Genomic DNA, 288358 nt, shown 5'->3' on the forward strand with positions numbered 1-288358 from the left:
AGAATCCCGCACCACGAAAAGGCATGGAATCAGCAGGAGCAGCGGCCACCCCTGTCCCCTCGATGGAGGAACGCGTCCTCCACCACACTACGGTCCTCCACCGCATAGGATCCGCGATGGACCAGATGATGGAGAGGATGGACCGATGGGAGAGAAGTGGTCTCCTCTCTCCACCTCCGGCTCCTCCGATGCAGCCACCTCCTCCTCCCACTACGTCTGGCTCAGGCGCGCTTCGTTTGGCGCTCCCGAGGGAGTATGATGGGGCGGCGGCTGGGTGCCAGGGATTTCTGCTCCAGCTCGAGCTGTACCTGGCCACCGTCAGACCTGCTCCCTCAGGAGAGGAGAGCGTGAGTGCCCTCGTTTCCTGCCTGACGGGCCGAGCTCTGGAGTGGGCTAATGCGGTCTGGAATGGCCCAGACTCGGCGAGGGACCATTATCCAGAGTTCACCCGCCTCTTTCGGGCCGTGTTCGACCACCCTCCGGAAGGAAGAGCGGCGGGTGAACGGCTGTTCCACCTCAGGCAGGAGACGAGGAGCGCTCAGGACTTCGCGTTGGAGTTCAGGACCTTGGCTGCTGGGGCGGGGTGGAATGACAGGGCCCTCATAGACCACTATAGATGCAGTCTCCGGGCGGACGTCCGCAGGGAGCTGGCCTGTCGAGATGCCGCTCTATCCCTGGACGAGCTCATCGACATGTCCATTCGTTTGGACAATCTGCTGGCTGCCCGCGGGCGTTCGGAGAGGGTCCTGCACGTTCCACCTCCGTGCACCCCCACCCCTACCCCTATGGAGGTAGGGGGGGCCGTGCCAAGGGGCACCGGAGGAGCTGGCTCCTCCTGCACCAGCTGTGGTCGGAGAGGACACACGGCCGACCGGTGCTGGAGGAGCCAGTCTGGAAGTCGAGAGGGCAGGCAGAACACTTCTCGGTCACCCCAGGTGAGTCAGCACCAGATTCACCCAGAACCCCGTGTTGGTCACGTGTTCTTACCTGTTTTGTTTTCTAAATTTTTTCCCTCTTCCCAGCATAGGACGCTAGTCGATTCAGGCGCAGCTGGGAACTTTATGGATCGTGGACTTGCCATTAAGCTGGGCATTCCGCGGGTGCCGATAGATCCCCCCTTCCCCGTGCACTCCCTAGATAGCCGACCATTAGGGTCAGGGCTAGTCAGGGAGTCTACGGTGCCACTGGACATGGTAACGCAGGGGAATCATAAGGAACGCATTCGTTTTTTTCTTATTGATTCGCCTGCGTTTCCGGTGGTGCTGGGGGTCCCCTGGCTGGCTGGTCACAATCCCCGTATTTCGTGGAAACAGGGGGTTCTCCAGGGGTGGTCAGAGGAGTGTTCAGGGAGGTGTCTAGGAGTTTCCATAGGTGCCACATCGGTGGAGAGTCCAGAACAGGTGTCCCCCGTGCGCATTCCCCCTGAGTATGCCGATTTGGCGATCGCCTTCTGTAAAAAGAGGGCGACTAAATTACCACCCCATCGACAGGGGGATTGTGCGATAGACCTCCAGGTTAAAGCTGCGCTTCCCAAGAGTCACGTGTACCCCTTGTCACAGGAGGAGACAGCGGCTATGGAGACATATGTCACTGAATCCCTGGGACAGGGGTACATTCGGCCCTCCATCTCACCCGCCTCCTCGAGTTTATTTTTTGTGAAGAAAAAGGAGGGAGGTCTGCGTCCGTGCATTGATTACAGAGGTCTAAACGCTATCATGGTGGGGTTTAGTTACCCACTACCTCTCATCGCTACGGCGGTGGAATCATTTCATGGAGCAAAGTTCTTCACGAAACTGGATCTCAGGAGCGCGTATAACCTGGTGCGTATCAAGAAGGGAGATGAGTGGAAAACCGCCTTTAGTACCACATCGGGCCATTATGAGTACCTCGTCATGCCGTATGGGTTGAAAAATGCTCCAGCCGTCTTTCAATCCTTTGTTGACGAGATTCTCAGGGACCTGCACAGGCAGGGCGTGACTGTCTATATCGATGACATTCTGATATATTCCGCCACCCGCTCCGCGCATGTGTCCCTGGTGCGCAAGGTGCTTGGTAGACTGCTGGAGCATGACCTATACGTTAAGGCTGAGAAATGTGTGTTTTCCAAACGAGCCATTTCCTTTCTGGGTTATCGCATTTCCACCACGGGGGTGGTGATGGAGTGTGACCGCGTTAAGGCCGTGCGTAATTGGCCGACTCCAACCACGGTGAAGGAAGTGCAGCGGTTCTTAGGCTTTGCCAATTACTACCGGAGGTTTATCCGGGGTTTTGGCCAGGTAGCGGCTCCCATTACCTCACTGCTGAAGTGGGGGCCGGTGCATTTGCAATGGTCGACGGAGGCGGACGGAGCCTTCAAGAAGTTGAAGACGCTGTTCACCGACACACCCGTGTTGGCGCACCCGGACCCGTCTCTAGCATTCATAGTGGAGGTGGACGCATCCGAGGCTGGGGTGGGTGCCGTGCTATCACAGCGCTCGGGTACGCCATCGAAACTTCGCCCCTGCGCTTTCTTTTCGAAGAAGCTCAGTTCGGCGGAGCATAACTATGATGTGGGGGACAGGGAGTTGCTAGCAGTGGTAAAAGCTTTGAGGGTGTGGTGGCACTGGCTTGAGGGGGCTAAACACCCCTTTCTCATCTGGACCGACCACCGAAACCTGGAGTACATCCGGGCAGCGAGGAGACTGAATCCACGTCAGGCAAGGTGGGCCATGTTCTTCGCCCGGTTTAGGTTCACTATCTCCTATAGAGCGGGTTCCCTTAACACTAGAGCCGACGCGCTGTCCCGTCTCTATGACACGGAGGACCGGCCCATCGATCCAACTCCCATCATTCCAGCGTCTAGGCTGGTGGCACCGGTGGTATGGGAGGTGGACGCAGACATCGAGCGGGCATTAGTGTTGGAAGCTGCGCCTGCGCAGGTTCCCGTGGGTCGCATGTATGTGCCGCTCGGTGTTCGTGATCGTTTGATTCGATGGGCGCACACGCTACCTACTGCGGGTCATCCTGGTGTGGCGAGGACAGTGCGGAGTCTCAGGGGGAAGTACTGGTGGCCCACCTTGGCTAAGGACGTGAGGTCCTATGTCTCTTCCTGTTCGGTGTGCGCTCAGAGTAAGGCTCCTAGGCATCTACCGAGAGGGAAGTTACAGCCCCTCCCCATTCCACAACGACCATGGTCGCACCTGTCTATAGATTTCTTGACAGATCTTCCCCCCTCTCAGGGGAACACTGCGATTCTGGTGGTTGTGGATCGGTTCTCTAAGTCCTGCCATCTCCTCCCATTGCCCGGTCTCCCTACGGCCCTGCAGACTGCGGAGGCCCTATTTACCCACGTCTTCCGGCACTACGGGGTGCCGGAGGACATTGTCTCTGATCGAGGTTCCCAGTTCACATCCAGGGTCTGGAGGGCGTTTATGGAGCAGCTGGGGGTCTCGGTCAGTTTGACCTCCGGTTTTCACCCCGAGAGCAATGGGCAGGCGGAGAGGGTGAACCAGGAGGTGGGCAGGTTTCTGAGGTCGTATTGCCAGGACCGGCCAGGGGAGTGGGCGAGGTACATTCCCTGGGCTGAGTTAGCCCAGAACTCACTTTGCCACTCCTCTACTAACATGTCACCCTTTCAGTGTGTTTTGGGTTACCAGCCGGTCCTGGCACCATGGCACCGGAGCCAGACCGGGGCTCCTGCGGTGGAGGACTGGGTACAGCACTCCAAGGAGACCTGGAGAGCCGTCCAGGACTCCCTGAAGGAGGCCAGTGGACGGCAGAAGAGGAGTGCTGACCGCCACCGCAGTGAGGCACCCGTGTTCGTACCGGGAGACAGGGTCTGGCTCTCGACCCGGAACCTGCCCCTCCGCGTGCCCTGCCGGAAGCTGGGGCCGCAGTATGTGGGGCCCTTTAAAGTCCTGAGGAGGATAAACGAGGTGTGTTGTCGGTTACAACTCCCTTCCTATTACCGTATTAACCCCTCGTTTCATGTGTCTCTCCTCAGGCCGGTGGTAGCTGGTCCCCTGCAGGAAGGTGAGGTGCCGGAGGTCCCTCCACCCCCTCTGGACATCGGGGGGTCCCCGGCATACAGCATACGGGCCATTCTGGACTCGAAACGCCGGGTGAGGGGCCTGCAGTACCTCGTGGACTGGGAGGGGTACGGCCCGGAGGAGAGGTGCTGGGTGCCGGCGGAGGACGTCTTGGACCCATCCATGTTGAAGGATTTCCATCGCCTCCGTCCGGATCGCCCTGCGCCTCGCCCTCCGGGTCGTCCTCGAGGCCGGTGTCGGCGCGCTGCGGGAGCCGCGCGTCAGGAGGGGGGTACTGTCACGATTCCCACCGACGGTGGCGCCCCCTCCTGCTCGGGTGGCGCTCGGTGGTCGTCGTCATCGGCCTATTAGCTACCACTGATTCCCTTTTTGGTTTTCCGTTCTTTTTGGTTTTGTGCACCTGTGTTTAGTTTGGTTAATTAGCGGGGCTATTTATGTTAGCTGGTCCGCTTCCGTGTTGTGCGGGATTATTTCTATTGTGACGGCTCATGTTCGTGTCTGCGCTATTTTACGCCGTGTGTATTTTCTCCCCTGTGTTTGGGAGTATTTTGTTTGATGAGTGAGTGTAAATTAAATACACCACTACCCTGTGCTCGCTGCTTCCTGTGCCTCATTCCTTCACCACGACTGCCAATCCGTTACAGTGGCATACATCATCAAACACTAGGTGAAGCTTATACAGTTAGTAGGCAAACAAGCCAGCACTTTTAACTAAATAGCTTCATTTGCATAAAAAACAAGTGCACGAAAGGTGCAAACAATGACATGTGTCAATTAACAACTACACGTAGCATCAAGAAAACTGATCAATGAATCACAATGTTTGTTTGACTTCGACTATTAGCATCATTTCTTGGATTGTTTTGGAGAGTTTCGTCTGACCGTTTGGTGCTCTCACCTGTATGAGTTCAGGAAGAACCCAAACACAGGGGAGGTGCCTGCAAACTTGTTTTATACTTTACCACGTCCATGCCGCAGACTGGGATAATTCTGAACAGTACCGCAGCACAATGTTTGAAGTTCACATTTTTCCTATAATCTAAACATTTGTCTTCTGATATGGGGGCCCACATTCTTCATACGGCATGTGGCTGTGGTTGAGAGGGGTAAAATTCAGAAAAAATGTGCCATCACTTCCTGCCTCAGCAGTCTGGGGTTCAATTCCCACATCCAACTTTCATTCCTTCTCTGTTTCTTATCTGTCTATACAAAGCACTGAAAAAATAAAGGTGGAATTTTACAGAAAAATATTCTCCATAGCCCTATTCAGACTTGCGCTAAGTTTATTTAATATAGACTTTACAAATGTTTTTACTTAAGTCTATGCTTCAATGAGTCCCTGTTTAAGTCTACTTATCTTAAGTCTGAATCGGGCTCCATTTGCTCAGTTTTACAAGGGTGGTTCAGCACAACAGTTCAGTCTTGAACACTGGCTGAGTAGACTAAGGCATATTTTTCACAAGTGGGAGACCAGGGTTCACATCCACCTCTCACATGAAAGCCCACTTTATACGTTACCTCTGCTATAACTTACATAGCCCTAAACATTTTTATTGTAACATTATTTATGATCTCACAATGGGCCTGCAACTCTAGCCTGTAATTCGTGGCATTTTCTACCCTACCCTCTTTAAAATGTTAATCAAAATATTGACTGAAAATCATCATCAATCAATATTTATATCTTAAACCATTGGCAATTTAAAACCATTTCATTGTAAGAGACAGTCTGCCAAACCAGTATTTTACATGCACTAAAAAAAATCTTAAAAACACAACTTATCAGATTGAAGAACTAAGTTGGGTTTCTTTTTTTAAACACTTTCTGTGTATCATAACACTTACATTCAAACACCCTCCAAACACCAGATCTCATTTTACATTAAAATACCCTTCCATTCTACACAATGATGGTGTTTTGAGTCTTTCTATTTTAACAGTGAACAATAGCCTAACCAATCCACTGATAGGTAGGTACTCCTCTTTGTAAAATGTAATAAGGTCCACCGTAAGCAAATATGAGCTGTGACTGTTGTATTTAGATCTCTCTTAATCTCTATCAAACAGGTGCATCCTACAAAAGAACCCTGACGTATCCCCCACCTTTGATATTTGTCTCTAGTGCATTCCATTAAGGGTAGCTATGTAGTAGGTCCTTCATTCAACTCCTACACTCAACTGTAATTGATTGTACTAGATCTGTCACCTCAACTTTTGGTGTGATAGAATCAACTATTTCAGGAAACCCTTGTTAGTCACGCATCATGATAACAATCATATGATAATCATCATCTTTAAGGTCGTCCTTGTTAGTAGAGAATCTCACTTGCTTACTGCTTGACATTAGTTATATGAGTTCACCTCAAATACTAAGATAGAGCTTATCTTGTCCATGCGACCTGACCAGGTAAAACTCTACCTGAGTATTTGAGTTGTCATTAAACTCGCATGACTTCAAGCTAAAAAATGTAAGGGAGATTCCCTCCTAAAATGGTTATCCACAAGGCCTGAGGCTTAACATTTGGCCAACATTCTTACAATTAAATGGCAATTGAATAATATGATTTGCCTTCACATACGCAGTTCAAGCAGACAAAGCACAAGTGAACAATTATAACAAGAACTCAGTGGCCATGCCACAACATTATTAAAGACTAGACTGGAACTTTAACACTTTAGAGTGAAGCAATCTGATAGTTTCTTGTTCTTTGGTGCAATATTAAGTGGTAATACAATCAATAGAGCCACACCACACTAAGAAAGACATTTTGTGACATGGTAGAGTGAACCCAAGAGCAGAGAATGAACCAGACCAGGAATCAGCGACTTGGAAAAAACATAAATACTTCAGAACGTAACAATACAGGAAAACTAAAAACTCTAAACAACAAACACCCACACTCGAAAACTAATGTGGGGGAAACATACAGGGAACTGAATTCAAGAGCTAAGAAAGGGAAAAAGAAAACAAACCTCTCTTAAAGGAGAAATAAGGAAATGATAAGACACACCTGAGTAACATAAAGTATCTAGGGCGGTCTCTGCCGCCCTCTGGTGCCAGGAGGAACCATGACGAACCCCCCCTTCTAGGTGCAGCTTCAGCTGCGAAGCCATGACGACCACCACGTAGTCGGTTGAGGTTTCTAACAAGACCCGGATCCAGGATGTGCCGGGCAGGCACCCACGCCCGCTCCTCAGGACCGTAGCTCTCCGTCCACCAGGTACTACAGGGTCCCTCGGAACCGACGAGCCACAAACAGAGACCAGACAGTGTAGGCTGGGCGGCCATCCACAAGTTGAGGGGACGGAGGAGCAGGTGTGGGGGGAGAGAAGGGACTGGTCCTTACCAGCTTGAGACGGGAGACATGGAAGGATGGACAGACCCCCATGGACCTGGGAAGCTGGAGACGATAGGTGACCGGGTTGATGTGACTCAGGATCTTGAACAGTACTATGTAGAGGAGCGAGTTTCCGCGAATCCACCTTTAAGGGAAGATCACGGGTGGACAGCTACACTCGTTGACCCAGTCGGAGGAGCCGAAGATGTGTCGGTGCCGGGTTGCCTGATGTTGATGTCGAGCAGAGGAGCGGAGTAAGGAGGATCGCACTCCGATCCAGGTGCGGCGACATCGTCGAATGAACGCCCAGGCTGATGGCCCCCTGCTTCGGCCTCTTGGGGGGGGGGGGGGGGGCAAAACCAAACTGACACTCGGGTAGCCTTCCACAAGCTTCCCACAATAAGTTGGGTGAATTTTGGCCCATTCCTCCTGACAGAGCTGGGATAACTGAGTCAGGTTTATAGGCCTCCTTGCTTACACACGCTTTTTCAGGTCTGCCCACAAATGTTCTTTGGGATTGAGGTCAGGGCTTTTTGATGGCCACTCCAATACCTTGACTTTGTTGTTCTTAAGCCATTTTGCCACAACTTTGGAAGTATGCTTGGGGTCATTGTCCATTTGGAAGACCATTTTGCGACCAAGCTTTAATTCCTGACTGATGTCTTGAGATGCTGCTTCAATATATCTACATACTTTTCCCGACTCATGATGGCATCTATTTTATGAAGTGCACCAGTCCCTCCTGCAGCAAAGCACCCCCGCAACATGATGCTGCCACCCCCTTGCTTCACGGTTGGGATGGTGTTGTTCGGCTTGCAAGCCTCCCCCTTTTTCTTCCAAGCATAACAATGGTAATTATGGCCAAACAGTTTCATCAGACCAGAGGACATTTCTCCAAAAAGCACAATCTTTGTCCCCATGTGCAGTTGCAAACCGTAGTCTTGCTTTTTTATGGCACTTTTGGAGCAGTCGCTTCTTCTTTGCTGAGCAGCCTTTCAGGTTATGTCGATATAGGACTCGTTTTACTGTGGATATAGATACTTTTGTACCCGTTTCCTCCAGCATCTTCACAAGTTCCTTTGCTGTTGTTCTGGAATTGATTTGCAATTTTCGCACCAAAGTATGTTCATCTCTAGGAGACAGAAGGCGCCTCCTTCCTGAGCAGTATGACGGCTGCGTGGTCCCATGGTGTTTATACTTTCGCACTATTGTTTGTACAGATGAGTGTGGTACCTTCAGGCGTTTGGAAATTGCTCCCAAGGATGAACCAGACTTGTGGAGGTCTACAATTTCTTTTCTGAAGTCTTGGCTGATTTCTTTTGATTTTCCCATGATGTCAAGCAAAGAGGCACTGAGTTTGAAGGTATGCCTTGAAATACATCCACAGGTACACCTCCAATTGATTCAAATGATGTCAATTAGCCTATCAGAAGCTTCTAAATCCATGACATCATTTTCTGGAAATTTCCAAGCTGTTTAAAGGCACAGTCAACTTAGAGTATGTAAACTTCTGACCACTGGAATTGGGATACAGTGAATTTTAAGGGAAATAATCTGTCTGTAAACAATTGTTGGGAAAATTACTTGTGTCATGCACAATGTAGATGTCCTAACCGACTTGCCAAAACTATAGTTTGTTAACAAGAAATTTGCGGAGTGGTTGAAAAACGAGTTTTAATGACTCCAACCTAAGTGTATGTAAACTTCCGACTTCAACTGTATATTTACCCCAAAAATATATGGGGCATTAGAAAAGATTCAGACAATTACATTGATGGGAGTAACAATCTATCTGCAATATTAAAGCTGATCCACCCCTTTAAAAAAAGAGTCTCACAGTGGTTCACCCCAACCTACAGTAAAATGGGCTTGATCTCATATTCCCCCTGACCGGAGCGAATGCGGCATCCATCGAGGGCTTGAATCTACAGAGGGATGGGACATTTCACCCAGGGGATTTGTAAATCTCTGGTGAAGTCTTGATTCATGAAATTATCTGAGGACCCAGAGTCCACAAAGGCTTGAATCTGGTGCTGACGGTTGTCCCAGTGGAGGGTTGCTGGTAGTGACAGATGGTGACTGGGTTGCCAAGAGGTAACTGCACAGCTCGTCAGGGTCTCTCCCGGGTCCTGGCGAGCTCTGGCATTTCCCGTTAGCTCTGGGCATGTAGCACAGAGATGGCCGAGACCTCCGCAGTAGACGCAGCAGCCTTCGCGCATGCGTCTATCACGCTCCTGTGGGCTCAGACGTGTGTGACCAAGCTGCATGGGATCCTCAATGCTGTGTTCGGGGGGGCTTGGAGTGCTCAGGAAACCGGGATACTAGGGTGGTGTCAAAAGGGCGCTGTCTCACCCATTCTCGAATGCAAACATACAGGGAGCTAAATTCAAGAGCTAACAAAGGGAAAGTGAAAACACACCTCTCTTAAAGGGGAAACAATAATGAAATGATAAGACACACCTGAGTACCATAAAAAGTCTCTAGGGCGGTCTCTGCCGCCCTCTGGTGCCAGGAGGAACCATAACACATTTAGAGCATTCAATTCCCACATTTGGTTAAGAAAAACATGTTATTTTAGTTGGTTTATCTAAATCAAATCAAATCAAAATCAAATCAACATCTAACCATCTAGCTTCTTGTGAGTTGAGTTCCATAGGTTTCCTTTTTTGAACCGGTATGTTTCCTGACTAGAAGGTGTTTCTGTCTTTGATTGACATAAATACAGATATAGTAGTCTATGTGGCTGCCCTGCCACTCTCTGTCCACAATGCACCACTATGCAACAAAGTTTGAGATTGACCCTGGTTCAAGAGACTGTATAGAGTTACTGTCTGCTACCTTAACCCCTTACAAAAATTATGAACTGCCCATCCACTGAAGCCAACAAACGTCAGTCTAACAGTCTTTCATGGTCCATGGCATGGCATTGATATGAGCATCCCTGGGTTGAATACTATTTTTAATCTTTCAAATACTTTTAGTATTTGCTTTAGCCTGCCAGGAGTGCCAGAGTGGGAGGGGTTACACTTTTTTGACTATCCAATTTGGTTCTATTGTGCCAGACATGCTCAGTCAAGCACAGCTCAAGTATTTGAAATCATTTCGAATAGTATTTGAACCCTGGTCTGCTGTGGCGATAAACAGATAGCAGATGCCTTAGGAAAGTTAAAATAGTTCATGTTTAATGGCACACATTCTACAGCCACGAATGTCAACTGTAAGGTCAGATATAATCAGGAAAACAACTTAGAGTTAGAAGGCATTGTTTATATATGGTTGAGCAACGTTGACTCATACAGATTTGAGATCCCACAAATCTCCCTGTTCGGTTCAAAGTGAATCTGATCTTTTTCCACTAATTGGTCTTTTGGCCAATCAAATCCAGGCCTTGTTTCCCAGTTGCGATGTAATTTAAGCGTTATGGTGATCGTACCAGATGCATCCTTATTTACGAAGCAACTTTTTAAAGAGTGTTTCCCAAACAAGAACATAGAGAACATTCGCAAAGTGCATCATTAGACATATGTCGATACTGATAGGATCGAAAGAAAAGCAGCTTTCTCCATTCAAATCTTACAGTAACATTAAAATGATTCCACAATACTGACGACGGATCAGCTCCTAGAGAGATATTACCATCTATGTCTTTTGAAGTGGTTTATTATGCGTACCCAATAATAATGCTCTAAATCACAGATTGGCCACATCATTGTGCACATGTTGTCACACATGTAACACATTTAGGCAAAACATTTAAGTAGCCTAGTGGCAAAATAGAACTCAACTGCCTATGTAGGCCTATATTTGATGTAATCACCTCGGTTTTCATTTGAAGCATAATTTTGCCCTTCACTAGTTTGTAACAATTGCAAATACTTTGGCAACTTGTAGTCAATTTGTAGTCAACTTCGTTCTGAAGTTATCGGTAGTAACAGTCAGACAGATAGCATAAACAAATCTTGATTATATCTTTAGTGGATAACTTCTATGAATAAAGTGTATCGTTATTTACGAGCCAGCTTTTTAAATGTTTCTCAAACAAGCACGTGGAGAGAACGTTCGCTATGTGCGTCATTTGACCATGTGTCGATACTGATAGGGTAAAAATCACTTGTAGATGTGCAAAGGTTTTTATTAAGAGCTCTGGGAAACACCACCGCTAATAAAGATACATCGTAAGAAGGTTCTAGCGATGATCTTAATGCAAGGAAGGCTCTCGGAAACCAGGGCAATAATTAGGCAAAACATCTGAATTGGGCTGCCAGTGTAAACATATAGGCTTATTATAATTTGGGGCTAAGATTTTAAAACCTAATTCATAATAGATATACTGTGTCCGTGTTTAAAGAAAATGTGATATTAGACACGCTGGGACCAGCAGGCAGTCACCTGTGTGTGAAGTTATTCCCTTTAATCATAATAATCTTTCAACTTTTAGTTGAGGAACAACGGTTGAACCACACATGCCTCTTTTCACACAGTATACTTTGGACTGATTTCAAAATAAAGTATACCACCTTACCACCCAACACATTATTTTCCTTAATCTGTCCAAATAACTCCTCAATTCTTCTTATAATATTGTAATAAATATTGTTTCCTAAACCTCTATCCAGTCGGTTTATTTTCCACCAGTCTTTACTTCACTGCCTGGAAATAGAAGCATGGGACGCTATTTATAAATGAGTAATAACTTTTTTTTTTACAGATACTAAAAAACATCTGTTGTCTGAACTTGTGGCGTGGGATCATGTTTACCAGTAGAGTATTTTTGGTTATCAGCTGTTTGTTTTTGAGATTAATGGGAATATGCTGACCCATATATTTCAACGTTTTTATTTTATTTCACTGAATAAACCAAAATCAATTTTACAGACTGAATATTGATTGTTCCATTGTCTCCAAGTTATATTTAAACATGTTATTGTTGGTGGTTGTGAATGTGTAAAGGGGTGAATGTGTCAATGTGTGCTGATAACTATTGTACTTTTTTGAGGGAAAATGTACTTGCTACGATTGTTTTCTTACCTAGCTATCTTAAGAGAACTGCTCAAAGGTAGGTCACTCTGGATAAGAGCATCTGCTAAATTACAAAAATGTAAATGTAAAATGGATTGGGGTGGGGGAGTTTTAATGCTGATATGAGAAACACAGGAAGTGGAAACATTAGGGCAGGGATCATCAACAAGATTCAGCCGCAGGCCGATTTTTTTTCCTGAGCTGAATTATAATGACAAATTATTTGTAGACAGCAAATTGACCGCCCGAACATATATAATATTTGACAAAAGCATAATCATTTCAAACATTGCTTACATTTGTATACGACCACATACAGTATATCTCTCTATTATGTGAGGGAATACCTTGGAACCAATTTCCCAAAATGAAATCACTTGGAGCTGATTTTCTGGCATTTTTTACAGTATTTTATGTCCAACAGTTGGGGAACCCTGCATTAGGATATTGCTTCAGTCACATTACTTTTACTGATGATATACATTTTTTGACAAATGGAATTGTAAACTCCGTTTTTACAACCTACAGCCTTATAAAAACCAGCACTGCAGTGAGTGAGCTAACTCTGAGAGGCTTCTATGTTCCTGTCATTGTCCCAAAGGACTCTGAAGGAGGATGGGTTAGTGATGAAGTGAGACCTTTGAAACAGCTGGATGTGGATGTAGGAACACACAGAGTGATCTGGCAGAGTTCAGCCAGCCTCCAGAGACTGCCAGGCCAGCCTCGGGTCAAAGGTTACTGAGAATGACCAATGCTAGCGTGACTCTGCGACCACCTCCTCACGCACATCATAGTCCGTGTCCCAAATGGCACCCTATTCACTATATAGTGCAATGCTTTTGACCAGCGCTGGTCAAAAGTAGTGCACTATGTAGGGAATAGAGTGCTATTTGGGACAAAGCCCATGATAGACTACAGCACTCCCATCAAAACAAACTGTAGGCTTTCTGCAATTTTGAAACAGTCTAGGGATCCTTAAGTAAAATACTTTTTGGGTTTCAACATACACAGTAAAAACCGGGTTAATCGAATTAAAAGGCAGTGCTTTCATTTTGTTGAGAGCATTGAGACCATGAATATCCTATAGGTGAAAAACTACATCTCTATGGTTGAGACTGGTTCAAGTGGCTCGTTTGAATCACAAATTAGCCCTACAGCTGTTTAATGCAGTTTCAACCGGTATTATAATTTCTACATAAATGCACAGTAATTGGTTTCCTCTCCTCTTGTGTACACACATTACAGATTAGTCTTGGTAATATGTTTCCTTTCCACTCCTCTGCAGGGTGTGCATGTGTGTGTTCATGTGTGCATGTGTGTGAGTATGTCTGTCCGCATGTACAGTATCAGTCAAACGTTTGGACACACCTACTCATTCAAGGGTTTTTCCTTATTTTTTACTATTTTCAACATTGTAGAATAATACTGAAGACATCAAAACTATGAGATAACACATATGGAATCATGTAGTAACCAGAAAAGTGTTAAACAAATCAAAATATATTTTATATTTTAGATTCTTCAAAGTAACCACCCTTTGCCTTGATGACAGCTTTGCACACTCTTGGCATCTCTCAACCAGCTTCACCTGGAATGCCTTTCTAACAGTCCTGAAGGAGTTCCCACATATGCTGTGCACTTGTTGGCTGCTTTTTCTTCACATTGCAGTCCAACTCATCCCAAACCATCTCAATTGGGTTGAGGTCAGGTGATTGTGGAGGCCAGGTCATCTGATGCAGCACTCCATCACACTCCTTCTTGGTCAAATAGCCCTTACACAGCCTGGAGGTGTGTTTGGTCATTGTCCTGTTGAAAAACAAATGATAGTCCCACTAAACGCAAACCAGATGGGATGGCGTATCGCTACAGAATGCTGTGGTAGCCATGCTGGTTAAGTGTGCCTTGAATTCTAAATAAATCACAGACTTTGTCACCAGCAAAGCACCCCCACACCATCACACCTCCTCCTCAATGCTTCACGGTGGGAACCACACATGCTGAGATAATCCATTCACCTACTCTGCGTCTCACTAAGAGAAGGCGGTTGGACCCAACAATCACAAATTTGGACTCATCAGACCAAAGGACTGATTTTCACCGGTCTAATGTCCAGTGCTTGTGTTTGCTGTCCTTTATTAGTGGTTTCTTTGCAGCAATTCAACAATGAAGGCCTGATTCATGCAGTCTCCTCTAAACAGTTGATGTTGAGATAGTTCTTGTTACTTGAACTTTGTGAAGCATTTATTTGGGCTGCAATTTCTGAAGCTGGTAACTCCTAATGAGCTTATCCTTTGCAGCAGAGGTAACTCTGGGTCTTCCTTTCCTGTGGCGGCCCTCATGAGAGCCAGTTTCATCATAGTGCTTGATGGTTTTTGCGGCTGCACTTGAAGACAATTTCAAAGTTCTTTAAATATTCTGCACTGACTGACCGTCATGTCTCAAAGTAATGATGGACTGTCATTTCTCTTTGCTTATTTGAGCTCTTCTTTCCATAATATGGACTTGGTCTTTTACCATATAGGGCTATCTTCTGTATACCAATGTACAATGTAGAAAAATCCTGTAATGAGTAGGTATGTCCAAACTTTTGACCGGTACTGTATGTGTGTGTATGCATAGTTGTGTATGCATTTGTGCATGCATGCATGCATGCGTGTGTGTGTATATGTGTACGTGTGTGTATGTACACCCATCGGGTATATAAAGGCACTTTCTCACAGTATCACAATGGGCGTCCAGTTTAATGAACCCCAGCTGGACGTGCAGCAGTCCTTAGAGACCTGATGACCACTGAGGGATGACTGGCCTGCAGGGTGTGTGTGTTTTGTGTGTGTACCTCGTGCCAGCCAATCACTGACCAAGGACACTCAGGTCCCTGATTGGAACCCTCCAGTGGCCCAAGAGGGTCACCCCAAAAAAAGCTACATTCATAAGTTATTACAGTGTAATTACAATTGAATTTGCATGTACTTTCAAAGTAAATGCCTTGTGAGGGAAAATAATCTCCTATTCTTGAGTGTAGACTATATCTTGGCGACATCTTCCGTTAGGACTGAGATCTTCTCTCCTAATTTGTGCAAAAAATGTAATGATGGGTTAAAGGACATTCAGGGGCCATTTCTCAGAATCATGATATCCACTAGAGGGCAGGATTCTCCATCTATATAAAGGGCACCTAATTTTAGAAGGATAGAGTTCAGAATATAATTATTCTGTTGGCTCCAAATGGACGATTATCCAGTAATTAGGAGTAATTAACCTTCAATTAAAATGATTATAAATCAACAAATGTCACACTAAAATGTATATTACAGCAAAATAATATTAGATCACACACACACCTGCTGCCAAATACTAGCTCAATATTGGACAAAAGTGTAATCCTGAGATAATTTATAAGGCATCATTGGAGAGACACTACAATAGCAACAGCTCAGTATATCAGAAGGTATAACTTTGGCACAGGATTAGGTTGGGTGAGTGGAGTACTGTATATCGTACCTTTGATCAAGCTGCAAGGGTAGTGGAGATGATGACGTATATCCAAACCTCCTGTGGATTGCATCACATCCATATATCTAAATGATTGAACACAAGCCTGATCTCAGATCTGTTTCGGCTGTCTTGCCAACTTCGAAAATAATTTTCAAGCCAAACATTAGCCCTGTTTATACCTGGTGCTAATATGGGTCCTTCGTCCTGATCTTGTCTACATTGTGATTGTGCCCACATTTCCAGAAATGTCTACACATTGTATTAAAATGTGTCTGTTATCCGTCCACTGTGACTGCATTGTGACCAGATATCCTGGTCCCTTCCTTTATGCAAATTATTTCACAGCTATTTCTCAAAATAAGATTTATTTATTGTTAGACACATATTGATGTAATCAGTTAATGGTGCCACCTGTAAGTGATTTTAGAGGGCGGAATAATGATGATTTAAATGGTTTCTCTGTCTACACTCGTAAGATAAACAGACACAATGCGTGTCTGACTACATCCGGAGGTGGGCAGGTTAATCTGATCACAATCAGATCACAATGTGTCTTCTGATTGTCTACACCGGTCAAAAAATGTAGTCACTATCAGAATGTGGACAAAATCAGGACAAAGGAGTCAAGTTAGAACCAGGTATAAACAGGACTATTGAGAGATATAAGTGACCATATGATTTACCATAGGCGTTGGCAAGACAGCACAAAACAGATCTGGAACCAGAATAATTGAACACATTGTTAAAAGTCATTGCAACACCCAGTGTATCAGTTGTCAATCAAACATGGAGCACCATTGGACATGTCTTTTCAAGACAAAAAAGCAATACAACATCAATGTGATCAAATATTGCGCAATATTATATTTATTAACCTCCATAAAATGTTGGTTTGTGAACTTAGGGGAAAGTGCAGTTACAAATACTTATATTCCTCTGATCTCAATAATATGAATTTTTCTCTAAAGTAAATGAATTATTTGTAGCATAAAATTACAGCAACATAGATAGCATGAAAAGGACGTTGACAAAAAGCAGAGTGATTCTGTATCTATGAAGAATAAAACAAGAGGACATAAAGTTTGGAGCTGATACCTGTCAGTTTACGGCATCTTAACATGTCCAATGTAGCCAGACTGCATCGTACTACATTTCACTATTGTTTCCCAGTGGAGTGAAATAAACCTGAAATAGAGCAGAATTCAGTCTGGATTTCTATGCTATGTTCCATTGACAGCATACTACAGTGGCCCTACAGGGCAAAGTAACAAGGAAAATTAGCTTTTAAAATGTTTGCCAAGGTACAGAAGCATAGCCCCATCTCCTGATTAATTGACTTTCCTTGAACCTCTTGGAGCTTCAGATGCCTTGGTAAGTATATAGGTCTAGTCAGCTTCACTACTAAGCCTTTAGGCCTGTACATGACCTCAGTGCAACGTGCAGCCATCAACTCTACTGTACATCAACAGTCACATTCAGTGGTGTGTTTTTCTCTTGGTCATATAGTGGTCATATAACGCTTTCTAGAGCAAATAGTGTCGAAATATACAGCCTGAGAATCTTCATTTATACACACATGATGCAAAAACTATGCAAATCAGTTGATATCAGCTTTTAATAATTACAGAGGCTTTGTAAATACATGACTATCAATTGCTAAAAGTTTCAAATATGCTCTATAGGAATATGGATTATAACACAATTATTTATGTCAATTTTAAAAATAGAGAGACTTGAAATCCTGTTACATGTATAATTATTCCCCTGGAAAAGAATAAGAAAAACAACAACTTGAAACAGAATTGATATTATATTGCTTCTTAATCATATCTCTCTTCTTTTTGAAAAACCTAACCACAGCTCAGGGTTGATATGGCAACAACACGGATAGGAATATATCCTAATATTAAATATCTCTACGTAATCAAAAAATACTGTGCTGTGCTCTTTCTTGTTCCTGTGGTTCTTAACATAAGATCTCATCTCAAAGTGTGCCCGCATGTCAACAGTGACAACTGACAGGTGATAAGCACTACTCTGCAGTCTATCGCACTAGAACTTTTCTGTTATGAGGTCATACTACAGTCATCAGACAGTCGTAGATAAATACAAATTAAGTATGCTTTAGGCAACATCCTTTCGATTGCGGACCATCACACTTTTTTTTTTTTACAAAGTCATCAGTCATATCAAGGTATGTTTTCCCCCCTGTCACACCATTAGATCACACACACGTCCCACCCATACACTGAATTTGTTGTGCTCTGAGATGTCAATCCAAAAGAATGTTTCATAAATACTGTAAGAATTTTAGCTAGCACTTTCATTTTGTTTTGGGGAATTTCAAATATGAAGAAGTTTACACTGTTAAGGTCAGGGATATAAACCCAAAGCAAACTGAGTGGAAAATACCACTTCAGACCGTTTCAGTGAAAAAACAGTGGAGAGAGTAAACTACATTTAAACTCATCAACATTATGATGAGTGAATCCCTGCCTTCTTGGACTGGTGATGGTATGAGGACACTTTGCCTTGAGAACATGGAGGGAAATGATGCTGCACTTAAGGACATTCTTATTCTGGTGATACTGTTTTGGATTTGGCCAGTTTCAGACGTGTTGTATAAAAGAGACCTGTCAAAGAAGTCAAATGGCACATAGTTTAGCAAATGTCCTGTAGCTCCATGTGTTCCAGAACAGCAGTCACTGGGAGTAAAAATTCCCCTAAAAGCATGATCTAATTCTATAAAGAAGCTATCATCATGTCTGTGGATATCTACAACTTTCTTCCTCATCAACAAAACCCATCAAAACACCATCATAGAATAAATACATCTCTAATACTTCAATAATCATATAACATTTCTAGCAACTTGATTCTTAGAGGTATCTGCCTCTCTTCGATTGCCAAACAAGTTGAACTATTCCTATTCTAGGGGAAGGGGAAAAGGAAATTCCAACTTTAGTGTTTGTTCGCCTACTTTTTCTCATCGTTGCATAAACTTGGCTGATATTCGTCTTCAGAAACATGCCTATTCTGCAGTGTTGGGGTAAATTCCTTTTAAATCCAGGAAGTAAATGTAAATTTTCTTCAATGCTTCTCTGAGAAAAATGTAGAATTAGAATTTCAGTTTACTTCCTGAATTGAAATTGACCCCGTCCCTGCTACTCTGTTGAACTAGGGTAATCCATTCCTGAGTCTTCAATCCCAAAGCCCTAAACATCAGTTCAGGGTATAGTAATAACCTAATGCGATAGTGTGTGTATTATTCCTCTCAGAGGACATAGAAGACTGCGAAAGAAAGGATGATGGTTGGTGATAACGATTGGAAAGCCCTGACTGCCAAGCTCTGCTCTCTCTGCCGTGTCATGTTCAGAAGACAACAGTAGGGAGAGCTGCTGGCACACACTTCAGCTTCCTGCGGAAGACAGTATAATGATTTCCATCCTCAAGTAAACAAAACTACAAACAAATATTAAAACTTGAAAGTATGTTGAAAACGTGGCAAGTGAAATCTAAGGGCCACAACTTGCTACTGCACCTATTTTGAAATCCATCTGACGTGATCTCCCTTTCAGGGTAGAAATGTGCAATACCTTTGTCTGAGAAAACACTGTACTGTCCCTCAAATCAAACTACATCCCGGTAAAAAGGGAGAGAGAGAAAAATGAATTCCACACACTGCAGTGCCATGGCCCGCCCCCTAAGCCCTATTGAGTAACACAGTACGAGTCATAAAACCAGGAAATGGTTGAAATCATTTTTTTCACCATTCATTTTTGTGTCTGCGATCTTAGAACTACTTCGTATAAGGTCTGTGTTTTGTGTTGGTTTACCTAGGAGTGACGTTTTGATAGCCGCGCAAATCTCTCCGGACAAGTAAAAGTTTATCAATAACTAGCTTTGCACATTGATTATATTAAATTGAGGCGAATATATTGATAAAAACTCACCTTATCCGTGAGAGAATTACACAGCTATCAAAACGTCACAAGGTAAGCCTACACCAAACACAATTAATTCGTATCCTCTGTCAAATTCACGGCGTGAAAGATTTATGTCGTAAAAACCATTGGAACCATTTCCGTGTTTTTATGGGTATTATAACGCATCCACTGTGGCGTATAATTTATTTGACCGAGACGTGCGCCGACATAAAGACAGCGTCAATCTCAGATAAAACATCCGGGTGAGCGAAACAGCGCCACTCTGTCTCAGTATGTGTAGCCCATGTATGTGAAGGTGTCTGCAATTAAAGAGCATGGCATGTCATTCTCATTTTTTTGCCAGATCCCATCAGATACATGGGCTACATATAGTAAGACAGAGGGGCGCTGTTTCGCTCACTCGGATGCTATTTGGACGAGTGCACGAAGGTAACTTATTTCTTGAAGTGATTTGCTGGACAATCAGATGAAAACATCATGACTGGTTGTGTTCATGCCACATTAAAAGGTAATACATTTTTACAGCTAAATGTCTTTACTATAAAACCCACACTAGAACCGCTAAAGCAGTCATTTGGACTGCTCATTAGGCTAAAACATGCACTACCCTGCCATTTATAAAGTCATGCCCCCTTTCGTCCTTGACCTTTCCTAAATAAGTCTATAAAACACACTGTTGTTGTTAGAATCAAACAGAACCAGTTTTATGTTTTTCCCCAATTGCCTACTGTCCTGCCGACAGTAGGGCCTGCTCCCGATAGTGCCATGCCCAGTTGATAACCACCCCGATAACTGTCTCGAATCTGAACCTAAACTATACTGAAACTAATTTCACACATATAACAACAGATTAAATAAATGAAGTAAAGTATGATGTGGGGAATGGGTGAGTTGATGAGCGAGGGGAAGCGAACAATACATAATTATATAATCACCAATTGTGAACGAAGAACAGTGCGGGACATTTTATTGTATTGATCTATTCTAATTATAACCTCAAAATAGTATGTACCCTATATCAGTTCACCGAAACCAAGCAGTCTTTCCAGTCTATTCTGGCCTACTTGGAGTAGACAGTGAGAGCGTGCGTAATTTAAAATGGCAAGCGTTGCTACAAAATCTGAATGAAAATGATTCAGATGGTGGGGAAGAAATGAATCATGATGAAATCTCTGATGATTATTCTTCTGATTCTGAGCCTCAGGCTGAATCTACACATCCGAGGCGTAAAGGCAACAACAAAAAAAGCCAGAATGGTGCACACTGAGAAGGTGCCTGCGCCACCAACAAATGAAACGGTGAGACAGGAGAGAGGAAGGGATGGCACCGCTTGGAAAGAACAAGCCGGTGACAATGCTACAGGCCAAATATCAGCACAAAATGTCATCACTGAAAGAGCAGGCCTCAAAGCGCTTTCGTTTGTTTATATGAGATGGACATTCTCCAACTGATAATTGACAATTTCTTACGGCTGTCATCGACTCTTACTGTATATTCATTATAATGCCATTATTGCTTTGTGATGATTTTCACTATTTATCAAGCACACTTGGCGCTTATATGTTTAGGCTACTGATGTTTTCATCGTTTGACTGCACACCGTGCGTCTTGGTGGTTGGGGTACTTTTATTTTGTTGTTATAAAAAGAAGCTGTTACCGCATTCCCACACCTATGCTTTCTGTTTCATAGTTGTAACAAAGGCACTCCACGAATACAATTTATTGAACACTTGAATTTGGGTGTATTTTTGTTGTGTTTTTCAGTTTTTACATACTGTATCCTACAGTAACATAAAGTAATGAAAATGCTCTTGTGTTTTTGGAAATATATTTGTTGTATTCTAATGTTACTTAAGACCTTCATAAACACAACCAAATTATTATTTTGGCGATAGCATATGTTAAATGTATTAAATACACTGTTAGAATGTTGCAGTCAGACTGACTGCTCAATTAGCTTGAAGGGGGGGGGGTACCTTGAGGCCAAGCACGTACACACATAGGAGGTCCCGTAAAACAAAATGTGCCCGTCCAACTGATTTGTTCTAGCGCCGGCCCTGTGCAGTGCAGATTCCCACCCTTTTTCCTGAAGAGATCAGTATTCACATACTTTCTAACAGAGATACAATAGAAAATGAAACCCCTGCAAAGCTGGTTCTGGTTTTGCATTCAAATGAGGTTGATTTCAAAAGTCCTTAAGTCCCGTAGTGATTAGGCTGCTGTTCTGTTTGATAGTGTAGTGTATTCCACATCGCAGCCAGGTCCCTGTGTGTCTGCTTCCTTACTTTCTACTGACAGCGCGGCTCTGTCTCACCTGGGATCACTCTATCCCACTCTGGGGGACTTTTGTGCTTATTCAGGAAACTGCAGTGCTGTTTTAAGTTGCAGTTTCTTCAGGATACATGAGGATATTTCTAAGTTTCGACAAAACAAGCATCATCATAAGAATTGTACAGTAAGTAGAGTTTAAATAAGTCAACGTAAATAAAACTGTTATGTGAAGTTGTTGTGTTGGAGACTGAGAGACCTCTATCCTCTCTTCTCATCTGTCCATCAACAGTTTCAAAGCTCTCTCTATGTTCATCCGATGGCCGACTCTGGTCACCCCGAGATCTATGAGGTCGTCCTTCTGCAGGCTGGGCAGATGGGAGCCCTCGATGTCGTTGTCCATGAAGGTGTCTCTGTGCTCTGCCAGGTTTAGGCTCTCCAACCAGTCGGCCACATCGTGCTTGCTCCACATCAGAACCGGCTTGGTGGCAAAAGGCTTGTTGGAGACGGCCTGCATGAGGGTGAGGGGGGAGGGTGAGCGGCTGCTCCCCGTGCCCAGGCTGAGAGGGGGGGTGGGCAGGCCGAACACATCCGAGAGGGTGGGGGAGGTTGCGGGGAGGGAGGAGGCACAGCTGAGGCCTGAGTCTGGAGGAGAGAGGATGGGGCTGGGGGCTCGGTGGTGGGGGAGACTCTCTGTCTCTCGTTGTGGAGATGGGGCCGGCACGCTCGGGCCGAGCTGGGCAGCAAAAGTGACTGTGGTATTCCGCTGTGTACCTGAGGCAAGGGACCCACCGTCTGGACCCCTACGGAAAGTACAGAACGCACCAGGTTAGAGGACGAAAGAGAGGGGTGTTGTTTATCAGAAGATATTGAACTTAAACATTAGTCAGAGATGCTAAGTCAGCCTGACAAACAAACTGTAATATTCCACAACTACACCTGGATGCAAACAAGCGCAGTACATAACCCCTGCAGTATATACATTCATTCACTAATCCTGCCCCCTCCCTCCCTGACCGCTCTGACGGGGCCAGTAAGAGACGGACGCTTTGATGTCTCTCCTCCTGCGAGGGGAAGGGAAGAAGTAGTCTACCTGACCTGACAGACCTACAGGAGAATAAAACAGTCTTTCCCTATACTACACCAACTCCTGCAAAGCTGCAGACTGGGAGTAGGCTACAGTGTGTGTTTGTGTGTGTGTGTTTGTTTGTGTCAGAGGAGAGGGAAGTAAAAGAAGTTAAGAATAAAAACAAAAGAGATATTCACTCCTTTGTAAGTAGGAAGTGGGGAATTCATTCTAAATACAAAATGAACGAACTGCGTTTTTCTTCCCATATAAAGTGACAGCCATTATTTTGAAAGGGTCAGAAGATCTCTATGCTATTCATCTATTCACACTAGGAATCAGGTTGAATCAGGTTAACCTAATGTCTCATTCAGATCACACGACAGGGATGTGCTCTGCTCTGCAGCATATTCAGCTTGTAGCCACCACAAGCAGAACTTTGCTGGTATAGCCATGCATTTTAGGGTTAGAGTCTTCTGGTTTGCTCTGTAAATAACGACAGCTTTCCATAATAAGTGCTGCTATCACAGGGGACTGCTGTGGTGAGGAACGCGCCGTGTCTTTAAGAAATGCCACGCAGGCTTAGGTAGCCTACTGTACAAAACAGATATATGCAATTTACACAAATGGACAAACGGCAACTATTCACACACCAAATAAACAAACGTACAGAGAGAAACCTACATAGCCTACACAAAGCTGGTGACATAAATACACACGCAGAAATATGTTTCCATACCGGCAAAAATCAAACCACACAATTACAGGCTACAATCGTACATCCCACACATACAACACTGCATAGCCTACATCTGTTGGAGCCTCAACGTATACACACTTCTAGTCTACAGTGCCATACTACTTTAGTAATCTGACGTGACTGGTAGAGGAAGGAAGGGGAGGGTTAACTGACGAGAGAGCCCCGGCTGCTCCTAGGTATTTCACATACTCTGGGTTTGTTGAAATGATAGATGATAAAGAGACAGGTTACACACACCATCCACCCCGGTTTAAAGAGACTCCGGGTGTGGTCTCAAATTGAACACTATTCCATATTCCCCTGCAGGCCCTGATCAAAAGTAGCGCACTGAATAGGGAATATGGTGCCATTTGGGACGTAGCCTCGGTGCTATTTTGAACCGTGCCGCTTGTGACACACGCACAGTGACACATGGCTCACCCCTTCCTTCCAAGGAGAGCGCTGTGGCGGTTTAGTCTCTATGATAATCAGACTGACATGACGTTGTTGCTCATCTACTCCTCAAGGCTGCTGCTCTCATTATTAGGTTGCTAGGCAACTCTTTCTGCTCTCCGGTAGAACACACACACATATGCACGCACAGAAACGCGGACGCACACACAAGCATGCTTAGACACACACACACACACACACACACACACACACACACACACACACACACAGCAAAAACAAAGATTACCTTGATCCAAAAACGGTCCTACATCCTGAGGAAGAAGAGTCTATCCCGTCCCCTGGCTTTGGTGTCTTGTCCTTGTTCTGCATGTCATAGGGGTTAGAGCCTGGCGGGTCTCCCCACAGCTTTGAGGTCCTTTGCGTTGGTGTTCTGGGGGGCTCTGAGTGGACGCATGCCCCGGGGGGAGGTGGCGGGACAGAGGAGGGCGTTCCGAAAGTTCTTAGGTTCTCTTCTCTATCCATCAAGGCGGGGTCCTTGTAAAGTGCATTACTCTTGTTGGCGGCAGGATGCCTGTTTTTTGGCTTTGAGGTCCGGTCCACCAGAAAGGCCTGTCCATCTGCATAGACTGTGCATGTGTTGTCCAGCGCCTCGCCACCGTCTGACGACAGCGTAGAGATACTGGACACAGTGGATACAGTGCTCGTAGTCTCCATCTGAGGATCTCCACTACTGCGGCTGTCTGGCTCCACATCGATCCCAGAGTCACTGATAGGCTCGTAGCTCTCCAGGGCGTTGGGGGGGAAACTGGGGGGCATACAGTTAGTGAGCACTGCAGGCCGTTTGATCATCGTCTGGTCAGGGTGGCTTGGGGTGTTACCATGGTGGGGGTAGAAAGGAGCTAGAGACGACGGGGCTCTACCAGCGTTTCGATGCTGTTTGAGCAGTTCAGCAATCGCCCCCTTCTGGTCCTCTGGGATGTCGAAGCTGTTGGCGAACTCCAGCGGCGGCGGCAGTGGGTCAGCGAAGAAGTCATCGTCGATGTCAACAGAGGGAACGCAGGGCGGAGGAGGGATGCCGAAGGGGAGTTTGACCGGCTCATCTACTGAGGTGACGGTGATCATGGTCTTACTACCTCTGGGTCCAGGGCCCATAGAGTGGGAGTTATGGGGGTTAGGGGAGGACATTTTGGAGGTGTTAGGTTGGTTGGGATCCCGGAGCTCGCTGGGGGTGCTGTCTGGACTCACTGCCCCGTCCCTGTCCCCCTCAGACAGGCTGTTCTCCTCAGACCTGGCTCCGTCAGTGGTGTGAACCATCAGCAGACCAGCAGACTTCTGCTGAGACGTGTCCACGATGTCTATCAACATGTTCTTCTTCTCCTCTTCTCTCTCAGGCCGGGATAGACTCTTGTCCTGGTCTTTAGCCAGCGGGTGGTCGTATTTTGACTCTGTCTCGTACTTGGCCTCGGTCATCTGCCTGCGAAGCCCTGCCCTGCCTGGTCGACCCATGGTGGCCGTCGAGGAGAAACTCGCATCCATGCCAGTCCTTAGCTTAGTGTCGATGAACAGAGGCTTGTTCAGGTCAGGTTTGGGTAGCTCAGTCTTCAGTGGGAGAGGCTGGGACTGCTCTCTCATGGCCCGGTCCCGTGCAGCTAGAGCCAGTGCAAGAGGGGAGTTAGGGTCCAGAGGCTTCCCAGTTACTGGGTGGACGTAGTGTCCGCTGCTGGAGGTGTAGGTCTTGTTTGGCAGACTGACCGGGCTGTGGTGACCCGTGCGGGTGTAGAGTGGCTCCCTCACCATGTTGGGCTCTGAGGTATTGAAGTTCGTCACATTGCCTCCTTCTCTGGGGATGTTGAGGAGAGAGGCAGGTGGGGCCATGATGCGGCGCAGGCGTTCATCACTACTGAACATCCCCTCGTCGATGGACTTGGAGTGGCGGAGGCGAGGGATTGGGGCGGGAGGCGAGTCTTCGTCACCCTGGTCGGTGAACCTGTAGGATGGGGAGTTCTGGTGAGACTCCACCATCCTCCTCTCTCGCTCTCGCACGGCGCCCGCCATGGCCGTGGCAAAGGGGCTGCTGGGGTTGTGTCCGTCGTCGGGCCGGAGCTGTCCCGGGTGTTCGTGGGTGCCAGTTTCTATCTCCATGCTGCTGCCCTGGCTGCTCTTACCACTGCTGGATGTAGACGGCTCCTTGATGATGATGGTTGGGATTTTGATGGTGCAGATCTTCTCAGGGCTGTCCTCGATCTTGTCCTGCTTCACCAGCATGCCCTTCCTCCTCTGGGGCTTGTTGGGGGCAAACAGCCCCAGGTTGCCCATCTTCCCCAGGTCTGAGTAGGGGTTCTCAGGGATCTGGGCCCTGCGGTTCAGGAAGCTCTGCTGGGCTGTGAGGCCTTGGCCTGGACTGTGGCTTCCCTGTTGGTGGTGGTGGTCCTCAGACTGGTACTGTTCCGACTGGGGCTCTCTGTAGTACATACCCCCCTGCTCCCTCCACCCATCGCTGCCGCCAGCGGTGAGGTCCCCTCGCTCTGGGGCGGTGCCTTTAGGAGCAGAGTGTCTGATGGTGCCGTAGCCTCTGCCCTGGGGGTTGGGGACGTTGTTGTAAGGGGGAGATGGAGGGGAGATGGCGGGTGGGGGTGGGATGTCCTCTGATGTGTCCGGCATGGAGAGGCTCCTGCTGAATTTCAACATAGGTGGGGTCAGAAACTGAGGGGTCTCCTCTTCTGTTATTCCTGAAAAAGAAAAATACATGATGAATTACAATATATCGATGGCAATTATACAATTGAAACCTTCAAGGGTGTGTGTGCAAAAAGGTCATTTCCTCATTTTTTTTCTCTGTCGATTACAGGGATTTACCCACAGATGTGTGTGTGTGTATGTGTGTGTGTGTCCACACATTGGTTCTGTATGTGTGTACCATACAGTATGTATGCAGGTTCAATATTTAGCCTTGACAGAAACATGTTGATATGCAGTTACCAGATGTTCCTATGGACTTCTGTCGTCTCATGGTCCCCTGTCTGTTTGGCACCCCCAGGTAGGGTCCTCGACCTCTGGGACTGCCTGGCTCTCTGGGTTGGGGCTGGGTCTGGGTCGGCATCGACATATCCTGGCTCTCACACATGGACTGCAACACAGAGCGAAGACACTGGGTGCCTGGACTAATCTTTACTACATAGTATCACAGAGGTCTTTTTGAGGTACATTAAATCAACAATATCCAACTGTGTTTGTTTGTCCTCAACGTTGCAGATAAACTTGTGAAAGAAATTAAGAACAACAAAGAACAAGAAGCATTTTAACCTTCATATACTCTTCTGAGACCAAGCAAATCAGGGAATGCAATTCCCATCAGGGCCATGCACAGCGTCTAACAAAGGAAGCCAATCAAGCATTTATATTACCAGCCAGAATATAGCAGTAACGTCCAACAGGCAATGGTGCAGCCACCAGAATTCTCTGAGCATTAACTTTTAAAAAATTCCAGAAACTTTTCTAAAATGCCCAGTTTAAAAAAAAAATGGCTATTGATTCCCAGTTGGATTCTCAGTCACAGCTGATTTTGGGAATACTCCCAACTGCGATTTTTGGAAAACCTGGGAAGTTTGGGAAATGTTCCAGTATTTTTCAACCCTACTCAGCGTAGACCTTTCTGGTCTCACTCCTGTGCCACGCAGCCAACAAAACGTACACTGACGGTAGGGCTTATACCTACATTCATCTCGGGGCTCAAGGCGAAGCACCTGCTGTTGGGCCGTGACTTGACTGTGTTAGCGACCCTTATGTCAGCGTTGGAGTTCTCCCATATAGGCTTCTGAGGAGGCATGTTCTCATCCACTTTATCTGGAACACAAAGTAACACACATCTCTACTGTCAGTACAGGACACTGTAGCCTACATCCGTCTCTAAGCTAAAACGAGCCTTCAACCCAGGCAATGGCAATCCAGGCCCGTAAGTAAGAACTGATATCAAACCGAGCAGAAAGGAAAAGAAAGAGAACAGAAATAGTCACACTGACATTGGTCAAAGTCAAAGCCGTGCAAGCTTCCCTTGCTAGCTATACCTCCATCAGGCTTTTCCTTTTGTTTCTATGGTTTAGCTATCCTGGGTGCCAGTCTATTTCTGCTCTCTTTCCAACTCCTTTCTGTGTCCCAAACGGCACCCTACCACATGTAGTGCACTACTTCTGACCAGGGCCCATTGGTCTCTGGTCAAAAGTGGTGTACTATGTAGGGAATAGGGTGCCATTTAGGACACGTAAATCATTTACAATGAGTGACAAGAAGTTGGTAAGATAGCACAAACAGATCTGGGAATAGGTTTATGGTTCAGCAGCCACTGCACAACCAACATGCTAGCGTTTTTTTGTAGTTTTGCGCTCCCATGCATGGGACGATTACTTAGAGTGACTGAGAAAACAATCCTCTTCTTTAGACTCTCATTATCGGAGGACTGATCATCTACAACAGGAATACAGTGGAAGAAAAGGCAGTTCAGATACGGACATGCATCCTTATTCTATAGCTAGTGATGAGTACATTCACAAACACTTCTCCCTCAAGTCACTGCTGTCAAAACCTGTCAACAGAGGACAGAGAGCTGTAGGCTACATACATTCCTCTTTATTGTCTTCATGAAACACATTATTCATTAATCTAACCAAGAGCAGACGTCACCCCACATTAAAAAAATACTATAATACAGTATATTAAGGTATAAATATATAGTATTCACTGTAGTGTTTTTGCAGACATAGTATTTACTGTGGTGTTTTTGCAGACTGTAGTATACTGTAGTGTTTTTGCAGACATTACAGAAGTATTTACTATAGTGTTTTTGTTTTATTAGCTTTGACATAGAAGTGGAAGTCTTTCTCCTTGAAGAAACCTAGTGGAGAAATACTGAAAGAGCAAATCATTTATCATAACCTCTAGGCAGGTAGGACTGGGGTCTGAACCAATAGTTCAGAGCTTCTGCTCTTTTCTATTATCCTGAAAGAGAACACAATATATATATTTTTGTTGTTGTTGTTATTTTACTAGGCAAGTCAATTAAGAACCAATTCTTACTTACAATGACGGCCTAGGAACAGTGGGTTAACTGCCTTGTTCAGGGGAAGAATAACAGATTTTTACCTTGTCAGCTCGGGGATTCGATCTAGCAACCTTTCGGTTACTGGCCCAACACTAACCACTGCCGCCCAGTATATGGTCTATACTTGGCATGTATGTTTCTCACTTATGGTTGGAACAAATTGGGATAGGGGGGTTGGAATGGGCAGAGTATCGACAATTAAATACTTTAGTATTTACTATAGTTAAAAAAGCTGTTGTGTTTTTGCGGACTGTAGCATTTTTGCGGACATTACTGTATTATTAACTACAGTCGTGTTTTTGCAGATAACATTGTAGTATTTACTATAGTATTTTACAGCATACTACAGAATTCTATAGTAATAACTAAACATGATCAAAGGATTCTCAGTGTGTAGTATAGTATTCCATGGTACACTACAGTTTACTACATAATTCTATAGTAAGTACTGTAGTATTCTGTAGTAAACTGTAGTTTTTTATGTCAGTTTAGCTGGATTTCTGATGTATGTTGCCTTTTTTGCATTGTGAATTACTTTCATTGACAGATACTGTAGAGTAAAATCAGTGTATGGTATATAATAAGCATGGTTGTTATTCTCTTTAAGCCTCCCTTTACTTCCCCTACACTTTTAGAAACAAAGGTGCTACTGGTTCTACCTGGAACCAAAAAGGGTTCTCCTTTCAGGACAGCCCAAAGACCCCTTGGAACCCTTTTTTCTAAGAGTGTACATCTTAAGGATAAATCTCGCTATCCCTCTGTCTGCATACTAAGCTTGAACACATGCCCATGTGTGTGCTGTATGATTAAGATGGAGAAGATTCCAAGGCTGTCTAAAAACATTCTCACCATCACTGACCCTCTCCCCTCCACTAACCCACCCACCAATCATCCACACCCTCGTCCTAAAGCCATATCTGCCTCTCAATTCAATTCAAGGGGCTTTATTGGCATGGGAAACATATGTTAACATTGCCAAAGCAAGTGAAGTAGATAATATACAAAAGTGACATGAACAATTAAAATGAACAGTAAACATTACACTCACAGAAGTTCCAAAAGAATAAAGACATTACAAATGTCATATAATGAATTTAAACAGTGTTGTAACAATGTGCAAATGGTTAAAGTACAAAAGGGAAAATAAATAAACATGGGTTGTATTTACAATGGTGTTTGTTCTTCACTGGTTGCCCTTTTCTTGTGGCAACAGGTCACAAATATTGCTGCTGTGATGGCACACCGTGGTATTTCACCCAGTAGATACGGGAGTTTATCAAAATCGGGTTTGTTTTCGAATTCTTTGTGGATCTGTGTAATCTGAGGGAAATATGTGTCTTTAATATGGTCATACATTTGGCAGGAGGTTAGGAAGTGCAGCTCAGTTTCCACCTCATTTTGTGGGCAATGTGCACATAGCCTGTCTTCTCTTGAGAGCCAGGTCTGCCTACGGCAACCTTTCTCAATAACAAGGCTATGCTCACTGAGTCTGTACATAGTCAAAGCTTTCCTTAAGTGTGCCTCAGTCACAGTGGTCAGGTATTCTGCCACTGTGTACTCTGTTTAGGCCCAAATAGCATTCTAGTTTGCTCTGTTTTGTTGTTAATTCTTTCCAATGTGTCAAGTAATTATCTTTTTGTTTTCTCATGATTTGGTTGGGTCTAATTGTGTTGCTGTCCTGGGGCTCTGTGGGATCTGTTTGTGTTTGTGAACAGAGCCCCAGGACCAGCATGCTTAGGAGACTCTTTTCCAGGTTCATATCTCTGTAGGTGATGGCTTTGTTATGGACGGTTTGAGAATAGCTTCCTTTTAGGTGGTTGTAGAATTTAACGGCTCTTTTCTGGATTTTGATAATTAGCGGGTATCGGACTAATTCTGCACTGCATGCATTATTTGGTGTTTCACATTGTACACAGAGGATATTTTTGCAGAATTCTGCATGCAGAGTCTCAATTTGGTGTTTGTCCCATTTTGTGAATTCTTGGTTGGTGAGGGGACCCCAGACCTCACAACCATAAAGGGCAATGGGTTCTATAACTGATTGAAGTATTTTTAGCCAGATCCTAATTGGTATGTCGAATTTTATGTTACTTTTGATGGCATAGAATGCCCTTCTTGCCTTGTGTCTCAGATCGTTCACAGCTTTGTGGAAGTTACCTGTGGCGCTGATGTTTAGGCCAAGGTATGTATAGTTTTTTGTGTGCTCTAGGGCAACAGTGTCTTGATGGAATTTGTATTTTTGGTCCTGGCGACAGGACTTTTTTTTGGAACACCATTATTTTGGTCTTACTGAGATTTACTGTCAGGGCCCAGGTCTGGCAGAATCTGGGCAGAAGATCTAGGTGCTGTTGTAGGCCCTCCTTGGTTGGTGACAGAAGCACCAGATCATCAGCAACCTCTCTCTCTCTCTCTCTCGCTCTGTCACATCCTCTGGCTACAGTAACGTTGCAGTATTTATGACAGTAAGGAACACTGGTGGATTGATGAAGCCACTCATTCTCGGACACCTCAGTGTCTGGTGTCACCACACATTCTAGAATTCTAGAAGCATTCCTGCAAATCTCCAGCGTTGTGGTTTAAAGCAGTGAACACTGAACGAGGCCAATACAGCTGAAGAACGTGTCTAAGAGTAGGAAGCTGCAGGCCTGTAGAGACTATTTTTTGCAGGTACTATGCTGTGCTGCTACAGTACATTGGACGACACACTACACTGTATGCAGCATTATTTCCATGGCAACACCTTGTTTCCGTATGAGTCAAAGCCTATCTGTAGTGGGCTCATTGTATAACAGTGTTGTGCCCTTAAAGTTAAGTCACAGTGTATTCTGAGAAGGTAGCTAGCTGCTCTTTGAAATGTGCAGCTGACTGTTGTGCATTACCTAGGCCCCTAGTTCTTATTCCATAAAGGTGTTTCAAATCCTTTTATCATTGCAGAGAACAGTGCAACTATTTCGGAAGGATAAGAATCTGTGGTAAACTGAGGGATGCATACCAAATGGAACCCTATTCCCTTTGTAATGCACTCCTTGTGACCAGGTCCCTAGTCAAAAGTAGTGCACTATAGAGGGAATAGAGTGCCATTTGGGATGCATGTGAGATCTCGGGCTGTGTTTTTTTTCTTTCCTGATCTTGCATAACTGTGTTTAAAAGAGGGGCAGAGCAATGAATAATGCATGGCAATAGCATTGCACTCTCACACTGAACTGAAGTACGTATGCTGTGAACGCTGTGAAAAGCTAAGGACATATCAAGTGTTGTGATGGGCTAACAAGTCTTTAAAAAGCTTCTGGTTCAGAAGGGCATTTTCTTATGTTCTTAATGTGCTTGCACACCCGTTTACAACCCTGAGACAGCGAACATTAGGTGACCTTCATACCTGCCCTCTTACAGTTTAGTAGGCATGCAAGTAAAATGTACAAATTGTGTTGATAAAGAAATAAGTGATCTGGAGAATAAGTGAAAAGTGCATCAAGTACTTTGTACATTCTATGGACGTACAAATAACATGTAATGTATAAAGCATGCCTATCACACTTACCACCGGACACTTTTTTCCTCAAAGTGGCTTAGAAAAAAGAGAATATACAAACTTATGTAACAAATGATGATCAAAAGAAATCAACAAAAAGTATCTCTCATCAAGAACACAGGCTATTATGCAAAATAGTGGAATATTGTCATTTAAAGCAGCATAATATAAAGACCACTACTAATCACTACTTTGCCAAATATAAGCCTAGGGGGTGGTCAAAAGTATATGGATACCTGCTCGTCGAACATCTCATTCCAAAATCAATGGCATTAATATAGAGTTGCTGCTATAACAGCCTCCACTCTTCTGAGAAGGCTTTCCACTAGATGTTGGAACATTGCTGTGGGGACTTGCTTCCATTCAGCCACAAGACCATTAGTGAGGTCGGGGACTGATATTGGCCGATTAGGCCTGGCTTGCAGTCGGTGTTCCAATTCATCCCAAAGGTGTTTGATGGGGTTGAGGTCAGGGCTCTGTGCAGGCCAGTGAAGTTCTTCCACACGATCTCGACAAACCATTTCTGTATGGACCTCGCTTTGTGCATGGGGACATTGTCATGCTGAAACAGGGAAGGGCCTTCACCAAACTGTTGCCACAAAGTTGGAAGCACAGAATCATCTAGAATGTCATTGTATTCCCTTCACTGAAACTAAAGGGCCTAGCCCGAACCATGAAAAACAGCCCTTATAGTTGATTAGGGCAGCTCTAGCAGGGCAGAAATTTTACAAACAGACTTGTTGGAAAGGTGGCATCATATGACGGTGCCACGTTGAAAGTCACTGAGCTCTTTAGTAAGGCCATTCTACTGACAATGTTTGTCTATGGAGATTGCATGGCTGTGCCACAGGAGTGGCTGAAATAGCAGCATCCACAATTTTGAAGGGGTGTCCACATACTTTTGCATATATAGTATATTTTCGTAAAGCAATTGTATACATGTTTAAAAGCTTCCAAACATGACACCTGCCAAATAGACATAGAATGATCAACCCTTTCATGCCATTTCTACGACCGGCCCTACAAAAAACATCTACTGCAGAACAAGAATAAGCGACAGACGAGTCAACAATAAGGTAAAAGCTTTTTCCAAATGGTGAGTTAAATCAAAGCTATTTACATAAATTAAATGATTAAGTAAAGTTTATTAGGTTAGATGTATGATGACATGGAATGGAATTATGCAATTGTTATGATCGTTCAAAGTAGTCAAAATGATCAGTCATGCTGTCTAATGAGCTCTTGATCACATTAGATGATTCCGCACTGTCGTTAAAATGTTTTCTCTCCAGCTCTCTTCAGATCAAATGGTACACAGCAGAACACCTTTGTGCCTTTTCGCAAAGTACATAATTGCCTATGCCCGCTCAAAGTAGAGTAAATATAGCACTCTATTAAATGGAGGAAATTAACATTTAAAAATGAGAGAACAAAACTATTTTAAGACAGTTGCGAGCAGCTGTGACCAAACAGTAGCTACTGTATGCTGCGTACCTTTGTCCACTGTAGTCGCAGATATTGACAAACAAATCAGGAGGACATAATTACTTTTTTTATTTTTTTTATTCCAGATAATAACATCACTAAACAAACACACAGAGAACAAACAAAGAGGATACAAAATGCATTTGACCTCTTGGAATTATAATCTCCCATGTATGGATGGATTGCTGATTCTTACCTAGCTCCTCCAGCTCTGATGTCATGGATTTGGAGCGCATGGCCATGGACAGGGCAGTGGAGGGAGCCCTACGTGGAGGTGTGGGCACTGCAACAACACAACACAGAAAAGCAGGGGTGTATTCAGGGTCGTGTTCTGAACGTTGCCGATAAAGATAGAATGAATAGAGCTGACACCATTCCCCTATTCTATCTGACAGAAAATAATGTCTGCTTTATGCAATAGGCCTACATTTCTATGTGAGCGTTCTGTAACGTTACATCATCCTGAACAAGCCCCAGATGAGAGATCTACAGCAAACAGCTGGACGCATTAAAAAGTTCCTTTCCAAAATGCTTGTATGTGCTTCCGCAACGCTGCGTTGTTAATCTGACAACTTCACAAGTCTCGTAGGGTGACGCCAAGAAAGCGACCAAGTTCAGCAATCATCTAACAAAATACCTTAAAAATGCCCTTCTAAAATATGCCCCTGACAGTTAATGTACATCAGCTTTGAAATGTTTTTACCTGTGCTGCAGTACAGGCAATTCTTTTGAATGCCCCCAACTGTAAAACCACCGTCTTAACTTCAAGGCTGAAAATCAGCATAGTCATCAGGAAAAACTGCAATGTGGTCAATGCTCTTCTAGCTCGTCAGCTTCTAGCTTCCTGATACACTACAGTACAGTACGAGGACGAGCCAAGACGGTTTCGAACAGACCTGGGTTCAAATACTATCTGAAATCTTTCAAATACTTTGAACGTTTGCTCTATTCCGCCTAGACCGCGGGGTTCGCAGTTTCGTGCCTATCTATTGGTCAAGCACCTATGAAGTATTTGTAATCATTTCAAATAGTATTTAAACCCAGTTCTGGTTTGGAGGGTGAGCAGGGACCCTGACTGTGGATTCACCCCAACTAATCAGACATTGATCCTGCTGGCAGCGTGTTGTAGGGCAGAGCAGCAAGGTGGGAGAAAGAGAGAGAGAGAGGATAAAAGGCTTACCTTTCTTCCTAGCCGTGTCATCAGGGTCCAGATTCCTGCTAACCGTCACCACTTTGATGATGAGCCGGTTTCCCCCGTGTCGGATCGTATTGACCACCTGCTTGTGGCCCACCTTCACCACATTTTCCTGGTTCACCTGCAACACAGAAGACAAGACACCTAGGGTACAGTCTACATCGCTACATCACGCAATGACCGGACAGAAACATAGCATCACAACTTTAAAATGCAGGCGTAACAACACGTATTCCCACGGCTGTTACATCTCTTAACAACAACTCACTGATCAAGCTGATCTAATCTTCGCAAAGTTAACATCCCTTCATCACTCAATGACTGGACAGAAATATAAAATCACAACCTGAACTAAAGCCTCTTAGCCATTACGGTGACTATTTAGAGGACCTTGAGTGGTTCTGGACCAGTTCCAACAGACATTTCTGTGTACAGCATTCTGTGAACGACACAATTTCCCTTCCTGTGCACTTTGTGAAAGGTCTGGTTGTCCCGCTTCTAATGCTGTCTCCCACTCGCCTATGAGATCCAGTATTTGAAATCTGACACCTAATTTGCATGGCAAAAGACACATCACATTTTCTGGCCTATCTAGACAATGGATATTTTTGCTCGGGTTGTGGAGCACGCAGCTCCGATGGCCATACAAATGAAACGGAAGAGTCTAGCGATTTTAGCCAAAGCAGTCTCATTTCGCTGTGACGTTCTCAGATGGATTTAGAGCTTTCAACATGAAAAAAATATCTAAAAAACACAATAGAATTTAGTAGAATTTAAACAAGACTTTCTCTTGGTCACAGGAGGACCAAATTACCATGTGATTAGACCTGAAGTTGTAATGAGTCTGCAGCCACTTGAATGGTGTCTCTGCATCACTCAGAGGACGTTTTTGGAGAAAAGTCTCTGTCGTCAAGTTACATGACGTGACGCCAATATTGTACTCTCATTAAGTATGACCATATTTATTAGAAGGTTATAAGACAGGTGAAATGTTATGGTAAATCATTTATCATTTCAATGTTACTATATCTAGAAGGCATTTCAGTCATTTCATGCCCTATTACCCCACTTTTGTTGAAAAGGAAAAACATAATATATTGTACTATGTATTTGAGCTTGTGTCCTCAAAAGTGAGTACACCTAAGCAATGTATAACTATTGTTATCAGAAAGGTGAGTTCCAGAATTTCTAAAAGTATGCAGCATTACTAGATATTGTTTATGGCCAAGTCATGAAAAATAATTACCTTGGGGCATGTCCATTTAGGCGGAAATCTACATTTTTCCTTAACGTTCATTAAAGTATGCTGTAACAACTCCTTATCCACACGGATACAACTCTCCAACAAGTTGATCTGAACTTGGCAAAGTCATGAAGTCAGCATCTCTTCATGACTCAATGACTGGCCTGATACACTGTATAAAACCACAAGCCTTAAAATAGAAATGCAACAACCCAGAAAAACATGGCAAAGCATTGAGGTCTGACTGACATTAAAGGTGATTAGATATCTTCAGTTCTATTAGCCGTGACATTTCTTGTTGTATGGTGTAGGCTAGGTTTCTCAAGTATTTCCTGCTCAGAGGTATCTTGTGGTGTTTCAACCAGGTTTTATGTACTGTTCTCAGAACAGTATTTCCTGCTTGGAGGTCTCTGGTGGTTTTTCAACCATCCTGTATTACACTGTGCTGCTGTCTAATTAACAGTTTATGGACTGTTCTCAGACCTGTATTTCCTGCTCAGAGGTGGTCACATAGGTGTTCAACCAGTCTGTAGTACCCTGTGCTGCTGTCTAATATATCATTATTTCAAGCCACTCAATCAGGTCCATTACTCTTCCTATAACACCATGTTAAATCTGCTGTCAGTATTGACAGGCTGCTCTGCTCACTGAACAGGCCTGGTCAGTAATGGAGGAGGGGGTCCTTCTATTGATTCCATTTTATCATCTGGCAAAGGCAAAGACACACCATGTGCGTTTGTGTGGGATTTGGTTTATTCAGATCCCCATTAGCTTTTGCTGAAGCAGCAGCTATTCTTCCTGTGGTCTACACAAAAACATAAAAGACGACAAGTAACAAAACACTGATAGACTGACAGACAAGAACATTTACACAAATTGAAAACACAACAATATACAAACAATACAACTAAAGAATAATGTGTGTAGATTGTGTGTGTTAGAGTGTGTCAGTGTGCGTGTGTGTGTGTGTGTGTGTGTGTGTGTGTGTGTGTGTGTGTGTGTGTGTGTTTGTGTGTGTCATTTCCCAATCCCTATAGTGCCATGAGATGTTTTATTTTTTTTAAATGCAGTACATTTTGCTGTTTGCTTATGGCTCTGTATAATACTGTGCATTGCCGAGAATTCGTTTTGTACATGGGGACTGTGAAGAGACCCCTGGTGGCATGTCTTGTGGGTTATGTATGGGTGTCTGAAGAGACCCCTGGTGGAATGTCTTGTGGGTTATGTATGGGTGTCTGAGCTGTATGTTATTTGATTACGCAGACAATCTGGAATTATAATCACAGTAATATTTATCATAAAAACTAGAAGAGAAGCATTCAATCTCTAGTCAACCCTCAACCAGGAAAGACTGGCATGCATGTTGTTTATGTTAGTTCTGTATGTGCAGTTCAGGGCAAAGCATGCCGCTCTGTTTTGAGCCAGGTGCAACTTTGCTGCACTTGACCATATTACCAGACAGTAATCAAGATGGAACAAGACCAAAGCCTGAACAATTAGTACAATTGATTTTTGTGTGAAAAACGCAGACCATCTTTTTATAACATCTCTACAAGAACTTTGTCAATATGACTTGACCATGATAATTGACCATCCAATGTTATACTTAGGAGTTTAGCTTCCTCAACTTGCTCAATGGTCACACCTCGGGCTGTGATGGTCATGGCATTTTGTCAGCCGGTGATTGTCATGCAAATAGCTGCCAGTCTCACAGTAATTGACAATTCATTAACATAAACACGTTTAGCATTTCCTGGCTTCCACGCATAGCCTATAAGCCACTGATGCAGACCTTGGGAACATCTACATTTTATTAAAAAGTGTAATAAATCCATTTAAACAAGCCTACAGTCGTGGCCAAAAGATTTGAGAATGACACAAATATACATTTTCACAAAGTCTGCTGCCTCAGTTTGTATGATGGCAATTTGCATATACTCCAGAATGTTATGAAGAGTGATCAGATGAATTGCAATTAATTGCAAAGTCCCTCTTTGCCATGCAAATGAACTGAATCCCAAAAAACATTTCCACTGCATTTCAGCCCTGCCACAAAAGGACCAGCTGACATCATGTCAGTGATTCTCTCGTTAACACAGGTGTGAGTGTTGACGAGGACAAGGCTGGACATCACTCTGTCATGCTGATTGAGTTTGAATAACAGACTGGAAGCTTCAAAAGGAGGGTGGTGCTTGGAATCATTGTTCTTCCTCTGTCAACCATGGTCACGTGCAAGGAAACACATGCCGTCATCATTGCTTTGCAGAAAAAGGGCTTTGCAGGCAAGGATATTGCTGCCAGTAAGATTGCACCTAAATCAACCATTTATCGGATCATCAAGAACTTCAAGGAGAGTGGTTCAATTGTTGTGAAGAAGGCTTCAGGGCGCCCAAGAAAGTCCAGCAAGCGCCAGGGCCGTCTCCTAAAGTTGATTCAGCTGCGGGATCGGGGCACCACCAGTACAGAGCTTGCTCAGGAATGGCAGCAGGCAGGTATGAGTGCATCTGCATGCACAGTGAGGTGGAGACTTTTGGAGGATGGCCTGGTGTCAAGAAGGGCAGCAAAGAAGCCACTTCTCTCCAGGAAAAAAATCAGGGACAGACTGATATTCTGCAAAAGGTACAGGGATTGGACTGCTGAGGACTTGGGTAAAGTCATTTTCTCTGATGAATCCCCTTTCCGATTGTTTGGGGCATCCGGAAAAAAGCTTGTCCAGAGAAGACAAGGTGAGTGCTACCATCAGTCCTGTGTCATGCCAACAGTAAAGCATCCTGAGACCATTCATGTGTGGGGTTGCTTCTCAGCCAAGGGAGTGGGCTCACTCACAATTTTGCCTAAGAACACAGCCATGAATAAAGAATGGTACCAACACATCCTCAAGAGCAACTTCTCTCAACCATCCAGGAACAGTTTGGTGATGAACAATGCCTTTTCCAGCATGATGGAGCACCTTGCCATAATGCAAAAGTGATAACTAAGTGGCTCGGGGAACAAAACATCGATATTTTGGGTCCATGGCCAGGAAACTCCCCAGACATTAATCCCATTGAGAACTTGTGGTCAATCCTCAAGAGGCGGGTGGACAAACAAAACCCCACAAATTCTGACAAACTCCAAGCATTGATTATGCAAGAATGGGCTGCCATCAGTCAGGATGTGGCCCAGAAGTTAATTGACAGCATGCCAGGGCAGATTGCAGAGGTCTTGGAAAAGAAGGGTCAACACTGCAAATATTGACTCTTTGCATCAACTTCATGTAATTGTCAATAAAAGCCTTTGACACTTATGAAATGCTTGTAATTATACTTCAGGATTCCATAGTAACATCTGACAAAAATATCTAAAGACACTGAAGCAGCAAACTTTCTGGAAATTAATATTTGTGTCATTCTGAAAACTTTTGGCCACGACTATACACCTCCCAGCCCATTTCAGAAGAACAGAATAGTATATTCTGAGTTGTCCTTATGTTAGGTCCTGATCTGGCTATGCCAACAATATTTGTTTAGTATTCATTGGCATTATTTTATATTATTTTATAGTAAGAAAAATACAATTGAACAAAGCTGAATGAAATAGAAAGGAAATTTTCCCCCAAACGATTTCCGAGGTGAGCACATGCGGCTAATCTATGTTGAGCAGATAACAAAGAAACATGTCCTCATATACGCTCAATGTAGAGTTATTTATGCAACTTTAGTGATACAAACGTTAGGCTATATGTTTAGATTGTTAATACATTCTAAGGCTGCATGATGCGACTCTAATGATGAGTTGAAAAAAGTTGCATGAAAGGCATGTGCTCTTCTCTGTTTCTTACGAAGGCTGCACACACTTCATCAATCTCTCATTCACAATTTGACAAGCACTTTGTAATATTCTCACCCTTCAGACTAATCTTAATTTAATCTGTTTTTTACCTATAACCTACTAATAGCCTATATGTGTGGAATTATTTTAAATTTCGATTGGCGCACAAAAACAAAACATGTCATCCTTAGCCTGCACTCAAATAGCGAATGGAGGTTGCATGTGGTTACAATAAGGCTAGGGAAAGCTAAGCTTTCCCTAATGTAAAGTGAATTAAATTGCCCAAATTATTTAACCTAATTAGCCTACTCCTTTCTATACAGAAATACATCGAATCATTCAAAATAGACTACTAGAGCTTGATTTGGCCACAGAGGATGATTAGCTTCTTAAAAAAATATGAGTTGTGGATTGTTTTAAATCTGCCTTTCCTTCTACAGTGAGAAGGAAAGTCAGCGCACGCAAAGTAGAGAGATCAACCGAGGCATCTCGCAATATATTTCAAAATATGATCACGGGAAAACAGTTTGGAAAGAAAATGGTTATTGCTGTAAAGGGAAGACAATGAAAACACAAATCTGTCTTTTAGTATTCAAAATTTGCAATTTAATTGTGAGAACAACGGTATAGCCTCTCTTATTGGCACCAGCAATCTCCCTGGTGATTCCCCATGCGCATATTCACTATTTATCATTGTTGAGTCAGTGCTATTTAAAAGTTTGTTTTTGGACAATATATGTCCTCCAGCTAAGATGGACGTCGTATTATATTTGTGTCTCCCCTTCACGTAGGCCCATTATATGGACAAAGTCACTTTTATTGCTCTGTTTGTCAGTGTCAGCGAGGTAGGCTACCCTTTCATTTGTAGTATTAAAAAAAATTCAGCTAATGTCTCCAGTCATCGAAAGTATAGTAGAATTGTATGAAATGTGTTAATAAAAAGCCACATTTTTCCCATGCAAAGAATGAAGAAATGTACCTGATATAGTCTATAACCTAGGCCTACTCTAAACTATATGCGCTCAGCCAAGCATTGAGTGGTATAGTTTGCAAACAGTGATTGAGTTATATTATTAGCCTAAATTATGACTATCCAATCTACTCAATCACATTAGGAATAGCAGGCTATCTTACATAAGTCTGCAAATGCGATGATGCACGTAATGCTTTATTATAAAGGTGCATTTCTATGGTGAAAATGTTCTTCCCCAAACTTGAAACTCACGGGCCTATGTAGAACCTACGCCAGGTAGGCTACAACGGTTGTAAAGCGGATTCATGTGCTTGATTTGAAGAATTGAGCAATAAATATAGCAGCACGAGAAAGCTGGGATCTGCTTTTAAATAGGGGCTAGTCAAAACTCTGTTTTCACACGCGATTGTGCAATTGGGCTTATAAGAACACGTTTCACTGGGTTCTGTAGGCTATGTGCTCTCTAACTGTGTTCCAGGGGTCCTAGGCCTATAGGCCTATGGGCGATTAAAACATATAGGCCTATGGGCTAGGCTACATGCCTCATGCGACATTTATTGCCTAAGACTGCACACGCTGGGCATCATTCACAAGCGATGATACATCATTCACAATTGATAACATTGTCCCCCATCAGACTATTAATAGTGGCTTTACATATCCTAAATGATATAGGTGTGGAATTACTTTTGATTTAGAATGGATCTGTTGGAACTGGAGGATGGAAATGGAAAAAGCTATATTTTGGTTATCACTATGGCAACTGCCTCCAGGAACAATAAAAAAACACAATAATTACATCTTACAGTTAAATGAGAAAACGAGGAAAAGGAACGAAACAACAATATGTACATAACTGCCATGCGGCACAGTATTTGGAGTTTCAGTACAGAAAAAGATCATAGCGAATGGAGGCCGCTTTTCCAGCGGTTCATTCCATGCCAGCCAGGTAGGCAACTCCTGTTGTAAAGTAAAGCAATGTGCTTAACATTAGGAAAGATGAGGAATAAATATAGTAGGCCTAGCCTCTAGAAAGCTGATGGGATCCTCTTTTTAATAAAGGCCATCAACAACAAAAAATTCTCCCGCAATTGCGTAGCCTATAGAAATGTTGTGCAACATGAGCTCATGGGCTCTCATTAAGTGTCTGATTTCATTTTCGATTATATTTGCATTGATGCCAAATGATTAGAGATGGATTAGAGGGACATGTCATTAGCGACAGGCAGTTAGCAAGTTCGGTAGGCTACTAATGACCGTTAGCTGCATCAGAGCACAGTTTTAGAGAAGCCGAGTTACCGTGACTACACGTTCACGTGTAATTTGACTGTGTTCATGATTCGTGACAGCTGGTGTGGCAGTAATATGGTCACCATAACAGCCCTAGTCACACCCTTAATGCACAACTCCAGTTGAGGTTTAGGTCTTAGAAAATGTTCTGAACCAAATACAATGCTTTTAGTTTTAGATGTATTTAAAGCTGCAATATGTAACTTTTTGGGCGACCCGACCAAATTCATATACACTGAACAAAAATATAAACACAACATGTAAAATGTTGATCCCGTGTTTCATGAGCTGAAATAAAAGATCCCAGAAATGTTCCATAAGCACAAAAAGCTTATTTCTCTAAAATGTTGTGCACAAATTTGTTTACACCCCTGTTAGTGAGCATTTCTCCTTTCCAAGATAATCCATTCTCCTGACGTGTGGCATATCAAGAAGCTGATTAAACAGCATGATCATTACACAGGTGCATATTGTGCTGGGGACAATAAAAGGCCACTCTAAAATGTGCAATTTTGTCACACAACACAATGCCACCGAAATAGGAATATTTCTGTCTGTAATAAAGCCTCTTTGTGGGGAAAAATGTATTCTTATTGGCTGGGCCTGGCTCCCCAGTTTGTTCAGTATAGAAATATGAATTACAGATCTGTCATTGAAGGCAAGTCTAAGAATTGCTAGACTGGTCCTTATGTGCGCTATTTCTATATCACCATTCTTAAGTTTATTTTTTGCTTCTTTTACCTTCAGTTTATTACATCAGCTTCAAACCGCTAAATATACAATATTTTTGTTATTTAAAATATATTTCACAGCGGTTTAAGGGTAAAAGGGTGCTTTTCTATTTTTTAGGCAGCGGAATTACTTTAGCTTCCGTCCACACCTGTGGACACACACACTCCTTTAGGCTTTAGTTTAATATATAGCACATAAAGGTGCTTAATACAGTCTGCTACCATTCTCAATAGTTTGCCATTATGGTTGTCTATACCTGGTGGGTATCATTATAGATGGATAAGAATAGTTTTTCCACCACTCCCATACCAACTTCACCAAATTCAAAAGAGCAATCCTTCTCTTTCATGATTAGATATTTTTATAAAAAAATATGATGATTCACTGCTCAATGTTGTTTATTTATTGATTTCGATCCCCATTAGCTTTTGCAGAAGCAGCAGCTACTCTTCCTGGGGTCCAGTTTTTCCACTTTACTAGTGAAATAAACATTGAACAGATTGGCAATATCAAAAGGTTTTGTTCTAAATGACCCATCAACTTCACTGAACGATGGAGAGTAATTGGGTTTTCTGCCCATGATGTCATTTAAGGTACTCCAAAGTATTTATCCATTGTATTTTACGTCATTTATGTTGGTTTGATAATATCCTTTACTCTTCCCTTTGCTAAGTTTAGTCTCAAAATGTCTCAATTTACAGAATGTAAATGTATTTTGCTATTTGCCTCATGACTCCTGCATGCTTTGTTGACTACGAACTTTCTTTACCCAACCGTGGGACAGACTGTTTGTTCCCACACTCGGGACTCTGACTCTCTATTGGTTACACAGACTTTTGGCCTCCCATCCTATTCTAACCACCTCTCGCCGGCTTTGTATTCATGTTACCTGATGACATTGCTGTACAATATGATCTTGTTGCCATCTGATGCACATTCAGATGTCATAAATCAGCACTGCAGAGCTCTCCCTGTCCTATGCTGTGCCTTGATTGTATTACTGTTGATGATATCTGGAAATGTGCATGTACACCCTGGCCCATCTACTGTTGCTAGCCCCAATTCTGACTTGTGCTCTGATATCTGCTTCACTGATTTCTGCTCTCGTAAAACCCTGGGTTTGCTGCAGGTTAACCCTAGAAGGTTATTTCCTAAAATGGATCAATTGAAAGTGTGGGTTCACAGCTCCAGTCCAGATGTGTTGGTCATTACTGAGACGTGGTTAAGGAAGAGTGTTTTGAATACTGATGTTAACCTTTCTGGTTATAACCTTTTCGGCAAGACAGAGCTTCCAAAGGTGGGGGAGTGGCAATCTTTACCAAGGATCACCTTCAGTGCTCGGTTGTCTCCACCAAGTCTGTCACCAAACAATATGATTTGCTGGTTTTAAGTATTCAACTTTCAAATAGCTCTTTGTTGACTGTTGCTGGGTGCTATCGTCCTCCATCAGCACCGGCCTGTACCCTACCTGCCCTATGCTCTCTCCTAGCCCTCTACACCAAGTATGAATTTGTCCTGCTAGGTGACCTAAACTGGGACATGCTTAAACCACCTGACCAAGTCCTAAAGAAATGGGACTCCCTAAATCTTTCTCAGATTATTACCAATCCCACAAGGTATGACGCCAAACACCCAGAAAAGGCTACTCTTCTTGATGTTATCCTCAGAAATACTCCTGATTGGTATCAGTCTGGTGTTTTCTGTAATGACCTTAGTGATTACTGTTTTACAGCCTATGTTCGTAATGGCTGCTCAGTGAAACGACCTGTCCTGATTTGACATAAGACACTTGCTAAAAAACTTCAATGAGCAAGCCTTCCTTCATGAACTGGCCTCTGTAAAATGGTATAGAATCAGCATGATCCCCTCTGTCGAAGACGCTTGGACCTTCTTCTTTGATATTTTCAGTGGTATTGTTAACAAACACGCCCCCATAAAGAAAATAAGAATTAAAAACAGGTTCAGCCCCTGATTCAACCGTGATCTTGCAGAGTTACTCCACCTCAAGAATTGCATTTGGCGAAAGGCTCGGCACACGCATACTCAGGCTGACTGGCTCTCGTTCAGGCAAATGAGAAATACGTGCACTCAGGCTATCTGGAAGACCACAGTTAGTTACTTTAAGGAGCAGTTCTCTCTCTGTGGGTCTAACCCCAAGAAGTTCTGGGAAACAGTTAAAGACCTGGAGAATAAACCCTCCTCCTCACAGCTGCCCATGTCCCTTAAAGTTGATGATGTGGTTGTTACTGACAAGAAGCACATGGCTGAGCTCTTTAATCACCACTTCATTAAGTCAGTATTCCTATTTGACTCAGCCATGCCTCCTTGCCCATCCAACGTTTCCTCATCTCCCACCCATTATAATGCGACTATCCCCGATGCTTCTCCCTATTTTTCCCCTGCCCCGCTACAAAGTTTCTCCCTGCAGGCAGTCACTGAGTATGAGATGCTAGAGGAGCTCCTGAAACTTGACCCCCAAAAAACATCTGGGTCAGATGGTTTAGACCCTTTCTTCTTTAAGGTTGCTGCCCCTATCATCGCCAAGCCTATCTCCAAACTTTTTAACCTGTCTCTCCTTTCTGGGGAGGTTTCCATTGCTTGGAAGGCAGCCACGGTTCGTCCTTTATTTAAAGGAGGAGATCAAGCTGATCCTAACTGTTATAGGCCTATTTCTATTCGGACCTATTTATCAAAAGTGTTGGAAAAACTTGTCAACAATCAACTGGCTGGCTTTCTTGATGTCTATAGTATTCTCTCTGGTATGCAATCTGGTTTCTGCTCAGGTTATGGATGTGTCACTGCAACCTTAAAGGTTCTCAATGATGTCACCATTCCCCTTGATTCTAAGCAATGTGCTGCTATTTTTTATTGACTTGGCCAAAGCTTTTGATACGGTAGACCATTCCATTCTTGTGGGCCAGCTAAGGAATACTGATGTCTCTGAGGGGTCTTTGGCCTGGTTTGCTAACTACCTCTCTCAAAGAGTGCAGTGTATAAAGTCAGAAAATCTGCTGTCTCAGCCACTGCCTGTCACCAAGGGAGTACCCCAAAGCTCAATCCTAGGCCCCACGCTCTTCTCAATTTACATCAACAAAATAGCTGAGGCAGTAGGAAGCTCTCTCATCCATTTATATGCAGATTATACAGTCTTATACTCAGCTGGGCCCTCCCCGGATTTTGTGTTAAATGCCCTACAACAAAGCTTTCTTAGTGTCCAACAAGCTTTCTCTACCCTTAACCTTGTTCTGAACACATCCAAAACAAAGGTAATGTGGTTTGGTAAGAAGAATGCCCCTCTCCCCACAGGTGTGATTACTACCCTAGAGGATTTAGAGCTTGAGGTAGTCACCTCATACAAGTACTTGGGAGTATGGCTAGACAGTACACTGTCCTTCTCTCAGCACATATCAAAGCTACAGGCTAAAGTTAAACCTAGACTCTATCATAATCGCTCCTCTTTCACCCCAGCTGACAAACTAACCCTGATTCAGATGACCATCCTACCCATGCTAGAATAAGGAGACATAATTTATAGATCAGCAGGTAAGGGTGCTCTCGAGCAGCTGTTCTTTACCATTCGGCCATCAGATTTTCCACCAATGCTCCTTATAGGATACATCACTGCACTCTATACTCCTCTGTAAACTGGTCATCTCTGTATACCCGTCTTATTTATAAAACCCTCTTAGGCCTCACTCCCCCCTATCTGAGATATCTACTGCAGCCCACATCCTCCACATACAGAGCTGTCAGTCACATTCTGCCAGTCACATTATGTTAAAGGTCCCCAAAGCACACACATCTCTGGGTCGCTCGTCTTTTCAGTTCGCTGCAGCTAGCGACTGGAACAAGCTGCAACAAACACACAGACTGGACAGTTTTATCTCAATCTCTTCATTCAAAGACTCAATCATGGACACACTTACTGACAGTTGTGGCTGCTTTGCGTGATGCATTGTTGTCTTTACCTTCTTTCCCTTTATGCTGGTGTCTGTGCCCAATAATGTTTGTACCATGTTTTGTGCTGCTACCATGTTGTTTTGCTACCATGTTGCTGTCATGTTGTGTTGCTACCATGCTGTGCTGTCATGTGTTGCTGCTTTGCTATGTTGTTGTCTTTAGTCTCTTTATGTAGTGTTGTGTTGTCTCTCTTGTCGTGATGTGTGTTTTGTCCTATATTTCTATGTAATATATTGTAAAAATAAAAAAATATGGATCCCAGCCCCCGTCCCCGCAGGAGGCCTTATGCCTTTTGGTAGGCCGTCATTGGAAATAAGAATTTGTTCTTAACTGACTTGCCTAGTTAAATAAAGGTTAAATAATAATAAAACAAAAATGTCACCTAAACTGCTGAGCTACTGTACCTGTATTGTTTCCCACCTCTTTTGGATAATTTCTTTGAACCATACCATTTTTCAATTCCTCAATTCCTGTCAACAATTGGCATGTAATACAAACACTTCCAGTGCTGCATCTGGATTCACTTCCTCTACACATCAGACTAACATACATGTTTTACATCTTAAACAATAAAAAACAAAAGTACAATCTCTTATAAATTACTTTAGGCCCAACCTTTGACACTGGCTTTCTTTGTTATTGCCACAAAGCTATGGTCACTACAGCCAATGGGAACTGATATTACATTGGAGCAAAGCTCTGCAGCATTAGTGAAGATATGATCAATACAAGTAGACGTCACAGATCCAACCATAGAATTAGGACTTAGAATACTAGAATGGGGAAAAACTTCTTATGATGGTCCAAAGGTCAGCCATGTTGGTCAGGGAGTTGGTCAACCATAGTTTGCAAGTGCTGTCATAAGATATAGTTTAAAACAATGAATGTGAAGAATTTATCTGCACTGTATTTGTCTTAGCTAGCTAGTCAGCCAGTTTTGGAGAAATTATTCCATAAAATGTTCAAATTAACTGCCAATATGACAACATTCCATTCAAACAATGCTGTCAATCCACAGCCATACACTGGCTCAAATCAGTTGATGATATGACTTAGACAAGTTGTAAATGTAACAAGTACTGACATTGTATCATATAATAGCACTCCAAGTTTTCCAAGAAAATAAAATCTGGAGACATATGTTGACATATTTTAGAGGCTATTTATACTGGAAATTGGTATACAACCCGTGCAGACTGTATTTATAATTATATGACAATATTATAGGTTGACTATAATTCCATTACAACATTTCTGATACATCACATGCCTTACTATTATCTTCCTGCATATGCAAAATCTGGATTATGCCTCTACTGCCATTCATTCAAATTAGACTGTTTTGGATTTCTCCCTGACCAAAGATGGCTGTAATTTTTGCACTATTATGGAACTTTGAGGGTTTATACATAGTCTCTATAGTAATTTAATATGATCTCTATGGATCCAATACATTTGGTATGCACTCTAGTTGATTGAGTAATAACCTGAGTCATATTACAGGCATTAGTTACAATTAGAAGCTTCCTCTTGATAGGATAGCTAGTTGCTAACCAGTCAATGTTCAGGTCACCCAGAAAATAGACCTCTCTGTTGACATCACATAGATTATCAAGCATTGCACACATATTATCCAAATACTGACTGTTAGCACTTGGTGGCGTCTAGCAGCACCCCAAAGGCTTTAGATGAGGCAGGTGCAACCACAGCACTTCAACAATATTTGACATGCGATCCTCTCTAAGCTGTACAGGAATATGGCTCTGAACATATACAGAAAATCCTCACCCATTCCTGTATTTTCTGTAGATGTTATATCCTTGTATTGCTACTGCTGTATCATAAAATGAATTATCTAAGTGAGTTTCAGAGATGGACAGTATATGAATGTTATCTGATGTTAGCAAGTTACTGATTTCATGAACCTTATTTCTAAGGCTACACATATTAATTTGGGCCATTCTTAGCCCTTTCCTGGGTAGCTTATGGGAGATAGACATACTATTTGTGTATGTGTGTGTCTGTGTTTGGCTACGAGGAATTCATCTAGTCAGCACTATTGTGAATTTAAACCGGCCAATGCATCTCCTCTTTATGTCACTGGTGATAAACAGATCATTACTGTTAAGTACATAAATCATGAGGGTATTGTGCCGCTGGAACTATGCAGCAATAAACACTAAGGCTTGCCAAAGAGACTGTTCCGTCTTATTGACACAGTATGTTTTAGCCTTCTGTTTAAACTGGTCAAATCCATGGTTGCGTCAAAATGGCACCCTATTCCCTATGTGGTGCATTGCTTTTGACCAGGGCCCATAAAATATGGTTAAACTTAGGATCCTAAGCATCAACCAAACAAGCCAAACACAAGCTCTGACAATAACGTTCAAAAGCCTTCTGCACACAGCAATTTATCCCCCAGCTTCCAGCTAGGCTAATCACACACCCTGAATGCATTGTACTGTAGCGACCCTGCATCATCAGCATGTACACTGAGTGTACAAAACATTAGGAACAGCTAATATTGCACCCTTTTTGCCCTCAGAACAGCCTCAATTCGTCGGGGCATGGACTCTACAATGTGTCGAAAGCGTTCAACAGGGATGCTGGCCCATGTTGACCCCAATGCTTCCCACAGTTGTGTCAAGTTAGCTTGATGTCCATTGGGTGGTGGACCATTCTTGATACCCACGGGAATCTGTTGAGCGTGAAAACCCCAGCAGCGTTGCAGTCCTTGACACACTCAAACCAGTGCACCCGGCACCTACTACCATACTCCGTTCAAAGGCACTTAACTATTTTGTCTTAAATATTCACCCTCTGAATGGCACACATACACAATCCATGTCTCGATTGATTTAAAAATCCTTCTTAAATCAATAAGGGATCATAGCTTTCACCTGGATTCACCTGGCCAGTCTATGTCATGGAAAGAGTAGGTGTTCCTAATGTTTTGTATACTGGAGCTGTCAATGGCATGCAAGACTATGATCCAACGTTGGACGACAATTCCATTATAGTTCAAAACTAAACAGAAATCAGTGGCACTAAGACAGAATTAGACAAATAGAAGACTTAAAAAGACTGATTTTACAAGAGACGTGTCACTCGTGAAAAACTGCTGTTACGAGCAATGCCTTCACTCATCCACTTCTAATAACACACAGTACAGCAGATATTTTCTGCATATATGGCTGACACTGGAAAACACAGAACAAACATCAGCTCTGGGAGCTAAAGCCAACAATCTTCTCTCGAATCTGAGATCCTGTCACAAACACATCATATCCAAATATTACCAAACAATCTCGACACTTTTACTCATAAAAGTTCTCAATACCCATCATGCGTTACTCTTAAAGTTTCCGTCGCACAGTTAGACAGCTGATATTAAGAGATCTGGGGACTGCATTATAGAGCCAAGCCAAAAGCCAGGGGAGTGCCTTCATCATAATAGGGACAGCAAGCAATGTATTGAAGCCAAGTGTCATCACAACCCCCAACTGCCAGAGAAGTGTCCAAATGGCTATGATGGGTTCTGACTTCTTGATTTGAAATATAGTTCAGCATCAGGTATCCTATGGAAAGGTGAAGGGCCACAGTCTTGTTTCTACACCAGAGGTTAATGGTTATCTGTAGGAGGAATGTATATGGTTATGGAGAGCTGTGGATTAGTGAGGAATAGGGGCCAAGGTCAGGTCACATTAAGGGAGTCACTTAACTTCCTGCCTAGCAATAAAGATGTAATGTTTAGAGGGAAGGAGGAGACATCACCCAAATTGGGGTATAAATACTTGTGCTGCTGGGAACATGTTTTTGTCTGTTCAGCTGTCTGACCCATTGGGTGAATAAACTTAGTTTGAGCTTTACTACTCGTCAGTGAGTTTTTACTCTTTATTTAGAACCTAACAGCTAGAAGGCTGTTCACCCATGGTGTTGATGATGGATGGTCAGTTTGTTCGCCTATTTTGCACTGAGAAGGTTACTCAAACCTAGTTTGAATTGTTGAAATCATTATTGAAAACATGACTAGCTGTTATGCGAGCATAATAGAATGCTAAAGCTTCTATAACGCCAGTTCCACAGTCCCAGTGTGACAGACGATGCTGATCCTTTGGGGAAGGCGAGTCTCCTCTCTGACCTCTGATTCCGCATTAAAGTTCAAAAGCCTTCTGCACACAGCAATCTATCCCCCAGCTTCTAAAGTGTCCAGAAAGACAGACTACAACCATAGCTCATGTATTTCATAATGATGATGCCTCCATAACAGAAAGAGTCCCAGAGTGACAGAATCATGCTCATCCCATGGGGAAGGTGAAATACTCCTTACCTTCTGTGACCTCTGCCTTATCCAAGCCACCACCACGACTCCCCTATGGACACAACCCCCCTAATGCTGCCTTCTCTACACCACCACAACTCCCAAAAGACACAACACCCTAATACATGGGTGAAAGTAAGGCAGTACGGTCCGGTACAGCATCCCGGCAAAATAAACAGTGGGGGTACGCTGGAACAGTAAAACATGAGCCTATCACAATAATTAAAACAAAATGTCAAGAAAATTGTAGACTACTTTTAATCATTACCGCATGTCAGAGGCATGAAAAATGAGCGAATGGACTTGAAAACGGGTGGTATGGTCTACACTCCAAAATGTGATGTGGTTCGACGAGAACAATGATATTTTGCCAAGGCAGAGAAGAGTGGCCCGACACCGAGGCACGCACGGACAGCAGTAGACGCATACATTCTAGCCTAATGACAATCGCCACGTTATTGCACTTCTTGGTGTTTAGTGTAACAGATGTTTCTTTCCATTCACCACTAATTTGGAGGCTGTAAATATGTTTTGAGTGGATGAACGTGCATGGGTAGCCTAGTAAAGGTGCCCTTTGAAGTGATTGTTTGACAATCAGATGAAGACATAATGTTTTTGCCACAATAAAAGTAATACATTTTAAAAGTGAAATGCCAAATCTTTACAACTAGGCCCACAGAGATCCTATTGAACTAATAGGAATTCTTCGTGTAGTTCTATGATTAGGCCCCCCAGGAAGAAATGTATTCTACTTTCACCACTGCCCTAACATCACAACCCCCTAATTCCACAACCCCATAACGAGATCTCAAATCAAATCAAATTGTATTTTTCACATGCACCGAACACAACAGGCATAGACCTTATAGTGAAACGCTTACTTACAAGCCCTTAACCAACAATGCAGTTTTAAGAAAATACCTAAATAAAAAGTAAGAGATAAGAATAACAAATAATTAAAGAGCAGCAGTAAATAACAATAGCGGGGCTATATACATGGGGTACCAGTGCAGAGTCAATGTGCGGGGGCACCGGTGTCGAGGTAATTGAGGTAATATGTACATGTAGGTAGAGTTATTAAAGTGACTATGCATAGATGATAAAAACAGAGAGTAGCAGCGATGTAAAAGAGGGGGAGGTGGGGGGGGGGGGCAATGCAAATAGTCTGGGTAGCCATTTGATTAGATGTTCAGGAGTCTTATGGCTTGGGGGTAGAAGCTATTTAGGAGCCTCTTGGACTTAGACTTGGCGCTCCGGTACTGCTTGCCATGAGATAGCAGAGAGAACAGTCTATGACTAGGGTGGCTGGAGTCTTTGACCATTTTTAGGGCCTTCTTCTGACACCGCCTGGTATAGAGGTCCTGGATGGCAGGAAGCTTGGCCCAGGTGATGTACTGGGCCGTACGCATTACCCTCTGTAGTGCCTTGCGGTTGGAGGCCGAGCAGTTGCCATACCAGGCAGTGTAGCAACCTGCCAGGATGCTCTCGATGGTGCGGCTGTAAAACCTTTTGAGAATCTGAGAACCCATGCCAAATCTTTTCAGTCTCCTGAGGGGGAATAGGTGTTTTCGTGCCCTCTTCACGACTGTCTTGGTGTGCTTGGACCATGTTAGTTTGTTGGTGATGTGGACACCAAGGAACTTGAAGCTCTCAACCTGCTCCACTACAGCCTCGTCGATGAGAATGGGGGCGTGCTCGGTCGTCCTTTTCCTGTAGTCCACAATCATCTGCTTTGTCTTGATCACGTTGAGGGAGAGGTTGTTGTCCTGGCACCACACGGCCAGCTCTCTGACCTCCTCCCTATAGCCTGTCTCATTGTTGTTGGTGATCAGGTCTACCACTGTTGTGTCATCAGCAAACTTACTGATGGTGTTGGAGTCATGCTTGGACATGCAGTCATGAGTGAACAGGAAGTACAGGAGGGGACTTAGCACGCACCCGAGGGCCCCCGTGTTGAGAATCAGCATGGTGGATGTGTTGTTACCTAACCTTACCACCTGGGGGCGGCCCATCAGGAAGTCCAGGATCCAGTTGCAGAGGAAGGTGTTTAGTCCTAGGGTCCTTAGTTTTGAGCACCATAGTGCTTTGAGGGAATTCCTCCTATTGAACGCTGAGCTGTAGTCAATGAATAGCATTCCAGGTGTGAAAGGGCAGTGTGAAGTGCGATTGAAATTGCATCATCTGTGGCTTTGATGGTGCAGTATGCAAATTGGAGTGGGTCTAGGGTTTCTGGGACAATGGTGATGATGTGAGCCATGACCAGCCTTTCAAAGCATTTCATGGCTACAGACGTGAGTGCTATGGGTCGGTAGTCATTTAGGCAGGTTACCTTAGTGTTCTTGGGCACAGGGACTATGGTGGTCTGCTTGAAACATGTTGGTATTACAGACTCAGACAGGGAGAGGTTGAAAATGTCAGTGAAGAAACTTGCCAGTTGGTCAGAGCATGCTCGGAGTACACGTCCTGGTAATCCGTCTGGCCCTGCGACCTTGTGAATGTTGACCAGTTTAAAGTTCTTACTCACATCGGCTGTGCAGAGCGCGATCACACAGTTGTCCGGAACAGCTGTTGCTCTCATGCATGTTTCAGTGTTACTTGCCTCGAATCGACCATAGAAGTTATTTAGCTCGTCTGGTAGGCTCGTGTCACTGGGCAGCTCTTGGCTGTGCTTCCCTTTGTAGTCTGTAATAGTTTGCAAGCCCTGCCACATCCGACGATCATCGGAGCCGGCGTAGTACGAGCCGATCTTAGTCCTGTATTGACGCTTTGCCTGTTTGTGGTTCGTCGGAGGGTTGTAGTGGGATTTCTTATAAGCTTCTGGGTTAGAGTCCCGCTCCTTGAAGTCGGAAGCTCTACCCTTTAGCTGTGAATGTTGCCTGTAATCCATGGCTTCTGGTTGGGGTATGTATGTACAGTCACTGTGGAGACGACATCCTCGATGCACTTACTGATAAAGCCAGTGACTGATGTGGTGTACTCCTCAATGCCATCGGAAGAATCCCAGAACATATTCCAGTCTGTGCTAGCAAAACAGTCTTGAAGTTTAGCATCTGCTTCATCTGACCACTTTTTTATAGACCGAGTCACTGGTGCTTCCTGCTTAAATTTTTGATTGTAAGCAGGAATCAAGAGGATAGAATTATGGTCAGATTTGCCAAATGGAGGGCAAGGGAGAGCTTTGTACGCATCTCTCTGTGTGGAGTAAAGGTGGTCTAGAATTGTTTTCCCTCTGGTTGCACGTTTAACATGCTGATAGAAATGAGGTAAAACTGATTTAAGTTTCCCTGCATTAAAGTCTCCGGCCACTAGGAGCGCCGGCTCTGGATGAGCATTTTCCTGTTTGCTTATGGCTGTATACAGCTCATTGAGTGCGGTTTTAGTGCCAGCATCGGTCTGTGGTGGTATGTAGACCGCTATGAAAAATACAGATGAAAACTCTCTAGGTAGATGGTGTGGTCTACAGCTTATCATGAGATAATCTACCTCAGGCGAGCAAAACTTTGAGACTTCCTTAGATATCGTGCACCAGCTGTTGTTTACAAATATACATAGACCGCCACCCCTTGTCTTACCAGAAGCTGCTGTTCTATCCTGCCGATACAGTGTATAACCCGCCAGCTGTATGTTATTCATGTCGTCGTTCAGCCACGACTCTGTGAAACATAAGATATTACAGTTTTAATGTCCCGTTGGTAGGATATACTTGCTTTCAGTTCGTCCCATTTATTTTCCAGCGATTGAACATTAGCTAGCAGGACGGAAGGCAAAAGCAGATTAGCCACTCCTCGCCTAATCCTCACAAGGCACCCTGATCATTTTCCGCAAAATCTCTGTTTCCTTCTCCAGTTTTATGACGGGGATCTGACGGGGATCTGGTCCGACTCACTGAAGAAAAACTATTTGTCTAATCTGAGGTGAGTAATTGCAGTTCTGATGTCCAGAAGCTCTTTTCGGTCATAAGAGACGGTAGCAGCAACATTATGTACAAAACAAGTTACGAACAACGCGAAAAAACATACAAAATAGCATGGTCGGTTAAGAGCCGATAAGACGGCATCCATCCCCTCCGACGCCAATTGATCTCAGCTCAATTCAGGGCGTGACAAGATGCAAATCAATCTCCCAAACAGGAAATGATCATCTGCCATCTCACCAGTGTCATTTAATCTAGTTAATCTCATTACGTTTGGGCTACAGTGAGAGAGCAGGATACGGACAGACTGAGACAGAGAAGGCATAACACACATACACACACCACACTTGCATATGTATCCCATAAATCATTAAACCCTGATGAAATTTAATGACTATTTACCAGCATCAAGTCACATTATGATGGCTTCCAAAGTGATGTCTAATTATTTTAGTCCCACCCTTCAGCTCCATTATACCCCTCCCATCCATCTCTGAACACCATCCGGTTTTGATTGCTATTTGCCATATATTTTTCAACAGTGCTGTGATGTTTCACAAAAGTTCTTTCTAAACCTTTCTATTCTCATACTTTCTAAATTAAAGACAAACATTTTTGCTATGAGTATTATTATATTGTTGATCAACTGACAGACTTTTTAAATCACCCAGCAGTGGTATTTGCAGAGTTGCAATTCTTCTATTTATCTTTGTGTTGCATGAAAGGTGAAATAAATACAATTGTGTAAATGTCTAGTAGTTATGTCTAGATATTTTTTTTAAGCACTGGATAGCATAAAGACACTAAACAGGGTCCCTGTGAGAGAAAACCTAGCAGATTTAAAGGTAATTTCCTGTAAAAAAAAAATATGAATATATATATATATTTTTTTTTTACATTTTATTTCACCTTTCACCATTTTATTTCACCAGGTAGGCCAGTTGAGAACAAGTTGTCATTTACAACTGAGACCTGGCCAAGATAAAGCGAAGCAGTGCGATAAAAACAACAACACAGAATTACACATAAACAAACGTACAGTCAATAACACAATAGAAAAATCTATGTACAGTGTGTGCAAATGTAGAAGAGAAGGGAGGTAAGGCAATAAATAGGCCATAGAGGCGAAATAATTACAATTTAGCATTAACACTGGAGTGATAGATGTGCAGATGATGATGTGCAAGTAGAGATACTGTGGTGCAAAAGAGCAAAAGGATAAGTAACAATATGGGAATGAGGTAGTTGGGTGTGCTATTTACAGATAGGCTGTGTATAGGTACAGTGATCGGTAAGCTGCTCTGACAGCTGATTCTTAAAGTTAGAGAGGGAGCTATAAGACTCCAGCTTCAGTGATTTTTGCAATTCGTTCCAGTCATTGGCAGCAGAGAAGTGGAAGGAAAGGCGGCCAAAGGAAGTGTTGGCTTTGGGGATGACCAGTGAAATATACCTGCTGGAGTGCGTGCTACAGGTGGATGTTGCTTACGTGAGCAGTGAGCTGAGATAAGGTGGGGCTTTACCTAGCAAAGACTTATAGATGACCTGGAGCCAGTGGGTTTGGCGATGAATATGTGGCGAGAGCCAGCCAACGAGAGCATACAGGTCGCAGTGGTGGGTAGTATATGGGGCTTTTGTGACAAAACGGATGGCACTGTGACTGACTACATCCAGTTTGCTGAGTAGAGTATTGGAGGCTATTTTGTAAATGACATCGCCGAAGTCAAGGATCGGTAGGATAGTCAGTTTACGAGGGTATGTTTGTCAGCATGAGTGAAGGAGGCTTTGTTGCGAAATAGGAAGTCGATTCTAGATTTAATTTTGGATTGGAGTTGCTTAATGTGAGTCTGGAAGGAGAGTCTAACCAGACACCTAGATATTTGTAGTTGTCCACATATTCTAAGTCAGAATGTCCAGAGTAGTAATGCTAGTCGGGCAGGAGGGTGCGGGCAGCAATCGGTTGAAGAGCATGCACTTAGTTGTACTAGCATTGAAAAGCAGTTGGAGGCCACGGAAGGAGTGTTGTATGGCATTGAAGGTTGTTTGGAGGTTTGTTAGCACAGTGTCCAAAGAAGGGCCAGATGTATACAGAATGGTGTCATCTGCGTAGAGGTGGATCAGAGAATCACCAGCAGCAAGAGAGACATCATTGATAAGAGTCAGCTCGAGAATTGAACCCTGTAGCACCCCCATAGAGACTGCCAGAGGTCCGGACAACAGGCCCTCCGATTGACACACTGAACTCTATCTGAGAATTAGTTGGTGAACCAGGCGAGGCAGTCATTTGAAAAACCAAGGCTATTGAGTGCCGATAAGAATTTGGTGATTGACAGAGTCGAAAGCCTTGGCCATGTCGATGAAGACGGCAGCACAGTACTGTCTTTTGTCGATGGCAATTATGATATCGTTTAAGACCTTGATCGTGACTGAGGTGCACCCATGACCAACTTGGAAACCAGATTGCATAGTGGAGAAGGTACGGTGGGATTCGAAATGGTCAGTGAACGGTTTGTTAACTTGGCTTTCGAAGATTTTAGAAAGGCAGGGCAGGATGGATATAGGTCTATACCAGTTTGGGTCTAGAGTGTCTCCCCCTTTGAAGAGGGGAATGACCACGTCAGCTTTCCAATCTTTGGGGATCTCAGACGATATGAAAGAGAGGTTGAATAGGCTAGTAATAGGGGTTGCAACAATTTCGGAAGATCATTTCAGAAAGAGAGGGTCCAGATTATCTAGCCCAGATGATTTGTAGGTATCCAGATTTTGTAGCTCTTTCAGAACATCAGCTGTCTGGATTTGGGTGAAGGAGAAGGGGGGATCTTGGGCAAGTTGCTGCAGGGGGTGCTGAGATGTTGGCCGGGGTAGGGGTAGCCAGGTGGAAAGCATGGCCAGCCGTAGAAAAATGCTTATTGAAATTACCGTTTATTGTAGATTCATCGGTGGTGACAGTGTTTCCTATCCTCAGTACAGTGGGCAGCTGGGAGGAGGTGCGCTTATTCGTTAAGGTTCCTCTTATGGTTCCTGACTTCCCTGAAAAGTTGCATATCGTGGGGGCTATTCGATGCTAATGCAGAATGCCACAGGATGTTTTTGTGCTGGTCAAGGGCAGCCAAGTCTGGAGTGAACCAAGGGCTATATCTGTTCTTAGTTCGAAATTCTTTGAATGGGGCATGCTTATTTAAGATAGTGAGGAAAGCACTTTTAAAAGAGCAACCAGGCATCCTCTACTGACGGGAGGAGGTCAATATCTTTCCAAGATACCCAGGCCAGGTCGATTAGAAAGGCCTGTTCGCTGAAGTGTTTTAGGGAGCGTTTGACAATGATGAGGTGTGGTCGTTTGACCGCGGACCCATTACGCACGCAGGCAATGAGGCAGTGATCGCTGAGATCCTGGTTGAAGACAGCAGAGATGTATTTAGAGGGCAAGTTTGTCAGCATGATATCTAAGAGGGTGCCCATGGTTATGGATTTGGGGTTGTACCTGGTAGGTTCCTTGATAATTTGGGTGAGATTGAGGGCATCTAGCTTAGATTGTAGGACGGCCGGGGTGTTAAGCATGTCACAGTTTACGTCACCTAACAGTACGAACTCTGAAGATAGATGGGGGGCAATCAATTCACATATGGTGTCCAGGGCACAGCTGGGGGCTGAAGGGGGTCTATAATTTACATTTACATTACATTTAAGTCATTTAGCAGACGCTCTTATCCAGAGCGACTTACAAAATGGTGCATTCACCTTATGATATCCAGTGGAACAACCACTTTACAATAGTGCATCTAAATCTTTTAAGGGGGGGGTTAGAAGGATTACTTTATCCTATCCTAGGTATTCCTTAAAGAGGTGGGGTTTCAGGTGTCTCCGGAAGGTGGTGATTGACTCCGCTGTCCTGGCGTCGTGAGGGAGCTTGTTCCACCATTGGGGTGCCAGAGCAGCGAACAGTAATAATATAATAATAAATAAATAATAATAAGATAATAATAATAATAATAATAAGTGGCAATGGTGAGAGACTTGTTTCTGAAAAGGTGGATTTTTAAAATTAGAAGCTCGAATTGTTTGGGCACAGACCTGTATAGTATGACAGAACTCTGCAGGCTATCTCTGCACTAGATTCCAACTCCGCCCCCTATGGCAGTTCTATCTTGTTGGAAAATGTTATAGGTAGGGATGTAAATTTCAGTATTTTTGGTGGCCTTCCTAAGCCAGGAATCAGACACGGCTAGTACATCCGAGTGTGCTAAAGCAGTGAATAAATCAAACTTAGGGAGGTGGCTTATAATGTTAACATCCATGAAACCAAGGCTTTTATGGTTACAGAAGTCAACAAATGAGAGCACCTGGGGAATGGGAGTGGTGCTGGGGGCTGCAGGGCCTGTGTTAACCCCTACATCACCAGAGGAACAGAGGAGGAGTAGGATAAGGGTATGGCTAAAGGCTATAAGAACTGGTCGTCTAGTGCGTTTGGAACAGAGAGTAAAAGGAGCAAATTTCTGGGTGCGGAAGAATAGATTCAAGGCATTATGTACAGACAAGGGTATGGTAGGATGTGAGTACAGTGGAGATAAACCTAGGCATTGAGTGACGATGAGAGAGGTTTTGTCTCTAGAGGCACCATTTAAGCCAGGTGAGGTCACCGCATGTGTGGGGGGTGGAACAAAAGGGCAAGCTAAGGAATATTGAGGCTCTACAGTGAAATAAGACAATAATCACTAACCAAAACAGCAATAAACAAGCCATATTGACATTAGGGAGAGGCGAGTGATCATAGGGTCCAGTGAGTAGCTAGGCGAGCTGGAGACACGGCGATTCAGACAGCTAGCGGGCGGGCCGGGGATAGCAGACTAGCAGATGGGCCTCCAGGGGACGTCGCAATGGAAGAGCCTGTTGAAACCCCCTCGGCCAGTTACGTTAGCAGACCAGTCGTGATGGATCGGCGGGGCTCCGTGTCGGCAGTAAAGGGTCCAGGCCAATTGGCAAAAGAGGTATTGTAGCCCAAGAATTGTCTGATGGACCTCTTCGGCTAGCCCGGGAGATGGGCCTAGCTCGAGGCTAGCTCCAGGCAAACTGGTGCTTGCTTTGGGACAGAGACGTTAGCCAGGAGTAGCCACTCAGATAGCAGATAGCTAGCTGCGATGATCCGGTGTAAAGGTTCAGAGCTGGAATCCGGAGATGTGGTAGAGAAAAAGCAGTCCGATATGCTCTGGGTTGATATCGCACTGTGCAGACTGGCAGGAATTGACCGGGCTGAGGCTGGCTAATGTCCGAGTTAACGGTGATGACCACTAGCAGTGGCTAACTGACTACTAGCTAGTTAGCTGGCTAGCTGCTGATGGGGGATCCGGGTCTAAAGTATTGAAAATAGCAGGTCCGTACCACATTGGGTGAGGCGGGTTGCAGGAGAGTATGTTCAGTCAGTAGATGGAAATTGAGATATAATAATAAAAAAAATATAGACGAAATATATACGTAGAAAAATATATAGACATGGGACGAGACAAGACAAAACAGACATCCGACTGCTACGCCATCTTGTAGTATATACCATAATCTATGACGTGTTTGTTACAGGTCTAAGGATTGAGACCAGGAAAACAGATATGTTTCCTGTAAAACATGAGAAATTATGAGACAAGAGAAAGTTGGCTGGTTTCGGGAAAAGTTCTTAATATAATTTAATAAACATATATTTTCCAAAAGTGTCAATCAAGGGTCAATTATCTGGTTCATTACAATTGCTTTGTAAAAAAAATAGAAATTCACAGTTCTCATAATCAATAGAAAAATATCTACATAAAAAATTTGCATTCCCATACTTTCATATCCTATATTCAGTCCCTTTAACAGTACATATACAGTGCTATGAAAAAGTATTTTCCCCCTTTCTAATTTTCTCTACTTTTGCATATTTTTTTATACTGAATGTTATCAGATCTTTAACCAAAACGTAATATTAGATAAAGTGAACCCAAGTGAACAAATAACACAACAATTTCATACTTATTTTATTTAGTTCATCAACAAAGTTATGCAACACCCAATGCCCCTGTGTGAAAAATGTATTTCCCCTTACACTCAATAACTGGTTGTGCCACCTTTAGCTGCAATGACTCCAATGAAACACTTTCTGTAGTTGTTGATCAGTCTCTCACGTCGCTTTGGAGGAATTTTGGCCCACTCTTCCATGCAGAACTGCTTTAACACAGCAACATTTGTGGGTTTTCAACCATGAACTGCTCATTTCAAGTCCTGACACAAGATCTCAAATGGGATTAGGTCTGGACTTTGACTAGGCCATTCCAAAACTTCAAATGTGTTGCTTATTAGCCATTTTCATGTAGACTCGATTGTGTGTTTAGGATCATTGTCTTGCTGCATGACCCAGCACATGACCCAGCTGCGCTTCTGCATCAGTTCACAGATGGATGGCCTGACATTCTCTTGTAGAATTCTCTGTGATACAGAGCAGAATTCATGGTTCTTTCTATTAAGGCAAGTCATCCAGGTCCTGAGGCAGTAAAGCATCCCCAAACCATCACACTTCCACCACCTTGCTTGAATTTTGGTATGAGGTTCTTACTTCGGGAATGCAGTGTTTGTTTTTTTCCAGGCAAAATGGAACCATGTTGTCCAAAAAGTTTACTCAAGATTTCCAAAAAGCACCTGGAAGCATCTGGATGATCATCGAGGCTCTTGGAAGAATGTTCTGTGCCAGATGATTCAAAAGTATACGCTTTTGGACAACATGGGTCCAGGAATTCATCTTAATAGCCCTACAGGCACCTAGTAGATCTTATGGTGATGTGGTATTCATGAATTGGACTTGAAAAACAGATAGCATGGAATGCAGTGAGTGATTTGCCAGGGAGAGAGGTTGTGTGAAAGTATCTACAGGGCCCTTACATTTTTCATAAATAGGATTTTGTGTCACTTCTGGTCACTTCCAGCAGAATTAACATGTGCACTGTACTAAAAGGATGCACACACACAAACACACACACACACACACACACACACACACACACACACACACACACACACACACACACACACACACACACACACACAGTGACACACACGCATGCACACACAGATTCACAGTGAGACACATACACAGTCATTACATAATGTTGAATGTGTGCCAGCCCAATGGTTAAATAACACTGCTCTGTGAACTATAGAGACCCTCAGGTACCCCTGCCCAGACCACAGAGATAGAGAGATGATCCATTTTAGAAAAACAACCCAATCCAGATACAGCCAATTAAAGGAAAGGGAGAGAGATGAGTAGATACAGCCTGTATACAGTAAAATAAATATAAATAAAAAATAAATATTCATTGCTTGATTCATCATCCAGTACACAGGCTCAAATGCACAGAAACCACATACACTTCACCTGATGCATAAAATATGTATCCAGGTTATATGCAAAAATCCTTCTGAGACACACATGTTGTCTTGTGGTTATAGAGTCATACAGTGCAATCAGCTCCAGCTGCCCGGAGAGAATGGATGAGTTCCAAATGGCAACCTATTCCTTAAATAGTCCACCAATTTTGACCAGAGCACTATAAGCTCTACATAGGGAATAGGATGCCAACAAACGTTTTCTTCCCTTTTGGACAGGGATGTTATCATGTAAGAGGGAAAAGGCCAGTGGCTGGCAATCAATGGAGTTCAGACTGTTTCACTGCAGTTTCACTGAACCACTTCAGAGAGGGAGGGTTAACAGTGGCCAATCACCCACAGTCCCATTGCAATCCCATGATCAAGTGCAATCTCCTCTCTGCTATTCTATTCTTCAGTCTTCAGGGCAGGCGCAACTCTTTTGTCTTGAGTAGGTTAATTACCAAGTGCACAGAGGAGCTGCTGGGTGTGATTACCTATCGCCGTTCCATTTTAGAGCCTTTTCTGGGTGGCCTGAATTGGAGCCACCTCAGCTCAAAGCCCATGTATTAAGAGTAGCGGTATCGTACGTCAAGCACACACAGATAAGAGACTATTGAAGAGAGGAAAGGGATCCCCACACACTGATAACATTCAAGAGGAAGGAATTACATAAACCACATTAGATACTATGTGATGTCATTGTCGAAGAGTAAGCATATAGAAACTTAAGTATATAAAAAAACTTTAAGAAAAACAAAAGTATAAATGGTATTCTCAATACCAGAAATGTAAACACCACAAGACAATATACACAGAGTATACCAAACATTATGAACACCTTCCTAATATTGAGTTGCACCTCCTTTTGCCCTCAGAACAGCCTCAATTTGTTGGGCAATGGACTCTACAAGATGACAAAAGCGTTCCACAGGGATGCTGGCCCATGTTGACTCCAATGCTTCCCATATCTTGTGTCAAGTTGGCTGGATGTCCTTTGGGTAGTGGACCATTCTTGATCGACACAAGAAACTGTTGAGTGTGAAAAACCCAGCAGCGTTGCAGTTCTTGACACAAACCGGTGTGCCTGGCACCCACTACCATACCCTGTTCAAAGGCACTTACATTTTTTTGTCTTGCCCATTCACCCTCTGAATGGCACACATACACCATGTCTCAATTGTCTCAAGGCTTAAAACTCCTTCTTTAACTGTCTTCTCCCTTCAGCCTGAATACATTTGAATGTTTTCTAGACTCAGTGCATAATCTCTCGCTTTGGTTTGATCAGTGCACATCTGAGATTACCTTGAAGTGAATACCATAAAATGTAGCTAATCAGATAAGTTAGAAATAGTAATAGTATGCAGGCTGAGTATACAGGCTGTATTACAGTATACATAAGACAATAAAGCAACTTTCATGGCTTGAGACACACAGCTACACATCTCAATCACACTGTCACCAAACCCCAGCCACTCGCATATGTTTTAAAAACACGTTCAGATTAGAGTACCCAGACCGTCAGAGAGACAGAGACTGAGAGGGTGCTGCTAGTAAATCTCTAACAGCTGTCTGCCTCCCTTTTATCCATCCCAGCGAGCCTAGGGACACGAGGTGAAGCTGGTTGCTAGGTGATCATTGTGCTGTATTACGATGTGCGTGAACCCTGGACATCCAGCAGCATGTGTAGAGAACGAATTAACAGGTCCCCACCGTCGCTAATGAGATTGTATTTACAAGAATCCCCATTACCCAATGAATAGGAAGCATAATGATTCTACTGGCTATTCATTGGGTAATAATGGTGATTCCTGTAAATACATTGTCCTTTTTTTCAGACTCAATCTCCCATGTTTTCCCTTGGGGACAATGTAACACTGAACAATGTCATCATTCTGAAGCTTGGATTGAATTATTTCAAATGCATTTTACTACAATATCAACAAATAAACAATTAAGAGACAGTTGGAAATGTTAGTAAATGGCTACCAATTCACTTTCCTCCTATCCTCAAAATAGGTTACACCAAGAAGAGATATTTACTTTAGTGACAGGTTGTGTGGTTATTAGGCCATGAGGTACCTCCAAGGCATGCCCTGCATTCTCTGGGCTACCGTCCAAACTCTGGGCTACTGTCCATGAGATAGTCACGGTCATGACCACAGAGAGAGCAGAGCACTGCAGAGGCCTGAGAAGGGCTGGCTGAGTGTCATATCAATACAGTACCAGGTAAAGGGAGAGAATGTGCTCAACTCTTATCCTCTTATTTAAATAAATGAAATGGTGTTCGAAAACAACAAAACATTTAACAAAAAGGCCAGTTGTAATTGGAGCTTTGTTTTAACTTTCTCTCTCTTTTACCAAAACAATGGTGGGGAAAAGGCTTTGTTATTGTTTCAACTTCAGATTGTACCTTTAAACACTGAAAATACGTTCCTTCTTCGTGCGCACGCACACACACGCACATTCACACACACACACCCGCCGCCCTCACACACACACGCCTCCTTCACACACACACACACACACACACACACACACACACACACACACACACACACACACACACACACACACACACACACACACACACACACCGACCGCCTTCACAAACACACAAACACACCTACACCCACCACCTGCCCTCACAAACAAACAAACACACCTACACCCACCCCCCACCGTCACAAACACAAACACACACACCCGCCGCCCTCACACACACACACACCGACCGACCGCCTTCACAAACACAAACACACAAACACACCTACACCCACCACCTGCCCTCACAAACACAAACACACCTACACCCACCCCCCCGCCATCACAAACACAAACACACACACACCATGACCTTTCACACTGAAAATCTGTTCCTGCAGGGAACATAACATCATTGCTAAACATAAGCTAGATTATAGGTTATTTCAAGCAGCTGCTGTGTTCTCTGTGAGAGGAGAGGGAGCCACACAGACAGATAAGAGCTCCTCATCCAACGGGGAGCTAAAGAGCATTGGAGGGCCACTGCTAAGAGCTTCTGTATTGTTGTGAGGATGCACTAAGGCTAAGTCCCAAATGGCATTCCCAAATGGCCCATAGGGAATGGTCAAAAGTAGTGCACTATGTAGGGAATAGGATGCCATTTGGAATGCAGCCTGAGTCCTTTTATCTACACTCTCAGAGAGAGAGGCTGTTCAAACAAACAATGCTTGATTGTGACTGCCTCACATCCGACTTGAACGTCAGGTGAATATGAATGTTAAATTGTATATCTGAGCTATGATACACTGAGTGTACAAAACAGAAAAAACACCTTCCTAATATTGAGTCGTCCGGTGCGCCTGGCACCTGCTACTATTCCCCGTTCAAAGGCACTTACATTTTTTTCTTGCGCATTCACCCTCTGAATAGCACACATACACAATCCATGTCTCAATTGTCTCAAGGCATAAAAATCCTTCTTTAACCTGTCTACAAACCCCCCCACCCCACCCCTTTTACAGGCTCCTAACCAATTGTTTTTTCGCATTGTTTGTAACTCATTTTGTACATAATGTTGCTCCTACCGTCTTTCATGACCGAAAAGAGCTTCTGAACAATTTCTTGACGATAACTCACCTCGAACTGGACTAAGATTTTTTCTTTAATGAGTCCGACGTGAAGGATATACTGCTTTATCAAGAGAAGGCCCAAATCCCCGTCATCATCAGAGGAAAAGGGGGAGGAAGGCGGGGTGCCTTGTAAGAATTAGCCGACGAGTAGGTAAAACACCACTTCCCCCCCATATTATTGGCCAATGTGCAATCATTGGAAAACAAACTGGACGATCTACGATTAAGACTATCCTACCAACGGGACATTAAAAACTGTAATATCTTATGTTTCACCGAGACTTGACTGAAGGACGATACGGATAATATAGAGCTGGCTGGCTGGCTCTCCGTAGCCGATGTGAGCAAGACCTTTAACTTCACTAGGGTAGGGGGCAGCATTCGGAATTTTGGATGAAAAGCATGCTCAAATTAAACTGCCTGCTACTCAGGCCCAGAAGCTAGGATATGCATATAATTGATACATTTGATTAGAAAACACTCTAAAGTTTCCAAAACTGTGAGTATAACAGAACTGATATGGCAGGCGAAAACCTGAGGAAAGTCCATCCGGAAGTACTATTATTTTGAAAGGCTGTTTTTCCATTGAAAGCCTATCCACCATACAAAGACTTAGGACCCAGTTCACGATCTCTATGGCTTCTTCTACATGTGGCCAGTCTTTAGGCATTGTTTCAGGCTTTTACTCTGAAAAATGAGGGAGATACAGCACTTTCAATGCGTGGACAGTGGAAATTTCCAGACAGGAGTCCAGCGCATGATTGGGAGCGTCCCTTTCTTGTTTCTCTTTTTCTATTGACAAAGCTTTTGTCCGGTTGAAATATTATTGATTATTTATGACAAAACCAACCTGAGGGTTGATTTTAAACATCGTTTGACATGTTTCTACAAACTTTTATTGTACTTTTTTGACTTTTCGTCTGGATGTTGAGAGCGAGCTTTGTGCCTTTGGATTACTGAACTATATGCACCAACAAAACTGAGGTTTTTGGATTAACAAGAAGTTTATCTTTAATCCTATGTATAACACTTGTATCTTTCGTCAATGTTTATGATGAGTATTTCTGTAATTTGATTTGGCTCTCTGCAATTTCACCGGATGTTATTTGAGACAATGCATTACTGAACATAACGCGCCAATTTAAACTGAGGTTTTTGGAATTAAAGAGGGACTTTATTGAACAAAATGAAAATTTATTGTGTAACATGGAGTCCTGGGAGTGCCACCAGATGAAGATCATCAAAGGTTAGTGATTCATTTAATCGCTATTTCTGACTTTTGTGAGTCCTCTTCTTGGCTGGAAAATGTCTGTATGGTTTCTTGTAGCTAGGCGCTGTCCTAACATAATCGCATGGTGTGCTTTCGCAGTGAAGCCTTTTTGAAATCGGACACTGTGGTTGGATTAACAAAAAGTTTATCTTTAAAATGGTGTATAATACTTGTATGTTTGAGGAATTTTAATGATGGGATTTCTGTTGTTTGAATTTGGTGCCCGCAATTTCACTGGCTGTTGTCGAGGTGGGACGCTAGCGTCCCAATGATACCAGAGAGGTTAAACAGGTCAACATTCACAAAGCCGCGGGGCCAGACAGATTACCAGGATGTGTACTCAAAGCATGAGCGGACCAACAGGCAAGTGTCTTCAATTACATTTTCAACCTCTCCCTGATCAAGTCTGTAATACCTACATGTTTCAAACAGACCACCATAGTCCCTGTGCCCAAGAAAGTGAAGGTAACCTGTGTAAATGATTGCCGCCCTGTAGCACTCAAGTCGGTAGCCATGAAGTGCTTTGAAAGGCTGGTCATGCGTCACATCAACACCATCATGCCGGAAACCCTAGACCCACTCCAATTCGCATACCGCCTCAACAGATCCACAGATGACGCAATCTCAATCGCACTCCACACTGCCCTTTCACACCTGGACAAAAGGAACACCTATGTGAGAATGCTGTTCATTGACTACAGCTCAGCATTCAACACCATAGTGCCCACAAAGCTCATCACTAAGCTAAGGACCCTGGGGCTAAACACCTCCCTCTACACCTGGATTCTGGACTTCCTAACAGGCCGCCCCCAGGTGGTAAAGGTAGGGAACAACATATCTGCCACGCTGCTCCTCAAGACTGCGGCCCGTCAGGGGTGAGTGCTTAGTCCCCTCCTGTACTCCTTGTTCACCCAAGACTGCATGTCCAAGCACGACTCCAACATCATCATTACATTTGCTAACGACAACGATGAGACAGTCTATAGGGCAGAGGTCAGAGACCTGGCAGTGTGGTGTCAGGACAACAACCTATCGCTCAATGTGAGCAAGACCAAGGAGCTGATTGTGGACTATAGGAAAAGGAGTGCCGAACAGGCCCCCATTAACATCAACGGGGCTGAAGTGGAGCGGGTCGAGAGTTTCAAGTTCCGTGGTGTCCACAACACCAACAAACTAGCATGGTCCAAACACACCAAGATAGTTGTGAAGAGGGCACGACAATACCTTTTCCCTCAGGAGACTGAAAAGATTTGGCATGGGTCCCCAAATCCTCACTAAGTTATACAGCTGCACTATCAAGAGCATCCTGATTGGTTCCATCAACGTCACCCAAGTCATAGACTGTTCTCTTTGCTACCACACGGCAAGGGGTACCGGAGCGCCAAGTCTAGGACCAAAAAGCTCCTTAACAGCTTCTACCCCCAAGCCACGAGACTGCTGAACAATTAATCAAATGGCCACCCGGACTATTTACATTGAACCCCCCTCCCCCTTGTTTTTACACTGCTACTACTCGCTGTTTATTATCTATGCATAGTCACTTTACAAATGACCTTGACTAACCTGTACCTCCTGTATATAGCCTCATTATTGTTACGTACTTTTCTTGCGTTACTTTCTGATTTTATTTTTATAGTTTTTTTCACTTCAGTTTATTTTGTAAATATTTTCTTAACTCTATTTTTTTAACTACATTGTTGGTTAAGGGCTTGTAACTAAGCATTTCACGGTAAGGTCTACACCTGTTGTATTCGGCGCATGTGACAAATACAATTTGACTAGTGGTGGATTTAAGAAGTGGATTTAAGAAGTGACATCCATAAGGGATCAGAGCTTTCACCTGAATTTACCTGGTCAGTCTATGTCATGGAAAGAGCAGGTGTTCTTAATGTTTTGTACGCTCAGTGTATATTTTCAATTGGTTAAATTGGAGCCGGAATACATTTTAATGTGCATGTAAGACCTGATGTGATAACTACACCTTAAAATATGTGGCGGTCCGTTTGGCCATGGCCGTTCAGGCCAGCAGCACTGTCATATCATCTTCACTACCAGAGCCATACATACATGTTTATGTAAATATACAGTTGAAGTCGGAAGTTTACATACACCTTAGCCAAATACATTTAAACTCAGTTTTTCACAATTCCTGACATTTAATCCTAGTAAAAGTACCTGTCTTAGGTCAGTTAGGATCACCACTTTATTTTAAGAATGTGAAATGTCAGAATAATAGTAGAGAGAATGATTTATTTCAGCTTTTATTTATTTCATTACATTCCCAGTGGGTCAGAAGTTTATATACACTCAATTAGTATTTGGTAGCATTGCCTTTATATTGTTTAATTTGGGTCAAACGTTTCGGGTAGCCTTCCAGAAGCTTCCCACAATAAGTTAGGTGAATTTTGGCCCATTCCTCCTGACAGAGCTGGTGTAACTGAGTCAGGTTTGTAGGCCTCCTGGCTCTCACACACTTTTTCAGTTCTGCCCACAAATGTTCTATAGGATTGAGGTCAGGGCTTTGTGATGGCCACTCCAATACCTTGACTTTGTTGTCCTTAAGCCATTTTGCCACATCTCTGGAAGTATGCTTGGGGTCATTGTCCATTTGGAAGACCCATTTGAGAACAAGCTTTAACTTCCTGACTGATGTCTTGAGATGTTGCTTCAATATATCCACATAATTTTCCTGCCTCATGATGCCATCTATTTTGTGAAGTGCACCAGTCCCTCCTGCAGCAAAGCACCCCCACAACATGATGCTGCCACCCCCGTGCTTCACGGTTGGGATGGTGTTCTTCGGCTCTGCAAGCCTCCCCCTTTTTCCTCCAAACATAACAATTGTCATTATGGCCAAACAGTTCTATTTTTGTTTTATCAGACCTGAGGACATTTCTCCAAAATTACAATCTTTGTCCCCATTTGCAGTTGCAAACCGTAGTCTGGCTTTTTTATGGCGGTTTTGGAGCAGTGGCTTCTTCCTTGCTGAGCTGCCTTTCAGGTTATGTCGATATAGGACTCGTTTTACTGTGATATAGATACTTTTGTTCCTGTTTCCTCCAGCATTTTCACAAGGTCCTTTGCTGTTGTTCTAAGATTCATTTGCACTTTTCACACCAAAGAACGTTCATCTCTAGGAGACAGAACGTGTCCCCTTACTGAGCGGTATGATGGCTGCGTGGTCCCATGGTGTTTATACTTGCGTAATATTGTTTGCACAGATGAACGTGGTACCTTCAGGTGTTTGTAAATAGCTTCCAAGGATGAACCAGGCTTGTCGAGGTCTCAATTCTTTTTCTGAGGTCCTGGCTGATTTTTTTTGATTTTCCCATGATGTCAAGCAAAGAGGCACTGAGTTTGAAGGTAGGCCTTGAAATACATCCACAGGTACACCTCCAATTGACTCAAATGATGTCAATTAGCCTATCAGAAGCTTCTAAAGCCATGACATCATTTTCTGGAATTTTCCAAGCTGTTTAAAGGCACAGTCACCTTAGTGTATGTAAACTTCTGACCCACTGGAATTATTGATACAGTGAATTATAAGTGAAATAATCTGTCTGTAAACAATTGTTGGAAAAATTACTTGTGTCATGCACAAAGTAGATGCCCAACCCAACTTGCCAAAACTATAGTTTGTTAACAAGAAATGTGTGGAGTGGTTGAAAAACGAGTTTTAATGACTCCAACCTAAGTGCATGTAAACTTACGACTTCAACTGTACATCCACTATGTGCATTAACAAACCATATTACAACCTGCCGTGACCCTAAGGGCTTCCCACTTCCAGTATCTCAGTAATTCCTTCAGCATTCACCTAAGCATATACAGCCACTTAATTTTACTGCTGTGTGTGTACCTCCTGGATAGGTTGGTGTTCATGCAGCTTGAATGCTCATTTGGACCAAATGTTGAATAATTCCGTTAGCAATGAAAAGCTGACACAAGCTCACTGACAACAGTGCTCTGTTTACTGGGCTTTGACAGAATGCAGTGCTATGTGTCTATCTGGAAAAACAACAGAGAAAGAGTAGGCTACAACCGTGAGGAGAAAATAAGAGGAGAGGTGAGAGAGGAGATGAAATACAGTATACTGAATAGGTGCATTCAATATACATATTCAATATACATACAGCGCATTCGTTAAGTATTCAGACCCCTTGACTTTTTCCACATTTTGCTACGTTACAGCCTTATTCTAAGATGGATTAAATAGTTTTCTTCCTTCATCAACATACACACAATACCCCTTTTCTTTTTGCAAATGCATAAAGAAATACAAACGGAAATATCACATTTACATAAGTATTCAGACCCTTTACTCAGTACTTTGTTGAAGCACCTTTGGCAGCGATTACAGCCTCGAGTCTTCTTGGGTATGACGCTACAAGCTTGGCACACCTGTATTTGAGGAGTTTCTCCCATTCTTCTCTGCAGATCCTCTCAAGCTCTGTCAGGTTGGATGGGGAGCGTCGCTGCACAGCTATTTTCAGGTCTCTCCAGAGATGTTCGATTGGGTTCCAAGTCCGGGCTCTGGCTGGGCAACTCATGGACATTCAGAGACTTGTCCCGAAGCCACTCCTGCATTGTCTTGGCTGTGTACTTAGGGTCGGTGTCCTGTTGGAAGGGGAACCTTCGCCCCCAGTCTGAGGTCCTGAGCGCTCTAACAGGTTTTCATCAAGGATCTCACTGTACTTTGCTCCATTAATCCTTCCTTCGATGATCAATGGAAACAGGATGCACCTGAGCTCAATTTCGAGTCTCATAGCAAAGGGTCTGAATACTTTTTTTTGTAATACATTTGCAAAAATGTCAAAAAAACGGTTTTAGCTTTATCATTATGGGGTACTGTGTGTAGATTGATGAGGACATGTTTTTATTAAATCCATTTTAGAATAAGGCTGTAATGTAACAAAATGTGGAAAAAGTCAAGGGGTCTGAATACATTCCGAATGCACTGTTTTCAATATACATAATATACATATACATGTGGTGTGGGTATTTTCTTTCCAGCATATGCTAGAGTGCTAAAGTAAGGAAACACACTGTAACAGAGACAATCAGAGATTCAGCACCACATCACAGTGGACAGCATCTACAACTTGAGCTACTGTTACAGTGGACAACATTGGATCACCAAAGTAACCTGGGCTACAGTGTCACAATAGGTTAATGGGCTATATGGCTGGCACAACCAACTACATAGCAGCATTGGTCCGCTAATGTAAAAATGGAGTCCTGGCTGGCCAACATCTGTAATAAATGGAGCTGCCAGAACCAGAGGCCACCCAAAGAAAAACAACACACTTAGACTTGGCTCTAGCATGCTCAGTGCTCACTTTCTCATAGCGAAAAGAACAAGGGATAGTAACTAGGAATGTGACAAATTTAACAGGTTTTCTGTTAAATAATAAAAAAATCATAAAATTCCACCTGGCAAAGTTAGCATGTCACCATCTTCTAACTTAACTTCTCAAAGTATTTCCATACAGGACCTCAGAGTACCCCCCCGGGGCAGAGAAAAATGAAGTTGGTGGTACAGTAACCAAAAAGGGTTGGGAACTACTGGGCTAGGATATTGGACATTCAACAGACCGAAGACTGAACACACACTCACATTCTTTGCAAAGAGAAAGAGCAGTCGAGCCAGCGCAAAGGAGAGAGAGGACGGGGGAGGGAGAAAAAATGTGCGCACATTTACATACACTACATACATAGACACACACACACACACACAAAGCGCATACCGACACAACACAAACACACATTCATACACATCACACACACACACACAAGTACACTCCGATTGTTCTGCTTCTACTCTGTTATTTATTTGACCCTTATTAATCCTGATGTCTAGTTACTTTACCCTGCCTTCATGTACATATTTAACTAAAATACCTTATTATTATCTATCCTGATGTCTAGTTACTTTACCCTGCCTTCATGTACATATTTACCTAAAATACCTTGAACCCCTACACATTGATCTGGTACTGGTACTCCCTGTATTGATCTGCTACTCCTTGGTACTCCCTGTAGATACTGGTACTCCTTATATATACTGGTACTCCCTGTATTGATCTGGTACTCCCTGGTACTCCCTGTAGATACTGGTACTCCCAATATATACTGGTACTCCCTGTATATACTGGTACTCCCTGTATTGATCTGGTACTCCCTGGTACTCCCTGTACATACTGGTACTCCCTGTATTGATCTGCTACTCCCTGGTACTCCATGTAGATACTGGTACTCCCTTTTTATACTGGTACTTCCTGTATATACTTGTACTCCCTGTATTGATCTGGTACTCCCTGTATATACTGGTACTCCCTGTATTGATCTGGTACTCCCTGGTACTCCCTGTAGATACTGGTACTCCCTATATATACTGGTACTCCCTGTATACACTGGTACTCCCTGCATTGATCTGGTACTCCCTGGTACTCCCTGTATATACTGATACTCCCTGTATTGATCTGGTACTCCCTGTATATACTGGTACTCCCTGTATTGAGCTGGTGCTCCCTGGTACTCCCTGTATATACTGGTACTCCCTGTATTGATCTGCTACTCCTCGGTACTCCCTGTAGATACTGGTACTCCCTAGATATACTGGTACTCCCTGTATTGATCAGGTACTCCCTGTAGATACTGGTACTCCCTATATATACTGGTACTCCCTGTATATACTTGTACTCCCTGTATATACTGGTAATCCCTGTATATACTGGTACTTCCTATATATACTGCTACTCCCTGTATACACTGGTACTCCCTGTATTCTCTGGTACTCCCTGGTACTCCCTGTATATACTGGTACTCCCTGTATATACTGGTACTCCCTGTATTAATCTGGTACTCCCTGGTACTCCCTGTATATACTGGTATTCCCTGTATTGATCTGGTACTCCCTGGTACTCCCTGTAGACACTGGTACTCCCTGTTTTGATCTGGTACTTCCTGGTACTCCCTGTATATACTGGTACTCCCTGTATTGATCTGGTACTCCCTGGTACTCCCTGTATATACTGGTACACCCTGTTTTGATCTGGTACTCCCTGGTACTCCTTGCTCTATTCTTGTGTGCTTTATTGTATTACTCTTGTGTTACTATTTAATTAGTATTGTTATTTTTAAACTCTGCATTGTTGGGAAGGACTCATAAGCAAGCATTTCACTGTAAAGTCCACAGAAGTTGTATTTGGTGCATGTGACTGTAATGGTTTTCTTAGAGAAGTGGAGGAGTCAGGCGCAGGACACAGGGATAAAGGTAAACAAACGTGTTTACTAAAAATATCAATAAATCTTCTCATAGAAAAATACATAGTTTGGAGAAAACAACTCCAACTACACAAAACAGACAAACAATCACCGACAAGACAAACAGGAAATGCAGAGGTTAAATAATGAACATGATTAGCGAAATGAAAAACAGGTGTACACAATAAAGACAAAACCAAACGAACAGTGAAACATCGATCGGTGGCAACTAGTAAGCCGGTGACGTCGACCGCCGAACGAACACGGAGAGGGGCCGACTTCGGCGGGAGTCGTGACAGTGATAAATAAAATTTGATTTGGTAATCTTTATATCGCAAAGTCTTGTCTTGCGATCTTCGCAAATTCACCAAAGTAGCCTAAAGTTCGCCTCTTCCTCTCAGGTTTTATATATGTATTTGGGTAAGGTTAAGGATCTCAATTTTGTTTAAACATATTAACGTTCACACCCCTAATAGTAACATATCACTGATAGAGTGAAGGGAATAAGAGACAGATCACTGATAGAGTGATGACTAATAGCGTGCAGTACCTAAGAAACAGATCACTAATAGAGTGAAGGGAATAAGAGACATATGACTAATAGAGTGAAGGGACTAAGAGACAGATCACTAATAGAGTGAAGGGAATAAGAGACAGATCACTAATAGAGTGAAGGGACTAAGAGACAGATCACTAATAGAGTGAAGGGAATAAGAGACAGATCACTAATAGAGTGAAGGGAATAAGAGACAGATCACTAATAGAGTGAAGGGCCTAAGAGACAGATCACTAATAGAGTGAAGGGAATAAGAGACAGATCACTAATAGAGTGAAGGGACTAAGAGACAGATCACTAATAGAGTGAAGGGAATAAGAGACAGATCACTAATAGAGTAAAATCTGAGTGAAGGGAATAAGAGACAGATCACTAATAGAGTGAAGGGAATAAGAGACAGATCACTAATAGAGTGAAGGGACTAAGAGACAGATCACTAATAGAGTGAAGGGCCTAAGAGACAGATCACTAATAGAGTGAAGGGAATAAGAGACAGATCACTAATAGAGTGAAGGGAATAAGAGACAGATCACTAATAGAGTGAAGGGACTAAGAGACAGATCACTAATAGAGTGAAGGGACTAAGAGACAGATCACTAATAGAGTGAAGGGAATAAGAGACAGATCACTAATAGAGTGAAGGGAATAAGAGACAGATCACTAATAGAGTGAAGGGAATAAGAGACAGATCACTAATAGAGTGAAGGGAATAAGAGACAGATCACTAATAGAGTGAAGGGAATAAGAGACAGATCACTGATAGAGTGAAGGGAATAAGAGACAGATCACTAATAGAGTGAAGGGCCTAAGAGACAGATCACTAATAGAGTGAAGGGAATAAGAGACAGATCACTAATAGAGTGAAGGGAATAAGAGACATATGACTAATAGAGTGAAGGGAATAAGAGACAGATCACTAATAGAGTGAAGGGAATAAGAGACAGATCACTAATAGAGTGAAGGGAATAAGAGACAGATCACTAATAGAGTGAAGGGAATAAGAGACAGATCACTAATAGAGTGAAGGGAATAAGAGACATATGACTAATAGAGTGAAGGGAATAAGAGACAGATCACTAATAGAGTGAAGGGAATAAGAGACATATGACTAATAGAGTGAAGGGCCTAAGAGACAGATCACTAATAGAGTGAAGGGCCTAAGAGACAGATCACTAATAGAGTGAAGGGAATAAGAGACAGATCACTGATAGAGTGAAGGGAATAAGAGACATATGACTAATAGAGTGAAGGGAATAAGAGACAGATCACTAATAGAGTGAAGGGAATAAGAGACAGATCACTAATAGAGTGAAGGGAATAAGAGACAGATCACTAATAGAGTGAAGGGCCTAAGAGACAGATCACTAATAGAGTGAAGGGCCTAAGAGACAGATCACTAATAGAGTGAAGGGAATAAGAGACAGATCACTAATAGAGTGAAGGGCCTAAGAGACAGATCACTAATAGAGTGAAGGGAATAAGAGACAGATCACTAATAGAGTGAAGGGCCTAAGAGACAGATCACTAATAGAGTGAAGGGAATAAGAGACAGATCACTAATAGAGTGAAGGGCCTAAGAGACAGATCACTAATAGAGTGAAGGGAATAAGAGACAGATCACTAATAGAGTGAAGGGCCTAAGAGACAGATCACTAATAGAGTGAAGGGAATAAGAGACAGATCACTAATAGAGTGAAGGGAATAAGAGACAGATCACTAATAGAGTGAAGGGAATAAGAGACAGATCACTAATAGAGTGAAGGGAATAAGAGACAGATCACTAATAGAGTGAAGGGAATAAGAGACAGATCACTGATAGAGTGAAGGGAATAAGAGACAGATCACTAATAGAGTGAAGGGAATAAGAGACAGATCACTAATAGAGTGAAGGGAATAAGAGACAGATCACTAATAGAGTGAAGGGAATAAGAGACAGATCACTAATAGAGTGAAGGGAATAAGAGACAGATCACTAATAGAGTGAAGGGCCTAAGAGACAGATCACTAATAGAGTGAAGGGAATAAGAGACAGATCACTAATAGAGTGAAGGGCCTAAGAGACAGATCACTAATAGAGTGAAGGGCCTAAGAGACAGATCACTAATAGAGTGAAGGGCCTAAGAGACAGATCACTAATAGAGTGAAGGGCCTAAGAGACAGATCACTAATAGAGTGAAGGGCCTAAGAGACAGATCACTAATAGAGTGAAGGGAATAAGAGACAGATCACTAATAGAGTGAAGGGAATAAGAGACAGATCACTAATAGAGTGAAGGGAATAAGAGACAGATCACTGATAGAGTGAAGGGAATAAGAGACATATGACTAATAGAGTGAAGGGCCTAAGAGACAGATCACTAATAGAGTGAAGGGAATAAGAGACAGATCACTAATAGAGTGAAGGGCCTAAGAGACAGATCACTAATAGAGTGAAGGGAATAAGAGACAGATCACTAATAGAGTGAAGGGAATAAGAGACAGATCACTGATAGAGTGAAGGGAATAAGAGACAGATCACTAATAGAGTGAAGGGAATAAGAGACAGATCACTAATAGAGTGAAGGGAATAAGAGACAGATCACTAATAGAGTGAAGGGAATAAGAGACAGATCACTAATAGAGTGAAGGGACTAAGAGACAGATCACTAATAGAGTGAAGGGAATAAGAGACAGATCACTCTGAGGTCCCAGACACACCCATCTGTAGAGCAGCACCCATTCTCCCTGAAGACAGCCGATAAACCTTCTCCTACACATCCCCAAGAGATGCACCCACAACACCCGACAGGCTTTAAACCCTCCATCCCCATCCCCAAAGCTATCCACATCTCAGGTATTGACTGGACCATTAAACAGGGGTTTACTGGCAGCCTGCAAGGACATTGGAGATGGTCTGTTATGGATGACCAAGCAGAGCATCAAAACACACAAGAGTAAGCTGTGAACTCCCGAGACTGCCATTGTCCCCCAACCAGGGCACAGATTTCCTGTAATGTCATCATACTATTTGACAGGAATTTACTGTTGAGCTAAATAAAGAATGTACTATTTCATGGGCAATTATTGGCTAGTTGGATGACATCAAATCGAGATCAAATCCTATTCTGAGGAATAATCACCAAAAAGACGGAGAAGTGTGACAAATCTTATAGGTTCCCATGACTAATAGAATATAATGGCACGATAACAACTTTGAATGCAAAGAGACAATTCCCTGGGGCTATCTCTAGCTTGACTATACAGTAATATGGGAAGTGGTAGGACGATATTAGTTTAGCTGCAAGACATACACCACTGTACTCTATTCAAAACGGTTCAAATGAAGTGCTTTGTAACACCAAAACTAGTGGTAACTGAGCTGCCACCAATGCCAAGGAGATGAAACCTTAACTTTGCTGTGGTACTGAAACCCATCATCCTGAGACATTTTGAAACAATGCAGAATTAGATCCCTTCTCTTTTTGGTGTCGTTTCCTCTTTCTATAGCTTTTAAACACTGTTGTGGTGTTTCAAACCCTGTCAAGTACAGAATTAGATCCCGTCTTCTGGACTATTTTGATGTTTAACATTGATTTATGTATCTGATCATTTGCCAGTTTAAACCCATTTTGGCAGGCATTGTTGAGCTCAGTGCTCAATTCACCAGCAGTAACTAGAAGTTTTACATAAAAAAAAATGGCAGGATACTGTAATTACCTCTACCATTTAAAGTTGGAAATGTAGGAATGGGTGGTCTCCTCACTCAAAGTCATTTTGCCGGACGGTTTTAATATCCGTTCACCATGATCCGTTACACAACAAGCTGCTTAACACTATTATAGAAGTATACTTTTCGTTCTTCAAACATGCATACAACGTTGTGTAAAATAATCATTAAGTCTGAACATTTTTAAGTACACACAATACTTTCAAAACAGAGCAAGACAGGAGATTAAAACCAGACTTCCAATGAGTTAAAATCATTCAATGTCCTCTATGGTTATCCTCATAAAAGATACTGACATTTGGAGCAACATATTAAGTTGGATTTATTCTTACATTTTTGGGTAAAATGAAATGAACAAAACATTGAAATGACTTGCATTCATTTATATTAATTATATGTTTTTTTTTTTGGTTTGTCAATTTCAATTCACCCCATAATATTTTTTTTACAGTGCGGCTGTCTGGTTGAGTGTGTGAAATTACAATGACATTCCATTGAAGTTGGTGGTTGAATTCCCACACCTGTCCCACTTTCACTCATCTGTTTCCTCTTGTTTCTAATCTGTCTAAATAAATAAATCACTGAAAAAATGAAGGTGGAATTCCACAAAAACTTATTCTCCATAGGCCGTTATCATCAATCAATATTCTGGCTATAAACCATTTGCATTTCTAAACCACTTGACTACATGAGAGACAGTCTGCAATTTTTTTGTGTGTGTGTGTGTGTGTGTGTGTTTTGAATAACCCCTTTGGGTGTTTCAGAGTACTTCTATTCTGTTTTTTTAAAACACTTTCAGTGTATCAGAACACTTACACATTGGGTTTACGTTCAAACAACCGCCAAACACCAGATCTCAGTTTAGGTGCACTACTTTCCAGGGTTTCATTACACAATCACCGTGTTCTGAGTCTGTCTATTTTTTACAGCGTAGTTGATGTTTCCCCCCTTTTTTTTGTAACATCATCACCATCCTGCTCTGACAGCTGATTTTAAAAGCACAAGCTGTTCAGCGCCCAACGAATCCATGAACACTGCGTCTGCATGCTCTAGGAAGACAGATGGCCAATCATTATCTCCCCTCTATTCTGCCTTACACTACAAAATGACTTCCTCCCGTCCCTGTTGAAGTAACCCTAGAAACACAATCTCGTTGTAGTTCTGTTGAAGTAACACTGAAGAACACCGACACCGAAGAAATCTAGGATGTGCATATAAAACATTCACACAGCACAGCAGAGTACGCTGAGTTTGGAGTTCAGAATCTTGCGAGCGCAAAAAAAAAAAGTATTTGTTTTGCTGACATAGAACTGAAGTGACAGCCATGGAAAAAAAAGATTAACTGGAACTGACCTCTCCTCTCCCTAGTCTGTTCAAGCATTAATTCATTCATTTATTCTTCTCAACTACTAGACCAGAGGGTCTGTGCAACCACAACCCGCCGTGGTCAAATGTTGAGACAATGAAGTAAAGAAATAAAGAATTTAGGTGAGGTACTGTCCTGACAAACGGAAGAGAAATCCACAGCAAGAGGACGTGAGTGCTACGCAATACTACAGTATGTGCTGTGCTCAAGTGGAAATCTAATCCATGGTGACTGTCTGAGTTAGCCTGGAATTTAACTGTTCATCCTGTTATGTTTGGGAAACAACAGTGAAAGCGGAACGTATCCGTTTGGATTTCAGGCTATGCTTGGGTATGAACTCAATCGCCTTACAACCAAAAAGACTGACAGATAGAACTGGACAGTGTACTGCATGGGAGTGACTCTGAGCACAACTCTGAAGACATTACAGTAGTTTAGGAGGGGAGCAGACAGCGCTTCAACCAACAGGAGACGAGGTGCAGCCAAAAAAACAAAATATCTTTCAATACAGTAGCTTAGTATTCCTTATTTCAGCATTAACAGAACACAGATTTCTCATTAAGTATGTTCATGAGGAATCTTTCTGGAGCTTATCCAGACTTTTATAACTCACTTTTAGAGGTTCAGTTCATTTGAAGGCCGAGAAAACTATGCCAGAATGGGCTGTTCTGTTCTGAAAGCCATGATTTTCTGGGTCAAACAAAACTCTAAATGCTAAATGGAGTAAAATACCCTTAATTCCCACAAAAGAGACCAATGCTTATGGAGATTGTCGGGCCCACATTCATAAATGCATTCAGACAGACCTCCCATCCAGTTTCAAAGATACAGATCATCGCAAATTCTTCACACTGAAATGGAATCTTCCAAGTCCAGGAAGGAACGTTTGAATCCTCACATCCCGTCTCCTCGCCTCCCTCTCAACCGTATCGGAGAAGTGGGTCCAAGGTCCCTCCCATCAGACCCTCTTTTCCAATGCATTTCATGGCGGAGGCAAGGAGAGAGGACACACGCAATCGAGGAGAGATGAATTGAGAAAGACTATGTTCCCTTACCTCGATGAGGAAGTCTCCGTTGCGAAGCCCCGCCCGCCAGGCAACCCCGCCCTCGTCCACAGACTCCAGGTACTGCAGGGCGGGGAAGGCAGGGGTGGGAGTAAACTCCTCGATGGGCGTGTCCGCTGGAGGGGTGGGTGAGCGGGCGCAGACAACGTCCCAGGTAGAGTCAGAGAGAGAAGAGAAGGTGAGAAATGCAGGGAAGCAATGTCAATGGGACAGTGTCATTACTGCACATTATTACACATATGTAATACAGGTAATTCAACAAAACGTCACCTCGTGAAATTCAACACAAACGTGTAATAGACACCTTTTGAATGTCAACATTCAAAAACAGACACCATCAGGGAAATGGAAAACATATTTTACTGGACCAAATAGTAAACTGTGTTGCATACACATGTACGCACAAACACATGTACATGGAAGATGTACATGCATTGATGATATACAGTAATAATAGCAGGAACATAATTACAACACTATCACAGTAACATTTGTATTTAGATGGATCATCATAACGCAATGTAATTATCAGTAAAGACACGAAAAACATGCATGTCGAGAACAATGGCAATGTAATTACAGTTTAGTGGCATAATCATGCTGTCTGGCCAGGGACAGCGGCAGAGACTGTGGGCTGGGGCTGCAGCAGAGGTTTGGAGCTAGGGAGACGCATCATTCACCCCTCCACCCTGGTCCAAATAAATTCCCTGCACTGACTGTGTACAGATCAGTAGAGAGCTGTGTGTGTGTGTGTGTGTGTGTGTGTGTGTGTGTGTGTGTCTCAAACTGCAGACACTAACAAACTGCAGATCTGACAGGATCGCATGCATATACTACACAACTAAACTGACCACCTCTGCAATCAGCTAAAAAAAAAAAAAAATATCAGCAAAGTCACGTGTGTAGCATCTTTCCCCTGCAGAACTGAAGTCACAGCACCTCCAAGAAACCTGTGGTGACAAGTGACACTTGCAATGAATCAGCCATGTGTTTGAAGACAACTCCAAAGGCAAGTTAGTCTGTTCATTCAATACAGTAGCTTGTGTTCATTTCTATTCTATGGAGCAGGGGCTCTTGGGTATGAGATTTGAATGAATTGTCTACTCGATCAGATACATATGTTTGTGATGGAGAAGCTGTTTAAGTCAACAGAATATCAGTAGTTATTCAGTTAATACAGGCTCTGTCAGTTCATTATAGGCTCTTATAGGCACCAATATTAAACGTATTATGGTGGTCACACAAAACATGATATGGGGCAGAGCTGACTTGAGAATGAGCCACAACACAAAAACTATCGCACTGTCGTCAACAGGAGAGAAAAAAAAAAGTATTGGAATTTCTATTGAAGTAAGTGGGTGTTCAAAACAGCATGGGTGCATAATAAGCAATATGTGTGTGATTCTCATCTCTGACGCAACGGAAACAAATAGTGCAACGTGGACCGGGGACGACACATGAACATAACAAGGGAGCAACAGACAGACACTAAGTTAAGGTCCGTCTCCTACCTTTCGCCCCTCGCAGCACAAACCCGAATCCCTCATTATCCTTCTTCTGTAGAACTACCGTCTTCTCGTCAATCACACAGTCGCTGTGGAGAAAATTCCGCGCAAAGCGACCGTTATTACTACATCCTATCATCCTCATCATAGCCACAGCTGCTCGCCCCGAGTGCTTCATGATGACAGCTCGTCGGCTGCACACCGAATTAATCAATTACGATAATGAATGATGCTCCCTGTATCGATGTGACAGCGACAGCGCACCGTCACAGTGCACCTCCAAAGATTAAGTCCACCTTTGCCGAAAACGTTGATGCAAAACCCCGCAAAAACGGGCGGAGCCGGAGACAGCGGAGATAAAACATTTCCACCAAAAGGAGAGCAAAATCAAAAGCGGTTAACATTAGGAAAAAAAATGCTGCTAAAAAGCCAGCGGCTCTGGGAAGGGTGGAGGGAGGAGGGAGGGAGCGATGAGGGGTAGCCTATAGGGTGCAAAGCTGAGTGGATGAATGAACGAACGAACGAACGAACGAATGAATTAATGGGTGAACGAAGACAGGAAATTTGGAGTAATTTATTTCAGTTTAGTGGAAGCGACCACCCATAGTCTGCCTATCAAATGTATTTCATTCCTCAGTCGGCAGTATCCTTTAGTGTATGCAACCTGGTCTCAGAGATTTCGTATTATTCTGTGTATACAGCAACATCTGGATGACAACTGAATCAGCCTGTGGTATCATGGATGAAAGCTGAGAAGAGTTAGGCTATATTAGCCTACATATGTTTGCAAAATTGCATACAGACCAATATGCAGTAATGTGATTTATTTGAGTAAATAGCCTTTAACTAAACAAATAATCATAGGCCAATACATACATTGTCACATCATATTGTGCCAAAAGAAAGAATACACAATTTGGTGAAAAGGTTAAAAAATAAATACATGAAAAGCTCTCACTTATTATTTTCCCAAGAAGAATTTGCTGAATTTCATTGTCAAGAACCACTGGAGTAGAAGTAGTTAACCATTTCAGATGCATGGACAATCTAAATGTCATTCTTCCAATCTAGTAGGCCTATTCTTGAATAAAAACAGTAATTCAGCCTAATTGTCATAAACCAGGCTACAGAAGTAGACATCATTCCAGAATTAGTATTGTGTTCAATGCTTTGGTTGGGTTCCAAGGAGGAACTTGAAGGGAGAGCAGCAGAGGTAGCAAGCATGATTGTGGTGGTGGTGGTGGTGGTGGTGGGATGCTTGGTTGCCATGGTAACATGTTCTACTTTGAGCTGGTGATCAGAATGGGGCTAGTCATAGTATTCCAGGACCAAAGTGAAGCTATAGGTCATCATAGTGCAGGGTTTCCTAAACTCGGTCCTCTGGACCCCAAGGAGTGCAGGTTTGGTTTTTGCCCTACCACTACACAGCTGATTCAAATAATCAACTAATCATCGAGCTTTGATCATTTGAATGAGCTGTGTAGTGCTAGGGAAAAAAACGAAAATGTGCACACCTTGGGGTCCCTAGAACCGTGTTTGGGAAACGCTGTGATAGTGCAACAAGGTTATGGTAGATTCTGCAGAACTGAAGTTACACTGCACTCTAACTGCAGTTACACTGCAAAATTACTAGCAGTAATCTTTTTTTTTTTGGACGCAGTATTTGCAGCATACTGCAGTCGTACTGCACTCTGACTGCAATCTTTTTGTAAGGGTGTTCTACATGTAATACAGGGATTACAGACCTTCAGGAAACAGAGTCAAATCATGTATATTCCAATATCCTAGTATGAACCCAGAAGGTGGCCTATAGCTATCCCAAAAGGTTACAGTAAAATATGTCAATAAATGAAGCAGAAAGGAGGCAAATCTCAATGCAGACAGTGTTTGCCAAGCTAATCAGTAGTAGTCTCCTTTCTGCTTCATGTATTAAGAGATTACACTGTAGCTTGAACATCAAAGTTGGCCTACAGACTCTTGAAGAGATTACATTAATTTATTGGAGCAGTGCAACTGGTCAAGAGGATAAAAAAGGAAATCCCCCCTAATATAAAGGAATCCCCAAATATGTTGTCTGTTGAGCAAACCAGAAGCCTGGCCAAGTTTACAGAGCGGCTCTGTCCCTATAGCCTGGTCCCAGATCAGTTTGTTTCGGGTTGAGTTGGCAAGGGCCCAGATCTGCTATGCTATGCTGAGTTGGCAAGACAGCAGCAGCAGATCTGGGACCAGGCTGAATTCCCTCACCTCTGTCACCCACCATGCCAGAGCAGATGAGCAGAGCAGCATGCAAACAGCCTTCACAGCACCGGTAACAGGGACTCTGTCTGTGTGTCCATGACAACCTACTTTGCGCTTTACACTGGCTGTCCTGGTTGGTGGGTATGGTGCATTCAGAAAGTATTCAGACCTCTAGTTTTTCCACATTTTGTTACGTTACAGCTTTATTCTAAAATTGATTCAATAGTTTTTTTCCTTCATCAATGTACACACAATACCCCATAATGACAAAGCAAAGAGGTTTTTAGAAATGTTAGCAAATGTATTAAAACAAAAAACGGAAATATCACATTTACATAATTATTCAGACCATTACTCAGTACCTTTGGCAGCGATTACCGCCTTAAGTCTTCTTGGGTATGATGCTACAAGCTTGGCAGACTTGTATTTGTGGAGTTTCTCCCATTCTTCTCTGCAGATCCTTTCAAGCTCTGTCAGGTTGGATGGGGAGCATTGCGGCACAGCTATTTTCAGGTCTCTCCAGAGATGTTCGATTGGGTTCAAGTCCGGGCTCTGGCTGAGCCACTCAAGGCCATTCAGAGACTTGTCCCGAAGCCACTCCTGCGTTGTCGTGGCTGTGTGCTTAGAGTCGTTGTACTGTTGGAAGGTGAACCTTCGCCCAAGTCTGAGGTCCTAAGCTCTCTGGAGCAGGTTTTCATCAAGGATCTCTCTGTACTTTGCTCCGTTCATCTTTGCCTCGATCCTGACTAGTCTCCCAGTCCCTGCCGCTGAAAAACATCCCTACAGCATGATGCTGCCACCACCATGCTTCACCGTAGAGATGCTACTAGGTTTCCTCCAGACCAGAGAATCTTGTTTCTCATCATCTTTGAGTCCTTTAGGTGCCTTTTGGCCAACTCCAAACGGGCTGTCGTGTGCCTTTTACTGAGGAGTGGCTTCCGTCGGGCCACTCTACCATAAAGGCCTGATTTGTGGAGTGCTGCAGAGAATGTTGTCCTTTGCAGAGGGGTCAAATACTTATTTCCCTCATTAAAATGCAAATCAATTCATAACATTTTTGACATGCGTTTTTCTGGATTTTTTTGTTGTTATTCTGTCTCTCACTGTTCAAATAAACCTACCATTAAAATTATAGACTGATCATTTCTTTGTCAGTGGGCAAACGTACAAAATCAGCAGGGGATCAAATACTTTTTTCCCTCACTGTATATGCTTTAAAATCAATTAAATCCATCAGGTATGTAGGCTAATGCATGTGCTGCAATACAGTCTAATTGGGATGTTCATCAGTTAAAACATGTAGTTACCCCATGCTTTCTCATGTAGACTGTTCCCTGAGAAGAAGCTGAGGACATTGTGAATGGAGTGCTTTCTTTCCTAGGTACACTTTTTTAGTTTGTTACTGTTTGCATAACAGTCCCGGCATCGAATGCCCAAGTGCGAACAAGCAAGGCCCCGAGCTCAAGCATTTCTTACATCACCATCCATCTGACAGCGAGAGGTTTCACACACACACACTCCCACCCAGCCTATCTCCTCTCCTTTGGAGACAAACACATACACGCACACACACTCCCACCCAGCCAATTTCCTCCTCAATGTTCTCCACTTGCACAAGTTTGCTTTGCCATAAAAGGCTTTGTTACAGTACACTCTTGGATAAATAAAAGGTTCTTAGGGCTTGCACATGTAGAAGAATGCTTTATGGTTCTAGGTAGAACCCTGTCACCCACAAAGAACCCTTTTAGAAGCTTTTTTTCAGAGAGAAGGATCCAAAGAGTCCTCTCAGAACCCTTTCTTGTGCCGTAATCAGTGGTGCCAGAGATTAGAGTGCAGTACCACTGTAGATGATCTGACATAAAATGAACGCGGTTGATATGAATGAATAAAATAACTGAAATATGCACATGAACGTCAGGTAAAAGGGTAACATGCAATGTCCCATACATGCTATTCCCAAATGAAAGGAAATACACGAAATAAGCCAAGTGCTGTGTACGGTTGAGTTCACAATTCACATTCACCACTCGCCTCATCATCTGGGAGGATTGGCTGCGAAAAACCCACAGATGAATAGCTTACTACCGTACGTGCATAGTTGTTTCCTCCATTCTTTCCAATTGAATAAGGCCGGTGATGCTACTTCAGATCTATAGTCTGAAGTCAGACACCAAACATTAGGGGTTATGCGTCAGCAGCATCTTTGTCACAGACGCTATAAATGTATAAATTGTCTGCAAAACTTCTCATATGTTATAGCAGTTTTGAAGAAGATATCACACACTGTATAGTATCATGGTTTCAGCATTTTCCTCTGAACATCCCCATGAATAGGCATTCAGAAAAACAGTAAGTAAACCAAGACCAATCCTGAAACCAATCCTTACCTTGATGCATCAAAGCTGTCGTAGGATCCCACAGTGTAGTGCCTGAAGAGCTTCCTCCTCTCAGCTCTGTCTGCCCTGGCATCTGCAGTACAGACAACAAAACAATCAGTAAAAGGGGTGACCAATTCGTTAAAGGGGTGACCATGACTGTTTTCCAAAAGGCACCATGTTACCTACCGTATATACTGCACTACTTTTCACCACGGCCCATAGGGTGCCATTTGGGACGCAGGCCATTAAGTTAGTGATCGGTAAAGGGGTGACCGATTCAACAGATGAGGCATCACATCATTTTCTGCCCTCTTCATGCTCTAAATTAACATTGATTACTTTGGAGTACGGTACTGTTTTGAAGTAAGAGGCAGAATATAACAGCTTTTCATTTTCAAAATGAAGCTTATGGAGAGATATAAGATATATCTTATCACATTAAACCCTTCCAAATAAATAGGTCACTATCCATGTTTATTCAAATGTGGTGGTTGTGTTCGACCCATTTTATGAAATCAAATAGGTACTAGTACAGCGCCAGAAAACCGACAAACAATATGACCATTACGTCTTTTTAATTGTTCGAAGAAGGCCCTCTTAACCCCTGAAAATAAGCAGAACATGTACCCGTACATGTACTGCTAGAAATAGCTTCACTTCAATGGCGACTACTACCGAAACCGCACAACAGAGCCAGTCAGCCAGTATCACAAACCACTCAGAACAAACAGCATTCCAAATGATGCGTGGTACATCCTACGTCCCAAATGGTGCCCTATTCACTACACAGTGCACTACTTTTGACCCGAACCTCATAGGGCTTTGGTCAAAAGTAGTGCACTATTCAGGTAATAGGGTGCCATTTGGGACTCCAGCAGAGATAGAAGACGCCTTAGTGAGAGTCATAGAGGCTCGTTCACAGAAACAAGCACTGCACCATATGGCACTTTATTCCCAGGTGCTGTCTCACAGCAAATTGAATTAAGCCGGACCCTCAATGTACTCAAGGTGATCAAGCAGTCAACCCAAGCCATTGTGAGTAGCCTTAAGCAGCACATCATTGGTATAATGTTGGAACCCAGGCATGGATCAATATTGCCTAACAATCAGTGTAGGGAGGTTTGTAATGGCTTTAGAACGAAGTGGCTGCAAATGCTGTAGTGGACTGACGCAAATTAAATAAGGGGACAAAAGTAAGGTGTGTGTGTGTGTGTGTGTGTGTGTGTGTGTGTGTGTGTGTGTGTGTGTGTGTGTGTGTGTGTGTGTGTGTTAGGGATAGCACAGAGAATAATTAACACTGGATACAATCCAAGTTGTATAGTGCACATACTGTACAGCCTTTCCTAAGAACATCCTTTCATAACTGCAATAAACACCACCAAATATTCAGTACTTCACAAAAGACGAACTCTAAATATAGACATATAATAACAACAATAAGCCAATGTAAAACCAAAAGGCCCTTTGAAAACAGGCAACATTTAGCTGTCCAATAGCCACCCAAAAGCCTTTACAAACTAGGATAATTAATTCAAAGGATGTGGAGATGTTGAAGACGTTGAAGACCACAGTGAGTGTTATTTTGGCATTGTTCTGTAGGTTCTCTATGTTGATATGTGATGATATCAGTTGTCAGAAGCTGGGCTGCGTGGGACTCAACACTTTCCCCTCCAACCTACTTGCTCGTTGTCATAGTCACTGATTTATTTTCTAAGCACAGCCTCTTTGATAGCAGGATGAGTTATATGACTTATATTATGTACACGTATCATCCATGTAGATAACATGTGATGTGTACTCATAAGAGAGTCCTACCCTATTCAAGGCCTCTTCTAGAAAGTACACTATCCCACTGTAGGTCATCCCATCTGCTTTTTCATGAAAGTCCACTATTTTAAATCTCATAGACATCTGAAATGTACATCATTGCTTAATCACCATCTTTAGTTTCAATTTTAAGTTCAAATTTTAAGGCTCAGATATAAAACTGCCAAGCTAATATATTCTGAGATCCGACCAGATTGTAGACTATGCACACCATGGCAATGAGGCAGATGTGTAAAGCACCTTTTTAGCACAGGTTAAATCCCCCAGCCATCCACAGTACTAATGAAACACCCTGTCAGTGGTGTCGCTCTGGCTATGTCCCAAATAGCAACCGACTCCCTGTATAGTGCACTACATAGTGCTCTGGTTAAAAGTACTGCACTATATATGGAATAGAGTGCCATTGAGAACGAAGCCCCTGTCAGTGTTGTGCTGTACAGCAGCCCCCCGTGTCTCCCCCAAATGGTACCCTATAACCTGTCAGTGATATACACTTCATGACCAAAAGTATGTGGACACCTGCCCGTCGAACATCTCATTCCAAAATAACGGGCATTAATATGGAGTTGGTGCCCCCCTTTGCTGCTATAACAGCCTCCACTCTTCTAGGAAGGCTTTCCACTTGATGTTGGAACATTGCTGCTGGGACACAGGAGCATTAGTGAGGTTGGGCACTGATGTTGGACGATTAGGCCTGGCTCGCAGTCGGCGTTCCAATTCATCCCAAAGGTGTTCGATGGGGTTGAGGTCAGGGCTCTGTGAAGGCCAGTTAAGTTCTTCCACACTGATCTCAACAAACCATTCATGTATGGACCTTGCTTTGTGCACGGGGGCATTGTCATGCTGAAATAGGAAAGGGCCTTCCCCAAACTGTTGCCACAAAGTTGGAAGCACAGAATCGTCTAGAGTGTCATTGCATGCTGAAGCTTAAAAATGTCACTTCACTGGAACTAAGGGGCCTAGCCTTAACCATGAAAAACAGCCCCGGACCATTATTCAATGTACACCAAACTTTACAGTTGGCACTATGCATTCGGGCAGGTAGCGTTCTCCTGGCCTCCGCCAAACCCAGATTCGTCCGTTGGACTGCCAGATCATGATGCGTGATTCATCACTCGAGAGAACACGTATTCACTGCTCCAGAGTCCAATGGCAGAGCTTTACACCACTCCAGCTAACGCTTGGCATTGCGCATGGTGATCTTAGGCTTGTGTGCGGCTACTTGGCCATGGAAACCCATTTCATAAAGCTCCCAATGAACAGTTTTTGTGCTGACGTTGCTTCCAGTGGCAGTTTGGAACTCGGTAGTGAGTGTTGCAACCGAGGACAGACACTTTTTACATGCTATGCGCTTCAGCACTCAGTGGTCCCGTTCTGTGAGCTTGTGTGGCCTACCACTTCGCGGCTGAGCCGCACTTACCATTGACTGGGCCAGCCCTAGCAGGGCAGGAATTTGACAAGCTGACTTGTTGGAAAGGTGGCATCCTGGTGCCACGTTGAAAGATACTGAGCTCTTCAGCAAGGCCATTCTAATGCCAGTGTTTGTCTTTGGAGATTGCATGGCTGTGAGCTCAGTCTTATACACCTGTCAGCAACAGATGTGGCTGAAATAGCCAAATTCACCAATTTGAAGGTGTGTCCACATACTTTTGAATATATAGTGTATGTTCTGTACCCACCATCTCTCATTCTGTTGAGAGAGTGCAAACACACCTCTCTCTCTGTCTCTCTCTCCCTCACTTCCCTCCTCTCCTTAACACACAGAGAGCAGAATTCAAAAAGACTACTTGACAAGAGTGTGCACTGTTCTGACAGCTGCTGATGGTGAATACTAAATCACATCACCATGGGGGCACTGTAGCTAGCCTAGCATAGCACAGTCAGTGGCTAGCTTGGTACATCCACAGAAGCTCCAACCTGACTCCTGCATTTCAAATGGATTCTGACACAGGCCAAGGATACTATGTGTATGGAATAGAAAACTAGCACCGTGGAATAGATTCAGCCCTGAATAGATTCAACACCAGTGCCAAACTGTACTGCCTATGTTAGGTATAATCAGATGTCTACATCTCTTGAATTACTTCAACTGAGGAAGATGAATGCATACATATACAGTAGGCCATACAGTAAAGCAACATACACTACAGCGCATTAAAATATATCATTTTAATTTACCATTACGGATTCTTCCGCCTCCTTTATATAAGCAGCACTACACTCAACTTGAGAATAGAATTTACCCAATCCATTGTCCACGTAATAAACTCACACACACACACTTCCAACTAAAAACACTGAAAATAACTAACAGAAATACCACCTACATATGCCTTTCTCCCTTCCAGGTAAAACACTTTCCGTTAGGATCCCAGAAAACATTTTGAACCCTGTTTACAACCAGACTACCGGCTAGATATGGTCCTCGCTTCAATCCCCCCCCCAAACACTCACACAGTGCTGTACCTCCAAAATGAACCTTCTTCCTGGATTTGGCAGTCTCTTCCATTTGCCCCCTTCTGTCCTCTCCTCAAATGGAGTGCTTCCCAGAAACGCTCACACCTCCACCTTCAAGTCCCCGTCCAAAGTCAGGATACCTCACCTCTCCACCTCTACTCCTCAGGTTAGAAAGCCTTCAGGCAACATCCCCAGAAAGTTTTACCAATCCCGGTATGTGAATATATATAGAGGCCATAACCATGTCCATAGACATGAAGAGAACAACTCTATCTGGTAATGAACAAAATCCCACGTAAGCTCCGTTCTTAGTGCAGAGAGAGAATGAGAGAGAGAGAGAGAGAAAAAAAAATTGTACAAAAAGAGAGAGGAAAAAAAATCTTGCCAAGGCCCACTCCATAGCAACCGGGCTTGTACAGTGTACAGAGGACGTTTCCATGGCAATATATCAATCAGGAATGTACATGAGTGTTACAGTATAGGGTTCATGATGCTGGTACAACTGCATGACGTTAGTAACCAAACAGAAGCAGAGATAGCCACTACTATAATATTCAGATGTTCCTTCAGTAGAAATGTCTAGAATCCTCTGTGCATTATCTTCCCTTCAGGTGAATGAAAACAGACGTATTTGTGAGGACAAGACTGGATGAAAAGTACATGCTAATTACAGCCTCGTCGACATTGCACTGTCAAATAGTGAATTATCATATCCTTCACAAACTGCATTTGTACAGTAGCACTGACTCCTATAATTCACAGATTCGGTCACAATGTACTGATTGAGTCATTGTGACTCTGTGCAGTCACTGAGTACAGCAAGTAGGTCTTTCAGGATTCACAAATATACAAAAGAAAAATCTGAACGTAAAAATAAAAGATCCCAGAAATGTTCCATATGCACACGTTTGTTTACATCCCTGTTAGACAGCATTTCTCCTTAGCCAAAATAACCCCTCCACCTGACAGGTGTGGCATATCAAGAAGCTGATTAAACAGCATGATCATTACACAGGTGCACTTTGTGCAGGGGATATTAAAAGGCCACTCTAAAATGTGCGGTTTTGTCACACAATACAATGCCACTGATTTCTCAAGTTTTAGGGGGGAGTGCAATTGGCATGCTAACTGCATGAATGTCCATCAGAGCTGTTGCCAGAGAATTTTATGTTCATTTCTCTACCACCAGCCGCCGGCAAAACGTTGTTTTAGAGAATTTAGCAGTACATCCAACCGGCCTCACAACCAAAGACCACGTGTAACCACACTAGCCCAGGACCTTCACATCCGGCTTCTTCACTTGCGGGACCGTCTGAGACAAGCCACATGGACAGCTGATGAAATTGAGGAGTATTTCTGTCTGTAATAAAGTGATTTTGTGGGGAAAAACTCATTCTGATTGGCTGGGCCTGGCTCTCCAGTGGACGAACCTGGCTCCCATGTCGGTGGACCTATGCCCTCCCAGGCCCACCCATGCCTGCACCCCTGCCCAGGGCCTAAATAAATGTATTTCAGTTGACTAATATGTTGACATGCTGTGTTCAAATTTTTGTTCAGTATAGACATTATCGGACATTAAAAACATCTAGGCCAATACACATTTTAAGGGGTAAACACCAAATCTAGCCTTCTCCTATCAAGAGACCTCTCCAGTCACTGCACATTGTTCTGATACTATATAAGCCACAGGTAAGTGTCTGGAACACACACACTGGAACACATATACACACACACTGGAACACACACACACACAAACATGAGGGTCTGGAACATTCAATGGCATATCAGTGTTCTGTCAGAGCGGAGTAGCAGGCAGAATGATATCATAATGACTCATATTGTGATGCCACACACACACACACACACACACACACACACACACACACACACACACACACACACACACACGACCCTCCCGGCCAATTGCATCACAGATGGTTTGCCAATGCTTCTCAAGCCTGCCTGACTTCTAATTTAAAACATCATTAACTTATTTCTGTACACCACCCTCCTAATCTGCCATTTAGAAGACACTTTTATGCAAAATGACCTACAGTAGTGACAGCATATATTTGGTCTTATATCTTATTTGATAAGATTGTGATGGCGAAAGTGAAAGTGTTGAAGTATTGTTTTACTCAAATGCTGCTTTTTGTAATGTGTTATAAAACGGTTGTTTGGATCCTGGATGCTGATTGGTTGATATGCGGTAGTTGTGGAACAACAACTCCCGCAAAATCAACCTGGACTCAGGCGTAGACGTAACATAGTAAAAGTAAATGTCTCTCTCTACCCATAATCCAGAAGACAGAGGTCAGGGAACCAAGGGTGAAATACACAGGTTACACATGTATCGAACATGAGGTCCGCATGCCCGCTACTGTACAGGCAAAGATAGGCTACTGTAAATGCATGTACCCTGTGGCTTAGCCTACTGAATGCAAATAATTCACGCAAACACTGTGTTGTGAAGGATGCATGTGTAGGCTGTGTACTGTGTCCTTGCTGCAGAGTGCTAATTGTGTGTGTGCCTGCCATGGCCAGAAGGCCCTTCACATATTCAGAGGGAAGTAAGAGGTAGATGCGCATGTTAGCCGTTCATGTAGACTTCCAGTCATTGCACTAACGCTAGTTAGAAACTTCCTTAAAACAGCATGCATAGACATACAACTGGTCTCCATGAGTTCATCTGAATTTGGGTAGGTAGAAAATGGTTTGCCAAAATCCCCGCACTATCCCTTTAAGGGTTTCAATAGCTACATTACTATTATGTCAGTACATCAGTGCAGCCGGATCATGCAATCATGTTGTGCTTTAAACTCAAGAGAGCCCTCATCCCCTCTGGCCTGAGCAGAGCTGCATGGCCTCATAAGCTACTGAACACTGGCTGCACTGATGTGGAAGGCATTTATTTGGACCAAAATAACTTTCAACAGAATGTTGCCCCCAGGAGCAAGGGGCACACACACACACACACACACACACACACACACACACGCCGCGCACACACACACGTAGTATGCGCACAGAGTACACACACACAAATTCACACAAACTGTACAAAACTACTGTACATGCACAAAAGCAAAGGAAGAAAGCAGTCTACCAGCCAACATCTCAGACATTTTACATCTTCACTACAGTACTACAGCTGCATTGTAGTCTAGTCTCAGGTTTCTGTGTGGCTCTCTCTACCCATAATCCAGAATGACATACTAGGAGAGGTCAGGGAACCAAGCATGAAATACACAGGTTACGCATGTATCGAACATGAGGTCCGCATGCCCGCTACTGTACAGGCAAAGATAGGCTACTGTAAATGCATGTACCCTGTGGCTTAGCCTACTGAATGCAAATAATTCACGCAAACACCGTGTTGTGAAGAACGCATGTGTAGGCTGTGTACTGTGTCCTTGCTGCTGAGTGCTAATTGCATTACCAGCCTGCCATGGCCAGAAGGCCCTTCACATATTCAGAGGGTTATCGAAGCATAAGAGAGCTAAAGCTGAGACCGAGCACAGGAAAAAAAATCTCTCACAAGAATCTGATTGCTTTTTTCTTTGAAGAAACGGTGTGTGTGTGTTTGAATAAAACGATAGGTCACGAAATAACTCTTGTTATAAAGGTCAATTTCCTTCCTTTATTCCTATAATGGAGCCCTATTGAGTTGTAAAGGAGGAGAGGGATGGGCTGCGTGAGGCGAAAAATGAGGCCGTTTGGCATCAGACTTTACACTAACAACTGTTCTACCAATCAATAAAACATCCATCCTCGTAGCGCTGCGAGCGGAGATTTAGAAGTGATTTAGAACAGCATGGTGATCTGTCTTGAGAGGAGGTTTCTCCTAGTGGGCCTGGCTAGGGATCACACACACACACACACACACACACACACACACCAAGGACTTACATGGTTTCTCCTCCTGGACTTGGTTAGGGATATTCTCCTCCACACACTCTGCTGGGAACCACCCCAAGTTACCACGGGCACTGCCCTCCCAGAAACCACTTTCCCCTATGGAGAGCACTGGGAGGGGGGAGAGTGAGGAGGGGGGTGAAAAGAGAGAAAGAGAGAGGGTGGGGAAGGGGGAGTGAGATAGGGGGGGAAAGAGTGTGTAAGAAAAATGTAAATAGTAGTATGTAAAAGAAGAATTGACTGCATTAGTCATTATTAATCTAAAAAGACCCTAGCTCCACTCCACCAATGGGCATGTGGTCTCTTCAATGCCACTCCAGCTTACCCAACATGACAGCTGACAGGTAAATATTATGTAACCTTTGAAAAGGCACAATTGAATTTTAAAACTCAAAGTACTGAGGAAAAACACATCAGTAAACGAAATAGTCCTTTTTCCTAAGAGATAAAGCTACTACTGATGTTAGAAATAGCTAGAGTAGGAGTGAGAGTAAATAACTATAGTAAATAAAATGCACTGCAGTCTTTTGCATAAATATCTTGCTTTTAACTGTTTACTTAGTTGGGAAAAATAATTTTGCTAAATCTAAGCAGATTACTGATTGACTTCTTAATGACATCCTTCTGAGTGGTTGCCTTTAATTCCCCCCCCCATTAGACTATAAGAACACCCAGTACTCAAGCAGTAGAAAATGTGTCCCAATTTAAACACTACTTCGCTTTGGGATACAGCATAGAAAGACCAGGATGTTTACCTTTGACCTTGTCGTTCTTATACAGGGGGATCTCCCCTTCGGCCTGTGGTTGGTAGGACTGGGTCACCACATAGTGCTTCCCTGGCACAGCACTGTACAGCTTACGCTTGGGCCCCTGGCTGTCTATGCCATCAGAGAAAGCTTCCCGACCCCTGTGTGGGCTGGAGAGGGAGAGGGAAAAAGATTGAGGTTAAATAAAGTGATTTTCTTAAATGGAGCACAGTCTTTTGGTATAAAGCACTGTGTGGGGATATTCGGGGAACAGGATAGGGAAGAGAAAAAAGTGCAAGGTACATATTTTCACATAACAGTGAAATGATATGGGTATGTATTTAGTAGGGCTCTATAACCATGTAACTGCCGATTATGCATGAAGACCGTCATGAAAATAAAATAACTGTCATGAGCGTTTTAATAATATTACTATAAAAAAAAATGTATCATCGACTTCAATTTAAAGTTGAAAAACTTTACCCGAAAGCAGCAAAGTAAAAGTAAGCTTGGTTTACATATAACAGCCGATATAAAGAGAGACAAGAGGTGGAAAAAATATCATTTGTGTGTGGAAAGAACAGCTGACTGAAGACGGGACGCCCGGGCATTCAAAAAGATATCATGTGTGGTTGAGTCCAGCCAGGAAGGGGAGGAGAGGATAATTATTTTGAATGTATTTATTTTGTATATTTTATAACGGTGACCAATAATTGTCAACAAAATTCCATTGATCGTCACATCCCTAGTATTTAGTGAACTCTACTCAGTGAGCAGCACATCATAGTAGCTGAGGAAATTCACTGACAGGAATGAAAGGTTGTACAATGGCCCCCTCTGTCGGGCTGCTGTAAAACTGGCGGCCTACAATGTGAGATCATAGCTGGAACGGGCTCATTATCCACACTAATGAAAGGAATATCATCAAATCTGTGTTGATCATCAATTTGCTGTTGATATATTCCATTCCCCACTCAAAAGTCTGACATTCGATAGCATGGAGAAGAGAAATATGTAGCAATTGAGAGACGTTACTATTTTTTACCAATACTGTCTAAATCTTTTCAAATCTCAGAACACCAGTACAATTTATCAAATGATTGGATAGTGCTTGGACAGTATAATTACTATGATGGTCCACTCGTATATGTTTACAATCCCTTGGACATTGTTTTATAGTGAAGCCTGAGGCAGTAACGAGGCTCTCCTCTGTTGAATACGAATGCTCCTTCTAGCTAATTAAAGCAGCGAACGCTCGCTGTCCATTCGGTTGTTTGGAGTTGCTGTACAGTGTCTGGGTCCCTCCACAGGGGCCCTATTACCACTCCTATCCCAGCCTGTGGTCCAGACCTACTCTCTACACACATCTATTCTACAACACAATGAGGAGAACAGGGAAACCAATCAGAACTATTATCCACAGAGCTCTTGGCCTTCCCCTGCTTTGTAGAGAGAAATGACACAGGGGAAGAGGACGTAGATGGAAACATTACAATGTCTTCTGCAATACAGTATGAAGTTAAGGGCCCCAAATTGAGATTCTCTTGTGCATTTAGCACAAGGGCCTTGTACAGCAAAGCTAATTTGCATAGAACATACTTTGTGGACTTTGTTTAGACTTAAAACGGGTAAACATTTTTCATCCGTCAATGTCACTGATACGAACACAGTGTAATTCAACAAGATCTACACCGAAAATGACAACACATTTTGAAGCGCCACAGAAGACATGCTGTACTCATGGAGATGATGTACTATAAACGCCTGACAACCAAGGCAGCAGCAGAGCAGTGATATGTGATGTCCTGGTATGTTCACTTCCTGTGCTCGGCCTGGGGGACGAGAGCCTACCCACCTCGCTGCTCCACCTGCTAGCCCAGGTACACAGCATGACACACACACACACACACACACACACACACACACACACACACACACACACACACACACACACACACACACACACACACAAAGGCGATAGAGGCCAGCAGAGCGGCAGAGCGAGAGAGAAAGTGGGCCAGAGGAGAATTCCAGCTGTACATGCCCTCAGTGGCTGGTGCTTCATTAAGACTCTATAGAGACTCTGTCAAAGTCACAACCAAAGGCATCCCTCATGCTAACTACCTAGTTTAGCATCACTGTAGGTACCGAGTTTAGCATAGCCTCCTCCGCTTAACTGTAGATAGGGACTATACCTTGTAATATCTAATGTACCTACTGCGTGAACGTAAATGGTTTAATCAAGCATCCGGCCAAATTCCGCAGACCAAATTAACCGAGATTAGATAGCATACCACGTGAATCACTATTTCTGTCTAAGTCACAGCCAAAGGCATCCCTCATGCCAACTGGATAGGATAGCATAGCATAGCCTCCTATCCTTCACACTCTAAGAAAAAAGGGTTCCAAAAGGGTTTTTTAGCTGTCCCCATAGGAACAGCCTTTTTGGTTCCAGGTAGAACCCTCTTGGGTTCCATGTAGAAACCTCTGTGGAAAGGGTTCTACATGGAACCCCAAAAGGTTTTACCTGGAGCTAAAAAGAGTCAAAGGGTTCTCCTATGGGGACAGCCGAAGAGCCCTTTCAGGTTCTAGATTTTGAGAGTGTGAATCAGTATAAGGGAAAACATGACATACACATCCATTGTGTCAGAGCAGGTGCTGACTATAACAAATGATCAATACAAGTTGGAAAGAGACTCTGCAGAGTCCACACACTGAATACCATGCTCCCAGGGATCGTATACAGCGCAGTGTGTACATTTTACCTTTATTCAACTAAGCAAGTCAGTTAAGACCAAATTCTTATTTACAATGATGGCCTACCGGGGGAACAGTGGATTAACTGCCTTGCTCAGTGGCAAAAGGACAGATTTTTACCTTATCAGCTCGGGGATTCGATCCAGCAACCTTCCAGTTACTAGCCCAACGCTCTAACTACTAGGCTACCTGCTACCCCATAAAGCATGATAGGGTCTCACCAACAATACCAACATTCACGTTACATAACACTTTTGGTGTAACTACAGCAACACAATTTGAGATTTTATTTGACTTAGCACAGATGCTACACACTTTATAGCCTATAAATGCATAGGCCTAATGTCACTGCCATTCATTCACTGGTAGGTCGAAATCATAGAAACGTGACCTTTGTAAATGGCAACAGTCAAACCAATGTTGACCTTTTAGTCATGACTTTACGCTTAGTAGCCATGGTAGTGTGTGTGTGTGTGTGTGTGTGTGTGTGTGTGTGTGTGTGTGTGTGTGTGTGTGTGTGTGTGTGTGTGTGTGTGTGTGTGTAGATGGCAGACCACAGTGACTGACAGCAGCTCACTGCCTGTTACACAGTCAAGCTGTCACATCAGATCCTCCAGATGCTATCGTGGCCCTACACACACTACTGTGTCGAGCCAAGCCAAGCTGTCTTGAGCTGGCTTGGTTACACATCCACCATAGTTGCTGTAAATGTGCTGGAGCCAGCACAGTTTGGTTGGGGTCGACACAATAGTGTGAAACATTTTAATAGTGGGAAAAAGAGAGTCTGGGGGATCTGCTAGAATACTGGGCATCAAATTTAGCAGTGTGATGCAACCAATATGTGAAAACGGCACCGGATTGCTGCATGATGGAAAGACTATGGAGATAAGGTTAGGCTAACAGACAGGTCTAGGTACTTTAGTGTCTACATAGCTATAGTGTCGTGTAGGGTTGTGACGGTCATTAAATAGCAACGGGACACTCTTGTGTTGCCATATACCAAATTGGAAGAACACAAGGGTATTGTACTGTGCACGTGTGCTATGGACGGTACGAGACGTAAGAGAAACTTATGAGCGGGATGAATAATAGATCATAAAAAAACTGCCGACGGTGTAAATAACCCAGTGAGAGGTTTATAGGGCACAAGCTACCAACTACCAGCTAGATAACCACCCGTACAAACTATAAAAAGGCACGTCCTTGTTTACCACCAACCAACCATGGTTGATGACCTGTGTCTCAAATGGCACCATATTCCAATCCCTATATAGTCCACCACTTTTAACCACAGCCCATAGACCTCTGGTCAAAGTAGTGCACTATGTAGGGAATAGGGTGCTATTTGGGGCACAGTCCTGGCTACCAGCTACCCGCCTCTACAAACTACAAAGAGCAAGTCCTTGTTTACCAGCAACCAACCCTGGTCGGCGACATGCTCAAACCCACCCGCCTGTGTTCCAAATGGCATCCTATTCTATATATAGTGCACTACTTTTGACCAGGGCCCATAGGGCTCTGGTCAAAAGTAGTGCACTATATAGGGAATAGGGTGCCATTTGGGATGAAGTCATGCACAAACCCTTCCCCTCATACCCTGAACCAAAGACAGTGATTACATAAGGATGTTAAATTTGGAAGAGGCAGTCGTGGGTAGAGGTATTTATGCAAAACAAGAACAGGAAGAAAATAGGTCCTCCAACAGCAGCATCAGCCAATGGTTGTGTCTGAATATTGTCACAATGTGTCTATTTTTGATCTACTGCTATGCTGAGGCAAAAACAGATGAGTGTTCATGTAACACTCACTGTCATGGTAAATAATTGCTTCTTTTAAGGTATCATGTCAGGATATATCAGCTTTTCAAGGAAACCGAGTGGCTCAGTTAGTAGAGCATGGCACTTGCAAAGCCAGGGTTGTGGGTTCAATTTCCACGGGGACCAGTATGAAAAATGTATGCACTCACTACTATAAATTGCTCTGGATAAGATTGTTGGCTAAAATGAGGAAATCAGAAGGAATGGGCAATACGTGTGAGCTGTTTGTCATTGCTCTTTCTAGGTACAGTACGTAAACCAAGATAGAGCATCTACTACAGTACCAAGTACATCAAAAGCAATAATGTAGGTGTATTACCTAATACAGTTAAAATAGCAGACTTTAACCCTGCACAGTTATTTAGCACAAGTACTGTCTACGCCTTAGAACTAAATACAGAAAATAATGTATTTTCTATTGACCTCTGAATCATCTTTGTCCACACGGACAACAGTAATGTAATAGCAAACAGCAATTATCCGATCACATCCGAAATACACTACAGCTGTTAGCGCTTTGCTTTGGTCCGCAGTTGGAGGATATTATCTAACACACCGTGGAGTAAGCTAGTTAGCTGCTAAAACACATATGCACCATATGGCAGTAATGGCCATAGCAACCACTCCAGTAACTAGGGAGGAACTAACGGCGTCCCATTTTAACTGCTCTATTCCAGTAACGGTGCCAGTAATAATGTATTCATACACCAGTAAGCCTGCTGACCTGGCTGAGAGGAGGCCGAGTGAAGGCAATCACAATAACTCATTATGCGTCCTGAACATGGGCTGAACACGGGTAAGCGAAGGGGAGAAAAAAAGGTCAAATTTCCATAGGATCATTTATTATGTGACATCTGTCATTTTTAGATTCAATTTAGATGAATTTCCGTTTTCCTTTTATGTGAGCAGTGAGTAATTGGCATGGCCCACTTACTGAGCCTGCTCTGCTCTCCACAGACCCCCTGCTAGGTGAAGAGATTCACACATTCACACGCAAACACACATCGTCATTAACATGGACCAAAAATGGTCTCAACTCAAATCTGGTGGTACATCACGGTGACAATGACAGATGTGAAGTAGGAGGGTGGGGGTATATGTGATAAGACCGTGATCCAGGGTATATCTGGGGTAGGGGGTTGGAGTATAAAATTAAGTAAACCAACAGAAAGCAGTTTGCGGAAGTAGGACTGGGGTATTGTTCATGAAGAGTAACAGTTATCACGATTGGCATTGGGAATCCATACACATAAACCAAGTCGCAGTGGGACAGCTGTACTGCCAAGCTTCTCCTCTGTCTGCCTGTAATTCCTCTCACCCTATTCCCTGTATAGTGTACTACTTTTGACCAGGGCCTCACTCATCCCAACGGAACAAACCCTTCCCTCCCCTGTCTGCAACAGAAACCCCCACTCCAACATCCCTACTTTCATAAGAGTGACTGATTAGACCGATGGTGGAGCACATCTAGAATCTCTACTCCCCCAAGATACAGTGAACACCAGGGACTGTTTTTGGGCCAACATCCACACACATCCATGAACAAACATCCACACTCTCATGAGAGAGACTGATCCGACCTACAGTGAGTGCCACACATCTACCATCTCTATTCCCCAAGCTGCCATGTGCACCAGGGACTCATTTGGGCCAGATTTTCTGGGCCAAAATCCTTCTTTGTAACTGCACTTTGTTTGTAGAGGTTCTGTAAACTACCAAGGGCACTAATTGGAAAGTCACACCCTATAGCAGTCGCACCCTAAAGTTGGTGACATGGTTTAACTAAAAGGAGGGCTAGTAAGCCTGGGCAGCCCCATAACAAATCAGGGCCCACCCATAAGTATTGAGTTATCAATATGGGCTGGGCCCCCCCCCCTAAAAAAAATCCACGATTTAACTTTGGGCACCAGCAAAAGAAGTTGGGAGCCCTCAAGAGTCAATGTATAACTCAAACCCTGGTTGGTGACTGACCTGGGCTGTCGCTGAGGGGTCTGTCTCCGTGCTTCCTCCCCCAGGCGCCCCAGGGAAGGTGAGCGGGGAGGGCGGGGAGCCCCCTTCCCCATGGTCCTGACTGTTCCATTGGGGCTGGGCATCTGTTGCTGCTGGGGCCGACGGGGGGAGAGGCTACGCAGGGGAGAGTGGCTTGGGGACGGCAGGGGTGACCGGTTGTTCACGTTCAGGTTGTTGTCGCTGTTGGAGCGCAAGAGCGTCGGCCGTGGTGCAGCGAGGGTGCTCCGTGGGGCTTGCTTGCGCCGGGCAGGTTGGGCCGGCGCCTCTCGGAAAGGCACTGGAGGGAGGGAGGGATTAGACCAAGTTTCATTATGGTAGAGTATTACGTCAGATTCTTCATTGTTCCTCTGAAACTCAAATAGAAGCAGGTCAGTAAGCAGATTACTCTACACACACACACACACACACACACACACACACACACACACACACACACACACACACACACACACACACACACACACACACACACACACACACACACACACACACACACACACACACACACACACACACACACACACACACACAAACTTCAATTAACAACCTTGAGGCATTAAACATCTTGACCCTCAGTGAAGATGCAAGGAGAGCTCCAAACGCGCTGGGCTCACAGCCTCAGAACAGGCTGCCTGGCTGGCTGTGGAGAGGACTCTATTCCACTCCAGCTATAATAGGAGCCTTGGTGGAATTCCCCTGTGTTTGAAGCAGCGCACAGTGCACACAGCTGAAGCATGATTAATGATGATGTTTATTTCTCCGCTGCCTTCTAAACACCAAGGAGGAAGAGGAGGCTTATATACAGCATCCACATGATTTAACCCTGCAAAGACAGGCCACTTAGTGAGAGAGAAGACACTGCTTTGTAAAACAACCAAAATCACAGTACACTGTCCAAGGAAAAGGGTCATCTATTTAAAACATCTCCAAAAGACGTCGTACAAAAACAAGTCTATGCATTCCCCCTGAGGAAGATTCAAATCCTGATTGCACAATGTAAAGCAGTGCCAGTGAACCTCCAAAACTCTGTGAAAATATCCACAATAAAGTGTACGCACGTGAGGTATAAAGAGAGGAAAGGTAAGGGAAAGGTAAAATGCCCAACCCACCACTACCTGAACAAGACAGATCCTACACCCTCTTCACCTCTCTCCCAATAATGGTGATATCTGAACGGACTATCATCAACGGAAGAGGCAAAGCGAATACAGTTATGGTGATATGCTTGGATCTGCTTAATAAAGTGACATATCCTAACAAATGTGTTCTCTGTGTGTCTGTATGACAGTTCAATATAACTCCATCTCTTCTGCAAAAACTCTCAGATTCAATTTACAATTCACCTGTCGCAAAAAGTCAGTTCACTCTGTAGAGTCATGTATTGTGAGTTGTTGACATTGATCATTATTCGTCGAATCAAGCTACAGTACCAACAACCTAGGATGCGCTCTACAGTATATCCTGTAAACAGACATTACTTTCCCAGGCTGTGTTCTTTGAAAACCGTGGACCAAAATAGTTAACATCCTCTTGAGACTTTTTGAAGCAGTTATGAAAGCAGCCATCAATATTTAGATTAGCAAAACAAGTTACACAACGGTAACTATTAGTGATTCAACAATTGCCTTAGTTAATGAACAGTTGCTACTAAAATTACATGCTGATTTTTGTTAAGCTAGAACTACCATATCAATTAAAAGGCATGCCACAATGTACAGTATAGAACTCATTCTCTCAGCTTCTGTACGCCACACAAACTTTCAGTCACCACTCAAAACATTGAAAGCCATCAAATTCCTCCAAATCAACTACAACAGCTTACCTTCTTTCTTCAAGGCATTCAGAAAAGACTTCATTTTCCCTCTTTTCCTTATTGCTTAATTATTAATGGAAATGTGGAGAAAGAGTGAATATGAAATGTATCCGAGTTTTGTAGCGTGAAAAAGCAGCAGCGAATAGTTCCAGTGGTATAGAGAGTCACAATGGGAGGGAGAGAGATTGACTGGGCAGGGAGGTAGGCAGGGACGGAGCCAGGCAGTCAGGCACACTGGTGACAGAGAGAGCCCACCCCACATGATTCCGCTTGTCACTGACTATGAGGATGGGTGCACAATGCACCAGCTCCACACATATCCCTTTCCCCCTCTCTCTCACACACAGACACTCTCTCTTGCTCGCTCTCTCTCACAGACACTCTCTCTCTCTCTCTCTCTCTCTCTCTCTCTCTCTCTCTACACACACACTCTCTCTCTCACACACACACACACACAGACACAATCTCGTTCTCTCTCACACACAATCTCGCTGTCTCTCACAGACACACACTCTCTCTCTCTCGGACACACACTCACTCTCTCACAGACACACACAATCACTCTCTCTCATAGACACACACTCGCTCTCTCTCACAGACACACACTCGCTCTCTCTCACAGACACACTCTCGCTCTCTCTCACATACACACTCTCGCTCTCTCTCACATACACACTCTCGCTCTCTCTCACAGACACACTCTCGCTCTCTCACAGACACACTCTCGCTCTCTCTCACAGACACACACTTCTCTCTCACAGACACACACTTCTCTCTCACAGACACACTCTCGCTCTCTCTCACAGCTTCACCCAGGTTCACAGCTCATAGACAAGCAGCACAGGATATCAGGCTTGACTTGAAGCAGCAAGAGTATGTCCATTATTATAATCATCACAGATTGGGAGAATTCAACTAAACCACATCAACTATGATTATTATCATTAGCACTGCCAGCTGTATCAACTAGAGTACGTGCGGCATTAATTAAAACTACTTCAATAACAAGTTAATGATATTGCCATAGATGACAGGACAGGCACATTTTCAATATGTGACTGTCAAACATGGTGAAGAGATGCGTCGCTTGCAATCCCATAGCACCCAAATGAGACATGCAATGTTCAGTGGGAGATGGGATTTTAACCCTTGCTTTCGCGGGAACAGCTGTATCGGAAACAAACCCTTTGTGTTGCTAGGCAACCTTAGCGAGGATGTCTAAATTTGTCACTTGCAAGTTGCTTGTTGGTTGTGAAATGATCTGACTCCTTACGTATATTATGGTGTGTTTCCACTGCCCTTGCAACCAATCATTGACAGTACAAGACACATTCCAAATCCAATGGGAATGTGATAGAAATTAAGAAATGTTCTGATATTATAAAATGTTATAATGTCAGACTCAGCACCTCTTCAGAATACCTTTGGGACTTTCATTGGGGAAACAACATAATGAATTCAGAGACTGGCATTTGGAAATACCCCTACCATCAACATTGCTCAAAATCTATCTCAAACCATTGGTGTGGTCATTGGTTGCCTAGCTAAATAAATATATAGGAATCAGTCCGTTTAATGCAACATTTTCACTTACTCTGATGGTTTAGGAAATGATAATGATGGCTCTATACTAGATCCCGTGCCGTAAAATGTGCTGTCTATGACGAATTTCAAAGCATTATGACTTCAAACCAGCTTAAAATCTAACTGTGGATGGGGGAATCCCTATGGATCACCTCTTTGCTTCTCCGGTATACAGACAGCTAGATACAGCGCCTTGCAAAAGTATTCACCACCTTGGCGTTTTTTTCCATTTTGTTGCATTACAACCTGTAATTTAAATGGATTTTTATTTGGATTTCATGTAATGGACATACACAAAATAGTCCAAATTGGTGAAGTGAAATGAAAAAAAAAAGAAGAAAAGTGGTGAGTGCAGACAGTTGAAGTCAGAAGTTTACATACACTTAGGTTGGAGTCATTAAAACTCGTTTTTCAACCACTCCACACATTTCTTGTTAACAAACTATAGTTTTGGCAAGTCGGTTAAGACATCTAATTTGTGCATGACACAAGTCATTTTTCCAACAATTGTTTACAGACAGACTATTTCACCTATAATTCACTGTATCACAATTCCAGTGGGTCAGAAGTTTACATACACTAAGTTGACTGTGCCTTTAAACAGCTTGGAAAATTCTAGAAAATTACGTCATGGCTTTAGAAGCTTTTGATAGGCTAATTGACATTATTTGAGTCAATTGGAGGTGTACCTGTGGATGTATTTCAAGGCCTACCTTCAAACTCAGTGCCTCTTTGCTTGACATCATGGGAAAATCAAAAGAAATCAGTCAAAGACCTAAAAAAAAAAGATTGTAGACTTCCACAAGTCTGGTTCATCCTTGGTAGCAATTTACAAATGCCTGAAGGTACCACATTCATCTGTACAAACAATAGTACGCAAGTATAAACACCATGGGACCAGGCAGCCGTCATACTGCTCAGGAAGGAGACGCGTTCTGTCTCCTAGAGATGAACGTACTTTGGTGCGAAAAGTGTAAATCAATCCCAGAACAACAGCAAAGGACCTTGTGAAGATCCTGGAGGAAACAGGTACAAAAGTATCTATATCCACAGTAAAACGAGTCCTATATCGACATTACCTGAAAGGCCGCTCTGCGAAGAAGAAACCACTGCTCCAAAAACACCATAAAAAAGCCAGACTATGGTTTGCAACTGCACATGGGGACAAAGATCATACTATCTGGAGAAATGTCCTCTGGTCTGATGAAACAAAAATAGAACTGTTAGGCCATAATGACCATCGTTATGTTAGGAGAAAAAAGGGGGATGCTTGCAAGCCGAAGAACACCATCCCAACCGTGAAGCACGGGGGTGGCAGCATCATGTTGTGGGGGTGCTTTGCTGCAGGAGTGACTGGTGCACTTCACAAAATAAATAAAATGTGGAAGGAAAATTATGTGAATATATTGAAGCAACATCTTAAGACAGTTAAAGCTTGGTCGCAAATGTGTCTTCCAAATGGACAATGACCCCAAGAATATTTCCAAAGTTGTGGCAAAATGGCTTAAGGACAACAACGTCAAGGTATTGGAGTGGCCATCACAAAGCCCTGACCTCAATCCTATAGAAAATGTGTTGGCAGAACTGAAAAAGCGTGTGCAAGCAATGAGGCCTACAAACCTGACTCAGTCAGGAGGAATGGGCCAAAATTCACCCAACTTATTGTGGGAAGCTTGTGGAAGGCTTCTCAAAACGTTTGACCCAAGTAAAACAATTTAAAGGCAGTGCTACCAAATACTAATTGAGTGAATGTAAACTTCTGACCCACTGGGAATGTGATGAAAGAAATAAAAGCTGAAATAAATCATTCTCTCTACTAATATTCTGACATTTCAAATTTTTTAAATGAAGTGGTGATCCTAACGGACCAAAGACAGGAAATGTTTTTGAGGATTAAATGTCAGGAATTGTGAAAAACTGAGTTTAAATGTATTTTGCTAAGGTGTATGTAAACTTCCGACTTCAACTGTTGGTATTCACCCCCTTTGCTATGAAGCTCCTAAATAAGATCTGGTGCAACCAATTACCTTCAGAAGTCACATAATAAGTTAATTAGTCCACCTGTGTGCAATCTAAGTGTCACATGATCTGTCACATGATCTCAGTATATATACCTGTTCTGAAAGGCTCCAGATTCTGCAACACCACTAAGCAAGGGGCACCACCAAGCAAGCGGCTCCATGAAGACCAAGGAGCTCTCCAAACAGGTCAGGGACAAAGTTGTGGAGAAGTACAGACCAGGGTTGGGTTCTAAAAAAATATCAGAAACTTTGAACATCCCACAGAATACCATTAAATCCATTATTAAAAAATTGAAAGAATATGGCACCAGAACAAACCTGCCAAGAGAGGGCCACCCACCAAAACTCACAGACCAGGCATGGAGGGCATTAATTGGAGAGGCAACAAAGAGACCAAAGATAACCCTGAAGGAGCTGCAAAGCTCCACAGCGGAGATTGGAGTATCTGTCCATAGGACCACTTTAAGCCATACACTCCACAGAGCTGGGTTTTACGGAAGAGTGGCCAGAAAAAAAATAAGCAAACATGTTTGGTGTTCGCCAAAAGGCATGTGGGAAACTTCCCAAACATATGGAAGAAGGTACTGTGGTCAGATGAGACTACAATTGAGCTTTTTGGCCATCAAGGAAAACGCTATGTTTGGCGCAAACCCAACACCTCGAGAACACCATCCGCAGTGAAGCATGGTGGTGGCAGCATCATGCTGTGGGAATGTTTTTCATCCGCAGGGACTGGGAAACTGGTCAGAATTGAAGGAATGATGGATGGCGCTAAATACAGGGAAAGTCTTGAGGGAAACCTATTTCAGTCTTCCAGAGACTTGAGACTGGGACGGAGGTTCACCTTCCAGCAGGACAATGACCCTAAGCATACTGTTAAAGCAACACTGGAGTGGTTTAAAAACTTCTTGTGGATCATTGGGACGCTAGCGTTCCATCTGGCCAACATCCGGTGAAATCGCAGAGCGCGAAATTCAAATTAAATTACTATAAATATTTAACTTTCATGAAATCACAAGTGCAATACATCAAAATAAAGCTTAACTTGTTGTTAATCCAGCTGCCGTGTCAGATTTCGAAAATACTTTACGGCGAAAGCAAACTGTGCGATTATCTGAGGACAGCGCCCAGCACACAAATGCATAACAAATCATTTTTAACCAGGGAGTTGCGACACGAAAGTCAGAAATAGCGATATAATATATGCCTTACCTTTGAAAATCTTATTCTGTTGGCACTCCAAAATGTCCCAGATACATTACAAATGGTCCTTTTGTTCGATACAGTCCTTCTTTATATCCATAAAAACTCAGTTTAGCTGGCGCGCCTCAGTCAATAATCCACTCGGTTTCCTTCCTTTTCGTCCAGATGTCAAAATACCACCCCCTATCCCAAAGAAGTTAAGGGGAAACATTTAAATGTCTTGGAATGGCCTCTTCAAAACCCAGACCTCAATCCAATTGAGAATCTATGGTATGACTTAAAGATTGCTGTACACCAGCGGAACCCATCCAAATTGAAGGAGATGGAGCAGTTTTGCCTTGAAGAATGGACAAAACCCCAGTGGCTAGATGTGCCAAGCTTATAGAGACATACCCCAAGAGACTTGCAGCTGTAATTGCTGCAAAAGGTTGCTCTACAAAGTATTGACTTTGGGGGGGTGAATAGTTATGCACGCTCAAGTTTTCTGTTTTTTAGTGTTATTTCTTGTTTGTGTTACAATAAAATATTTTGCATTTTCAAAGTGGTTGGCATGTTGTATAGATAAAATTATACATACACCCCAAAAATCCATTTGAATTCCAGGTTGTAAGGCAACAAAATAGGAAAAATGCCAAGGGGGTTGAATACTTTCACAAGCCACTGTAGCAACCTGACAACCACCGCTCTTCTCTCCAAGGAATAACATTAACTCTTCAAAACCTGAACATTTGCATTAAAACATCAACCACTCAATCAATCAAACACAACACAAATCAATGAGCAGCTTGTGCTGGAATAGATCAATCGCAAAGAGTGTAAAATACTGAGGAACCATCTTGTTTGAGCATCACAAACCCCGAGTGATGGATCCATAGAGACAGGAAATGAGATAGAACACTTCTGGCATCGCATGAATCACCACATAGATCAGTGATACAGTAGATCATACAATGACGCAAGGCAGATAATTGTTCACAGGACATTGATGTAAACAACACTAATGAGTTAAAAATGTTTTGAGAAAAATAACCATCAATGCCTAGATGTATACTATATAAAGAGGCTACCTCCCTACCCATGAGTCTCCCATCATCATCATCATCGAGGAACCGAAGATTCAGATCCCCTAAGCCTATTATCACATGGATCTGGGAACCATGGCAACCACTGGGTAGCTATATGTGACAATGATTTACATAGTTGACTGTTGAACAAGGCAGATACTATAGGTTTTCAGGTCATGACTGTATGCAGAAGTGTCATGCCCATAAGGGGCAGTAGGGCACATGCCCCCTCAGATTTGTCAGTAATTACAAAACTTCATTTTTAAGCTGACGTTTTATCATAATAAAAATTTAAAAAAGATTTGCCAGCTGTATTTTCCGGGGACACACTGACTGGAGCAAGCAAAGAGTACCCCGCCTATTCACCCTAGTAAGTAGTTCCTTCCAAGGTGTCATGACTGTACGATATGATAGTATCTAGCGTCCTGCCTATCTACACACTCACACATTCTACACTGACACACACACAGACAGACAGACAGACAGACAGACAGACAGACAGACAGACAGACAGACAGACAGACAGACAGACAGACAGACAGACAGACAGACAGACAGACACACACTTTTTCACACTCTTCACATACGCTCCTGCTACTCTGTTTATTATCCATCCTGATTACCTAGTCACTTTTACCCCTACCTACATGTACATATTACCTCAATTACCTCAACTACCTCATACCCCTGCACATTCACTCGGTACCGGTACTCCTGGTAAATAGCCTCTTTAATGTTATTTTATTGTGTTACTATTGTTTTTGTATTTTTATGCAATTTTTTTTACTTTTAATTTGATCAAGCTATGTAGCCTATTGATTCCTTCTTGATGAATAATTCAAATGCAAATGTTTTGTTGTTTCTCTGTAATAATAGCCACCTAGCAATTTTATGAAGTTGGCTTTAGCTAGCCAGCTAGATAGGTTCCAAATTTCCCGACCTCATAGCTAGCTACCAAGCCATTTCAGGCTATCAATCAAGTTAGAGTAAGTTGTCAAACTATCTTAGCTGGCATGCCAACTGGCAAGGTTGCTAGACATTCGAAAATACTAAAATTGCTTTAATTATTGTGTTACGATACCAAATACCAGTGTGGCAGTTGTACTAAAATCCTAAAAGGCATAAAAGTTCTTACCCTTTCCTGCAGTCAAATGACCAAATTGCCCTCTACTGGCCTCATGGGTGGAATGTTATTAATATTTTTCATAATTTTATAATTAATACACTTTTTATTTGATTCCAAAAATCTGTTTTTTCTATGCCAACTGATTTTGTTATATTTCAGTCTTCTGTGTTGTAAATAAAGTGTACTATTGGGATGCAAACATTTTATACATTTCAACTCTATATCTGACATGGTACAGCTGTCTTCTTTTTTTAAAGCTCATAACCATGTGTGTGAGGTGTATACTTTTGTTTAAGATTACTAAGAAACACTCTGTGTGACTCTTGTTTAGCCCACTGCAGTAATAGGTTAAAGAATCCATGTGCACCCCTCCCCCCCTCCATCGCCACATACTCCGTGCCCCCTCTAAAATAATGGGTGCATGACGCCCCTGTCTGTAGGTATGCTGTTGTACTATATCGTACACAGTGGTTATAAATGAACATGTACGTAGGTCCACTGTTACGAAGACCTTTCAGTTTGACTGTCAGATCAGATAGAAGATGTTCAGCAATTTACAAAAGAAGGTTACAAAACATTAAGAAGCGATGACGGAATGGAAAACAGAGAGAAAATAAATACTCTTGGGAGGTTGAAAATGCATGACAAAATGAGTTACTGGATGTGTCAGTGCCTATTTGGAGAGGAAAAGACAGAAATGCTCCGGCAATTGCACAGTAAGATTGCTGGCAGTAGCATTATGTTGACAGCATGCCAGAAGGCCGAGGAGAGTTCATAATGTCAAAACCCTGGCCTTAGGACACAGGAAAGACCTGACTCCAGCAGTTACAAAGTGACAAGCAAAGAAAGATTAGAGAGAATCCCCATCACCAGCACCTTAGGGCACCTGGCAGCTTCATTAAATAGTACCCGCCAAACACCAGTCTCAATGTCAACAGTGAAGAGGCGACTCCGGAATGCTGGCCTTCTAGGCAGAGTTGCACAGAAAAAGCCATATCTCAGACTGGCCAATAAAAAGAAAAGATTAAGATGGGCAAAAGAACACATACACTGGACAGAGGAACTCTGCCTAGAAGGCCAGCATCCAGGAGTTGCCTCTTCACTGTTGACATTGAGACTGGTGTTTTGCGGGCACTATTTAATGAAGCTGCCAGTTGAGGACTTGTGAGGCGTCTGTTTCTCAAACTAGACACCCTAATGTACTTATCCTCTTGCTCAGTTGTGCATCAGGGCCTCCCACTCCTCTTTCTCTTCTGGTTAGAGCCAGTTTGTGCTGTTCTATGAAGGGAGTAGTACACAGCGTTGTACGAGATCTTCAGTTTCTTGGCAAATTCTCACATGGAATAGCCTTAATTTCTCAGAACAAGAACAGACTGACGAGTTTCAGAAGAAACATTCTTTGTTTCTGGCCATGTAATCAAACCCACAAATGCTGATGTTCCAGATACTCAACTAGTCTAAAGAAGGCCAGTTTTATTGCTTCTTTAATCAGAACAACAGTTTTCAGCTGTGCTAACATAATTGTAAAAGGGTTTTCTAATGATCAATTAGCCTTTTAAAATGATGAACTTGGATTTGCTAACACAACGTGCCATTGGAACACAGAAGTGATGGTTGCTGATAATGGGCCTCTGTACGCCTATGGAGATATTTCATTAAAAATCAGCCGTTTCTAGCTATAATAGTCATTTACGACATTAACAATGTCTACACTTTATTTCTGATCAATTCTATTTTATTTTAAAGGACCAAAATGTTTATTTTCTTTCAAAAACAGACATTTCTAAGTGACCCCAAACTTTTGAACGGTAGTGTACACTCTTAGAAAAAAGTGTTCAAAAAGGGTTGTTTGGCTGTCCCTGTAGGAGAACCCGTTTTGGTTCCAGGTAGAACTCGAGGTGGAAAGGGTTTTACATGGAACAAAAAGGGTTCTACCTGGAACAAAAAGGGTTCTACCTGGAACCAAATTGGGTTCTTCAAAGGGTTCTCCTATGAGGACGGACGAAGATCCCTTTTAGATAGCACCTTTTTTTCTAAGAGTGTAGTGTGAGGATAAGAGAGGATGGATGTGCCCTTTGTGAACAATATAGGGAGATTGTCCCATTCATATCACAGACAACCACTGGAACACTGTTCTTAGTTCTCAAAGGCATGCTGTCTTTTTAGAGGTATTCTATAGTGTACTACATACAGTACACATTATACAGTAAAGTAACCTATTATAAAGAGTACACTTTATAAATGTGTGTGTGTGTTTGTTTGTGTGTGCGTTCATGCGCACATGCATGTGTGTATGTGTGCATACAGGATGTGTGTGACGCGTGTGTGTGTGTGTTCTCATCCCAGTCTCTCTACTCTGCACTATGTAGGTCAGCTCCACTGTGTACTGTGGCTAAGTGTGGAAGTAGATGTGGGATTGGAGCAGAAAACTGACTGTCTATAGGTGAGAGAGGAACCACAGTGCAGGTCCATCAAACTGTAAACAGCAGGGCCCATTCAGAGAGGAAGATCTTTGGTCAACAACATACAACATTTATAAAGAAGCACATGAAGTGGACATGACTTGAATCCCATTCAATACAACAGATTTGCTTGCAACCATTTCCTAGCCTGGTCAACCATACTGACTGCTGCGCTCAATGGTTTACCAGTCTCACCATTTCCTATATTAAAACAAGAATGTTTTTTCTTCTTCTCTTAAATAAACCCAGTTTAGACACACATATAAGTGTTTAGTTCAGTAACTTACCAATATCAGTCTCTTTGTGATTCTTGATTAATTCTGCCAATTCAAAGTTCCCCGCGATGATGGCCACCTGGAACAGAATGATAGATTTTTCTTTTGGCATTTATCATAGTAACATTTTTAAATCAATCAAAATGGCTGACCTATTGTATTCATAGTAGAAAATTCCTGACTACCTGCTCTGATGGCCTCCCACATGCGGTGCCTCAGTTATTTGCCAGAAAACAACTTAATACCCATTGTCGAAGGACTCACTTTTATGAAATGCAACCTGAAATTATTATAGCTACTAATAATAACACAATAAACAGCAGCCTGGTAAGAGTTGTACTGTAGTGGGTGGAGGACAGCAGAGCTATAGCCACAGTGGGTGAGTCAACACATATCCAGCCAGTAGACCCTGCCGGCTAAGGCCACCTTTAGCTAGTCTTACATAAGTCAGGTCAGTGGAGTAGGAGAAACGACTTGAGGCTCTGGCTGCATCAAAGCAGGTCGACCATAGTTTAGTCACTGAAGACAAAGTCCATTCAAAGTCTCCACCTGAATCATACAGTACCTCTCATGAATATCCAGCTAGTTCAGTCACTGAAAAGAACAAGTGAAATCACAACTTGAATCGCTACTTATCATGGAAATTAACTGAATAAACTCATCCCTCCTTTACAAATATGAAATTGTCTCCTTATTGAAAAATAAATAACATTTTCCTTAATGATGCATAAGTGAAAATTATCCCAAAGTATACTTCCATTTTCGATACCACAACTGAAATGAGTGCAATGAACCTATCAATGTAATACAGCAATGACCTTACAGTAGCTACCGTATATTGGATTGGAGTAGTAGTGCTGTAATGTAATGCCAGCTAGAGTGTAGAACGAGGCTGTATAATCTCCAGCTGATGGTTTGATGATGAGAGCCAGGAGGTCCTCTCTGGGGGTGACAACACATGTCATGACTCCTGCTTCCCAGCTCATCTCCCAGAAACAACCTTCTGCTACAGTATAACCACAATGATAGCCTACTAGAACCCTTCTGCTAAAACGATTATACCCCCTCTTAACTCTGCACAGCAAAGTACACCATACGCGCTCCACTCTCTGCTCTGCTGTCTGTTTACCTGGTCCCAAACCATATGGAGGTAAGTTATGATGGCTGGGCCGAGAGGGACAGAGAGAAACCGACAGACAGGAAAACAAGGGGACCACAGAAACAGAGAGCAGAAGGAGGGTGAGAGAGAGAGAGTGGGAGAGAGAGATAAGATGGAGAGGGGGATGAGGAAGGATATGAGGCAGGGAAGGATTACCTTGTCCCAAACCATATGGAGATAAGGTGAGGTATGACGGCAGGGTGTACTAGGAAGTGGAGCGGGATGTGATTTTAGGATGAAAGTGGGTCAGAAAAGAGGAGCAAGAAGTGAAGTGGTCCAATTTGCTCTGAATCAGTGAAGCGTCCCAAATGGCACCCTGTTCCCTCTATAGTGCACTACTTTTGATCAGGGCCCATAGTGCACTATATAGGAAATAGGGTGCCATTTGGGATGCTATCTTAATCTCAGCTTTTAAATTGTCACCGTCAGTCAGCAGATGCCTGTTTAACTGGGAAGACTTAATCCGAATTTGATTGGCTGTGGTGAATGCGGTTTATGGACCCCTTCAAATTAGCTGTAATTAAGGAGTCATTGAGGCAAGAAACAATTTCAGAAGTATGAAGGGATGAATGAATAATAGAGAGAATTTGAGGACGCATCAGCGCTCAGCGGAAATGTACATTACATAAACAGCAACACTCCACTGACTCCAACATGATGCAAGAGAAGACAGTTGGCTCAGCTGGGTATCAGACCAAGTAATAGGAGTTCAGAGTAACTGAGGATGAGTTCAGACTGCTAAGAAAGCATGAGGAGGTAAAGAGGGGATTTGGTGAAAAATGTTCAACTTTGAACCATAAACATACCACAATGGGAGACTCTTTCCCAGAATAAACATTATTTGTGTTTGTGTGCTTGGTACTAATGTACCTCATGCAGTAGTTCTTATTTTGCCATGCTATTGAAATAGCAATATGCCTTAACAGCTATAAAGGCCTGCTGCCAGTAAAATAAAATAGGTCAAAACCATGTATGTGTGAATTCACGGCTCAATTATTTGTGGGATATGGAATTACTGAATCTGCATGAAAAGTAGTGCGCAGATGGTAAACAGAATAGGAATGATAAATTGGAAAAATATAACATACAGCCAACTATAGCTAGAAAGCTATTTCGCTATCTATTCGATATGTTTTACTTCAACCCCCAAAATGCATCACACCTGCAGTATGACTAATTGGTTGTTTGAGATTTAGAACACGGTGGAATGCTGACACATGCATGTAAACAACAATTAAAACATGTATAATTATCCCAGGACCTCTGACTGCTTGTTCACAGCTACATAAAAGACTGCCATATAAGGAACCACTGACTCATATAGTGCTTCGCTTAAATCAGTAACAAACCTATTGCATTTCCCATATAGAAGAATGAAGCAATGTACTGGCCATGTGGCATGACAGACTGGAGATTGGAATGGAGCCATCTATACTCTACAGCAAGCCTTTACTGTGAGTCAGTCCATACCTGGAATGATGTCTGGCTTCTGTAGTTCTTCACTTCCTTGTTGGCACCACGAACAAGCAGTACTCTGGCACAGTGTTCCTTAGGGAGGAATAAATACAATTTAAAAAAGAGCGAGAGAGAGCGAAAACAGAGTAAGACACTGTAAGGGTTGTGATCAGGACCTCATTCATTTAAACTCCACTTCACCTCTCTCTCTCTTTCTGCAGCCAGCTACTGTACAGTATTACCCTCTTCTGTACTGAACCCATTTAACGAGAGAACCAGAAACCATCTTGCTCAAACATTCCATGCCATCAACTGATCCAGACTGATTCCAGAACATTCCAGGACTGATCATTGTCCTGGAGCTACAGCTCACCCGGTTCTGGCTGATGATGCCCTGTGTCTGTTACCGGGTAAAACCTCAGTTCTCCAGTAAGGATCTCAGTGCAGTGAACACACGTAGTGTAAAGATTGGTGAATAAAGAGATGGAGCTGTGGTAACTGTATGTGGCACTATAGCCTGCTGCTAGCTGGATTCAGCAGCCCACCCACGGAAGGCTCCACTACAAACACACACACATACACGTGCCCACACACACACACACACACACACACACACACACACATCAGGCACACAAAGACGCAGGCGCCCACGCACGAACAGTGCCTGCACACACACACACACACACACACACACACACACACACACACACACACACACACACACACACACACACACACACACACACACACACACACACACACACACACACACACACACACACACACACACGCGCATAGTGCTTGCACACACACACACTCACACACACACACACAAACAAACGAACACACACACACACCCCAGTTCAAGCTAATACTCCGCCTACTGGGCGATTCCACGCCAGCATGGCCCGAAAATATTTTTAGTAACTCACATTTCAGTTGAATGCGTTCAGTTGTGCAACTCACTAGGTATCCCCTTTCCATGCAAATGTTATTGGGAGGAAGGATGTTTAACATGCTTTTTACATAGAAAATCATTATGAAAGTGGCCATTTTAGGCCATTTAGACCTATGCATGCCTCCTGTAAGATCTTATGGATCATGAACCATACATAATACAGACAACATCTTGGTGACATTATACTCCTTATAGTGTGCTCTAAAATATGCAGTATGGCTATATTCTGAAATAGAATTTTCACATGAACTGATTCAACATTAACAATATCATTAACCAATGACATCCCTCCTGTAGGATTTCTTGTTCAGCAAATGGGTAGTGCTATCCGGGGTCCTTGGGACATCCCTGCCCTAAACCTTAAACTCTACTCTTACACTAACCTTAACCATAACCCTTACCTAACCCTAACCTTAACCATAACCCTTACCTAACCCTAACCGTAACCCTGACCTTAACCGTTATAACTTTCTACTTAATGGTGTGATGGTGGAGTTGGACGTCCAAGGATCCCTGCTAGCACTACCCTTCAGCAAATCACCAGCAGAGGGAGTTCCCAGAACCATTTACCTAATCACTGTGTTGGTGGTGCTCATAAAATGTATCATAACTTTAAAAGTAGCAGAGAGCCCACTCTGGAAATTTGATTAACTTTTATAACAATCTGTCGAAAAAAAATCAAAATCAAAAGGCTACTCTCGAGATATGAATATTAATAGTTTTAATATTCAATAAATTCAGAGGCATCATGTCCATAGGGGGCACAGGGGCATGTGCCCCCTCAGATTTATCTGGTTAAATGTTTTGTTGTTGGAATAAAACTAGCTACCTAGAAATTGTATGAAGTTGGCTTTAGCTAGCCCAGATAGATTCCCAATCTCCCTACCTCATAACTAGCTACCAAGAAGCCATTTCAGGCTATCAATAAATTAAGAGTAGCTGGCTTGTCTAAATACTTTAGCTCGCATGCCTGCTTGCAAGGTTGGTAGACTTTAGAAAAGCAAGCAATTACTAAATGTACAGAATAAGACTCATTCCTTTCAATCTGTTACCCAGATTTTAGTAGAGATGCAGAGAAGCATTTATTTTATTTAACCTTTATTTAACCAGGTAGGCTAGTTGAGAACAAGTTCTCATTTGCAACTGCGACCTGGCCAAGATAAAGCATAGCAATTCGACACATACAAAACATGGAATAATCAAAACATACAGTCAATAATACAGTAGAACAAAAGAAAACAAAAAGTCTATATACAGTGAGTGCAAATGAGGTAAGTTAAGGCAATAAATAGGCCATGGTGGCGAAGTAATTACAATATAGCAATTAAACACTGGAATGGTAGATGTGCAGAAGATGAATGTGCAAGTAGAGATACTGGGGTACAAAGGAGCAAGATAAATAAATAAATACAGTATGGGGATGAGGTAGGTAGATAGATGGGCTGTTTACAGATGGGCTATGTACAGGTGCAGTGATCTGTGAGCTGCTCTGACAGCTGGTGCTTAAAGCTAGTGAGGGAGATACGAGTCTCCAGCTTCAGAGATTGTTGCTGTTCGTTCCAGTCATTGGCAGCAGAGAACTGGAAGGAAAGACGACCAAAGGAGGAATTGGCTTTGGGGGTGACCAGTGAGATATACCTGCTGGAGCGCGTGCTACGAGTGGGTCCAGAGTAGTGATGCTGGACGGGCGAGCAGGTGCAGGCAGTGATCGATTGAATAGCATGCATTTAGTTTTACTTCCATTTAAGAGCAGTTGGAGGCCACGGAAGGAGAGTTGTATGGCATTGAAGCTCGTCTGGAGGTTAGTTAACACAGTGTCCAAAGAGGGGCCAGAAGTATACAGAATGGTGTCGTCTGCATGGAGGTGGATCAGAGAATCAACAGCAGCAAGAGCAACATCATTGATGTATACAGAGAAGAGAGTCTGCCTGAGAATTGAACCCTGTGGCACACCCATAGAGACTGCCAGAGGTCCGGACAGCAGGCCCTCCGATTTGACACACTGAACTCTATCAGAGAAGTAGTTGGTAAACCAGGCGAGGCAATCATTTGAGAAACCAAGGCTGTCGAGTCTGCCAATAAGAATGTAGTGATTGACAGAGTCGAAAGCCTTGGCCAGGTCGATGAATACGGCTGCACAGTAATGTCTCTTATCGATGGCGGTTATGATGTCGTTTAGGACCTTGAGCGTGGCTGAGGTGCACCCATGGCCAGCTCTGAAACCAGATTGGATAGCAGAGAAGGTACGGTGGGATTCGAAATGATCAGTAATCTGTTTGTTAACTTGGCTTTCGAAGACCTTAGAAAGACAGGGTAGGATAGATATAGGTCTGTAGCAGTTTGGGTCTAGAGTGTCACCCCCTTTGAAGAGGGGGATGATCGCGGCAGCTTTCCAATCTTTGGGAATCTTGCAACAACTTCGGCAGATAATTTTAGAAAGAGAGGGTCCAGATTGTCTAGCCTGGCTGATTTGTACGGGTCCAGATTTTGCAGCCACTTTCAGAACATCAGCTATCTGGATTTGGGTGAAGGAGAAATGGTGGGGGCATTGGCGGGTTGCTGTGGAGGGTGCCGGGCAGTTGACCGGGGTAAGGGTAGCCAGGTGGAAAGCATGGCCAGCCGTAGAGAAATGCTTATTGAAATTCTCAATTATAGTGGATTTATCAGTGGTAACAGTGTTTCCTAGCCTCAGAGCAGTGGGCAGCTGGGAGGAGGTGCTCTAATTCTCCATGGACTTTACAGTTAACCAGAACTTTTTTGAGTTAGTACTAAAGGATGCAAATTTCTGTTTGAAAAAGCTAGCCTTAGCTTTTCTAACTGCCTGTGTATATTTGTTCCTAACTTCCCTGAAAAGTTGCATATCACGGGGGCTATTCGATGCTAATGCAGAACGCCACAGGATGTTTTTGTGCTGGTCAAGGGCAGACAGGTCTGGAATGAACCAAGGACTATATCTATTCCTAGATCTACATTTCTTGAGTGGGGCATGCTTATTTAAGATGGTGAGGAAGGCACTTTTAAAGAATAGCCAGGTATCATCTACTGATGGGATGAGGTCGATGTCATTCCAGGATACCCCGGCCAGGTCGATTAGAAAGGCCTGCTCGCAGAAGTGTTTTAGGGAGCGTTTGACAGTGATGAGGGGTGGTCATTTGGTCGCAGACCCATTACGGATGCAGGCAATGAGGCAGTGATCGCTGAGATGTTGATTGAAAACAGCAGAGGTGTATTTGGAGGGCGAGTTAGTTAGGATGACATCTATGAGGGTGCCCGTGTTTACGGATTTGGGGTTGTACCTGGTAGGTTCATTGATAATTTGTGTGAGATTGAGGGCATCAAGCTTAGATTGTAGGATGGCCGGGGTGTTAAGCATGTCACAGTTTAGGTCACCTAGTAGCACAAGCTCAGAAGATAGATGGGGGGCAATCAATTCACATATGGTATCGAGGGCACAGCTGGGGGCAGAGGGTGGTCTATAGCAAGCGACAAGAGTGAGAGACTTGTTTTTGAAAAGGTTAATTTTTAGAAGTAGAAGCTCGAATTGTTTGGGTACAGACTTGGATAGTAATACAGAACTCTGCAGGCTATCTTTGCAGTAGATTGCAACACCGCCCCCTTTGGCAGTTCTATCTTGGTGGAAAATGTTATAGTTAGCGATGGAGATTTCAGGGTTTTTGGTGGTTTTCCTAAGCCAGGATTCAGACACGGCTAAGACATCCGGGTTGGCAGAGTGTGCTAAAGCAGTGAGTAAAACAAACTTAGGTAGTAGGCTTCTAATGTTAACATGCATGAAACCAAGTCTTTTACGGTTACAGAAGTCAACAAATGAGAGCACCTGGGGAGTGGGAGTGGAACTAGGCACTGCAGGACCTGGATTAACCTCCACATCACCAGAGGAACAGAGGAGAAGTAGGATAAGGGTACGGCTAAAGGCTATACGAACTGGCCGTCTAGTACGTTTGGAACAGAGAGTAAAAGGAGCAGGTTTCTGGGCACGATAGCATAGATTCAAGGCATAGTGTACAGACAAAGGTAAGGTAGGATGTGAGTACATTGGAGGTTAACCTAGGCATTGAGAAATGATGAGAGAGATATAGTCTCTAGAGACGTTTAGACCAGGTGATGTCATCGCATATGTAGGAGGTGGAACAACATGGTTGGTTAAGGCATATTGAGCAGGGCTAGAGGCTCTACAGTGAAATAAGACAGTAATCACTAACCAGGACAGTAATGGATGAGGCATATTGATATTAGAGAGAGGCATGCGTAGCCAAGTGAACATATGGGTCCAGTGTGTGGTTGGTCTGACTGGGGACACGGCGATTCAGACAGTTAGCAGGCCGATGCTAACAAGCTAGCAGTTAGCAGACCGGGGCTGGCAGTTAGCAGACCGGGGCAGGCAAGCTAGCAGTTAGCAGACCGGGGAAAGCAAGCTAGCAATTAACAGACCGGTGCTAGCAAGTTAGCCTTTGGGGGACGTCGCGATGGGAGTAAGTCTGTTTTTGCCTCTTCGTGCGTTGACGTCGATAGTCGTGGAATTAGTAGGGTTCCAAGTAGCTCTAGGTAGCAAGTAGGCCGCGGTTAGCAGAATGGGCCTTCAGCGGACGTCGCGCCTGAGGGGCCTGTTGGAATTCTTGGGCAGATTATGTCAGTATTCCGGTCGTAGAGGATCGGCGGGGTTCCGTGCCCCGTACCGACAGTAGAAGAGGTCCGGATATTGTAGCCCAGGAGTGGGCTTCGGTGGTAGCACAGGAGCCCTGGCCGGGCTAGCTTCAGGCTAATTGGTGCTTGCTCCGGGATGGAAACGCTAGCCAGGAGTTAACCAGAACTTTTTTGAGTTAGTACTAAAGGATGCAAATTTCGGGAATTGCAGTTAGCTAGTTGCGAAGATCCAGGTGAAAACGTTCAGAGTTTGCGGTAGGAATCCGGGGATATGGGGGAAAAAATAAAATAATAATAATAGGTCCGTTATGCTCTGGTTTGAGTCACGTTGTTCGAACTGGCGAGAGCTTTCTGAGCTAAAGGTTAGCTGATGACCGCTAGCAATGGTTTGCTAACTGATAGCTGGTAGGTAGTTAGCTGGCTTGCTTCAGTTGAGGGATTCCAGATCCGAAGTAAATAGAAATACTTTAGAAAAAAAACAGATTCACGCCACATTGGGTGAGGCGGGTTGCAGGAGAGTATTTTGAAGTTTAGGTTTAGGAAAATATTTTAAAATGATATGCAAAGAAAAAGATGTAAAAAGATATATACAAGGGACACGACAGCACAAAGACAAAGACGTCTGACTGCTACGCCATCTTGGATTACCTAGTGTCTTAAAAAAAACACAAGAGTCAAGAGGATACAGACAGATCAAGGCAAGGGCGAAATTGGGGTGTAGATATTGGGGTGGATGAACAGTAGATAGGGGTTCCGGGGGGTCCTCCCCCGACGTTTTAAAACACATTTCCTGCAATTCTACACAGTTTGACAAAATGGCCACTTTCATCTTGATTGTAAAAAGCATATCAAACATCCTCCCTCCCAATTAAGTTTCTATGTGGGAATTTTCAGAACAATCTAAGAAACCCTAAATATTTTCAGCCTATGCTGGCATGGAATCCCCCTACATGCTTTTTTTATATTCTACTGCCACTAGTCCTCAGATGAACAACAAATTATGCATAAAATATTGGGCAGATATCTATAATAATAATAACATTATGTAAAGGTTAAATCAGGCAGAAGTTGATCCCTCCTAGTTATCCCTCCTAGTGACTGTCATTACATTCAGAAAGCCATGGAGATAAACCTTGCCCGTGTAGGAGCTGAGCAGAGCACTTGAGGAAAGAGATTGCACAACACCAAACAATGGAGAGGGAATCATCTCTCTTTCTCTCTCTCTCTCTTACGCTTTCTCCCTGTCTCTCTCATCATTCCTCACTCTCTCTCTCTCTAATGGCAGGAGACAGAGTTTTTTTTATCTGTGCCATATCTCATGGGAGCAGTGAACCCTACAGAGAACAGGAGAGATATTTCACACACACATCCCATGCTGAAACCACCGTCTGGAAAATGTGTGTGTGTTTGTGTGTGTGTGCGTCTGTGTGTGTGTGTGTAATGCTCATATGACAGCGTGGAGGGATTAACATTTAAACTATAATTCATAGCCATTGACACAAGGATCACGCACACGCACAGTAATGAATGACATTACTAATTGTCATCATTCGTTTCCATCTATCTCTAAACCCATATAGAACATGATAGATGGATACATTTTAAAATGTTAAGGCAATATTGACTAGTGTTCACCCAGGATTCATCCATCGCAGTGAAACGTATCACCAGCAGCGCATCCAGTCAATCTTTATCCATGTGATCAATCAACAGGATATTTATTCATCATAATTTCCCCCTTCGCTAATAATAGCATCATTTTCAGGATTGGAGTGAATTCCATTTCAATTCAGTCAAATCAGTTTACTTCTTGAATTGACTGAATTCAAATGGAATTGACCCTAATCCTGATTACTATGGGCCTGTACCAAAACAATATACTAATGGTATAATTAAAACAATGTAGATGGTATAATATAAACCCCTCTGTACAGTTGATTGACAGCTGATTGGTGGTTTGTGTTTTCTCACCTGCTTGTATAGAGCACAGATGTGTAGAGCCGTGTTTCCCGAGGCGTTCTGGACACCCATATCTGCTCTGTAGAACAACAGGTGCTCCAGGTGCTGGACATGTCCATATCTACATGCCTGCCACACAAACACAGAGACCAGGTCAAATAATGTCCATACCTACAGGTCTGTCATACAAACACAGAGACCAGGTCAAATAATGTCCATACCTACAGGTCTGTCATACAAACACAGAGACCAGGTCAAATAATGTCCATACCTACAGGTCTGTCATACAAACACAGAGACCAGGTCAAATAATGTCCATACCTACAGGTCTGACATACAAACACAGAGACCAGGTCAAATAATGTCCATACCTACAGGTCTGTCATACAAACAAACGAACAAAGACCAGGTCAAATAATGTCCATACCTACAGGTCTGTCATACAAACACAGAGACCAGGTCAAATAATGTCCATACCTACAGGTCTGTCATACAAACACAGAGACCAGGTCAAATAATGTCCATACCTACAGGTCTGTCATACAAACACAGAGACCAGGTCAAATAATGTCCATACCTACAGGTCTGTCATACAAACACAGAGACCAGGTTAAATAATGTCCATACCTACAGGTCTGACATACAAACACAGAGACCAGGTCAAATAATGTCCATACCTACAGGTCTGTCATACAAACAAACGAACAAAGACCAGGTCAAATAATGTCCATACCTACAGGTCTGTCATACAAACAAAGGCACAGAGACCAGGTCAAATAATGTCCATACCTACAAGTCTGTCATACAAACAAATAATGTCCATACCTACAGGTCTGTCATACAAACAAAGGCACAGAGACCAGGTCAAATAATGTCCATACCTACAGGTCTGTCATACAAACAAACAAACAAACAAACGAACAGAGAGGAGGTAAAAAAAAGAAAAAAAGGCATGTCCATATCTACACGTCTGCCACAAAAACACAAATACATAAACAAAGACCAGGTCAAAAGAAAATGAAACAATCTATCCAGTAGCCTAGCTATCATAAGGCACACCGGGACTATCATAGAAAATGACCAAACATTAGCCGGTAGACTAAAGATATTCTCAACTGTATCGTCTTGTTCTGCACACTAGATGTCAGTCAGAGTACCAACTGAGCGGAGCTATCTTACTGTTGTTTTGCTGCTGATGGTCTAGCAAAGCTTGCTTCTCAACCAAAGCAATTCATAAAGTGAAACATCTACCAAAAGCGGAATTATTTCTAATCAACTACAAGATAGCTTATTCAAGGGAGTCCATATAATGTCAATGGCTTGGCTAATTTGCTTTAGTACTGTATCAGGCGCTGTAACTTGAGACTCCCAACTAAACCAGTATGTAGAACATTTGTATGTAAAACCCTTTGGGGAAAGGGGATACCTAATCAGTTGCACAACCGAATGCATTCAACCGAAATGTGTCTTCTGCATTTAACCAATCCCCTATGAATCAGAGAGGTGCGGGGGGCTGCCTTAATAGACTTCCACGTCATCAGAGACCGGGGAGTAGTTGTTGTTGGGGGTTAACTGTTAACTTGATCAAAGGCAAAACGGCAGATTTTTCCACCTTGCCAGCTTACTGGCCCAAAAGGTTACTGGCCAAAGCTCTTAACCGTTAGGCTACCTCTATATAAATCCAATCGATTATTACACCTGGTGTATCTCATGCCAGCCGTTCTCGTCATGGCAAGAGATGGTGGCGTGGGCCCTCAGTAGCAGCTCACAGCAGCTTGGGTCTCCCTCCACCAGGACTGTATGGTAGAGGGGGGTCAGACTCTGGCTGTCCTTGTAGTCTGGAGATGCGCCCAGGTCCAGTAGAGCCTGAGGGGGGCGACAGAGAGTATTAGGGTGAGCAATTTAGGTTTAAGTTGATGTTGCTGATCTTAGGTCAGTTAAACATTTTTTCCACTAATGGTTAAGGCTAGGTTTGGGGAAGCTGATACATCCTAGATCTGTACATAGGAGAAACTTCAGCCCTGAGCTACACTTTATTTAAAGTAACTGTCCAATGTTTCCCGATTTCTATAAAATATGACCTATAATTAATTAAAATATGAGTGAAATAACTTTGCTTCCAAAAAAATTGTATTTAAGCAAGTTAAATAGCAGTTCTTCTGTGTTGGAATGGTGTGGGCGTACCCCAACAGAATGGTGTGGGCGTATACTGGTCATTAAAAACATTCATGCAGTAGCCCGCTTATTGGCCAGCTCATCCTCCTTAGGATGATGACAGGAGGAAATAGTAAAAAATTAAAATAAACGGTCTGTTTGACATACAAGTTTGAGGTGGGGTTTTTGAAGTGTTTTTTCTCCAATTTATACACTGAACAAAATAATAAAACGCAACATGCAACAATTTCAAAGAGTTACAGTTCATATAAGGAAATCAGTCAATTGAAATACATTCAGTAGGACCTAATATATGGATTTCACATGTCTGGGAATACAGATATGCAAGATACCTTAAAAAAAAGGTAGGGGCGCGGATAAAAAAAAACGGTCAATATCTGGTGTGACCACCATTTGCCTCATGCAGCGGGACACATCTCCTTCGCATAGAGTTGATCAGGCTGTTGATTGTGGCCTGTGGAATGTTTTCCCACTACTCTTCAATGGCTGTGCAAAGTGGCTGGATATTGTTCAGGAACTGGAACATGCTGTCATACACGTCAATCCAGAGCATCCCAAACATGCTCAATGGTGACTAGTCTGGTGAGTATGCAGGCCACGGAAGAACTGGGACATTTTCAGCATCCAGGAATTGTGTACAGATCTTTGCGACATGGGGCAGTTCCATTATCATGCTGAAACATGAGGTGATGGTGGCAGTTGAATGGCATGACAATGGGCCTCAGGATCTCGTCATGGTATATCTGTATATTCAAATTTCCATACATAAAATGCAATTGTGTTCATTGTCTATAGCTTGTCTATAGCAATGCCAATTGCATGCTCCCTGAAAACTTGAGCCATCTGTGGCATTGTGTTATGTGAAAAAAAACTGCACATTTTAGAGTGGCCTTTTATTTTCCCCAGCACAAGGTGCACCTATGTGATGATCATGCTGTTTAATCAGCCACACCAGATGGATTATCTTGGCAGAAATGCTCTCTAACCGGGATGTAAACAAATTAGTGCACACAATTTAGGATTTTTTATTTCAGCTCACGAAACATGGGACCAACACTTTAAATGTTGCGTTTATATTTTTGTTCAGTGTAGTACAGGATTAGTATTTGATGAGTCAACATTATTTTGGTAAGTGTTAATAGAATATAAACTTTTAAAAGTGAGATTTTCACTGGACAGTTACTGTAAAGCCTGCAGGTAGAATGCTTTATTTAAGTGATATGCCCGAGAAGCCATTGTTTATATATCCTCCAAACACCAGCTTCGAGGGCATTATCACTTTTAGACAATGGGTTACCAACATATTCAAATAATGATTGACATATGTTCATTAAAAACATTATTTTAATTAACTTATTCATACTATTTCCTCCTTCCACAAGTTATAGGCCCGACACAAATCTAGGGTTGCTAGAGACCCAGTTGTTCAGTCTTTTTGTTCTGTATCTATAGACACGACCCAGTCGTTCGTTCTAAATGTTCCATTGCCATACTGGCTGACAGTGGCAACGTTCTTATCCATTATTGCTAGCTAGCCAACTACGGCTAACTTACGGTCACGTCAAAAAGTGCAGCCAGAATAACAGCAAAGTAGCTGCATTTGCATTTGTTTAAGCTGTTTTCTAGTGACATTTATTTGGATACATCCGTAACAATAAACTAATGAGTCGCGATTTCGCCTGTCATAGAACATGTGCACACTCGTCAGGACACTGTTGTTCAGATGAGCTAGTCAACAACACAGCTACAGTAACACAATCACAATCATCGAATTTGAATATTGAAACAATGTTGCTAATGTCAGAGAGACAGACAGCAAGGTTTATACAAATCTCCGCAGTTGAAAACTAAAAGTTAGTCGAAAAGAAATGTGAGATAATGTCTAGATGATTTTTATAGTGGAGATCAAGTTTATAAGTTGCTTGGCTGGGCTTATGAGACAATGAATTGCACAGTCAGATGGAACAGAGTAAATAGGCATTTTAATGTCATAGATTTAGCAGGTGGCAACTTGTGGAATAGACACTGGAATAGACACACGGCTGGAATGCGATTTTAACCAATCAGCATTTAGGATTAGATCCACCTGTTGTATAAAAATTGTTATTAACATGTACGAGCCTCTTTATTGCTTTACAATATTGTAGCGACCCTTTAGATCTATTATGTGGGGGGCTCATGGAGAAAGTATGGGGGAAGGAGTTGCCCCTAGTTCAGATAACTTACTAGGTTTGGGGGTTTAGGGGGATCTGAGCGAGAGCGAGACAGATCGAGACTGAGTGGAGAGTGATAACGTTCCTCTGAGTTCCGCTAAGTTCATCCTAGATACGGATGCCAGTAATGACCCAGGAAAGAGAATGAGTTGTTGCCGATTACAGTCACATCTTTGACAAGCCAGAGAATAACTATTGTGTAACACGCCGGGAGCTTCTAGAAGTTGATAGCCTGTCCAGGTGGCCATGTGCGCCAGAATGCCGTGACTGTGATCGAGCACAATCACGTAAGGCATGAACCTGCAAGTGGGTCAGATCTCAGAATTTCGGGTCTGTTGGACCCGTGAAGACCTCTACCCAGACAGTTTTGTTAATCCAATGTGGGTCTTTGTTACTCCCAGAGCTGCTACCAGGAAATTAACAGTAAATAAACTTTTGTGAAGGTTTGGTGTGGTATGGCTATTATTAGCCTTAGCTACCTCAGGCCAATGAAGGCAGTGTGCACTGGAGCTCCAACTGACATCGACAGTTGAACTTGAGGGGAGGAAGAAGGCCTACCAGAGCTACTCTTTTAATCTAACAATATACTGCTTATCTTTATAAAAACTATTCTGATCGAAAAAGTATGAATTAGCCTCGTTCTGTATGCCTATATCTGTATAGCAGTAGTAGACTATCTGACAAGGATAAAGAATGCATGTTGGTGTCGGGAACATGGCACCGAAGCTTTTCTTCCTTTATATTTATTTTTGAAATATTAATATCATACAGTGGATGCCTAAGCCTATTTGGCCTATATGAATGCAATACCCTGAAGCATTTAGCACTCAAATCTCTGACAGCTAAACCGTGATGTGGACAATTATTGTTTTAAGAAAGTAAAAAGTCACACCCTGATCTGTTTCACCTGTCTTTGTGATTGTCTCCACCCTCCCTCCAGGTATCGCCCATCTTCCCCTGTGTATTTATACCTGTGTTCTAGGTTTGTCTATTGCCAGTTCGTCTTGTTTGTCAAGTCAACCAGCGATTTTTGTCTTGGCTCCTGCTTTTCCCAGTCTCTCATTTTCTCGCCTTCCTGGTTTTGACCCTTGCCTGTCCTGACTCTGAGCCCGCCTGCCTGACCACTCTGCCTGACCCTGAGCCTGCCTGCTGACCTGTACTTTTGCCCCACCTCTGGATTATTGACCTCTGCCTACCTTGACACTGAGCCTGCCTGCCGTCCGGTACCATTGCCCCACCTCTGGTTTACTGACCCCTGCCTGCCTTAACCTGTCTATTGCCTGCCACTGTTGGACTATTAAACCATTGTTAATTCGATGCGTCTGCATCTGGGTCTTACCTTCATAGCTGATAAAACCCCAAAAACAGTAGGCTATAAAGTTTTTAATATGCTACACATCAAAACAAAATGAATAGGTTTTTTGTCATTTGTTAGAGGCATTTTCTAAGGACACGTAACTGTGGGTTATTTGGCAAATATTGCTTGTTTATTGATGCCGCTGGCAGTGCCATGTCTGTGGTTTCTTTCTCTCTGTCACGCCCTGACCTTAGAGAGACGTTTATTTTCCTCTAGTTTGGTTAGGTCAGGGTGTGATGTGGGGTGGGCAATCTAGTTTGTCTATTTCTTTGTGTTGAGCCGAGTATGGTTCCTAATCAGAGGCAGCTGCCTATCATTGTCTCTGATTAGGAATCATACTTAGGCAGCCCTTTTTTCCACCTTTAGTTGGGGGATCTTGTTTTTGTGTAGCTGCCTTTGAGCAGCCCCAGAACGTCACATTTTCCTCCTGTTTGTTGTTTTGGTGAGTTTCATTTTCATTAAAAAGATGTGGAATTCCATGCACGCTGCGCCTTGGTTTATTTATGATCGGGAGTTCGAAGATAGCGATCGTGACAGAAGATCCCACCACAAGAAAGCCAAGCAGCATGCATTTACTGGGAAGACGAGCTGGACCGGGGAGAACCAACATCGACGGAAGCACGAGAGGCAGCCCCAAAAAATATTTTTTTTGGGGGGCACACGGGGAGTTTGGCAGAGTCAGGGTGGAGTCCTGAGCCAACTCCCAGTGCTTACCGTGGGGAGCGAGTGACGAGGCAAGCACCGTGTTATGTGGTGATGCGCACTGTGTCGCCAGTGCGCACTCACAGGCCAGTGCGATCTGTGCCCGCACCCTGCAGTTGTCGAGCTAGGTTGAGCATCCAGCAAAGACGGGTTGTGCCAGCCATACGCTCCAGACCTCCAGTGTGCCTCCACGGCCCAGTATATCCTGCCAGTTCTATGCACTGTGTTGCCAGTGCGCCTGCACAGCCCAGTTCGTCCTGTGCCAGCGCTCCGCCCTTGCCGGGTTAAAGTAAACATCCAGCCAGGACGGTTTGTGCCAGCCCTAAGCTCCAGACCTCCAGTGCGCCTCCACGGCCCAGTATACCCTGTGCCTGCTCTGCGCACCCAGTCTCTAGTGCGTCTCCCCAGTCCGGTGAGACCTGTTCCGGCTCCACGTAAGAAGCCTCCAGTGATTATCCATGGTCCGAAGCCTCCAGTGATGATCCATGGTACGAAGCCTCCAGTGATGATCCATGGCCCGGAGCCTGTAGGGATGATCCATGGCACGAAGCCTCCAGTGATAATCCATGGCCCGGAGCCTCAAGTGATAATCCATGGCAAGAAGCCTGTAGGGATGATCCATGGCCCGGAGCCTGTAGGGATGATCCATGGCACGAAGCCTCCAGTGATGATCCATGGCCCGGAGCCTGTAGGGATAATCCATGGCAAGAAGCCTGTAGGGATGATCCATGGTACGAAGCCTCCAGTGATAATCCATGGCCCGGAGCCTCAAGTGATAATCCATGGCAAGAAGCCTGTAAGGATGATCCATTGCCCGGAGCCTTTAGGGATGATCTATGGCACGAAGCCTCCAGTGATAATCCATGGCCCGGAGCCTCCAGTGATAATCCATGGCCCGGAGCCTGTTGGGATGATCCATGGCACGGAGCCTGTAGTGACGATCCATGGCACGGAGCCTGCAGCGACTGTCCCCAGTCCGGAACCTCCGGAGACGGCCTGCAGTCCGGAGCCTCCGGAGACGGCCTGCAGTCCGGAGCCTCCTGAGACGGCCTGCAGTCCGGAGCCTCCTGAGACGGCCTGCAGTCCGGAGCCTCCTGAGACGGCCTGCAGTCCGGAGCCTCCTGAGACGGCCTGCAGTCCGGAGCCTCCTGAGACGGCCTGCAGTCCGGAGCCTCCTGAGACGGCCTGCAGTCCGGAGCCTCCTGAGACGGCCTGCAGTCCGGAGCCTCCTGAGACGGCCTGCAGTCCGGAGCCTCCTGAGACGGCCGGCAGTCCGGAGCCTTCAGCGGCGGCCGGCATTCCGGAGCCTTCAGCGGCGGTCGGCAGTTCGGGTGGTGTACTTAATAAACTATGGGGTAAATTGAGCATAGGGACAGGGTAGGTTGAGCCGCCTTGGGGTAAATGGGTGATGGTTTCATGTGACAGTTGGTGATGGTGCTGGTAGGTCAAAGTTTAACCTGTTGAGGGTAGGGGGCAGTATTGACATGGCTGGATAAAAAACGTACCCGATTTAATCTGGTTACTACTCCTGCCCAGTAACTAGAATATGCATATAATTATTGGCTTTGGATAGAAAACACTCCAAAGTTTCTAAAACTGTTTGAATGGTGTCTGTGAGTATAACAGAACTCAAATGGCAGGTCAAAACCTGAAAGATTCCTTTACAGGAAGTGGCCTGTCTGACCATTTATTGTCTTTCTTTGACATCTTTCAAAAACTTAGGATCTCTGCGGTAACGTGACACTTCCCACGGCTCCAATAGGCTCTCAGAGCCCGAGAAAAACCTGAATGTCGTCATTCCAGCCCCAGGCTGAAACACATTATCGCCTTTCTCAAGTGGCCGATCAAGGGACTGTGGGCTTAGGCGCGTGCACTGGCCGCCCCCGTCTTTGTGTTTTTTCCTCTGTTTGTCGAAAAGGAGATTCCCGGTCGGAATATTATCGCTTTTTTACGAGATAAATTGCATAAAAATTGATTTTAAACAGCGGTTGACATGCTTCGAAGTACGGTAATGGAATATTCAGAATTTTTTTGTCACGAATTGCGCCATGCGCACGACCCTGATTTACCATTTCGGATAGTTTCTGGAACGCACGAACAAAACGCCGCTATTCGGATATAACGCTGGATTATTTTGGACCAAACCAACATTTGTTATTGAAGTAGCAGTCCTGGGAGTGCATTCTGACGAAGACAACAAAAGGTAATCAAACTTTTATAATAGTAAATCTGATATTGGTGAGTGCTAAACTTGCCGGGTGTCTAAATAGCTAGCCCGTGATGGCTGGGCTATGTACTTAGAATATTGCAAAATGTGCTTTCACCAAAAAGCTATTTTAAAATCGGACATATCGAGTGCATAGAGGAGTTCTGTATCTATAATTCTTAAAATAATTGTTATGCTTTTTGTGAACGTTTATCGTGAGTAATTTAGTAAATTGTTAGTAAATTCCCCGGAAGTTTGCGGGGGGTATGCTAGTTCTGAACGTCACATGCTAATGTAAAAAGCTGGTTTTTGATATAAATATGAACTTGATTGAACAAAACATGCATGTATTGTATAACATAATGTCCTAGGATTGTCATCTGATGAAGATCAAAGGTTAGTGCTGCATTTAGCTGTCTTCTGGGTTTTTGTGACATTATATGCTAGCTTGAAAAATGGGTGTCTGATTATTTCTGGCTTGGTACTCTGCTGACATAATCTAATGTTTTGCTTTCGTTGTAAAGCCTTTTTGAAATCGGACAGTGTGGTTAGATTAATGAGAGTCTTGTCTTTAAATAGCTGTAAAATAGTCATATGTTTGAGAAATTGAAGTAATAGCATTTCAAAGGTTTTGAAAATCGCGCCACAGGATTCAACTGGCTGTTACGTAGGTGGGACGAATTCGTCCCGCCTGCCCCAGAGAGGTTAACGATGAACAGGCAGCTAACTGCGAGATACTCAGACAGGCCCATCGGGCCCGACTGGTCCACGACTGGAGGTTCGTGGCCGATGCCTCCCCCCAAGCCCAGATCAGCAAAATAGTGCGAATCACCAGGGCGTGGCTCCTAACCGACGTATCCACCCTCTCCAACATAGACAAAGTGGTCATGGATCGCTTCTTACAGGCGCTATCCCACGACATGAAGAGGGCAGCAAGTCTACGCACGCCCCAAACCTGAAGGGACTCCCGGGAGCAGTGGAGATGCATCAGAACACCGAGGCCCTCCTGAAGGGGAGCCGGGCCGAGTTGGAGACCCGTCCGAGGGGATGGAAGGACACCCCCACCGCAGTATACCCCGAACCGACAGTCGACCCCAGGTAGATGGAGATCAAAGGAGGTGTTTTGAGTGTGGCGCCAGGAGGCACCTTGCTTGGAATTGCCCGGCTTGAGAGGATTCAATCCCATCAGCAAGCCCCGGAGGCGAGGTGGGCCACTGTTGGCGCACCACGAACCAAAGGCACCCATGGTCCCGGTGAAGGTCGACAGAAGCTCTATTAGACTCTGGGAGTGTGGTTACGCTCGTAGCCACGAGCCTGCTGGCCCAGGGGACCGAACGTGGTAGGGAGATGTCCGTCTCCTGTGTCCACGGTGACACAAAGCGGTATCCAACCGTACAGGCCAATATCGTGACACCACAAGGGGGCTGCCAGATGATGGTGGGTGCCGTACCAGAGTTGCCGGTACCCCTCCTCGTGGGACGAGTTTGTCCACTGTCCAGGGCACTGTGGAGGCATGAGCTGAGGAAAAAGGTACAAGCCGGCGGAAGACAAGAGCGAGGACGACCCGTTGCCTGCGTGACCTGGAGGGAAGTTGACAAACCCGTATCTGGAGTCGGAGTCTGAGGGGGCGACGGACCCCCCCCCCCGGTGAACAACGGGAGGAGGAGCCCATCCCCCTCATCGATTTCGAGGGACCAGCCGGGACACTCACTGTGGGCCAACTGAGGGGACAGTTGTGAGGATTCAAACTTGAAAGCCACTACCTGAAAGCTAATCCTGGGGTTGAGTGACTGGCGATACCCCCATTTCCAAATCAAGAATAACCTTTTGTATCAGGTGTCGTGCCAACGGGGGGAACTTCGAGAGGTACTGTTGCTGCCCCAACGGTACGTGGGAATTGTTCACCTGTTGGAGGCACACCTGGGAATGGAGAAGACCCGGGAATGGATGGCCTGGGATGAGGAGGGCTGTGGAAGACTATTGTCACTGCTGCCCGGAGTGTCAAATCACTGCCCCAAAAGCACACTTCCGAAACACGCTGGCCTTCCTACCGATCATAGGGGAGCCCTTTGAACGCATCGCCTTGAACATAGTAGGACGCCTGGTAAAAATGGCACGAGGACACCGGTACATCCTGGTAATAGTAGATTATGCCACCCGGTATCTGCCATTCCCCTATGGGCGGCGGTCTCCAAGGGAATCACCCAGAAGCTGTTCCACCTCTTTAGCCAGGTGGGCATCCCGAATGAGATCCTGACAGACCAAGGTACTGAGTTCATGTCCCGCCTAATGAAAGATTTGTGTGCTCTCCTGCAGATCAAGCATATCTGGGCCGCCATCTTTCACCTGCAGATGAATAGGCTCGTCGAGTGGTTCAATAAAACGCTCAAACAAATGCTGTGGAAGGTCATCGAGCAGGACGGGTGGAACTGGGACCAGCTACTACCCCAGCTAATGTTCTCGGACCGAGAAGTGCCCATCTGCCGATCCACCAGGTTGTCCCCTTTCGAACTCCTCTATGGGAGGAGGCCACGTGGCCTACTGGACCTCACCAAGGAGGTGTGGGAGCCCAGCCGACCTCCTTACGCAGTGTGGTAGAACACAAGGAGAAGGCCCAACACGCTCAAGCCCAGGTTTACAATCGGGGAACACAGCCCCAAAAATTCCAGGTGGGAGACGAGGTGTTGGTCGTAATCCCCACGGCAGTAAGTAAGCTCCTGAAAACATGGCACGGGTAAAATGAGGTGATAGAGAAGCTGGGACCCATCAATTACCACATACGGCATCCGGGGAGACTGAAACCCAAAATTTACCACGTGAACTTATTGAAGAGTTGGCACGAGAGGACAGCCTTGGCCGTGTTATGGTTGGGACCCAGGACGCCAATGGTACAAGTGGTGGTCCGAGCAATGAGGACCTCGACCCGGCTCAGAAGCAAGTGCTCCGGGAGCTCGCCGATCGGAACACGATGGTGTTCTCCGAGAAGCCGGACCGCACGACCCTCATTGAACTCCACGTCCGCACCCGGCGTAATTGTTATTTCTTTTACCTTTATTTAAGTAGGCAAGTCAGTTAAGAACAAATTATTATTTACAACAACAGCCTAGGAACAGTGGGTTAACTGCCTTGTTCAGGGGCAGAACGACAGATTTTGACCTTGTCAGGTCAGGGATTCAAACTTGCAACCTTTCGGTTACTAGTCCAACAATCTAAACATTAGGCTACCTGCCGCCCCGACGGGCGGCCGTAATGGTACGAAAGAGGCCATATCGGTTCCCCGAGGCCCGACAGAAGGCCGTGAAGCAGGAAGTGAAGGCTATGCTGAGGATGGGGGTCATGGAAGAATCCCATAGCACATGGTGCAGCCCCATCGTGTTGGTGCCCAAACCGGAAGGTAGCCTGCACATTTGTAATGATTTCCGAGGTGTGAATGACATCAGCTTGTTTGATGCCTAACCCATGCCGAGGGTGGATGAGCTCATCGACCAATTGGAAAAGGTCCAGTACATCAGCACCCTAAACCTGACCAAAGGATATTGGCAGGTTACCGTTGGCAGCCTCCTCCCGGGAGAAGACTGTGTTTTTGACACTGGACAGCTTATATCAGTACCGGGTGCTCCCATTCGGTTTCCACGGTGCCCCGCCCACATTCCAGCGCCTGATGGACCGAGTCCTCCAATCGCACCAACAATACAGAACAGCCTATATGGATGACATCATCATCCACAGCCAAAGTTGGGAAGAGCACCTGACGCGCCTCCAGGCGGTGCTGGACATGCTCAGGCAAGCCGGGTTGACAGCAAACCCCAAGAAATGCAAGCTATTGTTCGAGGAGGTGGAGTACCTGTGGTATTTGATCGGACGGGGGAACGTCAAGCCCCAGGACAGGAAGGTCCATGCGGTACGTGACTGGCCCGCTCCACGCACCAAGAGACACATCAAGTCCTTCCTGGGACTGGCAGGATACTAAAGCCGGTTTATCCCCAACTTTGAGGCCCATTACCAATCTAACCAGGGCCCGCCTCCCAAAAACAGTGAAATGGACGAGCGAGACAGAAGCGCCGTTCAGACGCCTGAAGAAAGCGCTGTGCTCCCATCCGATTCTCATAATGCCCGATTTCCAAGTGCCGATGTTGGTCCAGACAGATGCATGCGACACGGGACTAGGGGACGTCCTGTCCCAGGTATACGATGGGGAGGAGCACCCCATTTATGTACAAAAGCCGAAAGCTGATAACCAGAGAAAAAAAAGTACTCTATTGTCGAGAAAGAGTGCCTAGCGGTGAAGTGGGTGCTAGACACTCTCAAGTACTACCTGTTGGATACCCACTTCACCCTGGTCACAGACCATGCTCTCTTGGTCTGAATGGCCAGGGGAAGGGACACAAACAATCGGGTCATCAGGTGGTTCATGTCCCTTAACTTCACTAGGGTAGGGGGCAGCATTCGGAATTCTGGATGAAAAGCGTGCCCAAATTAAACTGCCTGGTACTCGGGCCCAGAAGGTAGGATATGTATATTATTAGTAGATTTGGATAGAAAACACTCTGACGTTTCTAAACCTGTTTGAATGATGTCTGTGAGTATAACAGAACTCATATGGCAGGCAAAACCCTGAGAAAAATCAAACCAGGAAGTGGGAAATCTGAGGCTTGTAGTTTTTAAGTGATTGCCTTTACAGTATACAGTGACTTAGGGTTCATTTTGCACTTCCTAAGGCTTCCACTAGATGTCAAGTTGGTGGCTCAGAAAAGAATATGACTTCAGTGGCCCGCATTCACGTGAGAGGTAGCTGTGTTCCATTACATTTTTGCAGACATTGGAATCGTCCGGTTGGAATATTATTGAAAATGTATGTTAAAAAGACCCTAAAGATTGATGCTATACATCGATTGACATGTTTCTACGAACGTAAATAAAACTTTTTTTTACTTTTCGTCGTAGAATTTTCGGCGCGCTTCCTACATTTGGAGTAGCTCACTGAACGCGCTAACAAAAAGGAGGTATTTGGACATAAATGATGGACTTTATGGAACAAAACAACATTTATTGTGATGACTCCAAAATGGCGGGTATCTGTATTGCCTGATGTTGTTTTCTGAGCGTCATACTCACATTATTGCAAAGTGTGCTTTCCCCATGAAGCTTTTTTTAAATCTGTCACAGCGGTTGCATTAAGGAGATGTTTATCTATAATACTTTGAATAACAGTTTAATATTTTATCAACGTTTATGATGAGTATTTCTATAAATTGATGTGCTCATTGCTGCGTGCTCCCGGACGCGCTCCTCCACCCCTATACCCGGGGTACCTGCTCCTACTGACTCCATAGGTTAGGTCCGGAATTCTGTAACTGCGTACTGGCGGCAGAGAAGTCAGGCGCAGGAGAGCGAAAACTGATTTACAACGGTGTCGTTTAATAGACATAAAAACCACTGTAAACAGAACAATAAATGAATGGGTCAAACAAAACCCGGTATCCACCAGCATAACATACACAAGCACTACAAGAAACAATTCCGGACAAGTACATAGGGGGAACAGAGGGTTAAAAACACAACATGTAATTGATGGAATTGAAACCTGGCGTGAGGGAAGACAAGACAAAACCATTGGAAAATGAAAGGTGGATCGGCGATGGCTAGAAGGCCGGTGACATTGACCGCCAAACGCCACCCGAACTAGGAGAGGGACCGACTTCGGCGGAAGTCGTGACATTCTGTGCATGTAAACTTCTGACCCACTGGGAATGTGAAGAAAGAAATAAAAGCTGAAATAAATCATTCTCTCTACTATTATTATGACATTTCACATTCTTAAAATAAAGTGGTGATCCTAACTGACCTAAGACAGGGAATTTTTATTAGGATTAAATGTCAGGAATTGGGAAAAACTGAATTTAAATGTATTTGGCTAAGTTGTATGTAAACTTCCGACTACAACTGCAGGTACGTGGTTACAAAAGGCATCAGTGTCTTAGCAGCGTGATTTGCCAAGGCAGGATACTCTGAGCACAGCCCAATCCAGAAATCTGGCAGTGGCTTCTGATTAAATACATTTTTCACAGAACCACTTGTTGCAATTTCGATGAGGCTCTCTTGTTCAGATATCGGTAAGTGGACTGGATGCAGGGCATGAAAGGTATAACAAATCCAGTTGTTTGTGTCATTCGTTTCTGGAAAGTACCTGCGTAATTGCGCACCCAACTCACTCAGTTGCTTCGCTATATCACATTTGACATTGTCCGTAAGCTTCTTCGGGATCGGTGTCCCGTCCACGGGATAGTTGAGCTAACGTAGGCTAATGCGATTAGCATGAGCTCGTAAGCGACAAGAAGATTTCCCAGGACATAGACATACAGTATCTGGGTGTGAACAATGCTGAATAGGTGTAGACAAAGAAGAGCTCTCCAGTAGGTGTACCAAAACATGCAAAGACCATTTTCTCAAAAGTGATGTTACAAGTTTATCTACTTTCAAAGCATAATTACTTTCCCATTACTCCACAATTGCATTGTATGATATAACATGTTGTAGCTATGAGTCTCTACTTTTATCCAATGTAAAAAACACAATTTCAAATTTTGCTACATCTGACCAAATCGAGGTGGTCGTTCACATATGTTATGTGTAGGACATTGTCAATTATGATTCCTATATGTGGGGTGTTGGTTAAGGGCTTGTAAGTAAACATTTCACGGTAAGGTCTACACTTGTATTCGGCGCATGTGACAAATACAGTTTGATTTGTTATGGGATAGATTGTTTAGAACATTTTAAAAGGTATCAGTTGATACCAATTCTCTCTCTTTCCCATATCCTTGGTCCTAACCCTTCTACGTTTGCAGATCTGAAGGGTCTAGAGAAAAGCAGTAGTGGTGGATGTTCCACTATATTGCTTCAACCATACAGATCTGCACACATCAAAGGGTAAGGCCAAGGGGAAGAGGTAGAGAGGGGAATTGTGGCCGACTTTATAGAAGCTGTAAAAGACATAGAGATACTGGATAACCTTCAGCGTGGCCTGATTCTTGGCCCTGACTGCATGGTGGAGAGCCGTCATCCCATCTTGTGATCTGAAGTCCAGATGTGCTCCACCTTGTTTCAATACAACGATGACCTGCTCCACATTGTAAAGGTGGGCTGCGAAGGTCAGTGGAGTTTCTACAAAACAAACACACAACATGGTGTTGTTTAGTGTTACAGATGTTTCTTAAAAGCAGAAACCCTGAGTTTATTGTATGAACATCATCAAAGCAAATGCTATGGGTAAGTTTCCTGGAATAGAAGGCTAATTCTGGAATAGAAGGCATGTTCAATGAAGAACGGCTATCGAAATAACTTTGTAGTCTAGGACTAGACTTTGTCCTGGAAACCAGCCCTATAGGTCCCACAGAATAAAGGTGCACAAAAACACAAGCAATTGAGACTTTAAAAACATTTGAGGTGAGCTGATCTCTAATTTCCTTTTTCAGTAAACTAAGCCATTCATAATTTATCAGACACTGTTTACTTCTCAGCAGCAGCTGCTGTATAATACAACACGAGGTGCACATCACATAATTGAGTAAGAGCCTAGGTGTGTGTGTGTGTGTGTGGCGTACCACCAGTATCAGGGTCCTGATAGTTGGGGTCGAGGCCTTTCTCCAGCATCTTTGCCACTTTATCCAGCTGGTGATGTTGAATGTGGTCCATGAATTTCCTATAGTTGGCCTAGGAGTAGGAGGGAGCAGAGAAAGAGAGAGAGAGAGCGTGGGGGGGGGGGCGTGATACAGGGACAGGGAGGTTGGTACAGTAGGGAGGTCAGATGATGGTTACACAGGTCTCTGCACTGCTGTTCTTCTCGTGGTGCTTTCCCAGGGACCAGGGACACATGTGCTGCTTTCCAGGCCAGTTATAAATAGCTAAGAGAGCAGGTCCCAGAGCTGAGCTGAGCTGAACAGTGCCAGGCCGAGAGGAAGAGAGGCTCGCCTGCAGCCTTCAGGCAGGCCAGAGACACTACAGGGGGACTGACTCTGACCAGATCACTCTAACGCAGCCACGGCACACACACTTTGAACTCCAACACACACAACACACACACACCACACACACGCGCACGAACACACATAAAGTAAGAGTGGACTTGAAAGAACAGGGGAAACAGCAGGAATGGAATTTGATGGGTGAATTATTTAGTGTGGCATTCCTGTTTGATCCAGAAGGACAGTGATAGGAATTCTCCCGGACTCAGTCGTTTTCTGTCTTAATCCAATAATCCATCCTGTTCTGTGTGTTAAAATACATACCTGCTGAATATTGAGCCCATGGAAATGATGCACTTCAATAATTTACACTTTATATTCAGCTTGTAGCCGAATAGTGTATTGATTTGATCAGTACTACAGAGAAAGGCCCTGAGATGTTCTTTCACTCATAATACAATGAAAATCTCAGAGACAAGCTCCGTTAATAATATCATTTTCTCACACGACTGTAATGACCTGAGCCGTACTCTACTGCGGCTAATATTGTCTTTTCACATTGCTCTTTTCAGCACGGTTCCATCATTGACGGATATATATTGTAAAAAGGGTCCAAGATATAGGTTTCACCTGATCCAATACAATAAATTACATCAGCAATAGATATTCAAAGGCATTTGAAAGAAGAAGTGAAAAAGGAATATAAAGCCTAATTTATTTTTCTCACCTGCGTGTGGATTTTGGCAATCTGCTTTTCGTTTACATTGGGCTGCTGGTAGACCCTGCTCTTGTAACGGAACTGTAAATAGGAGAAGAGAAAAATGGTAATGCTTTACTTAAAGCCAAAAGGTATAATGTATTATGATGTTGTTGCATTGAATGCATTGAAATACTAATCATGAGCATGAACACCCTATAATGCCTCTTATAATCATCTTGTAATGATCCTGACTAACAAAACAGATATAATCATACCCGGCAGCACTGATACTGCTGATCTATATATTCAATACTAAGTAAGGTGTACAACTACCAGTAGAAGAAGCAGGCAGTAACTAAGACTTCAGTACTAGCGATACCAGGCGACCACTGACTGGGCTTATATAGAACAAAGCAGAGAGAGGGAGCCAAGAGGATTTTTTTTATCTATGGAAACTTTCACATTGTGTTGTTGGGAGACCTTGCTCTTATAACAAAACTGTAGACAGGAGATTCAAAAAAGATTGCTTCCCAATCATACCCAGGGCCCATATTCACAAAATCATCTCAGCGTACTGTAGGAGCGCTGATCTAGGATCAGGTCCTCCCTGTCCATGTCATTGTTCTATAAAGACTCAGTTATGATTTTAAAGGCAAAACTGATCACCACTTCCCTGAGGCTCTTTATGAATACTGCCCCAGAATTGGTGATCCATATGTCTAATACTAAGTAACTAAGTTGTACTATACTAGAAAATATCACCCAGGCAGGCAGTAATTAAGTACTAGTGATACCAGGGGACCACTGACTGAGGCTATATAGAACAAAGAACAGAGAGAGGGAGCCAAGAATGGAGTTACCAGCTATGCCGCCTCATCACAATCCAGCTGAGCTGTTTGGAAAACAATACTTATTATAGGGATGCAGTCCCTAGATCATTCATTAAGTGGCTGAATTTTCTACAGATTAGATTCTTTGATAATGATCAACCAGGAGAAGTGCTAATACAGCACCTCTGGTTGGGGTTCAGCAGCGTGTCCAGTGCTGTGTTACTGGACCGCAGGGATGGAGCAGTGCTGGAGAAATGTAGGAAGTAGGGCCCACACACACAATCCATAACAACATTGTGCTTGCCTAATAAAGGTATGTTGTAGAGCAATCAGTGACGTACGTTTGCCAATACAGGAGGACTGGACTTGAGGGATGGAGCAGTACTGGATAAATAAAGTAGGGCCTGCAATGCACACACGATTGCTCTACCACATACTTTATAGGCTAGTATAATGTTTTGAGCCAGGAGCGCATCTATTTGACAAGACGAAGATCCACTCTTTGATCAAAAGGTAATAGCCTGATGAAGGTACTGTATGTTGTGAAGCAATCAGTGATGGATGTGCGTTTAATAATACAGACTAATGGTGCAGCACTTTTTCTGTACCACCAGAGTTGGGATCCCTTTGCTGCTGGTGGGTGAGTTAGTCTGAGGGTTAGAGTTAGGGCAAGGGTTAGGGCTAGACCTGAGGGATGGATCAAAGCAGTATTCTTACTGTACCTCCAGAGTTGGAACCCCCTTGATGCTGGTGGGAGTAGGGTAGTCTTTGAGAGGGCGCTCTTCGTCCAGGAAGCCAGACTTGCGGCCCTCCACAGCGGGCTGAAACAGGCCATAGTTCAGCACGTCCCTCAACGTCTGGGTCAGTGTACACAGGATCTGCTGTTTAGCAACCCATACGGTGGCCTCGGGTTTAAACCTCATACATGTCTGCTCCAAAATAAAGACAACATATGCAAAGATCATGCTAACATATCAACCCTGGAGTTTAAACATACATTTCTGCTCCAAAACATTAGAAGACAGGTGGCGTTGGGTTTAAAAAGCATACATTTCTGCTTCTAACACACACATGCAGATGTTCCATTCTGGCAGCAGGTGCTAACAGATGGACCTGGACAAACAATAGCACACGTCTCCCTGCCAGTGAGACAATGGCTGTGAATATAGTATTTTATTTACAGTAGAATAGACTAGGAAGTCCTGTATAGAACAGTATGGAAATGTCTGCTAATGATATTCTGTTTTAGTAATTAGCTAGCCTCTTCCCAACAGAAGCTGGACAAAAATGATCATTCCATATTCATGAAGTCATTTGGCAGAGGTGCACACTACACAGTATTGGTGGAAGAAAACAATAACTGGAATTAGCTCAATCAATTAGTAAGGATTATAGCAATGGATTATGCTGTTATCCAGAAAATCCTGGTGGGTTTATATGAGAGTGCATGTTCATTTCTGATAAGGAATTTGAAAAACAACAGCACTTCTCAGCAAGAAAATATGTGTTTTGTGGCTGAATAACCAAGCTACCGATTTTCAATTGCTTTCTTTCTCCCTCTTACATACAGTGCCTTCAGAAAGTATTCATATGCCTCGACTTATTCGACATTTTGTTGTGTTACAGCCTGAATTCAAAATTGATTAAAGTATACATTTTTACACCCATCTACACCCAATACCCCATAACGACAACGTAAAAACATGTTTTTGGAAAAATTTTGTAATGTATTGAAAAAGAAATATAGAAATAACTCATGTATGTAAGAATTCACACCCCTGAGTCTTTGTAGAAGCACCTTTAGCAGCCATTACAGCTATGTCTTTCTGGGTAAATCTCTAAGAGCTTTCCACACCTGGATTATGCAACATTTGCCCATTATCCTTTTCAGAATTCTTCAAGCTCTGTCAAGTTGATTGTTGATCATTGCTAGACAACCATCGATAAAAGACAGTACTGTGCAGCCGTCTTCATCAACCTGGCCAAGGCTTTCGACTCTGTCAATCACCGTATTCTTATCGGCAGACTCAATAGCCTTGGTTTTTCTAATGACTGCCTCGCCTGGTTCACCAACTACTTTGCAGACAGAGTTCAGTGTGTTAAATCGGAGGGCATGTTGTCCGGACCTCTGGTAGTCTCTATGGGGGTACCACAGGGTTCAATTCTCAGGCCGACTCTTTTCTCTGTATATATCAATGATGTCGCTCTTGCTGAGGGCGATTCCCTGATCCACCTCTACGCAGACGACACCATTCTGTATACTTCTGGCCCTTCCGTGGCCTCCAACTGCTCTTAAACGCTAGTAAAACCAAATGCATGCTTTTCAACCGTTCGCTCCCCGCACCTGCCCGCCCGACTAGCATCACCACCCTGGACGGTTCCGACCTAGAATATGTGGACAACTATAAATACCTAGGTGTCTGGTTAGACTGTAAACTCTCCTTCCAGACTCATATTAAACATCTCCAATCCAAAATCAAATCTAGAATCGGCTTCCTATATCGCAACAAACCCTCCTTCACTCACGCCGCCAAACTTACCCGAGTAAAACTGACCATCCTACCGATCCTCGACTTCGGCGATGTCATTTACAAAATAGCTTCCAATACTCTACTCAGCAAACTGGATGCAGTCTATCACAGTGCCATCTGTTTTGTTACCAAATCACCTTATACCACCCACCACTGCGACCTGTATGCTCTAGTCGGCTGGCACTCGCTACATATTCGTCGCCAGACCCACTGGCTCCAGGTCATCTATAAGTCTATGCTAGGTAAAGCTCCGCCTTATCTCAGTTCACTGGTCACGATAACAACACCCACCCGTAGCACACGTTCCAGCAGGTATATCTCAATGATCATCCCCAAAGCCAACACCTCTTTTGGCCGCCTTTCCTTCCAGTTCTCTGCTGCCAGTGATTGGAACGAATTGCAAAAATCGCTGAAGTTGGAGACTTTTATTTCCCTCACCAACTTTAAACATCAGGTACCTGAGCTGCTAACCGATCGCTGCAGCTGTACACAGTCCATCTGTAAATTGCCCACCCAATATACCTACCTCATCCCCATACTGTTTTTATTTTATTTACTTTTCTTCTCTTTTGCACACCAGTATTTCTACTTGCACATCATCATATGCTTATTTATCACTCCAGTGTTAATCTGCTAAATTGTAATTATTCGCTCCTATGGCCCATTTATTGCCTACCTCCTCATGCCTACCCTACTCGATCCCTCTGATGTCATCAACTACAGACCAGTATCCCTTCTTTTCTCTCCAAAACTGTTGAGCGTGCCGTCCTTGGCCAGCTCTCTTGCTATCTCTCTCAGAATGACCTTCTTGATCCAAATCAGTCATGTTTCAAGGCTGGTCATTCAACTGAGACTGCTCTTCTCTGTGTCACGGAGGCTCTCCGCACTGCTAAAGCTAACAGACTCTCTTCTCTGCTCTCATCCTTCTAGACCTATCTGCTGCCTTTGATACTGTGAACCATCAGATCCTCCTCTCCACCCTCGCCGAGTCGGGCATCTCCGGCGCAGCTCACTCTTGGATTGCGTCCTACCTGACAGGTCGTTCCTACCAGGTTGGCGTGGCGAGAATCCGTCTCCGCACCACATGCTCTCACCACTGGTGTCCCCCAGGGCTCAGTTCTAGGCCCTCTCCTATTCTCGCTATACACCAAGTCACTTGGCTCTGTCATATCCTCACATGGTCTCTACTATCATTGCTACGCAGACAACACACAATTAATCTTCTCCTTTCCTCCTTCTGATAACCAGGTGGTGAATCGCATCTCTGCATGTCTGGCAGACATATCAGTCTGGATGACGGATCACCACCTCAAGCTGAACCTCGGCAAGACGGAGCTGCTCTTCCTCCCGGGGAAGGATTGCCCGTTCCATGATCTCGCCATCACAGTTGACAACTCCATTGTGTCCTCCTCCCAGAGTGCTAAGAGCCTTGGCGTGACCCTGGACAACACCCTGTCATTCTCCGTTAACATCAAGGCGGTGACCCGATCCTGTAGGTTCATTCGCAGAGTTCGCAGAGTACGACCCTGCCTTACACAGGAAGCGGCGCAGGTCCTAATCCAGGCACTTGTCATCTCCCGTCTGAATTACTGCAACTCGCTGCTGGTGGGGCTCCCTGCCTGTGCCATCAAACCCCTACAACTCATCCAGAACGCCGCAGCCCGTCTGGTGTTCAACCTTCCCAAGTTCTCTCACGTCACCCCGCTCCTCCGCACACTCCACTGGCTTCCAGTTGAAGCTTGCATCTGCTACAAGACCATGGTGCTTGCCTACGGAGCTGTGAGGGGAACGGCACCTCCGTACCTTCAGGCTCTGATCAGTCCCTACACCCAAAGAAGGGCACTGCGTTCATCCACTTCTGGCCTGCTCGCCTCCCTACCTCTGCGGAAGCACAGTTCCCGCTCAGCCCAGTCAAAACTGTTCGCTGTTCTGGCACCCCAATGGTGGAACAAGCTTCCTCACGACGCCAGGACAGCGGAGTCAATCACCACCTTCCGGAGACACCTGAAACCCCACCTCTTTAAGGAATACCTGGGATAGGATAAAGTAATCCTTCTAACCCCCCCCTATCCCCCCCCAAAAAATATATATAGATGTACTATTGTCAAGTGGTTGTTCCACTGGATATCATAAGGTGAATGCACCAATTTGTAAGTTGCTCTGGATAAGAGCGTCTGCTAAATGACGTAAATGTAAATGTAATGCCTTTTGCACACACTGTATATAGACTTTCTTTTTTTCTACTGTGTCATTGACTTGTTTATTGTGCTATTGCCTTGTTTATTGTTTACTCCATGTGTAACTCTGTGTTGTTGTCTGTGTCACACTGCTTTGCTTTATCTTGGCCAGGTCGCAGTTGTAAATGAGAACTTGTTCTCAACTAGCCTACCTGGTTAAATAAAGGTGAAAAAATAATATTTAAAATATAAAAAAATTAAAAACATTTTCAGGTCTTGCCATAGATATTCAAGTAGATTCTGACAAGTCAAAACTGTAACTCGGCCACTCAGGAACATTCACTGTCTTCTTGGTAAGAAACTCCAGTGTAGATTTGGCCTTGTGTTTTACGTTATTGTTCTGCTGAAAGGTAAATTAATCTACCAGTGTCTAATGGAAAGCAGACTGTACCAGGTTTTCCTCTAGGATTTGGACTGTGCTTAGCTCTATTCCGTATACTTTTTCATCCTGAAAAACTCCCCAGTTCTTAATGATTACAAGCATTCCCATAACATGATACACTACCCAAAGCATAATTAATAACTTTATCATGCTCAAAGGGATATACAATGTCTGCTTTTTTATTTTTACCCATCTACCAATAAGTACCCTTCTTTGAGAGGCATTGGAAAACCTCCCTGGTCTTTGTGGTTGATTCTGTGTTTGAAATTCACTGCTCGACTGAGGGACCTTAACCTCTATGGGCTAGGTGGGACGCTAGCGTGCCACCCGTGGTGCACTCCATCAACAGCAGGTGCATTTCAAGAGCGGCAAATTTGAATCCAAATAAATGTCAAAATTCAAATTTTTCAAAAATACAACTATGTTACACCATTTGAAAGATAAACATCTCCTTAATCTAACCACGTTTTACGATTTCAAAAAGGTTTTACGGCGAAAGCATAAATTTAGAGTATGTTAGGACAGTACATTTACAAGAGTTGTGTGTAATGTTTTGTCAAGTCAAAGACAGGGTCACCAAAACCATAAAACCAGCTAAAATGATGCACTAACCTTTTACAATCTCCATCAGATGACACTCCTAGGACATTATGTTAGACAATGCATGCATTTTTAGTTCTATCAAGTTCATATTTATATCCAAAAACAGCGTTTTACTATGGCATTGATGTTGAGGAAATCGTTTCCCTCCAATAACCGGCAGTCAAGTCAGCACCACAAATTAAATAATTAAAATTAGAAAACATTGGTAAAATATTATATTGTCATTTAAAGAATTATAGATTTACATCTCTTGAACGCAATCAACTTGCCAGATTTAAAAATAACCTTACTGGGAAATCACACTTTGCAATAATCTGAGCACTGCGCCCAGAAAAATACGCGTTGCGATACAGACTAGACGTCATGTTGGGGAGATCTAAAATCGAAAATACTATGTAAATAATCCATTACCTTTGATTCTCTTCATCAGATGTCACTTCCAGGTATCACAGGTCCATAACGAATGTAGTTTTGTTCAAAAAAGCTCATCATTTATGTCCAAAAATCTCCGTCTTGTTAGCACATGATCTAAGCCAGCCGGACTTCTCGTCATGAACGAGGGGAAAAAATATATTTACGTTCGTTCAAACATGTCAAACGTTGTATAGCATAAATCATTAGGGCCTTTTTAACCAGAACATGAATAATATTCAAGGTGGACGAATGCATACTCTTTTATAACGTATTGGAACGAGGGTACCCAACATGAACTCGCGCGCCAGGTGTCTAATGGGACATCATCGTTCCATGGCTCTTGTTCGGTCAGATCTCCCTCCAGAAGACTCAAAACACTTTGTAAAGGCTGGTGACATCTAGTGGAAGCAATAGGAAGTGCCAAAATATTCCTCAGCCCCTGTGTTTTTCAATGGGATAGGTTTAAAGGTAATACAACACATCAGGTATCCACTTCCTGTCAGAAAATGTCTCAGGGTTTTGCCTGCCAAATGAGTTCTGTTATACTCACAGACACCATTCAAACAGTTTTAGAAACTTTAGAGTGTTTTCTATCCATATATAATAAGTATATGCATATTCTAGTTACTGGGTAGGATTAGTAACCAGATTAAATCGGGTACATTTTTTTTATCCAGACGTGCAAATGCTGCCCCCTAGCCCTAACAGGTTAAAGATAACCGTATGTGTGGGGTACAGGGATGAGGTAGTCATTCAAAAACCCTGTTAAATAATATTATTGCACAAAGACTGAGTCCATGCAATGCATTGGGTGACTTGCTAAGCACATTTTTACTCCTGAACCTATTTAGGCTTGCCACAACAAAGGGGTTGAATACTTATTAACTCAATACATCTCAGCTTTTCAGTTTTTCTTAATTTGTAAACATTTAAAAAAAAAACATCATTCCACTCTGACATTATGGAGTATTGTGTGTAGGCCAGTGAAAAAAAAATAAAAATTTCATCCATAATAAATTCAGTCTGTAACACAACAAAATGTGGAAAAAGTCAAGGGGTGTGAATACTTTCTGAAGGCACTGTATCTAATTGCTTGGCTGAGAACAGTCTGACTTTCAGTTTATACATTATACAGTACATAGCAATTGTAGCTCGCTCTTTCACATTGACTGTATGCAGCTAAGTTGGCGCAAATATCCCACAATTGCTATGACCTCGTTTTTTTTAACAGCTTTGTGCTTTACTTACAATTTTACTAGCCTAGGGTTTAGTCTTTCATATAAACAACACGCAGTAACAAACTGCAGAAACAACTACCGGTATCTCATAATTCCAATCAGCATGAAGCATCCCAATAATTTTTCTACTCTCATTAGCACTGATTTGGCAGATAGCTGCTGTTTTTTAAAGATGTTTTACTTGTAATGATTGTGATGTGGTCGTTGTTCCACACCCGGCCATGATTACAGACACCGGTGTGTGTCCTTCCAAACTATATAAACTAGTGACCCGCAGTGTTTGTCATTATACCCTGATGAAGACAGCTTGTCTGTCGAAACGTTGGTTATTAAATTATTGCATCTGAGCTCCTAGAGTGTGAGGTTCTCCTTTTCTTTTTCAAGTGGTCGTTGTTTTAACTATTTTAGTTGAATGCACTGATTGTAAGTTACTCTGGATAAGGCTGTCTACTAAATGACTAATATGAAGAAAAAAAATATATACAATGTCCCTACTCACGGATTGCTGTCGGTTAGGTATGACAACACAAATGGTGAAAGTGAAACGTGCTTATGTTTTGGCTTTGATCTGGATTTAGATTTAGATTGCATATTCCTGCAGTATGATAAGATAATAGTTTAATGAGACAGAAGTGTGTACTCACAGACTGCTGCAGGTCAGGGATGACCACACAGAAGACCAGGGACTCCCTGCGGGCGGCCTCATCCTTCTCTGCCCTCCTGTCGGCCCTTCTGCTGGCCGTCTCCCCTCCAGGTTCTCCATGGCCAGCCTCCTCCTTGGAGCTGTCTGTCTCAAAACCTCCAGACCCGTCAGAGACACTCTGGGCCATTTCCTCCTCACTGGACGTAGGACTCCGAGGCATGATACGCTACTGGAGAGAGGGGACAGTGCTACACAGTGTACATTATACAGTATATAAAACTAACACACATACAGTTGAAGTCGGAAGTTTACATACACCTTAGCCAAATACATTTAAACTCAGTTTTTCACATTTCCTGACATTTAACCCTAGTAAAATTCCCTGTTTTAGGTCAGTTAGGATCACCACTTTATTTTAAGAATGTGAAATGTCAGAATAATAGTAGAGAGTATGATTTATTTCAGCTATTATTTCTTTCATCACATTCCCAGTGGGTCAGAAGTTTACATACACTCAATTAGTATTTGGTAGCATTGCCTTTAAATTGTTTAACTTGGGTCAAACGTTTCGTGTAGCCTTCCACAAGCTTCCCACAATAAGTTGGGTGAATTTTGGCCCATTCCTCGTGACAGAGCTGGTGTAACTGAGTCAGGTTTGTAGACATCCTTGCTCGCACACACATTTTCAGTTCTGCCCACACATTTTCTATAGGTTTGAGGTCAGGGCTTTGTGATGGCCACTCCAATACCTTGACTTTGTTGTCCTTAAGCCATTTTGCCACAACTTTGGAAGTATGCTTGGGGTCATTGTCCATTTGGAAGACCCATTTGCAACCAAGCTTTAACTTCCTGGCTGATGTCTTGAGATGCTGCTTCAATACATCCACATAATTATCCTTCTTCATGATACCATCTATTTTGTGAAGTGCACCAGTCCCTCCTGCAGCAAAGCACCCCCACAACATGATGCTGCCACCCCCGTGCTTCACGGTTGGAATGGTGTTCTTCGGCTTGCAAGCCTCCCCCTTTTTCCTCCAAACATAACGATGGACCATTATGGCCAAACAGTTCTATTTTTGTTTCATCAAAAAGTACGATCTTTGTCCCCATGTGCAGTTGCAAACCGTAGTCTGGCTTTTGTATGGCAGTTTTGGAGCAGTGGCTTCTTCCTTGCTGAGCGGCCTTTCAGGTTATGTCAATATTTTTTTTTCACCTTTATTTAACCAGGTAGGCAAGTTGAGAACAAGTTCTCATTTACAATTGTGACCTGGCCAAGATAAAGCAAAGCAGTATGACACATACAACAACACAGAGTTACACATGGAGTAAAACAAACATGCAGTCAATAATACAGTAGAAAAATAAGTCTATATACATACAATGTGAGCAAATGAGGTGAGATAAGGGAGGTAAAAGCAAAAAAGGCCATGGTGGCGAAGTACATACAATACAGCAAGTAAAACACTAGCATGGTAGATTTGCAGTGGAAGAAAGTGAAAAGTAGAAATAGAAATAGTGGGGTGCAAAGGAGCAAAATAAGAGACCATAGAGACTGCCAGAGGTCCGGACAACAGGCCCTCCAATTTGACACACTTAACTCTATCAGAGAAGTAGTTGGTGAACCAGGCGAGGCAATCATTTGAGAAACCAAGACTATTGAGTCTGCCGATGAGGATGTGGTGATTGACAGAGTCGAAAGCCTTGGCCAGGTCAATGAATACGGCAGCATAGTATTGTTTCTTATCGATGGCGGTTAAGATATTGTTTAGGACCTTGAGCGTGGGTGAGGTGCACCCATGACCAGCTCTGAAACCAGATTGCATAGCGGAGAAGGTGCGGTGGGATTCGAAATGTATAGGATATAGGACTCGTTTTACTGTGGATATAGATACTTTTGTACCTGTTTCCTCCAGCATCTTCACAAGGTCCTTTGCTGTTGTTCTGGGATTTATTTGCACTTTTCGCACCAAGTACGTTCATCTCTTGTAGATAGAACGCATCTCCTTCCTGAGCGGAATGATGGCTGCGTGGTCCCATGGTGTTTATACTTGCGTACTATTGTTTGTACAGATGAATGTGATACCTTCAGGTGTTTGTAAATTGCTCCCAAGGATGAACCAGACTTGTGGAGGTCTACAATTCTTTTTTTGAGGTTTTGGCTGATTTCTTTTGATTTTCCCATGATGTCAAGCAAAGAGGCACTGAGTTTGAAGGTAGGCCTTGAAATACATCCATAGGTACACCTCCAATTGACTCAAATTATGTCAATTAGCCTATCAGAAGCTTCTAAAGCCATGACATCATTTTCTGGAATTTTCCAAGCTGTTTAAAGGCACAGTCATATTAGTGTATGTAAACTTCTGACCCACTGGAATTGTGATACAGTGAATTATAAGTGAAATAATCTGTCTGTAAACAACTGTTGGAAAAATTACTTGTGTCATGCACGAAGTAGATGTCCTAACCGACTTGCCAAAACTATAGTTTGTTAACAAGAAATTTGTGGAGCGGTTGAAAAAACGAGTTTCAATGATTCCAACCTAAGTGTATGTAAACTTCCGACTTCAACTTTACAAGCTCTGAAGGTCTGGCTACGAGGCATGCTGGACTCTACTGTGGTTGTGCCAGGGATAGATGACACAGTGTTATAGGGCTTCACTATACTGTAACCGACCCCAGATACACACAATGACACAGTGTACTTCACAAATAAAAGACTAACACACACAAACACACACACACGCCATCTCCGGACTCAACGTTGGGCTTCGAGGCATGATACCGTACTACGCTGTTGCTGGGGGAGGGAGAGGAGAAAGAAGAGAAGAGAGGTGAGAACAGAGAGGAGAAAATAAATATTACACAGTGTACTTTATACACACGCACACACACAAAAGTTCTGGTCCATCTCCTCCTTACTGGACATTAGGCAACGAGGAATGATACCCTACTGGTCAGGCCAGCAAGAGAAAAAGAGGAGATGAGCGAGAGAGAGAGAGAATGGAGGACACAGTGTTACCTAGAAATCTGTACAATTACAGACACAGATACACATAGAAACACAGTGTACTCCCACACAGACACATGCACACAGCGTCGCACACACAACGTTGCACGCACACACGACATCGCACGCACACACACACTGTGGATTATCTCCTCACTGGATGTCGGGCCTGATATTGGACTGTGGCCGGGGGAGGGAGAAGAGAGAGGAGAGCTGAGAGAGGAGAGAAGAGACAGGGTCACCCAGATCCATACATTTATTACAACGTCACACGCACACATACAAACAGGACTGTGATGATGCTTTATCCCAATTATCTTTCTTTACTCCCAAAGTGTGCACCTGTTCACTTCCCTTCACTGAAATTAATTTACTGGAATAAGAAATAAGGTGGAAACCTCCACTCACCCATGTCTTCACCAATCCAATGCTTTTAGATTTGTGGGAAGTAGTGAACGAGTGAGTGCACACTGCAGGAGAAAGGAGATATCATTGGGACGTGATTCCTATCCCTCATTTGGCGCCAAACACAGATGTTGAATGTTTGCTAATGTTTACTTGTGTTGCTAGCGTGTACTGTACAAGCATATTCCTATAGCTAAACATGTTCCACAGTTGTTATGCAAAAGATTACACTAGAGTAGAAATGTTAAAATTGTTTATTATAGTTTAAAGTTATATTATCGGGGCATTCACATGCTCGTGGTAAGTGGGAAACTATAAATCAAATCAAACTTTATTTGCCACATGCGCCGAATACAAGTGTAGACTTTACCATGAAATGCTTACTTACAAGCCCATAACCAACAGTGCAGTTCAAGAAGAATAAAATATTTACCAAGTAGGCTAAAATAAAAAGTAATAATAAAAAGTAACACAATAAGAATAACAATAATGAAGCTATATACAGGTGGCACCGGTACAGAGTCAGTGTGCAGGTTTACAGGCTAGTTGAGGTAATCTGTACATGTAGGTGGGGGCGAAGTGAATATGCATAGGTAACAAACAAACAGTGAGTAGCAGCAGTGTACAGCTGGGGGGGGTCAATGTTAATTTGCCCAGCTGCAATTTTTAAGAATTGTTCAGCAGTCTAATGGCTTGGCGGTAGAAGCTGTTGAGGAGCCTTTTGGTCCTAGACTTGGTGCTCCGGTACCGCCGTGATGTAGCAGAGAAAACAGTCTAGAACTTGGGTAACTGGAGTCTCTGCCAATTTTATGGGCTTACCTCTGACACCGCCTATTATATAAGTCCTGGATGGTAGGAACCCTAGCTCCAGTGATGTACTGATCCGATCGCACTACCCTCTCTAGCGCCTTACGGTCAGGCGGTGATGCAACCGGTCAGGATGCTCTCGAAGGTGCAGCTGTAGAACCTTTTGAGGATCAGGGGACCCATGCCACATTTTTCCAGTCTCCTGAGGGGGAAAAGGTGTTGTCGTGCCCTCTTCACAACTGTCTTGGTATGTTTGGACCATGATAGTTCGTTGGTGATGTGGACACCAAGGAACTTGAAAATCTTGACCCACTCTACTACAGCCCCATCGATGTTAATGGGTGCCTGTTCGGCCCGCCTTTTCCTGTAGTCCATGATCAGCTCCTTTGTCTTGCTCACATTGAGGGAGAAGGTTGTTGTCCTAGCACCACACTGACAGTTCTCTGACCTCCGCCCTATAGGCCGTCTCATCGTTGTCGGTGATCAGGACTACTACTGTTGTGTTGTCAGCAAACTTAATGATGGTGTTGGAGTCGTGTTTGGCCACGCAGTCGTGGGTGAACAGGGAATATAGGAGGGGACTAAGTACACACCCCTGTGGGGCCCCAGTGTTAAGGATCAGCGTGGCAGACGTGTTGTTGCCTACTCTTACCACCTGGGGGCGGCCCATCAGGAAGTCCAGGATCCAGTTGCAGAGGGAGGTGTCAGAGGGAGGTGTTTAGTCCCAGAGTCCTTAGCTTAGTGATGAGCTTCGTGGGCACTATGGTGTTGAACGCTGAGCTGTAGTCAATGCACAGCATTCTCACATAGGTGTTCCTTTTGTCCAGGTGAGAAAGGGCAGTGTGGAGTGCAATTAAGATTGGATCTGTTGGGGCGGAATGCGAATTGGAGTGGGTTTAGGGTGTCCGGGAGGATGCTGTTGATGTGAGCCATGACCTGCCTTTCAAAGCACTTCATGGCTACCAACATGAGTGCCACGGGGCGGTAATCATTTAGGCAGGTTACCTTCGCTTCAATGGGCACAGGGACCATGGTAGTCTGCTTGAAACATGTCGGTATTACAGACTTGATCAGGGAGAGGTTGAAAATGTCAGTGAAGACACTTGACAGTTGGTCCGTGTGTCACGTCCTGGCCAGTATAAGGGATAATTGTTATTGTAGTTTGGTCAGGACGTGGCAGAGGGTATTTGTTTTATGTGGTTCAGGGTGGTGTTTTTGTAGTAAGGGCATTTGATTTAGTATTCCAGGGTTTTTTGGGCACTGTTTGAGATTCATGCATTCTATGTTTAGTCTAGGTAGTCTGTTTCTATGTTGAGTTAATTGGGGTGAACTTCCAATTGAAGGCAGCTGTGTGGTGTTGCCTTTGATTGGAAGTCCTATATAAGTTGGGTGTGTTTGTCTGTATGTTTGTGGGAGATTGTTCTGAGTTTAGCCTTGTCAGACTGTTTGTTGATCGTTCGTTCTCTTTTTTTGTTATTTTGGTGTTCATTTTGGAATTTATTAAAAGTCAAGATGAGCATACATATACCTGCGGCATTTTGGTCCTCCTTAACCAACGACAACCGTGACACCGTGCATGCTTTGAGTAGAAGTCCTGGTAATCTATCTGGCCCAGCGGCTTTGTGAATGTTGACCTGTTTAAAGGTTTTGTTCACATCGGCTACCGAGAGCGTTATCACAGTCATCCAGAACAGCTGGTGCTCTCGTGCATGCTTCAGCGTTGCTTACCTCAAAGCTACAGTAGCATAAAAGGCATTTAGCTCGTCTGGTAGGCTCGCGTCACTGGGCAGCTCGCGTCTGGGATTCCCTTTGTAGTGCGTAATAGTTTTCAAGCCCTGCCACGTCTGACGAGCATCAGAGCCGGTGAAGTAGGATTCAATCTTAATCCTGTATTGACGCTTTGCTTGTTTGATGGTTCGTCTGAGGGCATAACGGGATTTCTTATAAGCGTCCGGATCAGTCTCCCGCTCCTTGAAAGCGGCAGCTCTAGCCTTTAGCTAGATGCAGATGTTGCCTGTTGTCCGTGGCTTCTAGTTGGGAAATGTACACACAGTCACTGCGGGGACGACGTCATCGATGCATTTATTTATAAAGCAGATGTCTGAGGTGGTGGATTCCTCAATGCCGTTGGATGAATCCCGGAACATATTCCAGTCTGTGCTAGCAAAACAGTCCTGTAGTGTAGCATCCGCGTCATCTGACCACTTCCGTATTAAGCGAGTCACTGTTACTTCCTGCTTTAGTTTTTGCTTGTAAGCAGGAATCAGGAGGATAGAATTATGGTCAGATTTGCCAAATGGAGGGTGGGGGACAGCATTGTATGCATCTCTGTGTGTGACGTAAAGGTGGTCTAGAATTTTTTTCCCCGTGGTTGCACGTGACATGCTGGTAAAAATGTGGTAAAACTGATTTAAGTTTGCCTGCATTAAAGTCCCCGGCCACTAGGAGTGCCGCTTCTGGGTGAGCATTTTCTTCTTTGCTTATGGCCTTATAGAGTTGGTTGAGAGCGGTCTTAGTGCCAGCTTTGCTTTGTGGTGGTAAATAGACGGCTACTAATAACACAGATGAGAACTCTCTTGGTAGATAGTGTGGTCGACAGCTTATCATAAGGTACTCTACCACAGGTAAGCAATACCTCGAGACTTCTTTAATATTAGACATCGCGCACCAGCTGTTATTGACAAAATGACACACACCCCCACCCCTCGTCTTACCAGAGGTAGCGTCTCTGTTCTGCCGGTGAATGGAATATCCCGCCAGCTCTATTGTCCATTTTGTCGTTCAGCCACGTCTCAGTGAAACATAAGATGTTACAGTTTTTAATGTCCTGTTGGTAGGATAATCTTAATAGTAGGTCATCAATTTTATTTTTCAAAGATTGCACGTTAACAAGAAGGCATTGGGAGTTTGATCGCTCGCCTCCGGATTCTCAGTAGGATCCCCGATCTGCGTCCCCTTTTCCGGCGTCTTTTCTTCACGCAAAAGGCGTGGATCTGGGACTGTTCCAGTGAAAGCAGGATATCCTTCTTGTCGGACTCATTAAAGGAAAAAGCTTCTTCCAGTCTGTGGTGAGAAATCGATTTTCTGGGAGACGGTAGCAGCAACATTATGTACACAATAAGTAAAAAAATAAGTTACTCAAAACGCAAAAAAATTATTAACAGAATTGCACAATTGCTTGGGAGAATGTAAAACGTCAGCCATGTTCTTCGGCGCCATAAATCCATCATTATTGTGTTTAAGTGCTTTTGAAGTCAGAACAATTCTCTTATTCTCTTTGTCAACAACAACTAATGAAAAATCTCTAATATTAAGGAAGTTTCAAGGTTTTACTCGCCTGAGTTCAGGTCGCGTACTCAGAGTAGGCCTTTTGTTTTATGAGCATTTATGTCTGCTTGTTCTCATGTTATATTTTTGGTCTCCTCCCCTTCGCCCCTTTGTGCTGTGTGCACCTTCCCATTTACACCAGAGATCTGTATATAATGACGAGATACACGTCTCCGCCCTAACAATGGGACTTGTTGTCCCAAAGGCAGAAGGCAGACGACACGCTAAGGTCCAAAATAAGTCCATAGAAACGTATTGGCCTTATTTTGGACATATTTTAGCGAGACTGAAACCTCTGGCTTCCTATCCTCTATGGTTTACACACACACCAAGCCCCTCCCCCTGCCTCTCATGCCAACAAAGTTGAGAGATCTTCCTCTCTGACAAGCGGTTTCAACTATTTCAGCTATTTGCATTTGAGGTTTGGTCCAACAGAATCGGTCATATGGACACCAAAACACATTGATTTTTTTTTTACTATAATAGAGAAGTTTTCTAACGATACCCTTTTTATGTCTCAACTACTGAAGTTGCGCGCAGAGCAGACACTATTAAAGTGAGAGTATCAATGAGCATTAATTCTGGAAAATGAATGCCCAGTTTGTTGTGCACAGCATTGGGGTACCAAGTACCGCTAGCAGCATTTTAGCCAAAGACTGCTATACTAGTTGTCTAGTCTGTTTTATAAATGTGCAATAAGCATAAAACACAATTGTATAAGGAATTGGCAACTCATTCTCATTCTGAGAAATAAGGTAGGCCATTTGATTTCAACATTTGAACAAAGTGGACAGGCTAACATGCCTTTCAAACAGTTGGAGACAGACAGAAGGGTGTTTTCATAACAATTCAGCTGTTCAACCTAGTTAGCTAGCAAATAGATCCAAGTTGACTATACTTGAAATATAAAGATTAGCTGGCTAATCACTAGCACGTGGGCTTGAGAGATTGTTGATGAGACCTGTGTTCATTTTCTATAGCCTAACGCCTGCTACAAGATGTTAGTCATTATTAGTCAATGTGGTTCTAGTTCAATTCATAACAAAAAAGAGCATTTTCATAGACAGACTTGAAAGCCAATCAGTGATTATTGCAACAACAAAAAGCAGGTTCAACTATTTTGATAAAATAAAATAAATGATTAGTGGGTCTTATGGCTGTGGAATTTACCACAGGTGGACTCCAATCAAGTTGTAGAGACATCTCAAGGATGATCAATGAAAACGGGATGCATCTGAGCTCAATTTCGAGTCTCATAGCAAAGAGTCTGAATGCTTTTGTATTTGCTTATATTTCTAAAAATCTGTTTTCGCTTTGTCATTATAGGGTATTGTGTGTAGATTGATTTATCCATTTTAGAATAAGGCTGTAACAAAATGTGGAAAAAGTGAAGGGGTCTGAGTACAGTCACCAAAGCTCGGGATAACATGAAAACAGCCTAACCAGCTCTGCTATGGCGAGTAAAATGGTAAGAGTGAGGTGCTCTCTCATTTGTGCCTGGAAGTAGCTAGCCAGTTAGCTTGTGACGTGTGCTTGACTGCCGTTAAGATGGTCAGAACGCTCGGATCAACCCTAGTCCTCGGCCAATGTGCCCTCCAGTGTGCGCTCTGAACGCGCCGAGAGAGGAAACGCTCAGAATTTACGAATGGACAATCTGACAACACTCTGAATTTACGAATGCCCAGAGCGCACTCTGGCACTCCAGATTGAACTTACGAACACACCCGATGTCAATGTCTAGCTAGTAAAATGTCTAGCTAGTCATTTGTTATGCTAACAAGCTAGCAAGAGGTTGCATAACAACAGCATCAACTTCCGGTAGACAGGCGTAGCGCTACGCTAGTACGCTCAATTGAAAGGATACCGTTTGCTACAGTATTCTAAAATGAACTAATAGTATATAGTATGTAGTATATTCTCATTAAGTATGTAGTATACAGTATGTTGGTATGGGTATTCGAACACAGCCATAGACTGTCCTCTCTGCTACCGCACGGCAAGCAGTACTGGAGTGCCAATTCTGGGATCAAAAGGCTCCTTAACAGCTTCTACACCCAAGCCATAAGACTGCTGAACAGTTAATCAAATGGCTACCCAGACTATTTACATTGCCCCCCCCTTATTTTATTATTATTTATTGTAATTTGTTGCACTGACTCTCTTGCACAGGCTCCATATACACTCACTGGACTCACTCACTAACCACACAATCACACATACTACACTGACACTCCAACAAACACACACACACACACACACACATACACACACACACACACACACACACACGGACACACACACACACACACACACACACACAATTGCATATTGACACCCTGCACACACACACACACACACACACACACACACACACACACACACACACTACACACACACACACACTCTTCACACTCTTCACATACACTGCTGCTACTCTCTGTGTATTATCTATGCATAGTCACTTTACCCCTACCTATATTAACTCGAGTCACCCGTACCCCTACACATTGACTCGGTACTGCCGGCACCGGTGATGTGCAAACTTATCCGTTAGGTGTGCGTGCTCAGTAGTGACGTTGAGGGGTGTTTCCATAATAGCCTACATATTTAACAAATAATGATATGCGATATTATCGTTTGATATATTGGAAATGTAGTATTATCCAGCGCTCTCTTCAAATCTGACCACCAAAATCTGCGTTATCAGATGTCATGTGACTGGAGCCCTCCAGGGTGCGGCGCGTGCGCACACACACACACACACACACCGCACACACACACACACACACCATGCAGCCTTTGCAATGTTGTTGCCCTAGTTTAGAGCTCTGGATGACACACAAAATGACACACATTCACACACTACTACTGGTATCCTTAATTTGAACAGGCACTGCTTTAAAATTGGATATTGAAAATGCTTCAAAATACATTTTACAATAATGCTTTGCAAAACCCTAATTCTGTCTAACAGGGAAGTTTTTCAAATAGAAACCGCTGTATGTAGGATAGATTTTTATACTGGTTATATTTCACTGATACCACTTTACACAGTAATTGAGACCCAAGTCATTGTGTGTTTAAAATGGTTCTACTATCCTTCCTTTTGTTCATTTCCTGCTCATTTCTCTCACTTTGTGATGCCGGGTTCTCATTGTCCTTGACTTCCCTTTTATAGCTCTGTGCTGAGAGTTTCTCAATCACTGCTCACAAATGTAATTTAAAACTGAGCTGGGAAGTAAAGGAAGCAGACCAGAAGCTCACCTTTTCTACTTGTTGTTTTCAGACAGCCAAGAAACTGACGGGCAGCTTGAAATCAAATGCCATGACCTTGGACGTACCAAGTGGTGGGATCCATCCTGCAATAAGAGAATAGCAGTGTGAGAATAGCATCTTAAAAACTAAATTTGTCCGAGGCCTCATACAGTGAAAACATTGAAATTCACTACTTTCATTCATATGCTTGTTCTGCAGTCATATTTAGCCTCACATTGAAGTGTTTCACCATGTTCTTTTCAAGTAGAGCACAAAACAATTTGATATAAAAAGTTGTATACATGAGTTTTATTGACAAATGTCAATTAACAAGTAAGGTCCGCAAATCAAAAACCTGATGAAAAATGCATTTATAAGAATGTTGTAAGTACAGAATTCATTTTCTCAGTGGGAAATGGATATCCAACTTGTCAGTAACAACTGCGTGGAGTTTGTAGTTTGTAGAGCAAACCATTAGAAGAGAGTCTCGGCTTTTCATAGCGGGGTCATAATAGTTTGTAGCTCAAACCGTTGTGACTTTACAGTCATTGTTTGCGATCCAGTAAACACTCTACGTTGTGGTTCTCCCTCAGTCCAGTCCAGTCCAGACGAGGCCAGAGCCACAGTCGAAAAATGACTAGCTCCATAAAAAGTGCTCCAGCAGCACATTACCTCCCTAGAGCATCTTTTCAGACAGCCACATCATTCATCATGACTGTCTGTTTTCTCCACTTCCTCCAGCCAGACCCCTCCAATCACCACGGAAACACACACACACAGACCCCTTCGAATCACCATGAGACACACTAGACCCAGAAGGAAGGAAGTATCATGTTGGTTTGTTTAACGCTTGTTTAGCCTATAGGGTCTTGGAGGCAATTAAACAGAGGCCTAGCGCAGCAGGTCTGATATACCTTAGATATCACATGGGTGTTCCAGCACACTGTTAAAGCATGCTGGGCCCGGAAAGAATCTCTGCAAAGTGAAAGCCAAGGCCAGACAGAACCATTGGCAAAATGTCGAACCCAATGTAGCTAAAAGTATGACACGTAATGTAAGAGGATATGGATTTCGGCTTTGAAGTGAATTCGGGATAGCACCGTAGGCAGACCTTATTCAAAATCTCTAACTTCCTATTCATGCAGTATGATAAGATCAAAGTGTGCACTATAACCGAACCCTGTACTTTAAGTCCCGGTCAGTCTTGCATCTAGCCCATTTGCTGTGTACTGAGCTCTAATGAGAGCCCCAGTGGATGTGATGGGGATCAGCTGGCCAAGCTGGGACTCTGTAATGAACTCAGTCATGCAAGAGAGGATATAACACTCCAAAATGCTAATCTGACACGGTCAGGGACCATAACATCCCATCCCTGGGAGGCTCTACTCTGCTGGATCCAGGGACTAGTTTCACCTCTCAGTGACTGTACCTCTTACTGTGATTGGTGTATAGTACTGCAACTGTTCTACAGTGTCTAGTGTACAGTCTCCTCTACAGTGAGCTGTTCTAAAGATCTACTGTGTCCCTGTTGGTGTCATTACCCTGCAGTGAGGTCGAGCACCAGGGACCTCTCTGTCACACAGGGTCAACAGTGTGGCCCTGACTGTCCTCTAGGATCAGGGCCAGGGGCAGCACCAGAGGGAGTAAATCAATCATATTAAGGTGAACAAACCTCCAGTATACCAGAGGAACACAACCAAAGGTGGAATTGGGAAGGAACTCTTGGGAGTTCCCAATGTGAAATCATTTTTGACATGTTTTGTAAGGAGAAAAATTATGCGATTTTGCATTCCCAGAGTGAACTTTTGTCCAATCCGCAACTGAACACCTTGACTCCAGATGGTCTGACATATTGGCTTGCGTCCAGCATTCGTCTGACTGCCTGAATCAGGGCAGAGTTGTCAAGGACCTCTAACATACTGTAAACAATTCTGTAATTCACATAGGAATGGGCGATATAGCATACATTTCATACCATGGTATATTCCAGATTTATTCACAACCAATTTCTATTTCACAAAATAAATATATTAAGAAAATAGCATACAGTACATGTGCTATGCTATCCAGCTGCAAATCACCCTTAGGGGATAATGTCAATGTAATAGCAATCTTTTTAGGACCACAACGAGGACAGTGATGGGTTTAGCCACTGAAAAAGACGCTCAAATCAGAGAGGAGAACGTTCTAACCATGGCCCATTAGCAATGGACACCGCTGTTATTTCAGACCCACTGATTGGACACCGTCTTTAGGAAGGTTTAACTAGATGTGGCTCACATTAACAGCACAACTGTGTAACAATGTAGACCTAATTTCCACCACGCATCCCTAAAAAAATATATATATATTTAAAAACATGTGTTTTCTTAAACTCAATATTATCATAAAACAGACAAAGATACCAATCAGGAAACCGGCCTTCATGAAGCACAAACCCATATCAAATACTGTATTTCTTCTCCGCGCTAACAATATTCAGTGAATTTGTTCTAGGCCGTTTTTATGTATTCTGGACGAAGCAGACAGACATTGTCAGTCCCCAGGCAGTGTTAGGGAGAAAAATCACTCAGTGTCACAGTGGATGGAGGCCTAATGATCTAACTTCTCAGTCAGTTTGTTTCCTATGGACGACTGGAAAGCATCACTAGCTATGCCACAGTAAATAGGGCAACACACATAGGATTGTTTAGCAGGCCGGTCGGAACGTCTTGGTCTCAGATGGGTGTGTAAAATGCCAATACTGTTGGTTGAACAGTTTAACGCATCACTGGCTGAACAAATTAATAGTTTAGTTTGCTAGAAAAGGCTGTCCACCTTAAAAGTGTGCCCGTCAATCATCCGTAATACCTAGGTCAGGGATGGGCAACTTTGATGGGGGTGGGGGACACAAAACATCTGAACTCATCATGAGCGGCCGCAGTTGACCACCACAATTCTACACATTTTGCCATGGGGCTGAGAGAAGATGCTGCAATTTCATAACTAATTTCATACAATTCTACTAGTTTTACAATGCGGCGGAGAGGAAAATGAGCTGTTTTAGAGAAAATACACATTTTGTCATATGGGGGAGAGAAATGTTTACAGTTTTTAATATGATATCTGAGTGAGACTGACTAACAAAATCAATGGGGGCGAGGGGGGGAGGGGGGGTCCTTGACTTAGGGCTTATGCTGTGCAGTGGGCTGCGACATTCAGAAGAGCTGAAACATAGGATTATGTCCAGTCAACACAGAACTACACAACATTTCCATCTGAGTTCTAGCCTGGTCCCAAAACTGTTTTGCCGCCTTGCCATGACAATAGGAGTTGGCAAGACAGCACAAACAAATATGGAACTAGGCTAATGATGTTCCACTCTCCTGAGTAAATCCCTGATATCAAGAGAAACACATTTACGCTCATCTCCATTTCTGTCAATCTCAGGAACCAGATCCACCAGCCCGTTACTTTACTAAACATAACTGAATTGCGACCCAAGTCCAAGAGTCAATCCAGAGACATGGAGACACTCAGCCAGGCGAAATTAACTGTCCTATGGATACAAAAGGGTAATGAATAATTTATAAACTTCTCTCAGTGTAAGGGAATTGCCAGAGCCAGGAAAGCCAGGGTATCACGAGGAGATGAGAGTGGATTTAAACAGAGTTTCTTGTGTCTCTGTGGTTATGCTTTATATTATACCTTCTATCTATCTGGCTCTAGATTACACTCTTCTCTATCACACTATAATGCTCACTTAAGTGAAGAACAGGTAGGTGGCAGGTTGCGTAGCGGTTAAGAGTGTTGCTGGTTCAAATCCCTAAGCCAAATAGTTGAAAAATCTGTCAATGTGCCCTGGAGCAAGGCACTTAACCCTAATTCCAGGTTTTCCAAACTTGGTCCCGGGGACCCCAAGAGGTGAACACTTTGGTTTTTGTTCTAGCACTACACAGCTGATTCAAATAATCAACTAATCATCAAGCTTTGATCATTTGAATCAGTTGTGTAGTGCTAGAGCAAAAACCACAATGTGCACCCCTCTGTGTCCCAATGACAGAGTTTGGGAAACACTGTCTTAATTGCACCTGTAAGCCGCTCTGGATAAGAGCCTCTGCGAAATGACAAAATATATATATAATACACTGCTCAAAAAAATTAAGGGAACACTAAAATAACACATCCTAGATCTGAATGAATGAAATAATCTTATTAAGTACTATTTTCTTTACAAAGTTGAATGTGCTGACAACAAAATCAGACAAAAATAATCAATGGAAATCCAATTTATCAGCCCATGGAGGTCTGGATTTGGAGTCACACTCAAAATTAAAGTGGAAAACCACACTACAGGCTGATCCAACTTTGATGTAATGTCCTTAAAACAAGTCAAAATGAGGCTCGGTAGTGTGTGTGGCCTCCACGTGCCTGTATGACCTCCCTACAACGCCTGGGCATGCTCCTGATGAGGTGGCGGATGGTCTCCTGAGGGATCTCCTCCCAGACCTGGACTAAAACATCCGCCAACTCCTGAACAGTCTGTGGTGCAACGTGGCGTTGGTGGATGGAGCGAGACATGATGTCCCAGATGTGCTCAATTGGATTCAGGTCTGGGGAACGGGCGGGCCAGTCCATAGCATCAATGCCTTCCTCTTGCAGGAACTGCTGACACACTCCAGCCACATGAGGTCTAGCATTGTCTTGCATTAGGAGGAACCCAGGGCCAACCGCACCAGCATATGGTCTCACAAGGGGTCTGAGGATCTCATCTCGGTACCTAATGGCAGTCAGGCTACCTCTGGCGAGCACATCGAGGGCTGTGCGGCCCCCCAAAGAAATGCCACCCCACACCATGACTGACCCACCACCAAACCGGTCATGCTGGAGGATGTTGCAGGCAGCAGAACATTCTCCACGGCATCTCCAGACTCTGTCACGTCTGTCACATGTGCTCAGTGTGAACCTGCTTTCATCTGTGAAGAGCACAGGGCGCCAGTGGCGAATTTGCCAATCTTGGTGTTCTCTGGCAAATGCCAAACGTCCTGCACGGTGTTGGGCGGTAAGCACAACCCCCACCTGTGGACGTCGGTCCCTCATACCACCCTCATGGAGTCTGTTTCTGACCATTTGAGCAGACACATGCACATTTGTGGCCTGCTGGAGGTCAGTTTGCAGGGCTCTGGCAGTGCTCCTCCTGCTCCTCCTTGCACAAAGGCGGAGGTAGCGGTCCTGCTGCTGGGTTGTTGCCCTCCTACGGCCTCCCCCACGTCTCCTGATGTACTGGCCTGTCTCCTGGTAGCGCCTCCATGCTCTGGACACTACGCTGACAGACACAGCAAACCTTCTTGCCATAGCTCGCATTGATGTGCCATCCTGGATGAGCTGCACTACCTGAGCCACTTGTGTGGGTTGTAGACTCCGTCTCATGCTACCACTAGAGTGAAAGCACCGCCAGCATTCAAAAGTGACCAAAACATCAGCCAGGAAGCATAGGAACTGAGAAGTGGTCTGTAGTCACCATCTGCAGAACCACTCCTTTATTGGGGGTGTCTTGCTAATTGCCTATAATTTCCACCTGTTGTCTATTCCATTTGCACAACAGCATGTGAAATTTATTGTCAATCAGTGTTGCTTCCTAAGTGGACAGTTTGATTTCACAGAAGTGTGATTGACTTGGAGTTACATTGTGTTGTTTAAGTGTTCCCTTTATTTTTTTGAGCAGTGTATATATTACTGTTTTCATACACAGAGAACAGAGAAGAGCCTGCTCCCTGTGAGCATGACTGTTATAGTTACCACTTTCCTTCTATACTTTCAGTGTACCAACTGGAGTGCCAGTTGGGTTGGGTTTTTTGACTGTTTTATTTGAATCCAGGTCTGATATGGAGCATGAGCAACCTACCGTGCTAGGTCTAGGATCCAGCTGAAACAGCTCTACCCATGTGAGGCGCACAGGTTTGCACCCTTTTCATACTACACATAGTTACTGGAACTGTGCCGGAAAGGGCAATGTGAAAAGAAAACATCACAGCCAGCACAGCCTTACCCATTGGAGGCACACAGCAGCTTGAGACAGTGCTCTGCTCTCATCTCCATCCAGATGATCTATGGATCTGTTCATCTGCTCTGCTATCTTGCATTATTGATAAGGAGTGTGGTGAATGAGATTATTAATAGATTTAAAGTGGAACTTACAGCATTTTAGCATCATGTTATTAAAATCTGCTCATATACACCCCCATGAAGAATATGACAATTTTCTGACAAGCTAACACATAGATATGGTCATTTTCACAGAATGTTTGGGAATTACATGAACATTTTAGTCATTTAGCAGACGCTCTTATCCAGAGCGACTTACAGTAGTGAATGCATACATTTCATACATTTTTTCTCCGTACTGGTCCCCCGTCGGAATCGCACCCACAACCCTGGCGTTGCAAACACCATGCTCTACCAACTGAGCCACACGGGACTACTAATTACGTATAGTAAGGCATTTGTGGACATTCTATAGCAATATAGAGTGGGAAACCGGCCGTGCATTTTGGACAATTAATAGACACACCCCTGTCCAGGACCGGAGTCTACGCAGACCGGTGCGCCCAAGCCAATCAGAGAGGCAGTAGGCCTATATGCAAATAAGCTATTTGCAACAAGGGCCTGCCATCATTCACTTTGAACTGAACTGTGTGTTTACAGGCAGTAGCAACTTTAGATCATTATAAACAAAAACCACAAAATACACCTGAATGGATTTCTGGAAATATGTAAATACCACGGGAATCCTCTAACATTTGATAACCTTCACAATCCTATTGATCAAACGACCATGAAAAGGTAAGCTCTCTCTCTCCCTCAGTTGCCTATGCACATCAACAACAACAAGATGAACAACTAACGCTAGCTAAAATCTAACGAAGGAACCCTCTCAAATTTTTTCAGCTAGTTGGGTGTCAAAATTGCACTGATAAACGATGGGGAATAGTAGTCTGCTCATCCTTCTGCTGATTGCCTACCAATGCAGATTGCTTGTCCAAAAAAAACGGAATGGGAACTTGGCAGCCAGCCCACCCATTTGATTAATGCAAAATACATTTCATTGACAACTAAGAGATATGCTAACTGTGGATAACGGTCGTTAAAGGTCAGCATAGCTAGCTCGCTAGCAAAGCAATTCACATTTCTTGCAAGCTAACCAAATGACACCTGCAGCATTTCCAGCTGTAGCCAATGAAAAACATCCTCCCAGCAACTAGCTAGCTAGCTAACATTAGGCTCTGTGTGTTTAGCTTGCTAAATAAATAGCTAGTTAGAAAAATAGATACGCTAGCCCAGGGATGTCAAACTCAATCAGCGCATGGGCCATATTGAAAAAACACAACCAATTTGAGGACCAGACAAAGCCTATTTGTTTTCACAAAAAAAGTGCAACTGCAACCCAAACTGCCCATTGTTTTATTTGAAAGCATATGGCCCTTTATAATGTCCACTTACAGTGCATTCAGCAAGTATTCAGACCCTTTGACTTAAGTCACAGCCTTATTCCAAAATGTAATCAATTGTTTTTTCCCCTCGTCAATCTACACACAATACCCCATAATGACAAAGTAGAAACAGGTTTTCAGACGTTTTTGCAAATGTATATATATATTTATTTTTTTACTGAAATATCACATTTACATAAGTATTCAGACCCTTTACTTAGTACGTTGTTGAAGCACCTTTTTGCAGCGATTACAGCTTTGAGTCTTCTTGGGTATGACGCTACAAGCTTGGCACACCTGTATTTTGGGAGATTCTCCCATTCTTCTCTGCAGATCCTCTCAAGCTCTGTCAGGTTGGATGGGGAGTGTTGCTGCACAGCTATTTTAGGTCTCTCGAGAGATGTTCGATCGGGTTCAAGTCGGAGCTCTGGCTGGGCCACTCAAGGACATTGAGAGACTTGTCCCGAAGCCACTCCTGCGTTGTCTTGGCTGTGTGCTTAGGGTCGGTGTACTGTTGGAAGGTAAACCTTCGCCCCAGTCTGAGGTCCTGAGCGCTCTGGAGAAGCTTTTCATCAAGGATCTCTCTGTACTTTGCTCTGTTCATCTTTTCCCTGATCCTAACTAGTCTCCCAGTCCCTGCCACTTAAAAAAATCCTCACAAAATGATGATGCTACCACCATGCTTCACCGTAGGGATGGTGCCAGGTTTCCTCCAGATGTGACGCTTGGCATTCAGGCCAAAGAGTTCAATCTTGGTTTCATCAGACCAGAGAATCTTGTTTCTCATGGTCTGAGAGTCCTTTAGGTGACTTTTGGCAAACTCCAAGTGGGCTGTCATGTGCCTTTTACTGAGGAGTGGCTTCCGTCTTGCCACTCTACCATAAAGGCCTGATTGGTGGAGTGCTGCAGAGATGGTTGTCCTTCTGGAAGGTTCTTCCATCTCCACAGGGGAACTCTGGAGCTCTGTCAGAGTGACCATTGGGTTCTTTGTCACCTCACTGACCAAGGCCCTTCTCCCTTGATTGCTTAGTTTTGCCGGGCGGCCAGCTCTAGGAAGAGTCTTGGTGGTTCCAAACTTCTTCCATTTAAGAATGATGGAGGCCACTGTGTTCTTGGGAACTTTCAATGCTGCAGAAATGTTTTGGTACCCTTCCCCAGATCTGTGCCTCGACACAGTGCTGTCTCGGAGCTCTAAGGACAATTCCAAGCTCTAATGGCTTGGTTTTTGCTCTGACATGCAATGTCAACTGCGGACCTTATATAGACAGGTGTGCACATTTCCAAATCATGTCCAATCAATTGAATTTACCACAGGTGGACTCCAATCAAGTTGTAGAAACTTCTCAAGGATGATCAATGGAAACAAGATGCACCTGAGGTCAATTTCAAAGGGTCTGAATACTTACGTAAATAAGGTATTTCTGTGTAGATTGATGAGGGAAAACAATTATTTAATCCATTTTAGATTAAGGCTGTAACAAAACCAAAATGTGAAAAAAGTCAAGAGGTCTGAATACTTTACAAATGCACTGTACATAGGATGCTGTATATAGCATTTGAACATGTTAAAACAACAGAGATAAATAGTATTTGTCCAGCCTTTTCTGCTAGCCTGCAGATGTGCATAATATGCTGCGACCCTAATCAAAAAACTCCAAATAACAAAACATTTGCACTGCATGGATCACTGGTGCAGTTGAATGCAGCATTGCTGTGTGATGTACTCAAAATGTATTGTAGTTGAGTAGCCAACCTAGGCTACTGCTCAAATCTTGCTCTAATAGGCCTACATCAAATGTCAAACTCATTCTAAGGAGGTCCGAGTGTCTGCGGGCTTTTGCTCCACCCTTGTACTTAATGTACTTAATTAGTAAAGAACTCCCCTCACCTGGTTGTCTAGGTTCAAATTAAAAGGAAAAAACTAAATCTGCAGACACTCGGCCCTCTGTGGAATGAGTTTGACACCCCTGGCCTACATGTTTCACTTTTGCATTTTGTTGCAGGTTTAGTTTTTTTGCTTATTCATTGTTGAGCTTTAAAAACCGAAGGTGGACTGCAACATTTTAGTAGCCTAGCTAGGACTGTGGCATGTGTCTGTACACTTTCCCTCCGCTGCGTGATGTAAACAGGACACACGAAAGCAGTGCAAATGTTCAAGTTGAATTCACCTATGCAGGCTGTAATTTCATAAAGTATATGACTCAACTGTTGACTCATTTAGACTCGCTTGTGTGTCCTATTCGGCCCGCCGGCCTTGTGTTTGACACATGGGCGCTAGCCTATTAGCCACATTATGACTGACTTGTGATCATTGCCCTTGCTAGTTTGATTGTATTGACATTCCCAGCCTTAATTATAGTCGTCCGTTTTTGTACAAAATAGAGTCATTGAAACTGAAACGGTGGGTGGCAGCAGCAAACAATGTACCAGGCCACTGTGATTTACAACCTGATAGCAATATTTTTGGACTACTAAAAAATGTATTGGTGAATTACATTAATTATATTATTCTGCCAACAATGCCTTACTGTATCTATTTTTAAAACCTCTCATAAAGTTGGCTTTGAAGCATAAACTGGGAATTTGATATTTTTCACTGATATTATGATTGTCTTGATTATTTCATATCTGCAAAGTAGTTCTTTCCTTCATTAGCAACATTACATTACCCTGTTGTGGCAAAGGAAGTCTTGTAGGATGGAGGTATGTAAAAGAGCTACATTGCGTGACTATATTGTATGTATTAAGCCTGTCGTGTGTGTGTTGTGTGGTGGGGCTGGTTAGAGTACTGGGCACAAAACACTTATTACGCAAAAACTTATGAAGCATCTTATGAAAAAAAAAGATAGTAAGCAAGTACAATTCCTCAACAGTTTTCTTATGAACTTCTCAAATATATTATTACAAATCTTCTTAACATGTTTGTTGCTAGGCAACCGTTTCAACTAGCTATCAATGGCAATCATGTTAGCATATTTCTTACTGAGATTAATGTTCTAAAACATGTTCTAGGGTTTAAAATGATAAATACTGAACATTTCAGATCAAATTTGTGAGTGAATTAAACATGTTCAGTTGCTTTCGTGAGCTTTTTCTCTCACTGCCCTGAGTTTAAGACAAGGGTTATCAGGAATCAAGGTAAGACCCAAGTGCAGACTGTGTGAAGTAACAATGTTTATTGTAACAACAGGGGCAGGCAAACGACAGGTCAAGGCAGGCAGGGGTTGATAATCCAGAGTAGAGGCCAAGGTACAGGACGGCAGGCAGGTTCAGGGTAAGGGACAGGCAGAGTGGTCAGGCAGGCGGGCTCAGAGTCAGGACAGGAATGGTCAAAACCAGGAGGGCGAGGGAAAAAAAGAGACTGGGGAAATGCAGGAGCTGAGAAACAAACCACTGGTTGACTTGACAAACAGGCAACAGACAGAACACAGGTATAAGTACCCAGGGGTTAAGGGGATAAGTAGGGAAGATGGGCAACACCTGGAGGGGGTGGAGACAAGCACAAGGACAGGTGAAACAGATCAGGGCATGACAAGGGTTTAGCTATCTTGATATTTCAATTAACTTTATTGTCAAGAATCTAATTTCTTGTTAACTTTTTGCTTAAGAAGAAACATAAGAAATAGCGCAATAACATTTCCAATAACCTTTCCAATAACCTTTTCTTCTTAAGTCTGTAGTTAAGGGGAAAATGGCAGGTAACAGGATTGGTGGGTCCCCTGCAGGACGGTTGAGCTAACGTAGGCTAATGCGATTAGCATGAGGTTGTAAGTAAAGAACATTTCCCAGGACATAGACATATCTGATATTGGCAGAGAGCTTAAATTCTTGTTAATCTAACTGCACTGTCCAATTTACAGTAGCTATTACAGTGAAATAATACCATGCTATTGTTTGAGCAGAGTGGACAGTTTTGAACATGAAAAGTTATTAATAAACAAATTAGGCACATTTGGACAGTCTTGATACAACATTTTGAACAGAAATGCAATGGCTCATTGGATCAGTGTAAAACTTTGCACACACACTGCTGCCATCTAGTGGCCAAAATCTAAATTGCACCTGGGCTGGAATAATACATTATGGCCTTTCTCTTGCATTTCAAAGATGATTGTACAAAAAAATACAAAGAAAAACAGTTGGTTTTGTCTTTGTATTATCTTTTACCAGATCTAATGTGTTATATTCTCGTACATTCCTTTCACATTTCCACAAACTTCAAAGTGTTTCCTTTCAAATGCTACCAAAAAATGCATATCCTTGCTTCAGGGCCTGAGCTACAGGCAGTTAGATTTGGGTATGTCATTTTAGGTGAACAATTGAAAAAAAGGGGCCGATCCTTAAGAGGTTTAAGAACAAATGTGTTCTTAAGAAGGTTATGTGAATCTGAGCCCTGGACTGTGACAACTAAGGTAACCACATTTATATTATCTATGTATAACGGAGCGATGAAGGTGTATTAGATTTGTATGGTAGAAAGAAAGCATCAATTGGGGTGGGGAAAAAACATTATGCTGTCTGAGGGCATCTAAGTGAGCTGTGGAGGACCTACAGTGCCTAGTTGAAGTTTACACACCCCTTGCACATTTTGCTGCCTAAAAATGTAATCAAAAATTGATTGAATTAGATTTTGTTTTTACTGATGTACACAACCTATTCCATGTTTTAAAAGGTAAATAAAAATTATAGAAAATCTTCCAAATGAATAATAAAATACAAAAACAAATATGTCTTGATTGCTTATAACTTCACACCCTGGTGGAAGCACCTTTGGCAACCATTACAGCTGTGAATAATTTTGAATAAGATTCTACCAACTTTGCACAACTCATAGGGAAACTTATACCCATTATTTTAGTCCACATTTCTCAAGCTCAGTAAATTTGGTTGGGAGTCATTGATTAACAGCAATTGTCAAACCATGTCTGATTACTTTTTGGCCTAAATTAAAAACCACAGGCTTGGGTCAAATCCAATACTACACAACACAGTGAAATCCTTTGTATTTTCAAGTATTGTGGTGACAGCATCGTGTTATGGGTATGCTTGTCACCAGCAGGGACTGGGAAGTTTATCAGGATTTGATTTGATCTGTATAAATAAAGCTTGATTTGTCAGGATCAAAATAAATATGAAAGGAGGAAAGCTCAGTTAAAAAGTTTGAGGAAACCCCGCCTTCAGTCTTCTGAATACCTAACCCTGGGATAGCGTTTTTAATGCCAAGGACACACCAGAATGGTTTTCCAATAGCTGTTGAGTGTTCCTGGATGGTCCAGTCTCAGTGATGACTTAAACCTGCTAGAAAAAACTATGGTTATATGCTGCCCTAAGAGTTGTACAAAGTTGGTCGAATCTTATTCAAAATGATGTACAGCTGTAATGGCTGCCAAAGGTGTTTTCACCAAGTATTAACTCTGGGGTGTGAAGACATACGCAATCAAGACATTCATTATAAACAAATTATATAACTGTTCTTTCACTTTGATAATGTGGAGTACGTTGTGTAGATCAGCAGGGGAAAAAAATCTAATATATTCCCTTTTTGGATTTCATTTTAAGGCAGCAAAATGTAAAGACTAGTGTAAGGGATGTGTAGACTTTCACTATGGACTGTAGGTCTATGTGGAGGATTATCTAGATTGTGTGATTTATATGATAGAAAGCATCCAGTGTTGGTGGGGAAACCCTTCTAAGTTATGTTGTTGTGTAATACATTCTAAGTGAGCTGTGGAGGTCAGGTAGTGGGTGTGACATCCATCTGTTTGTCACAGCGATGCAGAGCCACCAGGATTACCTACAGATTAAAAGTGCCATCCCGTAAAACCCTCTCCTCTCTGCCTCCGTTGCTATGGAGGCCATGCTTGGAAACCCCATAGGACCTTCCACCAGTATAACAGTGATGGAAAAAACATCTCGCCTGCATAATATCGCATGCTTGAAAAATGCTGCTGTCCTAAAAACTCATTGAAGAAACAAATCAATTATAGCCGTACTGTGAATTCCTGGTAGGCTGCATGGTCTGCTGGGAATAGTAGACTTAGAGGAAGTAAACCAGATATGTGCATTCAAAGGAGAAACACCCCACTGAGCACAGATGGCAGTTCAACGTCTATTTTTGATTTACATTTGGTTGAGTTGTCAACTAGCGTGAATTCAATGTGAAATTAACAAGAACCTATATCATTGGATTTAGTTAAAAGTTGGTTGAAAAAAATATGAATTTCCCTTACGTTGATGACTATTTGTAAATTGTTTGATTCCAACATTGATTCCATTCAGACTTCCACATTCATTCAACATCATCACATAGATTTTTTGGGGTTGAAATGGAATGGAATTAACGTTGATTCAACCAGTTTTTGCCCAGTGGGACACACTTTCCTGAGTGAGTGAATGTATCTAACAGAGGAAGGATGTTCCTAACACCAGGTTCTGCTGTGCTGCCTCCCTTTACTGTACTACTCCCTGTACTAAAGCCAGGTAATGCTCCCTTCCTTTAATTTTTGATGGTCATGCTTAAATGCTACAACGTTCATGTATATATAGAGTTAGAACATGGAACAGAAACTATGTGCACATGTGGTGTTCAAAACATAATGCAAAGTATATGTACAGTACTAAAGTAACCAAATGAACACATTTCCCCTCAGGGATTACTAAAGTATTTAGTATCCTAAGGGTGGTGTTGGTATACACTCCTAGAAAAAAAAGGGTTCCAAAAGGGTTCTGCGGGTCTCCCCATAGGAGAACCGTTTTTGGTTCCAGGTAGAACTCTTTTGGGTTCCATGTAGAATCCTCTGTATAAAGGGTTCTACATGGAACCCAAAAGAGTTCTACCTGGAACCAAAGGGGTTCTTCAAATGGCTCTCCTATGCGGACAGCCGAAAAACCCTTTTTGGTTCTAGATAACACTTTTTTTCTAAGAGTGTACAGTTGTCCCATTTGTGCTTAGATAATGATGGGACAGATAGTGAATACGCTCTCTGCAGCTGATGTGAGTAAGACCTTTAAACAGGTTAACATTCACAAGGCTGGGGACTATCGTCCCATAGCACTCACATCTGCCATGACATTTTTTGAAAGGCTGGTCATGGATCACATCAACACTATCATTCCAGACACCCTGGACCCACTGCAGTTCGCCCCAACAGATCCACAGATGACTCACTTCCTTTTGCACTCCACACTGCTCTCTCCCACCTGGGCAAGAGGCACGCCTATGTGAGAATGCCGCTCATTGACTACAGCTCAGCATTCCACACCATAGTGCCCTCCAAGCTCATCACTAAGCTTAGAACCCAGGGACTGAACACCTCACTGGATCCTGGACTTCCTGACAGGCCGCCTCCAGGAAATGGAGGGGCCGAGCACACCCCCATTCAGATCGATGGGGCTGTCCTGGAGCGTGACGAGAGCTTCAAGTTCCACGCTGTCCACATCACTAACAATCTATCATGGTCCACACACACCAACACAGTTATGAAGAGGGCACAGCAACACCTCTTCCCCCCCAGGAGGCTGAAAATACTTGGCATGGGCCCTCAGATCCTCAAAAAGTTAGACACCTGCACCAATGAGAGCATCTTGAATGGCTGCATCAGCGCTTGGTATGGCAATTGCTTGGCATCTGACCTCAAGGAGCTACAGAGGGTAGTGCATATGGCCCAGTACATCACTGGGGCCGAGCTCACTACCACCCAGGACCTCTATACCAGGCAGTGTCAGAGGAAGGCCCTGCAAATTGTCAAAGACTTCAGCCACCCAAGTCATAGACGGTTCTCTCTGCTACCGCACAGCAAGCAAGTCTGGAACCAACAGGACCCTAAACAGCTTCTGACCTAAAGCCATAAGACTGCTAAATAGTCAACACACTTTTTTTTGACTCATCACATCACAAGCTGCTACTGTTACTGTTTATTATCTATCCTGTTGCCTGGTTACTTTATTCTTAGTTATTGTCATGTCCTGACCAGTAATAGGGGTTATTTGTTATTGTAGTTTGGTCAGGACGTGGCAGGGGGTATTTGTTTTATGTGGTTCGGGCTGGTTGTGTTAGTTGTAGGGTGTTTGATTTAGTATTCTGGGTTTTGGGGACTGTTCTATGTATATGTATTTCTATGTTCAGTCTAGTTATTTGTATTTCTATGTTTAGTTAATTGGGGGTTGAACCCTCAATTGGAGGCAGGTGTTTTCTCGTTGCCTCTGATTGAGGGTTCTATTTTGTGGGAGATTATGTGCTAGGTATAGCTTTGTTGCCTTACCGGCCTGTTATTAGTCGTTGTGTACGTATTTGTTTCGGTTTACCTTCTTTGTCCTCAATAAAAGATGAGTGCACATTTCCCCGCTGCGTCTTGGTCCACTCTACCCTACGACAACCGTGACAGTTATATGTGAATGTCTGCCTCAATTGCTTCGTGCCCCTGCACATGGACTCGGTGCACTGTGTATATAGCCAAGTTATTCTTACTCATTGTGTATTTATTATTCATCTTATTATTATTATTACGTGTTATTGCTTTTCTATTATTAATCTATTTGATAATGAAATGTGGTATTAGCATTTCTCAATGAAGGTCCTCCAATCCCTTCAGTACTTGTATACCTAATTGTGCCTGTTTGTTCAACATCAACGAGGTCTACAATGACACTATTAGCATTGGGGAATGAACTTCACATCTGTTAATCATTGTAGTCTTTTGGAAAGAATGATATTGAAAGTGAATACATAGGGAGATTGTGGGAGCAGCTTGGAGACACTGTCCTGGCCATAGAGATAGTGTTATTTTTAATTCTATGGCTCTGGCATGCAAACAGCTCACAGCCTGGAAGCTAGCCCAGTGACTTTGAAAGGACACAGATAAATGTGTCAATAAGCGATAAGTTGTGTGTTCCTCCACACCCTGCCAGCTAGCCAGTCACCTTTTACTCTCTTTCTCCCTCTCCGGCCATCTCTCTCTCTCTCCCTCTCTCTCTCTCCCTACCTCAGCCACACCAATGCTTTAGATTGATTATTCATCATCCAGATTGAGTAACAAAACACACTCTGTCCTCCTCACCTATGGCAGATTTATAAACCTGGCAATAAAAACATGTAAAAGTAACTCAAGCGATATGACAATGAGTGAATGAACTACAAAATTTAAGTTGTTAAAGGGAGGAGAAATGGGCAGCTGCTTTGGCCAAAGGACATAAACAACATACAAAGTGAATACATCCCAAATGGCACCCTATCCCCTACACGGCCCATAGGGTCCGGGTCAAAAGTAGGGCAGTATACAGGGAATAGGTTGCCATTTGGGAGAAACCAAGTATCTCAAGGTGAGACAGTTTTCTGTCAAGAGACATTATGTACAACAGTGTTCACCATCATTGACAGAATGGTAGATGGTAAGTGATTTCATATTTCTGACAATAATTATTTAGAAGTAGGCTAATATTTGATTTATTTACATATGGGGGGAAAAATCATTGCATTTGACAGATTGTGATATTTCATTGGGCTATTTCCTTTATAGTGTGTTTGTACTCTTGTTAGAAACATAGCATACAGTAAGATCACATGGGTCATAAGGGAGCTTGAAAGTGTAATTGGTAAATTGTCATTACTGTTGAAGATTCAGTAATTGACCAATTAGGCTAATAGCCATACCCACGTTTTTACTGCAAAGCCAGCAGTCAAAGTATTAGAATTTCCTAAAATGTAATATCTATTGCAAAAGCATAAACTGCTACACCAATTAACTGCTTGATAAATGTTGATTGATTGAACTTCTTTTAAATACAGACCTTTGACGTTGTACCAAGCAACAGCATTGAAAACAGAGAACATTTTAATTGTCATATAATTTATACTACTAGTTTTTAAAGTGACCAGGTAGCTTTTTCCCTCCCAAGATTTTCTTGAATTGAGAATGCCAAACTGTAGTCTATTTAAAACAGCATTTTTGCTAGGCTACATCAAAGTTCATTCGTCCCAATTTGACTATAACAATTTAAGTTCAATTATTCTGTAGGTCTATTTCAACTTTGAGTCCCTATGAACAAACCCTCTGCTTTTTCTTTTTCCATAGCGCTGATATAAATACCCGCGGTGAAGAAAACAATAGCCTTTGCACTTACCTTGGGTGATTGGAGCCGGAGGTACGCGACTTGTCCCCCTCTACTTCTCCACCTTCGTTTGGAGGGAAAGCAAGAACTGCCAAAGGTGTTTCTCCGCAGCGTGGACCGGGTAACCCGACGGTAACGTTATTTTCCGTTTTCAGTATCCTTTTCAGAAAGGGGAAGTGGTGTGTGTGCGCTACCGTACATCTGCTGAGCTCGCTTGCCCGCCGCCCGGGGTATCTGGGGGAAATGGTGTAAAAGGGTTTGGAAACATGCGGATGATAAACATTACCGAGCAGAGGAGAGGAGAGAGAGAGAGGGGTTCACGGTGGAGGAGGGGTCGTTATTGCACCTGTCTTACCGCCACCGTACTGCTCAGCTACAGTAGAGTACTGACTTAACATGGATAACATCTCCACCCTAATAATGCTGTTTTGTAATGGTTCTAGCTATTCCCTCATGTTTTGTTTTACACACATAGACGATTCAAACTGCATCATTACATATGTATCAGTAACCTGCTGGGAATAGTATCCATGAAGTATAATAAAGGTTAAGAATATTCCCTGCAACCTTATGTTTTCATCTCAAATCAATATAAAATACTGCTTTATGTGTTATTCTATTAACATGGTTGTAGATAATAGTCAATATTCAAGACTGGTGCTTGAATCATAGAACTGACCACATTAAAATAATTATCTGCAATCATGTTTTTTTTGTTTTTTTTCCATTATAACTTGCCTAGGCAGCCGATTGTGGGCGCTAGATCTGCACTATTGTCTGGAGTTGGTGTGCCAGCCGGTAATACACTCGTCTCCCCCGTGGACCTGCTCATACACAAATCATTCAGGCTTCAAAGGCATGCTTTTCCTCATGGGTTTTGTCGTAAACAAGTATCAATATTAAAAGCGATCTTTGAATCACATACATCATAGAACCACATACAGTGTCATTTTATTTTAAAACCTTTTACTGCGCTGGGCTAAATCAGGGTCACACACAGTCTTGAAAGTCTTAAACTCATCTACTTCAAACACACGTGGTTATGGGCTTTAAAAAGACACCTGTACCATGTCAGAAATATAGTTGAAATGTGTTCAATTTCGAGTTTGCATCCAAATATTTCACTTTATATACACATCACAGAAGACTGAAAAATAAGAACTTTTTGACTTAGAAACACTAGATTTACGTCTGTTTAAGTATTTATGAATTATGAAAATATTAATAACATTATCCCCATGAGGCCAAAGAGGCGCTTTTGGTCATTGACTGCAGGAAAGGGCTACTGGTGATAGATCCAATTGAAAAGGTATCATCTTCACAACTTCTATAGCCTATATCTGCCTCTGTGGTTTCTCTCTCTCTTCCTGTGCGATTCCTTCCTTCCTTCCTGTTGCGGTCGAGGAACGTAAATAATTTTGCCCCCCTCTCCCCGGTGCCTCCACCTTCATTTGTCTTTCGCTCCTCTACCCAGCAAGGAGAGGAGAGGCGAGCCAGAAGTGGGACAGCAGCATGCTGGGCTGTCTGGCTACAGAATTACGTTTGGCATCATAACCTTATGTTACAGTAGCTCCATCTTATGTTACAGTAGCTCCATCACAAATCACAACCACTCACAGAGAAAGAAACTGTGAAATATGCCTGGGTTGTATTATAAAATTCATACAGGTGAAGAAAGTTCATATATGTCTGGCTGCTTAAAGAAAGATGACAAACAGCAAAATATGTCGTTCGCCATCGTTCTACTAGTTCTGGATCCTTTGTCAGTCTTTCCCATTCTCACGACATTGTGGCTCTTGTCTACTACACATCTATAATAGGGAATGGGTTTTGTCTAGAGATATTAGGGTACAGAAGCACATTCTATACAAAAATGAACAGATATTTACCCCAAGAATTACATGGTACTTCCATAGTCATAACCAATTCATTATATTGTGCCTTCAGAAAATATTCGCACCCTTTGTTGTGTTACAATTTAAAATTGATTAGATTGCGATGTTGTGTCACGGCTCTACACACAATACCCCATAATGTCAAAGTGGAATGATGTTTTTAGAAATGTTCACAAATTAATTCAAAATGAATTGCTGAAATGTCTTGAGTCAATAAGTATTCAACCCCTTTGTTATGGAAAGCCTAAAAAGGTTTAATTAACAATACTTCACATAGTGTAGTAAGTTGCATGGACTCACTGTTTATGCAATAATAGTGTTAAACATGATTTCTGAATGACTACCCATCTCTGTAAAAGACCAGGGAGGTTTTCCAATTACTCACCTCTTGGTAGATGCCATGAATGTTTTTTGTACCCTAAAGTAAACATTGCATAATCATTTGTACAACTGGACAGTTTTTTTTGTGTGTTTTGGGAACTAGGGATGGGCATGAGTAATTGAGTACTCAAGTAATTGAACGATCTTGAACCACAGATTACATTTTTTTCAAATACTGTAAAACTATTTAATGGAACGTGGATGCCTGAACGGGCAAGTAAAATGCTTTGACTCTAGTGTTCTATTTGTACATGTGCATTTGCAGAGCACAACAAAGAAACAAAGAAAAGCAGCAAATAAAATGTTATTGGTCACATACACGTGTTTAGCAGATGTTATTGCGGTTGTAGCGAAATGCTTGTGTTTCTATCTCCAACAATTTCACAACAATACACACCTTCTCCACTGCAGTCCCGTTGATGTGGATAGGGGCGTGCTCCCTCTGCTGTTTCCTGAAGTCCACAATAAGCTCCTTTGTTTTGTTGACGTTGAGTGAGAGGTTATTTTCCTGGCACCACACTCCCAGGGCACTCACCTCACCCTTGTAGGGTGTCTCATCATTGTTGGTAATCAGGCCGACTACTGTTGTGTCGTCTGCAAACTTGATGATTGAGTTGGAGGTGTGCGTGGCAACGCAGTCATGGGTGAACAGGGAGTACAGGAGGGGGCTGAGAACGCACCCTTGTGGGGCCCTAGTGTTGAGGATCAGCGAAGTGGAGGTGTTGTTTCCTACCTTCATCACCTGGGGGCGGCCCGTCAGGAAGTCCAGGACCCAGTTGCACAGGGCGGTGTTCAGACCCAGGGCCTCGAGTTTAATGATGAGCTTGGAGGGTACTATGGTGTTGAATGCTGAGCTATAGTCAATGAACAGCATTCGTACATAGGGAATTCCTCTTGTCCAGATGGGATAGGGCAGTGTGCAGAGCGATGGCGATTGCATCGTCTGTGGATCTATTGGGGCGGTAAGCAAATTGGAGTGGGTCTAGGGTGTCAGGTAATGTAGAGGTGATATGATCCTTGACAAGCCTCTCAAAGCACTTCATGATGACAGAAGTGAGTGCAACAGGGCGATAGTCATTTAGTTCAGTTACCTTTGCTTTCTTGGGTACAGGAACAATGTTTGCCATCTTGAAGCATGTGGGGACAGCAGATTGGGATTGGGAGAGAATGTGTCCGTTAACACTTCAGCCAGCTGGGCTGCGCATGCTCTGAGGACGCGGCTAGGTATGCCATCTGGGCCGGCAGCCTTGCGAGGGTTAACACGCTTAAATGCCTTACTCACGTCGGCCACGGAGAAGGAGAGCCCACAGTCCTTGGTAGCGGGCCGCATCGGTGGCACTGCGTTATCCACACAGTTCTTCTCCCTAAATTAGCTTTCCCCTCCATGTCTCATTCACTCCATTACGTTCCAACAGCTGCCTCCACACACGTGTGCCGAGTGCACACATAAGCTCCCTTTAGGCCTATAGAAATGCCTATAAAATCTAACTGATGAGATACACAAGCTACATTCATTGCCAAATGATGACAGTTTTATCTGGTTGATTGAAGTAGGAGAATATGTGTTCCAACAATGAGCTGCAGTTTTGGGAATAATTGCGTCCTGTCTATATTCAGCTTAGGCTATTTTGCGAACTGTTTGTGCATTTAGAGTTGGTTATCTTCCCCATACTCAACTGGCGGACCGCGGTCCGGAGCCGACTCCTAGTATCATGTAAACACAATTAAGACATGGAAAAATGTGTAGAATTGCAAGAAATTATCTTTAAAACAGCAAAACAAATATTTGCCCCGTGCAAATGTGGAATTTAGCACAATTTGCTTTGAAACGGCAAAATCTTCAGAAACTTTAGTTTGGAAGAGACAAAGAGCGTGTTTTCATCAGAATCATGAAGCATAGGCCTACTCATCAACCAGATGTTGTGGCCGTCACCATGCAGTGTTCAATGTGGAATTGTTAATCCATTTTGAAAATTCCAAAGAACAAGCAGAATAAACTAAATAGAATGTCTGTATATCGAAAAGACAGATTTTGGTTTGTAACCCAGAAAAAAATTGTCTTTCAACTCACCAAATTGAGCCCTGTTTAAAATTATCACTCTTTGAGAATAACTGTTCCAGACACGAGATGCACATCACATTATTTGAGCTGTTCTTGCCAAAATATGGACTTGGTCTTTTACCAAATAGGGCTATCTTCTGTATACCAACCCTACCTTGTTACAACACAACTGATTGGCTCAAACGCCTTAAAAAGGAAAGAAATTCCACAAATGTACTTTTAACAAGGCACACCTGTTACTTGAAATGCATTCCAGGTGACTACCTCATGAAGCTAGTAGAGAGAATGCCAAGAGTGTGCAAAGCTGTCAAGGTAAAATGTGGCTACTTTGTGAAGAATCTAAAATATATTTTGATTTGTTTAACACTTTTTTGGCTACTACATGATTCCGTATGTGTTATTTCATAGTTTTGATGTCTTTACTATTATTCTACAATGTAGAAAATAGTGAAAATAAATTAAAACCCTTAGGTGTATCCAAACTTTTGACTGGTCCTGTAAATAAATGTGCACATATTTCTTTTCCCAGGGCTGGCCTTGGTAAAACTTTTATTTACTCAAGTACACGAAAAAAATTATGCGAGTACTCGAACAGTCAAAAAATGGCGAATGACAATCCCTAATTGTGTTCCCTTAATTGGCATCTCTTGAAGAGACAGACTAGAGAGACTCGGCAGGAAATAACATGTAGCTCCAGGGTGTCGTTAAAAAAAACATCTATGGTACATACAGCCTCTGTCCTAGATTGTGCTGGCCTGTTTTCTTCTCATGTTGCGAGGATAGACCACAGTGTATGTCTGTCCACACTGCTGCTACATTTGTTGGGCTCCAAATCTAACCTACTGTATAGTCCTGGTGAACAAATCTTCTGTCTTTTGCTATATCTGTTGCCTGCAACCCCTTTGACTGTGTTTGTCATCATATAGTATGCAAACAATCCACATAGAGGACGCCAAGAGCTTACTGAACGGATTGTGTTGTGTGACTTCACCGCCCTGAAAAGACGGACTTCTGCCATCCAGTGGGTGTCTTGTCACATTACAGTACATTTCAGCGGTACACCTGATCTACGTCAAACTAAACATCAAACCAAACCACTCCATTTTATGTGTTGTCGTAATGTAAATGTATGGAGTCCACTCAGATAATAAATTTGACAGAACATTTTTTTTTTTACAGGACTTTCAACAGGATATGTCATATGTGTAAAGCATACCCCAGAATATCTTATTAGTGGAATGAAAATGATGTTATGCTCAATGCTCTGTTATATCTATTCACAATTTGTCACCACACATGTAATTGTGGGAAATGTAAACAATATTTTCTTTTTGCAAAATAGTCCTGTGATAATTCCTTTATGTTCTGTTATGAGGTCACATAGGCAACTGCACAGGGTAGTCAAAAGTCAGAATTAATTTATTTAGCAATATCCTGATAATACAGATTCTTTGGGAACGTTGCACAAATAGTAAACAATTACAATGGGTTATTTGTGGGGATTAGAGACACATGAGAATAGACAGAGAGCAAATATTTGGGGACAGTTGACAGTTGGAGAGAGAATTTAGAAGCACTTCCTGTGGACGATTGATGGTCCGGCCTCCTCATACTCATCTTTGCTGATCCACATGGCCTGGAAGGTGGACAGGGAGGCCAGGATGGAGCCGCCGATCCAGACTGAGTACTTACGCTCAGGGGGGGCAATCATCTACAGGGAGCGACAGTCAGTGGTTAGGGCAGAGTCAAATGTTGTCTATACAAAATCGTGTCTATCCTAACCAGCCTTGCTACACCAAAGGTACTTTGAGATCACAAAGTACTTCATCCTCAAAGTACTTTGAGGTACTTCACTTTTGCATACTTTCTCTCAGTAATTGTGATGGTGGTGTGGTTAGGTCGATGTCGTCATTATTATAGAGAATTGTCCATACCTTGATTTTCATTGTGCTGGGGGCCAGGGCTGTGATTTCCTTCTGCATGCGGTCACCGATACCTGGGTACATGGTGGTACCACCGGACAAGACATTGTTGGCGTACAGGTCCTTACGGATGTCAATGTCGCACTTCATGATGCCGTTGTATGTGGTCTCATGGATACCAGCGGACTCCATGCCTATGGGGATAACAAATAACAGTCTTTACACCCATAAACTGTTGTACTCCATGCCTATGAGAAAAACAGTTTTAGGCAAGAGAATGGATAATACAACATTGACAAATATGCAAGACAGTAGAGAAATGGGAAGATTAGATTCTGAGTCTTGTCATGTGAAGTGAGGCCCCATGGGAAAAGAGAGGAGAACCCCAAGCTTATACTTAGTTCATAAGCATCATGTAAAAGATGATACATAGAGTATATCCTTAATGAATAATACATTTGGTTACATAATATGGACTGCTTTTCTTCCTGCTATCCTGCATAATCTTTTATACATTACTTGTGCTACAGCACAGTACATCTAGCCTAGTCCCAGATCTGCTTGTGTTGTCTTTACAATGGCAGGAGTTGGTGAGACAGCACAAAACTGATCTAAGTCCAGGTTATAGAACATTGTGTAGGTGCAAGGATTTGGATACTGACCAATGAAGGAGGGCTGGAAGAGGGTTTCTGGGCAACGGAACCTCTCGTTACCGATGGTGATGACCTGACCGTCGGGCAACTCATAGGACTTCTCCAGAGAAGAGGAGGAGGCAGCGGTGGCCATCTCATTCTCAAAGTCCAGAGCCACGTAGCACAGCTTCTCCTTGATGTCACGCACAATCTCTCTCTCAGCTGTTGGGATGGATAAAATAGTCTGTTACCCACCACAATAGACAGACAAGGTAACAACTGTTACATTTAGGGAAATCAAACCTACGGTGTGTGTCAATGTTCAAAGTTGTCAATAGACTCCTCAGCTAACAGTACAATAAATGGCTGTAGTTACTCTATTTTGCCAGTAGGAGGCACTGTAAGTTTATGAGCAACCAAAAGTGACAAGGTTCAGTTGAACTAAACAGGTGTCATTAACGCTACATGTTAACTGGGTGAAAGGTTACATGAATATTCAATTGTAATGAAAAATAAGTAAAATACTTAAATTCAAATGTATATAGTTCTACATTAGGCTAATAGTATCTACTATAAGGTTATACATTGATATTCTATCATTACCGGTGGTGACGAAAGAGTAGCCTCTCTCAGTGAGGATCTTCATCAGGTAGTCAGTCAGGTCTCTGCCAGCCAAGTCCAGTCTCATGATGGCATGGGGCAAGGCATAACCCTCATATACGGGCACGTTGTGGGTCACACCATCGCCAGCGTCCAGCACAATACCTGCACAGATCACACAGACACATTAGTACAGACACACCAACGAGCATCACGGTGGTCAATGCCAGGGTTGTGTGTTTGATTCCCGATGGTGCTACATATACTAAAATGTATGCACTTGCTGTACTGTAAGTAACTTTTTACTGTAATCCATTTTTGGGTGGATCAGTGTAAGGAGGAGCATGCTCACCTGTGGTACGACCAGAGGCGTACAGGGACAGCACAGCCTGGATGGCCACATACATAGCTGGCACGTTGAAGGTCTCAAACATGATCTGCAGTAATGGAGGAGTCACCATGAGTCAGTGAGAAACATCTCACAAGGCACAGACGTCAGTCAGTTCATTGTCTAGTCAATTGATAATGCCAGAGAAACCGGTGTTTGGAGGATATATACCGTGCCAAACACCGGCTTTGAGGGCATTATCACTTTTATTCAACGGGTTACCAACATATTCAAATAGTAATTGACATATTTTCTATAAATGGAATTTATTCATAGTATTTCATCCTTCCATAAGATATAGTCCCGACACAAAGTCTAGTGTTGCTAAAGACGTGTTCAGTCTTTTTCTTCAGTATCTATGAATACGACCCAGTCGTTTGTTCTAAGTGTTACATTGCTATACTGCCTGGCAATGTTCTTACACCTTGCTTGCTAGCTAGCCAACTGCAGCTAACTTACAGTCAAGTCAAAAAGTGCAGCCAGAATAACAGCAAAGTAGCTTCATTTGCATTTGTTCAAGCTGTTTTCTAGTGACATTTATTTGGAAACATCCATAACAATGAGCTAATGAGGCGCAATTTTTACGGGCATAGAAAATGTGCTCTCTCGTCAGGACACTTTTGTTCAGAGGAGCTAGCCAACAACACAGCTACAGTAACACAATCACTTCAAACTTAATCTGGAAAGACTGCGTTACATTGTGCCTTCTTTTCAATTGACATTTTTTTGTATATATCCATAAAAATGATGGCAGCTGATTGATTATTTCGACTGGCTGATAAACGCTGCCTGCCTGTCTGTCTCGTCCCGACTTATTACATTACTATGGGACAGCAGGTGATCGAATTTGAATATTGAAACAAATGTTGCAAATGTCGGAGAGACAGACAGCAAGGTTTATACAAATCTCCGCTGTTGAAAACAAAATCTAGATAATGTCTAGATGCTTTTTATAATGGCGATGAAGTTTATAAATTGCCTGGCTGGGCTGATGAGACAGTGGATTGCGCAGTCAGATGGAACAAAGATAGGCATTTTAACATCATAGATTTAGCTGGTGGCAACAAGACACTGTCTGGAATCCGGTTTTAATCAATCAGCATTCAGGATTAGACCCACCCGTTGTATAATTGTCAACTAAGGTGAATTCAACAAAACATTTTACATTGTAATTGGATTTAGGATAAAAGTTGGGTAAGAAAAATACAAAATGCCCTTACGTTGATTACTTTTTGCAAATCCAATCAGTTTTCCACATTGACTCAACGTCATCATATATATTTTTGGGTTGAAATGACGTGGAAACAATGTTGATTCAACCAGTTTTTTCCCAGTGGGATATTTCTCATTAAACTATATCATAAGACTGATGGCCACATGTTTGGGTTTAAGGTATTAGGGCCCACCTGGGTCATCTTCTCTCTGTTGGCCTTGGGGTTGAGTGGGGCCTCAGTGAGTAGGACAGGGTGCTCCTCAGGTGCCACACGAAGCTCATTGTAGAAGGTATGATGCCAGATCTTCTCCATGTCGTCCCAGTTAGTTATGATGCCGTGCTCAATGGGGTACTTGAGGGTCAGGATACCTCTCTTGCTCTGGGCCTCGTCTCCTACATAGGAGTCTTTCTGACCCATACCCACCATCACCCCCTGGGGAAGAGACAGACAGACATGTTATTCACATGAACAGAAGGTACCGACATGAACATGAACAACAACAGCCACATACCGTATTGATTTGTGAAATAGAGCTACAAATGACACACATTTAGGGTCTGTTTTCCCGGACCCAGATTAAGCCTACTTGGCTAAAAAAAACATGCTCAATGGAGAATCTCCATTGAAAGCGCCTTTTATTCCGGGACTAGGCTTCATCTTTGTCCATGAAACTGGCTCAAACTCTAGTCTGATTGCCAGTCTGTTTGTGCTATCATTTAAACTCCTTGTCACTCATTGTCATGCCGTGTTTAGCTTGACATTGATAGCAATGTAGTTGGTAAGAGCATAAACAGATCTTGAACCCGTGTGGAGTTTTTATTGTTGGACATAAGATAATGTAAAAACACCAGGAAATCAGCTCCAAGTGATTTTATACTGAACAAAAATATAAACGCAACATATAAAGTATTTTTCCCATGTTTCATGAGCTGAAATAAAACGTCCCCGAAAATGTCCATATGTACAAAAAGCTTATTTCTTTCCAATTTTGTGCAAAAATTGGTTTACGTTCATGTTAGTGAGCATTTCTCCTTTGCCAAGATAATCCATCCACCTGACAGGTGTGGCATATCAAGAAGCTGATTAAACAGCATGATCATTACACAGGTGCACCTTGAGCTGGGGTCAATAAAAGGCCACTCTAAAATTTGCATTTCTGTCACACCACACAATGCCACAGATGTCTCAAGTTTTGAAGAGTGTGCAATTGGCATGCTGACTGCAGGAATGTCCACCAGAGCTGTTGCCAGATAATTGAATGTTAATTTCTCTACCATAAGTCGCCTCCAATGACGTTTTAGAGAATTTGACAGTACGTCCAACCGGCCTCACAACCGCAGACTACATGTAACCATGCTGGCCCAGGACCTCCATATTTGGTTTCTTCGCCTGCTGGATTGTCTGAGACCAGCCACCCAGACAGCTGATGAAACTGAGGAGTAGTTATGTCTCTAATAAAGCCCTTTAGTAGGGAAAAACGAATTCTGATTGGCTGGACCTAGCTCTCGAATGGGTGGGCCTATGCTCTCTCAGGTGCGCCCGCCCTGGGAGATCCATTGATTGGGGCCTAATGAATTTATTTCATTTGACTGATTTCCTTAAATGAACTGTAACTCAGTAAAATAATTGAAATTGTTGCATGTTGTGTTTATATTTTTGTTCAGTATAATTTAAGGAATCTGTTCCCAAGTATTCCCACCAATAATAGAGAGAAACGTGATCGTATACAAACGTAAGCAATGAAATTATTATGTTTTAGTCAAACATTATATCTGTTTGGGCTTCTTGTGATTAATTTGCATACTACAAATGATTTGTAATTATGTTCCGGCCCCCTGACTACTCTCCAGAAGTAATCGGCGCGCGGCTGAGTCTAGTTGTTGATGATCCCTGCTGTAGGAGCAATGACCAACTAACAATAGTGTTGCAGCTCAACTTCAGGAATGACCCTGTGAATGACAAGAAGAGGTAAAATGGGGGAGGGAGTGAGATGATGTCTCACCTGATGACGGGGGCGCCCCACAATGGAGGGGAACACTGCCCTGGGGGCATCGTCACCGGCGAAGCCAGCCTTCACCAGTCCTGAGCCGTTGTCGCATACCAAGGCTGTTGTCTCTTCCTCGTCACACATGGTTGAGTCTGGTTACTGTGGGCCTACACGCACACACACGCGCACACGCACACACACACACACACACACACACAATACACCAGTTGTCACCAGTAAGTCAAGTATGTCAGAGCGCAATGTGTTTCACACATGGCATATGGCCATAGCAAAATGAAGTGTTACTGCATTAACAGTTGCTGCCATTCACACTGTGAGCTTATTCTGTAGCACTGTCTGTCTGTCTAGTCTCTTCTTGTTGTTTGTTCATATATGCCATGCTAGCTGCATAACTCACTTTTTGTTTGACTAACAAATGAATTGACTGACTTAACTGTTTGTAATTGTAATGCACGCAACAGAGGACAGTGCTACATTTTGATTGCTCTAAGTGCTTAAACGTATTCCTGTAGTGGTCCTAATTCCAAACTGTCAAGCACAATAGCAGTTTTAAGATTCTTAAAGCAGGGATCTGTACAGCATTTTGTATCAACTTTTTATTATGTATAATCATGAACTAAAAGCAACATAAAAATGAATTTGCTATTTAGTCTTTGACGTTTATCTGTTAGAAATGTGGATTCATACATCGCTTTTTTTTACACATTTATCTGTCAGAAATGTTGCTTCAGTCATCTCTCTTTTTTTCTCTTGTCCACTCAGGTCTGTTACATACTGTATGTTACAGTTGAATGTACTGTATCTTACATATACATGGTAATGTACGGAAATGCAATGATAATGCACTGATTGGAAGTCGCCCTGGATAGAAGAAGAGCGTTGTCTAAATGACTAAAATGTGAATGTATTACTGAATGACAAATGATTACGATAATAACACAATTCCATTGAAACAGGTTAATGAGAATTGCATGTGTGCAGGAGAATGACTTACCCTGGAGAGCTGGACAGGAGGCGGTGGGTTACAGTCCCTTGAGACAGAGAGAGGAGAGTGCGCCTGGCTCACCTGCTCTCTGAATTTAAATAGGAGTACGCAGGACCCATGCCATCACATACCTTCAAGACCTCGGGCCTTTTTAGGAGACATGTCACCCTTACAAACCAATGCGGAACTGAAAGGTACAGTTGCCCTGTCCCACTACGGTTGTCACACACACGCACACATGTGCGCGCACACACACACACACTCAAGTGTCTCATTTGGCTAATTTATAGCTGAGAGGTGGCACCGTGGTCTATTGTTGGAAGACTGGAAGACAGGTTGATGATGCGTTCGCAGAGAAAGGCATGTTGGAGGTCACTATAAATAAAGTCTGGTGCATCAGTCATAATGGAGATATGACCCCTTGTCTATCTGACTGACGTTCAGACACAGTGTTACAGCCAACCAATCAGAGCATACCATGAAAAATGACAACCAAAGCCTCTGTGGACCCCTAGCAGGCCTTCAAAGGAAGTTTCAGAGCCTCACCCTGAATGGGAGTGGACAATAGTCATATAAAGACAAGACTGTTTTCACCAATAGAAATTTAGGACAGTCTTCACCAAACCAAAAAGTAATCTCTAGTCTGGTCAGTGGTCAATAACCAGAGAATGTCCCTCAGGGTTGGGATAATTCCATTTCAATTAAGTTTATTGAATTCAGTCAAGTCAATGAGGGAATTTCAGTTTAATTCCAAAGTTGACGAAATTGAAATGGAATTGATCCCAACCCTGATGTTCATACAGTAAAAGGATTGTCCTCATGGCCTGTCAATTTAGTAAGTCTTTACACAGTGGTACAACACAGCAGACTGGCCTCACTGACCACAGTGTAACCTGGTTTCCCAGTCCCATTGATAACCACATACCTGAGGAAGTGGTTTAGAAGGGGACGACCAAAAAAGCAAGTGATTGTTTGAATGGTGTGGATAGGAGGGGAGTCCACAACGCTTCTATTAAATGGTGTGGTTTATAGAAACATCCCCCAGGTGCCTCCCAGTGGCCATTCAATTACTGACGAGAAGACAATATTCAGATTAGATTCTCTATTGCCAGACACGGCACAGTGCTCCACCCGCAGAGACATGGAGTATGTGGGAAAATACCATTCAGATTAAGTAATTACGTAATTACACATTAGGTTTACTTGCATCAGTGTTTTTGGCAGCCAGGTGTGGCGGAGGAGAGGAGGAGGTTATGTGCGTTTATGGAGCATTGGGCTACTGCCCATCTTTTAACTCTGTCCTTGGCTAATCTTATAGCCTCAGATACTTCCTTGCTGTAGTTTACTTTACATTACTGGCCTGTTTTTACTGTACAATCTGGAACAAATCAACTGGATGATTCAACGCATTAAATGCTTAGCTTAGGTTTGGTACATTTCCTTGTTCAAATAAATCCTAAATCAATTCCAAAAGTCTTGTTAGTGTTTGCATTCAAGGTCAGGATTTTATGTAAGGGTATTAGCATACAGCAGTAAATTCACTTGAAAGTGACATCCAGAGTGCGACTTGTACCTCGACATTTACGGGACCTCCTAAAGTCATGGAATTTAATTGTAAAAATGTATTACTTTTTAATGTGTGGTGAACACCACTGGTCATGATGTTTTCATCTGATTGTCAAACAAATCAGTTCAAAAAGTAAGTTTGTCTACTCCAAAATAAGTCCAGCATCTGAACGGTTCGTTGTGCACCTGCCATTTGAATGGAAAGGGACATCTATTACAAACACCACAAGTTTAATGACATTCAGTCTACAAAGTGGTGTCTTCATTGATGCCTAACAATGAAGAAATTAACAAACATAGAAAATGATTCATAAATGTTCCTTCAATTTGCAACCGGCTGAATCAATTTCACCAGAGAAAGCGCCCGAGCGAGGCAAACAGCGCTCCTCTGTCTAAGTATCTATAGCCCACGTATCTGATGCTGTCTTGCCAAAAATAATATGATATGTCCCTCTCTTTTCGTCCAGACAGCATCAGATACATGGGCTACACATACTAAGATAGAAGGGAGCCGTTTCCTCGCTCGGATGCTTCCTCCGGTAAGATTGAGTCTTGTCAAAATTATCAATATATACAGAGACGACCTATCAGATCTCAGAATTTCTGTGGGGGCCATTAGGGTGGCCAATCAGATTTCAGGGGGTGTCACCCCCTGGACACACCACTGACACCAGCAGCCCAACAGCTGTCTGCCAAGCTACCTGGAGAATGTGCACCACATACACACACACACACACACACACACACACACACACACACACACACACACACACACACACACACACACACACACACACACACACACGCACACACACACAGATGATCTGATTCTGAGAACCACTTTAAACACAGAGAGATGCAGACACAGCGTTTTGATGACACAAAATGGGAGGAATAAATGGTTTGAATTGTCTTCCTTACAGAAGTTCTAACATTAGATTAGACAATTCGATTTTGACCCGGAGGTTGTTAGCCTTGTAAAACAGGCTGACCGCTGCGATCACCATTGTTTTACTTCAGTCAGGTTGACCAGGCATGGAGTGTGTGACCTCTTTCATGACTTACTTACTCTAGCAATGGTCATCAACATTGTTAAAAGGTTTGAAAAACTATTTTAATAAATGCAACAGTTAGACAATGGAGGAAGATACTCCAAACCTTTTGATTAAAAAAAAATCCATCAGGTATTGAATTCATTATAGCACTGTAACATCTGCTTCCAACTCACAAGCTCAAACACGTAGATCCCCTGAACGCAGCTCACTTTCCAGCCCACTTTCCAGCTCACACCCTCAAACACATAGATCCCCTGAACAATCACCTGAATTCTGATCACCTGTTCACACACCTGTATGTCATTATCACACACTATTTAGTTCAGTTACTTGCACCCCATCACTGTGAGGTATTGTTTGTTTTGTGACACACTTCTGGAGACTTATATTTCCCGCACTAACTTTAAACATCAGCTAGCTGAGCAGCTAACCGATCGCTGCAGCTGTACACAGCCAATCTGTAAATAGCCCACCCAATCTACATACCTCATCCCCATATTGTTTTTATATACTTTTCTGTTCTTTTGCAAACAAGTATTTCTACTTGCACATCACCATCTGCTCATCTATCACTCCAGTGTTAATTTGCTAAATTGTAATTACTTCGCTACTATGGCCTATTTATTGCTTTTTATTGCCATTTGCGTACACTGTATATAGATTTTTAAAATTCTATTGTGTTATTGACTGTACGCTTGTTTATTCCATGTGTAACTCTGTGTTGTTGTGTCGCACTGCTTTGCTTTATCTTGGTCAGGTCGCAGTTGTAAATGAGAACTTGTTCTCAACTACCTTACCTGGTTAAATAAAGGTGAAATCAAAAAAATAAAAAATAAAATATTCAGAGTGCTGTGTTTCCTGTACTGTAATCCTCCAGTGTATGATAGTTTTGGCCTGCCTCACTAACAATGCCTTTTGCCTATTCTCTGCCTGTTCTTTAGCCTATCGGATTTCCTGTTATCAACCTCTTGCCTGATATCCCGGATGACGTTACTAACCTTTCCCCTGCCTGTACTGTTGCCTTTTTGGACCCCCTGTGTATGACCTTCTGCCTGCCCCTGGACCCAGCTACCTGCCTCCTCCTGTGGTCCTTTACCAATAAACTCCTGCAGCGCCCTACGCTTGAAACCAGCTCTCTATCTCCCATCGTGTTCACTACAAGCACATAGAATATTTATTGGTATGGACAAATAATGAATGGAATTCATTTATTTAGGTGGGAATTCAGCTTTTCATTCATCATTTATTGTAAAATGCCCCTGTTTTCTTAGAATGCACTCATGTATACTTTTTTTAATGGTATCAGGTTTATTTGATATTTCGTGTTAAAATAAAGAAAACGATATGTTCCTAATTTGCATAAATACACTGGATGTATTTGCATATATGGAAACATTAACGTAAAGGGGTGGAGCAGGGCTGCAACCACAAAAACGACCTGCACTCACCTGCACTGTCTTGATTGCCTCAATAATTACTGTTGTTGTCAAGTTCTGTTGCATAATTCGACCAGTATGTCAACAGCAGGATACCCTCAGATTAAAAATCAACACGCTTGGCTCTAGATTACGCCTATCTATACATACTTCTATACATTGTTTGCGACATAAAACATAATACCACTATAATCCGAGTGTTCATTTTTGGAAGTTCCTTTAATTTCAGCGCATCTAATTTCTAAACATTACAACTGTATCAAATTCTAACTTTTTTTCAGCCATTACCGGGGTGTGTTTGACAGGTCATTACAAACATTTCCGCGGTCGTAACGCTAACAGAAAAAACGACAGGCACAAGCAAGAGTATGAAAGAGTCGCAGGAGTAAAATGAAAGCAATCAATCCAGCGAGATTTGAGTGACAAGTGGATTTTGCACCCCTCAAACACAGGAAATAGATGCCTGAAAAAGAAAGCTCCTCAGGTGGGCGGGGCATGCGCGTTGCTACTTAAGTACATAAAGCCTTGACCTCTTACATTAGAGGGTGACACCTGGCCACATTTTGCTCTCCTGTCCCCTCCTGTAGGAGTTATATTTGGGCCCTGACTTTTCCATGAACACGGGACCTGGTCCTTAATTTTGCTGCCTCATGGATCTTTACTACAGCATTCAGCTGGTTCTCTAAAACAGTAACTACTAGCGTCTCTTTGGTAGACAAAATAAACACACACACACAAACATGCACAGTAGCCTATTGTTTAATGAGGATTCCTCCTCTTGTAGAGTCCTATTGCCATGCAATCATGGCAATAGGTCCAACTTGTGCCACTGCCAGCCCCTCATAGTCAGCATTCCCTCCCACTAGAAATAGCACTGCCATTATTTCCTCAAATGGTTTCCTAGGATAGGAACAGCTTAGTAGTATGAGCACTGAGCATTAGAGTAGCCTGTGTTGACTGCCTTTGTTATTGGAATTTGAAAATGAATTCAAATCTACAGGTAACTTCCAAAATAAAGGAAACACCAACATAGTTTCTTAATATGGCGTTGGGCCAACACGAGCCACTAGAACAGCTCCAATGCTCTTTGGCATCGATTCTACAAGTGTCTGGAACTCTATTGGAGGGATGCAATACCATTGTTCCATGAGAAATTTCCTCATTTGGTGTTTTGTTGATGGTGGTGAAAAATGCTGTCTCAGCTGCCGCTCCAGAATCTCCCATAAGTGTTCAATTGGGTTGAGATCTGGTGACTCAGACACACAAACCCTTTAAATACCCCTTTCAAAGTCACTGAGATCTCTTCTTCTAGCCATGGTAGCCAAAATAATGGGCAACTGGGCATTTTTATACATAACCCTAAGCATGATGGGATATTCATTTCATAATTAACTCAGCAACTACACCTGCTTCTAATATACTTTGTATCCGATGTTCTCAAGTGTTTCCTTTATTTTTGGCAGTTACCTGTACTTGGTCAAAGCACAATGGTGAATGGTTTCCCTTGGAAAATATTGGGAGTTTTTTTTCTTCTGGCATCAGACCAGATAGACCGCAATGGTGTTTGGAATTGGGATGGGCTTTTGGATCTGATACATACAGTGGTATGGACCAAATGTATGGACACAATGCCACAAAAAACCTGTCAATCATCATGAATCAGTTACTCAGAAATGCTGATTTACTGTAAAGACAGCCAGAGAGACTTACAATACAGTGTGGTTTAAAACCAGTCAAGACCAGACATACAAATACATCATTGGTCAACATGCAGTGCACACTGACATACCTCTTGTTGTTTAAATATAACCTCCATTACGTAACTTTATGGGAGACAGCGAGGGAAACCTATAGGTTACGTCTTATTGGCTGAACTTTCACCTTTAGACTGGTGACCTTACAAAGATAAGAAGACAGAATCGATTGTTTCTGGTTAAGTGAGTGGGCCCTTCCTTACATGGTATCGTCTGTGTTGACATTTCTGCGAAGCTGTATATTGTAGGATACTTTGAGGGGATTCCATGCAATGCAACATTGCATTAGCATGCTGTGTAACATCCAAAAGGTGCAAGGGTGCACATGACCATTCTCAAATACATGTCTTAATCTGTTTTACTTTACATATTTCCACATTGTACTGTGTATCTCTTTACCTCCTAATGAGCATACTGGAAAAGCATGAGTATGCCATGGGTCCCAGTGCCACCACTCAGAGTCACCGATGTTATAGTAAAGATCAGGCAGGTCCAGTAATCCAATAAGATGATTATCCTGAGAGCCTTTAACTCACTGCAAGCTCATTAAGCTAAATTAGATCAAAGGGACCTAACGCTCATTCACAACATTGCCAAAGGAATATTATGTCCATAAAACATATATCTACAGTAGGAATCCTGAGAATTATTATTAATTTAGGGTTGGAAATTATGTATTTCCACTCCCTGCCTAAAGCTATCAATTAGTGTTGTGTGATAGAGGGGTTACCAGCCGATCATTATTAGTCGGTCTTATTGTGGGGGGGATGAGCTTCTCTTGAGCTTGGGGGGGCTAAGAATAGGTCATCAGAGAATAGGTACTCAGGTCTCTCTGGGAGTTTATAGAATGATAGGTGAACTTCACAGAACCATGGGGGAGATTCCATTGCTGCATTGCTGATCCCAATATGCACCACTGACGGTAGAAAAAACAACATTCATGACAAAGAATATGCATATACAGTATGAAATGTATCATAAGGGTGATTGCATTTTTTTTGTTTTTGTTTTGTGTAAATGAATGCAATAATAGACACATTTTAATTTCAGTGTGTAAGAATGAAAGGGTAAGAGATTACATTTCTTCAAATGCGTTTTTTTACTTACCCAACTTTTTAATGTCCCCTCATACACTCATCATCAATGCAACATGCATTAGAAAATGGAAGTATGATGAATTAGCATAAAATTCTGAAAACAGTCAGTGGTTAAGATGAAATGACTATCAGAATAAACTAACTTCATTTGAAATCCAGGGCCCACGGGCACACTGTTAGAATTAATGATGCAGAAGTTTGAATTTGTAATAAGTCAGTCAACACAATTTGCATGCAAATGTGGGTGCTTTTAGAAAAAGGTATGTCAAATTGAATCCACAGAAATCATGAGAATGTGGCATGGATAAAGAACTCACTAATGAGTGAGCTTGCCTACTACTAATTGAACATACACATACCCTTACGTCACATTAAACACTTGGATACGTTTGAGTTGTTTTCACATTACAAAGTGGTTTATCAGTCTTGTATAATCCCTTCACATACATACATGCCATGGGGTTTACTTCTTAGGTTAGTACAGTAGAAAAGTCAGGTGAGGTCAACTTTGACCTATTCAATTTCAAACAAGGTAATGACCTATTTGGGTCCCGCTTTAAATTATGTTCAGCTTAAAAAGTCTTCATAAAGCCTTCATAAGCACTAGATAAATGTGTTACCAAGCATTTACAGTATAACCGTATGTCATGCTTTATAAATGGTTACGGTAATAAAATGTGGCATAACTTTGTGACATAATTACCCATGTCAAATGTGACATAACCCACGATGTCGAGTAAGATATAAACATGTGCTTTATAAAGGGTGACGTGCTGAAGGATGGCATATTCTCTAAAGTGATGTCATGTTAGTCACATTACACCTAATCTCGTTTGCAGACACTTCCACCTAAATGCGCGGAAGGTCTGGTGGACCAACCAGTGCATCAACTGATCCTTCATTAGTTTGGGTTTGGTTTAAAATAATATTTTAAGAAGATAAATTGTGGAAATGGGATTAGCAATAATTCTGACTTTTTGACTGTGTTAGATTTGGGTGTGTAATTTTAGGCGAAAATTTAAAAAAAGGTCCGATCCTTAATGACGATGACAAATACTTCACTCAGACAGATCACTCCTATAGAATTCCATGGTATGGTGGAAGATTATGTTATAATACTTTTATTGCATCAAATGGTTGTTTTATGCAACAGAATAGAGTATTCTTATAACTATTGTGTGTGTGTTCTACTGAGGATGGGCCTCTGGGAGATAACACTGACAGGAGATTTACGATGTCTTTTGGGTGATAAAACCTAAACAGACCACATTCCAGAGCACGAGTTAATGTTTCTGTTCTATATGGTACCAGGGAGAGATGACCCCAGGGCCAGACCCTGGTCTGTACACAAAGATAACTGTTTTTACAGCAGGTACTGTCTGCTGTGAATTATAAGTGTCTTTCATACAAATCCTAACCTTGTGACCCATTCTATACATCTGTTGTTTGTCATGTAGGTTGAAAAAGGTGTATCTTGGCTATAAAATACCTTTGCACCTTTGTCTCGGGGCTCTCAATGAATCATCTGAGCATGCTTTTTTGACCAGCCATTATTATCATCATAGAGCACTCAACCGATTCACTTTATATGTGTGCGTTGTATTGACCTGCTCCCTTATTAACAAGTGATTAAAGATTTAGTTTAAGTATAACTCTGACTTATGTGATGTTTGTCTCTCCTCATTTGATAGTAAAGAAATTAACCACCACAATGTTCACTCCCACTAAGGCCAGCTTTGAATGGTTGATATCTCAGGCTTATATGTGCTCTGTATGCAAAATCCTTGGGACAATGTTACACCAAGAAAGATGTACCTTGATGGAAGACCCCAACCTAAAGAAATTCAGTGTCTTTCTTCTGGAACCAAGTTACATGTCCCTCAGTACACAAACACACACACAACAAAAACAAACTATTCACGCGGTGCTGGGCCCAGTCAGGTCTTTGACACATTCACCAACTCCCTCGCTGAAAGATCAGCCACAAAATGTTGGCACCATTGTAACAGGTTGTAATCAAGCCCTGGTCTCCAGCATGGGAACAGAAGAGGAATACCTGGTGCAGTAGTCTCAGGTTGGACTACTCTAAATTCTTGGCTCTGACACACGCACACAAACTCAAGCTTTGCAGGTCCATCAAGCCATTTAAATACCTCTCACACCCTACAGTAACCTGTGAATCATGAAAGAACCTTCCTAAATCAGCAGAACATTAAAAACCTATTTATTGACATTATATGTAGTGTCCTGTAATGCTTAGTTTGAAATGAGACACCTTTGGTCATTCATAACACATCCATAAAGTTCATTCAAGACATGTTTAAACCATACATATCCTTTTATTTGTACATTTTTAAATCAATACAAATACATGAAGTTTCAAAAAGTCCAGAAATGCAATTACATTGAACATTACACTGGGCTGTGAATAGTGTAGCTTGTCCCTGAGCTGGCGGACGAATGGTTCTAGCTTCTCTTCCTGCTGGACATAGTCCATGTTGGTTCCAACCTCTCTTGGGTATGTGGGACGTGACGTCCCACCTGCGGGACACACTCCGAACAGCCAGTGAAATAGCAGGGCGGCAAATTCAAAACGACCAAAATCTCATAAATCTAATTTCTCAAACATACAACTATTTTACACCATTTCAAAAATTCACTTCTCCTTAATGCAACCACATTGTCTGATTTCAAAAAGGCTTTACAGTGAAAGCAAAACATTAGATTATGTTAGGACACCATCTAAACAAGAAAAGCCACACAGCCATTTTCCTAGCATGGAAAGGCGTCACATAATCCAGAAATACAGCTAAAATTAAGCACTAACCTTTGACGATCTTCATCAGATGACACTCATAGGACATCATGTTACACAATACATGTATGTTTTGTTCGATCAAGTTCATATTTATATCCAAATACAGCATTTTACATTGGCGCGTGATGTTCAGAAAATGTTTGCCTCCCAAAACTTCCGGTGAATGTACACATTCATTTACAAAAATACTCATTATAAACGTTGACAAAATATATAACAATTATTTAAAGAATTATAGATATACTACTTCTTAATGCAACCGCTGTGTCAGATTTCAAAATAACTTTACGGAGAAAGCACATTGTTCAATATTCTGAGTACAGAACTCAGCCATCAATGCAAGCTATACAGTTACCCGCCAAGTTCTGGCATCAACAAAAGTCTAAATTAGTGTTATAAATCTTTCCTTACCTTTGCTGATGCTCGGCGGAATGCATTCGCAGGACTCCCACTTCCACTAGAAATGTTCATTTGTTCGATAAAGTCCATCATTTATGTCCAAATACCTCCGTTTTGTTGGCGCGTCCAGAACACTATTCCAAAGGCACGAGGCGGGGACGCAAATCAATAGACGAAAAGCTCAAAAGTTCCATTACTGTTTGTAGAAACATGTCAAACGATGTTTACAATCAATCCTTAGGGTACTTTTAACATAAATAATCGATAATATTCCAACCGGACAATAGCGTATTCATTACAGAAGAAAAATAAAAAATGCTAGCCATGTGTGAACGCGCATGAAGTAACTACATGACCTCAGACAGTCCACTGCTTGAACCGACTGTTATTCCCTCAAAATTCACCATAGAAGCCTCAAACAACTTTCTAAAGACTGTTGACATCTAGTCGAAGCCTTAGGAAGTGCAAAATGACCCCTAAGTCACTGTAGTTTGGAAAGGGAATTAATTTTAAAAAACTACAGCCTCAGATTTTCAACTTCCTGGTTGGATTTTTCTCCGATTTTTGCCTGCCATATGAGTTCTGTTATACTCACAGACATCATTCAAACAGTTTTAGAAACTTCAGAGTGTTTTTTATCCAAAGCTCCGCTCAAAAGGGCAGACGGGGCGCAGCCCTACTGCCTATACAATAAGTCGTAACCCAGACAATATAACACCACACGTAACACAGAACAATCCCGCACGAATCCTAACTAAACACAGACAGACTAAATACCCCCCCCACTAATGACAAACACGAAACAGGTGCAATCAAAAAACAGACATAACTAACAGACACTGAAACACAGATCGGTGGCAGCTAGTAGGCCGTAGACGACGAACGCCAAGCACCGCCCGACTGAGGAGAAGCGCCACCTTCTGTGGACGTTGTGACAGTACCCCTCCCCTGACGCGCGGGTCCCGCAGCGTGCCGACTCCGGCCTCGGGGACGCCGGGCGATCCGGGCGGAGGCTGTGGAAATTCCGCAACATGGCTGGATCCAGAATGTCCCTCGCCGGGACCCAGCACCTCTCCTCCGGACCGTACCCCTCCCAGTCCACGAGGTACTGCAGGCCCCCCACCCGACGTCGGGAGTCCAAGATGGCCCGGACTGTATACGCCGGGGCCTCCCGCACCTCAGCGTCCTGCAACGGACCAGCTACCACCGGCATGAGGAGAGACACATGAAACGAGGGGTTAATACGGTAATATGTAGGAAGTTGTAACCTATAACACACCTCGTTTATTCTCCTCAGGACTTTGAATGGCCCCACAAATCGCGGACCCAGCTTCCGGCAGGGCAGGCGGAGGGGCAGGTTCCGGGTCGAGAGCCAGACTCTATCCCCTGGGTTAAACACAGGGGCCTCACTGCGGTCAGCGCTCTCCTTGTGTCGTTCTCCAGCCCTCTTTATACACTCCTGGACAGCATTCCAGGTCTCCCTAGAGCGCTGGACCCATTCCTCCACCGCAGAAGCCTCTGTCTGGCTCTGTTGCCATGGCACCAGGACCGGCTGATAACCCAACACGACCTGCAAGTGTGACAGGTTAGTAGAGGAGTGGCACTGAGAGTTCTGGGCCATCTCGGCCCAGGGCACGAACCGCGCCCACTCCCCTGGCCGGTCCTGGCAATACGACCGCAGAAACCTGCCTACATCCTGGTTAATGCGCTCTACCTGCCCATTACTCTCGGGGTGGAAACCCGAGGTCAGGCTGACCGAGGCCCCCAGCCTCTCCATAAACGACCTCCATACCCTGGACGTAAACTGGGGACCCCGATCAGATACGATGTCCTCGGGCACCCCGTAGTGCCGGAAGACGTGGGTGAATAGGGCCTCCGCGGTCTGTAGGGCCGTAGGAAGACCGGGCAATGGAAGCAGACGGCAGGACTTTGAGAACCGATCCACAACAACCAGGATCGTCGTGTTCCCCTGAGATGGCGCGAGATCCGTTAGGAAATCCACCGAGAGGTGAGACCAAGGCCGCTGTGGAACGGGGAGGGGCTGTAATTTCCCTCGAGGCAGGTGCCTAGGAGCCTTGCACTGGGCGCACACCGAACAGGAAGAGACATAGTGTCTTACATCCTCAACCAAGGTGGGCCACCAGTACTTCCCCTTCAGGCCTCGCACTGTCCGTTCCACCCCAGGGTGACCCGAGGAGGGTAGAGTGTGGGCCCATCGGATCAAGCGATCGCGAACACCCAGCGGAACGAACTTCAGACCCGCGGGACATTGAGGTGGAGTGGGTTCTGACCGACTCGCCCTCTCGATGTCCGCATCCACCTCCCATACCACCGGTGCCACCAGACAGGAAGCAGGGAGTATGGGAGTGGTCCGCTCCTCGGTGTCGTAGAGACGCGACAGTGCGTCGGCCTTCCGGTTCCGAGAACCCGGAATGTACGAAAGGGTAAACTGAAACCTCATAAAGAACATGGCCCACCTGGCTTGACGAGGATTAAGTCTCCTCGCTGCCCGGATGTACTCCAGGTTACGGTGGTCGGTCCAGATGAGAAAAGGGTGACGTGCCCCCTCAAGCCAATGTCTCCACACTGTCAAAGCCTTGACCACGGCTAACAACTCCCTGTCCCCGACATCATAGTTGTGCTCCGCCGGGCTCAGCTTCTTAAAAAAGAATGCACAGGGGCGGAGCTTCGGAGGAACGCCCGAACGCTGCGAAAGAACAGCTCCTACCCCAGCCTCGGACGCGTCCACCTCCACTATGAATGGCAAAGAGGGATCCGGATGTGCCAGCACCGGAGCGCCGGTAAACAGAACCTTCAGACGACGGAAGGCTCTGTCCGCCTCTGCCGACCACCGCAATCGCACCGGACCCCCCTTCATCAGTGAGGTAATGGGAGCTGCCACCTGACCAAAACCCCGGATAAACCTCCGGTAATAGTTGGCGAACCCCAATAACCGCTGCACCTCCTTCACCGTGGTAGGGGTCGGCCAATTACGCACAGCCGTAACGTGGTCATCTTCCATCACCACCCCTGTGATGGAAATGCGATATCCCAGAAAAGAGATGGCTTGTTTGGAGAACTCACATTTCTCAGCCTTGACGTATAGGTTATGCTCCAGCAGCCGCCAAGCACTTTACGCACCAGAGCGGAGTAGATCAAGATGTCATCGATGTACACCACCACACCCTGTCCGAGCATGTCTCTGAGAACCTCGTCCACAAAGGATTGGAAGACGGCGGGAGCATTTTTTAACCCATACGGCATGACGAGGTACTCATAATGGCCAGATGTGGTACTAAATGCGATTTTCCACTCGCCTCCATCTCGGATACGCACCAGGTTATACGCACTCCTGAGATCTAGTTTGGTGAAGAAGCGCGCCCCGTGAAATGACTCCACGGCCGTAGCAATGAGAGGTAGTGGGTAACTGAACCCCACTGTGATAGAATTTAGACCTCTATAGTCAATACACGGGCACAGGCCTCCTCCCTTCTTCTTCACAAAAAAGAAACTCGAGGAGACGGGTGATTTAGATGGCCGAATGTATCCCTGTCTCAAGGACTCAGTGACGTATGTCTCCATAGCCACTGTCTCCTCCTGCGACAGAGGATACACGTGACTTTTAGGAAGTAAAATTGCGATAATATTCCAACCGGACAATAGCATATTCATTCAAGAAGAAAAAGAAGGAGGGGCACGCTCGCGGGACCGAGCATATCCAATCCCTTTGTTGCCAGGCAGACCACTCAGTAACTGAGCTCCTATTATCTGCCCAGTGACAGGAAAATGCTCAAACCACTTTCTGAAGGCTTTCTTAGACAGCCAATGGAAGCCTTAGGAAGTGCAACGTCACCCCACAGACACTGGAGCTTCGATAGAGAATCAAAAGAAGAACTACAATTCTCAGACTTTTCACTTCCTGCTTGGATTTTTCTCAGGTTTTTGCCTGCCATATGAGTTCTGTTATACTCCCAGACACCATTCAAACAGTTTTAGAAACGTCTGAGTGTTTTCTATCCAAATCTACTAATAATATGCATATTCTCGTTTCTGGGCCAGAGTAGTAACCTGTTTAAATTGGTACGTTTTTCATCCGGACGTGAAAATACTGCCCCCTAGCCCAGACAGGTTAATGAGCGCGCTAACATTGACTTTTGAAATGTACAGTGACAGAATTCAGAACATGGGCCATTCTTACAGTACTCTCCCAGTACACCAAGTCAGAATGTTGGATAAATAAAGGGGGCATATAAGCAGACAATGAAAGCTCTTACAATATTCAATGATTACATTTCTCTAAAACAGGCTATTGGCTACATGTGCAGCACCAAGTCAGAACATTAGGGTAAGTTATGAGGGGGAAAGTGACCAAATTATTGGGGTGAAGAACATGGGCTACTAACCGCTTACTACACAACATACACTTAGTGTTACTTTCTTAGCACCAGTATATATATCTCCCTGGCATATGACATCATTTATGCAGCAGCATACAAGACATTTTTGGACTCACTTTGTTGTGCTGTGCTCACTCGAACAGGACGCTGCGGTCGTTCGTGGGCAAAATTTGTCATCAAACTTTGTCATCAAAGTCTGGCATTCTCTGGATTTATGATGCTTTCAAGAAAACTGGGAACTCTGAATAATACAAGGTTGAGTCATGATGTCAGTGATCTTTAGGTAGGAGCTCTAGAAAGAGGCCTGAGTTCCCGACTTGGAATTCTGAGTTGGATGACCGTTCGTTCAAAATGGATTTTCCCAGTCGGCGCTTGTTTTTTCCGAGTTCCCAGTTGTTTTCAACTAATTGAAGTCTGGTTTTCCCAGTTCCGAGTTTCCAGCTGTTTTGAATGCAGCAGATATATATATATATGTACAATTTTGTAGACACTTTTATCCAAAGCGACTTTTTACTTATGGGTGGTCCCGGGAATTGAACCCAATATCTTGGCTTTACAATGCTCTACCAAGACTCATGACAGGGTTGTAAAGGCTTTGTGATGCCTCAATTTTATATGATTTATAAGGACTTTATTAAGCGATGCTTATGCCACCCATTATAAAGCACAGGTTTATGTCATATTTGATATAGTGATTTATGTAACATTTTACATTGGTGGTTATGTCACACAGTTATGCTACATTTATGAACCCTTCATAAAGCATGACATATGGTTATAGATGATTTGTAACACATTTGTGTAGTGTTTCTGAAGGCTTTTGAAGGCTTTATGAAGCTTTTATAAGCTGCACGTCATTTAAGCGGGACCAACATTTATATTGAAATGTAACTGTTCATCTGGACATAAACCACTGTGTTACTGAGAGTACAGAGGTATCTTTCATACTACAGTGCCTAAGGCATTCCAAGAGATTATATTTCCCCACCCCATACTGTAGAGCAGCGTTTCCCAAACTTGGGGTCGCGAGAGAAACTGAAATAAAAAATCTAAAACTGCGCTTTGCTCTTAGAACCGGTGTTTAAGCTACAAAATATTATGACACCAACATTTAAAGATAAGAACACGTATGTGTCTATTTCCCTCCAAGATGCCCACAAACAGAGTAGGACTCATTAGATCAGAGTGGGGGAAAAATAACATAATCAGTGATGATACAAAATTATTGCCTGATTATCTTCTGAACTTCCCAATACCTTGGCATTTCAGTCACTTCAAACCATACTTACTTCAGATTCAAATACTGTCAAAAGTACTTTCTGACTGATTTGTAATAGACTGTCGTAGACTCAATTTAAAAAGAAAACGTTGGCCGTTTATTGCATAACTGTAAGGGCTGTCTTCAGGAAAGGACCAAAATGCAGCAGAGTTAGTATTCATCCTTCAATTTAATTGGAAAGAACACTATACAAAACAAAAACAAGGAAACTGACAGCCAATAGTCCTGTCAGGTGCAACCACACTAAACAAGAAACAATTACCCACAAACCCCAGTGACAAACAACTCCTACATATGTGACTCCCAATCAGGAACAACTATTCCCAGCTGTTCCTGATCAGGAGTCACAAGACACACACCAGACTGCCACGTCCTGACCCCCAAACTACTACACCAGCTCCATCTGCTGGTCAGGACGTGACAATAACTTTATTTTACATGGTGGGCTGGCAAAACATTTTTTAGAACAAAATGGGGTTGCGGGCCAAAAAAGGTTTAGGGAACCCCTGCTGTAGAAGGCTCTGACACAACATAGTTGTCTGCAAGAGGTGTTTGGCAAAAAAACATTTTTGGGATATGTCACGCCCTGATTTGTTTCACCTGTCTCCACCCCCCCCCAGGTGTCGCTGATTGTCCCAGTGTCTTTATCCCTGTGTTTTCTGTCTCTCTGTGCCAGTTCGTTTTGTATGTTTCCAAGTCAACCAGCGGTTTCCCGTTCTCCTGCTTTTTGCATTTCTCCTTTTTTCTAGTCCTCCCGGTTTTGACCCTTGCCTGTTTCCGGACTTTGTACCTGCCTGTCTGACCTTTCTGCCTGCCTTGAACACGAGCCTGTCTGCCACTCTGTACCTCCTGGACTCTGATCTGGTTTTGACCTTTTGCCTGTCCACGACTATTCTCTTGCCTACTCATTTTGGATTAATAAACATTGTAAGACTCCAACCATCTGCCTCCTGGGTCTCGCCTTGTGTCATGATAGGATAAACATATACAGTACCAGTCAAAAGATTGGACACACCTACAAAAGCTCAGCATATGTGGGAACACCTTCAAGACTGTTGGAAAAGCATTCCTGGTGAAGCTGGTTGAGAGAATGCCAAGAGTGTTCAAGGCAAAGGGTAGCTACTTTGAAGAATCTCAAATATAACATATATTTTCATTTGTTTAACACTTTTTTGGTTACTACATGATTTCATATGTGTTATTTAATAGTTTTGATGACTAGTCAAAAGTTTGAACACTCCGACTAGTTCCAGATTTTTTAATTTTTTTTAATGTTTTAATTTTTTTTTAACAATTTTCTGCATTTTTCTGCATTGTAGAATAATAGTGAACACATCAATTTTTTTGTTACTACATGATTCCATATGTGTTATTTAATAGTTTGATATCTTCACTATTATTCTGCAATGTAGAAAATAGTAAAAACAAAGAAAAACCCTGGAACTAGTAGCTGTGTCCAAACATTTGACTGGTACAGTATGCAAAGTAAAATTGTTATAGTTCATAAAGGTTTCTCTCCCATTTCACCCGTTTGATGTTCTCTCCTTTTGGCAAGGTGGAACAAAGTTGCTTGTTATCCAAACATTCTAAAAACACTTGCTCCAAAATGGAGAAAGAATGGAATGGTGGGACATGAATGGTCAGTCAGGGGATGGTTGGAGTTTGGGTTGGAAAATCAAGACAGATAAGGCTAGGAAAGCAGCCATCTTGATATGTGAACATTTTCTGACATAGCACAATGCTCTGGTTTGTCTGTTTTAATCTGGAGCTCTTCTCGAGTTTGGCAAATTGCATGATTGTGATATATATTTTTAAAGTGGTAAGGAGTAGTTCAAATGATAAAATTAAAACGTTTTAATTGGTGCACATTGGTATATGGCTGAAGAAGACCTCAATATTTATTAGAAAGGAGCATCAAGCTCATCACCGTGCACTCTCACCACCCTGTGAAGTTCAATAACTTATTTCATTTGAAGCCTAGTAAACTGCATGGTTTTCCGAGTCGTAGTGGGAGAACCACACACCATATCATCGTGTGACTTTACGTCGATCTGATAATTATTTAAGTGATAATGCCTGAGAAGCAAGTGTTTGGAGGATATATTGATACTGGTGTTGTTATGCCCGAGAGGAAGTTGAGGGCGGGCAAACCATGCCAATATATCCCACAAACATGAGCATTATCACTTTTATACAACGGGTTACCAACTGTGGCGTACAGCAGGTCAGCCACCAGGGGGAGACTCGTCGAGGCCTGGTGACAGACGGAGTATACATCACGAAACGATGGCTCCCTCTGCTGGACGTGCCAGGTCTCGACGGGCTCTCCGGCCAGGACTAATTGGGGCTGATTGGGGTTGGTGAGTAATCAAGGGCTGATTGCTCACCAGCTGTATGAGTCACATAAAGCTGCCAGAAGGGCAGCACACAGGGGAAAGACTGGGGGAAGAAAGGACTCCTGTATAGAATATGCTTATATCTTGCTTGCTAGCTAAGCAGCTTTGGCAGCCAGAATAACAGCAAAATAGCTTAATTTCATTTGTTTAAGCTGTTTTCTAGTAAAGTTTATTTGGATACATCCGTAACAATGAGCAAAAGATGCGCGATTTCAACTGGCATAGAAAATGTTCCCTCTCGTCGGGACACTGTTGTTCAGTGGCACTAGCCAACAACACAGCAAACACAATCACTTCAAACTGAAGCTGAAAAGACTGCAAAGTAGCTGCATTTTGTTTCGTTTCACCTTTTTTCTATTGACATTTCTTTGTATATATCCATAAAAATGATGCTGATTCATGATTTCAACTGGCTGCGTAAAGCTGCCTGCCTGCCTGCCTGCCTGTCTGTCTTATCCCGGCCCCACACGTTCATTACCGTCGAACAGCTGGAGATCGAATTTCAATGTTGAAACAATGTTGCAAATTTCAGAGAAAACTATTGAAAACCAATTGCTAGTCTAAAAGAAATTGGATATAATGTCTTGATGCTTTTTACAGTGGAGATCAAGTGTATAAATTGTCTGGCTGGGATGATGAGACAGTGGATTGCGCAGTGAAATAGAACAGAGTAAATAGGCACTTCAACATCATAGCTTTAGCCGGCAGTGACTTGTGGAATAGACACCGGCTGGAAGGTGGTTTTAACCAATCATCGTCCAGGATTAGACCCAACCTTTATATTGTGTAATATATCAATATTTGCTCATAAAATGTGTTCATCGTAAGGACAGACACTGGGAGACGAGAAGCAAGTACAGGGAGTGAACATTTGAATAAATAACCGACAATGAAACAAACAAGAACAGCATCTGGACAGGGGAAACATAACGACAATAATGCTGACACAGGGATCAAACCAAGGAACAGACAGATATAGGAGGGGCAATCAACAAAGTCATGGAGTCCAGGTGAGTCCAAGAAGCGCTGGTGCGCGTAATGATGATGACAGGTGATGGTGGGGAGCGGGAGCAATGATGGGGAGCGGGAGCAAGCGTGACAGTACCCCCTGGTCTATGGGCGCCACCTGGCATCCCACCTGGGCAAGCCTGGTGGGCCGGCTGAGACATGGGAGTCGTGTGAGCTGGCTGACTCGTGAGTACCCGACGATTCCGCTGACGCGTGAGTACCCGACGATTCCGCTGAGGCGTGGGAGCCCACGTGCCGGCTGAGTAAACAAATATAATCGCAGAATTCGTGTTATGTTTTCTATTTATTGCAGCCATTGAATAGAAAGAAACGTAACAAATGATTTTGTATTCAAATTTCGGCATTGTTTAAATTTGAGCGATATCATTCACACCAGGTTAAGTTTTAAGTTTAAAGTTCTATTAGTCGTATGTACGGAATACGCATGGTATACACCTTCCAACGAAATGCGTACTTGCAGGTTCCTTCTCGACAATGTAACAGCAATAAGAAGTAATAAAAGATAAGAATACGAACGTGAAGTAAATGGCTCAGTAGAATAGAATAAACTTTTTAGCATAAGTATAACACAGGAAGGCACAATTTATAGTCCAATATTTAAACGTGCTTGGGGAAGGGGGGATTGGAGAGGGAAGTGTTTATATTGTGTAGTATTTAGCAATCATAATAAGAATTTGGTAACAGCAGTTTTCTGGTGTGTGTGTGTGTGTGTGTGTGTGTGTGTGTGTGTGTGTGTGTGTGTGTGTTGTGTGTGTCATGAATGTATATGTATGCGTGTGTGGATGTCTGCGTGGGTGTGTGCGTGAGTGAGCGCATGTGTGCTAAGGTGCGTAAAATCAGCAGAGGGGTGAGGACACACCTGTCAGGTATTCCAGAATCCAGTTGCAGAGGGTGGTGTCCAGACCCAGGGCTCTGAGCTTGGTGTCAAGCTTTAGAGGGAACAATAGTGTTGAATGTTGAACTGTAGTCAATGAACAGCATTCTCACATACTGTAGGTGTTCCTCTTGTCCAGATCTGTTACGGCCGTATGAATAGTGAAGGAAATGGCATCTTCTGTGGATCTGTTGGCGCAGTAGGCAAATTGGAGTGGGTCCAGTGTGCCTGGTGTGCTGGCCTTGATGTGGGCCATGACCAGTCTCACGCCCAGCAGCTGGTGGGACATCAGCCTCAGCGAGCGAAAGGACCTCGTTGTCCGGAGCAGTCTGACTCTTCCTGGATGGCTCGGTATTGTCTGCCTCGGAGCAAGCATAGAATGTGTTAAACTCGTCTGGGAGGGAGGCTTCAGTGGGCACCACACAGCTGGATTTACCTTTGTAGTCCGTGATAGTCTGTAGTCCTTGCCACATGCGTCGCAAGTCGGATTTGTCTAACATCAATTCAAGTATGAGTCTGTATTGTCTTTTTGGGTTCCTAATGGATTTGCGTAGCTCGTACACACTTAAAGTTCATACACACTTAATATGTTGTGAAATCTGTTATGAATGTATTGCAATGTTTTACAGCAGCTAATGGGGATCCATAATAAATACAAATACCTATGTCCGGATTGTTGTTGTGGGTACAACATTCATCCTAATGAAGGCTGTTACTGACGATGTACAGTGCCTTCGGAAAGTATTCAGACCCCTTGACTTTTGTTACGTTACAGCTTTATTCTAAAATGGATTAAATACATGTTTTTTTCTCAGTAATCTACACGCAATACCCCATAATGACAAAGCGAAAACAGGTTTTTAGAAATGTTTGCAAATGTATAAAAATAAAAACAGAAATACCTTATTTACATAAGTATTCAGACCCTTTGCTATGATACCCAAAATTGACCTCAGGTGCATCCTGTTTCCATTGATCATCCTTGAGATGTTTCTACAACTTGATTGGAGTCCACCTGTGGTAAATTCAATCGATTGGACATGATTTGGAAAGGCACACACCTGTCTATATAAGGTCCCACAGTTGACAGTGCATGTCAGAGTAAAAACCAAGCCATGATGTCGAAGGAATTGTCCGTAGATCTGAGGAAGGGTACCAAACAAATTCTGCAGCATTGAAGGTCCCCAAGAACACAGTTGCTTCCATCATTCTTAAATGGAAGAAGTTTAGAACCACCAAGGCTCTTCCTAGAGCTGGCCACCCGGCCAAACTGAGCAACCGATGGTCACTCTGACAGAGCTCTAGAGTTCCTCTGTGGAGATCAGGGAACCTTCCAGAAGGACAACCATCTCTGCAGCACTCCACCAATCAGGCCTTTATGGTAGCATGCCCAGATGGAAGTCACTCCTCAGTAAAAGGCACATGACAGCCCGCTTGGAGTTTGCCAAAAGGCAACTAAAGACTCTCAGACCACGAGAAACAAGAAGTACTGAATAAAGGGTCTGAATACTAATGTAAATGTGATATTTCATTTTTTTTTTTTTTTTATACATTTGCAAATATTTCTAAAAAACAGTTTTTGGTTCGTAATTATGGGTTTTTGTGTGTAGATTGATGAGGATTAAAAAAAATCAATTTGATCAATTTTAGAATAAGGCTGTAACTTAACAAAATTTGGAAAAAGTCAAGGGGTCTGAATACTTTCCTAATGCACTGTATATTCCTTAAGGTTAATGGATGAGTCCTGGGTGGATGAATCTTTGAACATAATTATTCCAATCAAGAGACCTGAAAGTATAGAGAAGGGTCTGAGAGATGAGGGGCCAGATAGATGAGGTATGTAGCTGGACCCTTCTCTGCTGCTCTGTATTTGGTTATTCCTACTTATGGATAATTTCAGTTCATTGGAATAGAAACACTATGTTTATGCAAATTCTGTGTTTGTTTTTACAAACATGAGAAGTATTGGTCATTCAAATGTATAGTGTGCAACAATGTTACATTTAAAGTGTGATAGCACGAGCCTATATTGAATTTACCTTGATATGGTTTATGCCAGCTGACGGTAGCTCATTTAGGGATGTCCAGGCCTACCTTATTCTTCGTTCGTGATCAAGTGGGAAGTGTAATTTACCAGTTGTGAAGTCGTAAATACCAGTTTGATACATTCACATGCTTTGGACTTGTTGAGAAACGCTGATTGGCTAATGGCCAACAATCTTCGTAAACCAAACTAGAAGTACCGCTATCATGCTTGTAAACAAATTATAGTGTTCAAAAACAAGGCCAGTAGGCATTTGCCTTTTGTGCGCCAGCGGAGTATTGGTATTTTGGCCAAGTAGGCCTAAGCTACGTTCGCTTTTCAAGTCAAGTATTTCATTTTTTGCCATTTCTATATTACATTTCAAGTTTCAACTTTATTTGTCCCAGAGGGCAATTGGTTTTGGAGCAGGTGAGACATAAAAACATATAAAATCCACATGGATCACAATGATAGACAATGACAACAACACAATAATACTGAATACAATCACCCAGTTCATCAGTCATGGGCTGACAGCCATCAATATAGATGTAAACAATACTAAAAATCAACATTAGCATTTACAGCAGCACAAAAAACAATAGTAGGCCTACAAAGTACGTGCTCTTTGCACATCCTAAAATCATCCCATCAACATTGTCATCAAGAATATGCTGACCCCAAAAAATATCACACGCATGTCATCATCATCATCAACATCATCATGATCATCCCCTGGTCATTAGGACAGACTAGCCAACTTCCTCATCTTCACTGTATTCTCCAGGAACAGGTTTGGGTGCCCTGGTAGGGAGTCGGCACAGTCAGACATGATGGATTTGGCCTTCCTCACCACTTGTTTGGATCCAGTGTTCTATATCACCTGCACTGTAAATAAATACCACGTATTTTGCACCTGATCAGCTAAACAGTCTGCCGGGCCCCTCATTCTATTCCTTTCCCTTTTCTAGTCACCAAAATGATATACAGTGGTTCCTCCTTTAAAAGTTGTGAGCTTACACCGCAGGACTTAAAGTACCCAGCGTCACGACTTCATTGATACAGACCACCACAAGGGGGAGTTAGAGCACTCATTATGCATTTGGGTCCCAAGGTTTTTATATGACCAATCATATCGAGTGGTTCCAATGACGAATTTGACGCGAGCCACCCGTCCCTGGTGACTTTCTTCAGCAAAGATGGCTGACAAAACAGTACGGGGGAAGCAAATGTAAGTAATTATAACGTCATAACGAGTCAAGCAAAAAATGTACAATTGAGAGGAATATGTTAGTTAATGTAGAGACAAACGATTGTGCATATTTTTTGTCATAAAGTTAATTTATGAAAATCGCTATTTAGCAAGTTAGCTGAGTAGCTAACATTAGCCAGCAAGCTAGCTGGTGTAATGACATGAGTATGACATTGTAATTCGTGTTGTTTAATGTTTTAGGGACTCCTGAGAAAACCAGCAAACCAGGCTGTCGTCTTGGAAAACAGTGGATGTAAAGAATCTAGCTAGCTAAAGCATTTACTGCACATTGAATGTACAATTGTGTAAGCTTGCCTTGCCGTGCAATGCAGCTGAAGTAACATAGCTAGCTAACTATTTACTTGCTTGCCTTGCAATGCAGCTGAAGTAACATAGCTAGCTAACTATTTACTTGCTTATTGTGTAGTGGAGGATAAAAATAACTGTATGCCTATGGATATGTAGCTAGCTACAGTATGTAGCCGATCTGTGTATGGACCCTAAAACGTTTGGTATGAATATTAGTTCAGAACCTATCTATGAACCTCAGCTATCATAGTTGTTGTATCAACTTCAAGTCTGAATGGCATTAAGGAAGCCTATGGATTGAGTAGAATATAATACATTTATTGTGCCAAGAATGCAAGTCCTATATACATGTACTGTAGTTATTACCACGCATGAGATCCCCACATTGTAGCCTGTACATTGAATATATTCACTCTTCCTTGGCGAATAAAGATATGGTTCAGGTATGAATCTCTGTGAGACATACTTTTTCAGTCATATCCAATACCAGGTGTATCAAACTCCATTCTTTGAATCATGCTGTTTCTGCATGTATGTATTACAATTATACACTTCAACAGTGTTTACCACTCCTGCTCCTGGGACATCAATGATTACACATTGTAACTATGCAATAGACTAGAAACATGATTTAAGTAAAGGCTGATTTGTAATTCTTATTTGGACTATTTTCTACATTGTAGAATAATAGTGAAGACATCAACGCTATGAAATAACACATGGAATCAGTTAAGAACACATTTTTATTTACAAATGATTATCATCCTGTCCGCACGACACAGGGAGTCTTTAGCTAAATAGCCCAGTACTGTACTGCCAACCGTCACGTTGTGCACGCCATATTTTACGTTCCATCCTAACAGAAACCCAGAGGGTTTTTCATTTGTATGGAATAGAAACACCATAATATTAATCAAATGAATTAAGCAAGTACCAGTCAAAAGTTTAGACACACCTACTCATTCCAGGATTTTTCTTTATTTGTACTATTTTCTACATTGTAGAATAATAGTGAAGACATCACAACTATGAAATAACACATATGGAATCAGTTAAGGACAAATTCTTATTTACAAGGACAGCCTACTCATTCATCCCGGTCGGGGAATTGAACTACAGTCTCCCGCATGCCCTCCCCATCTCTGGCAATGCCAATATGGAAGACTATCAAATGTTTCTCAAAGATGCCCTCTGGTGGTCAAACTAGCACTAACTTGCAGTAACAGAAAAAATGGCTGACAATTAAATGACGTGCCACAGAATGCTGCGGCAGCCCACAAGGTGTGCCGCAGTATGACACAACTTTTAAAGGAGGAACCACTGTATATATATATTTTTAAATTGAACCTTTATTTAACTAGGCAAGTCACTTAAGAACAAATTCTTATTTACAATGACGGCCTACACCAGCCAAATCCAGATGACGCTGGGCCAATTGTGCACCACCCTATGGGACTCCCAATCACAGCCAGTTGTGATATAGCCTGGAATCGAACCAGGGTGTCTGTAGTGATGCCTAAAGCACTGAGATGCAGTGCATTAGACCGCTGTGCCACTCAGGAGCCCTACATTGTGAGGTGACTTGGATATATGGACGAGTACAAACCTCAGAAAGTCAATCAAAGAGGCAAAAGGCATGACAGGGATAAAGTGGAGTCATAATTCAACGGCACAGACATGAGATGCATGTTGCAGGGACTTCATACAATCACAGATCATAAAGGGAAAACCGGCTGCGTCGTGAACACCAACAAGTTTCTTTGCAGCAATTTGACCATGAAGGCCTGATTCACGCAGTCTACTCTGAACTGTTGATGTTGAGATGTGTCTGTTACTTGAACTCTGTGAAACAATTATTTGAGCTGTAATCTGAGGCTGGTAACTCTAATGAACTTATCCTGTGCAGCAGAGGTAACTCTGGGTCTTTCTATCTGTGGCGGTCCTCATGAGAGCCAGTTTCATCATAGTGCTTGATGAAGTTATTGACTTTCCGGTTTGTCTTAACCCTCCTGTTGTGTTCGTTTCATGTTAATTAATTCTGTGTTCCCGGTTCAAAATGACCACCCCATTACAGCTGATTATAAATCCATAATAATACATATATTATCACCTAATGTTGTGTTAGATCTTTTTAAAAACTTTTTTATTGTGAACATTACAAGTTTTGAACTTCTATTTGATATTTATGGCCTGTAGGACTCATTGACCTGAGCTAATAATGTATGAATTATTTTGACTATAACAAATACTCAGATGAAACATATTGTGCTATTTATCACAGACTACTTTGTGTCAAAGTTTAACAAGGACATTTGCTTTGAAACCATTTCAAATTTTAAAATAGTGGCAGAATTTTATGTCATCAACCCGGGATATGGCGTATCTCGTTGGGCCTGGGTCATCCTGATAACATTTTCAGCCGACAGCCGACCTCTCCTCTCAGGTGGGGATGAAGACCAGGATAAATTCACATTCTTTGACTGGAATGTAACAACAACCTCAGCAGGGCCCTCTTCCTCATCACCGGATTGTTCCACATCGGTTGTCTCTTGGTCTGGATCATATTCTGTGTTGTCTTCAACTTCTGACACTTCCTCGTCTAATGCATCTTCACTGTCAGTTTCCTGGCCTCTCTCCTCCTCACCAGTGTCATGATCAAAGATATGATCAAGAGCCTCACATGCAGTACAGTATATCGTTTGGTCATTGTGCTGCCACAGAATGAATTGTGAGCAAGGCCTCAAAAAGCTTTATATACCAGAGCTGCGAGAAAAGTTCTATATATTATTGTTGCGATTGTTTGCAAGAATGCCAACAGGTGTGGTTCCCGTGGGGGAAAGATTCTACTGGGGATAGGTTCCCGTGGGGGTTGCCATGGAAGCCAAGAAGGGGGGTGAGGTGTGTGTGCTCAAGCACACATGCATGTGGTGGTCTGGGAGAGGAAGTGTGTCCATCTGATGAATGGGCATGTGCCAAATAGGGCTATCTTCTGTATACCACCCCTACCTTGTCACCACACAACTGATTGACTCAAATGCATTAAGAAGGAAAGAAATTCCACAAATTGACTTTTAACAAGACACACCTGTTAATTGAAATGCATTCCAGGTGACTACCTCATGAAGCTAATTGTGAGAATGCCAAGAGTGTGCAAAGCTGTCATCAAGGCGAAGGATGGCTACTTTGAAGAATCGCAAATATAAAATATATTTTGATTTGTTTAACACTTTTTTGGTTACTACATGATTTCATATGTGTTATTTCATAGTTAAAATGTCTTCTACAATGTAGAAAATAGTCAAAATAAAGAAAACCCTTGAATGAGTAGGTGTTTTCAAACTTTTGACTGCTTCTGTACATTAACACACACATATATGCCCATACTCGCAACATATGCACACACTCACACCCACACCCACACAGCCAATGCTGCTGTCCCATGTATATAGAAACATTCACACTGGACACTTCCTGTTTCTTTAATTCTGATTTTCACACTGTGTGTTTATATCCGAAGACGTGGATGTCGATTATGGCAGCCCCCCGCAACTCTCTGATTCAGAGGGGTTGGGTTAAATGCGGAAGACACATTTCAGTTAAATGCATTCAGTTGTACAACTGACTAGGTATCCCCTTTTTCCTTTATGCTGATTTCTCAACATAGCTTTTTATATATCTTCTACTGTACATTGCATGTTTGATACACTGTTTATACAAACTGTGTATTTATATACTGGATTCTTGACATAGCTCATTCTAATATATATACTACTGTATATATAATTCTTAGTATATATTTTCAGTGTATGTATGCATATACTGTATTTGTACTACTGATACACAGTTACTTGGGATTGTTAATTGGATTCGTTCTAACATTTCTTGATTTCGTGTTTGTAGTTTTGGATTATTTGTGTACTTGTTTGACATTTTACTGCACTGTTAGAAGGTAGTAAGATAAGCATTTCTCCGTTATAACATTTGCTAAAGTGTGTACGCGACAAGTAAACTTTGATTTGATTTAATAATGGACCGTTACGCAGCTCGTGGAATTATTTGACTCGATGCTATCCCCTTGCGACTGAAAATCATCATTACAAGTTAAAGATGAAGAATTCAGTAAACATCCCAAACGTCACTTCCGGTTATTATTTTGACAGCAAAACACTGCAACATTTTGCAATACTAATCTCTGGTCCCCATTATATGGGTATTTTAACACCTTTTGTGTTTTTTGCTTCACATTTATTAGCTCAATTTACTTGTGTGGTGGAATTGGCAATATTCGGAAAAAGATCAGTCTTCTGGTTCTAGCTAGCAGAAGATGAAGGTGAGTAGGGGTGATTTTGTTTTTGTTGAAATCGTAAGCTAACGTTAATGGTTTTGAAATGTACGTATTGTGTGGGAATCTGTGCTGTTCGCATTAAAGATCAATAAAACATTGTTTTTATTGCAATTGTATTGCAGACGTATCACATAATTGTACGAATGTTGGCGTCATACACAGAAGAAAATGCACATCGTGTAGCTACGACATCACTAGAGTCCCTCCCCCTGCATAGCCTACTACAGTAGCTAGTAGTGATGCTCTTTCAGTGAAAAACAAGAACCTGTTTGCTACGTATGTAGTGACTTCACTGCTTCAGAACATGTTGCTGGTTACTTTGTGTTCATGTTGGTTACAGAAACATGATACTCAGTAGCCACTTTGACATGATGCTGTCACAGTATTCCAGCTGCCTCTATTGTCTGGCCAATGATGTGTGTCAGTGTAATAGGATTATTTTTTGCCTAGAGCCACCTCATCATTCTTTATTCTATTATTTTATATTGTTTTATATTCTTATATCAAACATTACGTCTTCATATTAAGCTTTTTTTTTTAGCTTTCTTATACTACATTTATTTATTTCATAGACATACTGCATACTATTGTTTATGTTGTATGAATTATGGCCTCATCTGAACTGGTAAATACATTGATATGATATATAACAGTCCAATATAATATTCTGTATTCAGTTAGGCCTATGTGGATGCAATTCTCACACTGTCTTGTCCTGTAGGTCCCTAGCGATGAAAATGAGGTGGTGGAGGAAGGCAGTAGCAGTTCAACACCAGTAGACAACTCCAACAACGAGGAAATTCCACCTTATCTACGCGAAGAACCTCCTGAAGGTAGTATCATGGTCTTCTTGTTCATATCCAAGTTTAAGTTTAAGTTTACTATTGAAATATCGAAAAAGATTATTGTGTGTTTTTGTCTTGGTGAACATTGGAAACATGGCATATTATTTATATTCAATCTCTGACACTGATGTTTTATAGAGATATAGCTTAGATATAACCTGATTCAGCTTACCAACTAGCTAATTATTAGAATCCGGTGCGCTAGATTAGGGTTGGAGGACAGTAGCTTTCCAGGAACAGAGTTGGAGAGCCCTGGCTTACATGAATGAATGTCCAATCTTGAACGGTTGTAACAACAGTTTGTATTTTCTCAGAGAGGGCGTCCATCAGTCGTTTGGAAAGAGTCAAGTCATCAGCTCTGTCATTCAGCTGGTGGTCATGGGTATTAATCTGATCATACACTATCTGATGATGTAGTGTGGCCTAGTGGCCTGTAGAGTGGCATATTGGCCAACAGAAAGTTTTGAACATCATTTATTGTTAGAACATAAAACAGTAGGTGGCAGTGAAACCATATCCTAAAGATCTAGGCTCTATCTGTGATGTGTGGTGCTTATACAGGCTACACGTGTAAGGTTATTAGTCATTACTTCACATTTCAAATTTACCCCCTAATTCAACCAATTTTTCTGCACTAGAACCATGTGTTCCTAAGCGCACAGTATGAGGTATTTGAACCAAGGTCTGCTGTTAAGATGAAGACATGCATCTTTCTTTCACACTGATGCCTTCCACAGTCTCGTCCCGACACATTGCATCAATCATATCTAGCCTAATTGTGCCTGTTAATATTCAACTTCAATGGAAAGAAATGTGGTCCTTATTCACCTCATTGAGGTGAAAAGTGTATTGGTCCTAGTGCAAAAAAGCTTGTATCTGTTAGTACATTTTATGAAACATAAAATGGATTATGAATATTAACTCTGCCTTCATCTTGTTTTTGAGAAAAGTATTATGCCTGTCTTTAATTTATGGACACTACACAACACCTAGATTATGTTAATTTTCTCCCTGGAAAAGAAAACAACACTATTTTGGCCAAGGACTGTAAATAACTGCAATCTGACTCACCAAAGCATTTACAACGGCATATTTGGAACAATATGTTGCTGTAATTTACAGAGGCATTGCCAGAATGGGAGACTATTATACACTGCATTCGGAAAATATTCAGACCGCTTGACTTTCCACATTTTGTTACGTTACAGCCTTATTCTAAAATTGATTAAATAAAATACAAATTATTCATAAATCTACACACAATACCCTATAATGACAAGCAAAAAAATTTTTTGTTGCAAATGTATTAAAAATAAAAACAGAAATACCTTATTTACAGAAGTATTCAGACCCTTTGCTATGAGACTCGAAATTGAGCTCAGGTGCATCCTGTTTCCATTGATCATCCTTGAGATCCAACTTGATTGGAGTCCACCTGTGGTAAATTCAATTGGTTGGACATGATTTGGAAAGGCACACACCTGTCTATATAAGGTCCCACAGTTAACAGTCCATGTCAGAGCAAAAACCAAGCCATGAGAACAAAGGAATTGTCCTTAGTGCTCTGAGACAGGATTGTTTCGAGGCACAGATCTGAGGAAGGGTACCAAAAAATGTCTGCAGCATTAAAGGTTCCCAAGAACACTATGGCCTCCATCATTCTTGAGTGGAAAAAGTTTGGAACCACCAAGACTCTTCCTAGAGCTGGCTACCCGGCTAAACTGAGCAATCATGGGAGAAGGGCAATGGTTAGGGAGGTTACCAAGAACCCAATGGTCACTCTGATAAACCTCCAGAGTTCCTCTGTAGAGATGGGAGAACCTTCCAGAAGGACAATCATCTCTGCAGCACTCCAGCAATCAGGCCTTTATGGTAGAGTGGACAGACGGAAGCCACTCCTCAGTAAAAGGCACATGACAGCCCGCTTGGAGTTTGCCAAAAGGCACCAAAAGACTCAGAGCATGAGAAACAAGATTCTCTGGTCTGATGAAACCAAGCTTGAACTCTTGGGCCTGAATGCCAAGCGTCATGTCTGGAGGAAACCTTGCACCATCCCTACGGTGAAGCATGGTGTTGGCAGCATCATGCTGTGGGGATGTTTTTCAGAGGCAGGGACTGGGATACTAGTTAGGATCGAGACAAAGATGAACGGAGCAAAGTACAGAGAGATCCTTGATGAAAACCTGCTCCAGAGCGCTCAGGACCTCAGACTGGGGAGAAGGTTTACCTTCCAACAGGACAATGACCCTAAGCACACAGCCAACATAACGCAGGAGTGGCTTTGGGACAAGTCTCTGAAGGTCCTTGAGGGGCCCAGCCAGAGCCTGGACCTGAACCCGATCAAACATCTCTGGAGAGACCTGAAAATAGCTGTGCGGTGATGCTCGCCATCCAACCTGACAGAGCTTTAGATGATTTGCAGAGAAGAATGGGAGAATCTCCAGAAATACAGGTGTGCCAAGCTTGTAGCATCATACCCAAGAAGACTTGAGGCTGTAATCGCTGCCAAAGGTGCTTCAACAAAGTACTGAGTAAAGGGTCTGAATACTTATTATGTAAATGTGATATTTCCAGTTTAGTTTTTTTGTAGACTTGCAAACATTTCTAAAAACCTGTTTTTGCTTTGTCGTTCTGGGGTATTGTGTTTAGATTGAAGAGGGGAAGGAACATATTTAATACATTTTAGAATAAGGCTGTAACGTAACAAAATTATGGAAAAGTCAAGGGGTCTGAATACTTTCCGAATGCACTGTATATCATTTGGCTGTATGTATTTTTAGATATAGGCCTATTGTAAATGTGTATTTTATTGTTGCGTCACCTGAGTACTTTCCGAATGCATTGTATATGGTGATCAGTCGGTATTAGGGCATAATTAAGTAATAAGACCCAAGGGGGTGTGGTATATGGCCAATATACCACAGCTAAGGACTGTTTTTATGCACACGACACAACGTGGAGTTGTTGGGTGTCTTATTGCTATTATAAACTGGTTACAAACGTAATTAGAACAGTAAAAATTTATATTTTGTCATACCCATGGTATACGATCTGATATACAGTATCACGGCTTTCAGCCAATCACAATTCAGGGCTCGAACCACCCAGTTTATAATATTGCTTTTGGCTTTAATCCTATGTTGAAAGTAGTGCGTTGCATGCCAGTTGTTATGAGCTCGTTATGGGTATTTTAATTGCAAGTTCCTGTACATGCCTGGTACGTTAACTAGGCTACTTTATATCCCTATAGTTACCTTGTGAATAGCCTATGTGAATATTAAGTGTTTCTACATCCTATTAATTTCAGTGCTTCACAATCTCCCAGCAAGGAGTCATGTATCGCTCATCGTTCAGTCTACAAGAGTTGAAATGAATATTTCTTTCAAGGTCTTTTCTGCTGTAATTTCAGAAAAAGCCTGTGAGGTAAATGTAAGTCTTTCTTGGGAGGAGAGGGACTTAATGTGATTTTCTACTTTACCAGTTTTCCATTCTACCCTGCTGCAGTTGAGAGCTAGTCTAAGACCCGGTACAAATCTGTATTCTCTGGACCCAAACAAACAGGATTAAAAGAGAAAATGCCCAACAGGATATGCTGTGCCATGATAAAACACAATCAGAAGCAGTCAGTGTAAACAGAGTAGGCCTACCCTAAGAACTCATCTGTGGAATGGGGCGGCAGGTAGCCTAGCGGTTAAGAGCATTGGGCCAGCAACCAAAAAGTCACTCGTTCGAATCCCTGACCATGCAAGGTGAACAAATCTACTGTTCTGCCCATGAACAAGGCAGTTAAACCCCAACAACAACTGCTCCCCGGGCGCCAATGACGTGGATGTTGATTAAGGCAGCCCTCCTCACCTCCCTGATTCAAAGGGGTTGGGTTAAATGCGGAAGACACATTTTGGTTGAATGCATTCAGTTGTGCAACTGACTAGGTATAGTGATATCAATGATATCGTTTCAGTCATAGAAAGGCCTAGACTATACATTAGGCTTGATTATTTACAGTGGTTTCCATTATAATGCATACCAGATTGAATAGGCCTTGTTTTTATATATATATATATATATTATTATTATTATTATTATTATTATTATTTTTTTTATGCAATTTTGAACAGTAACCATGACAGGCATGAAATGAATCTTATTGGCCAATTATATAGTTCACTGCAGCTCAAGGACTCCATCCTACAGATATTGTGGAATGTGAAGTTAGGAGATGTCCATGTACGTTTGATGTTCTTCTACAGTATGAGTACAATACCCTTTGAAAATCAATTATTTACAAAGCAACTTGAGTCAGTCCTTCTCATGATTGATAGTCACGTACTGTATCGCCAGTAGAAACCACCACAACACAACCTGCACATCAGAAAAGCCAAAATCACAGTGCTTGTTTGTTCCTTGTCATAACTTCTCACCAAAGTTGCTCCTGAAGGGTATCGGCTAGAATTCCATCTGTTACGAGTTATTAATAGGACCAAATGAAGTTTTATTGACTTTTTGTCCCTGTTTCTCCTGTCCTGTTTGCTGGTGCAGTCTAGGCTGCTCCATCATGCTGACAGATCCAGTACACATCAGGGGAGGACGGTGATGTGCTGTGTAACTGTGATGGATGAACTGTCACACAGCTGAGCTCTCAGCGACACTGTGTGCGTGTGTGTGTGTGTGTGTGTGTGTGTGTGTGTGTGTGTGGTGTACTACTCCCCCAAAGTCCTATCCCAACAGCCTGTCCACCTGTGTCTCTGCTCCGCTTCTGATTAGTAGAACACCTCCAAGCTCCAGCCTTCTGTATGACTCACTCCCAGGCATCACAGGTTCACAGGCTTGATCTTATCCCAGTAATACTGTGGCAGTGGCATAGGCAATATTCATAGACACACTCACGTGGCTCTGAAAGGTTACAGCGTGACAATCGGGTTGCTTTAAATAAGGGTTTGATGCTTGCTGTGATTATCATCAGTATTTATTTGAAATTATAGAGCCGTTAACATTTTCATAATAATATAATCAAGCAGAAGTTGATCACTTTGTCTTGTAATGGAGGGGCTATGGGTTATGTTGTTGTTGTTGCTCATACTTTACAGCCTTCATGCTGCTTGCATTTTACATTTTAGTCATTTAGCAGACGCTCTTATCCAGAGCGACTTACACTAGTGAATGCATACATTTCATACATTTTTTCTTCGTACTGGTCCCCCGCGGGAATCGAACCCACAACCCTGGCGTTGCAAACACCATGCTCTACCAACTGAGCGACTGTGAGTGTATCCATATCCAACACTGAAGTGTGTGTGTGTGCGCGCGTATCCATCTCTAACACAGGAGGAGTCGGGGGGAAGACTAAACCTTTCTGTGTTTAATGAGCAGGAAACACACACACACACAACTCAAAGCAAACATAGTGCTCACAGATAGATTATTTCTAGTTCCTAAGGCTATACTCCATAGATCTGTTATTGTCAAATCCTGTGATTGTGTGAAAGTTCTGCGTGGATGCCATCTGGAACTGTCTCCATCCACAATGTGTCTGTATCCAAAATGGCACCCATATTCCCTACACTGGACTGTATATAGCCATAGGGTTCTTGTCAAATGTAGTGCACGACATAGGGGATAGGGTGCCATTTCAGACTCAGCCCGTGTCTTCCTGCTTCCAGGAAAACCTCACTTCCAATTTGTGTCACCTCTATGTGTTGTCAGCTCATTGGAAATGGTTATCTGGCCATAAAATGCACTGTCATTCTGAAGTGCCATACTGTTGGGTGAGGAGAAAGCTCCTCAGTCCATCACTCACTATCGACATCTCTCGTCTGACTGCTAGTTGGTTTACCGACTGGCCTGAGTAGTGTTGCACTGTAGACCTGTACCACGGTAATATCACGTTGCCAAAATGTCATGATACTTATGATACCAACATTTTGGAGTACCGTAGTACTGTTTCAAATGATACTACCGACTTTTTCAGCCCTACTGATCTTTTATTTATTATTTATTATTATTATTATTTATTAAGTCCGTTTTGTTTATAAATTCAGTTGAATTTTGTGTAGGTCCAATAATATCCACAGCTGTAATCAGCCAGCTGCATCGCCTACCAGCCCTCAAAGCTAATTTATGCGTGATCCGAAAATCTGGTTGTATGCTCCATATTTTTCATATTTTTCTTTATTTAACTAGGCAAGTCAGTTAAGAGCAAATTCTTATTTACAATGACGGCCTACCCCGGCCAAACCCGGACGACGCTGGGCCAATTGTGCACCGCCCTATGGGACTCCCAATCACATCCGGATGTGATACAGCCTGGATTCGAACCAGGGACTGTAGTGACGCCTCTTGCACTGAGATGCAGTGCCTTAGACCGCTGCACCACTCGGGAGCCCAAACTCGGGAGGGTGTGACGCAATTGCCGAGCCTCTGGTGGCATGCAGAGACAAAATTGAGCTCTGTACCTCATTGCTGTGCGCCTCCCAAATATTGTAACAATGCAGAGTGCTCCGTATGGCTCCCCATTGACATGATAGGTTGACGGTGGGGTGGGGGGGGGGGGGGCAGCTCTGCGCTGCTCCGTGAAGCGCAATAAGTATGAATGCCCAACTTCTGCAGAGGCCATATCACTGGCCGTGCAGCATGCCGTCCACCAAGTACTAAGTCATGTTTTGCAGAGGGGTCAAATACTTATTTCCCTCATTAAAATGCAAATCAATTTATTACATTTTTGTCATGCGTTTTTCTGGATATTTTTGTTGTTATTCTGTCTCTCACTGTTCAAATAAACCTACCATTAAAATGATAGACTGATCCTTTCTTTATCAGTGGGCAAACGTACAAAATCAGCAGGGGATCAAATACTTTTTTCCCCCACTGTATATACACATACTTGAAATCATTGGCCACTTTAATAAATGGAACGCTAGTCACTTTAATAATGTCACTTTAATAATGCTTACATAATGTTTACGTATCGCATTACTCGTGTCATATGTACAGTTGAAGTCGGAAGTTTACATACACCTTAGCCAAATACATTTTCAACTCAGTTTTTCACAACTGTTGTTGCACCAATGTGTACCGAACCATAAACATCAATGCCTTTCTTAAAATCAATACACAAGTATATATTTTTAAACCTGCATATTTACCTGCTAACATGAATTTCTTTTAACTAGGGAAATTGTGTCACTTATCTTGCGTTCTGTGCAACAGAGTCAGGGTAAATGCAGCAGTTTGGGCTGCCTGGCTCGTTGTGAACTGTGTGAAGACTATTTCTTCCTAACACAGACAGACAATTTCGCCAAATGGGGGATGATTTATCAAAAGCGCATTTGCGAAAAAAGCACAATCGATGCACCAATGTACCTAACCATAAACATCAATGCCTTAATTAAAATCAATACACAGAAGTATATTTTTTTAAACCTGCATATTTAGTTAAAAGAAATTCATGTTAGCAGGCAATATTAAACTAGGGAAATTTTGTCACTTCTCTTGCGTTCATTGCAAGCAGAGTCAGGGTATATGCAACAGTTGGGGCTGCCTGGCCCGTTGCGAACTAATTTGCCAGAACTTTACGTAATCATGACATAACATTGAAGGTTGTGCAATGTAATTTAGACTTATGGATGCCACCCATTAGATAAAATACGGAACAGTTCCGTATTTCACTGAAAGAATAAATGTTTTGTTTTCGAAATGATAGTTTCCGGATTTGACCATATTAATGACCTAAGGCTCGTATTTCTGTGTGTTATTATAATTAAGTCTATGATTTGATAGAGAAGTCTGACTGAGCGGTGGTAGGCAGCAACAGGCTCGTAAGCATTCATTCAAACAGCACTTTACTGCGTTTGCCAGCAGCTCTTCACAATGCGTAAAAGCATTGTGCTGTTTATGACTTCAAGCCTATCAACTCCCGAGATTAGGCTTGCAATACTAAAGTACCTAATAGAACATCCAATAGTCAAAGGTATATGAAATACAAATGGTATAGAGAGAAATAGTCCTATAATAACTACAACCTAAAACTTCTTACCTGTGAATATTGAAGACTCATGTTAAAAGGAACCACCAGCTTTCATATGTTCTCATGTTCTGAGCAAGGAACTTAAACGTTAGCTTTTTTACATGGCACATATTGCACTTTTACTTTCTTCTCCAACACTGTTTTTGCATTATTTAAACCAAATTGAACATGTTTCATTATTTATTTGAGACTAAATTCATTTTATTAATGTATTTTAAGTTAAAATAAAAGTGTTCATTGTTCATTCAGTATTGTTGTAATTGTCATTATTACAAATATATATATAAAAATCGGCCGATTAATTGGCATCAAATGTTTTTTGGTCCTCCAATAATCGGTATCGTATCGGCATTGAAAAATCATAATCGGGCGACCTCTATTCAATATATCCACATAATTTTCCTCCTCATGATGCCATCTATTTTGTGAAGTGCACCAGTCCCTCCTACAGCAAAGCACCCCCACAACATGATGCTGCCACCCCCGTGCTTCACGGTTGGGATGGTGTTCTTCAGCTTGCAAGCCTCCACCTTTTTCCTCCAAACATAACGGTGGTCAATATGGCCAAACAGTTCTATTTTTATTTCATCAGACCAGTGGACATTTCTCCAAAAAGTACGATCTTTTGTCCCCATGTGCAGTTGCAAACCGTAGTCTGGCTTTTTTATGGCGGTTTTGGAGCAGTGGCTTCTTCCTTGCTGAGCGGCCTTTCAGGTTATGTCGATATAGGACTCGTTTTACTGTGGGTATAGATACTTTTGTACCTGTTTCCTCCAGCATCTTCACAAGGTCCTGTGCTGTTGTTCTGGGATTGATTTGCACTTTTCGCACCAAAGTACGTTCATCTCTAGGAGACAGAACGCGTCTCCTTCCTGAGCGGTATGACGGCTGCGTGGTCTCATGGTGTTTTTACTTGCATACTATTGTTTGTACAGATGAGCGTGGTACCTTCAGTTTGGAAATTGCTCCCAAGGATGAACCAGACTGGCTGATTTCTTTTGATTTTCCCATGATGTCAAGAAGAGAGGCACTGAGTTTGAAGGTAGGCCTTGAAATACATCCACAGGTACACCTCCAATTGACTCAAATTATGTCAATTAGCCTATCAGAAGCTTCTAAAGCCATGGCATATTTTTTCTGAATTTTTCAAGCTGTTTAAAGGCACAGTCAACTTAGTGTATGTCAACTTCTGACCCACTGGAATTGTGATAAAGTGAATTATAAGTGAAATAATCTGTCTGTAAACAATTATTAGAAAAATGACTTGTGTCATGCCTAACCGACTTAACAAGGAATTTGTGGAATGGTTGTAAAACGAGTTTTAATGACTCCAACCTAAGTGTATGTAAACTTCCAACTTCAACTGTATGTACTGTATTCCATACTATTCTAATGTATGTCAAGGCTCAGGAGAAGACCCAGATGCATACAGTTTCAAAGTAACAAAAGTTTATTCCAAAAATGGGGGCAGGCAAACGACAGGTCAAGGGCAGGCAGAGGTCAATAGTCCAGAGCAACGTCCGAAGGGTACAGAATGGCAGGCAGGCAGGCTCAGGGTTAGGGCAGGCAAAGGTCAGTAATCCAGGGCCGTATAACAAGGTACAGAATGACAGGCAGGGTCAGGGCAGGCAGAATGGTCAAAAACCAGGAAAGATAGAAAACAGGAACTAGAGACAGACAGGAGCACGGGAAAAAACGCTGATAGGCTTGACGAAACAAAATGAACTGGCAACAGACAAACAGAGAACACAGGTATAAGTACACTGGGGATAATGGGGAAGATGGGCGACACCTGGAGGGGGTGGAGATAAGCACAGAGACAGATGAAACAGATCAGGGTGTGACACTGTATCTTAGTCTATGCCGCTCTGACATTGCTCGTCCATATATTTATTCTTAATTCCATTTCTTACTTAGATTTGTTTGTATTGGGTATATGTTGTGAAATTGTTAGATATTACATGTTAGATATTTCTGGACTGTCGGAACTAGAAGCACAAGCATTTAGCTACACCCGCAATAACATCTGCTAAACGCATGTATGTAACCAATACATTTGATTTACCTAGCTAACAACCTGGCAACTTGACAGTAGGTTTAGTCAAATTTGATTCGCACAGGAAGAAAGGAAAAGGGTCTGCTACTCATGAAATGTGCTTCAAAGGTAGGATTCATATAGGCCTAACTATATCAAAAATCGATCTCTTTCTGGTGCTCCTTACATTGTGTTTGGTGCCAAACGTTTTTAAAGTTGGGAGCAGTGTGTGTGTTTGTGGGAGATTAGAGAGTGGTGTGTGTTTATGGGAGAGAAGGAGACCAAGAGAGTTTGAGAAAGGGAAGGAGCGTATGTGTGCTCCTTACATTCTATTTGGTGCCTAAAGTTGGGAGCAGTGTGTGTGTGTGTGTGTGTGTGTGTGTGTGTGTGTGTGTGTGTGTGTGTGTGTGTGTGTAAGAGAGTGAAGGAGACCGAGAGAGTCAGCATTCTGTTTGGACATCTGCCCTACATTATAACAATATCACTCATCTCCCCCATTCAAGTATGGAACACACCATTGGCATACAAGAGTGGCTTACATTAACATTTGTGAATACAGTATTACAGCCAGGTCACCCGTGATACAAGTCAGTATTCGACGTCCATCCGTGTCTGAGGCCGTCGGGAGATGACAGGGAAGCAGTGATCGCTGTAAGTAGGTTTGGTTTTGCTCCGGTGTTGTGGACAGGGATGGTGAAAGTGCGTAAGCATCTGCCTCGGATTCCAAAGGTTGCAAGTTTGAATCCAGTGATAGAAAGTTGATTTTGAGATTTATGTTGTAAGCCTATCCCAAACCTTAACCCTTACCTTAACCATTCTGAGTTAATGCCTAAACACTTTGAAATTTGACATTTGCAACAACTTCGCCATTTTTTGAACGTTTGAAACATGGATCAACGTCTAATTCTGACATGAGACTGCGAGAGCTAGTTGAGTATTATCCCAGGGAAGGAACAAATAGAACACAACTGCATTATGGTTTATCATCCAGAAATACCCCCCCCCCCATGATGTGCCAAATAAATGATGTCCAGTTCAGGGCTCCACTTATGCATTTGGTTTGCTAACTTGCTAGATGGTAAGATCAAGCTTCTTTTTTTTTACAGCAGAGAAAATCAATCCCCTCCCTGGATCAAGATCCCTGTTGCCTAAATAGTTTTGTGCATCAAAATAAATAGCGCCTTTTGTGTGCACTTCCAGTAATACCATATATCCCGGTATGACGGTATGAATATCTGGATACCCCTCAACCCTTATTTGTATCCCATTTGACTGCAAAGAGGTATTTCCTTAATGGTTTTTCATATCTCTGTATTGCTGTTAACTCATTCCTCCCCTGGGATTCTTGTCAGATGCTACATGCTTTTAGGAGCAAGTGAGACATTTTAACAAAATGATGAAAACAACATTTGCTTTCTCTTGGAGAGAGGATGGAAATGTCTACTTGGCAAATATGAACAATTTCGATTAAAGGCCCAGTGCAGTCAAAATTCTGTTTTCCCTGTGTTTTATCATATTGTGCAACATCTGATGAAACTAACACTATAAAAGTGTGAAAACATTTGATCAGTGTTATTTCCTGATAGTTGTTGGTTAAAAATACAATCTAAACAGGACCTTCTAATCATCAAGTTTGCATGGGCGGTAGTTTCGGCTTTCCATGGTGACATCACCATGCGGCAAATTGGTTAATAGACCAATAAGAAAGAGTTCCAAACCTCTCTGCCAAACAGCTTGTTTCAGTTTTCCCCTCCCCACTCAGATCACTCCTAGACAGTCCTAGCAAAATTATTGCCTGAGAAATAGTTTTTTTGCCCCAAAAAAGGCAATGTCTCCCCATTTTAATGGAAACAGTACTTAATTGTTACAGAGAAATGATTTGATATTAATATAAAAACTACTGCATTGGGCCTTTAAGAAAAGCAAGCTGTTTGTGTTGAAGTTTGTGTTGTGGATGTTCACATCTAATTATATTCCACACTGTGTTATTCTCTTATCAGCTCCTTTTTGTCATAAGGCATACATTCAGAATGTGGTGGGGCTGACAGGTTGTGAGAATAACTCTCCTTCCTCACTGCTGCTGTGTTCAAGTGACTGGCAGACTGTCTGTAGCACACTTTCTGCAGGAACAATGAAATTCAGCAAGGCGCCAGCCTGCCATCTGTACAGGCAAATTATGACACTTCATGACTTTATTGGCCCATCTCTCTTTCTCTCTCTCTTTGTCTTTTTCATCCTCGTTCCCTTTCTCGTTTTTTCTCTGTCACTCTCCCTCCTCTCTCTCTTCTGTCTCTTTCTCTCTACCCCTATCTCTCCCTGACACTTATAGTATATAGCCTACCTTTTGTGGTGTAAGGAATCAGGGAGCGCACGATAAAGAATCAAGTCCGAAAGAGAAGGGGTTAATCTAGCCACATTTAGAGGTAATATTTCCCTCTGTTTCTGCTCTACCACCATGTTTGGTAATGCTACAAGCAGCTGTGAGTCTCCTATGTGTTGGGTGGAGAAATAGCCTAAACTGTCAAGTACCCACAATGGTGGGACAGGAGGACAGAGGCCAGTGTAACTTAGCCTGTGTTGTTATGTGGAGGTGGAGGTCAGCAGAGAGAAATGAGGAGTGTGCTTTTAGCCAAGCTCCTCTGTCTAGTCCTAAACTGGCTCAGCTACTCACATTTCTAGTGTAAGTCACATTTCTAGTCTGCCCCAGGTGCCTGGATATCAAATAAATACATATGTGGTTTCAGAGGAAAATGTTTGGCCCTCTTTGGTTTTCAGGACCACAAGGGGATGCAAGCCGTCAGAGATGGTACAAACATTACCACCAACCAACCGGTTAGAAGTTATGGCCAGATCACAAGGACAACCTTTGTAGGCGAGATAGCCTTGGCTGAGATGAGAGCAGAGTACTGCTTTCACTTTGGTCCTCTTTTTGCTTCCAGGGACACAAGGGATTGGTCAGGGAGACATGCTACAAACATGATAATCTACCAGCCTGTCTAAACCCCTTCACTTTTCAACACTGCCTGTATCTTCTGTTCTGCCATATGGCTGTATTACAAGTAGATACAGTAGGTTAGAGAACCTTGGCTCAGATGAGAGCATGGCTTACAATGTAAGCTTCCATATCTCCAAGCCAACACCACATGCCTTTGTGATAGTGATCATAGACAAGAAACCAAATATTGTACATGGAAATGGAAAAGAAACGTCGTCTTAATATGTCGACTAGTTAATATTTTTGCATTTGTTGAAAACATTTCATTGGGCTTCATTTTCAGTCAACTAGACTAGATGTCGATCGGTAGTACTTTACTTTTTTATATATTACATTTTTGGGGGCATTTTAGTCATTTAGCAGACACTTTTATCCTCTGATTTAGGGGTTAAGTGCCTTGCTCACGGGCACATCGACAGATTGTTCACCTAGTTGACTCTGGGATTCAAACCAGCGACCTTTTAGTTACTGGCCCAATGCTCTTAACCACTAGGCTACCTGACGCCTTTTTCTTGCTCTTATAAAATGAGCCCATTTAACGAGCTACACAACATGACTAAACGTATGTGGACACCTGCTCGTTGAACATCTCATTTCAAAATCAAGTCGGTGTTCTAATTCATTCCAAAGGTGTTCGATAGGGTTGAGGTCAGGGCTCTGTGCAGGCCAGTCAAGTTCTTCCACACCGATCTCGACAAACCATTTCTCTATGGACCTCGCTTTGTGAACAGGGCATTGTCATGCTGAAACAGGAAAGGGCCTTCCCCGAACTGCTGCCACAAAGTTGGAAGCACAGAATTGTCTATAATGTCATTGTATGCTGTGGTGTTAAGGTTTCCCTTCACTGGAACTAAGGGGACCTAGCCCAAACCATGAAAAACAGCCTCAGACCATTATTCCTCCTCTACCAAACTTTACATTTGGCACTATGCATTGGGGCAGATGGCATTCGCCAAACCCAAATGTGTCTGTCGGACTGCCAGATGGTGAAGCGTGATTCATCACATCATTCATCACAGAGAACTAGTTTCCTCTGCTCCAGAGTCTAGTAGTTGCGAACTTTACACCACTCCAGCTGACGCTTGGCATTGTGCATGGTAAACTTAGGCTGGTGTGCGGCTGCTCTGCCATGAAAACAAATTTCATGAAGCTCCCGACGAACAGTTCTTGTGCTGACTTTGCTTCCAGAGGCGGTTTGGAACTCGGTAGTGAGTGTTGCAACCGAGGACAGACAATTTTTTTGGCGGTACACACTTCAGCACTCTGGGGTCCCGTTCTGTGAGCTTGTGTGGCCTACCACTTCGGGGCTGAGCCGTTGTTGCTCCTAGACGTTTCACTTCACAATAACAGCACTTACAGTTGACTGGGGAAGCTCTAGCAGGGCAGAAATGTATAAAAACTGACTTTTTGGAAAGGTGGCAACCTATAACGATGCCACGTTGAAAGTCATTGAGCTCCTCAGTAAGGCCATTCTACTGCCAGTGTTTGTCTATGGAGATTGCATGGCTGTGTGCTCAATTTGAAACACCTGTCAGCAACAGGTGTGGCTGAAATAGCTGAATCCACTAATTTAAAGGGTTGTCCACCAGTGGAGGCTGCCGAAGGGAGGACGTCTCATAATAATGGCCGGAATGGAGTGAATGGAATGGTATCAAACACGTTTTTGTTTTGTTTTCATGTGTTTGATACCATTCCATTTACTCCATTCCAGCCATTACACTCCCATTCCAGCCATTGCACTCCCATTCCAGCCATTATTATGAGCTGTCCTCCTCTCATTAGCCTCCACTGGTGTCCACATACTTTTATATACACTGCTCAAAAAAAATAAAGGGAACACTTAAACAACACAATGTAACTCCAAGTCAATCACACTTCTGTGAAATCAAACTGTCCACTTAGGAAGCAACACTGATTGACAATACATTTCACATGCTGTTGTGCAAATGGAATAGACAACAGGTGGAAATTATAGGCAATCAGCAAGACACCCCCAATAAAGGAGTGGTTCTGCAGGTGGTGACCACAGACCACTTCTCAGTTCCTATGCTTCCTGGCTGATGTTTTGGTCACTTTTGAATGCTGGCGGTGCTTTCACTCTAGTGGTAGCATGAGACGGAGTCTACAACCCACACAAGTGGCTCAGGTAGTGCGGCTCATCCAGGATGGCACATCAATGCGAGCTGTGGCAAGAAGGTTTGCTGTGTCTGTCAGCGTAGTGTCCAGAGCATGGAGGCGCTACCAGGAGACAGGCCAGTACATCAGGAGACGTGGAGGAGGCCGTAGGAGGGCAACAACCCAGCAGCAGGACCGCTACCTCCACCTTTGTGCAAGGAGGAGCAGGAGGAGCACTGCCAGAGCCCTGCAAAATGACCTCCAGCAGGCCACAAATGTGCATGTGTCTGCTCAAACGGTCAGAAACAGACTCCATGAGGGTGGTATGAGGGCCCGACGTCCACAGGTGGGGGTTGTGCTTACAGCCCAACACCGTGCAGGACGTTTGGCATTTGCCAGAGAACACCAAGATTGGCAAATTCGCCACTGGCGCCCTCCAGACTCTGTCACACTGAGCACATGTGACAGAGTCTGGAGACGCCGTGGAGAACGTTCTGCTGCCTGCAACATCCTCCAGCATGACCGGTTTGGCGGTGGGTCAGTCATGGTGTGGGGTGGCATTTCTTTGGGGGGCCGCACAGCCCTCGAAGTGCTCGCCAAAGGTAGCCTGACTGCCATTAGGTACCGAGATGAGATCCTCAGACCCCTTGTGAGACCATATGCTGGTGCGGTTGGCCCTGGGTTCCTCCTAATGCAAGACAATGCTAGACCTCGTGGCTGGAGTGTGTCGGCAGTTCCTGCAAGAGGAAGGCATTGATGCTATGGACTGGCCCGCCCGTTCCCCAGACCTGAATCCAATTGAGCACATCTGGGACATCATGTCTCGCTCCATCCACCAACGCCACGTTGCATCACAGACTGTCCAGGAGTTGGCGGATGCTTTAGTCCAGGTCTGGAAGGAGATCCCTCAGGAGACCATCCGCCACCTCATCAGGAGCATGCCCAGGCATTGTAGGGAGGTCATACAGGCACGTGGAGGCCACACACACTACTGAGCCTCATTTTGACTTGTTTTAAGGACATTACATCAAAGTTGGATCAGCCTGTATTGTGGTTTTCCACTTGAATTTTGAGTGTGACTCCAAATCCAGACCTCCATGGGTTGATAAATTGGATTTCCATTGATTCTTTTTGTGTGATTTTGTTGTCAGCACATTCAACTATGTAAAGAAAAAAGTATTTAATAAGATTATTTCATTCATTCAGATCTAGGATGTGTTATTTTAGTGTTCCCTTTATTTTTTTAGAGCAGTGTATATAGTGTATCTTTTGCTGAAAATGAAATATTAAGTATCTGAAATTCCCAGGTCAGCTTTCAACTCTGGCTTGATCAACGGAAACGGTCTGCCTACTATTAGATGCTATAGACAGACAGATAGTCAACCAGTCTGCTCCTGGTGAGAGAACATGCTGGAGCATGCTGCTACCTCCTGAACACTGGCAGGCTGGCCCATCAACATATCCACATCCACTCTGTCAGATCTAATCTTAAATGTCTTATTTTTCCCTCTTTCTCTCGCTCTCTGTCTCACTCTCTCGCTCTCTGTCTTGGTCTCTGTCTTTCTCTCTCTCGGTCTCTCTCTCTCTCACTCATTCTCTCTGTCTCTCTGTCCCCCCCACTCACTCTGTCATGTGTGTGTTACATGCACCCTGCTACCCATCCAAATGTAGCCATACATCCCAGAGGTAAGCAGTAATACCCTGTCTGGCTGCTGTGGAAATGGTTCGGAGTATGGATGGATGTCTCTGTTAGATCTCCCCGAAGCACAAACACTGACACAAGATTGTGTGTGTGTGTGTGTGTGTGTGTGTGTGTGTGCGTGTGTTATGCAGGCTGGAGGAAGGAGCTGAACAACTTAGATTTTCTTCCATAAATCCCAGCAGATGAGGAAGAGGGATTGGGTCCTGTCAGGGCCAGCAGAAACTCAGCCTTATTTCTCATCTTGTCTGTCAGTCAGTGTCAAGAGTGGGCTGAGGGGAGAGGCTCAGGGAGGGGAGAGCTGGACTTAGAGCAGGCAGTCTGGGATTTGGGAAGCTGTTCAATGGTTATTTCAATTATTGATGTAGACCAATTGATTCTTGGAGAATTTAACCTACAGTGAGCTCCAAAAGAATTGGGACAGTGACATGGTTTTTGTTGTTTTGGCTCTGTACTCCAGCACTTTGGATTTGAAATGATACAATACATGTTAGTGCAGACTGTCAGCTTTAATTTGAGGGTATTTTCATCCATATCGGGTGAACCGTTTAGAAATTACAGCAGTTTTTGTACATAGTCCCCCCATTTTTTAGGGGATCATAAGTATTGGTACAAATTAACTTATGTGTATTAAAGTAGTCAAAAATGTAGTATTTGGTTCCATATTCCTAGCATGAAATTATTACATCAAGCTTGTGACTCTACAAACTTGTTGGATGCATTTGCTGTTTGTTTTGGTTGTGTTTCAGATTATTTTGTGCCCAATAGAAATTAATGGTACATAATGCATTATGTAATTCTGGAGTCACTTTTATTGTATATTTCTAAACACGCCTACATTAATGTGAATGCTACCATGATTATGGAGAGGTTAGAATTTTTGGGGGGTATGATATATATTTTTGGGGGTATGATAACCTCTCTTGTTATTTGTAATGGTGAGAGGTCTTGGGGGTATGATATTTGTGCGTCTGTAACTGTTTCACTCATCATTCACGATTCATTCAGGATTCATTCAGGACTATCCACATTAATGTAGGCGGGTTTAGAAATCATATTCTGTTCTTATTCACAATAAAAGTGACTCCAGAATGACATAATACATAATTTACCATTCATTTCTATTGGGCACAAAATAATCTGAAACACAAGCAAAACAAACAGCAAATGCATCCAACAAATGTGTTGAGTCACACGCTTGATGGAGTCATTGTGTGCTATGAATATGTGACCAAATACTAAAAGCTGTAATATGTCACTTTTTGGGCAAGCGGACCAAATTCACATAGAAATGTGAGTTACAGAGATGTAATTCACATTGACAGGAAGTCTATGAAGCAGTAGATCTATTCTGTGTGCGCTATTTGAATGCTTCCCGTTCTTAAGTTTCAATTTTGCATCTTTTACTCTGTTTTGTACACCAGCTTCAAACAGCTGAAAATACAATATTTTTGGTAATATTTCACAGAGGTTTAGATGGTACAATAATTCTCTACTTGCTTGTTTTGCCACAAACTTAAATTAGCAAACTATTATAATTTTAGCAACCAGGAAATGGCTATTTCTGCATTATTGCACCTTTAACTTTGTACTACTTTAATACACATACTGTATAAGTGAATTTTCCCAATACTTTTTGTGCCCTAAAATCGGGGGCCTATGTGTCACCAGTGCTGTAATTTCTTAACAGTTCACCCGATATGATTGAAAATGCCCTCAAATTAAAGCTGACAGTCTGCATTTTAACCTCATAGTCATTGTATAATTTCAATACCTTTGGAGTACCACTGTCTGTCTTTATCATAACCCAAAATATAAGGTTTCGTTACTATAGCCACATTCCTCAATTATGTACCAAAACAAGTGGCAGGTTCCCTATTTGTTGTTTTTTGAATCACAGACTGTAGCTTTAAACCAGGCTTTATGTTGACGACGAGCCAGGGGAAATGAAATGACACAAAGTCCACAGCCTACCAGTGATAAAAAAAGAAAACAGGATGAATCACACAGTTGATGAATCAATAAGATTCTGTATTGTGGTTGAAGGTTGCTGGTTGACAAGACATTTGATCTACCTCTATTGTTTTGCTTTCGAAGGCTAGATTCTAGTTTCAACCATGTAAACAGAGGAATCAAATACAATTACATGAAATTGTATTAGTCACATGCTTCGTAAACAGGTGTGGACTAACAGTGAAATGCTTAATTACGGGCCCTTCCGAACAATGCAGAGACAAAGAAAATAGAGAAATAATATAAAAGTTAAACACGTAATAGTAAAATGAATAATAGATACTCGATGAGTAATGATAACTTCGCTATGAACAAGGAGTACCAGTACAGAGTCAATTTGCAGGTGTACGAAGTAATTGAGGTAGATTCAGTATGTACATTTAACTGGGAATAAAGTGACAGCCGAAGAACCCTTTTTTCTAAGAGTGTACAGATTTGTGGGATACAGAGATGAGGTAGTCATAAAAAAAATCATGTTCAACACTATTATTGCACACAGAGTGAGTCCATGCAAATTATTATGTGACTTGTTAAGCAAATGTATACTCATGAATTTATTTAGGCTTGCTTAACCAAGGGGTTGAGTACTTATTGATTTCAGTTGTTAATTTTAAAGTAATTTTAAGAAAATAAAATTCCACTTTGACATTATGGGGTATTGTGTGTAGTCTAATGACAAATCTCAGTTTAATCCATTTTAAATTCAGGCTGTAGCACAACAAAATGTGGAAAAAGTCAAGGGATGTGAATACTTTCTGAAGGCACTGTAGGAATCATTTTTCCAGCAAACTGTAGCCTTACAGCAGTCTTAGCCTCTAAAGTAGAAGTTGTGTGCTTGGATGGGAAACGGTTTTATTTGACTACTATCTGACTCAGAATATGGTGATTGTTTGTCAAGCTGTACTTGGATGCATTATCCTTCTGTTTCTTTACAGTAGCATACAACAATTCACCATAAGGAACATGATTCCTATTGTCTCACTGCAGAACAGGCTTTGTACTACAGTATATTATATTCTCTCTAATACATAGAGGCTAGTTTTCATGTTTGGTTTCAGCATAACTAGGCATTCTACAGTATATGAGCACTCTGAGAACAATGGTTTATTTCTGGCTTCCATAGAAAAGTTTGTGGTCATACTCACATCCTTAAAAACATAGATGCTGGGCTAGTAAAGAATACTTGTAAGGAACAAGAAGGCCCGCACACTGTTAAAGCTCCCACTTTATTGACAAAGTTTAGATCCGAAACAGATCTTCGTCAGGTCAATCAAACAAACTGAGTGCTCACCTCCTAAAAATATACAAGACATGACCATTACGCACATGACCCATGGTGGGAGCAAAAACAATTTGTGTATGTCTGATAATTTGATATCAGTGAGATGGGCACATGTAGTAGTTACAGAAAATAATGTACTGTATATTTACAAAATTGACCAAGTAGGAGACCTGGAAGGCAAGACAAATCAAAGTGACATCAAATTGTATTTGTCACATGCACTGAATACATAGTGAAAAGTGTTAAGTAAAAAATAGATAAATAAAAGATAGAAAATAAATGTAACAACTAATTAAACAGCAGCAGTAAAATAACAATAGCGAGGCTAATACAGGGGTTACCGGTACAGAGTCAATGTACGGGGGCACCGGTTAGTCGAGGTAATATGTACATGTAGGTAGAGTTGAAGTGACTATGCATAGATAATAAACAGAGAGTAGCAGCAGCGTAAAAGGGTCTGGGTCTGAGTAGCTATTTGATTAGCTGTTTGGACCTAGACTTGGTGCTCTGGTACTGCTTGCCGTGCGGTAGCAGAGAGAACCAGGCAGTGATGCAACCAGTCAGGATGCTCTCGATGGTGCAGCTGTAGAACCTTTTGAGGATCTGAGAACCCATGCCAAATCTTTTCAGTCTCCTAAGGGGGATTAGGCTTTGTCGTGCCTTCTTCACAACTGTCTTGGTGTGTTTGGACCATGATAGTTTGTTGGTGATGTGGACACCAAGGAACTTGAAGCTCTCAACCTGCTCCACTGCAGCCCCGTGGAAGAGAATGGGTACGTGCTCGGTCCTCCTTTTCCTGTAGTCCAAAATCATCTCCTTTGTCCTGATCATGTTGAGGGAGAGGTTGTTGTCCTGGCACCACACGGCCAGTTCTCTGACCTCCTCCCTATAGCCTGTCTCATTGTTGTTGGTGATCAGGCTTACCACTGTTGTCTCATCGGCAAACTTGATGATGGTGTTGGAGTCGGGCCTGTCCATGCAGTCATGAGTGAACAGGGAGTACAGGAGGGGACTGAGCACGCACCCCTGAGGGGCCCCCATGTTGATGATCAGCGTGGCGGATGTGTTGTTACCTACCCTTACCACCTGGGGGCGCACCGTCAGGAAGTCCAGGATCCAGTTTCAGAGGGAGGTGTTTAGTCCCACGGTCCTTTGCTTAGTGATAAGCTTTGAGGGCACTATGGTGTTGAACGCTGAGCTGTAGTCAATGAATAGCATTCTCACATAGGTGTTCCTTTTGTCCAGGTGGGAAAGGGCAGTGTTGAGTGCAATAGAGATTGCATCATCTGTGGATCTGTTGTGGCGGTATGCAAATTGGAGTGGGTAGGGTTTCTGGGATAATGGTGTTGATGTAAGCCATGACCAGCCTTTCATGGCTACAGACGTGAGTGCTACTGGGCGGTAGTCATTTAGGCAGGGTACCTTCTTGGGCACAGGGACTATGGTGGTCTGCTTGAAATATGGTGGAATTACAGACTCAGTCAGGGACAGGTTGAAAATGTCAGTGAAGACACTTTCCAGTTGGTCAGCGCATGCTCGGAGTACACGTCCTGGTAATCCGTCTGGCCTGCGGCCTTATGTATGTTGACCTGTTTAAAGGTCTTACTCACATCAGCTATGGAGAGCGTGATCACACAGTCGTTTGGAACAGCTGATGCTCTCATGCATGCTTCAGTGTTACTTGCCTCGAAGCGAGCATAGAAGTAATTTAGCTCGTCTGGTCGGCTCGTGTCACCGGGCAGCTCACGCCTGTGCTTCCCTTTGTAGTCTGTAATACTTTGCAAGCCCTGCCACATCCAACGAGCGTTGGAGCCGGTGTAGTACGATTCAGTTTTAGTCCTGTATTGACGCTTTGCCTGTTTGATGGTTCGTCGGAGGGCATAGCGGGATTTCTTAGAAGCTTCCAGGTTAGAGTCCTGCTCCTTGAAAGCAGCAGCTCAGTGCAGATGTTGCCTGTAATCCATGGCTTCTGTCTGGTTGGGGTATGTACGTACGGTCACTGTGGGGACGACGTCATCGATGCACTTATTGATGAAGCCAGTGACTGATGTGGTGTACTCCTCCTCAATGCCATCGGAAGAGTCCCGGAACATTTTCCAGTCTGTGCCTTGCAAAACAGTCCTGTAGCTTAGCATCTGCTTCATCTGATCACTTTCTTATTGACCAAGTCACTGGTGCATCCTGCTTTAGTTTTTGCTTGTAAGCAGGAATCAGGAGGATATAATTATGGTCAGATTTGCCTCTGTGTGTGGAGTAAAGGTGGTCTAGAGTTTTTTTTTCCCCCTATGGTTGCACATTTAACATGCTGGTAGAAATTCGGTAAAACGGATTTGAGTTTCCCTGCATTAAAGTCCCCGGCCACTAGGAGCGCTGCCTCTGGATGAGAATTGTCCTATTTGCTTCTGGCCGTATGAAGCTCATTGAGTGGGGTCTTAGTGCCAGCATCTGTTTGTGGTGGTATATAGACAGCTACGAGAAATACAGATGAAATCTCTCTTGGTAAATAGTGTGGTCTCCAGCTTATCCTGAAGTACTCTACCTCAGGCGAGCAAAATCTTGAGACTTCCTTAGATTTCGTGCACCAGCTTTTGTTTACAAATATACCAGAGGCCGCTGTTCTATCCCGCTGAAAAAGCTTAAAATCCGCCAGCTGTATGTTATTCATGTTGTCGTTCAGCTATGACTTGGTGAAACGTAAGATATTACAGTTTTTAATGTCCCGTTGGTAGGATATACGTGATCGTAGTTCGTCTATTTTATTATCGATTTATTGTACATTGGTTAACAGGACCGATGGTAAAGGTAGATTTCCCTCCCAAGGCACCCAGACCTTCGCCCTCGATGCCTCCGTTTCTTGCGAATGACGGAGATGAGGGCCTTGTCAGGCGTCTGAAGTAAATCCTTCCCGTCCTAGTCGTTGAAGAAAAACTATTACTCGAGTTCGAGGTGGTTAATCACTGTCCTGATATCTAGAAGCTCTTGTAGGTCATAATACACTGTGGCAGAAACATTATGTACAAAATAAGTTACAAAAAACTTGAAAAAACATACACAATAGCACAATTGGTTACGGGATTGTAAGACGGCAGCCATCTCCTTCGGGGCCATGTAGGAAATGGTATGATATCAAACTCTTGGTTCAGACCTTTAGGAGACATGGTACACAAACGGTGAATCCAATACAATTATCTTCTCAGTAATAGATTATCAGTATCCCCCCCCCAGGAGTCTTAACATGTTCGACACCAATGTATCTAAGAGAGCTAATGTTGTGACGAGCCTCCATGAAATGCGCAGCCACAGGGTTTCTCTGGTCAAGGTTCCTGATATTACTCCTGTGTTCTGCTATCCTTGTTTTCAAAGCTTGTTTCGTTTTTTCCTACATAGCATAGACCACAAATACACTTGATCAGGTATATCACATTTTTTGTGGAACATGTAATGATGCCCTTAATCTTAATGGCCCTGCCTGTAGTAGAGTGATTGAACATTGGGCATTTGTTCATAAAGTTACACAGGGTACATCGGCCACATCTATAAATACCGTCTGGGCACATTGTCTAGGAGGATACTACATGGCACTGGTGGAAGATCAGACCTCACCACCATTTGACTGATGTAGGGACCGCGTCTGAAGACTACCTATGGAGGTTCTTTAAACGTATTTTCCAGTTGTGGATCAGTGCTCAAGATGTGCCAGTGTTTTATTGATGATGTGGTCAAACTGTTTACCAATGTGGAGAGTACTGAAGCATTGAACGCGTTGGTCAGGAGGGCGAGGTAGTTTGGGCATGAGGCTGTCATCCTGGGTCATATTTTTGTAACGATCCCTTGCGTCATGTAGCCATTCCTCTGGGTAACTCCGCTGTCTGAAACACTCATCCATATAGCAGGCTTGTTTGTCATAGTCACTCTGTACTACAAATCCTGCGTATGCGACTGTATTGGCTGATGGGGAGGCTCTTTTTTTCGGGGTGTAGTGTGGAAGCTGTCCGTCGGCTTCCTGTATAGGTCTGTGCTAAAGCCATCCCCCTCCCTCTTAATCATCGTGTCAAGAAAACTTGTTTCATGTGCATCAAAAGTGAGGATGAATTTCAAATGTTCACTCTTTGTATTGATGAAGGAGTGGAATCGATGAAGTTCCTCTGCTGTGCCCTGGAACAGAAGGAATACGTCATCAATGAAGCGTTCCAGAGCCTGATATGGCGCAAGAATGGATTGTTAGAGCTAAAAATCTCTCATCCTGCTCTCCGGATGCCCTTCATTAAGCACACCTGTCACCATCATCTCGCGCAACTGCGCATATTGGACTCACCTGGACTCCATTGCTTTGTTGATTACCCCATCTATATCTGTCTGTTCCTCACTTTGTTCCCTGTCTCAGCATTGATGTTGTTATTTTTCCCCTGTCCAGACGCTGTTCCTGTTGTGTTTCATGTCCGTAGCTTATTAAATGTTCACTCCCTGTACCTGCTTCTCGTTTCCAGCGTCGATCCTCACACACCTACTCAATCCAGGGTTTTTCTTTATTTGTACAATTTTCTACATTGTAGAATAATAGTAAAGACATCAAAACTATGACATAATACATATGGAATCATGTAGTAACCAAAACATTTTTAACAAATCAAAATATGTTTGAGATTCTTCAAAGTAGCTACACTTTGCCTTGATGACAGCTTTGCAACACTCTTGGCGTTCTCTCACCCAGCCACATGAGGGTGGTTACTTTGAAGAATCTAAAATCTAAAATATATTTTGATTTGTTTAACCCTTTTTTGGTTTCTACATGATTCCATATGTGTTATTTCATAGTTTTGACGTCTTCACTATTATTCTATCATGTAGAAAATGGTAAAATGAAAGAAAAACTCTTGAATGAGTAGGTGTAACCAATCTTTTGACTGTATATTCCATACGTAGCGTTAGCTAGCAATAGTAGGGCTGTACTTCAAATCAAATTTTATTTGTCACATGCGCCAAATACAACAGGTGTAGACCTTAGAGTGAAATGCTTACTTACGAGCCCCTAACCAACAAGTTTAGAAAAATATGATTAAGAAATAAAAGTAACAAGTAATTAAAGAGCAGCAGTAAAATAACAATAGTGAGGGGGGGGGCAATGCAAATAGTCTGGAAGGGCCATTTCATTAGATGTTCAGGAGTCTTATGGCTTGAGCGTAGAAGCTGTTTAGAAGCCTCTTGGACCTAGACTTGGCGCTCCGGTACCGCTTGCCGTCCGGTAGCAGAGAGAACAGTCTATTACTAGGGTGCAGGCCAAGGTAGGGGCTGAGTGAGGATCTATATACTGTACAGTAGAGGACTCCTGGGCTTCTTATCCACCAAGGTCCCATGTAACATTCTCTCACACACACACACACACACACACACACACACACACACACACACACACACACACACACACACACACACACACACACACACACACACACACACACACAAAGGAGAGAGATAATGCCATGCCACCAGCAGCAGCTCCCAGCTCCCTGTATGCTTATCAGTGCACATTATCAGATCACAGTACATATAGAATTGTGGGTATTACCGATGGAAGTAAAGTATGCCCATATACAGAGCCTTCAGATAGTATTCACAACCCTTGGCTTTTTCCACATTGTGTTGTGTTACAGCCTGAATTTTAAATTTATTAAATTGAGATTTTTTTTGTCACTGGCCTTCCCATAATGTCAAAGTGGATATTTTTTAAATTTGTTTTTACAAATTACTTATGAAGGATGAAGGACAATAACCTAAAGCACAATGCCAAATATACACTAGAGTTGCTTACCAAGAAAACAGTGAATGTTCCTCAGTGGCAGAGTTACAGCTTTGACTTTAAATCTACTGGAAAATCTATGGTAAGACCTGAAAATGCTTCTCTAGCAATTATCAACTGCCAATTTGACAGAGCTTGAAGAATTTTGAACCCGCAAGTAACTGTGGCCTCTCATGATGAGTTCAGATGTTTTGTGGCCCCCACTCCCATCAAAGTTGCCCATACCTGATGTAAGGAATAGGGTGCAATTTGGGATGCATCCCACGCACTTCACAAACCACTTATCACCATAGGTAGTGAGTGCCCTTTTGATATGCAGCCTGGGGTGTCACTTCACTTTAATTTTCAAATCATTTTCAGAATTTTACTTTGGCGACAGTGATGATATGGGATGTTTTTCTGGGTGAATGTTGGATGCCCACAGGAAAATAGTTTGACTTAATAGGTACAGCAGAGCTTACTTTCAACACCATTGACTCTATGGATATTGACAGTATACTGTAGCTTACTTTCTCGTTCGGGCTTTTGTAATTTCACCAGTCATTAGGCTGCATGTTTCCTCAGCCCCTCTTGGGTGGGGTGAGACCTGCTGTAGATTTGTTGGAGTCAACCAGGCTGCTAAGGTGCAGAGAGATTTTAAAAAATGCAAATATGAGCAGAACTTCGGTACACTTTGTATCAGTGAGTGAGAGCTTCTTACACCTCATTGGAAGAACCTCCCTCCTTGTTAAGTCCCTATACAAAGAGCAATATCTTTAAGAATATCTTAACCTTTTCATCAAACCCTTGAAATGTCATAGTTCTGTGGCATATATCAAAAGACAAAGTGACATTTTATTCATGACTGTGGAATTGGCTTGATCTTTAATGCTTTTGTTCGAAAGAGCAAAGTGCTATTTCCCCATAAGGAGTCTGGAGAGAGGTAAAGTGTTATTCTTTTGTGACTTGCTTCAGAAGATGACAAACAAGAGGATTCTTTGAGGTTTGTGCTGAAGAGAATAAATTATTTAGAAGCTCTGTGAGGTGTAACATTAGGACTTTACGCTTTTAGGCTGAATAGCAGGGAAAGACCACAGAGTTTTAAAGATGCAGTCCGGGATCTTAAGCACAACAAATTGGTAACATATATTGCACAAATCCGATTCGTAAAATATCACACGAATTGCAAAATGTGTATGATATATCACACAAAATGAATAACGTAGTACACATTTGGATGACGTAGTACACAAAAAACGGGGACCCGTCTTGGCTCGTGAGCACCACTTTCAAAACTACTGTCTGAAATTGTACACAAGTTTGAGAGTGCATCTTTAATTCTAGAATCTTCGAAAACATTAATTGAAATTCTGTAACGAGTGAGTGATGCTGGCTGGAACACTAACAACACACACACACACACACACACACACACACTTCTACCCAGATTCATGAGGTTTATTTATTTATTTTTATTTCACCTTTATTTAACCAGGTAGGCAAGTTGAGAACAAGTTCTCATTTGCAACTGCGACCTGGGCAAGATAAAGCATAGCAATTCGACACATACAACAACACAGAGTTACACATGGAATAAACAAAACATACAGTCAATAATACAGTAGAACAAAAGAAAACAAAAAGTGTGTATATATATATATATATATACACAGTGAGTGCAAATGAGGTAAGATAAGGGAGTTAAGGCAATAAATAGGCCATGGTGGCGAAGTAATTACAATATAGCAATTAAACACTGGAATGGTAGATGTGCAGAAGATGAATGTGCAAGAAAGAGAGACTGGGGTGCAAAGGAGCAAGATAAATAAATAAATACAGTATGGGGATGAGGTAGTTAGATAGATAGATGGGCTGTTTACAGATGGGCTATGTACAGGTGCAGTGATCTGTGAGCTGCTCTGACAGCTGGTGCTTAAAGCTAGTGAGGGAGATATGAGTCTCCAGCTTCAGATGTAATTTACCACAGGCATTTGGTGACAGACTGATCTATTATTTGACTGCCTGCTTGGTTTCCCCACTGCTGTAGATTGATAATTGTTGAACAGTGATCCGTCTCAGACACTTATCTACTTCTACCCTTATCTACTCATTAACAATGTAATGGCTGTTTACTAGAAGACAGTCTGACAGGTGGGAGGTGGGAGTGAAAGAGGGAGAGTGGGGGTAGGCAGGGAGGGACTCGTTTTCTCATGGCTCTCGCTTGTCCTTCTGCAGCAGACAATATGGTGAGCAATATGTTTGGACCATGGAATCACAATGAAATCACAGTAATGAATTGCAATACATATAGAATCATGAGAATCGCAATAAGTATCGTGATAATATCGTCCCTGGCAATTCCCAGCCCTAGAAGGTTGTTTTGTTGGGAGTTACAGTGAGTTATGCAGCCTTGAGGAGAGGAGTGTGTGGTCGAATGCAGAGTCATGAGGGCAAATATAAGGTGACACAATCGGTTTGTCTGATGTTTGTACACGTCTCCATCACCCTGCCCTGGTTATCCTTAGGGCTGACTGGCCCTGACTAGCCCTGCTGTCTGTGGGGACCATGTTCATTTAGCAAGCTAGGCACGTACACTGGCTGTCAGCAAAGCTTGTGCGTGTCTGTGTGACTGACTGTATTACCCATTTCAGACAGAAGATGTTAAAAAAACAAAGGCAATATTTCTATCACCCACTTTCAAACAGCCTTTTATTTACCACTTTCTTGCAGGTATACCCCTTTTATACATATCAGTGGGTAACTGGCAAATTGGGAAGGGTGGGGGCTGGGGGGTGTTGGTAACCCTTTACACTCATACTGTATACGGGTTGAAAATGGCAGATTTGGGCAGTAATAAGCTCCTAAATTATAACGTAATGACTGTACAGTATCATGCTATACATGACGTCAGAGCTCTGCGCTTTACAGTGCCCTATGGGTTTTGACTGACAACCGAGCTGAACTTGAGCAACACGCGCAATGAGAAGATGCCCCTATCCCTTCTGGTAATTAGGCAACTCTTTAGCACATTTTGGTTGTCTGAGTGAGGGAAATGCTGTGAAGTAAAAGGACTCTATGTATTTTGAAAGATAAGACGTTGAGGATTTATAATAAAATACCTCTTTGATGTACAAGTGAGCCAAACACCCGTGCAAATGTGCACTTCACATCTCCAAATCAGAAAGCTCACACAGTGTCAACATTTATGATCACTTTATTTGATGTACAGTTACAAGGTGACATGGCGTCATACCCTGGGCTGTTCTGAATAGAATAAGCCTATGCTTGTTTATTGTGAAGAAAATTAGCCGGCGCACATGCACCTGAATGCAATCATGACTCCTTTCTATGCACACCAAAATGTTTAAAAAATAATAATAATTATTGCCTTTTGACAGGTAACACTGTAAGATTGTATTTTATAACTTAGCTAGTCATGTTGGCAATAGAACAAGTTTTGAAATCATTCCCACCTGACCCAGATTGTGATTAATAATGCACCGTTTTTGGATTGCCGAAGCAACAACAGTAATTGTGTGATTGTTCCAAACGGAACAACCACAAGTGTGCTTGCTCAAATTCCTCAACGGAATAGCTAGGAGAGCTCAAAAAAGTATCTTATAGTTGAAGACTCTTCTTTGAGTCATAAAAGTGCATTGAAATTGCTTAGGAACTGTGCACGCTTTGTGGCCACTTGGAGACACCAGTTATTCCTCTCACTCAAATCCTTGTAATTGTTTTGTCTTATGTTGCACCTGTCCCACATTTTCCAGGAATATCATGTTATTGAATGTATCCAGTGTATTTTCAGATTTCGTTATCAACAAATGCTGCGGAAAGTACAGTAAATGTAAAATTAACATAAAATCAACAGTGTAATGTTTGGATTCAGTCTTGTGTCAGGTGAACTGTTGTGTCCTCACCTTTGGTTGCGTACTCACAATTTCCCATTATCTCCAAACCGTTCCCTTTCAATTGCTACCATGGTTATGCATACGCTTTTCATATTTCTTCTGAAAGAAACATTTTCAATTTAGCCCTATCCATGCTATTTCAGTATCCTATATTATAAGGCGCTTACGAACTCAAGCCTATTGCTCAGCCTATGTGTAGAGTTTGTTTCTATATTACTGAGTGTGCAAGTAGCAAGTCACATTTTTAGAAAGAATGCAGTCTGGTATCAACCCTGTCAGGTCTAGAACTGATCTGGCCTTGCTGCGAACAAGAGAGTCTAGCCGAGTAAGTGTCCTATTTGAAGCCGCTGTAGGTAGGTCAAATCAAATAATTCCTATGTCAAATCAAATTGTATTGGTCACGTTCCCATACTGTATTTAGCAGATGTTATTGCGGGTGTTGCGAAATGCTTGTGTTCGTAGCTCCAACGGTGCAGTAGTATATAACAATTCACAACAATACACACAAAACTCAAAGTAAAAGAATGGAATTAAGAAATATATAAATATTAGGACAAGCAATGTCAGCGTGGCATTGAATAGAATACAGTAGATTACAGTATATACATATGAAATTAGTAAACCAGTATGGAAACATTATTAAAGTGACGAGTGTTCCATTATTAAAGTAACCACTGATTCGATGACTATGTACATAGGGCAGCAGCATCTAAGGTGCAGGGTTGAGTAACCGGGTGGTAGCCGGCTAGTGATGGCTATTTAACAGTCTGATGGCCTTGAGATAAAAGCTGTTTTTCAGTCTCTCGGTCCCAGCTTTGATGCACCTGTACTGACCTCGCCTTCTGGATGATAGCGGGGTGAACAGGCAGTGGCTCGGGTGGTTGACGTCCTTGAAGATCTTTTTGGCCTTCCTGTGACATCGGGTGCTGTAGGTGTCCTGAAGGGCAGGCAGTGTGATCGGTGATGCGTTGGGCAGACCGCACCACCCTCTGGAGAGCCCTGCGGTTGCGGGCGGTGCAGTTGCCGTACCAGGCAATGATACAGCCCGACAGGATGCTCTCAATGGTGCATCTGTAAAAGTTTGTTAGGGGCCAAGACAACTTTCTTCAGTCGTCTGATGTTAAAGAAGAGCTGTTGCACCTTCTTCACCACACTGTCTGTGTGGGTGAACCATTTCAGATGGTCTGCGATGTGTACGCCGTGATGTGTACACCATGATGTGTATGCCGAGGAACTTGAAGCTAAGCAAAACAGAGTGAGTTTCTAAAGTGTTGGCCTGCGTCCCAATTGGCACCCTATTCCCTTTGTAGTGCACTACTTTTGCTCTGGTCAACAGAGTGCCTTAAAGGTGCCTTAAAGTGTTAGTGTAGCACCGCTCCAAGGCATTTGAGTGAGAAACGCATAATTTCAGTTGCTAGGTCGAGATGCTTGCAGCTAGCTTTTAATTGCATTGCATATATGAGGTGTGCTGTGCCGTGGAGAAGGTTCGAGTTCACTGAGACTACAGTCATCACCTCAGTCAGCACTGCTCAGCTCCGCATTGCTTTGTCTTCCTTGAGACAACACTAATTAAGAAGCACTGAGAGAGAAGCTGAGAGAGATGCTCGGCTCACTCTGGGGTGATGTGGAGGAGGCTGTATGGTGACAAAAACAGTCGGTGAACAGTCATTTTATTTTCAGGTAATTGAGAAACAGTGTGGAATTAGCAAAGATACTACAAACTAGGATATCTAGAAACTGCCCTCTCCAGTAGAAATCCTTGATCATGTGCAGACACACGTCATCAGGTCTAACGGTCGTCTCGCGCCGACATGCATGTGCAGGCCGTCCAATCAAAGGCACTCCTTCGATATAAAGTTGTTTTTGACTCAAATTAATACGTATCATTTTCACGAGGTTGGAGTAATAACATGTTCAGCTACTTCAGACATTGGCTCGAAACTAGGTTTTGGCTTTAGATTAGGAGAAAATGAACAACTAAAGAAAAAAATGTCAATTCTCCCATTGAATCCCCAAACCCCTGTCTGGTCTGTCGAGTCTTCTTCACAAGGTGTTCCCGGAAGTATGGCAATGTTTGGGCATCTGGGTTTAGAAATTTGTCTAACAAATTGTGGACAAATGTGTTATTTGGGGTCTATTTTGGTTCTAAAATGTCCAAACTCGGTCTTATATTGAAATAACAGGTCTATTTATTGTCAATTTCTACCCCCATTGCCTTTTAGTTGAGGTTGATAATCGAAACAATTAGGCTGTGTTTACACAGGCAGCCCAATTCTGATCTTTTTTCCACTAATTGATCTTTTGACCATTCACATCATATATTTTTCAGAGCTGATCTGATAGGTCCAAAGCGCAATTAGTTAAAAAAAAATGTTTTTTAAATATCAGAATTAGGCTGCCTGTGTAAACTCAGCCTAAGACACAGAACCAGTCTATTATTCCTTAAAGTAGACGTAACAGTTATTATATTACATTCAATCTGGAAAAATCTAAATTATTGTGTTTGTTGTGTAGTTACCAACTATTTCCAGGTTGCTGGGGACACTAACAGCCTATATCAGATGCGATGTTTATCTTTTTCTCCTGTTATCTTCCTCAATGAGACACTGAGGTGAGGTGGTAGTCTCCACTGTAGATCTCCTGAGTTCCGACTGCTCTCCTTGTTCACATAGACTAGTGTTTGTATTTACCTTGAGGCTTCCTGCCTTTCCTCTTCGCCCCTTGTCCCAAATACTCAGAGCTATCTATTGATTGAGAGAGCAGTATGGTATTGATATCGTTCTCTGTTTCACATCCTTGTGTATAGAATTGTTTTAGCACTAAGCCGTGTTCGAAAAATAGGACAAATCTAATCCAACAAAAGACTGTGATTGTGAAATGGTTTGACGAATCCAAGGTCCAGGCACACACTAAACGCAAAGCTGTGTGTGTTGTGAAAGCTAAACACTATAGCCTTATCTGAGAGCATAGAGCGAGTGTGTCTGTGTGTGTGCATGTGTGTGTGTGTCTGTGTGCATGCAGAGGAATCCAGCTGTTCTTTTGGTGATTTGTTATGGACCAGTCAAGTGTAAAGTCATACTTACTTAAACACATAAGGATATTAAAGGATCAGAGAGGCTAGCTGTATTTCTCACAAAGCTCTCAAATAAATAAACACAGAAAAGTCCTGGTTAGCTTTTTAAGCTGCAATGCAGGCCCATGATGAATTGCATCTGCTATGTTAGTGATGGGGGAAAACATTGATTGATACATATCGGAATATTATTCTTGATGATATATAGTATCATTTTGACAATATCGCAGTATTGTTTTTGCACTTGTTGGCTGTACCTGCACCAAAACTCCAGTATTTGTCCTTTGTCCCTATATTTCCATGACTGATCAAAACTCATTATTATGGCTCTGTCTTGTCCCACTGCAGCAGGCTAGGGCGAGCAATACGTTTGGGACATCATATCATATCAGCACCTAAGTATCGTGATAATATTGTATTGTGAGGTCCCTGGCAATTCCCAGCCCTACTCAGTATATAACCTTGTCTCCTATTGTCATTGTCACCCAAAACACTGTTGTCAAAACAGCCCAAAAATATCTGGGACCAGGTAGATAGATTGTGTCTGTTATAGCAGCATGCATGGAGCTCTTGGTTGTGTAATCACTTAGGAACAGGCCTGGGATTCCCATTAAGATGTTATGAGGTGCTTAATCAAATCAAATTGTATTAGTCACATGTGCCGAATACAACAGTGAAATGCTTAATACAAGCCCCTAACCAACAATGCAGTTTAAAAAATATGAGTAAGAATAAGAAATAAAAGTAACAAGTAGTTAAAGAGCAGCAGTAAAATAACAATAGCGAGACTATACACGGGGGGGTATCGGTACAGAGTCAATGTGCGGGGGCACCGGTTAGTCGAGGTAATTGAGGTAATATGTACATCTAGGTAGAGTTATTAAAGTGATTATGTATAGATAATAACAGAGAGTAGCAGCGGTGTAAAGGGGGGGGAGGGGGGGTAACAACGCAAATATTCTGGGTAGCCATTTGATTAGATGTTCAGGAGTCTTATGGCTTGGGGGTAGAATCTGTTTAGAAGCCTCTTGGACCTAGACTTGGTGCTCCGGTATCGCTTGCCGTCCGGTAGCAGAGAGAACAGTCTATTACTAGGGTGGAGGCCAAGGTAGGGGCTGAGTGAGGATCTATATACTGTACAGTAGAGGATTCCTGGGCTTCTTATCCACCAGGGTCCCATGTAACATTCTCACACACACACACACACACACACACACACACACACACACACACACACACACACACACACACACACACACACACACACACACACACACACACACACACAAAGGAGAGAGATGATGCCATGCCACAAGCAGCAGCTCCCAGCTCTCTGTATGCTTATCAGTGCACATTAAAGCTAGTCTCTAATGGTCTAGTGTGTGTGTGCGTGCTGCCTGTAATGGTCCATCTGAGACTTGGTAGTCTCCATACTGCAGTATCTACATGCTGCAGTCTAGATCCTCTTCCTCCTCATCCCAAATGGGAACCTATTTTTTTCACCAGAAACTGTGGGGCTATATAGGGAATGCTATTATAGGGTGCCGTTTGGCACGCTACCCTATTCCCTGAGACTCAGCAGAGGCTGAATTAGCCTGCAGGCTGCTATAGCTCCCTCCTCTGTTAGAGTTTAACTACCATGCAGATATTATACCCTCAACAGGTTTATTGTCAATGTCCTAAATAGCACCCTTTACCCTATATAGTGCACTACTTTTGATTGGAGCCCTGGTCAAAGGAAGTTCACTACATAGGGAAGAGGTTGCAATTTGAGAGGGAGCCATTGTCTTTTTGTTTTATGGGGTTATTATTTATGGCAAGCATTATGGTAGGCATACCTTACCTCTGCAATATACTGGCCCCCTGAGAGGAGCTCCTCACTAAGAAGAGACAATGATGTGTCCTAAATGGCACCCTATTCCCTATATCCCTCAAATTCAACTCTGGACCTCAAAGCCAGTTCCACTGCTTTTAAAAAAATGGTTCCCCTCTATCCAGGGACTGATTTAGACCTGGGACACCAGGTGGGTGCAATTAATTATCAGGCAGAACAGAAAACCAGCAGGTTTCAGACCTCATAGGGTAAGAGTTTAATAACCCTGCCCTATATAGTACACTACACTACCATAGGGCTCTGGTCAAAAGTAGTGCACTATGCAGGGAATAGGGTGCCATTTAGAACACAGTCAGTGGATCGTTTTAGAGGTTGTTCCAGCACACAGGCAGTGAGGGAATATTTGGCTCCATCAGCAGCTTGGTTTATTATCGGTCAGTGAAATTCGGTTCTATGGATGGTATATAGGCCTAGATTTGATGTATCTCACATTCTCACTGCAGAGGATGGAAAGGATGCTGTGTAGAATTAGTGGGTTGGTTCCGAGTTGAAACACTGTGTAGGTTATATGTGACCGATCGGCTTGATTCAGTCTTATATTGCAAAATTTGAAATGTTGTTTTTTACATTGGATAAAAGTAGAGACTCAGAGCTAGAAAATGCAGTTGAGGAACAATGGGAAAGAAATTGATGTCAGAATGCACTCACTGTTCCAAAATGTGATTATTATTTTAAATGTTTTTTTCTCCCCAATTTCGTGGTATCCATTTGGTAGTAGTTAAAGTCTTGTCTCATCGCTGCAACTCCCGTACGGACTCGGGAGAGGCGAAGGTCGAGAGCCATGCGTCCTCTGAAACACAAACCAACCAATCCGCACTGCTTCTTGACACAATGCACATCCAACCCGGAAGCCAGCCGCACCAATGTGTCAGAGGAAACACTGTTCACCTGGCGACCTGGTCAGCGTGCACTGCGCCCGGCCCACCACAGGAGTCGCTAGTGCGCGATGAGACAAGGATATCCCTGCCGGCCAAACCCTCCCTAACCCGGACGACGCTGGGCCAATTGTGTGCCGCCCCATGGGCCTCCCGGTCGTGGCCGGCTGCGACAGAGCCTGGGCTCGAACCCAGAATCTCTGGTGGCACAGCTAGCACTGCCCGGGAGGCCCGCCCAAAATGTGATTATTACACAACAGGACAGTTAACACGCGCTGCCTGCTAATTTTCTGTATCGTGTTGTCATTAATACTGTAGGCGCATACAGTATGTATGTATGTATTTTTTCTCTTTATTTAACTACGCAAGTCAGTTTAGAACAAATTCTTATTTTCAATGATGGCCTAGGAACAGTGGGTTAACTGCCTTGTTCAGGGGCAGAACAAAATATTTTTACCTTGTCAGCTCGGGGATTCAATCTCGCAACCTTTTGGTTGCTAGTCCAATGCTCTAACCACTAGGCTACCTGCCGCCCCGTATCTATGTATCTATTTATGTATGGAGCATAATGTATTTACAGTTTTATTCACATTTTCCAGTACTTGGTGACAAATAATGCATTCTGATTATTGCATAGATTGTAATGGACACCTATGTTTGTTGACATTATACAATGCATTCTGGGTATCATGTAAATGTCTGTCAGACCAAAGAAGGTATAATGAGGTGAGGGAATGGTTCACTCATCTTTCGGGTAAACTTCCCTAAGTGAATGAAGGGAAGTGAATGATTGTAGACGACACACCCCCGTCAACATGTATACTATAAATATACCAAACTCATCTTCTCTTCTCTTATTATCTTTGGTTGATGTGAAAAAACAAACATGGCGGTGCACACGAACTACCCATTGTCGGATTACTTACGATTTCTAGAAAGTGTTTTACTAAATTATTTAGATGAGGTCATTTAGGTGAGCTCACACGTGATGAATTATAAAGAGTAATTGCTATTAGCTAATTAATATTGTAGTTTCTGTCAGCCGAGAGTTATAAAAATATGACTGCTTTGTGTTACGTCAATCTTTCCTCAGTTAGCGATAGGACAAATGTAGCCTACATTTTCCGGTTTGGATGATTGTGTTTTGCTGTAGCTACTTCTGTGAATGTCTGAACATTGCATCCAAAAATAAACTGGTCACATTCTGGACATAACTTTTTAAGGACTGGTTTGTGCAAAATGTTTCTGTGAAGAAAACAGTGTAGCCAGCTCAAATGCTGATTGTTGCGTCAATCGAAACTGGACGTTCTAATCAAGCGTTCTAATCACACCGGTTTGAGCATACGCTGCAGGGACCACTGTAGAATGATCACACCCGTTTGTTGGTAAGTGTGAAAAGGTTAACACCCGCCCGCGTAAGCCAGAAGCCAGCTGCAACAATGTGTCGAAGGAAACACTGTTAATCTGACAACCGAAGTCAGCCTGCAGGCGCCCGGTACGCCACAACAAGCCAAGTAAAGCCCCCCCAGCCAAATGGAGTCCTTATGGGACTCCCGAACACGGCCGGTTGTGAGCCTGGGTTTGATCCCAGACTTTAGTGACGCTGCAACACTGTGACGCAGTGCCTTAGACTGCTGCGCCACTCGGGAGGCCCCCATCATGAACATTCTACTGAAATGGTTACTTGCATAGTGGGGTCTTTTGTTTAGACATGTAGCTAGCTAGCTAGCTAAACAATGAACCATAATCCCAACTCATAACGTTAGAATCCTGCATGAATCTGCAGGTAGCTAACCAACCATGTTCAATGTTAGCTAGCTCGCTAATATTAGGCTATAACTAGCAATGCAAATGGCTCTGAGATACAAATAATATTACTACACAGATCATACACTCAACGTTGGCTAGCGAGCCAGCCAGGAAACATTAGCTAGCTAGCTTAAAGAACGCTTTAACTTGAAAAAATTACTTTCTGACATAATTAGAAAGGTGTGATATCCGAAAATGGAGCTAGCTAGACTATTTTACCCATATACATGGATGAACGCTTCTCCCTTTCTGTCACGGATGCCATGGTTGCACTTAGTTTGAAGATGTAATCCGGAGACAGGTGTTTTGTGGCACACTTTTTGACTCCCTCTGCATATTTGTAATCAAACGCCATAATTTTCTCCATCTCCTTAGCTATCATACTCTAATTCCATCGGGCATTCCACTGATTTCAAAACTCCAGAAAGTGGAGCAATTCTCAGCCAATCATGGCTAGCGGGAAGGTTCCTGCCTTTTTTGGTGGCTAAACCAACCTGTCTCATAATTTAACAATTTTATTCGTATTTACAGATAGCATACAAGTTTGTTATTAAGGTACATGAAAGTTCACATTTTCCAGAAGGGATTTCTGCCAAAAAACGCGTTTTGATTGTAAAAAGTTTACGTTCAAATGGCTCTCCTGTGATGTAGTGATGCTTGACATATGCCTAGTTTCCTGAAACGAGACACATATAGTAGCTACTACTCTTAAACCATTGGTTACCATCTACCGTAGCGCCCTTCGCTTTATTACAGGTGACAGTTTTAATTCTCATCACTGCATCCTGTATCAGGTTGGCTGGACCTCACTAAAGTCCCGTAGATCACTTCATTACTCGCTTCTTGTTTACAAAGCTCTGCTCCACAAACTTCCAACATACCTCACTTCCCTGTTGAAATATAAAAATATGAGATACCAAACTTGTTTGCAGGGTTGGTTAACTCTTGAGGTCCCGCTCGTCTCCACAAAGTTTGGTAACTCCACCTTTAGTTTTAACACACCTCAGTTATGGAATACCTTGCAAAACAAATTACAAATTCCCTGGTGCCGATCAGGTAGTTTAAAACTCTGTTGTAAAATGAGTTTGTGCAATTGTTTCAATTGACTATTATACAGTAACTTATTGTAATAGCATGATGTAATGTATTTATAACTGTCTTGTAGTTTTGATATTTTTTGTTGTGTTGATGGATTTTTCTTTCCCTCTGGGCATCATTGCAAATAAGACACTGGTCTAAATTGGGCTCCCTTGAGTAAATAAAAGTAAATAAGAAGAGATCGCCTATTGCTGTGGCGCATAATCAGGTTGTATTGAGCAAGGCTATCCATAGGGGCCAGAGCACTGCCTCAGCCGCCTCATAGAAAGACCTTCAAACCCTCACTGGCCTGATTCTCCTTTGATCGTGAAGTTGCAAGCATGCACAGGAATAGGGTGCCATTTCAGACACTTTAAAGTTCCTTGCCTTCTTCCCAGTTGAACACAAGGATGCGGCTTATTGGGTTCCTCTGGGAGCAGTACCACAACTGTTCTTCAAAAGCTCAGAGGTTCAAAGGAATGGATATTCTTAGTTCTAACATGTGTCTCTGTGCCTTAGCATATTTCTTAAAAGTCACAGTATGCAGTCCACAATACTTGCACAATTTTGGAATAAAAAATCAACACTGCTTTTGACTTTTTTGTCTGATTTAAGGGTTTACTGTACAATACTGTACAATAATTGTGTGTGAGCCTTGCTTAAAGTGACTTCTGGGAAAGGATAAGCTTATTGTGATTACCTCTAATTACATTTGAAATACTTCCAGAAAAATGTATACTATTATTATTAAAAACAAAACACAGTGTTAAGGGAAACTATGCATTGGTCTGAAGCCGTAAAATAAAGGAAATTCACATGAGCACAGCAATACCTATTCCACCCATGCTCTTCCAAGGTTTTCCAGCACACAGCTTTGAACTACTACAGTAGCTATGTTGGTATTGTATTTTAGACTATGTGTAGGCAGGTTGCTTCGACTGTTTGCCTTCTCAAACAGGTTATAATTTATACTCTTAGAAGTGGTGCTTCCACAATAATGTGATTTGTACCGCATGCAAGGTAAAGTATTGGATTCTTCACACACTACAGTAAGACCATTATGCTACCTTTTCATGCTTTTTTTAATTAAATGAAAGCAAGCTTTGCTTTTATACTTACAAGACCATCAGGCTTGATTGAGCTGTTTTGTCTTGTAGTAATGTGGTGTCTTCCTGTATTTCCTTAAACCTTTATTTTATCAAAACATCATAAAAAAACAAAATTGTTTTATAATTTTTATAGCAGTGTACTGTAAAGTTTTCCCTCATCAATCTACACACAATACCCCATAATGACAAAGCAAAAACAGGTTTTTAGACATTTTTGCAAAAGTATTAAAAAAATAAGCTCTACGGACAATTCCTTCGACGTCATGGCTTGGTTTTTGCTCTGACATGCACTGTCAACTGTGGGACCTTTTATCGACAAATGTGTGCCTTTCCAAATCATGTCCAATCAATTGAATTTACCACAGGTGGACTCCAAGTTGTAGAAACATCTCAAGGATGATTAATGGAAACAGTATTCACCTGAGCTCAATTTCGAGTCTCATCGCAAAGGGTCTGAATACTTATGTAAATAAGGTTTTTCTGTTTTTCTGTGTAAATTAGGATGTTTTTTTTTTTGTTTTGTTTTTTTACTATTTTCGCTTTGTCATTCTGGTGTATTGTGTGTATTTAATCCATTTTTGAATAAGGCTGTAACGTAACAAAATGTGTGACAAAAGATGTAGAGGTCCTGAATATTTTCTGAAGGCACTGCACATCTCCAGAGAGTTCATACCCAGGCAGAATTCCTGGTAGGCCTACTCTTAATGATGTAGAACGTTAGGGTGTTGCTTAGGAAGTGTAAGGTTGTGACATTCTACTATAGCTCACCCCTCAGGGATGTGATAACACCGAGCGTTAGTGACAGTTGGTGTTAGTGTGTCTTGGCCTCCATTATTGTTAATGAGAAGCCTCTATGTTTGAGGATAGACAGCATACAGAGATCTAGGGCACACATTCCAAATGACACTCTGTTCCCTATATAGTAGTGCACAACTTTTGACTAGGGCCATGTGAATGAAGGGATATTACAGACCTTCCACTATTCAGAGGTGCAGGTTGACGTGGTGAAGATAATGACAGTGTGTATAGGAGGGGGTGCATGGATATGCTTCTTTCAGCCACAGATGAAGATGTCTATAAATAGCACAGGGTAACGGCTCTGCCAACACACTTGGCACAGCCTGGGAAAGAGACAGAATTTGTTGGCGTGCCTACATATTAATACGCAGTTGGTTTTATATCTGTACCTAATGCAGATGGGAAGCTTCTGGAAATGTGGTTTATTAACTGTTGAATAGTATTCCAGGTAGCTATTGAACAGTAAGCCAATTGGAGATTACTATTAGGCTACTTCACTTTCTTTATTTTACTGTTACAACAGTTTAACAGGGGCCTGTTTGGCCTATACAGCTTTTTAGCAGAAAAGTGAAGGCTCCTGCATGTATAATGTACATGTTCTCAGTTAGATAGTGGTGGGTCTGATAGCCTAGTGGTGGCCCTTGAGGAGCAGGATGGCTAATCCTTCTATAAAGACATGTTGTCAGTGTAAAAAGGATGACATGAAAAGCTCACCACTCACTCCTCGCTAGCTACGACATTAGGGAATTCATGTTTGTCAAGCGAAAGGGTGTGGGAGGGGAAAGGGGGCTGAAAGACATACAGTGCTGTCACCTCAATGTTATGCTTGGATTGAGACGGGAGAATATACATCACTGTGTCAAATCATGCAAGGACGTGATAGCGGGTACTTTATCACCCAGGGTGAAGTGGTACATTATATCTGTGCTAGGAAGTAGGTGATGGGCTGCAAAGGCCTTTTTTACTGTACAATGAAGTCAATGGGCTGGATTTACCCAAAAATGGAGACGTATTAATCAGCAAATTAATGTGACTTCACTAAACACTGGAGACATTAATTAGCATGGTACACTTTTCCCCCAATTTCAATTGATTATTGGCATGACGTTAAAATGTACATATTGCCAAAGCATATTTTCTCTCTCTCTCTCTCTCTCCTATGAAGTTACTTTTAAAACCTTTTTCTGTCCATATTTTATGGCACATTTTAAAGCCTTAGCCTATGACTCAGTCGTCTGTAAGCAGTGGCAACAACCATGGACATGCATTGTGATTCACTACAGCCACAGACCTTACATAGACCATAAACACCATTACCCATTTTATAGGTGCCTTTATTTTCCCCAAGCTGTAAAGCCAAGTTTCCACTAATAAGCTTTTTTATACCAAAAGGCTTGTGTGCGTGACAGCTTCAATAAAGTTTATATAGTTGTATTTAGGGACCTCACAATACGATTGTCACGATACGTACATGTTTTACATTTTACATTTTAGCAGATGCTCTTATCCAGAATGACAGTTAGTGCATTTATCTTAAGATAGCTAGGTGGGACGACCACATATCACAGGCATAGTGAGTACACTTTTCCGAAGTAAAGTAGCTATCAGAAAAGTCAGAGCTAAAAGGGGGGGAGTCAAGTACAAGTGTTCAGGACTTGTCTTTTTTATATATACTGAACAAAAATGTATACGCAACATGCAACAATTTCAACAATTTTAGTAAGTTACAGATGATATAAGGAAATCAGTCAATTGAAATTCATTAGGCCCTAATCTATGGATTTCACATGACTGGGAAGGGGCGCAGTGGGAGGGCATTGGCCCACCCACTGGGGAGCCAGCACAAGGTGCACCTGTCTAATGATCATGCTGTTTAATCAGCTTCTTGACATGCCACACCGTTCAGGTGGATTAATTGTCTTGGCAAAGGAGAAATGCTCACAGGGATGTTAAAACATTTGTGCACAACATTTGAGAGAAATACGTTTTTTGAGCGTATGGAACATTTCTGGGATAATGAAACATTGGACCAACACTTTACATGTTGCGTTTATATTTTTGTTCTCTGTGTGTGTGTGTGCGTGCAACAAGATCTTAACCCAATTGAACACTTATGGGAGATGCAGTAGTGGCGCCGGAGACAGCGTTTTCCACCACCATCAACAAAACACCAAATTATGGAATTTCTTGGAAAGAATGATGTCACATCCCTCCAGACACTTGTAGAATCTATGCCAAGGCACAATTAAGTTGTTCTGGGAGCTCGTGGTGGCCCAAATCCTTTTTAAGAGACTTTATGTTGGTGTTTCCTTTATTTTGGCAGTTACCTGTATATTGTAATGTACACTACATAAGCCAAAAGTATGTGGACACCTGCTCGTCGAATGTCTCATTCCAAAATCATGGGCATTAATATGGAGTTGGTCCCCCCTTTGCTGCTATTACAGCCTCCACTCTTCTGGGAAGACTTTCCACTAGATGTTGGAGCATTGCTGCAGGGACTTCCTTCCATTCAGCCACGAGCATTAGTGAGGTCGGGCACTGATGTTGGGCGATTAGGCCTGGCTCGCAGTCGGCGTTCCAATTCAGGTCAGTGCTTTCTGCAGGCCAGTCAAGTTCTTCCACACCATTTCTTTATGGACCTCGCTTTGTGCATGGGAGCATTGTCATGCTGAAACAGGAAAGGGCCTTCTCCAAACTGTTGCCACAAAGTTGGAAGCACAGAATCGTCTAGAATGTCATTGTATGCTTTAGCGTTAAGATTTCCCTTCACTGGAACTAAGGGGCCTAGCCTGAACCATGAAAAACAGCCGCAGACCATTATTCCTCCTCCTCCAAACTTTACAGTTGGCACTATGCATTGGAGCAGATAGCGTTCTCCTGGCATCTGCTAAACCCAGATTCGTCCGTCAGGCTGCCAGATGGTGAAGCCTTCCCTGTCGCTCAGTTGGTAGAGCATGGTGTTTGCAACACCAGGGTTGTGGGTTCGATTCCCACGGGGGGCCAGCACAGGAAGAAAAAAAATTTATGAAATGTATGCATTCACTACTGTAAGTCGCTCTGGATAAGAGCGTCTGCTAAATGACTAAAATGTAAATGTAAATGAAGTGTGATTCATCACTTCAGAGAACACGTTTCCACTGCTCCAGAGTCAAATGGCAGCGAGCTTTACACCACTGCAGCTGACGCTTGGCATTGCGCATGGTGATCTTAGGCATGTGTGCGGCTGCTCGGCCATGGAAACTGATTTCATGAAGCTCCCGACGAACAGTTATTGTGCTAACGTTGCTTCCGGAGGCAGTTTTATTTAAAGGTGTGTCCACATACTTTTAGTGTACAGTTGAAGTCGGACGTTTTTTCAACCACTCCACAAATTTCTTGTTAACAAACTATAGTTTTGGCAAGTCGGTTAGGACATCTACTTTGTGCATGACACAAGTCATTTTTCCAACAATTGTTGACAGACAGATTATTTCACTTATAATTCACTGCATTACAATTCTAGTCGGTCAGAAGTTTACATACACTAAGTTGACTGTGCCTTTAAACAGCTTGGAAAATTCCATAAAATTATGTCATGGCTTTAGAAGCTTCTGATTAGGCTAATTGACATCATTTGAGTCAATTGGAGGTGTACCTGTGGATGTATTTCAGGGCCTACCTATCTGAGAAATAAAATTGTAGACCTCCACAAGTCTGGTTCATACTTGGGAGCAATTTCCAAACGCCTGAAGGTACCACGTTCATCTGTACAAACAATAGCACAAAAGTATAAACACCATGGGACCATGCAGCCGTCATACCGCTCAGGAAGGAGATGCCTTCTGTCTCCTAGAGATGAACATACTTTGGTGCGAAAAGGGCAAATCAATCCCAGAACAACAGCAAAGGACCTTGTGAAGATGCTGGAGGAAACAGGTACAAAAGTATCTATATCCACAGCAAAACGAGTCCTATATCGACATAACCTGAAAGGCCGCTCAGCAAGGAAGAAGCCACTTCTCCAAAACCGGCATAAAAAAAGCCAGACTACGATTTGCAACTGCACATGGGGACAAAGATCGTACTTTTTGGAGAAATGTCCTCTGGTCTGATGAAATAAAAATAGAACTGTTTGGCCATCGTTATGTTTGGAGGAAAAAGGGGGATGTTTGCAAGCCGAAGAACATCATCCCAACCGTGAAGCACGGGGGAGGCAGCATCATGTTGTGGGTGTGCTTTGCTGCAGGACAGACTGGTGCACTTCACAAAATAGATGGCATCATGAGGTAGGAAAATGATGTGGATATATTGAAGCAACATCTCAAGACATCAGTCAGGAAGTTAAAGCTTGGTCGCAAATGGGTCTTCCAGATGGACAATGACCCCAAGCATACTTCCAAAGTTGTGGCAAAATGGCTTAAGGACAACAAAGTCAAGGTATTGGAGTGGCCATGACAAAGCCCTGACCTCAATCACATAGAACATTTGTGGGCAGAACTGAAAACGCGTGTGCGAGCAAGGAGGCCTACAAACCTGACTCAGTTACACCAGCTCTGTCAGGAGGAATGGGCCAAAATTCCCCCAACTTATTGTGGAAGGCTACCTGAAATGTTTGACCCAAGTTAAACAATTTAAAGGAAATGCTAACAAATACTAATTGAGTGTATGTAAACTTCTGACCCACAGGGAATGTGATGAAATAAATAAAAGCTGAAATAAATCATTCTCTCTATTATTATTCTGACATTTCACATTCTTAAAATTAAGTGGTGATCCTAATTGACCTAAGACAGGGAATTTTTACTATGATTAAATTGTGAAAAACTGAATTTAAATGTATTTGGCTAAGGTGTATGTAAACTTCCGACTTCAACTGTATGTGAATTAGGAAATGAATACAATATGAGCGATTTTAAAGTGAACTCTTAGTCCACACAAGTCCCCATCATCAGCTTTGTATCAGTCAGGCCATGTAATAGACCTTATTTGCGGACCTGAGGCTTTAGGTCAGACAATAACTATTTACAATAATGAGTGATACAGTCAAACACCAATTCAACATTCTCCTTATGTAAGTAAGTGGTGCTTTCCGAGTGCTTTCCTTTTGACCAGATCCTTTTTGGGGCCTGGTCAAAAGTAGTCGACTATGTATAATAGGGTGACGTGGGAAATGTAGGATGATGGATTGGCGTATGGTGGTCCTTGTTGTTCCTCTGAGGGACTGGAAAGGTCACCTGCTTTGTTTTCCTCTAACATCTACAGCCATAGAACACCCCTGAAGAAGACTAATGGAAAGGTTTCACCTGGTACTTTCTTTCAGGCACCTAGACACAAACTAGGAATCTATAAATAATGTAATTTTTTTTCTCTCTTTCTCTCTCCCCCCTCTCTCCCAACCCTCCCCCCTGCAGATGGAGAGAAGGACCACCCTAAGACCGAGGCGGGGGTCATCTGGAGGGTGACCGGCGGTCTCTTCAACATGACCAGAGGGGCGGTCGGCGCGACATGGGGAGGCGTGGCCTGGGTGGGCTGTAAGAGCTATGACATCACCAAGACGGTGGTGACCAGCGTGCCGGCCGCCGGCGTGGGATTAGTCAAAGGCGGCGTTTCCGTGGTGACGGGAGGAGTTGGAGCGGTAGGGTCCGCAGTAGCCAGTAAAGTTACACCAAAGAAAAAGGATAAGTCTGATTAAGCCTAGACCCAACTACCACCCCAATCTATGCGTCCTTCATTATATGTCTGCTGTGCATAGGATACATCTGGTTACTAATGGTAACGATTCAGAGTTGAGATAAGCCCAAGTAACTTGGATTTCCACGTAAATCATTCAATGACATCAATGGGAAACTTGCGTGAAAAGCCGAGTTAAGCTTGCAGATCTCAAGTCAGAATACTACCCTAGGGCAGCATTACAGAGGGAATTTTATGGGATTTGTGATGATATAGGAACGTTGGACTTACTGCCGATGTACTTCTGAGAGGGATCTCATGTTTTTGTGATTGATCTCGGTGTGGGAAGGGAAGGGCATAATAATATGACGACCACGCACATTTGTCATGCATAAGAACAATTTGGTAGCGATTCAGCAAGGACAAATCTACACATTTCTCAAAGACTTGAGTTTATTTCAATTCTTCCAGTTTTATTATCTTTACATTAGTATTAAAACAAAGTGAAAGGTACTTTACACAACTTAATTTCATCAGTTTGACATCGGTGATTGGAGAATACACACCAAACGATGTGTGTATGTGAATATGTACAGAGTATGTGTTATAATAGATATGTGAATAATAGGTACGTGAATCCTATTGATGCAGATGGAGAGGGACTTTGCAGTCTTGAAACTCCATTGCAACTTGGATTTTTTATTGTACAACAGGTGAGGGGATTTTTTTTGTTGCTTCATGAGTTGGAGACCTGTTAAATAAAGCGTGTTATTGCATTGAAACGGATCTAAACAATCCTGAAAAATACCTTTTTGTATACATGTTACATATATCAGCAGAGGTCCTGGGCTGTTTAAATAAATGAAGCACCATTTCACCACCAACAAAACACACGTACGTAAGGTCAAGTGTCATAGTTCATGCCTGCAAGGCAAATGTCACCCTATTCCCTTTATAGTGCATTACTTTTTACCAGGGCACTCTTGTTTAAAAGTAGTGCGCTATATAGGGAATAGGGTGCCATGTGGGACTCATCCTATGTCATTCACTTGTATGGACTTTCCTCAAATCTATATGTATGTGCCTACCTGTACAATGTACACACATTAGATAGATAAGTACTGATAGTTGATAGTTCACACTGACATTCCCGGAGTATGAGGGCCAGTTGAAAACGAACCTGCTTTTTCTTTCCATGAATCCCATTCACTTCTGGGTGCCAATATGTTTGGCATGAACATGAGTTAACAAGATGCCACAAACAGATCTGGGTACAGGCAAATTCATTTCCACATTGTTTACATTATTACCATAGTATTGAATTACTGTCCATTCTGATGAGACATTAGGTGTACACCAATCCATTTTTTGTTTTTGTTTTTGTTTATATTTGAATATTCACTAGAAAGAGAACACTCTTGGCATGGTATTTCCACGCCCTTACGTTATGCATCGCATGCTTCAAGTAGTCGATTTTCCTTCTTCCTGTACACAATATGCTGTTTATTATTAGGACAAGTCTCGCCTATTTCATTTTATGCTTTTTCCTCTTGTTCTGTCTATTTACTGTTTTCCTCTGCTCTTACTTCTGCTAGTTAATATATGTACAGTGGGGGGGAAAAGTATTTGATCCCCTGCTGATTTTGTACGTTTGCCCACGTACAAAGAAATTATCAGTCTATCATTTTAATGGTAGGTTTATATGAACAGTGAGAGACAGAATAAAAAAGAAAAAAAAGAAAAACGCATGTCAAAAATGTTATAAAAAAAAATGTAATAAAATTATTTCCATTTTAATGAGGGAAATAAGTATTTAACCCCTCTGCAAAACATGACTTAGTACTTGGTGGCAAAACCCTTGTTGGCAATCACAGAGGTCAGACGTTTCTTGTAGTTGGCCACCAGGTTTGCACACATCTCAGGAGGGATTTTGTCCCACTCCTCTTTGCAGATCTTCTCCAAGTCATTAAGGTTTCGAGGCTGACGTTTGGCAACTCGAACGTTCAGCTCCCTCCACAGATTTTCTATGGGATTAAGGTCTGGAGACTGGCCAGGCCACTCCAGGACCTTAATGTGCTTCTTCTTGAGCTACTCCTTTGTTGCCTTGGCCGTGTGTTTTGGGTCATTGTCATGCTGGAATACCCATCCACAACCCATTTTCAATGCCCTGGCTGAGGGAAGGAGGTTCTCACCCAAGATTTGACAGTACATGGCCCTGTCAAATGATGCGGTGAAGTTGTCCTGTCCCCTTAGCAGAAAAACACCCCCAAAGCATAATGTTTCCACCTCCATGTTTGACGGTGGATATGGTTTTCTTGGGGTCATAGGCAGCATTCCTCCTCCTCCAAACACGGCGAGTTGAGTTGATGCCAAAGAGCTCCATTTTGGTCTCATCTGACCACAACACTTTCACCAGTTGTCCTCTGAATCATTCAGATGTTCATTGGCAAACTTCAGACGGGCATGTATATGTATTCTTGAGCAGTGGGACCTTGCGGGCGCTGCAGGATTTCAGTCCTTCACGGCGTAGTGTGTTACCAATTGTTTTCTTGGTGACAATGGTCCCAGCTGCCTTGAGATCATTGACAAGATCCTCCCGTGTAGTTCTGGGCTGATTCCTCATCGTTCTCATGATCATTGCAACCCCACGAGGTGAGATCTTGCATGGAGCCCCAGGCCGAGGGATATTGACAGTTCTTTTGTGTTTCTTCCATTTGCGAATAATCGCACCAAATGTTGTCACCTTCTCACCAAGCTGCTTGGTGACGGTCTTGTAGCACATTCCAGCCTTGTGTAGGTCTACAATCTTGTCCCTGACATCATTGGAGAGCTCTTTGGTCTTGGCCATGGTGGAGAGTTTGGAATTTGATTGATTGATTGCTTCTGTGGACATGTGTCTTTTTTACAGGTAACAAGCTGCGGTTAGGAGCACTGCCTTTAAGAGTGTGCTCCTAATCTCAGCTTGTTACCTGTATAAAAGACACCTGGGAGCCAGAAATCTTTCTGATTGAGAGGGGGTCAAATACTTATTTCCCTCATTAAAATGCAAATCAATTTATAACATTTTTGACATGTGTTTTTCTGGATATTTTTGTTGTTATTCTGTCTCTCACTGTTCAAATAAACCTACCATTAAAATTATAGACTGATCCTTTCTTTATCAGTGGGCAAACATACAAAATCAGCAGGGGATCAAATACTTTTTTCCCTCACTGTATTGGAGACTCTGTTACTATAACCTGATATGTGTTCCAAATGACACCCTATTCCCTATTTAGTGCAGCACTTTTGAACAGGGCCCATAGGGGCTTTGGTCAAAAGTAGTGCACTATATGGGGAATAGGGTGCAATTTGGGACGCATACCTGGACTTTTAAGACCAAGTAGATTTTTGTCTATGATATAACTATTTTTGCAAAAACTGATGCTGTATTCTATAAATAAAGCTACTCTGTATTTTAATTCAGATTGTTGCATTTTATTCGGTCGCTAAATGAGGGTACTGCTTTATGTCTGTATGTATGACATGCCCTCTCTCTACCCCACCCTCAGAGGAAGTTATGGGTCCAGTTATAGGTCCAGCTGATAGCAAGGAAATCAATAACATGTATTGGAAAAGCAGAGAAATTTGTCAGAATATACCAAAGTCTGCTTTTGTATTACATAGTATACATTTCCTTGACTCATATCTCAGTAAGCTTGACTTTCTGCTTCTACTGGTGTTGCTGTTTTCTACTTCTGCTGGTGTTGCTGACTATTCTCTCCCTCTACTCGCCTTATACTGTAGTGGTCGTTTGCTGTGTACAAGGAGCAGTGATAGGAGATGAGGATAGACGTTCAGGTTGGGTTGTTTTCAACCACTCCAAAGGTGCGAAATAATGTACTTTCCAGTTTCTATTTCATCCGTATGTGGATGTGCGGTTGATTTCGGCTTCGGTCATGCCTCTATAATCTGTTCAGTGACACATGGCAACAGTCAGCACTACACCTATTACAAGCCCCTATGGGCCCTGGTCAAAGGTAGGGCACTATAAAGGGAATAGGGTGTCATTTGGGACTCGGGCTGAGCATATGGGAAGTGGCTCAAGCTGTGCTTCATCATCTCTCCCCTGTGCTGTGCACTGTACCAAATCACCAAATCACCTAGGCAAGGGGAGGAGTTGGATCTATCTCTGATGTTACTGTCAGCCCTCGTCTAGCAGCTGTGCCTCTTACTGACATGGTCTCCGCTCCTGTCCAGGGTGATGGAGGGGGTAGGAAGTACTGGTTATTACCCATAATTGCCAATATTAAATGGGCATAATTGGATCCTACAGGGATACATACAGAGCCACAGTATTCAATGCTTGCTATCACCCCCTCAGAGCAGATCATGTCGACTTGTTAGGTCATATCAGTACTCAAGCATTGAATACGGTTAAACTGTCTCCCTATTGGTATAATTTATGCCCATTTAAACAAAGGGAAGTTCAAGTAAACCTTGGTTTGAGATCCCTTTACACAAGCTCAGCGCCCCTGAATGAGACATGAGTTCCCCTAAATGCAACAAAAGTCAAACTTTGGGTGTGGCCTCTCAATAATGCTAACTTATTAACCGTTCTCCTATTGGTAAATATGTTTTACAGCGGTAAATATGAAAATAAGAGCTTCCAAATGAAACGAACACCCCCACCTCTCATGGTTTAAACCACCGGTTCCCCAACTGGCAGCCCTCGGGTTGAATTTGGCACGCGGGTGGTTTTATTTTGTACAAGTTTATACGTTTTCATTGTTGGACGTAATAAACTGTAAAAACACCAGGAAATCAGCTCCAAGTGATTTTAATTTAAGAACTCTGTTCCCAGGTATCCCCACATATAATAGAGGCAAGTGATCATATAGAAATGTAAGAAAGGTTTGAAATCATTATGTTTTAGTCAAACAATTCTGTTTGGGCTTCTTGCGGTCTAATTTGCAGTCTACAAATTATTCGTAATTATGTTTAGGCCCCTTGACCAGCCCCTCAAGAAAAAAAAATATAGATTTTATTTTGTACTTGCTCATTTTCACCCATTTGTTTGCCATACACCCTTCTTAAGGATCGGTGTCCCGCTAGCGGGACAACTTCCGGTGAAACTGGAGGGCGCGCAATAAATAATCATAAATATTATGGATATTAAACATTTATGTACATATGTGTCTTATATTGGCTGAAAATGTAAATTCTTGTTAATCTAACTGCACTGTCCGATTTACATTAGCTATTACAGTAAAAATATGCCATGCAATTGTTTGAGGACAGCGCCCCACATCAAAACATTTGTATATTTTTTATACATTCACATATAACGATAAAATATTCACTTACTTTTTGAAAATCTTCCTCTGATTTGTCATCCAAAGGGTCCCAGCTATAACATTTTGTTATATAAAATCCTTCTTTATATCCCAAAAAGTCAGTTTAGTTGGCGCCATTGATTTCAGTAGTCCACTTGTTTAACTTGCAGAGAAAGGAATCCGAAAATCTACCTTTAAACTTTCTTTCAACAAGTCAAAATATGTTTCTATTTACTCCTCAGATACCCTAAAATGTAATCAAACTATAATATTTATTTAGGGAAGAAGTATGTTCAATAGGAAACCGATTTTAGCAGGTGCGTAATGTCTTCATGGCAAGCGCAACCACGAATTTCCAAGACTGTGTCCCTCTACTAAAACTGTTATTTCTTATTCGTTTTTGAAGTTACAAGCCTGAACCCTTGATCATTGACTGCTGACAACCTGTGGAAGCCATAGGAATTGCATCCAGGGAGCTCATTTTCAATATGACCTATCTCTTGAATTTCTAAGAGGATGGTCTTGCTCTCAAAATAAATTCTGGTTGGTTTCTCCTACCATATCTATTGTGTTATATTCTCCTACATTATTTTAACATTTATACAAACTTCAAAGTGTTTTCTTTCCAATGGTACCAATTATATGCATATACTGGCTTCAGTGCCTGAGCTACAGGCAGTTTACTTTGGGCATGTCATTCAGGCAGGAAGTGGAGAAAAAAGGGTCCTAGCCCTAAGTTATTTTTAAAACATAGCCTATGTCTTTATTCCAATGCATTAGATTTATCCATTGTTTGCTGTTGTCAGTCAGCTGTTTAGAGCGCTATTTGCTTTGTTTTTCAGCTGTGCTCGGGTATTGGTGTTCTCTGTGCCGTCCATAGCTAAAAGATGTAGACCATTTATTTTGCTTTTATTTTCTATCAATATTTGTTTTCTTTGCTGGGTCAACTGGTGATGGTATCAGCAGACAACTAGCCAATAGCTAGACATCAATGCGCATTAATCCATCCAACATTAATGACAGTAGGCCTATAGCTGACTCTTTCGGTTAGAAGGATTTGATTTTGCAATGGCATAGGCTTACATTATTAAGGATTTGTGTGCCCATGAGAACTGTTCACGGCAAAACATAATGAAATGTTAAGTAGGCAAAGCTACACTTACAGTATCACGGCTCAGGCTAAGACCCAGATGCAGACACAGGAGGCGGAGAGTACGACTCTCAGAGTTTATTGCAGTACAAGGGGCAGGCAATCGTTGGGCAAGGCAGGCAAATATTCGTTATCCAAATCAGAGTCAGGCAGGTAAAGGACGGCAGGCAGCATCAGGAAACAGGAGACAAAGGGCTGTGAGACAAAGGTTTAACTCTAGATACATGGAGAGTGGAAAGTATACGGAGGGTGCGGAGCAACAGAAGGTGAACAGCAGAGGGACTAAGAACCTTAGAGATGGGGAAAGGGCTGATAAAATGGGGCGGAAAGTTTGCAGGACTCCACCCGGAGGGGCAGATCCCGAGTGGAAAGTCAAACCCTCTGCCCAAGACGGAAGCGGGGGGCAGGGGTCCGGTGGCGGTTCGCCTATCGCCGATACCTGGAGGTGGTCTTGAGAAGAACGACCCAGGCTCTCTTCCAGGTACAGCGACGGACGAACATCTGGAAAGAAGGTATGCTAACCACTTGCGCCGGGAAGAGTGGGGGTTGAAAAGGCGAGAGACCAGTAGCAGAACAGGGAAAGGTGTTGCAGGCTTATTCCACCCACACGAGTTGCTGGCTCCAGGTGGTGGGATTGGGGGAGATGACACAATGAAGAGTCGTCTCCAGGTCCTGATTGGCTGGTAGACTGGGGATGAAAACCAGAGGATAGGCTGGCCGACGACCCAATGATGGTGCAAAACACATTCCAGAACCGGGATGAGAACTGAGGACCGTGATCGGACACCATGTCGACCGGAAGTCCATGGATCCGGAAGACGTGCTGCACCATGAGCTGGGCCGTCTCCTTAGCTGTGGGCAACTTAGAAAGAGGAGTAAAATGGGTGGCTTTGGAAAACCTATCCATGGTGATGTTGCCATCTGATGGAGGGAGACCCGTGACGAAGTCCAAGGATATATGGGACCAGGGGCGGTGAAGAACAGGGAGTGGTTGAAGGAGGTCAGCCGGAGCCTGCCGTGGAGTCTTGATTTGCGCACACACAGAGCAGACAACAACAAATGCGGATACGTCAGTAGCCATGGTGGGCCACACATTTTTGTTGTTGTACGAAAGCCAAGGTTCGACGGGAGCCAGGATGACAGGTGAGTCTCGAGGAATGTGCCCATTCCAGGACTGGAGAATGGGCAGAGTCCAGGACAAACATCCGGTTAGCCGGGCTCTCCCCCTGGCGTCCGGCTGAGAACACTGTGCCTTGTGGACCAGACTGTCTATTCCCCAGATGATATCAGCCGCTAGACAGGAAGTAGGGAAGATGGTCTCGGGGTCTGATGGTGTAGTAGCGGGGCTGTACAGACATGAGAGTGCGTCAGGCTTCACATTCTTGTACCCCGGGCGGTAGGAGATAGTGAAATGGAAACGAGTGAATAACAGGGCCCATCTCACCTGCCTGGAGTTGAGTTGAGGCGCTGGAGTTGAGGCGCTGGGCAGTGCGGAGATATTCCAGGTTCTTATGGTCCATCCACACCAAGAATTGATGTTCCGCCCCTTCTAACCAATGCCTCCACTCCAACGCCATCTTAATTGCGAGAGACCATATGAACGAAACCTTGGGAGAGGTGAGTGCAGAGAGGGGGGAAGCAAGGGTGCTGTAACCCTGGGTGAAAATGACGGTAGAAATTAGCCAACCCTAGGATACGTTGCAGCTGCACTCTGGATGTGGGTTGAGGTCAATCCACCACCGCACTCACCTTGTCAGGGTCCATCTGAATATGACCTGCAGTGATGACGTATCCAAGGAAGGAGATGGTGGAGTGATGAAACTCACATTTCTCCGCCTTCACGATAAGCTGGTTCTCCAGGAGATGCTGGAGGACCTGTCGGACACGGAGGACGTGCTTTTGAGCTGACCGAGAATAAATGAGGATGTCGCTTGAGGTTGACAAACACAAATTGGTTCAACATGTCATGGAGCACATCATTGACCAGGGCCTGGAACACTGTGGGAGCATTGGTCAGTCCAAACGGCATCACCAGATACTCGTCATGCCCTCTAGCCGTTTTAAAGGCGGTCTTCTTCCCGTATCCGAACCAGATGGTAGGTGTTCCGAAGGTCCAACTTGGAGAAGATGACCGCTGAGAGCGTTATCAGGTACGCGTTATCAGGTACGCTATCTTTGAGCAGTCCGAGGGGAACGAAGAAGGCTGCAGCTCAAAGATGAGGGAGCACTGGGAGAGAAATGCCCTGCAGGTTCCAGAATCTCCAGCGTAGCGCTCCGGAGGAGGTAAGCAAGGTTCTCGGGACACCGGGGTAGGCTGGGAAGAAGCACCGCTGGTGGTGGGGTTGCTAAGAGTCTGGGGGATCACTGTTGTGGCTTACTGCCTAGTTGGGAACCTGCGGAATTGCTCCAGCAATGTATTGAACGCATAGTCTTGGCATTCTGCCAGGGTATTGAGTCCCTCCATAAGGCTTTGCAGTAACTCCTTGTGTCTTCCAATGGTGACTCCTTGGGAGGAGACAGCATTGCAGAGCTGGTCCGAGTCTGCTGGATTAGTCATGGCCAGTTCGTACTGTCACAACTCAGGCTATGACCCAGATGCAGACACAGGAGGTGGATAGTATAAGTCTCAGAGTATATTACAGTACAAGGGGTAGGCAATCGGTAGGTCAAGGCAGGCAAATACTTGTAATCCAAATCAGAGTCAGGCAGGTACAGGACTGCAGGCAGGATCAGTATCAGGACAGGCAGAAAGGTCAGAAATGGGGAGACTAGGAAAAGCAAAAACTAGAGCACAGGAACACGCTGGTAAGACTTGACGGGACAAGACGAACTGGCAACAGACAAACAGAATACGCAGGTAGAAATACACATGAGGTAATGGGAGACACCTGGTGGGGGTGGTAGACAATCACAAGACAGGTGAAACAGATCAAGGTGTGACATACAGTGCATTTTCCGAGATCTCCAAGATCTAGGAATCGTTCAGGGTTTAAGTTCAATGTTCTAATTCAATTGTTGAATGCTTAGTAATTACAAATAACACTGTCATAAATGTAATTAATGTAAGGAAAGAAAGGTAGTGTTTGATGTCACATGATCTGTGAAGACTCCAAGCATTCAACTCATGAGTTATGGACAACTCATGAACTAGGGTGTAAACATGTTTTGGTTCAACTCGTGTATTATATTGAATGTAGTCTACCTGTTCTGTGTTTGTTCATGTGTGTAAAATTGCCTCAGCTGAGAGGGTAGGCTACTGGCAGTGGTGTAGACCTAGTGGAGGGTAAACGCAACTAAACGCAGTTTACCCACCTTTTTCAGAAAAATGCACTGAAAGTATAGGGAGCATTACTTTTTTCCCCGTGACTGTAGCCTAGTGTAGTAAATTGACTGTGTGTGTTAGGGTGACCATCCCCCAGTTTCAGTCCCATTTCAGGTGTCCCAACTTTTTTAGGCTACAAAAAAGGTAAATTTGTCAGTAAGACACTTCAATTAATGTAGGCCTAATCAATGGCAATCGTCGAATGTCATTAGGCACACTTTTTGGTGTTTTGTAACGGATGTCTTTTTCCATTCATCAAATGGTGTGATTGTACATGCATTGCACTGTTTGGATTATTTTAGAGTGGACAACATACACAGGTAGCCTACTTTTTGAAGTGATTTGTTTGACAATAAAATGAAAGCATCATGACTGATTGTGTTCATGTCACATTAAAAGGTCATTCGTTTTTACTGTTAAATTATGTCTTTATTATTAGGCCCCCCTTTTGGGTGTCAGGAAACATCTATGGAGTAAAAAGTGCATTCTTTTCTTTAGGAATGTAGTGAAGTAAAAGTTATAAAAAGTTAAGTACAGATACCCCCAAAAACTACTTAAGTATTACTTTAAAGTATACCTTGGTTTGAGATCCCTTTACAGTTTAGGGAAGTGTAAGTAAACCTTGGTTTGAGATCCCTTTACAGTTTTCACAGTATAAAAGCCCAGAGTTACTTAATACAGAAGCTTTTGTTAAAGTATCAGCAATCTTTGCCCATGACTACTGTACCAGCCAGCTAGGGTAGGCTATGCTCTTTTTGGGCATCTCATTTACTTGCAGAGTTGAATAGAGGTACTAAACTAAGAAGAGAACAGAACTGTATCTCTGTCAACCTGCAAATAACTGTAATGCAATCATTGTGAGTACAGATTGTTCTCCTCCATTCATACTGTAGTACAGCTCTTTCTCTCTCTCTCTCTTCCTCTCGCTCTCGCTCTCCCTCTAGCTCATTCTCTCTCACCCTCTCTTTCTCTCGCTCTTTCTCATTCTCATCCTCTCTCTTTCTTTTTAACTCTCGTTCTCAACCTATCTTGGTGGTTTGGCAGGAATATACACAGATGATTAGAGACATTTCAACAACAACAAAAAAGGTTAGAGAGAATGGATGGATGGGATCCTGAGGGCTTTTCACTGTGGCAGAATGGTAATCTGATTTGCCATGTGCGTGCTCATCACGACAGTCCCAAAGTAATTACTTTAGTATTGGCAAGATTGGGATGTTGACAATTCTGAGTTATTACAGCAAAATTGAAAGGAATTGAGTCACTATCCGATATCAATAAGATTTGTTCAAATAATACTTCTCAATCAATGATTTAAACCCACAAAAGCATACTACTGAGAATAAGGCAGTGTATTTGCTTTGCATTCTAAGAAGAAAAAATAAAAACAAACTAACACCCTACCGTTGCCTTTCTTGCACTAACACTTGCACTTGTCATTTTTTACTAGCGCTGACTGCTTTATTGAGGAAAAGTTGTACTTATGACTGTGATATGTAGTTGTCTTACCTATCTACCTTAAGATGAATGCACTAACTGTAAGTGGCTCTGAATAAGAGCATCTGCTAAATGACTCAAATGTAAATGTATTTGTAACTAGTATGCTAGTATGGATATTGGAACATTACCTCTGTCTGTTGTATTGCACACAACATATCAGTAAATAACCAGCATAAATATATCTGAACTCGCGCCATACAGTATATTGTCTTGATAGAATGATAGAGTGACCACAGGGCTGTGGATCGCTGCCTCAGCACACTTGTTTATTGATGAAAAAGCAATACATGTTGGAGTGGTCTGATAATGTGTGTTCATTTCACAGTAGAAGTGGTCTTTCGAATTGAGGCACTGTGCACAGACATAATCTGTTCCCAGACCAACAACCTTGTTAACAGTTTCTTTGAGGAGTAAAGAACTCAACTATATGAATGACACCCCCTTAATATTTCTGAGAATATTCAGGTTCAGAATATTCAGGTTGGGAAAGGTCAGTTCCCTGCCTGTCCTTATCACTGTCACTGTTTTATGCAAAGCAATAACAAAGGCCTTCCTCACGTTATTGTGACAGCAAAATTATATATTTCTGTAGATTTTTTTTTACTTAAAATATCTATTCTATTTCTATTCTATTCCTTCCAGAGACCATAACATCCACTAGCCTGACAATGTTGTGAAGACAGCAGCTAGTTTAATTCGTAGTGCTTCCTGAGACTAATCAGCAACAGCAGCTGTCTCCTATTGCCTGCCTGCTCCACAACGCCAATAGATGACCTGGAAGTCTAATTGAACAATTCCAACACCTCGCTGACATTTGGTCAATCCAGGAAAACTCCAGTCTCTGTCCTTAATGGCACACTATTCCCTACATAGCACACTACTTTTGACCAGAACCCTATGGGCCAGGCCTGGAATTTTGTGATTTTAGGGGCAAGGCCATTGGCCTTCAAGAGGTGCCCAATCTGCCGTGCCCATCGAATCAGATGGCTTATTCATCACAAAACCATTTGATGTTGGCAATTATTTTAATGATTATTTAATTGGCAAAGTGGGCAAACTTAGGCAGGAAATGCCCATGACAAACAGTGAGCAATTATATTCATCTATAAAAAAATTATAATAATGAAAGAAAAGCAGTGCAAGTTTGAATTTTGAAAAGTTAGTGAAAAATGATTGTTAACGATCAATAATGACAAACCTGGCATTGACGACTTAGATGGAAAGCTACTGAGGATGGTGGCTGACTCTATAGCCACTCCTATCTGTCATATTTTTAATCTGAGCCTAGAGGAAAGTCTTTGTCCTCAGACCTGGAGGGAAGCCAAAGTAATTCCGTTACCCAAGAGTGGTAAAGCGGCCTTTACTGGTTCTAACAGACCTATCAGCTTGCTGCCAGCTCTTAGCAAACTGTTGGAAAAAATTGTGTTTGACCAAATACAATGCTATTTCTCTATAAACAAATTAACAACAGACTTTCAGCATGCTTATAGAGAAGGGCACTCAACATGTACCGCACTGACACAAATGACTGATGATTGGTTGAAATAAATTGAAAATAAGAAAATTGTGGGAGCTGTACTGTTAGATTTCAGTGCAGCCTTTGATATTATTGACCATAACCTGTTGTTGAAACTTAAGTGCTATAGCTTTTCAACCTCTGCCATATTGTGGATTCAGAGCTATCTATCTAATAGAACTCAAAGGGTTTTCTTTAATGGAAGCTTCTCTAATGTCAAGCATGTGAAGTGTGGAGTACCGCAGGGTAGCTCTCTAGGCCCTCTACTCTTTTCTATTTTTATCCATGACCTGCCACTTGCATTAAACAACGCATGTGTGTCCATGTATGTTGATGATTCAACCATATACGCATCAGCAACCACAGCTAATGAAGTCACTGAAACCCTTAACAAAGAGTTGCAGTCTGTTTTGGAATGGGTGGCCAGTAATAAACTGGTCCTGAACATCTCTAAAACTAAGAGCATTGTATTTGGTACAAATTATTCCTTAAGTGCTAGACCTCAGCTGAATCTGGTAATGAATGGTGTGGATGTTGAACAAGTTGAGGAGACTAAATTACTTGGCGTTACCTTAGATTGTAAACTGTCATGGTCAAAACATATAGATTCAATGATTGCAAAGATGGGGAAAGGTCTAGCCGTAATAAAGAGATGCTCTGCTTTTTTGACACCACACTCAAAAAAGCAAGTTCTGCGGGCTCTAGTTTTTGTCTAATCTTGATTATTGCCCAGTCGTGTGGTCCAGTGCTGCAAGGAAAGACCTAGTTGATCTGCAGCTGGCCCAGAACAGAGCGGAATGTTTTGCTCTTAATTGTAATCAAAGGGCTGATATAAATAATATGCATGCCAGTCTCTCTTGGCTAAGAGTTGAGGAGAGACTGACTGCATCACTTCTTCTTTTTATAAGAAACATTCATGTGTTGAAAATCCCAAAATGTTTGCATAGTCAACTTACACACAGCTCTGACACACACACACACACACACATATCCCACCAGACACACACTTATGCCACCAGGGGTATTTTCATAGTCCCCAAATCCAGAACAAATTCAAAAAAATGTACAGTATTATATAGAGCCCAGATTGCATGGAACTTCCTTCCATTTCATATTGCTCAAATAAACAGCAAACCTGGTTTCAAAAAACAGATAAAGCAACACCTCACGGCACAACGCCGTTCCCCTATTTGACCTAGATAGTTTGTGTGTATGCATTGATATTGTAGGCTACGTGTGCCTTTTAAAAAATGTATGTAGTTCTGTCCTTGAGCTGTTCTTGTCTAATGATGTTCTGTATTATGTCATTCTGTATTATGTTTCATGTTTTGTGTGGACCCCAGGAAGAGTAGCTGCTGCTTTTGCAACAGTTAATGGGGATCCTAATAAAATACCAAATAACCAATCTGCCTGGGCACCAATGTCATCTGCTAGGGAACCAAGGCCAATTCAAATACATTAAATAGCCAATTACATTTATTTAAAACCCGAAAAACAGTAGCTATTCTGTTAAGAAAAACACATGTATATGTAAATATCCATAAATGTACATGAGTGTAGGTGATAGCCTATGCGTATTGGCTACTGCATGTCATGTCCAGACCGATGCTGACATGAGGGAGGCGACTGGAAATGTAGCCAAACTTTAATGAGACTTTTAATTACATATATATATATATATATAGTCTAAACGCCAGTCATTTTTGACAAATATAACGTAGGATCGTTATTAATATCTAAAGGCTTGATTCTGTCGACATACTTGTGTCACTGTTCATTCCAACGGGAGAGAAAGACCAGTGTCTGTCACGCACTGCAACATCGACCACCTTGCAATCTGAGCGGAAGCAGTCAACATTTTGAAACTAACCATAAACGTCTTTTTTGTTATCTTACCATGTTCCGAACATAGAAATGTTAAGGGAATATTTTATAAACACTTGCCATTGAAACCAGTATTTCTCTCACGTTCTCAAGTTTCTTCTCCAGCAGCGAAAGACACAATCCCATACTTGTTGGTGCGTCTTTTGATCTTCCCTCTTTCTACATTTCTGAAGGATATTTTCATCTCTGTCATATGAAACCGCTTGTATTTCCGGTGCGCTTTTGAGAATGGTGTTTTCCCGCTATGTCGAGGTTGTATTCATTTGGGATCTATCGCATCCCAGAGTATGTTTGTAATATTTATTTCCTGCACAGAAGGACACGCTGACCAATAGAATAGGTCAACATTTGTACTTTGGGGGATAGTAGATTGACATAGGCTAGTGCCCTTGCTGTTCGTTAGGCCTACTCATCTTGTTGGCTGAAGAAAGTACATGTGGACAGTTCTTCTAACATCTTCAATATGCGCCTTGGAATTCGATCAGGAGGATGCACGCCGTTGCATCCCCGATGTGTCTGTCTCAACTGTAGCCTACTTTGGAGCTGAGAGAGCCATGTAAGCAATGTTCCCTCTAATTATTTAGCGAAAGACACAATCCTCATATTAACAACCCATGCTTGTTGATGCGTCTTTTGATCATCCCTCTTTCTAAATTTCTGAAGGATTTTTTCATCTCTGTCATATGAACCCGCTTGCATTTCATGTGCACTTTTGAGAATGTTGTTTTTCGCTAATTACATTTTCCCCCAATTGCATTTTGGAACATTCGTGTTCATTGCCTTCTGCCCTGTGCGCATTGCTGCGTTTATAATGTGAAGAAATTGCCTAATAGTTTGTCAACATTTTAAGATAAACATTCTGATCTGTTGCATCAGCCTCATTGCTTTACTTTTTGTTACGTCAAGGTTGTATTAATTTGGGATATAGACATTTGGGAAGCAGAAGAAGCCTGAAGGAGGAGAGATTACAAACTCAGTTTAAAGAGAGAGGACCTTGTGCATTTCAGGTAAAATAACAACCCAATGTTTATACTCCCAGGACAAATGATCTAGCAACAGGAAGCTAGCTAGCTGTTGCCATAAATGCTTTTCGACCTGTCCCCAAATTAATATAGTTGTTTCAGAGTTCGTTTTAATATTTCAACCCGCATGTCCCCGTGTGCGAAGGTGCATGCGGACGCACGCGCACAAACGGTCTGGTCAGCATGTGTACCCACTTTAACTTACAGTTTTAACAGTGGCCAAGTAGGCTACTGTGGCTATTTGATCATTATGTGGGCCTACTAGAGTGGCCTACCAGTAAAAAAAAACAATGGTGAAAATGCATCCCATAACATGTTAATAGCTGTTTTATCATTCAGCCTACAGTAGCAGCCAATGTATGGTGTTCAATGAAGGCCTACAATCCATGAGAGTTAAAAAAATAAAAAATAATGCAGGGCTTGACATCAACATGTTTATCCACTTGTGCTTCAGACATGGTGACTGAAAATGTTGTAATGTTGTTTGATGCAAGAAAACACTTTACAAAAAAACATCCAGTATTATTACCATACCATTATTACAGAGAATCAGACAAATTATGCCAACTTCTGCCTGTTGGCTACATAGCTTATTCAAACCTGTCTCAAAATACAACACTGCCCCTTTAAGACAAAAAAAAGCTCTGTTCCTGACTAGCTTTTCAAAGATGTTTAGAAATGTACTCATCTTGTGCTCTTGTAGAAAGCAATCACTCCCCTATTGCTGACTACTACAAATGATCTATAACTGGGCTTATAACTCACTAACAAGCAAAAGATATGAACAAAAGTTGCACAAGTGGCTAAATACAGCTCTCACTTTGATCTCAAATCATCTACTCACGACCGCTCATGCTGTAAACACAGTCCAGTTCATTGTAAATGGCACAGAATCGTACTCCGATGCATTCTGCCTACAACAAAATCTCTAGTTCATTTTGTTGTTGTTATGTTGCATTGAAAGTGGCTAATATTGTGTTGATTCGATCACACTTGCCCCAGTAAAGGGAAAATGCAAGATGATATCTACTGCTCAGAATTTTTTTTAACATGACTTAAAAAAACGTACGCCTATGCAACATTAATCAATTAAAAACAGACCTGTAGCAATTAGGTTCGTGCAGTAAGCTATAGATAGGCCCATTACATTATCACAGCATATTAGGTTTGCTTGAATTGCCCTGCCAATGCATTGTTGTTCAGGACATTTTTTAAATTATATTTAAATTATATTATATTTATATGATCACACCTGTAATAGATCCGTTGTTGTATTACTTGTGAGGCACAGCTGAGTGAGCTATAATCTTCTTTTTATTTTAATTTTACTGGGCTGATGGTGCCTGCATCTGATGGTCAGTCTCAGCAGAGGGAGAGAGCAGCAGACTGAGGGTCCGCCTCTCAACATCCATCCGCTCTCCCTTTCCTCCACTGACACTGACCAAAAAGGGACACCGTCTTCCAGCTGATGGCGAAAACTCGAGACGCACACCATTATTTCTGCCTCGTGCACAAATTCATGTTGTTACTCCTATGAACAGAGAAAGTGAAATATTCCTTGATATTAAAAAATACTCAACAATAATAACAACGCAAGCCTAGCGATACCCTTTCCTACTCATTCATTACTGCTGCAGTGCTTGTTGTAGTGCTGAGTGAAAGTAGGAAAAAGCACATTTTATGGCTTATAAAAGTGTTGAATAAAAAGTGTTGACAGAGCTGAGTAAGAACATAAACATGAACTCACTCATAAAAACAGCAGCTCTTTGCTGTATTGGTTGACAGTCTCTCTAGTCATGGTTTTAAACGTTTTCAAATATCACAGTATCAACGTTGCTATAGCTTTCTTTTACGCCTGCTACGGTACTGCAGACACGGTAATCTGAACCATCCGATTAGCCAGCGGTAGGCCTATAGTGCACTTGATTTGCTCTGGTCAAAAGTAGTGTACTATATAGGGAATAGGATGCCATGTGGGATGCATTCATTGTCAAATCATTGGTGTCCTGCACTTTGGTGATCTTTGTTTATTGTGTGTTGACAACCCTCAGTTAAACTATAATAACATGGTTAAAGGGCCACTCCCTAATTCTTACCCTAACCCTCAATAAAACGTAAACAACACAATTAAGGTTGACCTCAACATTCACATTTTTATTGCATGGTTGTTATCATATGCCTACACACACATCAGCATTTATCAGTAAGGTATGATTAGGTACATTCCCTAACTTTGTTGTAAGGTAGGTCCAGTTTACTTGATGTACAAATATCAACATTCGCTTTTGTCAATGCAACAGCCAGCATTCAGGGATCTTAAGTAGGATGGTGCTTTACTCTAAGTTTGTTCATGTCAATTAACCTAACATTACTTACTGTCTGTTTGATATCGCTAAAACATTGATACTGATATCTCCAAAGAGCATTCCTAAATGATGTTTCTTGTGCTCTTCTGAATGTCTTGACTTGAATCTTACCACAGGAGTCTTCAAGGTTTCTGAGGTTTAGTGCAAATCTGAGAAGAAATTAAGGCAACAATATAAATATATCAAAAATAGTTGTCGTGATAGACCTTGCTTTACTACAAAAAGGGTAAAAAAGTTTTGTCCTCGATGAGAGTCAGAGACAGATTTTTCAGCTCCTCAGGGGAACTGACAGTCTTATAACCAAGCTCCTGTAGAACTTGCTGACACACAGTCTGTGTGTAATCAACCATGTCATAAGACAATTTGAGCCTCCAGCTTTCCGCATTGGCAGCTGAGTCCCGAACAGTGCCGTATTTATGCTTGGCGGACAGATCGTTGCTTCCCCTGGTGTTGTTCTGGATCCAGTCGCCTACGTTCTTATCCATGATCAGACCCAGGTATTCATAGATCTCCTTGGTCTTCTGGAGAGGGTTCCTGGCCAGGTCCTCATACCTGACCAACATGTACCTCCCTTTGAGCCAGGGGGGCCTTCTGAGGCCCGTGGTCACAGAGCCCAGGAAGTCCTCACAGACCATGGTGAGCTGGGTGAGGTCCAGGTTGTAGGGCCTCCTCCCAGTGGCCCTCCAGATCCTCCAGAGTCTATAGGTGTCCCTGAAGGTCTCGATGCGAGAGGCCAGAATCCCTCGGGGGTCCCTGACCAGCTGGATCACCTTGAGGTTGAGCCTAGGGTCCTCCACCAGAGCCCTGAGGTCACTCACCTCCGGTATCCTCACCGTCTTGATGGCCACATGGTGCCGCTCACGGCAGGCGTCCGACGCCAGCGTCATGTTGAGACCACCACACCTCCTGACACACTCTCCTTCATCAGTGTTCAACTCTCCAGGACTAAAGGCGTCGCAGACGGGCAGGGAGCACAGAGCCTTGCTTGCTCCCCTCCGGAACAGCTTATCTGTGCTGTGATTGGCCGGCTGGGGTTTGATGTAGCTCTCCAGGAAGTAAAGGTCACAGTCGTAGAGACTCCGGAGTAAGTCCCTGCTGGCCCCCAGCATCACCCTAGTGTCGCCTGCCGTCCTGCTGTGGGACAGGCGGGGGAGCAAGGTGGTCTGGACATGGTAGAGGGGCTCAAACAGATAAAACACATCCTGGTGCTGGTTGAACAGCTGACCCACGAAGGAGCTGCCGCTGCGGGTCGTGGCCAGAATGAGAACGTGGCTCTTCCTGGAGACGTTGGAGGTGAAGTAAAGGAAGTCGTCACAGATCCGCTGGTCAAAGGACGAGTCCACCGCATCCTGCCACAGCATGCCGCAGTTCAGAGGGTTTGAGACTGTCACTGGACACATTTGGAATGGCTTGGCTGTGAACGTCCTGATGGCTGTGTACTGGATCGCTATGGACAGTAAGGCTAGCAGAATCACAGCCTTCCAGGAACATTGCATGGCTGAATTCATTCATTTAGATAGATGATACAGTCTGTTCAAATCCTGGCGGAGCAAACATAAAAAATGATTAGGATAACACTTTTAGAACGATTATCCATGCTGTATAGAATACCCACACATAGACAGAAAGGAGCAACAAAACAGCTTACATTTATGCAGGCTCACTACAACATAAAAAAGTTTGTGTTTTGAATCCCATAGATGTTCTTCCTAGACAGTTACTGTGGTGACCTTACAAAACGAATTATAATTGTTATTTTGTAGAACTGTAATAAAGGGGTGACCTTCATATAATACTGTCAAATACATAAATCAAACCCAAGTTGGATGTTTTGTTGTTATTGTTATGTTCCATAGCCTTTCTGTATTTTAGGCAGCAGGCAACCCCAAATTACAGTTTATGCATTCAGATAGCGTACAACTTCAAAGACTCGAGGATTCCTAGGGTCTAAGATTCCATAATGTAGATTCTAATTTACATAATGGTCATATTTGATGTAGATTCCATCTGAAAGAACTTCGCCATCTTCAGGTCTCGAACGGCAGTAGGCCTAATACAATCATGTGCTATTTATACTGTAAGGTCTTCTAAAGTCGACTACTATCTCTAATCCCTATACTCCACAGATAAGAACGATGGTTTTTATCTTAAAAATGTATTGATCTAAATTACAAATTAACGTAGCTAAGAAGTTGTTCGTCAATACTGGTGGCACACAACCCATAAGTCTAAACGTGTCCAAGATAAACATTTATTTTTACTCTGTAAATGTTTAGTGTTTTATTTTCCCTTAGAATTAAAAGCTATATGCCTATTATGTAGGTGTAGGAATTCAGTGATCTCATGCAGTCTAATGCAAATACACCGTGATAAAAGGCTGGCGGCACCTGTGGAAAAGTAATTTCTCGCGCAACGCCAAGTCACAGGATAGATGTGACAGCGAACAATTGACGACAGCGCCGAGATGTGATTTACCGCAGTGCAACAGAATACGCTTTCATTCAAAGATGATTAGCCTACACAAATGGGCTAGACGTCTAGGCATGGCCTCAATAATACTTTTTCTGTTTTTAAATAACCAAATAACGGTCATGTTATTCTTAAGAGCCTACACACAAAACACATTTTAAACATAAATAAAAGAGATCAACCTCAAAGCATCCAATAAACTACTTTCTTACCTCATAAATTCATAGTGGGCGAAGGCAGGTGCTCGTGAAAAACACCATGGAAAAGCAATGCAACGGTTTCAAATGTCGTCACAAAAATCTGGTATTTTAGGACTAAACATTCTTGAAGGGCAGCTGCCCTGTCTTCTTCCCCCGTACATCTGAATAGCACATCGAGAAAAACTGTTCTCACAGATAGAAGAGTCACAATCAGTCAGTGTTAAATATGGAAAATATCATGATAAGAGAAATTAGACGAAGCGCCAGGCAGAATAAGAAAATTAAACTCCAACAGGGTAGAATAGATTAGAGAAGGAAAACCCGCCGCCGTATATTCCAGATTGCCTTGACTAATGTGCGTGTTGTAGCCTAGGCTATGGCTTGGTGGTGTGGCTTTGTGTGAGGTGTGCCAACCAGAGCCCGTTCTGGACCACCCCAAACCTCCCCTACATCTCCCCTCCTAC

General features: G+C 42.8%; 4 protein-coding genes across 5 annotated transcripts; 1 reads left to right on the forward strand and 3 right to left on the reverse strand.

Annotated features, from left to right (window-relative positions):
- Positions 1–16729: 16729 nt before the first annotated feature.
- Positions 16730–180215, reverse strand: shank2b (SH3 and multiple ankyrin repeat domains 2b). 2 transcript variants are annotated; one of them, XM_014147798.2, is made up of 25 exons: positions 180063–180215; positions 162484–162578; positions 151675–151902; positions 144348–144554; positions 142823–142894; positions 141736–141844; positions 141144–141295; positions 127177–127344; positions 125491–125607; positions 117915–117992; positions 115298–115364; positions 103699–104014; positions 97163–97323; positions 96402–96518; positions 88218–88299; positions 83599–83681; positions 82079–82203; positions 35604–35739; positions 34620–34706; positions 34433–34441; positions 32948–32974; positions 28030–28157; positions 27294–27441; positions 24601–27043; positions 16730–22898 (listed from the first exon to the last, which is right to left on the reverse strand). In XM_014147798.2, the coding sequence occupies exons 3-25, from the start codon at positions 151891–151893 to the stop codon at positions 22370–22372; spliced, it is 5580 nt and encodes a 1859-aa protein (XP_014003273.2). In that variant the 5' UTR covers positions 151894–151902; positions 162484–162578; positions 180063–180215; the 3' UTR covers positions 16730–22369. The 2 variants fall into 2 exon arrangements, with proteins under 2 accessions (XP_014003273.2, XP_045552849.1); XM_045696893.1 differs by lacking the exons at positions 162484–162578; positions 180063–180215 and having other exon boundaries at positions 151675–151907.
- A 5574-nt stretch (positions 180216–185789) lies between these two features.
- acte1 (actin, epsilon 1) lies at positions 185790–192376 on the reverse strand. The gene is made up of 8 exons (XM_014147800.2): positions 192147–192376; positions 191147–191298; positions 189337–189576; positions 187895–187979; positions 187546–187707; positions 186973–187164; positions 186323–186504; positions 185790–186099 (listed from the first exon to the last, which is right to left on the reverse strand). The coding sequence occupies exons 2-8, from the start codon at positions 191273–191275 to the stop codon at positions 185956–185958; spliced, it is 1134 nt and encodes a 377-aa protein (XP_014003275.1). The 5' UTR covers positions 191276–191298; positions 192147–192376; the 3' UTR covers positions 185790–185955.
- Positions 192377–219944: 27568 nt separating this feature from the next.
- zgc:101566 (Transmembrane protein 263-B-like) lies at positions 219945–267936 on the forward strand. Its single transcript, XM_014147801.2, has 3 exons — positions 219945–220151; positions 220888–220999; positions 266892–267936. The coding sequence occupies exons 1-3, from the start codon at positions 220146–220148 to the stop codon at positions 267170–267172; spliced, it is 399 nt and encodes a 132-aa protein (XP_014003276.1). The 5' UTR covers positions 219945–220145; the 3' UTR covers positions 267173–267936.
- A 17050-nt stretch (positions 267937–284986) lies between these two features.
- Positions 284987–288265, reverse strand: LOC106573154 (carbohydrate sulfotransferase 1). The gene is made up of 2 exons (XM_014147866.2): positions 287907–288265; positions 284987–286766 (listed from the first exon to the last, which is right to left on the reverse strand). Exon 2 carries the CDS (start codon positions 286731–286733, stop codon positions 285441–285443), a length of 1293 nt encoding a protein of 430 aa, XP_014003341.1. The 5' UTR covers positions 286734–286766; positions 287907–288265; the 3' UTR covers positions 284987–285440.
- Between the last annotated feature and the right edge of the window lie 93 nt (positions 288266–288358).

Source organism: Salmo salar, chromosome ssa16, assembly GCF_905237065.1.
Source record: "Salmo salar chromosome ssa16, Ssal_v3.1, whole genome shotgun sequence".
In the NCBI taxonomy this organism is placed as follows: Eukaryota; Metazoa; Chordata; class Actinopteri; order Salmoniformes; family Salmonidae; genus Salmo; species Salmo salar.

Excerpts from the sequence above, each read along its gene's own strand:
- zgc:101566 (XM_014147801.2), top strand. Across the intron at positions 221,000-266,891 it reads ACGCGAAGAACCTCCTGAAG|ATGGAGAGAAGGACCACCCT; the intron begins GTAGTATCATGG and ends TCCCCCCTGCAG.
- LOC106573154 (XM_014147866.2), bottom strand. The coding sequence starts at position 286,733 with ATGAATTCAGCCATGCAATGTTCCTGGAAGGCTGTGATTCTGCTAGCC.
- acte1 (XM_014147800.2), bottom strand. The coding sequence starts at position 191,275 with ATGTGTGACGAGGAAGAGACAACAGCCTTGGTATGCGACAACGGCTCA. Across the intron at positions 187,980-189,336 it reads ACAGAGAGAAGATGACCCAG|ATCATGTTTGAGACCTTCAA; the intron begins GTGGGCCCTAAT and ends CCATTACTGCAG. Across the intron at positions 186,100-186,322 it reads CCAGCACAATGAAAATCAAG|ATGATTGCCCCCCCTGAGCG; the intron begins GTATGGACAATT and ends CGCTCCCTGTAG.
- shank2b (XM_014147798.2), bottom strand. The coding sequence starts at position 151,893 with ATGCCTCGGAGTCCTACGTCCAGTGAGGAGGAAATGGCCCAGAGTGTC. Across the intron at positions 141,845-142,822 it reads TTGCCAAAATCCACACGCAG|GCCAACTATAGGAAATTCAT; the intron begins GTGAGAAAAATA and ends TCCTACTCCTAG. Across the intron at positions 35,740-82,078 it reads ACGGAGACTTCCTCATCGAG|GTGAACCAGGAAAATGTGGT; the intron begins GTAAGGGAACAT and ends TCTGTGTTGCAG.